The 242,938-nt window shown below is 38.3% G+C and overlaps 5 protein-coding genes and 1 long non-coding RNA gene across 6 annotated transcripts; 4 read left to right on the top strand and 2 right to left on the bottom strand.

Moving 5' to 3' along the window:
- The first annotated feature begins 1,636 nt into the window (after positions 1–1,636).
- LOC128021521 (uncharacterized) lies at positions 1,637–10,875 on the top strand. The gene is made up of 3 exons (XR_008185572.1): positions 1,637–2,095; positions 5,111–5,197; positions 8,146–10,875. It is a non-coding gene; the product is annotated as an uncharacterized LOC128021521 (long non-coding RNA).
- Positions 10,876–15,549: 4,674 nt separating this feature from the next.
- LOC128020666 (up-regulator of cell proliferation-like) lies at positions 15,550–20,394 on the bottom strand. Its single transcript, XM_052607275.1, is given in 3 exon segments — positions 15,550–16,167; positions 16,169–20,328; positions 20,382–20,394. Coding segments are annotated over 3 exon segments (4,638 nt in total). The 3' UTR covers positions 15,550–15,702.
- Positions 20,395–46,748: 26,354 nt separating this feature from the next.
- LOC128021511 (uncharacterized) lies at positions 46,749–49,810 on the top strand. Its single transcript, XM_052608772.1, has 5 exons — positions 46,749–47,284; positions 47,912–48,095; positions 48,308–48,524; positions 48,637–49,087; positions 49,263–49,810. Exons 1-4 carry the CDS (start codon positions 47,012–47,014, stop codon positions 49,067–49,069), a joined length of 1,107 nt encoding a protein of 368 aa, XP_052464732.1. The 5' UTR covers positions 46,749–47,011; the 3' UTR covers positions 49,070–49,087; positions 49,263–49,810.
- On the bottom strand, positions 49,089–50,778 carry LOC128021514 (P2X purinoceptor 7-like). The gene is made up of 3 exons (XM_052608777.1): positions 50,088–50,778; positions 49,802–49,956; positions 49,089–49,584 (listed from the first exon to the last, which is right to left on the bottom strand). The coding sequence occupies exons 1-3, from the start codon at positions 50,130–50,132 to the stop codon at positions 49,422–49,424; spliced, it is 363 nt and encodes a 120-aa protein (XP_052464737.1). The 5' UTR covers positions 50,133–50,778; the 3' UTR covers positions 49,089–49,421.
- A 16,695-nt stretch (positions 50,779–67,473) lies between these two features.
- Positions 67,474–76,414, top strand: LOC128021507 (E3 ubiquitin-protein ligase TRIM23). The gene is made up of 11 exons (XM_052608768.1): positions 67,474–67,744; positions 68,541–68,703; positions 68,811–68,932; positions 69,122–69,400; positions 70,294–70,476; positions 70,567–70,782; positions 70,866–71,000; positions 72,447–72,576; positions 72,662–72,772; positions 72,922–73,046; positions 73,724–76,414. The coding sequence occupies exons 1-11, from the start codon at positions 67,559–67,561 to the stop codon at positions 73,901–73,903; spliced, it is 1,830 nt and encodes a 609-aa protein (XP_052464728.1). The 5' UTR covers positions 67,474–67,558; the 3' UTR covers positions 73,904–76,414.
- Positions 76,415–82,323: 5,909 nt separating this feature from the next.
- LOC128021516 (A disintegrin and metalloproteinase with thrombospondin motifs 6-like) lies at positions 82,324–188,473 on the top strand. The gene is made up of 24 exons (XM_052608779.1): positions 82,324–82,676; positions 83,281–83,645; positions 89,261–89,429; positions 89,646–89,863; positions 89,995–90,078; positions 90,976–91,121; positions 103,983–104,026; positions 110,187–110,292; positions 114,489–114,635; positions 122,907–123,048; positions 130,291–130,398; positions 136,198–136,343; positions 139,728–139,791; positions 145,140–145,242; positions 146,495–146,628; positions 151,939–152,062; positions 154,867–154,947; positions 161,180–161,343; positions 162,588–162,726; positions 164,760–164,889; positions 173,130–173,334; positions 173,422–173,598; positions 184,982–185,138; positions 187,629–188,473. Exons 1-24 carry the CDS (start codon positions 82,589–82,591, stop codon positions 187,736–187,738), a joined length of 3,351 nt encoding a protein of 1,116 aa, XP_052464739.1. The 5' UTR covers positions 82,324–82,588; the 3' UTR covers positions 187,739–188,473.
- The last annotated feature ends 54,465 nt before the right edge of the window (positions 188,474–242,938 follow it).

Here is a 242,938-nt window from a genome sequence, read left to right on the forward strand (position 1 = left end):
TCTGTTTTTCCCAGAGCACTCCAGCATTATTTCCACAGATCGAGTTGATGACTCTCAAACATACTGTTTTGAGATGCACCATTCCATCTATGAGCTGTTCTATCAGAGTGCCACGAGAGCCCCTCCTTAGAACAGTATTTGCAAATCCATGCTATTGTAAGTGTGTATGTGAAGTCTTTGCGCACTTTCTGAAATCCACACTGTGGTAAGTTTGAATGCTAGAATTCTGCATTCTTTCTAAAATCCTATATGGTGAGGGCTTTGCGAGGTTGCTTTTGTGCCCTTTCTTGAGTTGGTAAAAGCCCTGTTCATCTTGCGCACAACTCCACCTATGTATCCTCAGATACCTATCTAAACAGGGTGTTGCTACTAGGAATCTGTTGAGACAGCTTCTTCAGCAAGCTTATGCGAAAGCAAGCGGTAGCCCCTGTGTGATAGGCAAGACTTGGTATAAAATGCTAGGTTCTTAGCCATATCCCTTTAAAGGAATCTTTCCTGATTCCAAGCCTTCAGCTCTACCCCGAGCCGAAGCCCTAACGATTAAGTTGGGTATGTAGCTTAGGCCTTTGGCCGTAAGGGGTACTGTCACAGACAGTCGTCTAAACATCCCAGGGGCAACTCCCATGGAAATGGTAGAGTTGGTACTTAGTGTTAGCCATGATTCTGGCCTGCACTGCCCTCAGCATGGTGGGGTCGGTATACTGTTCAACCATAGCGACCCCTAGAGGACGCAATTCGAAGTTCCCTTGAAAGGGAATGTCTCAGGTTATGAATGTAACCTTGGGTCCCTGAGTAGGGAACTAGACACTGCATCCTCTAGCTCCCTGCCATGCTCTGGATGCAAGCTTCAGACGAAGAAGTGAATGACGTGATATCCCGTTGCCTGTTTATAGTCGCGCCGGTAGTGGCGTCAAAGGCTGTCACCGGCCAACTCGTTGGTGTTTTTTCATTTTATGCTTCAGAAACGGGTCACGACGAGGTGTTCCCCATAGTGATCCTTTGTGGATGCAGTGTTTCGTTCCTTACTCAGGGAACCATGGTTACATTCGTAACCTGAGACGATTTTTAAGATGATAAAATGGGAAATTAAAAATTCCCAGTATCTAGCCATATTCATAAACAAGAATATTATAGACACCTGGGTATGGGGTCAGAGGCAGAGCGTGTGACGAATCCTCTGTCAGAGTATTCTCTGAACACAACAGGATATGATGTTACTCTGTGTCCAGAGCTCTTATTACTCTTTGTGCACAGGATTAAGATCAACACAATGACTACATAAAAGCACGGATAAGACGAGTTTGTGAAGGCAAAAGTGCTCAGGTTACACATTACACACATGATTAGGCTTCAGGCTTCAGGCTCCTGCTAGTTTTTCGTCACACTCTGTACTACAAGTGTACTACAAAAACAACAACTACATTTTAAGCTTTCTGAAGGTTTTCAGGTGTTTTGGTTCATTCCCAGAGTGTTTCTATGCAGTTCTGAGTGGTTTGTAAGGCAATAATTGATGGTTGCTTACTGGTCCAAGTCTCTACGATACGTTGGTCTCAAGTTGGCTTGGGTCTCTTTTACAATGTAAGTCTACTGGATTTCTAATCCTATTTCTAATCTAATGGAAATGGTAAAGGATGAGTTAAAATTTCTACCTTTAACCTTCGGAGTGAGAAACACAGAGTAGCAGAGAGCAGCAATGCTTGGCATCCAACAGACAAAAGGGTGGGACTGGCAGGAAAAACAGCGATGAATAAAGCTCAAGTTCTCCTTTATGAGCCCCTCATCTAACGACCGCACTCGATTACAGCAAGGCTCAGAGTTGAGGAACTTTTTACAGGATTACTGCCAGTTTCCTCCAGCACTCACACACACACACACACACACACACTGCTGGATGCTGGAGCGTCTCTGTGAGAGCGGAGTGGGCTGAGGCTATAATGAGCGGTATGAAGGGATGATGTTGAAGACTGGCTGAGCTCGTCAGGGGTAAACAGTGGGGAGTTTCCTTTAGATTCTACCATCCGCTTTTCTGGTTTGTCTCTGTTAGGCAGTCCGTTCTGCTTTGATCCCGTAGAAGCTAAAAGACGCTAAAAAAAAGGTAAGGATTTCTGTTTTTATGATGTATGCAGAGGTAAAGAATCTATTACTCAGTTATATCTCAGAGGAAAGTAAAACGACAAACTGTTAGTTAGTTGCTTGTTAGAAATGATATTGAGAGCAAAGTGAGAAGTTTTCTTAAGTTTCATGCGTCTCATATTTCTCTCCTGAGGGGAAAAAGCCAGTATAATGTCATCAAGGATTCCAGTGAAATCTTTACAATATCTCAAAATATGCCCAAGATAGTAAAGTCCCTCTGGAATCAAATTATTTGACTAATGAATCGCATGCTGTATGCTTACTGTATGTTCAAATTTATCTGATTTGTGTCTATTTTTATGTCAAAAGAAATTTTAAGAGAAACATTTAAGACACAATTGATGAGAAATGTTTTGGGAAATTCTCTTCGGGATTTTATGGTATGTTGTTCATTTATCTCCTTACAATGTTGTCTGGTATTTTAATGTATTTCTAAATCTTATTATAAGTATCTGTCATTTTAGTGTGATGTACAGTAGACTAAATAATTTTCCTCAAAAAAGTTTATATAGATGTCCATAGTGACAAATGGTGACCATGTTTCTTTAAGGAAACTTTGGTTTCATTTATTTACTTTTTACAGAAATAAAAATTGCATGTTAATTGTAATGAAATGAAAACTGTATTATAGTTTAAATTGATATTAAATGCAGTTAGCTGAAGTTTCCATCTATATGACTTAAGTACATCTTTATACAGTATATCATATTTACTTTTATTGTCTTTGAAATATAGTTACTGTCAAATATACTGACAAGTATTTATGGCAATCTAAAATAGACTTTAATGTCATTTCCATTTAAACTTGCATGTCATGTATTTAAATTTCTGTAATTACACATTTAATGATGAAGTTGCAGTTTTTTACTTTAAAATATATAACTTGATCATAATTTTAACTGTAGTCTTCTATTCAATATTACATTTCAAGTACTTTACATCTGCTTTAGTATATGTTAATCAACACATCTAAATAAGTGTACTTTTAAACATAAAAATATGATTTATAATATACTTAAAACGTTTAATTTGAAATTACTTACAAAGTGCACTTTTAAGTCAAAGTGTACTCTCTTTAAATACACTTAAACAGCCTTTTATTTCATTGATATATTATTTTAATAATAATAAAAAAATACTTTTAAGGTTTTAAGTACACATTCAATAAAATTAAGTGCACTTTTTTTCAAGAGACAGCAAAAATACAACACCAACAACTAAAAATCAAATGTTTAAAAAGCATCTCAGCTCTAAGAAAGGAGTCAGCCTCGCATGGGTGGCATCCCACCAACAGTTAGACTTACAGCAGTGACTGTAAAGACTCTTTACCAACCTCTCAGAGGACATCAAAACATTACTGAAGCCATTACTGATTTAAGCAGTCTAATGAGTAATCCAGTTCAAACTGAACAGAGTCTGTGTGTGTTAATAAGACTCAGGGGGGTGTGGACGTTCAGGAGGGGGCGAGGTGGAAGTAAGGTGAAGATTGACTGTGCCACACTAAATGTCAAGTGTGAAAGGCTGTGCTCTAATTTAAACTAGCACCCTTGACTCGTGGCCAGTGAGGCAATGTTGTTTTTCTGCTTTGAACGAGGGGCCAATTCCTCTAATCTCAGCTCACTCACATGATAAGGTTAGACCGGGGTCTGGGCTCTTATGTGTTCAGGATGAGCGGGCTTGATGGGGGAGGATCAGTGCTGTTTCCCTGTACAGAGGGTGCACGTTCACGCTGGTAATGGAGGCACTGAGAGACAGGAACTGTAATTTCTCAGATCATTTCCTACCACTTTGTTTTGGGCTTGGCCCCCCTTCTTCATGAGCAGTCATTAATTCCCAGGACAGACCATCAGAAAAACCTTCGGTTAGGCTAGTGAGAGACGCTCAAAGGCTGAAAACAGCAGTGAAACAAAGGATCACGTATGGAGGTCAAGGGTGAGATGTTTTGAGGCCCAGTGTCTGTCTCTTATATCCAAAAGCATGTGTGAACAACGACTCATCAAATACTGGATGGAGACTTGCTGTGACAAGTGATTTCTGTTCAAAATCAAAAGAGTTACAAAGGGTAGGTCAGAAATAGAAAGATAGTTCACCCAAAAATCGCATTCAGTTATTGTTTTGTTGTTGTTTAAATGTATAACACAAAAATTCGAATTTTTGAAAAATGTGCATGTGGCTCTTTGACCTATGAAGTTTCACAGTGTCCAAAAAATAGTATCAGAAAAACAGCTCACAATTCTTCTGAAGACATGAAATATGAAATATTCAGTGTTGTGAATATAACAACTTTTTTAATAATTTACAAGAAAATACTACTTCAGTCTTTCTAATACAACATTTCATGTATTAATTGAATGTGTTAAGTGCATTTTCTTTGTAATTATTTGTGAAATTTACAAGCAATTTCTCAGTGAAATTTCCAGCGTAGTTTTGTGAGGAACATGCTCAAATTTACATAGTTAAATTACTGGAATTTGTAATTTTGTTCAACACATCACAAAAATCAGAAATGGGATTTAAATTAGATTACATTTTGTCAAAAAGACCCTGGGATCACACATGATCTCAACAATGACTCAAACTGTGCACAAATTTGACAAAAAAGAAAAGTCTGCAAGATGTCATAAGTTTTTTATTGTTATGTCAAATATATAAATCTTTTTATATGTCTATAATTTTGTAATATGTCAGCAACTGTTTCATTTGTGGCTGTTTTAGATACAATTAATGCTGAACTGAGAACTCCTGTTTGTCTCTTGAGCAACATTTGAACAATAAGATTTTTCTTTAGGACCCTAAACCTCTCTGTTCAGATTTGTGGTTTGTGCAAAAAAAAAAAGAAAGTAAATTTGGAAGGCAGCTTTCACATGACTTTATAGTTTCATAAATTCATGGTGACTGACAATCGTAAAAATCGTCTGTTATGCAATTGCTCACAAATCATTTCACATTAAAGCAATTCTCTTGCATTATTCCACAGCTGAAAAAATGAGGTAAAGAGGATCCAGTGTTGATAAAAGGTTACGACACAGCTGGAGATGGGGACATTGAGCTCAGATTTGCAACTGTAAGTATAGTTATTAATGTTGCTTCATATTACTTTTCAAAGCAATTTATGAGTTTTTGCTTGGAGGATGAATGTACAGTTTTTCTTTAAATGTGACTTCAGTTAATGCATTTTTAAATGTAAATATATAGAAATATCCATATTTTTTTAATTTTATATATATATATATATATATATATATATATATATATATATATATATATATATATATATATATATATAAAGAAAATAAAATATACTAAAAAAAATGCCCAAACAAATATTTTGGTAGAAAATTAATTTAAGCAAATATATTTTGATACATACTACGGCAATTGTATTATTATTGTTTATTAAAACAATTTTTTTTGCCAATTTTTGTATATTTTGAAATATTTAAGTATTTATTGCTGTATGATCTCAAGGGAAAACATAACTAGAGATGGTGATTTTGAATGAATTTGTACATTGTGCACAAAAATATAATTCTTTTTAGGGAAAATAAAGGTCCTCCGCTAAACATCAGAATCTTGAATGCATTAGCTAATACAAACATGAAAACATTCAAAAATTCATATGAATTAGCCACCAATAGGCCAAAACGTTAAATAGTTATGAATTGCCATGAAGTGCTATCTAGTTTAAAATCTTATGTCTATAAATCTGCCTAAAGTCACCTCTAAATATAGTCTAAATGTGTATCAAGTAAAGTATAAAAACTATAATCAGTAATAATATAAGTAATGATCCTGAAGGAGCAGGATACAGCCTCATGCACAATGTATCACGTAATGTAATATTCCTCCAGTTCTGCTGAGGACAGAAGGCCATTTCTTCACTCACACCCACATTACTCTGCACACAGCGGAACGGAAGCAGCGTTTGATTAGCCTCTGTAATCAGGGTCTGCTCCAGACACAATAATGACATTATTACAGTATCTCAGATTCTTATCAAACAAAGCCCACAGGTCATACCCTCAAAAACACAATCTGGCCTGCACTCAAAGCCACACAGATCAAGCACACTGCTCCAATATCTGTCAAGAGCTCAGCTGGAACCAGAAGAAGGAACTGGATTAGTGAAAGAAGTGCTTAACTTTCAGAAAATGTTGGCAGTCTGCCTCAGGAGGTCAAAACCAAAATATTGTATAATCTTTAATTTAATAAATACTATAAAAATACATAAAAATGACCATGAGGTGTGTGATTGTATAAATATACATTTTTCCCAGGTAATATCAACCCGATCTCACAGGAACAGAGCTATTTTAAAATGTGGTTAGTTTGAAGATGTGTGTTTTTTTTAGAATAAATAAATAAGCATCAGCAGGGCATAAGCAGATTGTATTAAATATCTGAATGAGATCATACAAGTTCATATGAATGAGCCAGCAGTTTTCCAACACACAAAAATGTTTGCAGATAGTCTTGATATTGTGTTGGATAATATATAAAAAATATAAAATATGACAAAAGTTGTAACAGCACAGCTGGAAATTAGGTATTTTCTGTAATTGTAGTTCTTATTGGTTGCTATTACTTTTCTAAGTGATTTAATGATTTTTGATTGATGAGAAAAATATATATTTCTTATTTTATTTGTACATTGTACAATATAGTAAGATGTAAAAAATTGTGAAAAATGACACATGAAGGTCAACGCCTAACCATCAGCGTGGCACATGAATCGTACAAATTCAGATGAATATCCACCAATTGGCCAAAACATGAAGTAGTTATAAATTAGCATGAGATCGTGGAGCCTGTGCATTATGCACTGGAATATTGTAATTTGCTCTTTTGACTTAATTCAACACATTAGCAACTGCAGAGCAATATTTCATGTTTCTTGAGCACCAATTTGAAAGTAACAAGGTTGTAGATTTAGGCCATATTAAACTTTTACTAAGCATAGTTTTAATATAGCCTTACAATTTTCATTAAAAATTAGTTAATGGAATGAGATTACTTTTATTTTCCATTTTATTTTATATTATACAATGTTCAATTTTTATAAAAAGGGGGAATGCATGGACACTGCTAAGTATTTACTATTTCTGTTATTATTACCAGTATTAATGAAAGGTAATTTTAAAAGTAATGCATTACAATATTGTGTTACTCTTTAAAAAAGACACTAATTGCTACTGTAGTAACGTCTTATGGAAAATACAAACCCGATTCCAAAAAAGTTGGGACACTCTACAAATTGTGAGTAAAAACAGAATGCATTGATGTGATGTGAAGTTTCAAATTTCAATATTTTATTCAGAATCCAACATAGATGACATATCAAATGTTTAAACTGAGAAAATGTATCATTTATCAAAAACAAGTTGATTTAAAATTTCGTGGCATCAACACATCTCAAAAAAGTTGGGACAAGGCCATGTCTACCACTGTGTTGCATCCCCTCTTCTTTTTATAACAGTCTGCAAACGTCTGGAGACTGAGGAGACATGTTGCTCAAGTTTAGGAATAGGAATGTTGTCCCATTCTTGTCTAATACAGGCGTCTAGTTGCTTCTTTGTCGCATCTTCCTCTTTATGATGCGCAAATGTTATCTATGGGTGAAAGATCTGGACTGCAGGCAGGTCATTTCAGTACCCGGATCATTCTTCTTCAGTCATGATGTTGTAATTGATGCAGTATGTGGTCTGGTATTGTCATGTTGGAAAATGGAAAAATTACTTGATTCCTTTTTTACTCACAATTTGTACAGTGTCCCAACTTTTTTGGAATCAGGTTTGTAATGCATTATATTGCTTTACTTTTTGTCACCTGAGCTGGACTTGCTTATTTATTTTTAATAACAAAAAATATAAATGTTAAATTTTTGGCAACTGTAAAGACCCTTTCTTGTAATGCATTACTCCCAACACTGATTATTACATCTATTATGCTTTCAAATTTGAATTTGACATTGAGTTCGGATTTATATATATGTATTTTTATTTTATTTTGTAGCCTAAACACCTCGCCGGACTCCACGACTGTCCTACTGTCATGGATATTTCAGAAGAGTGAGGAACATTAAGCCTGGAGAATCACTGGAGAGTCTGTGAGGCTTCCACATCACGCCAGACTGCACTTTATTTTGCAATAATTTGATGCAGTCAGTTCGACCCGTCCTTGTTTAATGTGGCATCAACCCTTTACACTTCCCTCCCCACATATTGTAAAGCAAATTACTTAATTTAGAGATATGAGAAATATCTGATAGAGAGAAAAGCCAAATGGAGGACATCATACGAAATGTATTTCCATAAAACATCCTCCAAAGGCCTTTTCACATGATTTCACAAGACTAATGATTTTTTAAAATGATTTAATCACTACTTGGGTGGCAAGTACATGAATAAATGAAGAAGGGTTGCATGCTAAACTGTGAAACCTGATCAGCCCACACATGACTGTGATTCAAAATGCATGCACTGCTACACACTTATTACAACATAGCCATGTTTTTCCTGACATGGTAATACTTTAGTGTTCTCTAAAGTATCTCAGAGTACCATGCAAATATGTTTTTTTAGCAAGAGATATGTTACTTAACAATCTTTTCCTCAATGTACCGAGACTTAGACTCAGATTTGCATCTCTTTCTCACCTCTTCTCCACATCTGCCTCACAAAGACCGCAAATGAATCTTCTTGGATGCAATAAGCGATGTTAACTGTTCATTTCAAAACCCTTATCTTTCTTGCCGTTTTAGAGAGAAAATTGCATCAAGTTTCTTATCTGGGTGTAGTGGATAATTAGGGAAATACCTAGAGTTAAGCCAAGCATGGGAGAAGCAGGAGCTGGGGTGGGACGGCGGGGGTTACCGGCTTGTTGTGACTGTGTGGGTTCCTGGCATGCTGATTTGTGACTGTAGGGAAAAATCACATTGCCAGGGATTACCACACTGCCATGGCCTTCCCAGCCGTTCACCAGGAAATGGACAAAAAATGGAGGAAATCAAATGGAAGAAATTTGAGGAAAAAGGCACCTGGCAGAATGAGACAGGGGAACTTCATTGGGGTTTTTGTACTTCAACAGCAAAACAACTGCAACTGTGCCGTCGCTCTCGGCGGGTGCAGAGCTTAGCTGATTGGTGAACATGCACACTTTGTTTTTTTGTTCACAGTGGCTAAGTTCTTCACCTGAAAAGAAACTAAGAAATTGCAGTTATTTTCTGTTGGAATGACCATGCCGTGTATTTGTTGTCTATAAATGTATATACCCCTCGTGAAAAAGAAGCACACTTTAAAAGACTATACTGAAGTGTGAACTGAATGTAGTGATTTCGGACACTTAATCACAGGTTAACTGCAAATAAATCAACATTTATTATATTTAAAATGTATATTAAAAGCAATTAGCTGAACTTTAAAGTGCTTTAAGGACTTATGTAATTTCACAATTACTTTGAAATCGAGTTAAAGTGTACTTCTGAATTTGACAAGCAGATATGCTTTAATATAATTTCTACAGAAAGTTGTTTTTAAATATATTCATAATTACACATTTGTAATGATGAAGTTGCAATTTAGCACATTAAAATATATTAACCTTAAATGTAAAATCAAATAAGACAGTTAAATATATAATCAAGTATTTTACATGTGCTTTAGCATGTTAGGCAACACATCAAAATAAATATACTTTTTTTTAATTTACATTATTGCAGTTATTAAAATGTATTTCTAAAGTGTACGTAAACATGTTCATAAAAGTGTACTCTCTTAATAGTCCTGTTAGTTCATAGCTATTTTCTGCAAAATTTTTAAAATGTTTACTTCACAATTTGAAGTAATCTACAAGTGATCATGCTTACTTCTTCTTCTTTTTTTTTCACAAGGGAAGTGTTCCAGTTATAATTTTAACGAAATATGAAAATGCTGTCATCACTTACTCCCTGTTGGGTTATTTTAAATCTGTATGACTTTCTTTGTTTGTGTGGAAAGATGTTAATGCCGCTCTTTTCGATATTTTCCATCAGCCAAGCATAACGACTAACAAACATATTAAATTAAATATGATAAATGTTCACTGTCATAATTAAACACACATGGGTAATGATAAATCTTGCTTAAAAACAGAGAAATGTGCCAAAGCTGAAAAAGAACACGGCTCCCATGTGACTGTGGCTCAAGATATCTTTGTGTGAGAAAAAGTTTCATTCAAAGCAGATGATCATTCTTAAAGGTAAAGCGTGTCATTTCACTCACTCAGACAATAGGACAGGAGCTCTTTAACATCACACATCGGCTTTAAAGATGTAAATGAACAAGATTCAAAGTGTAATAATGTAATAAATGGCACAGTAAAATGATGATCTGTGTAGAGTTGTGTGTCTGATCAGGACCTGAGCTCCGGTGCCTTCTGAGCTGATATCAGTTGTATTGATTCACTGGCTCAGTTCAGCAGGAACAGGAGTGTGGTCCCAGCACAAAGAACCACACACCTAGAGCTTTCACAGCCCAAAGGAAGACCCTTCTGCAGAACATACAGACATTACCAATAGAAACAAGTCTGTGCTTGATGTGTGCTTGTCTCCAAATGAATGTCCTAAAATGCCTTGACCTTAAATGCACCAGGAGGGCTACTTTCCCAGACACAGATTAAGCAAAATCCCACAGTAACTTGTGACTTGACTTGGTCACATCTTAAAGACTTGAGAGCATTATTTGAAAATAAACTATTTACTTGTTATGTGACTTATCTGTCTCTTATTTGTATGCCTTGAATTTACTTCTTTAAAAAAAAAAAAACATTTAACTACTTTAAACAAAATCTGGCCTTAATAATATAATCTCCCAAAGTTTATACTGTACTGAATATTAAAATGTGCATCAGTAAACAGATTATTTTTGACATATTGAAAAAAAAACTGCCAAGCAAAACTTTTATTATGGCTCAGTGGCACCATAATAATAATAAAAAAGATCGCACAGACTGCTTTTTTTTTTTGGTTGAGTAATAACAAAGTCCTCGTCTCTCCTAATACACATGAACTGTAAATCAAATCTGTGTCAATTATACGCCCCCTGGTGTTGAATCAGCAGCCTAACTTTAAGGCCAACACTTCTTTACGTGCAGGGGAAAAATACGTAATTAAATTGCCCAATCAAAACTTTATTTATTTATTTATTTTTAGTGAGCACAATCACTAAATGGAGACTGAATGTATGGGCTTAATCACTGTGGCCTATTTTAACCCTTCCTCCAAACAGCTGTGACTATAACAACTTATACATCTGAATATTAGGCTATTACAATAATGTTTTTAAATAAAAAAATATTGGCACATTAAAACAATGATTTTAAATTTTGGTGATCTGAAATAAATACTTGTTCCATATATATTTATATTCAGTATGTTGAATTTAAATGACAGTCTAAATATGTGCAGGAGGTCTGAATTACAACAAATAATTCAGCATTAATAATGAATGATACTTGATCGGCCAAATGTATTCAAACTCAGTCATATAAATTTAGAACATAATACATGACTCACATTCTCACATGATCATTCTCAGTTTAGATTCACTTATGCTGGAATTTATTTATTTTTATTTGGAAGCTTAGATGGCAAAAATGGTGATCAGCATTTCAAGGTGAAAAGAAAGATGAATGAGCCGCATATTTGGTTAATGCACGTCTCCAATAAACACGAGTTCAATCCTGTCATAGCGATAATGCGCCACTAGTGGGAGTGTTGCATTAGTTCATCCACTGCCAAGTGCACTTCATGGAGTATTCAGAAAAAACTGCTTTGTTTGCTTTATTTGAGTGATTTCTAAGACAATTTCTTAGCTCCAACTTGCCACAGCACACCTGAAGTTTGTAGTATGCCTAGTAAGACCTTGATTAACTGATTCAGGTGTGTTTGATAAGAGTTGGAGCTAAACTCAGAAGGACACTGGGCCTCCAGGACTGAGTTTGGTGACACCTGATGAAGAAGATGCCACCGTTACAATGCTCTCATAATTACTGTTGGTCATGTAACAGGTATAAAGATTTAAGAGAGCTTATAGGCCTACTGTATATTCTGTCTTCACATGATTATAAATGACACGATTAACATTCTAGTCAGTAAGCTGCAGTCAAAACACTAGAAAATGTTGCCAATATACTGTGACTACTTCTGATTGCTTTTAAATTAGGATACTTTACTTTTGACCTATAGTTAATAGAATTTGAGGATACTAGTAAGTGAAGATTTATAATGGCTAAATTATTTATGTTTAATGGGATGCTAAATTGAGAGGAATTTCGTAGTTAATAGATTTTAAATAAATAAATACATATTGTTGCTCAAATTAAACACCGATAGCCTTAAAACATAACATATTTACTGATTTTGGTAATCTGATTATGTAACCCAGATTACATATAATCCAGAACAAATGTATTATATGTTACTATCCATTATTCAGTTATCATCTACTACAAATGATAATGAAATAATATGAACAGAAGATTCATATAAATCTACAAATCATCACATTTATTCAAATTAATCACATTACACAGTATTTCTTTATTTCTTACGTATTTTTGGTAAAGATTGCTGATCAGTCTTAGTTGTGTATCTGTAACATCATCCTCTCAGATTCATGGGCTTCATATCAAACACACATCTGAAATCCTGTGTTGTGTAAGAGCAGGAATCTTTCCCAATCATTCTGTGAGAAGTATTTACTGTGTAGTGTCAATGCAGAGTTATCTCCTCAAAGATCTTGTTCCTTCTTAAAGTTCATCCAGATGCTCGTCTTCTATTGCAATATGTCTTGAGTGCATGAGTGTATGTAATGAGTGTAAACCGGGTAAAAACTGACCAGTGTATTCACATGAATAGACTAGAGAAGACTGTTGAGTGGCTTTTAGGTTAATGTCACTCTGGAGGCATATTAAGTATTTTAAAGTCCCTTTGTAACATTTCTATCAGCAAATAAGTTTATAAACCTTTCCTCCACTGGTGGTAGAGCAGGCTCATGACGTCACATTCTCTCGCTCTAAGGAGAAAAGTTCAACACAAACATTTATCCACAGCCAATACTAAGAACTTAAAATGGAAATAATGAATATGTGATCCCATTACTTTATCACGTACCTCTTCAGATATATCAGGCTTGACACTGTTCTGGACCACCAGAATCATGAGAAACTGAAACCATTAAACGAATGGTAAGGACTCCATACAAACAACAGGGAAAGACAGGTATTTATAACTGTAATCTATGAGAATTTAAAAATATAATCACAAATCATGATTTTTGTAATTTGATTATGTTACTCAGATTAATCCATACTAGATGGGTTACTGCCCATTTTTCATTTTTATAACCCCCCCCCACACACACACACACACAAGAGTATTTATCTTTTTTTTTTTTTTTTTAAATTAACCACAGCACACAGTCCAGAAGAGTTTCCTGCTCAGTCCTCTGTGTTTCAGTAGGTGCGTTTACATGGACACTTTTTGCTTCCTTCGGAATGAATTCATTCTGATTGACGAATCCGACCGTAGTGTTTACACGAACGCTGAATAAAGTGATCAGGTTGATGTGCGCGTTTACATGTCACAAGCTTCTAATCAGATTTACTCTTTTGACGTGCACACTGGATGAATGTACAGAGTTTCCCGCTGCTGTTGCATAATGTTTAAAAAAGCACACATTATACTTATCTACTTCTCAGTCCCAATTAGGCGACGACCAGCACATGCTGCTTAACGTTACTTAAAAAAAAAAAGAAAGTAGTAAAAGTGCCTCTTCCCACACTCAAAACTAGACGTCTGTTGATGAGAGTCTTAAACGAGGATTATGTCTACGTCACTGCGCATGCACAGTACTTTCCAGTATCGGTTTTCAAGCCGATCAAGTGTTTACATGTCCTCTCGCTCTGATTTCAAAAGGGATTAACCACCCCTTACAATCCGATCGAAATATTTATCAGATCTGGCCAATTCAATCCGATCCACGTTTACATATGACTTTTTTATTCTGATTGTGCTTCTAGTCCTATTATGATCGGATTAGTAGTTTCCATGTAAATGCAGCTAGTGATGTGTTTAGAGATGTTTATCAGGCTCTCCCACATTCAGACACTCACATAGTTGACACGGTTCTCATTCGCACAACACACCTCCATTTTCAATGTGTTTTTGTAGTGTTGAGCAATGTGGCCAATCATATACGAAACTGTATCTGTGGATTTCTGGAACCCTTCTGATTGGCCATTTAGTTCAAATTAGAACAACTTCTAGCCTACCTATAATCTATTCAGAATTTTGTTTGTTTATTTGTTTTTCTTGCTGCTAAGATGACCAGCTGCCACATACCCTGTACACATAATATGACATAATAAACATCTATAACATGAAATACATAACACGACATCAAATTATTAATGTGTCATTTTATTCAAAGTATATTAGGATATAACAGGTTGTTGTACAGAATGCTACAAAATCACATAATTGTGTCACTATCACATCTCTGATCTCCCTGAGGGTGAATAGGAGAGGGATAGTAGAATTGAGAGAGCCAATTCTCTCAATGGCTCAGCGCGTGAGTTTTGGCTGAACTTTGAGGATCAACTCTAGCTTTCATTCACATAATGTCAAAGAAGCAGCGAACTGAATGCAGCATACAGCATAAATTAATATTATAGCTATTAGCATATTATTATTATTATGTTATTATCATAACAATCAGAATGCTGCAGTAGTTAGTATTATGTTTCTTTTTTTCTTTTCTTTTTTTTGCTGTATGCATATGCAATTTGCCACTACATGTCTTTTCAACTTTAAAATAAAGTGTTGAGTGGACAGTTTTGAAGAATCATTTTATGACATGCTGAAATAAAGGGAAAATGTTCTATACCACGGTTATATACGGTTATAATATTGTAGAACATTATTGATCTCTTTAAACATGCCTGTATATGTAACACACAGAATAACATCTCTCAATACAGTTACAATAGACACTATTAAATGTATTCAAATTAAACTCAAAATCGAAAACATTGCTTGAGAAAAAACACCACACAGTCATGACAAAACATCAGAGAGTAACATTAAGAGTATCACAAAACATACACCGACAAAAACATTTTTAAATACGATTTTCAGTATAAGGATTTCAATAAAACAAAATTATCCATGAATATAGAGAAGAAATAATAATGTTTCACCTAGAGTATATTACAACATTTGAATTATTCTTTTATTGTAGGAAAAAAAAAACCTTAGATTAGTTTTTTTTTCTTCATGGTAAGTGCAAGCTGCAGTCTGTCTACATCAGAAGTCATTGTGAAATTATTACCTTTTCAAATGTGATTTTGTGTAACGCACTCCACTGTTCTTTGATTTATGATATGTGATCGTATTGAACCAAACTAGGTTTTGCTCTACTAATGTTACAGTTGAAACATATTTCAAGGATACCATGATATTTAAAATTTCTCTTAACGTTATGTACCAAACTAATTTAAACAGAGGCCAGACAGACAGTAGTTAGTTGATGCTTACTTTAGGCTTTCCTCTGCTTGGGTCTTTGTTATTTCTTTCCAGTATGAGGGTATATCTGCAGGCTTTGAATCATACTCCTTAGCAAACTCCTCATTGAATTTTGCCATCACATATTTCCAGTATGATGAGGCCTCTCTGCTGGGGTCTGAATCGATTTGCCAGTGTGTATAGATTTTGCTGTATTCCTTATGTTTACACCACTGATATTTGGTGGCACTGCACTTGAAGCTTTTCCCACTGCACACCAATGATGTACAGATGTCTGTCATTAGTTTTTTAGAAACATTCAATCTACAGCGGCCGAGACCTTGTGGTCTGTGGATTGAGACAAAGTGTTTAGTGTGGGCTTCTCCTCCAGCTTCACATGGTGCTTTACAGAATGGACACTGTTTCCCACAGCCATGCACTCGATTGAACAGCACATCCTCTGGTTTGGTTTGAAGACTATCTATTTTTTTTTTTTAAATCGCTTGCTTGAAAACCATCTTTCAGTGATTTATCCATGTCCTTCAAAGAACAAAAAAGGAATTCAGTGAATTTTTTCTCATTTGCCTTGTTGAGAGTGCTGATTTTATCCACTGCGTCCTTGGGAAAAACAAGTCTACTTTCAAGTTTCTTGCAGATGTTTTCAATGAATCCCTTGATGTCATTTTTCTCTGAGTCTTGTTCTGAGTCTTTGATTGCCTGAGTAATTTCACTGATGACAACATTGAGAAGCTCTTCCTCTAATTTGATCATTCTGTTCTCTGCTGTAAAGTGCTCTTCAACTTTACCAAAAATGAACTTTTTAACAAAGTATTCATATGATGCAATGAAATCCAAATATGTTTCAAATTTAAATTCAGCAAGAAGTTTTTTTAAGACTGAAATCTGAAATGTTGTCCTCGATCCGAAAATTGCTGAGTTTTCACCAATCACCATCTTGTGTGCCATTTCCATGCCCAACTTCTCAGTCATGTATCTTTCCAGTGCAGGTTTTAGACAGTTATTCGTGAATTCATCAGCTTTCTTCTGACACTGGTCCCGTTCATGGTAAAGGTCAATGAAGTTAGAGTGGTATGTTTGTTTGGAGTTTTCCAAGGCTGTTAGCGGGTTGTTTTCCTCGATGAATTGATTGTGAATGTTTTGAAATTCTCTGCTTGCAAAGCCACATATATGTAATTTCAGGGACAATTTAAATTCTTCCTCTAACTTAAGATCTTCATGAGCTTTAAGTTTCTCATCAATCATATTGAGAATTTCCCTGATATATGTGTCATCATAATCATCCTTACAGTTCGACTTTGTTTTAACAAATTCCTGACAACTCTTGATAAGGTTATTTGACATTTCTTCAGTCCTCTTGATCTTCTGATGATTCCAGATTTTGGATATAAAGTCTTTAATAGAATTGTCCTTGTGGACATCAAAATTTCCATGGCCATGATTGTGCAGATTCTTCACTTCATCTAAGCTTTGAGCCATTGAACTTCCTCTAGGTTGAAGATTGTTCCTCAAATGATGAAAGACTCTTGTCATGATATCTTGTTTCTGGAGCCCTGTGTATGATAATGTCCTGACAGTCTCCTGCCACATCCTTTCAAATGCTTCATCCAGCATGGAGTCTGACATGTCTGACTTTTTCTCCCGACAGTCTTTCAACAAGTCCAGCACTTTTTCCTCCATTGTGTCCATGTATGTCTTTTTGATTCCTTCCACCTTCATCATTCCATTCCGACGTGAAACAGCTGCATCCAGTTTTCTAGTGACAGAATTTGAAAGCTCTGTCTTCAAAGACTTGGCAGAGTTTATAAAGTCTTGTCGATACCTTTCCACAAGTTCAACATGACTTTCTCCTTTTTCGTAGTATGACTGAATCTTGTCAATTATTTCATCTTGTCCTTTTGAAAGCTCAGATTCTGCTTTTTGTAGTAAATGACAGTGAACAACTTCAATAGTGCACTGCTCAAAGTTGTCAAATTTTCCATGGTTTAATATCTTCGTTTCAGCTTCTAATGTCCATTTTTGCATTTGTTTTCTCAGTGTCCAGTCCCAGCTGTTGTACTCTGTGGACAGTTTCATGTATGCATCAGCCACCAGGCTATTTCTGAAGCTAAAGATGAACTTCTCAAATTTAACAGCAGTCCACAAGTCTTTTGTCCATTTAAGAAAATCATTGATGTCACTGGGCTTGTTAGCTTTGAAGATCTCCATTATATGCTTTTTGAGAGCATACACAGACTCACTATAGCCAATACTCACTGGTGCCATTGGGGGGTTTCCATTCCACAACCCAGGGATGTAGTGGTCACCCGTCTCAGTGTCATAAGTCATCACATCTGTAAATTTCTTGAATTTCTCCAGTTTGTTCTCCATTTTGACTGCAGCTTGAGTCATTTCATCCAGTTGCTCCAACAAATATTTACGATCTCTCATGTTTGAAACATGAGCTGAGACATCAGCAACATTCTGGTGTACAAACAAACATGTATGTTTCTTACCTATTTCCTTCATCCTAAGGAAAGCATGAACAATGATCTGTAAAATGTCTTTCATCTCTGTGGAGTTTTCCATGGCAATGTTGACAATTGTTACATCACTCAGTCCAACAACAAGAGTTGCCAACTCATTGTCATGTTCATAGCTGTTGTCCAGTTGTGCAAGCTCAGGGGATTTCAGTCCTTCAGTGTCAATTATCACTATATAATCACAATGAAGTTCTGCGTTACACTCTTCTGTTACTTTAATGAGCTGAATAAAGGCTCCTCTTGTGCATCTTCCACTGCTTACTGCAAACTGAACTCCAAACATGGTGTTCAGCAGCGTTGACTTTCCTGAACTCTGGACGCCCAAAACAGTGATGACCATAATCTTGTTTTTGGGCTCCACCAGTGTGTTTATTTCAGAAAACACACTAGTAATCCATTTTTCCGAGATATTTGAAGAATCTCCATCCATAAGTTCAAGTGAAAATCCATCCAGCAGTAGCTGAGCACAGAGTTTAGGTAAATCTTCCAGCTGTTTTCGGTAAAGTGCATCTTCTGGGAGTGAGACTGCAGCTTCATAAAGCTGGCTCATCTCTCGAATGAAGTGCTCCACTCCTAAAGAACTGTCTGAAATCTTTTTATCAAGCTCAGCAATTTCAGTCTTGTTCCCACAAATATCTTGACATTTCTGTTTGTACAGTTCTCTGAGATGAGGCAGTACTTCATGTGAGTGATTCTCCAAATTGATTCTCAACCATTTTAAGAAGAAGACTTTTTCTGGTGTTGATATTGCTTTGATAAAGCAGCTCATAGTAACTGACATGCCTGTTTTGATTTGTTCTTCTCTGAGCTTCCTTTTCTCAATCTGAAGCTCATTTTTGTAGTCCTCAACACTCTTATCCCCAACTTTCTTCATTTGGCATTCTTCCTTCTCTAACTTTGCCAGTTTCATCAATATTTCTCCTTGCAAGGGCAGCTCCTCCTTCTTGAACAGCACTATATCACTTATTTTTGAGGTGATTTCATCTGCACTTGCTTTGGCACGCTGACATTCTTCAGTATCCTCATCCACCAGGATTCCCCGTTTTCGTGCAATCTCAGCTAAATTAACAACTGACATTTTGTGATTGTTGTTCTTAATTGCATCTTGCAACTTGCTTTGAATTTTGTCAACGAAGTCTGCATCATTCTGCTTTGCTTTAAAAATGAAATTTCTTTTCTTCAGATTGAGCTTGTTGACTGTAGCTTCTATTCTTTTGTTGTTGGAGTCTCCCACAAAAAATAACTGAGGCATAGTTTTCTGACTGGGGACTGAAATGAACTGTGAATCAAAAAGTTTGGATTCAAAGAACACAAACACAGCAGTTAAAGCCTCACAAAGAAAAGTGAACTGTGTTTCAAAGCTCTGAATATCACCTCTCAAGTTGGCAATTGCTACAGGTTCTGGAAAGACATCTATGCTCTTGTTTCCACAAGGAAGATACCAGGCAATCTCAACCAAGCCATCTGATATTTTCTTACTGATGTTTCCACAATCCATGTTGAAGTGCACAAATATATCAGTGTACTGCTGTGGATTACTGAGTAACTTATTTAATATTTCTGATTTGGAAATGTTGCATCTACCAAGTCTCACAAAAGACACTAAAGGTAATTCTGAGAGAGCAATCCTTTCTTCCACAAATGCACTTGGATCTGATAAAGAGTGTGGTCTGTATTTTTTCACAATATCTCTCATTGCCCACAGCATAAGAGTGATCTGATTGTTTTCACTGTTTGGAAGCAGGAGAGGAACAGCAAACTGACACATGTTCATTTTTATGATAATTTCCTGCTGAAGAAAACTGTCAGAACAAAGAAACACAGCAGTTAAAATGTCTAAAGGATTAACTGACTGAGGGCCGTCTGATTCATTCTCCTGATCATCATCCCACTCTGAATCTTCTGTCACTTCTGATGAGGAACACTTCACACTCCTCGCTGTCCTCTGTAGCATCATCAGTCTCTTCAGGAACAGCCATGGCAGATCTGAAAGGGACTGGACAGGCACATTTGTGATACTGGTCTTGTCAATCTGCAGCACTGTGTGTAGAGTGAGCTTCTTATCATAGTACTCCACCAAACCCAAGCTTTCCAGCAGATTCTTCGTGATGTTCTCTGTAAACAAGACCAAAATTGGTTAATTTTGCTGTCTCTTGCCCAGTCCGCACTGCACTTGTTCATTAATTAAGTACAATTAATAATGAATATTCATGTTTATCACAAGTCCTCAAATCAGGAGTCAACAGTCAACTCACCACATAAACCTATCTGAGTGAATGTAACTCATAATTAGAAAACCAGCAAGATTGTGTGCTGACCAGATGCATCACAGTCTTGTGGGGATATAACAATTCACTCAACTCACAATGTGTTACTTCAATCAGGACCACTTCCGTCAAGTATATTTAATGACAATTATAATTGCATACAGTTAGTGTTGGTGGTATGGTTATGTTCTGGGCAAGACAAACCCCCCTGGGGTACAGAACAGAACCATAAGCATACATAATTACATTTCTCAATTACAGGAGTTGTAAACAAAATGTCATGGAGGCTGCTTCCAATGAAGACACTGTAAAGAAAGAAGTTAGATCAGATTACAGGTTCAGTTGGTGGAGTTGGTGTTGGAGGAGGGAGTTAATTGCAAGCAGCAATGCAATGGAGAGACACTGAATAATGGGAATTTAAATAGACCGCAGGAGATAGGTGTCAAGACTGGATTGGTACACGTCAGGAACAGCTGACTGTCGGCTGATGCAAGCGTGACTCGCGTGACCTGACTGAACTAACGCGATGCTCGATAATAAATGATACAGATCTCACAATACGATTTTCTCACAATCTTTTTTCAACTAAATGAGATTTAAGATAAATTATAGATGAAAAGATGTCCTTTATTATTTCTTGGTCAAAATGTTGCACATTTTTCTTTCTAAAATTGAAATGTCAAATAACAAAACTAAATAGCAAATTTAAAACCAACCTCAAATCAAATAAATAACACAAAACAAATCTCTTCAGATACAAAAACCAAGGCTTTGCCTGTGCTCTTTCCATATAGATAGGCTACACAATGCATTTAAATCATGATCCAAGCAAAGATTTTATGGAATGCCATCTCTTCCATAATTACAAATAATAACATTTATTGCCACATTTATTTATTTCTACATTTATTTATTTTCAAATGTATTTATTTCTACATTTCTTTGTCCTTAAAGGTCAAAGTAAAAAAAAAAGAAATAAGAAATAAACGATGTGGAAATCCGGCGTCAAACTGGGCCTTGTTTGTAAAACAAGCATCTTCGAAATGCAGGGAACAAACACAAACACTTGCACAACTCCGTTGATGCTCTGTAAAAATAAACTCCATCCACTGGTCCCTTAATACTGTTTCACTCCTTTTGTGACATTTCGCGATGCTCTCGCTCTGATCAGTGAAGTCTGTTGTGCTCTCAGTGCTCTGCTCTACGGGAGCGCTCGCTCTTCCAGCAAGAGTGCCCTCAGGACCCATATAAGGAAATTCCGCTCCATCTAACGTCACACAGAGCCAGTGTTGGGTATAGTTACTTTGGAAAGTAGTTAGTTAGGTTACAACGTTACCATCAATTAAAAGTAATCAGTTATGATACAGCGTTACCTATTCATAAAAGTAACGCGTTAGAGTACTCATGCGTTACCAAAAATTAAAAGCTGTTCGCAGCGGCTCACACATGACAGACACAGCCCCCGGCCCCTTTAAATGCACCTAGAAGTCGTGACTCCCGACAATGAATAACGTCAGTCATCCGACTAAATTAACACTGCAGGATAACAATATCAGGAAAGACTGTCACAGTGTCTGGGTTGTTGTTCCCCGGGGTTCCACTAGATGTCCTCCTTCTCACGGTGTCTGTCCCAGATCACTTCCTGTTCCCTTATATGGTCACCTTCCTCCTTGTTACGTGATTGATTGTTCACCCCACCTGTCTCCTGTTTCCCAATTATCCTTCTGTGTATAAATACCCAGTCTGTCTTAGTCTATGTCACGGAGTCCTTGTCTGATGTCATTGTGTTTCAGGTCCATCAGTCTTGCTTTGTCTTACCCTATGTGTCTCATTCTCTCGTTCCACCAGACTTCCTCTACCTTTCCATTCTTCCGAGTTCCCCGTTTCATCCGGTTCCCTTTTTGTTTGATTTGTCTCTCATGACTGTTTATTTTGTATTTACCCCTCTGTTTAAATAAAACCCTTACCTGCATTTGGATCTACCCTCTCTTTGTGTTTTTCCCCAATACCTATCGTGACAGAAGGACTCCGTCATGCCTAGATCCAGCGGTGTGGGATTTCGAATCGGTTCCCCAGCCACCATGGAGGAACGGAGGGGGAGATACCAGAACTTAATCACCCTTCATCAAGAGGGAAGTGAGGTGGGTGGCCTGGCGCAATTGTTTTGGACTATGGCAGTCGGGCTAGGTTACAATGATGCAGCACTAAAGGATTTATTTAATAATTGCCTGGATGATCCTTTACCTTCATGGGAGATGAAGGGGTTAGAGATACTGGACTTTTGGGGGTTTACCAATTACCTGCACCATCGTGCCCAGTGGAATGCAACAACCACACCAGAGTGTCCAGACAAGGCTGCCAGCTCAGCCCCACAGCACAAGATGGGCGCCAGCCCAACCCCACAGCACAGGATGGCCGCCAACCCAGCCCCACAACCCAAGATGGCCACCAGCCCAGCCCCACAGCCCAAGATGGCCGCCAACCTAGCGTCACAGCCCAAGATGGCCGCCAGCCCTGCACCACAGCACAAGATGGTCGACTCAACGCCACCGACTCCCCATCGTAGAGGGCGGAGGAGGAGACAGGCAGCTGCTGTTTCCGAGGCGGGGCCCGATGCAGTTCCCGAGGCGGTGCCCGAGGCGGTGCCCGATGCTGTTTCCGAGGCGGTGCCCGATGCAGTTCCCGAGGCGGAGCCCGATGCAGTTCCCGAGGCGGTGCCCGATGCAGTTCCCGAGGCGGTGCCCGATGCTGTTTCCGAGGCGGTGCCCGATGCTGTTTCCGAGGCGGTGCCCTATGCAGTTCCCGAGGCGGAGCCCGATGCAGTTCCCGAGGCGGTGCCCGATGCAGTTCCCGAGGCGGTGCCCGATACTGTTTCCGAGGCGGTGCCCGATGCAGTTCCCGAGGCGGTGCCTGATGCAGTTCCCGAGGCGAAGCCTGATGCAGTTCCCGATGCAGTTCCCGAGGCGGTGCCCGATGCTGTTTCCGAGGCGGTGCCCGATGCAGTTCCCGAGGCGGAGCCCGATGCTGTTTCCGAGGCGGAGCCCGATGCAGTTCCCGAGGCGGAGCCCGATGCAGTTCCCGAGGCGGAGCCCGATGCAGTTCCCGAGGCGGTGCCCGATGCAGTTCCCGAGGCGGTGCCCGATGCTGTTTCCGAGGCGGTGCCCGATGCAGTTCCCGAGGCGGTGCCCGATGCAGTTCCCGAGGCGAAGCCCGATGCAGTTCCCGATGCTGTTCCCGAGGCGGTGCCCGATGCTGTTCCCGAGGCGGTGCCCGATGCTGTTCCCGAGGCGGTGCCCGATGCTGTTCCCGAGGCGGTGCCCGAGGTTGTTCCCGAGGCGGTGCCCGATGCAGTTCCCGAGGCGGTGCTCGATGCAGTTCCCGAGGCGGTGCTCGATGCAGTTCCCGAGGCGGTGCCCGATGCAGTTCCCGAGGTGGAGCCCGATGCTGTTCCCGAGGCGGAGCCCGATGCTGTTCCCGAGGCGGAGCCCGATGCAGTTCCCGAGGCGGTGCCCGATGCTGTTCCCGAGGCCGAGGTCGTTCCCGAGGCGGTGCCCGATGCAGTTCCCGAGGCGGAGCCCGATGCAGTTCCCGAGGCGGAGCCCGATGCTGTTCCCGAGGCGGTGCCCGATGCTGTTCCCGAGGCGGTGCCCGAGGTTGTTCCCGAGGCGGTGCCCGATGTTGTTCCCGAGGCGGTGTCCGTTACAGTTCCCGAGGCGGTGACCACAAGGCCGTGGTGGTCTTCGGCTCCGCCCTGGGAGACTCTGGCGGTGACCACGAGGACGTGGTGGTCATCCGCTCCGCCCTGGGGGACTCTGGCGGTGACCACAAGGACGTGGTGGTCGTCCGCTCCACCCTGGGGGACTCTGGTGGTGACCACGAGGACGTGGTGGTCATCCGCTCCGCCCTGGGGGACTCTGGCGGTGACCACGAGGACGTGGTGGTCGTCCGCTCCACCCTGGGGGACTCTGGTGATGACCATGAGGACGTGGTGGTTTTCTGCTCCGACCTGGTGGACTCCGGCCTCGACCACAGAGACGTGGTGGTCTTCCACTCCGCCCTGGAGGGCTCTGGCCTTGACCACACGGTTGTGGTGGTCATCTGCTCCGTCCTAGTGGACACCTCAACATGTCCTTCTTGGACTTATGTTTTGTGTTTTTTTTGAGTTCTGTTTCTGTCTGTTCTTTTTAGTTTAGTCTGGCCCTCCGTCCCTCCCCCTGTACCTCCTCCGGTCCTCCTCCCTCCTGGTCTCCCGGTTTTATGTATCATTTCTGGTGTTTGTTCCCCTTGTGTTCCTTTTCTGGCCCTCCGTCCCTCCCCCTGAGCCTCCACCTGTCCGTCTCCCTCCTGGTCTCTGTGTCATGTTTTGTCTTTAAGCGTCTGGTAGCCGCTCCGTAGAGGGGGGGTACTGTCACAGTGTCTGGGTTGTTGTTCCCCGGGGTTCCACTAGATGTCCTCCTTCTCACGGTGTCTGTCCCAGATCACTTCCTGTTCCCTTATATGGTCACCTTCCTCCTTGTTACGTGATTGATTGTTCACCCCACCTGTCTCCTGTTTCCCAATTATCCTTCTGTGTATAAATACCCAGTCTGTCTTAGTCTATGTCACGGAGTCCTTGTCTGATGTCATTGTGTTTCAGGTCCATCAGTCTTGCTTTGTCTTACCCTATGTGTCTCATTCTCTCGTTCCACCAGACTTCCTCTACCTTTCCATTCTTCCGAGTTCCCCGTTTCATCCGGTTCCCTTTTTGTTTGATTTGTCTCTCATGACTGTTTATTTTGTATTTACCCCTCTGTTTAAATAAAACCCTTACCTGCATTTGGATCTACCCTCTCTTTGTGTTTTTCCCCAATACCTATCGTGACAAAGACAGTCAGAAATCGGCTATTCCACATTATGTTTTATTTATTTATTATCACAGAACATATTATTAATCAAAATTCGCACCTACCCAGCCTGGGTAGCTACTGTATATTATGAGCACCACAAGATAACTCCTGATTTTTCTTTAACTTTAAATAATGCAGTTATCAAAGTACAAGTATGCTTACTTGTAAACACAACCTTAAACAGGCTTGCCTATTTAAATCCATTTAAAAATGATGAACAACCAGCCAGCCAATGATCTAACAGAAATTAACAGCTGCCTGTCAAACAAAAATGATAACAAACCGAATTAAATCCTTCACTGCCACACAGGCAAATGACAAATCGCTTAATAGCCGAACTAATTATTATTAAAGTGTCACTCACAGTCACAAGCCTAAATTCGCTTTAACACAGTCCTCTTACATTTACTCTTCAAAGTAGTGATTAAAACGTAGCGTTAAATTTGAGGTAGAATTTTTGGCGGTCGACAGAAGCTTTTCACCAAAGCAAAGTGTGCATTTTACCGTTATGTTCTTTTCTTTTTCGTTGACAAATTGAAAATAATGTGCGTACTTCCATAAACCAAACGCTGTCCTCTCTGCTATCTTGCCGGGAGTTCGAAAAAAAAAAAAACCCACACACACACAGGGTCAGGCGCAGGGCACAAACGCATCACAGCCATTGACTTTACGATCACAGAGCTTCGGCTCCGCTGATACATCCGCAGGTGGCACAGTAGACCTAGGACTACTGTCTGACAAAAAGCAGGCTGCAGTCGGGATTTTCCTTTCCTTAAAATAACGGATTACTTTTTTTTTTTAAATAACGAAGTTACTGATTACTTACGCACGAAACTAACGCGTTAAGTTACAAATTTCAGGAAAAAAGTAATTAGAGTACTCTAACGCGTTACTTTGTAACTCGTTACCCACAACACTGCACAGAGCCATACTCAAAAAAAACTTTTTTGGAACAGAAATACTCCTTCAAACGTACAACTTAATTTTTGAAATTTTTTCCATGTTTAGCATGGGAATCCAACTCTTTAACAGTGTAAAAAACTCAGTATGCATGAAATAGCATTTCACCCCCCCTTTAATTTTTTTCTTTATTTTGATGTGGCACCCCAAGATTACTGTGGCCTCATATGGCCACCCCTGTTAAAAATTTCTGGGGGCGCCATTGCCTTAGGAGGGCGTAGGCAAGGGGTAAGCTTTGGGGCCACAGTGACACCTTGTGGTGGTAAACAAATTACAAGAATTGTAGACTACTGTAAATGATGCGCCTGTTGTTTGCGACAGGGGTAGCTGCAGCCTGGAGCAATGGGCGCGCCGAAAGGTAGGGGCGTGTCAAAAGGTTTCTCATTGGTGAAAGGAGTTTTACTGTGCTGGCCAATCAGCAGTAAATATACATTTACTAATTTCCTAGACAAGGTTGCGGCGATAAGACGTGAGGTAATTATTCATCGTTTGTACGTTTATCTATACTTTATATAATACAAATATGTATATTAAGATAAGTTTGTTACAATACGATGTTATATCTTGCAGCTTTAGTAATTAGTTTATTGTTGTTGACAGACATAAGTACAGTGAGACAAAACGATGACCGCATCGACAGCGAATCCTTCAGAGATGATAGTTTATATCTGCGTCCTTTTTGTACAATAGAGTACAGAATACATCCTGTAAGTATAATAATTATTACCACATCTGCTATTACAACTGTACTATGATCAATTCACAATCTGAAGACGATTAGACAAAATAAAAAAACTCAAATTTAGAGTTTGTTTCTACCTTTCTGCCAGGTGTCCAACTAATGCAGAGTATATTCAAGCTGCCAACACACTGGTTGTGAAGAACCCTTTCCAGAGAAATATAGAAAGAAATGACTGTGTAAGTTAAATTGTTTTTTTAACCATTGATTTATCTCTATCAACATAATCACACACAATATTGTAGTAACAAGATCTTGTAATCTTTATTTGCTGGAAGATGACAACCAGTCAAGCTTGTGTTTTAAGCACATCTGACACATCCCTAAACCTGAAATGTAAAGCAGAATGTGCTCCACTTGCAGGTTATTGTAGAATATCTAAGCACACTGCCATATGCATAATTTATTTTTGCACTGTTTAAGCTGCGCTAGGGAACTTTTGATGCTCTATCGGTTAATAAACAGAACTGCTTGCGTCTTGCGGAAGAACATCGTAGCCGGAACTACTTCTCTCTGTTTATGTCTATGAAGAATCACAAAGGTACTGGGTTACTCCGCCGTGGTACACCCGAATCAATCTAAAATAGTCCGAATATAATCACTTATTATAGGTGCACCCTAGTTATTCAGGACAAGCCAAAAACACGGTTTGGAAAATGGATTCATGGTGTACTCGCTTATTATATACATTTTTCTACATTTTGAACACAAACAAAGTTATGGACCGCAGCTCTGATTGGTTATTTTTTACCGGGAGCGATGGAGTTTCTGCAAATGGCAATAGGAGCACTGGGAGGAGCCAGAGGAGCTTGATTTTTTTCACAGATTATCTGTCTCATATTCTACTTTCAGGACATAATGACAGGTTTAACAAATATGTAAAAAATATTTTTTTTTACAAAAGTTCCCTACAGCACCTTTAATTTTACATTTTCACTTAGTGCAGGTTAATGTAAGGAAGATACTGTACTACAGATATTTAAATCCTTTTTGTATGTACTCCACTACTTCACTGCCTGACCATCATCTTAATGTTTATGCAGTTCAATGTTTTTATTATTCTTTATATCTAAAACACCTTGTTCAGTAAATATTTAGATGTTTTTCATATCTGTCACGGTCTAAGCATGATCTGTTTCTGTTGTTCTGATGAAGGAAACTTGTGTTGGGGAGGATTCAATATCTTTTGAGGCACATGGAATGTGTTATAAAGTGAGTATCAGAAAACACATCCAGACACATGGACTGTCAAAGACCACATGACAGGAGCATTCTCCTGGAGACGCTGAGAAAGCACGGAAGGAATGTCTGAGGAGGATGTACTCAAAAAATACACATACTTTAGGACACCTGCTGGAGTGAGTATATTAAAGAAAAAACTCATCAACTGTAAAATATCTTGTTTCAAATCTTTTCATGCCTTTATGAAGCCTTCATAACAGCCTTGTGGATGTATTTTGCTTTCAACATTGCGTATCCACCACACCTGAGAAAGACACTGACTTTCCTTCAGAGGCACATTGTCAACATTAGAAGATGGAGACAAGCACTGTCAGTAACTTTACTTGTATTTCTTGTATTAGATCCTCATGCCTTGACTGTACCATTGCCCAAAGTGCACTCGAAGGACATTCACTCTTTTGAAGTTAACCCAACATGTTGGAGTGGTACATGCACATTAACCAAATAGCTTGCTCTATTCTTTTTCTGTTCTATCTGTTTTCTTTTTATTTATTATATTATTTAAAAAGCCCTTGCTACGTGTACTGTGTTAACCTAACTGAGACTTGTTATAGCTCTTATATGTCATTGCTCTTTTTGTTGTTTTTGATTGCTTCAACTCTGTCCTCATTTGTAAGCCGATTTGAATAAAAGCGTCTGCTAAATGAATAAATGTAAATGTAAATATTAGTATAACCTGTGGTATAGATGAGTGCCAGTCAACTTTTTCCTGATTCCATTCTTTTAGAAACATGCACAGGATCATATGTACTTTTGGTACTCAGTGAAGAGTCAGCAGTAAAGTTGTATTATAATGGAGAAGGGTCCGGCTGCTGACTTGCACTCTCAGACACTTGCGCTTCTTTTTTATTGGATATTTTATTCTACTTATTGGTTACTTGTTTGAATCTCTCAACATTTGTTTTTCTCTTGTGTAGGTATGGTTGACTGGAAGTCTGTCAGTCCAGATGTGAGGAAGACACACAGAGTGGAGCTGGAGCTCAGCAGATGTGATGGCTGTAGATACTGTGGTCTAGGAAAGAAGGGCATCTTCACAGTTTTCTATTCAAACAAAGAGTTTGCTGGATTCTGTTCTATGGACTGCTACTACAGAATGAATTAATGAATGAGTGGTTTATCTATCTATCTATCTATCTATCTATCTATCTATCTATCTATCTATCTATCTATCTATCTATCTATCTATCTATCTATCTATCTATCTATCTATCTATCTATCTATCTATCTATCTGTCTGTCCTTTTACTTGAATTGGTGACTGAAACTGAAAGCTAAATAAATGTTTTAGTGGATAAAGCTGTGTCTGCTTGCTTAATTGGTTAATGTTACTTAAAACAAGGTTACTAAACTCTTCTGACTAATTTTTTTAATTTGATAATTTAATGGTTTTGTCATATTTATTTTTCTCTATCAGGCAAAACCTAGTTTTCTAGTGTAACACTTTACAATAAAGTTTCATTTGTTGAATGATGTATTAACTAACATTAACTATGAGCAATACATTTGATACAGTATTTATTAAACTTTGTTAGTTAATGAAATACAGCTGTACGTTGTTTGTTCTTGTTAGTTCACTAATGTTAACAAATACAGCTGACTTTAAATTACTTTAACTTAAGAGCAGCAAGTGCGACTAACCGTGTTAAGAGACCTTTGTATTCTTAAAAATAATTGTAATCTGTTTTTGATTATTGATAAATTAAGACCTAAACATGAGGTGGGGTGTTAGTAAGCCGTTTTGAAGGTACTTTCAAAAGTAATTGAAAATAATATTCTTCATATCATTAACGCTGTTTTTACATTGGATAAATTTCAATAGTTTTTTTAGGATTCTGTGTTTAATTTATCGCTTTCTATTAATCTATAGACCAATAGCGATTAAGAGTATGGCTCGACTTTAGGCGGAACAGCCAGTTTTCGCTAAACCTTTTGCCACGCCCCCTACCTTTCTTTCGACCAATGAGAAACCTTTCGGCACGCCCACCTTTTGGCACGTCCATTGCTCCATGCTGCAGTTACCCCTACTTGGGTTGTTTCGTTTTTCTTTTTTTCTGCAGTCGAAGAAAGTATAGCCTACATTAAGACAGTGATTTCTCTCATTTTAAAGATTATCAATAATTGTTTTTCTTCAAATATGCAGTCTAATAAATTGTCACTAGCCTATACACAAATTTCTTTTATTTTGACTTTTAACTTCTTAAAAGTTGCTATGAAGAATTTCAAATTAACAATTAGGCCAGGCTAATGAATTTTCATCATAAGCAATATACAACCATATCGAAAACCTTAGATATTCTATAAAATTACATTTTCATAAAAATCATAAACCACAAATATGACAAAATAAAATTATTCTATAGCATGCATATATATATATATATATATATATATATATATATATATATATATATATATATATATATATATATATATATATATATATATATATATATGCAGGTGCATATCAATAAATTAGAATGATGTGGAAAAGGTCATTTATTTCAGTAATTCAACTAAAATTGTGAGACTCGTGTATTATATATATATATGTAATGTATGTATATGTAATGTATGTATAATGACTATAAATGTATAGTCATTATTTATCTATATTATTTGTTATCATGTTTAGGAAACCATGACATTTTAGTGAAGGAAACAGTGATCCATGACTAGGCCCACTGTTCAGCATGCATGAGTTCGGAGGATTAATTCCAAAATTGAATAGAGTAAAAGTTTCATAATTTTTACGTGTTTACAAACTCAAGTGATTTTAAAACTAGGGTCGGGTACCTACAGAACCGGTATGCACCGAACCGAATAAGAACGCAGATTTCGGTGCCTCTTAAATGCCTGAGAGATTGATTTAAATATTTGTCCTGGTTCTCCGAAATGTACACAAGAATCATGGGCGTCACTAGGCTTTTTAGCGGGGCTATAGCATTTATAGCATTGTTCAAATAAACTGAACACAAATTCATGATCGCCTAAGAGTCAGTCCCCTTAAATTTCATATGAGAACGGTGACAGATCTGTCTCCTCCCTGGCTTTCAGCGTGTTCTTCAATCCACAGACCACGACGGAGCAGCGCGAGCGGACTCAAACACAAACAGAGGACACATGATGTGTTTATTGATAAATTGTTTGAATATCTGTATCTGTGCAGTTCTTTATCATAAATGCAGTTTACAAAAGGTAACAGGGGAGCAATCAATTTCCCATCTACTGTAAAGTTTTCGCTCCATTCACTGCTCATCACACCACACCTGTTTCATTCTAGAACAATCTAGACCTTAACACATATGCATAGCTACTTGTTAGATTATATCATGATCTCTGTAAGATACTGTGAGTTTGCAATCCCTCCTCCCTTCTAAAGTGTAAGTGACATGACATTCAGCCACGTCTTGTGACCCATACTCAGAATTTGTGCTCTGCATTTAACCCATCCAAAGTGCAGACACACCCACAACAGTGAACACACACCCAGAACAGTGGGCAGCCATTTATGCTGCAGCAACCAGGGAGCAATTGGGGTTTTGGTGCCTTGCTCAAGGGCACCTCAGTCAATGTATTGTCGGCCCAAGATTCGAACCCACAACCCTAGGGTTAGGAGTCAAACTCTCTAACCACTAGGCCATGACTTCCCCTTACTCGCTCCTTTCAACAGATGTTTCCTATTATTGGTAGAGTCCTACACCCTTTGGATTTGAGATGGAATGAAATATGTTGAAAAAATTAAGTGTGTTAATGGATTACAATGTATTTCAATAGTATACATCCTGATTTACATTTGATAGTAAAGGATGGCTGTAAATATTGTTCTTTGAACAAGTAATAAGACACACTAATTTAAGTTTACATTTCAAACTCAATGCATTTTGAGTTAATTAAAAAATTATTATTTTTTTTACTTTACATTTTAAAAATTAATTTATTTAAACTTTCTCAATCAGTATGAACTTTCTCAATCGGTACATTTCAATAACTTTTGTTGTGCTACAGTAAACCAACAACTAAATGTTATTTTATGAACAGATAATGAGACACACTCCTTTGATTTGAGATTTATTATTTATGAATTTCCCAAATGAAGCATTAAGCATTTTTTTTCTCTTCGTTTTGCACTTTGCAGACGGCCCCTATCATGCACTTTTAAATTATAAGGTCTATCATTTATAATTCCATAAGGCAGATTAAAACCAATAAAACAAGGTGTGTTCTCTTCTACATTTGAAAACAATTACAACAGTATTTTCTTGTCATTGTGCTAAATCGTTAAAGAACTATTGGAGATTTCCGAGGATGAATCTCTGACAAAATGTCAAACGTCAAACCAACTTTATATCAATCAAACACCGGAGCAAACAGCTTTGACAAAGTATTAATCCATATTAATTTATACAGTAAACACACTCAAAAGAATTGGAGAAACTGAGGAGGAGTTTCAACATCTGGAAAAGCAGTTGGAAATTGAAAAGATCTGGGCAGCAATGGTGAAAAAAAAAAAAAAAAGAATAAATAAAAACTCTCTAAAACAACATTTCCTCAGTAAAGCTCTCATCTTTGACAAAGTCCTTCATATATTTAATTATTTTAATGAATTTATGACTGAACAATGGCTTACTAGCATGAGCTAACTGAATAGAATATCTTTGTCACTGTACAGGTACGATAAGTTTTATTTAGAAATTTTATAGTAAAGCTTAAGAATAAAAATTATTTAACATGATCAATTTTAGTTTTTAAGTTTGCAGCAGTATTAAAATAGTGCAAATAGCTCAGATGTGCAATGTAGCATTAAAACCTAAACGGTACAAACAGAAAACAGTAGGAGTGAATTTATTATTCCATGTATATTTGAGGTTAATGTGTATACAGGGCTACTTTTTAGTTACAGCAGCTTTCACTGTGTTGTTATGAAGTCAGTTGTGCCAAAAAAAGGTTGGAGGCAGAGAAAGATTCTGGGGGGCATTAAAGCATTCTATGCAGAAATTGAGGTAAAAATATCCATAACATGACCTACACGCATCAAAAGAATGAGAAGAAATAAAGGCGATGATGTCTTTAAAAAATGTCAAGTTATAGTGCTGCAGAGATATCAACCTTAATTAGCATTAGCATTACTAGCCCCGGCCTGACAGGTGTTGTAATACCAGTTTCGGCCGTGGGAGGCGGTATGCGGGCAACATAACCACCAGCCAACCTGCAACGAATACACGAATAACTCGCAGGGCGTACCTGGACCTGATGTCAATCGTGTGGAAAGTACAGCTCACTACTTTCAGTTCAGAGAAGAGAGCGGAAGGATAGCTGAAGCCCTTGGCAAAAGACCAACACCCGCTACAGGGAAACAACGCGCTCGGAATAACAAATCAAATCCGATAAGAATACCAGAGTAAACATCGGCACTGCTTTTAATCGCTGGAGACAACTGATGGACCTGAAAGAAATGAGGTTTGACTCCGAACTTGCAAGTTAGATGCTGTTAGTATTTCACTAGAAGTTTGTTTTATATGTTTGTGTATTTGTTTTCGGGAAGTTATAACATAGAAATGTATCGAAGGCTGTTCGATAAACGTGCTAATGTTAGCGATGGCTAACCGTAGCTGCGTTTGATAATTAGCTAGCTATAACTTAACGTTACCCATTTTATTATATAGGGCTGTGCATGTCTTTACTCATGTACATCTCATCAGTAAAGACGCTCCTGTAATTAGGAGTATATCTCCAGCACGTGTGTTCAGATCAGGATTGCCAGGTTTCCACAACAAATCATGCCCAGTTGCTTCTCAAAACTAGCCCAATCTCGCTTCCAGAAGGTTCCCCGATAAAACATTGCTTCCCGGGGTTAAAATATAGGTTTTTTAGCAGGGTTGCCTTGGTATAATTCGCATTTTAGATGGCAACACTGGTTGGCATTTACTACACGGAGCCGTAATTCACTGACAATCTACACAACATCGATGTTAAAATCGCAGGTGATTCTTTGTCTATTTTGAAAGCGATTTTGTGTTAGTTGTCGGTAGACTAAGGCTCTGTGCAGTTACTGCTGCTCCACCTGAACCAGTGTTGCCAAGTCTGCGGTTGTTTTTCATGTCCGCGGTTTGAAGCAATCCCAATACCAATAACGTGATATTTAGCCCCTAAAATGCTAATTTTACCAGGGAAACCCTTCCCAAAAATTTATATTTTAACCCCGGGAAGCAATGTTTATCGGGGAACCTCCCGGAAACGCGATTGGGCTAGTTTTGGACTAGTTTTAAGAAGCAACTGGGCAGGATTTGTTGTGAAAACCTGGCAACCCTGATCTGAATGCACATGCTGGAGATATACTTCTAATTACAGGAGCGTCTTTACTGATGAGAGGTGCATGAAAATCGCATTTGATTTTTTGCACAGCCCTATGTATCATAACTAACCTGCTCTGTCTAGTCTGTTGGTCTCCGTGTCCTCTTTGCTTCGTGGTTTTTCTGTGCGTGAAAAAATTGATGTGTGGCGTGAAAGCGTGTGAAAAGAGTCAATTGCGTGTGTCTCACGGTGAATGCTTGAGAGTTGGCACATGAGTTCTCAAGCAGAATAAAGGACAGGTTGATTATTGCTGTTTAGCGTTTGTATTAATCTATGATGTGTCCCTGTTTGCCTACAGGGACATAAAAAAATCAATTAAAAGTGATACGTGGACCAAGGTGTCTGAGATTGTTCATTTTAAGTAAAGGATCATAATATTTCGTCCACAACAATATTTAATGAGGTTATAACTCCTTGTGGTTAGTCTGCACGAGATCAACAAGCTTGTTTGCTTTGCGGGCGCTTTAAATACAAAATAAGCGTCTGAGCGCTCACAAATCTTTCTGCAGCGTCGTGAGCAGAGCGGCAAGAGCGATTTTTGACGCTCTAGACGCCGGCGGTGTGAACGCACAGTTAGGCTTCGGCTATGGCTGTAGTGTTGTTGTGAAAGTAGGGGCGGAGCATAGAGACTATGCCGTTTCTCGTTTGTTACTCTAGAGTAGAGCAATTCACTTTATTTGAGGCATACTGCCCCCATCTGTTATGGAATGTGGAGTATGACTTGATTTTTTTTGCCAAACATTACAGATGGCACCTTTAATAGGGAAAAACAAAAACTGCTGCAATAAAGAGTTTTAAAGGGTTAGTGATGGAAAACTTGCAGGTCAATGGGCATCAATGTTTAAAGTTGGCATGTGTTACTCGGGTGTCAAAATTGTTCCAGACTTATGCTGGACAGGTAAAGCCTACAAAACATGCAGCATTAATCAAACACTGTGGTGTCAATACTCAATACGTTTATTACGCAAAACATTTTGAAATGTCAAACTTTGTCCGCAATTCTTCACCACCTCAATCTGAATTATAGTTTAGAGTTAAAAAAAAACACTTCTCATGTCCAAATTCATCATGAAGGAGAGTGATCGGCTGCATAAAGAGGCATTTGAAAAGACTGCACTGTTCTCTGTCATTAGAGGTATATGTGTATAAAACACACAACATTTACCAAAGAACTTCTCTCTTTTTTAACACACTGAATGGTGACACACACACACACACCCACACACACACACGTCTAACATCTAACCATAGCCCAAGAATAGACTAGTCATCAAATTAGCTTAAGATATTTAAAATATATATTATTTCATTATTATTTTTGCTTTGATGCCTACTAAAAACAAAAACTATATATATATATAGATTTAGTCAGAGAGCTCTCAGTCCCTCCATTGAAGCTGTGTGTACGGTACACTGTCCATGTCCAGAAAGGTAATAAAAACATCATCAAAGTAGTCCATGTGACATCAGAAAATACATTTTGGTCCAAAAAATAAATATATAAAAATCATAAAAATAATAATAATAATAATAATAATATTTCTTTTAGTAGGCATCCAAGCAAAAATAATAATTAAAAAAATATATATTTGAAATATCTTAATTTGATGACTAGTCTTTTCCTGGGCTATGGTTAGACGTGTATTAAATTTTCACTGACAGTCCAAATTCAGATTTGTTTCAGTCCCTCCAGGATTCCGCGGGATTTTTCAGTTTTTTGCAGTCCAAATTGACTGATTTTGTGGTTGCTTTTCCTGAAAATTTGTGGTAATATTTGCAGTGTTTCTTGTTGTTGTGCAGTGAAAATATACCACTGACAACATTTTTATCATTGTTTGTTAGCGACTGTTTGTGGTTGTGGTGGGCCTATTTGGGAGAAAAAACAGGGACGTTTTTCACTGCGAGTCTGTCCCTGAACATTTGAATTCTGCGAGTGAAGGACAAGAGGGCCAGATTTTATGTTATTAGAAGAAATCTCTAGCATTAATTCAGATCATGGCTTGTCTTGAAAAATTAAGACAGTTTGATGTTCACCGTAGGAGATGTCACACTGCAGGACTGTGTGCCAAATCTTCTGACAAAGAAGAACCATTCTGATGCATAGTTGACATTTGAGGCTTAATTCTATAGAAAAGCACAGTGTTTTCAGCTTGTTTATTTTCATATAAAATATGGCATGCAGCTGCATCAAACAACAGAATAAACATAATTCAGTGTAAATTGAGCCCTGCCTAATTTGATGCTGCTGTCCCAGTTCCCTGCTTAATTTGATTTTGCTGCCGCAGTGCCCTGCTTAATTTGATGCTGCCACTGCAGTGCCCGGTTTATTTGATTCTGGCACCACAGTGCCCTGCTTAATTTGATACTGCCGCTGCAGTGCCCGCTTCATTTGATTCTGGCACCACAGTGCCCTGCTTAATTTGATACTGCCGCTGCAGTGCCCGCTTCATTTGATTCTGGCACCACAGTGCCCTGCTTAATTTGATACTGCCGCTGCAGTGCCCGCTTCATTTGATTCTGGCACCACAGTGCCCTGTTTAATTTCATTTGAAGCTGCCGCCGCAGTGCCCTGTTTGATTTGATGCTGATGCTGCAGTGCCCTGATAAATTTGATACTGCCACCGCAGTACCTGCTTAATTTGATGCTGCCATCGCAGTGGCCACTTTATTGGATGCTGTCGCCGCAGTACCGCTTCATTTGATGCTGCTGCCGCCATGCCACTTCATTTGCTGTTGCAGCCGCAGTTCCACGCTTAATTTGATGCTGCAGCCGCAGGGCCCACTTCATTGGATGCTGTCACCGCATTGCCCTGCTTAATTGGATGCTGTCGCCGCAGTGTCCCGCTTCATTTGATGCTGTTGCTGCAGTGCACTGCTTAATTTGAGGCTGCTGTCGCACTGCCCCGCTTCATTTGATGCTGTTGCCACAGTGCCCTGCTTCATTTGATGCCCTCCATCCGACACAAACCACACCTCGTATCCAGCTACAAGAGAGTAGCTGCACCCTTCTGGAGCAGCAGAGCTGCAGCTCCTTTCAGACGCAGCAAATGTCCCTCATTTGGTCCTCCATCGTGCTCCTCATTTGGCGGCAGGCAGGGATTGAGCAGCACGAGCCCTTCCAATCGCCCTACCTCCTTCTCACAAACTCTAACACTTCTTACTTCATTGCACGCATATTTTTGGGGGGGTGGGGGTGGGTACTAACAAAATGTTATTCTCTGTCTGCTGTCTCATTCCTATAAATTTATTTTGGGGAGTTCTCAGAGTTCTGGCTCTCTCCCTCTGGACAGCACGCTAAATATGCTTACTAAATATGTTAGTGTGAACTCTTAAATATGACTTAACGAACTAGTATGATTAAGACAATTCAGTATACATCAAATTGATGATAAACGATTACAGGAAAACAGATATTAATATTGTCACGGGAGGAGCACAAGACAGACACAGTGGGCGTGGCGTCAGGCCTCGGAGAGGCTTTTATTAACAGAAATCATAAAATAAGGGGGAATAAAAGTGGCCAAAGGGGGAAAGTTTCCAAAATAACAGGGAATCTGGTGTCCTCGTTGTGCTGCGGGGTTTGTGTGGGTCAGGCAGTGTTCATCGAGGAAGGGTCCAGGCAAGGGGCGGAGTCCGGCGGCCGCACGCGCTCCCCTCCTTGGTCCGGGGCGCAAGGGGCGGCGGCTTCTCCTAGCGGCCGCGTCTCTCTCGTTGGCCGCGGCGCTGGTAGGGGATGGACAGCCCGGCATCCTGGCCCGTCGGCCGTGTAAACGGGTGCGGTTCCCATCCGGATCGTGGGTCCGGCAGCTCACGTCTTGGTGGCGCGGGAGTCCTTCAACGCACCCTTCCTGGACCCACGAGGACACCAGTGTGCATGCACGGGGAAGAGACCGGTCTCCTGAGGAGAGGCGCGTTGGGCTTTTAAACAGCGGCGGTAATGAGGCTCCACTTCCTTCAGGTGTGCCCCATCACACGCCGCCAGCCCTGACTCGTCCAGCGCCCCTCCTCTCACACACCCACTCCAGTCGGGAGCCTGGTGAAGGGCGGCGATTTAGGACGGGGTGCCGGTGATAATCAGGGAGGAGGCAGCTGACTCGTCACAATATGCATTAAAGATCCCCTGTTATGGATTTTTGAAAATTACCTTTCATGCGGTGTTTAAGACAGCTCTAAGTGAATGAAAACATCCTGTTAAGTTTTAAATCTAAAAGTGCACCATGTATAAAGTTGCCTCTTAAAAGAAAGAGTCAACTCTGAATCATTGAAAGTTGTTTTTAAAATGAATCCCAAGCTGTTTCATGTTGACGTCAACATTGGAGGCCCACTTGTTGCACGCGCAGACCCGGGAAAGCGTGAAAAAATGGTCTGAATGAAAATGCAAATTCATTCTTAGCCACAAGGTGATGCTTTTGATGCAGTAAAAATAGCTGTTTCCTAACGGCTGCACACAAAGCAGCACTGTGCTCACAAACCCTGCTATGGGCTAGGTGCACAAGATGGCGCCGGTGAGCTTCAGCAACGCGAGTGTGTGCATACTTATTTCCGGTCCTGCGACGCTCGCCTTTACTATAAAGGAAACTTACATACGAAACTTGGCTAGATGTATATAATTAATGTTTTTCAAATTTAACAGCAAATAGTGGTATATCAAAGACACGAGGAAATATCCTCCCTAAATTTTTGCATACCTCTGTGTGGAAATTTATCAAGATACAACGCGGAGATTGCTTTATTCTTCTGTTGATTATGCAGATCAGCGTCAGCTTCAGGTTAATCAGTCCACAGGGATTTCTTCTTTCAAACACAAACCACTCAAATATGCAATACTTTACATTTTCGGAGAGCTGATTTTGTTCTGACTGTTATCTATAAGATCATAACTGACTGTCAAACGAGACAGATATTTCTGATAAAGTATGTATGTTTTATTAACTTTATTTGATAACAGTTTATAACTGTGTACAATTTAACTTAATGCTATGGTATGTTTGCATAAATTAAAAGATCGCTGTTTGCATTCATGTGTGTTTTTATCAATGTTTATCTGTTTTGTAAAATATCTGCAGCATAAATAATTTTGTCTAAGCAGCGCATGTATTTTGTTACGAATTCTTCAGATAAAACAAATATTAAAATTAGTCGTGTTAGTTGTAGGCTATTATTTTACAGCCCGTTTTTTTTTTTCATTTCAAAATGTTTGATGCAAAGTTGACTATGTCAAATAATAAAATATGTTGTGAAAATGATGATGAAACAAACTAATGTATGGAGAAATGTGAAGATAAATCACAGCCCATGTCTCACAAGGTGAACATTTCATTAAACAAAAAAATAATAATCAATGTAATACAAACATTTTCGAGAAATAAGTAATTTTTGCATTTACATAATTGGTAAGGTAAAAATAAATTATGTATCTGTGTGTACATACCATTAGTTCAATTTTCATTTCGTGAACAGTAGGGAACATTAGTTTATTTAATTCATTCACCGGACCCAAACATACACAGTTTCAAATGCACTGGCTCAGTTAACATGTATAGAATAGTAATAATAGCAGTGTAAATCTTATTGGCATTTGAAGTGATATTATAAATCCTGTAAACATATATAGAAGGTAATATTTAGATTTCTCCGGTTCTCTGCACTCGCTTTTAGCACAACCGGAAATATCTAGGCACACACTCGCAAGACCGGAAATCCAAGATGGCGGAGATATGCAACTAGCCCATATCATGCATCACAGGCATGGTGAAATGAAATCACCAATCACCGCAGTTTAGCATCACGCAAAGGAGGGGCTTGGAAAAATGAATCATTGAGCAAAAAGTTTGGGAGTCGTTGAGAAAGTAAGGTAAAAATAAATGCATATTATAAGACAATGAAAGTGTTTTTGACCTTGCATGCATGTCAACCTGTTGCTGGGGACTCCCAAAAACAAAATATGAACCTTTAATAACCCATAATGGGGCACTTAAAGAAATGCATTAAGTAAGTGATATTAAAAGGTCAAATTTGGTATACGGTTCATTAAAAAAAAAAATTATGTATTGTCAAGCAGATGAGCCCAGCATTCAATGCGCTAGATTTCATGTTTAACGTTTTCCCTCCCATAGAAAATCATTAAGTAACGCTTAATGAAGCTTATTGGATGAAAATCATGAAATTAAAAGGCTGTATACAGTTTATTCCATATGAAAATACTTAAAGAGATACTCCACCCCAAAATGAAAATTTTGTAATTAATCACTTACCCGTAAAAGGTCCATTCTTCTTCGGGACCCCATTTTTAGATTTTTTGGATGAAAACCGAGTGGCCCATGACTGTCCCATATTCTGCCAAGTAAATAACAGTGTCAAGGTTCATAAAAGGAAGGAAAGATGTCTTCAAAATACTCAATCTGCCATCAGACATGAAATCTGGGTTATATGAAGCGACTGGAACACTTTTTGTAATCGAAGAAAACAAAATTAACGACTTTATTCAATAATTCCTCTCCTCTGTGTCGCCATATCAACATATGCTGCTTATGCTCTTCTGTATCATCCGCTCCACAAGGATGTGCTGTTTTCTTTCAAATCAAAAGCTAAATACACATAGAAACAGCACCTCCTTGTGGTGGATGATACAGAAGAGCATTAAACATTTATTTTAAATCAAATGAAAATTAAACCCTTTTATTTTTTAACAAACTAAGGTTTACTGTTGAAATTAATGCATGGAAGAGAAATTATGTGAATATTCATTTAAAACATTTTTAATAGGCTAATAGTTGTATTTTTATTTTCTACAGTTGAGAAGAAAACATTAAGTGATTATTCTGGATGTATTTATTTTCATCATTTAATTGTTTTATTTAAATATAATAGAAAATTTAATATTTAAAAAATGTATATTATACTGTACAAAAGTAATACAAGAGTCACATATTTCTGTTACATGTTAATAAACCTTACTTTTATTTTGACAGGTTGCCATGAAGTTTCTGTGTGTATACAGTATGACGATGATGAAGCTTTGGTGCTCTCTGATCACTGCCTGATACCAACCAACAGGCAAAAACTTAAATCTACTAAACCTGTAGTAAAGACTGTAAAGAGATATACCAACGAAACAGAGAGGGTCTTACAAGCCTGTTTTAACTCCATTGATTAAACCTGCTAAAAGGAGCTATGCTAAAATGTTGGAAGATCAGTTCACTTCCAATGATTCAGTTTCAGTGTGGAAAGATCTGAAAGCCACCACAAACTACAAGACACCATCCCCCAGCACTGAGGCAAATCAACAACTTGCTGAAGACCTGAATGAGTTTTATTGTAGATTTGAAACCCCCCCACCAGGGGTGTTGCACAAGATCCCGGGCCCCATGCATAGGCAGTCCTGATGGGTCCCCATGCCCACCCCCATGAAAATATCCAGGTAAATAAAATATATTACAGACTTTACAAGGGCCCTCTCTTCCTTTGAGGCCCTGGTAATCAGTACTGGTTTTACCCCCAGTCCGATGCCCCTGCCCCCCACACCCGTTCTGACCATCTCTTTACATAACCGTTAATACCTCCTGCAATCTCCCTCCCCCCCCTACCTGCACTTCAGATCAGTGAGGATGATGTGCACCAGGTCTTCAGGAAGAACTAAAGAAGAAAGGCACTAGGCCCAGAGGGTGTGACACCAGCCTGTCTGAAATCCTGTACGTACCAGTACTGAAATCCTGTACTGTACTGACAGATCTTCAACAGATCTCTGGAGTTGGGAAAGTCCCTTTCTGCTTCAAACACTCCACCATCAACCCCGTTTCAAAGAAACCCAAAATAACAGTACTTAAAAACTACAGATCTGTGACTCTAATGTCTGTCATCATGAAGAAAAACTGGTTCTGGCTTATCTGAAGGACATGACTGGACCCTTAATAGACCCCTTGCAGTTTGCTTACCGAGCAAACCGGACCGTGAATGATGCAGTCAACATGGGAGTGCACTTCATCCTGCAACATCTGGACAAAACAGGTAAATATGTGAGGATCCTGTTTGTGGACCTTAGTTCAGCTTTCAACACCATCATCCCAACAGCCCTCTAGACCAAACTAACCCAGCTCACTTTCCCTAGCTCTTTTTTTATATGAATGCGAAGACTGCCAGCTCGAATAAGTTATTTGTCCAGTTGGGACAGTTCTGGAGTTCCTGCAGGCTCTTCTCTCTGCAGGGTTGACCCACTATACCCTGAGGGTCTACGTGGCAGCCATTACAGCCTACCAGGCCCCTCTTGGTGCCATTCAGTGGGCAGACACCCTCTGGTTACATGTTTCCTCTGTGGTACACTGAGGCTGAGGCCTCCGCCCAGAAGAGGCTTATACTAAGTGGTTGATCAGGATGCTATCCTAAAACCTTCAGTCCTCTAATCTTCCCTTACCATTGGGAGTCATGGCTCACTCAAACCGAAGTATGGCAGCCTCCAAGGCCTTCTTGTCAGGTGTGTCTATACAGGACATCTGCAATGCATCTGGATGGTCCACACCCCTCACATTTATCAGATTTTATGGTTTAGATCTGCGAGCCACTCACGACTCTTCTTTCTATTGCCTTAGCTTTGCTCCTTGTATACACACTAGGCAGGGACTTTTAAATCTGGCGGAATGGGCATTCTCATTCCCGTAGTGCTTTCAGATGCAGCTCGAGTTCCTGAAGGGGAACATGCCAGGTTACGTATGTAACCATGGATCCATGAAGGGAACGAGACGCTGTGTCTCAAGGCCATACTTCCAGCATCCCTGCCAGAGTTTGCTTCATTCCTAGAAGCTGACGCTCGTTCCACCTCAAGTGCTTTTATAGCTTCCTGGTCACTACGTCACCCGCTTATGACGTCATGCCAATTCATGAGACTGATTTCACATATTATTCAGAGCTGGTCATGCTGAAGGGCATTCCCATAGCGTTTTAGGATGCAACGTCTCGTTCCCTTTGGGGAACCATGGTTACATACGTAACCTGGGATGTTTTTATGTAACCCAGCTCCTGGGTCAGAAGTAAACCAATGGTTGAGTTATGACCTTTAACAAGTGTTGTGGTCTTTTTGTGTGATGGAAAAGCCTGATGCTTTGAATAAAATTAACAATTTTATTCATAAAGATACATAATATAATACTTTGGATTTTAAAACATGTCCTCAGAGCTGTTTATTGTTTGTTTGTTGGCAGGCTATGGAGTCACAGCATGGGCAGTGGTCCATTAGCTGTCGCTGCTGAACATGACTCCAGCTCAGGCACGAGGACCAGCCGTTACAGTGGAAACAAAGACTGTTCTATCGCTTTGCTAGATCAGACCCTTATTCCTCGGCTGGGATCATGTAGAGCTCTTTGAAGCTGCACTGAAACAGTAATTTGGAAGTTCAAACCTTTGGGAACCATAGAAGTCCACTATATGGAGAAAAATCCTGGAACGTATTCCTCAAAAAACGTAATTTCTTTCAAAATGAAGAAATAAAAGACATGAACATCTTGGATGACATGGGAGTGAGATAATTATCAGGAAATTATTTTTCTGGAAGTGAACTAATCATTCGGTCAAGCCATCATTGGGTTGCACTAATCATTTGCTGCTCTTAAAACAGGGCCCATCAAGTCCACAACCAAACTAAATATCTTGTCGCATATTAATGCAGATTAATTTATTGCTTCTGTGAAATTGTCACCGTGTCAATATTAAATATCAGGGTTGGAGCTAAACTCTGCAGTGCACTGGCACTCCAGGGCAAGATTTCAATAGCCCTGTTGTAGCATGATACTGGCTGATGAAGCAATAGATAAAAAGGTGTTGGATACTTACTCCGCACAGAGAATGTTTTTATGAAGACTGGGATCTGGCAGCACTATTTTCTTAAATGTTCTGGTGTACTATTAAACAGAGGAGATGATGATATCATAACTACATAAACAGAGATAAAAAAAAATACATAGTTACAAAGAATGGTAATGGATCCATTTTCTTTCTCCATAGAGAATTTTTTTTTTAAATCTGAGTTGAAAAAACTTACCATTATTTAAATATGTTTGCACACTATGCAATTTCAAGGTATAAGCAAAGGTCCCATTTTATTTATTACTAATGTCTAATTGTTATGTACTTGTACACAAATCGTCATGTAGTTAACGGACTCACTGGTGTACAGAAGAGGAATGTTGATGCAAGATGTTGGTGTCACAGTGTCTGGGTTGTGTTCCCTGGGTATCCACTAGATGTCCTCCTTACCCACGGTGTCTGTCACTTTATGAATCACACTCCTCACATCCTCTGCTTAATTATTGCACCCAGCTGTCACTAGTTACCTATCATTGCACTCAGTCATTTCCCTATTAGCGTTTGTCTCTCCTAGTGTGTATTTAACCTGGTCTGTCTTAGTATGTGTCACGGAGTCGTGGTTTATTCATGACTGTCAGTTTGTGCCTTGCCTTGTCTTTTTGTTTTGTTATGTTTTGTATGGATGTTTCCTGTTGACCCCTGCCTTGACTGTTTATGCCTTTTGGATTACCCCTTAATAAAAGACTTACTCGCAATTGGTTCTATCTCCGTGCCTCATTGGATCCCAGCCGTGACAGAACTACTCCATCACAGTAAGAACCAGCGGTATGTCTGCCTATGTCTCATCCCCAGCCACAAAGCGGGAGAGAGACGGTTTTGAGGGAACTCGTCTAGTGGTTTTCCGGGGGACCAGGGGAGGTCGCCGAGGAGGGAGTGGTCGAGAGGAGACTCGGCATCGCTCTCAACCATGGCCTCCCTTCGACCCGTGGCTCGTGTGGAATGGGTTAGAGCCACCGTCTCACCATGGCAGACGGCGAGGAGAGAAGAAGCGCACGCCCGCCATGGTGGCACCACTGCCCATGATGGCCGCTAGATCAGCACCAAGAGGCAGGATGGACGCCAGCACACCGCCACAGCACAAGGTGGTGACCAGTCCAGCGCCAATGCCCAAGATGGCCGCGGACTCATTCTTGGATTATTTTTCCATGCTGTCAAAGATCCTAGAGATTCCGAAGACCGTTCACGTCACAGCTGCTGAGCCAGCGCCACAACCCAAGATGGCCGCCAGCCCAGCGCCACAGCACCAGGTGATCGCCAGCCCAGCACCACAACACAAGATGGCCGCTAACCCAGTGCCAATGCCCAAGATGGCCACTGGTCCAGAGCCATGGTCCAAGATGGCTGCCCGTCCAAAGTCATGGGCCAAGATGGCCGCTAATCCAGCGCCACAGCACAAGATGGCTGCCAGCCCAGGGCCACAGCACAAGATGGTTGCTAACCCAGCGCCAATGCCCAAGTTGGCCACCGATCCAGAGCCACGGTCCAAGATGGCCACCCGTCCAGAGTCATGGCCCAAGATGGCCGTCAGTCCAGCGCCACAGCACAAGATGGTCGCCAGCCCAGCACCACAGCACAGGATGACCACATGTCCAGAGTCAGGACCCAAGATGGCTGCTTGCCCAGCGCCGCTGCCTGGGATTACAGTCACAGCTGACCCTCCGGAGTCGAGTCAGGTTCCTGTTAACCCTCCAGAATTGAGTCAGGTTCCAGTGGACCCCCCAGAGTCGAGTCAGGTTCCAGTGGACCCCCCTAGAGTTGAGCCAGGTTCCAGTGGACCCCCCAGAGTCGAGCCAGGTTCCAGTGGACCCTCCAGAGTCGAGTCAGGTTCCAGTGGACTCTCCAGAGTCGAGTCAGGTTCCAGTTGACCCTCCAGAGTCGAGTCAGGTTCCAGTGAACTCTCCAGAGTCGAGTCAGGTTCTAGTGAATTCTCCAGAGTCGAGTCAGGTTCCAGTAAACTCTCCCGAGTCGAGTTAGGTATCTGTTGACCCCCCCAGAGTCGAGTCAGGTTCTTGGTGACCCCCCAGAGTCGAGTCAGGTTCCTGTTGACCCCCCAGAGAAGAGTCAGTTTCCAGTGAACTCTCCAGAGTCGAGTCAGGTGTTCATGGACCCTCCAGAGTCAGGGCTAGGTACCATGGGCTTTCCAGAGACAAGGCTGGTCACCGTAGATCTTTAAAGGGGTGATAAAACACGATTTCACTTTTCTAACTTTAGCTAGTGTGTAATTTTCCTGTTTGAGCATAAACAACATCTGCAAAGTTACAACGTTCAAAGTTTTAAGCAAAAGGAGATATTTGCTTTTAAAGAAATCCATTTCTAAGGACTACAGCAAACGGCCGGTAGGGACTACATGACATTCCTCCAGGGTTGCTGACGTCACTAAGCCCAATATTTACATAAACCCCTCCTCCGAGAATAATAGATTAGGTGGGGGGCGAGGCCATTTTATATTGCTGTGGAGATTGAGAAGAGTTGTTGTATGCTGGAGTATTTTTGCCGCGATGCCAACGAAACGCTGTTATTTTCATCCGGATTGCAGGCCAACTTTGTTCAGCCTTCCTAGGGACGGGGAAGTTAGGGATCAATGGTTAAAATTTATTTTTAACTCGGTCCCTCAAAATTATTACCCAAATCTCTCTCTCTGTGCTGCACATTTTACGGAGGAAAGCTTCCACAATCTTCGCGAGTTCAATGCAGGATTCGCCCAACGGCTTGTCCTGAAAGATGGAGCAGTTCCAACTTTAAAAACAGAAGCTGTTTACGGGCCACAAGCTGTAAGTATGACTTATTTTTCGTCGATGTGTTTTACTGTATTGGTTTGTATTGCTATTGGCTGTATTGCTAATTGTGCGTTGTATCAAGGAAGTGAACAAATAACAACGCTGTTTGGCTCTGCAAACCAGTTAGTTAAATGCTTATTCATACTTAATGCGACAAACACCCTAACGTTACGAACTTTTTTTCTTAATCTCAACAACGAACTTGGAATTAGTGTATATTATTCTTTGATTAGAGCGTTTATGTATTGTTTATCTACATGTTTGTTTATCTGCAGGCATGCCAAACATGGTTCTGTGTTTGATTTGGCTACTATAGTAAAGCCAATGTTTTTGGTTAATAGTTATAGCGACAGATATTTGGTTATAAGCGTTCTAAAAATACAAAAGTAACGATTCCATTCAGTACCGATTACTATAGATCTTCACTCTTTAATCAAAAAAATCCCTTTGAGGACTAATACAATTTGTCAGAACAATTATATGAAAATCTTGCTTATGAAGCTTATTTTTTGTGGTCCAATGAATATTATCCAGTAATTTTTCTTACTATTTTTACATGTCAAATGTATGTTTTAAGCTGTAATTTGATCATTGATTACATATTGTCATTATTTCTTACAGACAACATCTCAGCAGGGTGCGAGTTCCCAAGAGCTCTCCACTACATCTACACTTCATGAAGTTGGATGTCAGTCAGACCCTATAGAGACCGAAACTGTAGCCACAGAGATAAAGCCGAAGATGCGATCAGTGGGCACACAACTTTCAATGGGTACATTGAGCAGTTTACACTTAAGGAGCAAAGGTATGAAATACAGACATTAAATGTGTTTGTGTTACTTTATCATATGCAGTTCTAGTACATATTGTCTTTTTTTTATTATAATTGTCATACCGGCTACTGAAACGTATGTGTATTAGAAAGTGGCTTATGTTTATCACTGTAAAAAAAATTGTAATAGCATGACCGATGGTTATGAGTAAATGTATTTTTACTTTTTTTATTTGTACTTTTAGGCATTCAGGCAACATATGGTCATGATGTGGGCACCCAAACAACTGACATGTTTCCTGATGTGCAGCTGTCTTCAACACCAGTAAGGGGCTCAGTCTTCAGGCCCAGTAAGAGACCTCGTCTGGTGTTAGATGAGGAAGAAGAATCAGAATTAAATGTTGAACCCACTGATTCCACATATAACCCAGATTCTGTTGTCACTGAAGAATCAGAATTGGCGTAAGATATAAATACATATTTACGCACTTTTTTACTAATACATTTGTGTTTAAAAATATATATAAAACATGAAAGCAACTTCCTAATATTTATTCTTTTTATATTGCCTTAGGATAGATCCACAGCCCGACCACAGCGATAACAAATACATTGTTTTTGAAAGCTGTCTTCGAGAGCTGTTTGTGTCCTGTCCAATTTGTAAGACAAAGTGTGTTGTCCAGAGCAGACGAAGGGGGACTTTTGTTGCATTCACCCAGCTTTGTGAAAAGTGTAACTACTACAGACAGTGGCAGAGCCAGCCCATTGTTGGGAGTACCCCACTTGGAAACCTGCTATTGTCTGCTGCAACGTATTTTACCGGTGGATCTTTTAAACAACTAGAGAAGGTATTACAATTTACAATAAAAATCACAAAAAAATACTGTGTTGTTTCAGTATGTAAACAACAGCAACAAGCAGGCAGGCAACAACAACTGAAGGACAGGCTGTGTATAAGTTCGTTTTTCCAAAGTCCAAAAAAGGGGAATGCACAGCAAAGCCAGTGAAAATAGAACCAACATACAGTAAGTTGTAAAATGTTTTATTAACAATAATATAACAAAAGCTATAATGAAGTAAATATAAGCTTACAAAAAATATTTATAAATATTACACAAATGTTAATTATAAAACAAAGGTAGATTATTTATCAGTAATTATATAAACCCATAGAGGGACTCAGTATTCTGTTCTTTACAGACTATGTCGATGACCTTATGAGCCTTCTGTTACATAAAGTCTTTGTGGACCCCAAGCCATATGCGGAAGAGCTGCATGCAATCCCCATTCCACCTCCTCTGTCATCACAGTATGAAAAACCTTCCAAAGAAGAGGTGATTGCCCAGCGTGTGTCACGATTCAGTCGAGGGGTGGCCGGAACCCAACATACTGTCCCGCTGGATCAGGAAACTGTAGGCGGATCCGGTTAACAACACATGAAGGGATGACAACCCTCACACTACGTCCTAGGTAGCCCCAGCACCAGCTGACAAAGCTGCGATAGGCCAGATAACGGAAGCGCCTATGGCAGGAACAGAAAACCTCAATATTGTGTATAAAACCAGTGGTATATTGGAAACATGTATATGTGATGTGAAAATATGTTTGATAAAAATTGATATTTTGATTTAATGTTTGTCTTTGAATAACATGTCTTGTGTAAATATATATATATATATTTGTTTTTTATTTATATTATTTTACACAACATAATTTCATTAAATTTAATAAATACTTACTCCTCTTCATTTCTGCGTCTCACTGGTCCATAGTCGGCTCTGTAAATATTATTGATATTTTGCAAAGTATACGGATTTAAGCAGTTTGGTTCAAAACCTGGATGCTCAACCATACATTTAGGAGGGTCTGGGACCTCCATCATTCGTTTTACAACCTAAACAGTAATGTAAGACAATGAGAACATACTGTACAATTAACCTATGTTCATCTTTTAAATATGAAAAAAGGATTATACAGAACTATTAACACGTTATGCATAATTTTGGTACTAGCTTATTACACTACCTTCTGTATTTCTTTGCAGCAGATGTTTTCCTCTTCAGTTGGCATTTTTGCACAGTTATTACATGTACACCTAATAAAATATATATATTTTTTAAATAAAAAAGGTTCTTGAATACTTTTGTTAATAGACAAACACTTATTATTGTTATAAATTCAACATCAACTATTATAATTAGTACAATTAAATAACAGCGTATCTAAAAAAGTATTAGATCACAACAATAAAAAACATAACATTCTGAAACGTCATTTAACAGCCGTTCTTGAACAGGAAATGCTCGATCATCTTCATCAAAATTTTCTGGGTCCGATTCGGGCTCAAATTGGTATGGTTTTATTGACGCCATTGTTTCTAATACCCCCAAAGCACTGACTACTGGTAAAGGTAAGGGGCGTGACGTTACCGAAAAACACACCCAGTGTGTTGTGATTCGCTAGTCGGTTAGCGAATCACAACACACTGGGGCAGCTAACCAATCTGAGCCCATTGCTATTTTTGTGGGACTGGCTTCATAGAACCCGGAAACCATCAGACCGTTTTACAAGGAGGGACAGAGCAGTGTAGAGTAAAGGTAAAATATATGAAAAATAATGCATTTTTTTAAAAAACGAAGCATGAACATATGTTACAGTGCACCCCACAAACACAATCAAGCCTTCGAAAAACCGTGTTTTACCACCCCTTTAAGGACTGAGTCAAGTCACTGGTGATCTTCAAGGACAGAGTCAAGTCACTGGTGATCTTCAAGGGCCGAGTCAAGTCACTGGTGATCTTCAAGGGCCGAGTCAAGTCACTGCTGATCTTCAAGGACAGAGTCAAGTCACTGGTGATCTTCAAGGACTGAGTCAAGTCACCGGTGATCTTCATGAACAAAGGCAAGTCACCACTGATCTTCATGAACAAAGGCAAGTCACCATTGATCTTCATGAGCAAATACAATTCACCAATGATCTTCATGTACAAATGCAAGTCACCAAGAAGCTTCATGAGCAGTGTCGGGTCAGCACCGATCATCTGGAGTCCAGTATGTACGCCATTGGAATTGCCAGATCTCCCGTTGGTCGGACCACACGGTTGTGGTGGTCTTCTGCTCCACCCTGGGGAGCGTTCGCCCTGACCACACGGTTGTGGTGGTCTTCTGCTCCGCCCTGGAGGGCTTCCACATTGACCACACGATTGTGGTGGTCTTCTGCTCCGCCCTGGAGGGTTTCCGCCTTGACCACAGGGGTGTGGTGGTCTTCTGCTCCGCCCTGGGGGGCTTCCGCCCTGACCACACGGTTGTGGTGGTCTTCCGCTCTGCTCTGGAGGACTCTGGCTTCGACCACAAGGATGTGGTGGTCTTCTGCTCTGCCCTGGGGGGCTCTCGCCCTGACTACACGGTTGTGGTGGTCTTCTGCCCCTCCCTGGAGGACTCTGGCCTCGACCACAAGGACGTGGTGGCCTTCTGCTCTGCCCTAGGGGGCTTCATGTTGTTTTTTGCTTTTTGTGTTCACTCCTGTCCCTGTTCCTCTCTGTTAGTCTGTCAAATGTACAATAGTTTAATTTAAATGCATGTTTCATAGTTGTTAGTTAACTTGATCTAGTATAAATTTTATCAGCAAACCATGTCTCATTTGTGTTTACATCCAGGACTGGATTTACAAACGGATTTACAAAATTTTATTGTGACAAACGGCAAAAGAACATTTTGGGCCCTTCTTCCTGTAACAGAAATGACTCGAACCAGACAAATTAAAGAGTCTATCAGGGCTGTGTTTGAAACACAAGCCGAATTCCTCAGGAAGTCATAAAATATTCTGTGCCACAAGTCCAAAGAAAGATAACCAACCAACCAACACTTTCACAGAACAGCTTTCAACATTAACACCACTAGAACAATTATTGACAATTTTAATTTGCAGAAGAGACTGTCAAAGTTGTTGTTCGTAATGGAAATGCAACGCTGGACATCACATGTAAACCCATGAGAGTAAACACTTCCATTGACTTCCCCCCTACCTAGCAGAACCAGACTGAAATTCCTGGGGGGGGGGGGGGGGGGGGGGCTTTGAACCTCCGGTCTCCTCAGAAGTCTTTGTCATGAGAATGGCAAAGAAACTGCTTTTTGTACATATATATGGACCAGAATGAACTCAAAAAGACTTGAATCAGTCCATCGCTTCACTCCATATTAATTTATGTGTAACCCACACATTTGACTATCATGTTATAATCACTTATTGTGTATGTTTTTTAATAACTATGGGATAGCTTAAGGATACATAGTCATGTCTAGTATCTACATAATCGAATTTGCTTGCTTGAATTAGTGCAGACAATCATTTATTTGTCACATCTATCATATTCGTGTTATAGGAATCATGTCCAAAATTAGACCCTGCAAGAGCAGGAAAATTCGGACCACATGCTTGGTAAGATAAACATATGATTTATGATACCCCCAAGCCAAGACAATATCTGATTGGTCAAGACAACATTTGAGGTGTGGCCAACAGGCCAGTATAAATACTTAGGACACCATAAAATCTTGCTTTTAGTTGTTAGCCTTGCTTCTTTTACTAGTCATGCCAGCTTTTAGTCTCTAGCTTTGCTTCTGCTATTAGTCATGCCTGCTTTTAGCTTTTAGCTTGTAGCTTTGCTACCTAGCTTTAGCTTTTAGCCATGCTCTTAGTCATCACTGTTAGCTGTTCTTTGAGCGCGGTTCCAGCGTGCCTGCCTGCTGCTACTTAGCCACGATGAGAAGAAACACCACCATTTCTCATCAAACTTTACTTCTTTTCTTTTCCGTTTGAGAGTTTCGTGTTCTGAGTTAAGTTTTGTAATCGAGTTCAACTTAAACCAGCCCACACAACTCTGCATCTTCAGCCAACGCCCAACCACGGACTTCCCAGGACGTCATTTCAACGACGACTGAACTTCCAGCCAATCAGCGACAAGGGAAACCAAGGCAATGTACCCTCAGACATTTGTACTGGTGTATCTAATATAATTTTAACCTCATTGAGGAACTCAATGCGTGTGTTAATTAAGTGATTGATGGTTGTTCATGTCTATGCAATTTCACGTATTGCTGTAAACTAGGGATTCCACATTTCCATTCTCTTAAACTCATCTTTCCCTAACTTTCGATCTTCCTGCAACTTGTGTGAATGTGTGAATGTGTGCCTGCGTGCGTTTATGTGTTAGATTAGTTAGTAGCGCCGGTTCCCGCCTCCTTCTTTCCGATGTATATGGAGTTTTAATATAGTTACAGTGGTGCCGAAGCCCGGGAGAAGGAGGGACGCGCTGCTGAAGATCCCTCGCCGCTGTGGTGAATCCGCAGTGCCCTCGAGCAGGCGAAGTATGTGCCGCCATGGACGCTCGAAGCTGTGGACTGTAGCGAGTTGCCGGGGACGGGCGAGCTCGCTGCCGGCCGCCCACGATATGGAGGGGCGGCTGCCGTCCATGAGGGAGCGGAGGAGTCGGCGCCGTTTGCCAGGGAATCCGGATGGAATCCGGAGGGGCAGTGGTGTAACCCAAATTTTTACTTCTGTCATGTGTGCATTTGCTACGGGCTTAAAAGTACAGGACAGCCTGTGCTGAAGGCCTCAGCTGAACTTTAGACTTAGAAGACTTCTATACCAATATGGAATTAAGAAAAGTTAAAGATATAGATTTCCACGAAATGTTTATACTTCTAAAAACCGCATGATTCAGAGACGTTCATATTTCACCACACGTCTGTTATTTGGAGTTATTTTAATTCCCCCTGTGGGTTCTTAATAAGAGAGAACAAGCCTACTAACCTTCTGAGGCAGGACAGTTGGACTTTAAACAAACAATCTGATGATCTTAAGAAATAGGGAACTGAAATTAGGCTGCAAGAGCGCATATGTATTTTCGGAGAAAGATGACGAATGTTTTGATATCTGTCTGAGACGTGGCTGCAGAGACGTGGCATTAGTCTGATACAGATTTGCAGGAGTTCAGCCTAGACCCTTCTAGCTGGACTTAGTCTTTTCTCACCTTCTTTATCTTTGATTCCGGGCTCACTTGAATACTTTGAACTTCTCTCAGGTTTTATTCATCTCAGATATGATTATTATTATATTATTTGTTATTATATGAATACTTTTGACTTTTGATATACAGGGTATTGTTGTATACTTTGTATTATTATTTTTAACATCTTGATTACTTTTGAATATTATAATGCATTTTGTATTACTTTTAATTGGGCAACATCCATCATACATGGATTGCTTTTAAAACTATTAATTTTGGGATTTGTATTTTCTATATTTGAAATTGATTTTAATACTTACTAATCTGTTTGCAAGTTATGAGTTGTATTCTCATTTCCTATATTCTTTGAATAAATTTGCATACTAAAATACCACCCCACCGTCTGACCAGAATTGAAGTCTCTTTTTTTGCATCAGGCAGGGAACGGGGGACTCCTGCCGCTGCCCAAAATCGGAGGAGCCGTCGCCATCCACCGGGTGGCGGAGGAGTGTCGTGCCGTCCGCCGAGGGCCGTCCAGTGCCACCCCCGGGCACCGCGGAGGAGATCAACCAGCCGGTGGAGGGCCGAGCAGCAGTGCGTCTAGGAACCGGAATTTTTTTTTTTTTTTTTTTTTTTCTCTCTCCCCTCTCTCGTCCCTGTCGCTCCTCCTTCCATCTCCTTTTCTCTCGCCTCATCTGTCCTACCCCCAGGTTCCCGCAGGGAACATAATTATTTATAATATTAAAATTATGTTTTGATTGTTCGCAGGTTCCCGCCTCCTTCTTCCCGATGAATATGGAGATTTGTATATCGTTACAGATTCCCTTTGAGCTAAATTGACCTGTTTCCCTTACATTCCCTAGTAATATACGTATTATACTACCAGCCCAAATAGGGTTGGCACCTTCAGCGAGGCAAAATAAGGACACCCATTCACAACCCACCCTCCTTTATAAGCACATATTTATCTGTCACTTTAAAGGTATGGTTCACCAAAAATGATTTACCCAGGTTGTTCTAAACCTCCATAAAGTTCTTTCTTCTGTTGGACACAGAAGATACTTTTTGGAAGTTACTGAGGACAAAAATCTGTTTAGTTTTCACGATTCAGTCTTTCGTTCGTTATCTGGCTCGGCTCGGTGTTCATCTTCAGTTCTCTCTTCACAGCAGTTCAGTAAGTGTACTGTTTGAGTAAATGAATTACTCCGGGATATTGGTTTGTTTGAACTCAGAGGGAGTGTCAGCCACAAATTTAACAGTTTAAGTCATTTGTGGATTAATGCATATTGGAGACGCAAACCATTTAAAATTATTCAGTTCGATTTGGTGAACTGGTTCAAAAAGATCCGGTTACATCGAATGATTCGATTGTGAACCGGATATCACAAACTGCTTTGTTTTGAACTCTCTCTCACAACAGACACGGAAGAGAAGACAATGATGAATAAAGTCGTAGTTTTTGCTATTTTTGGACCAAAATGTATTTTCGATGCTTCAAAAAATTCTAACTGACCCTCTGATGTCACATGGATTACTTTGATGATGTTTCTACATTTCTGGACATGGACAGTATACCGTACACACAGCTTCAATGGAGGGACTGAGAGCTCTCGGACTAAATCTAAAATATCTTAAACTGTGAAGATAAGACTTGAATGTGCAAATTTGCCTGTCGAATATTATACATCGTATTTTTAAACCGATTTAATATTTTGGAAGTGAATTCTGGAACATGAATATGAATTATTGATTTTTTTATTATGAAAAGGTGTGTGAAATATTTTGAATTGAAATATTCACAGCTTAAACGAACAACTATATACAATTTCAGGACCTAAAAATGCAAGCCCTGGAAATGCAAAGCATTAAAATGCAAGTACTGTTAATGCAATGCATTATTTTTCAATTAGTGCTATTCAGCATGCTTTTTTGTTTCAAAGACATAAGTCATTATTTTACTTCCATACAGAAGTGATATTTTGAAATGTAGTCTAATATTTCACACTGACACTCTAAAGCAACAGACATAACTGATTTTTTTTTATACTTAAGATGTTTGAACAGTACTATAGGTAACAAGCAGCCATGAATATAAATTAATGCTACATATGAGAAGAAATTGCAGGCACTTACCGTGGACCTGGGATGCTTCTCTGATGTTGTCAGAAGAAAATGCGCACCACCACTGGCTCGGCCGCTCTTTTATCTCATAGGACTCTACCAAACAACAGAGGGGGAGATGATGTGATCTAAATTACAAAAAATGTGGGATTATATTAGATCAACACCTAAAATCCCCTTATTGAAGTGAATGAATAATGGAGAAGTGTAGTATGATTAAGAGAAATAACTTTTATCTGCAAAATTACATATTAGACTTTTCAGTTTTTTTTTTTTTTTGTCAGTCATGTGATTTAATCAGAATAAATAAATTAATGCAGGTCTGGAAGGCATCCAAACTTTCCATTATCCTATCTTTGGTCAGTTATGTCAACTGTTAAGAAGCTGAGACAGGAGCAAAGGTTACATGTGGTGTCTAACAAATTAAGTCTGTTTTGGTTTAGTTTTCCTTGTATTGCCTGTCTAATTCCTGGTTAGTTTCCTCATTTGTTTAAGTCCTACAGACCTGTTTCTGTTCTCCCTGATTACTCTCCTCTTGTAGCTTCTAAGCCCTAAGTTTCCTTATACTCGGTTCAGAGTACATGATTTAAGCCTGATTTTGCCAAGATCTGCTTGATGTAGGGTGTCGTGGGGATTCATAAACGACAGTGGGTGTCGGGACACAAGATTCCATTGTTTCAGCTCGTGAAGTGTGTCATAGTGGGAATGAAAACCAAATCCGCATCTGCGATGCTTCATGACACAATGACAGAAAGACTAGCATGTTAAATTTTTTTTTGCTGACGAACTATTGCGAGAGCCCTATCAGTCTCCGTCTCAGAATATGCCCAGTTCCCTACTACTGTATATAGTAGGCAAAAAAAAAAAAAAACAACAGTTAAGAGAGTATGTCTGAATTCATAGTATTCATAAGTATTTGCAGTATTCTGCAATAGTCGAAAGGTGCCTGGATGACATGCTAGTATCTCCAGTATTATGTTACATCACATGAGGTCTTGGGAGAGGATTAATAATGGTGTGCAAGCAGCATAAGTTACAATGTATGTCACATGAAAATACTAACATGGAGGAGGAAGTAGATGGGCAACTGCAGAGTTTATCTTCATCCCCAATCAAACATACCTGAAAAACCTACCAAAAGTCTAAAGGATGGTTTGTATATTACTCTGCAGGACAGTGGCCCTCCAGGACTGAAGTTGCCCGTCCCATAAATAAGTTACAAACAAAGCAAACCAAGTTCTACTTCAAATGGTCCTTCTCAAAAAAATAGCATATTGTGATAAAGTTCATTATTTTCCATAATGTAATGATAAAAATTAACTCATTACTTCATAAAATTATGGTTGAACCGTTGATGTCACATGGATTATTTTACCGATCTCCATGCTACGTTTCTGGACCTTGATCGTGGTAATTACATTGCTGCTGTCTATGGAGGGTCAGAGAGCTCTAAGAATTAATCAAAAATGTCTCAATTTGTGTTTTAAGGATGAACGGAGATCTTAAGTGTTTATAACGACAAGAGGTAAGAGTAATTAATGACAAAATTTTCATTTTCGGGTGATCTAACCCTTTAATTTCACATGGACCCTGTTTATCATGGGAGCTATCTATGACATTTAACAATGTTACCGTGGACCTTGAATGCTTCTCTGATGCTGTCAGAAGGAAATGCGGACCACTACTGGCTCCCGCCGCTCTTTTATCTTAAAAGACTGTACAAAACATCAGAGGGGGAGATGATGTGATCTAAATTACAAAAGTGAGATTATATTAGATCAACACCAAAAAATCCCCTTATTGAAGTTAATGAATAATGGATAAGTGTAATATGATTAAGAGTAATATATCTTTCTCTGCAAAAATTACATATTTGACTTTTCAGTTTCAGTTTTGTTTTAAGTTTCAGTTTTTCCTGTCATTCATGCTTTTGCAGGAAGCAGAATAAATAATTAATGCATATTTGAGTTCTGTTGCTTTTAAATGAAAATAAATATGATGAACACTAGTACTTGCCAATTAATTACATTTAAAGGTTTATTTATCATCCATTTTGACTGTAATAAACATATTAAGATCACACTGTCATAGTGTTTGGGAATGTTCATTGTTCCAGTTGAAATTACTTATTAAAAGACTGCTTTTTATGAAAACTGTATTGTTGTACATGTCATTACGACCACCGAGTCGTTACAGTGACATATAGTGGTGTATTTTCATTTGATAAGAGTATGCAACCTCAAATCATTTCACAATCTTACTCTTTTCAGTTTCATTTTACCTTTCAGTCATGTGAAGGAATCAAATTCATGAAAATGCAATTTAGGTTTCACATATTCCTTTACTTTCACTGATCAGTTCCTGCAAGCAAAATATTTTGGCACAGAAAGCATCCACAGAATAAAAAATAACTTACCTTTTAGTTATGGCTCTGTATCAGCTCAATCATATCAGCTGTTAGTAGAACATTAAAGGTCCCGTTTTTCGTGCTTTTTTAAAGCTTTGAATGTGTTTACAGTGTGCAATATAACATGTGTTCATGTTTCGCATGTAAAAAAAACACATACACATATCACCTGCGTCATAACCTGCGACTCTCTGTCGCACAGTAGTTAAATTACTGTATGGACAGGAGGAGAAGCTTGCAGGTAATCTTTTATTGTCTATGAGGCTATCGGGGGGACGTGGAGGCATGAAGTCAAGTGTGAAGCCCATAGAGAGTCCATAAAAGCAACAGGACAAAATTATTCAACAACGTCTGCAAGATTCGGTGGGTGAATCAGATTTCTCTTGGCACAGCGATTAGAAGACTTAAGTGACATTTATGTCATCAAGTTCAGTTTGAGTCTGCGCAGTACGCTCGATCCCCAGGAAGTGCGTGCTTCCTATTGACTTCACTTGTCTCTGCTGAATCCAATGGGGTCGCTGTGTCCATTTCTTTTACTGACTATGTTTAGAATGGGAATTTTCTCATTATTTACAAGTAGTTTAAAAAAAATTGAGCTATTGTAAGTAATCAGCTGGACAAAATATATAACACTAGCCTAGTGGTTTTTGCATATTTTACTGCAAATATCTTACAAATTGTACCTTTAACAAACGGAAAATAAGATTTTGGCTGGATTTCTCATTTTTCATTTGAGGTTTACAAATCGGTTTATGGCTTCAATTTAATTTGCACTTGTGGGCGGAGCTGAAACGCTGCTTTCATCTGATTGGTCGAATCGCTCCGCCTTTCAGCACGGCCTTTTCATTCTTTCAGACAGAATAAGAGTCAGTACCATAATGTCTGAAACCACCGCTCACTGTTAATTAGCGCAATATTTGAATCAGATGTTGGTGGACACGTAATTCGTGCTGCTGTGACATACAAGTGACCCCATTAAATTATTTCTAGGTTATAGTATTGTATGAATATTGTCCCACTGTAAATACAGTGCAAATAGATCTGTCTCCTTGGATAACAGTGAAGTGGAAATAAAAATAAATAATAGACTGAACAGTTCCATGATAATATGTCTGTAACGTTTACCACTCTTGTCTTTTAAGTCTAAAGGCACTAGGACATTATTTGTGAAAATTAATAAAGTTAAATTTATTAAATAAATTAGAAATAACGTTTATATTTATGAATGTAAGCATGTGTAGCCAACTCAGATCACATTTAAATCAATGCACCTGTTTCCATTTAAAAATATTTTTAACCAGTTATTTTGTCAGGGCAAATGCAGCCCTGATTCCTGCAAATCACATGACTGACAGGAAAAACTGAAACTAAAAGCAAAACTGAAACTGTAAAGTCTAATATGTAATCTTTGCAGAGAAAGATATATTACTCTTAATCATATTACACTTATCCAATAATCGTTCACTTCAATAAGGGGATTTTAGGTGTTGATCTAATATAATCTCACTTTTGTAATTTAGATCACATCATCTCCCCCTCTGTTGTTTGGTACAGTCCTATAAGATAAAAGAGAGACGGAGCCAGTGGTTGTCCGCATTTCCTTCTGACAGCATCAGAGAAGCATTCAAGGTCCACGGTAACATTGTAAAATATCATAGATACCTCCCATGATTACCCAACACAGTCTGTGAAATCAAATTTGTTTAATTGATTGTCCTTGAATTTTTTTTTTATTTATTTATTTTTTTTTTGTCACTTGATATACTGTGTATTCAAACTAGATTTATTTGTTATTTTTTTATTGGCTGACAGGAACAGCTACCCTTTCAAAGGGGTTTTATACATGTGCATGGCCGTAGCCAGGCTTTGAAAATTAGTGAGATCCAGGGAGTTTCTATAAAAAAAAAAACGTATTATAGAATTGTGTTATAATAACCCCTATAAATAAAACTAATTATACACTAACACTTGAAAAGAGACAGAACTGTTTTTGGAGGGATGCTCATTTTTTAAATCATTCCCTATTTATTGCATCAAAGTGTGTTAATACTATATTTATGGAGTGGATAATTTCATCAGTTGTTTATTATTCATGCAACCATAGCATAGTTATTTTCGGATAGTCGAGATTACAAAAGACAACACCTGATTGTCAACTTCAGTGACACAGAAGGTCAAAGTATGTCATACATATTTTGACGTGATCGACCCAGGTTCTTTTTTCTCCCTCTTCAAATTTCTAATCACATCAGAAAAGCATTTATTTTCAATGAAAATTAACAAAATGATCAAAAACGTAAAGCAAACGGCAGTTATTCAATGTTACAAACCAAGAAAGTTAGCATTTGTCACAACAGGTGAAAAGTTAAACAAAAGAAAAAGAGCCATGTATTTACACTGATCTAAAAGAAAATGCATCAGACGCCGTCGTTAAAACACCAGCACAAGATACCTGTCAAAAACTATGTTGTACTTTACCTTTTTTTTTTTCTTTTATTGATTAACATCAACCACAATGCATTTATGAGGTTATGTATTTATTCTGCTTCATGTATGCACCAGTTACTGTACACATATTCAAGAGAAATGCATAAACTCAATTGTTTTAAACAATCTAAAGCATTTAGTCTGTCATTAAAAACATCTTAAAGAGAAAAAAAAAATTCACGAATCTTTTTTCTTTTGTCTCAGGACTCTTGAGTGCGGACATGAATCCTACATGAAAGCTAAAAATAATACTTTTTTAAACAATTTTAAACAGCATGGTTAACAACACCATTTGTAAAGTGAGAAAGAAAACCTAATCTGTTATAAAAGTTATGTGAGACATTTGTAGCAACTTGTATAAGCACTTTTGGTTTCAAAGAAACCTTATGACAATTAATTTTCAATCTAATATAGGTCTTTTTGTGTTTGTGACCTAGTTTGTTTGTTTGTATATTTATGTACTTGTTTGAGTTTCGGTGTATATGTCACGGTTCATAGATCTGTGTGTTCATTCTGCATGTCTGTTTTCTCGTTATCTGTCTGATTACTCATTCAGCATTGGTCCGGCAATCATTGGGCTGATGAGCTAATCAGCATGGCTGCACCTGATGCTGGTTCTGTCCTGTCTTTATCTGTCTTGTGGTTGTTACTGCATGTTGTCAGATCGTTGTTCATAGTTGTCGATGCTGGTCTTGCTCTCAGTCCTCAGATCACTCTTGCGCTCTGCCAAGGAGATCGCCCAGTGTGCTTCCACCCCTGTTCTTAGGAGAATTCTCTGGGTTGGTTCGGGTCAGTGCCTCATAGTCTCCGTGTTACAGAGACAGCTCTCCAGCTCACCAGCTCACCGATTCACCAGCTCACCTGTTCACCAGCTCACCTGCTCTATTTTCTTGTTCCCTGCTGTTTTGCATTGTGGCAAATAAACTGTTATACTGTACTTGCAATTGGATTTTGTGTTCTTTTATGTGACAGTATATTTGTGTTTTTGTGACATATCAGGACACAACTCTGTATAATGACATGGGTATGACACAGGTATTACAAGGAGAGGGTGACTTATGAGGACATAACCCATGTCCCCATTTTTCAAAACGCTTATAAATCATACAGAATGAGTTTTTTTGAGAAAGTAAAAATGCACAAAGTTTCCTGTGAGGCTTATTGTTAGGTGTAGGGTTGGTGTAGAATATACAGTTTGTACAGAATAAAAACCATTACACCTATGGGATGAACCCACTTTTCACAAAAACAAACGTGTGTATGTGTGTGTGTGTGTTGAAAGATCTAGAGGGTTAATAAAAGTTATAAATGTAACTTATAAATGTTACTAAAAAAAACTAAATTAACTCAAATTAAACAACATTTTCCTATATACCATGGTCTGACTTGTTAAAAGATCTCACGTCTTTTTGACCAGTAAATGAACTTTCAGCTAACCTCACGCTCACAGGTCTACATCATTAATAGTTTAAATTGTCACCCTTTGATCACTGAACACAAAATGTTGCGCTTTAGCTGACCCGCAGCACACCATTTACAACGCCAGAACCCCGGCAAAACTAATTAGTGTACAATTGAGTTGCAAACCACGAAAACTTTTAGATGTTTTAAAATCTTCATTGATATGGTTGTACCAGTAAACAAACTCCCCTGACATCAGACATGTTTCTATGCACTACTTGAGATGAAATTTGTTGCCTTTCGTGTAAAGTTGTATACGTTTAGACGTTCTGCGTCTATTACAATTGATCTTATGGCAAGAAAATCAAAGACTTTACAAAACATTACATTCCAGTTACATTTTTGTATTCCTAAATCTATGTTTTAATTGATATAGCAATGCCAGAAGTTAATATTGACAAAATAAAATACATATTCAAGGATTTAGGCTACTAAAGTAAGTGTGAGTGACTTATTAAAATAAAATAAAACAACACTTTTTTCCAACAAGGACTTTTGTTGAGACAAAAAAATAAAAATCGATTAGGTTAACCTAATTTTAAATTAAAAATATCAGTCTAATGTTAAAAACGGGTAGAATGTTTTCATCAATTAAGAATTGATTACGCTTTATTAAAAACATTACTTTGTTTAATTCTTTTAACATACATTTAAATCTATCTCTGTTATTAGGGAGGTGTTAGGGGTTAACTGTTAGTGGGTGTTTTTAATATTTAATTTTTTTATTTTTATTTAATGCATTGAACATTAACACAGAAATGCATGCATTACTGGTAGATTTACAAATACGGTCTGAGATTAGACTAAAAAATGTTTTCACACTCTGTACATCATAAAACAAAATAAATGTAAAATAAATAAATAAAACAACACTGAAGAAAAAATATATAAAGTTAAAGAAAAAGTAGGGGAGTAACAGATTTTCACATTAAGAAACCAAAGTCCTCTAATGAAGAATACAAAAATCTTGCTTCGGGACTTTTCATTCCTTTTAACGCCTCCAAATACATCACAAATTCTTCTTTAAACGCCACTAAACGTGGGGAGTTTTGAAAAACATACATTCATGAATGTACAATTTCATGCCAGAAGTTAATATTGACAAAATAAAAGACATATTAAAGGATTTAGGCTACTAAAGTAAGTGTGAGTGGCTTATTAAAATAAAATAAAACAACAAGGACTTTTGTTTAGATGAAAATAATTAAAATCGTATAGGCTAACCTAGTTCTAACTCATATACACAGATGTATCTAAAGATCCTGAAACAGGACACACGACAGGAGCAATAAATGGTTCAAGGTTCAGGTATAGAATAGCAAAAAGAACATCTAATCATCTGCCAGTTTATACTATCAGATTAATCAGATTAAAAACATTAAAACGTCCATAAAACGTTTAATGCTCCAATGAGTAAATTAGAAATAAAAAAAAAACACATTAAAAGATATGTGGCAAATTAAATGGGATGGTTAGTATAAAGGATGGCTTTTATATAATATTAAAAGAACAGTTGGAAATGAGAGGAGAATTTTGGGGGATAGAAAGGAAGACAGCATAATATCTCGCCATTGAAATGGACACATTGCACTTAATCAATCATTATTTTTAATAGGAAAACATGAGTCTGGACATTGTGTTAAATGTGATCTTCCTGAAACAGTTTAACCTATTTTAGTAAAATGGAAAGGATATGACAATGAAAGATTTCAACTTACATAAGCACATATTATAGAAATAAATCAGATCCCGCTTCAGAAATTGCTAAATAAAGATGTGACTATAGAAATGTTTCACAGATTAATTAAGTATCTCAAAGATACAGAGTTAATAAACATTATTTAAAGAATTACTACTAAGATTTATTATTATTATTTTATTTTTATTTTATCTTATTCTTGACTTCGTTTTCATTAACTTCAATGCTCCACACTCCATCCCAGTAGGTGGCAGTAAATGCACCTAAAACTGGTTTTGAAAGAAGAAGAAGTGGTTTGAGTGGGACCTGACTTAAAGGGTTAGTTCACCCAAAAATCAAAATTATGTAATTAATAACTCACCCTAATGTCGTTCCTAACCCGTAAGACCTCCGTTCGTCTTCTGAACACAGTTTAAGATATTTTAGATTTAGTCCGAGAGCTCTCAGTCCCTCCATTGAAGCTGTGTGTACGGTATACTGTCCATGTCCAGAAAGGTAAGAGAAACATCATCAAAGTAGTCCATGTGACATCAGAGGGTCAGTTAGAATATTTTGAAGCATCAAAAAAAAATGTTGGTCCAAAAATAGCTAAAGCTACGACTTTATTCAGCATTGTCTTCTCTTCTGTGTCTGTTGTGAGAGAGTTCAAAACAAAGCAGTTTGTCATATCCGGTTCATGAACGAATCATTCGATGTAACCAGATCTTTTTGAACCAGTTCAACAAATCAAACTGAATCGTTTTAAATGGTTCGCGTCTCCAATATGTATTAATCCACAAATGACTTAAGCTGTTAACTTTTTTAATGTGGCTGACGCTCCCTCTGAGTTCAAATAAACCAATATCCCTTGACTCGTGAACAAGTCATTATCTGGCTTGGCTCGGTGTTCATCTTCAGTTCTCTCTTCACAGCAGTTCAGTCAGTGTACTGTTTGAGTAAATGAATTACTCCGGGATATTGGTTTGTTTTAACTCAGAGGGAGTGTTATGGGCTTGATTTTATTTTTCAATGTGATTCTGAGGTGACCGAAATTCCTGTTAAATTATCAAACTTCCACAAACAAATTCTCCAATATTGGAAAATGATATTCACCCGTAACTTTTCTCCTCATGGATCCACCTTATGGAACAATATAATCAATAGGAAATCATTGATAAGATATATGCTGATTTTCTTAGAAAAAGATTCATATTGAATGTAGACCCTTGGGGTTTTTTTGTGAGATGGCTGATGAGCAGTGTTGTGCAAGTTACTTCCAAACTGTAATACATTATAGATTACTTATTACTGTTATTTTAATGTAATACTTTACCTTACAATATTACTGTCTCAGAATTGTAATAAATTACATTACTCCTGTATTACTTTTGAGTTACTTTCACAAAAATAACTACAAGGTAGAACTTAAAATTCTAAAATGACAAAATGTAATACAGAGCATTTTACATCCAGTAGAAGGCTATTTGATGTTCCATAATGACTGGGCTATCCAGGCTACTAACAATATAGCATATAATTGGCAAAGTGAAGGCTCAAGACAAAAAAGGATGACAGACAAAATCACAATTGATTAAAGTCTGTTAAAAGTATGGTAGAGGTAAAATTATTATCTGGCAATATCCGTGAATAGCTTGGGTCTATTAATATAAGACACAACATAAGTAAACTCTAATGCCATGACAAGATGCACATTTGTTTTACTTTATTCTCTTTGAATTCAAGAGGTTCACAACACAAAACTGTCATGCACAAAGTGCACATGATGAACATAGCTTAGGCTGTGCTTTCTCAAGTACAAAGTGCAATTGGATGACCAACCCCTTAGCCTCAGTCATTTTAGTCCACAGAACTGAACATATAGGCTAAACATAGCCTAACTGCTTACCACCTCGTGAATGTACAGTCGTCTTCTGCCATCTTCATTAGCCGCTTTTCCACTGGCAAGCGCGACTCGCGAGCACAGCAGGGGCAGAAATCATGCCTCGCGCCACTCCTGTAAAACCCGCCTTCACTGGACTATGTCACGCAATAACAAAGTTACACCAACAAGAGGGAGATTTATGAAATCTCGCGGTCTCGCAAAGTTTTTTTTTGTTTGTTTTTTTGTTTTTTGTAACGCACGCTTTGCTGAAAATGTACCGAGTAAAATATTACTGAAAATTAATTAGTAATGCCTTACACTACTGCGTTACAGGAAAAAGTAATACATTACTGTAATGCATTACTTTTGTAACGCACTCCCAACACTGCTGATGAGACACATGGAACACATGTTTTTATTTTATTTATTTTTTTGTGACATGACATTCAGCCAAGTATGGTGACCCATACTCAGAATTTGTGCTCTGCATTTGACCCATCCGAAGTGCACACACAGAGCAGTGAACACACACACACAGTGAACACACAACCAGAGCAGTGGGCAGCCATTTATGCTGCGGGGCCCGGGGAGCAGTTGGGGGTTCGATGCCTTGCTCAAGGGCACCTAAGTCATGGTATTGAAGGTGGAGAGAGAACTGTACATGCACTCCCACTCCCCCCATCCACAATTCCTGCCGGCCCGAGACTCAAACTCACAACCCTTCGATTGGGAGTCCGACTCTCTAACCATTAGGCCACGACTTCCCCAACAGATACTACACTTGATCTTAGCCCCATGGCCAATAGATTTCTGTCTGAGTAACATAATTATCTGTCACTTAAGATTGATAATATGCCTACTCTCACATTGCCACACATCCTCTTTTATATGGATAATGTAGATTCATCAGTATCAGATTTAGTCAATATGAATATTCTTATGGGTAAATATCATATTCATTGCAGTAAGTGGAGATGCCATCCTTTGTTGGGTTTACAAATTAGTTTAAATAGTTTTTTTTACCTATAATCATAGCAACATTCAACACTGTCACTGCGTTCATGTTAAACACTGTTACACACTCATTTTTTAAACGTATGACATTCTTTTCTTTAGCCTTTTACTTATGTATTTCGAAGTAGCTCGCCCTCTTTGTTGTGTTTTCTGCTTGGTTAGTAAATGTTGTATATTGACAACATTTATATATACGCATGTGTATTCTCTTTTCCCCTACGAGAGTTTTTGTTGTTGTTTTATTTAATTTTTTTGTCAATTAAAAAAAAAAAAAAAATCAAGGGACACCGGAAACAGCTGACGGATTGATCCACTGTCACATAGGAGTGAATATGTGAACGATTGGAAAAACTTAATTCAGACATAGAATAAATATCTGTGATTCAATTTTATAATAGGAAATTTTTTTTTGTACAAAGGAACTTGTACTTCTGATATGTTTCATTTACTATATGAAAGCTTGGACGAGTCTAACAGAAGCGTGTCAAGTTCACACCGACCTGTCATCAGATGGTTCAGTCCGAGGATGGCTGCTGCTGTCGGGGTAAATAAACAGTCGAGTGCAGCGGTGATGGACGCGTGTGTGAGACACGGCCGCGGTACAACTACTACTGCAGTGAAGGTATGAAGAATATTACATAAATAACCACTGCACTAGAGATTAAGCTCACAAAAATCATGTGTTGGATAGTATTTTTGTTCTGCTGGAGTTCAATGAGCTGCTGCAGGGGGTTGGCACGCTAATCATAGCAACATTCAACATTGTCACTGCGTTCTTTATATTAAACACTGTTACACACTCATTTATAAACATATGACTTTCATTAAACATTAAAGTGTTATGAAATATTGTGTTATATTGATGAACGCACAGCTTTGACAGCAATGGCACCGAGCTAGTTAGCAGGTTAGCTAAATTATCAGCTGGAGTACTAGAAGAGAGGCTGTGTCTCAAAACCCAAGGTGCCTATTTAGGCTCAGATTATACCCTTATTTGAGAAATTGAAAAGCCGCTGTAATTAAATTATGGTTAAATCTGTTGTGCTCAAGGGTGTTTTCATGTATAACCTACATCTATGTTGCTGCATAGTAACATCGGACTGGACATGATTGTAATTTACTGAAGTATATGTCCACTTTTCATGCCAGATGATAGTGGGGTGTTTAATTAGTGCTAAATTGTAAATTTTCATTTTAATAATAGTTATTTAAAATATCTATTCAATATCTATTAAGATATTTATATTTTGTTTAATTCCAAAAAAATGAGTATACGAGAAAGGCATATGTAAATATATGTGAATTATTTCATTAGACAACAAATATCAAACCAAGTGAGTTATATTAAAGAGAGACAGCGCAAGCACGCACTTTTCAAACAAAACATTGTATAAAAAAAAAGTATTTATTTCATCAAGGTGTTGGAGTGCGGTGTCTGCGAGGATGTGTTTTCACTGCAAGGCGACAAGGTGCCCCGTCTGCTGCTGTGTGGACACACGGTGTGTCACGACTGCTTGACCCGTCTGCCTCTTCACGGCAGGGCAGTGCGCTGCCCCTTTGACCGACAGGCCACAGAGCTGGGTGAGTTCAAAACTGCCTTTCTATTCTTCAATGTAACAGTATAATCCTAATTTAAGGTTTTCTGTAGTGGAAAGAAATGTCTCACTCGATCTCATTTTATTCTGCAGGAGACTCGGGTGTGTGGGGCCTGAAGAAGAACTTTGCTTTGCTAGAATTGCTTGAACGGCTGCAGAATGGGGCCAGCAATCAGTCCGGCATGTCTGAGGATGTGCTTCGAGAGATGGGCGAGGTTAGAGATGTGCATTATTTTTTTTTTTTTGTAATAGGAGTATTTATAAATAGATAAATACATAGATATTTTTATATAGCACACCCTTTTATGGCTTCTTTTATAAAAGCAGTATATTAGGTTGTGTATCGTGGTTGTGTTGTATTGCATCATGGTGAAGGACTTTATTTTTTGCCGTGTCTTCATTAGTGCATTATCCGCTGTGACGAAGATGAGACTCACACTGCTTCCATGTACTGCACTGTTTGTGCCACACATCTGTGTGCGGAGTGCTCCCAGCTCACCCACTCCACCCGAACACTGGCCAAACACCGGCGTGTGCCGCTGGCTGACAAGCCCCATGAGAAGATGCTCTGTCCACAGCACCAGGTGCACGCCATTGAGTTTGTCTGCCTGGAAGATGGCTGCCAGCCTGGGCCGCTCATGTGCTGCGTGTGCAAGGAGTACGGGAAGCACCAAGGACATAAGGTTCAGAACTTTAACGCAACAATTCAAAAACATTTGTTAGACTTTAGGCTTATAATATTGGCTCGGGTTTCTTGATTCAGTTTGCTTCTCATTCACAAATTTGATTCAGTTTCAATCCTGGATTGATTCTTAAAGTAAATTTACTGATTTCATTGAAATTTTAGTAATATAACAGTGCAGTTTTTAAGATGCATTGTTGCTTTAGGCTGCTAATGGCATTGACATATTTAAGAAATATCTAATATGGCTTAAATAATCATTTGCATTGGTGTCGTTTCTGGTGCATTAACACTGAAGTTGGTTTATTATTATTTTATTATTATTGCCATTTAAAAATAGTTACTTACTTACCTTACTTAAAATAACTTTTTTTTAAATTGAAGTAAAATAAATATTTAGTTTTTATTTACATTTTTAGTTTAACTTTCATTGTGTTTTTTTTTAAACTATAATAGCACATACAGTCTATTAAAAAACATACAATTCTGTATCAGTTATACAAAAAAAGTAGGTATTTAATTACCTGTTTATTTTACTTAATCAATTTGCTATTCATTTTATTGTATTTCAGTTTTTCTCAGTTTAGTTAGGTCAAATCAAATACAATGCCAGTGAATTTTTAATCAAATCAGTTCACTGTCAATCAAACAATTCTTACACCTGAGTTTGCTTGGTGAGGAACGTTCAGCAGAAAACACAGAATGGGAGAACCACTAAAATAATGTAGACCGAAACTATTACTGCATCCATTGAAAAATAACTTAAAACAGTGATCTAGTATTTAAGAATAGTTTTTGGATTATTCAGACATTTCTGATTTATTGCAAATTGGATATTTTGTACCTAGACCGATTTAATTTTTTAAATCTTTTTTCATGAAAACATTTTGCCAGCATGCTGTGCTGGAGGCTGAAGCCAACCAGATCCGAGCATCCATCCTGGACATGGCACATTGCATCCGTTCATTCACAGAGGAAGTGTCAGAATACTCCAGGAAACTGGTGGGCATCGTGCAGCAGATTGAAGGAGGAGAGCAGATCGTGGAGGACAGCATGGGCATGGCTCACACTGAACATGTATGAGCCTGTTTTTTGGTTGTTTATAATGGCCTAATGCATTTGTCTCTGAATACATTTCCTATGAACTCCTTTGTGGTTTCCTCTCAGGTTCCAGGAACAGCAGAAAGCGCCCGGTCTTGCGTGCGTGCCTATTTTGCGGATCTCCACGAGACGCTGTGTCGTCAGGAGGAGATGGCTCTGAGCGTGGTGGATGCACACGTCCGAGAGAGACTGATCTGGCTTCGACAGCAGCAGGAGGATATGACCATACTGCTGTCCCAGGTGTCCACTGCCTGTCTGCACTGCGAGAAAACCCTGCAGCAGGTACAGACTCAAACACCTGACACAATCACTGGGATCAGAAGCACTTCAGGCATTTGAGTTGCTTTATTTGTGTTTTCCACTAGGATGACTGCAGGGTCATTTTGGCGAAACAGGAGATCAACCGACTACTAGAGACACTTCAGAAACAGCAGCAGCAGTTTACAGAGCTGGCCGACCACATTCAGCTGGATGCAGGCATCCCCGTTACTTTCACCAAGGTAATTTTATCATTTTAGGACATGGCAAGTTTAGTTCAGACATTTAAAAATGTATATTCTACATATATATATATATATATATATATTTCTATATATATATATATTTCTATATATATATATATATATATAAGGGCTGTCAAAAATAGCGCGTTAACGGCGTTAATTAGTTGTTTGTCGTTAATTACGTCAAATTTTTTTACGCATTTCAAGCATGCGCAGTGTGACAAATTATTCAGGTTAGGAAAGTCTCGTCGATCTCTGAATTCTCAAGATAGTGACGAAAACACCGAAGAAGCTTAAGGTTTTACCCCGGTTACACTCAAATACATTCATGCCAAGCTCGATAAACAGAGACGACTTTGGTAGTTGATACGCTGGAGCTTCTTCTTCCTGTTATAGCAGTGATCCTCAAATCTGGCTCGCGAGTTTCCTGCAGAGTTTAGCACAGACTCCAATTAAACACACCTGCCTGTGATTTACTAATGATCCTAAAGACACTGATTAGCAAACTCATGCGTGTTTGATTAGGGTTAGAGCTAAACTTCGCAGGAAAGTGGATCTCGCGAGCCAGATTTGAGGATCACTGTGTTATAGCGTCCTGTGTTTCACACCGCGCATGCGCAGAACGCCTACATGCAATGCAGCGAAAATTACAGCTGTTTGGGAAAGCATATGCATTTTTACTTGGTTTTACTGGCACTTGAAGCCTTCAGAACGTGAAAATATCGATCCTAAAGTATTGTGGCAGAGCAAATGAACACCTCCCAAAAACAAGAGTGCCCAGAGTGCTGCTTATGTGATTGTGGCACATGTTTGTGTTTCTGAGTTCATTCTTTCGAGTTTCTCTATGCATAATTTCATAGATATGTGGCTATATTTAACCACTGGTTCACCTAAAACTCTTACACTATCTGTAGTTAAATGGCATGGTTTGATATAGTGCTCAGGTAAATTTGATCTAAGTAAATGTTAAACTTTTGAAATTCAGAAAAAAAGAACCACATGATGAAACAATACATGAAAATTATGTATCTGTGTCCTGTTATTTATCTTTTGGTATGCATTTCAGAAAAAAAAATGGTTAGGATTCAGGTGTAGTGGCAAATAGTGATTAATCATGATTAATCCACTGAAAATTCTGATTAATTTGATTAAAAATTTTAATCATTTGACAGCCCTAATAAATATATATATATATATATATATATATATATATATATATATATATATATATATATATATATATATATATATATATATATATATCGACCAATCATGCTGTGGGAGAAGGTGGGATCTACAGATCATCAAAGCAATGCAAATATGAATGCATATAATGTTTAAGGGCTGTAGAGCAAATCAATAGGAAAGGAAAACTAAACCCAGACAAAAACAGGACCTATCATCATCATCCTAATAAAACTTATGAGTCCTTCTTTTCCCCAGGACAACCGTGTGCACATTGGTCCAAAAATGGAGATCCGAGTTGTGACTTTGGGATTAGATGGAGCTGGCAAAACTACTATTCTCTTCAAACTGAAGCAAGATGAGTTTATGCAGCCCATACCGACTATAGGTATCTTCATGAAACTGCAATACATCTACACAAATCCAAACATGCCTTGTTGTTTAGATAATCAGAGGTTTTCTTTCTGTTTTAGGATTTAATGTAGAAACTGTTGAATACAAAAACCTGAAATTCACCATTTGGGATGTGGGTGGCAAGCATAAACTCCGTCCTCTGTGGAAACACTACTATCTGAACACACAAGGTACTGAAACATGCCAGTCACGTTCTTGCAAAGTTATCACTTGTGGAGATCGTAATTCACAGTGTCTTTGTTCATGACAAAATTCACACTGTCACATTACTTGCATGATGAGTGTGCATGACTGAAACTGGCCACCTGTCGTCTCCCAGCGGTGGTGTTTGTGATTGACAGCTGTCACAGAGACCGGCTGATGGAGGCTCACAGTGAACTGGCCAAACTGCTGACAGAGAAAGAGCTCAGAGATGCTCTGCTGCTCATCTTCGCCAACAAACAGGTGAGACATCTGACGAATGTTTATTTTAATTAGAAGTTCTGAATTGGGGGATATTCATACAAAACCATGTGCCTTATACATATCTGATGACATTTTTACTGTGTTTAATAAAGGTATTTTTTCTAAAGTATTCCACAAACATTTTAGATATTTTTTTTTTAATGAATATGTCTGTCCCATTTTAATTTTCTCTTTACTGTATTTGAAAATAGCTAGTAAAGTTAGATTTTACCTGACCAGATATTAAAACTACTGTGCTTTCTCAAAGCATCAGCCTTGTTATAAACATAAGTTATGCTATAAATAATGTCAAATGGCATTATGCTTCCAAGAACTGAATATGTCAAGTATCCTTTCTAACACTTTAGCTTATGTTTCTATTTGTCAGTAGGGAAAGATCCCATCATAGACCTGAAATAATGTTTTTAATTCATTTTTTTTTTTTTTTTTGGTTGTGAATATTGCATTTGCTCATATGGCATTAAAACCTTTTTTTTTTAAATCTGGATTTTCAACGAATATATGTGGAATCATTTTATTTACTTTACATGTTATATGTATTATGTATTTGTTTTATGTTACATGTATTTGGCAGATTATTGCATTTTGTCAGTGTGTGTTCTTTGTGAATCAAACCCTTGACCTTGAACTCATAAACAACATTTGTCTTTGTGCAGGACGTTCCCGGCGCGGTGTCTGTGGAGGAGATGACGGAGCTCCTGAGCTTACACAAACTGTGCTGCGGCCGCAGCTGGCACATCCAGGGCTGTGACGCCCGCAGCGGCATGGGTCTACACGAGGGGTTAGACTGGCTCTCACGCCAGCTGGTGGCCGCAGGAGTTCTGGATGTGGCCTGAAGGACGCTCAACCACATTTAATTGACTTAAAACTCAAGCTGGTCCATGCCATTTGCAGTCACCCTGCTCATGTTTACCCACACTACCACATCATACCATCATACATTAGTAGACTCGCTGCTGTGTGTGTTCGTGGCTCAATGGTGTACATAAGTGGAGCTTATATAGGAGTGATTTAAGCGAGGACTCCAGGTTAAATACAAGGCAACATGCAGTGGCAGATGTTGTTGCTTTGGATGTCCCATAGACCTTCACTATACATGTTTTACAGTAAAAAAGTATTTTTGTTGGTTTTTACAGTGTCCCAATACATTCACAGATGATGTTCATACATGTATATTTAACCCGGACTGTTGCTTTAAAAAAAAGTTGACGAACATTACTAAACTTACTGTCCCTTCTGTCAAAACAAGTCAAATTTGATGAAAATGTACTCACCCTCTGGCCATGCAAGATTATATCACTTTCTCACCAGTGGATCCTCTGTAGTGAATGGGTGCCGTAAAAATAAGTCTAAACAGCTGATTAAAACATCACAAAAATCCACAAGTAATCCACACAGTCTATCAATTAATGACTGGTGAAACTAAAAGCTGTGTGTTTCTAACATTAAGACATGTTTAACCATTGCTTCTAGCCCCCCCCCAAAATGCTTCCTCTTTCGCTGTTGTCTTCTCACATTAAAATCCACCCACATATTCATTTAGAACCGTGTCGGACTGTTTTAGCTTGTAAACCGTGCTTGATCTGGGGTATTTCTCTCTATTTTTCACTATAGAAAGCAATATTATGGATGCAGCTAAAATGTCTTGAACTCTTATCTTACAAACACACAACTTCACAAGATGTTAACTGATGGACTGGAGTGGTGTGGATTATTGTGATGTCTTATCAGCTGTTTAGACTCATTCTGACGGCACCCATTCACTGCAGAGCATCCACTGCTGAGCAAGTGATGCAATGCTGCATTTCTTCAAATCTGAGGAAGAAACAAACAAACTCATCTACATATCAGATGGTAAACTATTCCTTTAACATCTAGTTTATGATACTCTTTTAATGGTCAGTTCACTCATTTTGGTCATTTGTGTAATATAAACTAATGCCTGGAGATATTTAGCGCATATGTATAGTAGATGTGCAAAATAGACTGGTCATTTCTGTACAGACGCCCTCATGAAATCCCTATAGTGTTCTGTGAAAACAACACAAGGTTTAAATAGGTCTATTAAATGTTTTAATCGTAGGCAAAGCCCCTTAGGTCTGGATCAAACTAAACATAAATCACCAGATTCATGGGTTCTGCAATGAGAAGTGCCTGTTCATGTGACAGATTAGCTACTAAAATAGTAAGAAAGGATTTGTGATCAAATCCATTGCCATTGTTCCAAAGTTACATGCAAGCAATGGGGTGAATTTCACAAAACATGTAAATAACATGAATTACGGTACAGTTTACAGTTATTACAGTAATTATTACATCTGTTTTAGGAGCTTTGAGAGGTTTTTGGTTGTAACATTTTACCCTCATAATCTTATTAATGGAATGTAATAAATCTAATTCTCATACATGTGAAATGCTACACATGGTAGTATTGTCATCATGGATTGTTATTAAAATAAATCATAGTACAGTAATGAAAATCATAATTGGCAATGAGAATTTCAGCACATTTGTATGGAGAATAATGTGCTTAATCTTTATGAAAATGTCAATGCTAAAAAAATTTTGAATGTTAGAGAAACAAGCAGTATAGTTCTTTTTTTTTTTTTTTTTCTCTTCGGTTATGCAAAATTGAAATTATTCTGGGGGTGAAATGTGACCAAAAATTTATTTTTGTGAGATTCACCCAGAGGCATACCATTAATCTTTTGTTGTTGTTATGGGTATCGTTAATTTTTGGCTTTAAATGAGCCTGTAACTATTTATTGAAATGTACTTTGTGGTCTTAAGACTGGTGCATAGTTGTACAGTAGGTGTATTTTCACATGGAGAGATGGATGTATCTGTTACAACAACAACAAAAAAATGTTACTGATTATTTATATTTTAAAGAAGCATTGTACTTGTCAAAGAAAAACAAATGTATAAACTCGCTCATTGGTCCACTTCTTATCAATATGTCAATTCTTATAATCTTAACAAAAGCAAACACTGTTACATGATATTAATATTGTTTCATCAGTGTACTTCAGCTAGAACACAGACGTGGCTGTATGTAAACGCTCCATTATTTGACACATTATCTGCATTAGTTGGTTTTAGGAACCATCCTTTGGTCTGAAACATTGATCCTCATTGCTATGTAATGTTGTCTAACTGTACTTAGATAAACGCATTTGTGAAGCCTTTCCCTGTCCCCTTTGCAGGAGGATCTGAAGTTTTTGTCATTAATGTGAGTTTTAGAAGCCTCTCAAGAAGCACAGTGCACATGTTTGTTGTTGATTTGATGATGGCTTTTTGTATATCCATTCATAATATAATGCTATTAAAAACAAAGCTGAAAAACACTGAACTGAATGATGCATCACTAATAAAACCTGAGTATGTATGTAAATATATGTATATATTTTTTTTAAAGGTACTTTATTTTACAAAGTCAAGCAAGCAGCTCAGATGACACATCTATTGGTCACACTTTATTTTAGGGTCCAATTCTCACTATTAACTAACCATTAACTATGACTTGTGCCTCAATTAACCCCTTATTTGCTGCTTATTATTAGTTAATTAATATTAACTAATAATTAACCTCTCATTTGCTGCTTATTAATAGTTTATAAGGTAGTTGTTAAGTTTAGGGTATTGGGTAGGATTATGGATGTCATGCATTATATGTACTTTATAAGCACTAATAAACAGCCAATATGTTAATAATAGAAATGCTAATAAGCAAGTAGTTATTAGTGTGAATTGGACCCTATACTAAAGTGTTAAAAGTTAATTGAATTGACTCAACTGTTGCTGTCTGCCAAATTGCTGGAGAAAAGTGAATGACTTGTTCATTTAGCTGACGCTTTTATCCAAAGCGACTTACAATTGCTATATATATGTCAGAGGTCACACGCCTCTGGAGCAACTAGGGGTTAAGTGTCTTGCTCAGGGACACATTGGTGTCTCACAGTGGATTCGAACACTGGTCACTCACACCAAAGGCATGTGTCTTATCCACTGCGCCAACACCACCCCCACTTCCACCAGTGCCCGTTTTTGACCCCTTTCTGGTTTCATTGAGTCTTTCTCTGATGCTTTTTCAGACTGATTAGAGTAAACAACCCAAACTCTCCTCCCCAGATGCTCTCTCCACCCATCCCTGTACCCGTGTGGTCTCCGGTCTGGATCATGAAGCCCTACACGAAGTCACACTTTCAGGTCACATCCCTCAAACATCCACCAATCCCGAGGAACACGTCTGAACACTCGACAGGAGCTCATACCTTGATGACACGAAGACATATGTGGCTGTTGTAATAACCATTCCTGCTGTAGATGCAGAAGTTCTCTAATGTTCTAGGGCATCTGAGGAACAAAAACAAATAAATAAATAAACATACTCCCTTCTCAGGCCAAACAGCTATAAAATGAAGAAAAATAAAAACATACTCCACAGGAAAGAGATTGATATGGATGTCGCCCATTGTGGTGTGAATGATGGCACAGTCTGAAACTCTTTTCGCCCTTGTGCCTACGTCGTGGCCATCACTTCCTCTTTAGAAGGCTTTTCATTAAAGATGTCACGGTCAGCACTCTTGGTGTCCTCCGGCTCTCTCTTTGAAAGTGAAAGACATACAGTAACATTTTGCCAAGTATGGCAACCCATATTCGGAATTGGTGCTCTGCATTTAACCCATCCAAGTGCACAAACACAGCAGTGAGAAGTGAACACACACACAGAGCAGTGGGCAGCTATAGATCCAGCACCCAGGGAGCAACTGGGGCTTCAGTGCCTTGCTCAAGGGCGCTTCAGCCATGGGTATTGAGGGTGGAAGAGAGCACTGTTCATTCACTCCCCACCACCTACAACTCCTGCCAGCACCAAGACTCGAACCTGCAACCTTCTAGTAACCAGTCCAGCTCTCTAACTCTAGTAACCAGTCCAGCTCTCTAACTATTAGCCCACAGGCCACAGCTGCCCCTTTGTGAACTGTTCAAAATAAAATCACAGTATTAAGACAGATTCACAGCAAAAACAATAACTGTAAAGTTTACCTAGATGAGCTTGTCTCTTCATGGACACAGATTTGTAGAAATCTTACATTTTATGCATATACAGTACAGACCAAAAGTTTGGACACACCTTCTCATTCAAAGAGTTTTCTTTATTTTGATGACTATGAAAATTGTAGATTCACACTGAAGGCATCAAAACTATGAATTAACACATGTGGAATTATATACATAACAAAAAAGTGTGAAACAACTGAAAATATGTCATATTCTAGGTTCGTCAAAGTAGCCACCTTTTGCTTTGATTACTGCTTTGCACACTCTTGGCTTTCTCTTGATGAGCTTCAAGAGGTAGTCACCTGAAATGGTCTTCAACAGTCTTGAAGGAGTTCCCCGAGAGATGCTTAGCACTTGTTGGCCCTTTTGCCTTCTGTCTGTGGTCCGGCTCACCCCTAAACCATCTCGATTGGGTTCAGGTCCGGTGACTGTGGAGGCCAGGTCATCTGGAGCAGCACACCATCACTCTCCTTCTTGCTCAAATAGCCCTTGATGCCTTCAGTGTGACTCTACAATTTAAAATAAAGAAAACTCTATGAATGAGAAGGTGTGTCCAAACTTTTGGTCTGTACTGTATGATCCATTGATAAACATATCTCAGTCTGAATCAAACAGTAAAATGAAGTCATTTAGTTGCTATGAATGCAGAAGACATGCAAGCTGTTATAGAAACTTGTTGTGTCTCTACATTATGCGTTTAACATATTTCACTTGATTAGCCTACCCTCTGCTGTCTGTTTTTTTTTCTGTTTATATTATTGCGGTTCTGACCTATCTCCCAACCCATAATTTGTGTAAAGCATCATGAGACGTAGGAAAAAAGGCTAGGTGGAAGTTTCACGAACACTGGGACTTTATTTGGATTGTACTAACAGGTGAAGGTGGTATAATTTAATTAGAAATATATCACATTTCAAAATCGTCCATTGGTAGCTAGAATTTTCTTCCTTGCCAAAATAAATTACTTAACCTACGCAAATTTTGAGTGTGTGTTATCCAGGCTTCCATTTCTGTATGGACCACATTTGTCCATTCTCTGTCTATTTGTGCATTCTCCTTGACACAGATATATTTCAAGTAAATATTTTATTTTAAGAGGCAAAAACGTTTGTGAACCCATGCATTATATGAACAAACATAAATAAACATGAAAACAACAATGACACCAAACACCCAAAGTCTTTCAGGTTTTAAATATTTTTGTCCAGCCTTCCAGAATCAACAGTTACAGAGGGTCATGGAAGACATAGTGTTTCACAGCTATCACCAGTGTTTAGTAACTGCATAATTATTAAACCAGTATATATACTGTAATTATACATTCTTCATTTCTGGAAACTGACAACGTAATCCAGATAGCATGTAATTAATTAATATCCCTCACTGGTAGTATAACAGTTAAGGTGAGGTTATGGGTTTTAAAATAAGGACTCAGTAAATCAGTGCACTGTCACGCAGTCACCACAAGGGGTCGCTGCAAACTAAGCCACAAACCTCAATCAGCGTCCAAATGTCTAGAGTTAAATGCAAATGAAATAGTTTCATAACACGAGAACATATTTTTTTTAATGGCATTTTAATTTTATTTTATAGATAATGACACTTAAAAAAACTTGTTTCTTTCTGTTGTTGATTAATTGTCTCAGTGTGCCACTGCTGTATTATAGTAGGCCTATCTGGAAAAAGAAGACACATGCGCTTCAGTTAACCATGGTTTTGCCTTTATTCTCCTTCACTGCGAATAAAACATAATCTAGGCCATACATAAAAAAAATTCAGATTTACAAATCGGACACAAGTCTAAGTATAATCAGTCGAATCAGTCTAATCGACAGTTGCCTAATATAATTCTAATTGTATATAGAACTCTTTTTTTGTGTCGATGTGGTAAATTGTCATTTATATTGAAAATGATTTCAAAAATTAATTCTTTTAAATCGCCTATTATTCGAAATATGACTTAAATATGGGCATGTTCTTGATTTGAATATTAGACACGTTTGTTAAAAATGTTTGTTAATCGTGTTGAATTGATCGTCGTTTTCACCTGTCCTCCCCTCTCTCTCCTGCAGCCAGTGTTTGAGAGGAGAGCTGCTTCAGTCTCAGATCAGCTCTGATGTCCTGCACGCGCACCGGTTACTATTCATCTCCGGTCAGTCACAGAGCACGAGACCAGACTATAACCCGCCACACACGCTGGAAACTTAAACAGTTAAACGTAAACTGAGTTACACAAACTTCAACTATAACTTCGTTATATATCCTGGAGATGTAGGCTACATGGAGTTCATGAAGAGCATTTTTTTTGTTCCTGTACAAGGACTACAAGAACTACATTTGCTGGCATGAGAGGAATGGCTTGAAGCGAAACAAGAGATTTGCTGAAGAATGCACTGAAGTGGAATCAAATGAAGATTTCTGTCTGCACGTGTTCTTCAATAAAAGATGAAGACGGTAACTATCATTTCTTACGGTCTTTCAGACAGGAAAGATAGTCTGGGCTTTCCCAGTGGAGTTTGCACGGAAGATAACAATGCATGCTGATACACAGGAGTCTGTTTTTAATAGTCTTCCTTTCTGACGGCTTTATCTCAGACGACAACATTAATGAAAGCTACCAAAATAAAAACTATTTTAAAAAAGAGTCCCTTGGAGCGCATTAGTACAGTAGTCTTCTCATTGGTCTGGTGTGTTTTTATTTCAGCGGTCAGTGTAATAGTGTTGGGCAGCTGCCAGCTGTCTGGGTCAGACACGTTTCAGACTCGAGCTGCTGTCTGGAAGAAACTCATGAATGCTCGTCTGCACAGTTTCGGCTTCAGCTTCTACAGCGATAGTAAGAGAAGACACATGCAAAACGAGCTGACATACAGGATATATCTGCTGGAACTGGACGGCTCTCCTGGAGCTTAGAGAGAAAAGGCGGCGTTTGATTTGATGTTCATCCGGTGAGTTACTTCTGGAGTTGCTTTTACTGTCACACTGAGTCTAACAGCGCTGATAGATAGATAGATAGATAGATAGATAGATAGATAGATAGATAGATAGATAGATAGATAGATAGATAGATAGATAGATAGACGCTTGTTATATATGTAATAAATGATTAAAATGAAGACTTTCCATTGTTTTTTTGTTTTGTCTTGTCGTTGTTTTCTTTTGTCCGTACAATGTAAGTTAGTTGGCACCAGACTGTTTGGTCACCAGTTTTTCTTCAAAATATCTTCTTTAAAGAAATGCATAGGTGGGTTAGGAAATTATGACAGAAGTGTCATTTTTGGGTGAACTATTCCTTTAGTCCACACTTTAAAATGTCAAGTCAAGTCATCTTTATTTATATAGCGCTTTAAACAAAATACATTGCGTCAAAGCAACTGAACAACATTCATTAGAAAAACAGTGTCTCAATAATGCAAAATGACATTGAATTCAGTGATGTCATCTCTGTTCAGTTAATGAGTGTCTGTGCAAAATGTATGAATATATTGCAGCATGTAATAGCAAACCAAGGGTTACACTTTATTTTAAAGTGTCCTTGTTTAAGTACTGAGTAATATTATTAACTACATGTACTTATTATATGGTTAGAGTTAGGATTTGGTTTGGCTTAGGGTTACTTGCATGTGATTATGCATAATTAATTGTTATTATAATAGTAAGTACATATAACATGTAACAAGGACACCTTAAAATAAAGTTCCAGGTTCCAGTAGCATTTAAATGCAGATGTCACTTGACTTCATGCTTTGAACATTAAATAAATGCTTGTGAATTCCATTCGCACATCAAGAATCTGGAAAAGCTGCCGCCAGTCAAGTTATTTGCAACAGGTTGTTGCAGCACGGTTTCATGCCTTGAGTCGGAAACAGGCAGAGCAGGTAATAGTCAAGCGCAGGTGTGAAAATGATAACCTGAAGTTACGGCATTCCACTCAACACATATGAGCTCACCGTTATGTGTGTGTGTGTGTGTGTGTGGGGGGGGGGTCCAACCTGTTCAAGTCCAGATGTTAGAGCTATGGAAATTGCAATCTGCTCCCGATGTTTAATAAGACAAAGCATGCTTAGTATTTGCAGTTAAAAAGCTATGTTCAATCCAAATCCATTTTAAGAACATTTTGTAAGATCACAAACTGCCAATTTTCCACTGACAAGTCCCCCCCCTCTCTCATTCATTTCCAGGCAAACAAATGGATCGTTTGGGACAAGCTCCTTATATAGATCTGCTGCTTCAGAATAACATGAAGAGAATTCGTATGGATTCTTGCCCTGCACATGGCTGACAAATGTGCATGATCCAGTCACCTTTTAGAAATCATTTAAACCTGGGATTAAGTGTGGACTGAGATTCAAATGTGTCGAGGATGCTTGTCACGGATATGTTATGGTGCAAAGCTGGATTGATCATATCGCTTTAATCCACTTGTCGCTTCCCCCCACTCCATGTCAGTTCTTCCCTAAATTATGGACATTTTTTGGAAGACGCTGACTTGGATATTTAGCCTGGTCTTGGCCGCTGCTGAAGCTCAGATCCTTTCATACAACTCTCAAGGTAGGTTTAATAATGTGTGGACAAGAACATATAGTGACATCTGATGTCATAGCAGCTCTGAAAACTCACCACCAGCAAGCCATAATTAACTTCTGCTTACAATTATGTCCTTAAGACACTTTCAGCTGTACCCAGGGGACACTTTTTATTGCTCAATTATGTTTCATGTAAGTGTCAAGCTCATCTCAGATGCTTCTCATTAGGAAAAATAAACAAATGTGACAATTATTGACAAAGTACTGTAAGAGTACAGAGCTATAAAATATATGTGGGTAAGCTAACTCAGATGATTTCATATTGAAAAATATTGATGAAGAAATGATAGATTTCATTCCGAGATCTCTGGCTTTTGTTGCTTTTGTTTGTGTCGTTTTTGCTCCTGAAAAAACGTTAGAGAAACTATAAGGCTTCTGACTTTTATTATAAAATCTGTCCATATTTTGAGATATTAAGCAGTGAAACCTCTCAGCAATTTAACTTTCCTCCTGAGCACACCTGCAACTTACAGAGCTAAAGTTGTTTGGTGACTTTTGGTTTCCCATGATTACCCTCTCCTTTGTTTTCCTCACTCTCATCTGCTCACTTTATTCCCCAAAACACAAAGCGGAATTCCTGTCCACGCTGGAGCACTACCAGTTAACAGTACCAGTGCGGGTGAATGAGAGGGGCCAGTTCATGAGTTACACTGTGAAGCATTACAGGCCTGGTCGATGGCGACGTGGACTGGACCAGACTGAGCTGGACCACACTGAGACCAGGCTTTTTTACAAACTCTCAGCCTACGGCAAGCACTTTCACCTGAACCTGACACTCAACCCAAACCTGGTTTCTAAACATTTCACGGTAGAGTACTGGGGCAGAGACGGACTAGACTGGCAGCATTCAGTGGTCGATAACTGCCACTATGTTGGATACCTACTGGATCGATATAGTACTACAAAAGTGGCATTGAGCAACTGCAAAGGCTTGGTGAGTACAACCGAATTCGAATGTATTCATGCTTTTGGGTGTATGAGAAAATAAGGAACAATTAGTTTCTTCAGTTGCACCTTCTGATTTGTCCAAAATTTATAATATTTGTAGCAAGCAGTTTTTTTCCCCTCCAGAATACCTCAGGAAAAAGCACACTGAAAGAACAGATTTGAAATTTCACATTCACGCAGGGATATGAAAGCAAACTGGCCAATGACGTGGAATATTCATTGCATTTTATTGCCCACATATCTAAAGGTCTTCAGCTGAAGTTTTTACTTCCTCAAAGTGCCACATATTTTCTGACTTTGCCTTCTTGATGTGACTGATATGCTGTCCTTACTGTGGATTATTCTTTCTAACCCATATGTGGCTTGTTGAGGAGTTGTGCTATTACTTTAAGCAATCAAATTTATAATCTTCGCCTGGCAAAGAAATAGGTGAAAAAAGCATTGAAGGAGGGACCCAAGGACTAGAATATCATAGAGACTTTGATGAGCTCTTTTGAATTGCGCCTGTGAGTAACCAGCTAGCAACGACCCAGAACACCGTAATAGCAAATACTCTTTAGAATAAATATCTAAATACCTCAATAAATGCATAGCAAAAATCTAGTTAAGAGCTGAAGTGTGTCAGTTCTGCAGCAAAAGCTGAGCTGTTCTGAACACTCTGCTATTGGTTGGACAAGCAGATAGTCCCGACCACAATGCTGGGAAGCTCAAACAAGCAGAGCTAAATATTTGATACCTCCACAGTGTTTACACTTTTTGGGGAAATCAGCTATTGGTGTCCTTATAGTTGTCACTGCATGTTAAGCTCAGGTAGGAAAAAGGATTTTAACAATAACAGTATTGCTAAGGAGTTTAACTGCAGAGCTTCTGGCCAGTGTCCAGAATGAGTCAGCATCACATTAATAAAGCTTAGGAAGCTTCAAAAAACGTATTGCCTCATGTTTGACTAACATTAGAGAGAGAGCGTGCTTAAAGCACCTTGTCTGTTTTAGTGCCAGAGTTCTTATCTATGTCCCTGTCTCTGTGTACACGGCTGCTTCTGCTCACTTTTAAAGTGACTGCTGAGTGACAGCAAAATATTAGCTTAGCTGTCTCTCCACATTGGGCTTGAATCCCTCCTGCACCTTCAAGCCCATTGCCAGCTGATTCCTATCTCACGCTGAGTATTTCATCTGGTGGGGACTTTGATGTTGCTTACCTAAACCGCACTCCACACGGTTGCTGTGAAACGTGGCTTCCTGTGATGCAATGCAATTATCAAAACATTAAATCACGGTTCTGACTAGTATAAACTAATATGACCCTGCAAGTTACCTTGACAACAAACTTCTGTATCTTTAAATTATTTTTTAATGATACACAGCTTTGTATGCTGAGGCAATAATCAAACACTTTTGAATATCTGTTTTGTTTTAATGAATCTGATCATGAGGTCGGTCAATTCAATACACTTAAAAATAAAGGTGCTTCTTGATGTCATAGAAGAACCTTTTTGTCTAAATGGTTCCATAAAGAACCTTTAACATCTGAATAACATTTCTATTTCTTAAAAGGTTCTTTGTGGTGAAAGAAGGTTCTTCAGATTACAAAAAGGTAAGAAAGAGATAATTCTTTGTGGAACCAAAATTGGTTCTTCTATGGCATTGCTTCAAGAACCTTTTGAAGCACCTTTATTTATAAGAGTGTATATATAATAGACTTTTATAATGCATATGTATATACATATATACAAAGTCTATAAAATATGTACTTGAATGTATAAAATTATACATATTGTATAAAATTACTATTTAAAATGGGTTTATGTTCACTTATATGTTGTTCCACAAAATGAAATGAAAGTTCTCTAATCATTTTTTCACCCTCAATTTGTTATACTACTGTATGACTTTCTTCTGAAGAACACAAAATATTTTAAAGAAAGTTTCATTATTTTTGTCCTCACATTTTTGTCATTCATTTTGATTGTATGGACAAATAAATTGCACCGAGACGTTTTTCAAAACACCACAGAAAGAACTTACAGGTTTGGTAGGCTTCAGCGTAAAAGTAGCATCCTTATCACTAGAAGCTAGATTTCAGTCCTCCATGTTGTGTCTGACATCCGGCCCTTTGCAGTTGTTACACTACTCTGCCCAGAAGGAACATGGAGCTGAGCATAATCAAAATAAGAATTTATTAATCTAACACGGGGTAAATCCAACATGGAAACAGGAGGAAGACACACATATGTAACTTGTAGACCTGACAAACACAGACTGAAAGGAGTAGTACTTTTAAACAAAAGATAATTGGGGAAACACAGGTGGCTAAACTAACAGGGACATGGAACACATGGGGAAGAAACTAAACACACCTGGGAACTAATCAAATCAAATACAGGAGACAGAAATTGGGTCACAGGGGCAAAAACACTAAAATGAGTCCAGGGGTGTGACATTACTCCCCCCTCCTGGAAGGTGCATCTTCGCACGAAATCAACAGAGGGAGGCGTGAGTGGGAACTTGGGAGGAAGTTCCAGTGGAGGACAAACTCCTGGGAGGGGGCCAGCAGACAGAGACCATGGAGTGATGAGCCAGGCAGGAGACAGGAGGGATCTGGAGCAGGAGGAGTCCAACTGGACCCAGGCCAGAGCCATAATGGCCCAAGGTGGAGCTGACGGTGGGAGGAGCCATGGAGTAATGGCCGCCAACTCCAGGGGCTTGAGTAATGGCAGCAGTGCAGTTTGGAGGAGGAGCCCACGGCAGAGCCAAAGAGCCAGGGTGACAGGGAGGATTCGGAGGTCCTAGGCGTAATTGATGGCTCTGGCGACCGACGTGGAGATGTGGATCTGGAAGACCACGGTGGAGCCAGAGCGACAGAGGACTGGGGTGGAGCCAATGAAGGAGCCAGAGGGATAAAGCAAAGCCAGAGGAGTGGAGTCCCGAGGTGTTGGATGGTCAACCCCAGACCAAGGTGGAGGCGCGGGAGACTCCGGCAACCCTGGAGGATGGCAGTCCCGCGGAGCTTTTACTCCAACACAGGGTTAAATCCAACACAGGGTTATATCCAACATGGAAACAGGAGGAAGACACACATATGTAACTATAGAACTGATTAACAACACATACTGAAAGGACTAGGACTTTTAAACAAAAGATAATTGGGGAAACACAGGTGACCAAATTAACAGGGACATGGAACACAGGCGGAAGAAACTAGACACACCTGGTAACTAATCAATCAATCAAGAAATTGGGTCACAGGGGCAAAAACACTAGGGCTACATTTACACGTGGGCGGCTATTTTCACAAACGGACATTTCAACCTCTCCGGTTTCAAAAATAACATTGTGCACACATTTCACTTTTCAGAAGAGTGTTCATTTACACGTACCCATGTATATATGGCGTCAAGTGCATGCCAAACCTGTAGGTGGCGGTGTAACGAGAAGCTCAAGCTCACGTAAGCCAATCAGAATCCCGAAAATCACATGTAAACATAGGTCACACTTTTGACATAGGTGCGAGCTCTGGCGCATACTGTAACATTTGCAGCCTAAACACCAATTTGTCTCAGTTTACATACAAACGTGCAAATGAAGATTTGAATGGTAATGGACTTAATATGGAATTACTGTGGAATACTAAAAGAATCCTGTGGTGAGTGGGGCGGGGCCGAGAGCCATGGGAACGGAGCGAGCCCGGGAAGTGATTGGAAATTAGCGACACCTGCTCAACCCAGCAGTCTCAAGTCCCACAGAGGAGATGAAAGGATAAAAAACAGGAGCGACAACAGTGAAGGACGAGAGAGGACCAGGCCTGGATTTTATTTTGTGTTTTGATTTTGTTTGTGCACGGCAGTTGTCCATGAGGGGCTGTCGCGCTGTTTTGTGTTTATTATGATTAAAGTCATTGTGATTGTCTGCCAGTTCCTGCCTCCTTCTTCCCACGAAAGAACATTGTTACATTGGTGCCAAGGCCCTGGAGAAGGAGGGACGTGCTGCTGAAGATCCCTTGCTGCTGTGGTGAATCTGGCGCCTTCGAGCAGGCGAGGAAGTGTGCCGCCATGGATGCGAGGCGGTGGGCTGGAGTGAGTTGCCGGGGATGGGCGAGCTCGCTGCCGGCCGCCTGTGATGTGGAGGGGCGGCTGCCGTCCGTGAGGGAGCGGAGGAGTCAGCCCAGTTCGCCTGGAGGCCGGAGCCTGCTGCCATCCCTGATGGAATTGGGAGGAGCAGGGACTCCAGCTGGCTGCCCAAAACCAGAGGAGCCGTCGCTGTACACCATTTTTTTTTCCTTTTTTCTCCTCTCTCCCCTCTCTCGTCTCTGTCGCGCCTCATCCTTCCATCTCCTTTTCTCTTGCCTCGTCTCTCCTACCCCCAGGTCCCCGCAGGTCACCGTGAGCGGTGGAGGGGGGGTGGGGGTGGGGGTGTTAGAGCGCATTCTCGAGTCTCGAAAATCTGAAGGGATCCTGCTCATTTTATTGTGGTGGTCTTTTCCTTGTAAGGCCAAAAACCTCTGCACAAGTCTAATGATGCTGAGTTTTTACAAACTATGGGACGTGAAGCATAAATTATTTTCTGCCACAAATGATGTGAAAAAGCTCGCTTGAGATTGCTTTAAGACCTCAGATCAGGCAACGGTTTTAAAATTTCACGTTTTGGGCCACAAAGGAAAGTCCAATATGATCCTAACTAGCTTGTTTACTTAGCTTACTCTGATATCATGCATCACATCTGATATCATCTGAATTTAATATATTCCAATGGCTAGGCTCAAATAAAAGGAAAAGCAATGCTTTTACAAACTTAATGTTCCACCTCTGCCATTAAACCAACCGGATAACTGACACAAATGCTTTAGGTAGTAGTCTGCTTTATCACGTCTGTAATAATAAGCTTTTTCCCATACTCTCCCATTAGTCAGAATGAAGAACAAGACAGTTGAAATGATGCTAAAATGTGATATTATAATTGTTGCAGCCAAAAGTTCTGGCTCACCATCCTTCATAAATTGAGATCTCTGCGTTGCCTCAGTCATTTTATTGAAACCAAAAATGGAAAAACAGTCCTTTGAATGCCTCAGCAGTTTTTGCCGTGCATCACACAGCATACAGCTCATATCAACTGCCCCTTTGTTTTGCGTGTGTAGCGTTTGCTGTTTCTTTGTAAAGATTTAATTGGTCTCATTGTGGAGTTTTACAGACTTGGAGAACATGCCAGAGCTTTTTTCCCCTCTTCTTTTTCTATAAACACATTTCTGAGGCTCTTTTTGAATTTCTGTTAAACTGGGGGTGTTCAAGGGCACAGGTCTGTGTGCTTTGGTTCCTGTCCCAGTAATTACAGTGTTGTTCTTTATGTAATTGGTGGTTTTTGAGTGACTAATCTCATTGATTTGTATTGTGGCGTGTTTTAGCATTTGCATAGTTATCTGCATTCTGGTTTGTATTTTAACAGCATGAATATATTTGTAGAGATGATAAGCATGTGACACGGCCATTAAAATGCATGAATTTACAACCTTGTCCTCGACATTGAAGATGGAATAGTTTATACCTTGTCAATGAACATATTTTCCTTTGTGCTTTTTGTATAACCTATCATTTTTTCTTTTCTTATCAAGCATGGTGTCATAACCACAGAGGATGAGCAATTTTTAATCGAGCCATTAAAAAATATATCCAGAAATTTCAGTGATGTCGACCACGAAGGACAACCACATGTTATTTATAAAAAGACTTCCATTCCTTCTCTGCAAGAGCCAAGCGAGGAGCTCCGCTGTGGTGTTTCAGGTTGGTAAGCCTCCATTTGGCCACACTGTGACATAAACAGCTATAGATAGCAGTTTAGGAAATGATGGTCAGTGGTTCAGGTTTGGCTGGACAGCCTCGGTATGAACGTTGAGTGAAGATCTACTCTAAAGTTCAGCTAAATCTCATTTTATTATCAATTGAACTGCTAATGAGTCACTTTTTGAAGATAACGTGAACCAGATTTGTTATCTCTAGACCTCACAATAAACCGGACACCCAGCTACAATACCAATCCTGAAGCAAACACACCTTACCCAGCCACGGATGATGACATCTCGATGGGTGGCCACCGCCAGCGGCGCTCTGTCAGCTCTGAACGCTTTGTGGAGACTTTAGTGGTGGCGGATAAAATGATGGTTGGCTATCACGGTCGCAAAGACATCGAGCACTACATCCTTTCCGTAATGAATATTGTAAGTTTGGTCCTGCTTTTCTCATGCGTGTTCGTCTCCAATGTGCATTTCATTCCTTTTTAAAGGTACATAAGAAGAACTCAAGCAGCACTTGGCTGACTTTGTGTCTTTTCTTCTTTTCTGGAGGTCAGGTTGCCAAACTTTATCGTGATGCCAGTCTTGGAAACGTTGTGAACATTATTGTAACCCGACTGATTGTTCTGACAGAAGATCAGGTGAGTGTTTTTCAATAAGTGCACTAAGTGGTGCAGAAGACAATAGATCACCCAAAAATGGGTCATTCTTTCATTCAGTTCATTCCAAACCTGTATAACTTACTTTCTACTCTGAAACACAAAATGTTCTTTTGGACCCCATTGTCTTTCATTGTATATGGACAAAAAACAATGAGACTTTTTAATTTTGTGTTCCACAGAAGAAGGAAATGTCATACAGGTTTAGAATAACATGAGGATGAGTAAACAATGGAGAGTTTTCATTTTTGGGTGAACTATTCCTTTAATGGTGTAATTGTTCTGCATGAATAAACATTTTATAGTGTACAGCTGCATTTTGGCTTTGCTAAAGATCATTGTATCTCAGTAGTATTTTTTGAGGCTAGACTAGTTTGATATGCAGTGTTCCTGTCTTTCGTCTGCATAAGCCATAAATGAGCGTGAGCTCAGAGTATTTTTAGAAGCTTAGAAACACACCTCACAGTAGTCTGCTGTTTTATTGCCCTGAAAAAGACAGATGGAATCATGAATCGTCTGACAACTTTTAAAGATAAAAGTTATTCGAACAAATATGCCTAGACATTGTCCCTGAGGGAAACTTTGTAAAAGATTTTATGTTAATGTCTTTAATGAGAGAGCCAGGTTGTTGTGTTTTTTTTGTTCTCGGGAGAGTCAAATAACTCTTCCCAAACTGGGAAACCAATCAAAAGATCCAGCTTGCTCTAAGATGATGTCATAAGAGCTACAATTCACATTTTACCAAGTAAAGAATATATACTATATTAAATAAACTATATAAACTTAACAAGCTGAAGCGTCCTTTGTTTGGGATTTTCATCTTGCTGTGGATCAGATTTTGTTGCACTGATATGTTGCATTGGTGTTTTTTTGTTGCAGTCCGACTTGGAGATAAACCACCATGCAGACAAATCTCTAGACAGCTTCTGTAAGTGGCAGAAATCCATTCTTTCTCATCATGAAGATGGAAACAGTATCCCAGAGAACAGGATCGCCCATCACGACAATGCTGTTCTCATTACAAGGTTGGTTACTATTATTTCCATCTGATTTCAGGAGTTGTTCATTGTTGAGGTTGGGGATATGTTTAGGATTTTGTCTGTTTGAAAGGAATGTTGTTTCAGGGTCGAGATGTTGATTCAGGAACACATCCCACTTGGTCAACAACACTTCATTTGTTCAAAATCGTGATTTTAGTTTAAGGACCAATTCTGACTATTAACTAGCAAGCATATTATTAGCATATTGGGTCTTTATTAGTACTTATAAAGCACATATTGTTAAGCATGACCAAATTTAAAATCCCTTTAAAAGGGGTGTAACAGTACACAGAAGTCACGGTTCGATACGTACCTTGGTTTTGGGGTCATGGTTCAATACAAAGTTCAAATAAAAGAGTTCAGTACAGCAGGAAAAAGCAACAAATCCCCAATGCTATTTTTTATTTTGAACAGACAGTAGTGCTGCACACATGTAGCATCAGCAGTTGTTTTTTGTTGTGTGAATGCTATAATTATGCAATATCAATGGAATTTCAATGGACTGACTTTTGATTTGTGAAATTATACTACATTAGACACCTGCACAAAAAAAAATCAGCAGACGGGCTGAATGAAAATGACAGCTTATGGAATGGCAGCGGTATAGTGTTTCCTTGGTTACCGCTGTTGTCAGGGCGCGGGGTAGGCAGAGGACTCAGAAGCAGAGTAGGGAAAAGGAGAATCTTTATTCTCGCCACAAAACACAAAATAACATAAACAATAATAAAAATGCTCTGGCGCACACAGAGATCTCCAAGCTGGCCGGCACACTGCAGACCACACGCACTGCCGGATATCTGAAACTACAGATCCTTAGACAGGAAAATAGAAGGTGAGAATGAAACTTGGACACCACACAAAACAAGGGGAAAGACAAAACAATCTACTCAGGATGACAGACAGAAAGGCAGGGACATATAAGGGAGTGGGGGAATGAGCGACAGGTGGGGAAGAATCAGCTCGTGATCTGCGCACCCCCGCCACGATCAGTGCTGATTGCCCAGACCACAAGCTACCGAACAGACAGGACAAAACAGACTGCAGGGGAAGCTGAGAAGGCACCCTGCACCATGACAGAACCCCCCACCTCAGGGATGCCTCCTGGCGTCTCCGGAGAACTCACCATGACGCTGATGAAATTGATCAATGAGAGCGCGTTCCAGAATATTGCGAGCCAGAATCGAGCATCTCTCCTCCGGACCATAACCATCCCAGTCTACCAGATATTGATGACCTCTACCCCTACGCCTCACATCAATGAGCCGCCGTACAGTATAGGCTGGCGACCCTTTGATCAGCCTAGGAGGCGGAGATGCATAGGTCAGGGGCTGAAGGGGGGAGCGAAAGGCGAGTTTGATCTTCGAAACATGGAAAACCGGGTGGATCCTTCTAAACTAAGGGGGCAATTTGAGCCATACTGACAGCGGACTAAGCACTTTGGCAATAATAAATGGTCCAACAAATTTGGGCCCCAGTTTACGTGAGGGCAGTCTGAAGTTAATGTATTTAGTAGACAACCAGACTCTCTGACCACACACGTAAAGTGGGGGCTTAGTACGGTGACGGTCCGCCGATGCCTTGTTCCGCTCGCTAGTCCGAGTGAGGGCTTCTCTGGTGATCCTCCAAGTACGGAGGTATCTCTGAATAAACGCATGTGCGGAGGGAACAATGGCATCAGATTCTTGAGAGGGGAATAAAGGTGGCTGGTAGCCTAAACAGCACTGGAAGGGACACAAACCCGTAGATGAAACCGGGAGGGAGTTATGTGCATACTGTACCATGGTCAACCTGGAACTCCAAGATGACGGTTCAGCAGACACCAAACAGCGCAGAACTCTCTCCAAATCTTGGTTGGCACGCTCGGCCTGACCATTAGTCTGCGAGTGATAACCAGAGGATAGGCTTGCAGTCGCTCCCAGCTGTCGACAGAACTCTGTCCAAAACCTAGACACAAACTGGGGCCTCTATCAGAAACCATGTTCACCGGGAGGCCATGAATATGGAAAACGTGATCTAAGATGATAGTCACTGTCTCCCTCGCTGACGGAAATTTGGGGAGGGGAATAAAATGGAGAACCTGTCCACCATAGTGAGAACTACCGTCTTGCCACTAGACAGAGGCAAGCCAGTCTAAAAATCCATCGCTATGTGTGACCAGGGCCACGAAGGGACCGACAGCAGCTGGAGTAGCCCTGCTGGGGGTCGATTGAATCCCTTACCCGCAGCACAAATAGGACAGGCCGACACAAACCATCAAGCTTCCTGCACCACGGATTGCCACCAAAACCGCTGCTTGATTAAGCTACAAGTACGAGTCGATCCAGGGTGGCAAGCTAGACTAGAAAAGTGGCCCCACTGTAGTACGCTAGTTTGGACTGACTCAGGTACAAAGAGCAGACCCCCTGGGCATCCAGTGGGAACAGAAGCATTGCGTAGTGCCGTGCGGACCTTGGACCCCCCCCCCCCCCCCAGGTGACTGCAGCCACAACCCGATCGGGATGCAAAATGGCCACCGGGAGGGTGGGACTAGCCTCAGCCTCAAAAAACGCAACAGCACGTCAGGATTACCATTCTTAGAGCCCGGGCGATAAGAAATGGTAAACCTGAAACGTCAAAAAAAATAATGCTCAGCGAGCCTGCCTAGAATTTATTCTCTTGGCGGTGTGAATGTACATGTATTGTGGATTTTTATGATCATTGTCATAGTTCCGTTCTGCGGGGGTTAAACGATGAGAAAAGAAGGCGCAGGGATGTATTTTCTTGTCCGAAGATGATCTTTGAGACAAAACTGCCCCAACCCCCACCTCCTACGTATTCCACCTCCACAATGATCTGACGAGATGGGTCAGGGATCTTTAAAATGGGGGCCGAAATAAATCAACTCATAAGGTTCTCAAACGCAGCTTGGGCCTGCGACGACCAACAGAATCGTTTCTTTGAGGAGGTGAGATCAGTCAAGAGGAAGGGCGATGTCATTCAACCCCCAATAGCCAATACAGGGGCGCAACGATCCATCCTTCTTCTCCACGAAGAAGAACCCCGCCCCGGCTGGAGAGGAAGAGGGATGGATAATGCCTGCTACCAGAGAATCATGTATATACCTCTCCATCGCCTCCCTCTCCGGACCCAACAGAGAGTAAAGACGGTCCTTAGGTCAGGCAACAGGTCAATCGCACAGTCGTACGGGTGGTGTGGAGGCAGAGATGAAGCTCGGGACCTACTGAAAACCACTCTCAAATCATTGTAAGCCTCCGGTACATCCACCAGGTTAACTGGCTCCTCATGCAACACAGAATGAGACAAGACTGTGGGAAATGCTGCACTCAAGCACTGAGCTAAACAGAAAGGGCTCCGGGAGGATGCGGCTTTGAGACATCATGTCACATGCTGTTCCACACGCGACCCCGGTGACGTGTTCATAGGGAATCCCCTCTCTTCGGTGCCGAGAACGGAGAGTAACCCGGTTGTCGATCCAGGTGGCGAGGTCGATAAGCCCATGTATTCATGCCTGCTGTTGTACATAGGGATGGGTACCGAAACCCGGTATTAAACTGGCCCTGGGGCTAAATTATGAAAGACCGTAGTATCAGTAAGATCTGACGGTAACGGTTCTGCTTTCGGTACTAGAGGGGAAAAAAATCATGTTCTATGTATTTTTGCTTAATAATGTTGTCGTGCACATTTAATCTTGCCAAACATTTCGAATGTGCGATCATATTAAGACGTTTGTCCATGAGATCTGCGTGAACTCTCATTCGCGCCGCGGAGGCTGCTGGCAGTCACACACACACACACACACACACACCACAACGAGCGCACGCATTAACTGTACGTAAACTCCTGCTTAATGATAAAGAGTGACGATGGCGAAGAGATTTGCTTAATGTTATCGTGCACATTTTATCTTACCAAGCATTTCTAATTTGCGTTATTATTAAGACGTTTGTCCGTGAGATCTGCGTGAACTCTCAAAAAGTTCAAAAAGCTCAAAAGAAAAATGAGAATGAAATCAACATATTTTCTACTTGTTTTTAAAATTCCAAATAAGGAAAAATCAGTATGTAAATGTATATTATTTGTTTTTTTGTTTTTTAAGCTGCAGCTACTATGAACCAACCAACTCCTCCTAACACCTCTGTTCCAAGACAAGCCCATTATTAATTTTATATTTAAAAAAAAAATAAAGAAATGTTAATTCTGTTCTCAACTTGTTCTTAAAAAAACACACACACACACACACACAACACAAAGTACCGATAAGAATACCGTTAAAGTACCGGACTGTTAAGCAGTATCGGTAAGAGTAGTAATACCGTTAAAACCTTAACGATACCCATCCCTCACCCGAGTATGATGAGTATGACGTGGTGAGGAACAGGTGGGACTGAAGGGCTGGCCTGCAGCTGGTCAAGCTGTCCGTTAGCTGGTTGAGTTAGAGAGAGATCTCCGAGTAGGCGCGATGAGAAGCCGCGATTTCCTCCTGCTGTCGACTCAGAAGAGAGCCCTGCTGCTCGGCGCAGCTCTGTTTCCTCTGCTGAATCCATTTATGGTGAGTAGATTCGGGGTGCGGGCTAGGCAGAGGACTCAGAAAAGAATCTTTATTCTCGCCACAAAATACAAAAATAACATAATAATAAAATGCTCTGGTGCACAAAGAGATCTCTGAGCTGGCCAGCACACCACTCGCGCTGCCGGATATCCGAACTACGGATCCTAAGACAGGAAAATAGAAGGTGAGAATGAAACTTGGACACCACACAAAACACGGGCAAAGACAAAACAATCTACTCACGATGACAGACAGAAAGGCAGAGACATATAAGGGAGTGGGGGAACGAGCGACAGGTGGGGAAGAATCAGCCCGTGATCTGTGCACCCCCACCATGATCAGCGCTGATTGCCCAGACAATGAGCTACCGAACAGACAGGACAACACACCCCGCAAGGGAAGCTGAGAACCCTGCACCATGACAGCTGTAAACAAAGCAGCGCTGCACTAATAAACACTACTTTAATATGCATTAAACTGAGATAAGTTGTTCTGACTTCTGATTTAAAACAAGCAGGCGGTTATTCTAGCTCTTGCGTGCCATCCAGTACTTAGTAGTTTGTATAGTTACAGTACTTCACTTTCATTCCTCACTTGAAACAATTTTCACATTTCCTGTTAGTTTCCATTAGTTAGCTATTTAAGATAAAGAACCACTGTTTAAACAAGCATTTTCTTCTTTAATTTTTGCAGATGCTTCTTGACCATGTAACTCAGCACATTAAACATGTCTTGTTGAAAATAGATTTTAGTGGCCTTTTAATTTCCTAAGTTAATTTTTCTTTGAGTGATTCTTTGTTTGTTAAATACATACTCTTTTGAAATCCCTGCCTTAATTCATTAAATTTATCCAAAAGCCAAAAATACATCTTTTTTCAGCCATTAGTTTGTGGTCAAGCAATCAGCTAAATTGTTCTTAATTTCACTCGAATTGAAGAATAAAGGCTTGTTTTAGGGTTGGTTGACATTTTGGCATTTGAGTTTGACAGTTTGTCCTGGAAGCATATATTGGGTGGGTCGTTTACAGCTGAGACTAAACTGGTTATTAATGTCATTGTTAATTGGTGTCCACTAAGGCATGACTGTGTGGTTTGGACAGGTGCAAGCCTTGAAACCGTCAGAAGTTTTTTGGATATTTATGTTTATATACATATGATGTGTTTAACTTCTTGATGTTTTTGCTAAACATGTGGAGGCCAAATAACTTTTCAAATTGACTGAAACAGGCAGTGCGTCTGACACTAGAAAGTTTAATTTTAAGTTTATTTCTTCAGAACAGACACCAATCTGCCAAAGTAAGCTAGGTGGTAAACAACTAGCCGTTGTCCTACTAATTTCTGGCAGACTGGTTTTGAATCTGGCAAACAAATGCAGCTAGTTTGCCGTTATAAATGGATTTCATTTTGAATCAAGGGCAGCTTTAAACTCTAGTCAGAGATTTTTCCTTTCAGAAAGATAGGGAAGCCTTTGTGTTACATTTGTTGGAGGAATTGACATGTCATATTTCAGTTAAATATAAATGACTCCTAAGTACACATTGTATTCTTTGGATTCAGAGCTGTTGTTTTAAGAAATCTGTTCTGATTGTTTTAGGCTTTACTCAAGTACAATAGTTTAAGTCAAATGGTGGATAGCTATTATATCCGAAGCCAAAAATGTTCATTAGATCTTAAGTCAGTTTGTGAAACCTCTATATAGATACATGCAGATTTTTTGGCATCTCCAACTCAGATTTCGTTTTTTGTAATCTGAACAGAACAAAACACACTTACAAGCTCAATCAGACCTCATCAATATGTGGCTTTTAGTAAGTCAGAAAAGATGAGAATAGATTTCTTTAAATAAAGGAATAATTATGTATATTTATTCGTTTATTTTAAATAAAATATTTATCATAACTCTGGACTCCTTAATACAGTCGACTATGTGACATTTACTTGTACTTACGTAGTGAATGAGTCACTGAGTCAGCTATTTTGGACAAAGTCCAAAGAATAGTGTTTTTATAAATGTATGCTTGTGGCTGAAAAGTCACGATAGACAAAGGCAATATTTCAGTTTCCTGTCCTCTTTCTCCACATTGTAAGAAAGTCATTTGACATACACTGAGTACACTGTATGAATCAACAGATCAGAGTTCATCAGTTAGTCCGTGTAGTCAGTCAGTTCTAGATTTGATTGGAAAATCAAATCCGATTCACAAGCACCATGAACAAAGTCTTATTTATATGAAGGCTAATATGTTGATTAGTTTTGTGTGGTTAGTTTATTATTGAGTACTCCATGAGGGAGGTGCCCTGCATCGCTGCGATTTTATGTCCATTTATACTAGCCTTGCTTAGTTTGGAGACATTTATGTGAGGTGATTTCATATACTACTAATGATAGCCTGAAGGAGAGCTTAACAATCAGAGTGATGTTTCCTTAAAAGCCTGTTCAAGTAAACTCACCAGCATACCATTCAACATAATGTTTTTACTCATTATCTCTCAAACCGATTATGATTATTTTCTTATTTTTGGTAAAAGTCAGTGTTACAGCTTGTGTTCTTGGAACACTAATAGACTACTACAGTGTTAATTAGTCATGCATTTGACTTTGTTTGACACCTTTTATTTTACCATTTACTTGTTACACGATAAATACGTTGTTATGCACATTATGCATAAATACATGTAACTAACCCTGGTCCTAACCCTAACACTATAGTAATTACTTGTTGTTATTTATAATACTCAGCACTTGAATGTATAATTATACTGTAAAATGAACACCTTAAAATAAAGTGTAACTAAAATAAATAAAATAAATAAAATAAATAAACTGTTATAGTGACTAGTGGTCGACCGATATTGTTTATTTTGGCAGCTAATGCCGATATCTTGGAAAAAAGGGGGGATGTTAGCTGATATGCAGCCAATATAATAATAATTATTTTTTTTACTATTAATATTTAAGAAATGTAAAATCATTTGACATTGGATTAAAACATACATGTGGAAAATTACATGCTTATACATTAGATCACATAATTTTTCACAAATGAATAAATATTTGATACAAATATAATTAAAAAGTATGTAAACACTGTAACCAAAAGGACACTCAGTATTCTGGGAAGTTTTTGTGCATTGGGAATCATATTTTTCAAAGAAATCCAGGGTAACTCATTTTACATACAGCACACAGTGAAAATGACATGAATATGACAGTGGACAAATGCAAAAAGTGCAGCATGATTTGAAATCACAAGTTTAAAGTATAAACCATTCAATTCACACAGACCGGCCGTCACGTAGGAACACCAGAGATGTATAGTAACGAAGTAGAACTACTTCACTACTGTACTTAAGTACTAAAAGGCGGTATCTGTACTTTACTAGAGTATTATTTTTTTCTCCTACTTCCACTTTTACTTCGGTACATATTTTCGCTGAGTTTAATACTTTTACTCCGATATTTTTTTTATGTGCTGCATCGTTACTCGTTACAATTATAATAATGTTACGAATCATTCCATTACAAACCACTGCCAGAACTGTAGATGGCAGGTTTGATGAAGCTGGCACATCATTGAGCGAAACAAGCGATTAAGAAGACTGCGTGTGCTGACTGAACTGCTGTGAAGAGAGAAATGAACAACGAGCCGAGCCAGATAATGACTCGTTCACGAGTCAAGAACCGGTTGCATCGGTTTTCGGATGACCAGTAACCATAGACAGTAACGTTAGTTCTTTCTGACAGTTCGATTCAATAAACCAGTTGAAGAAAACAGTTCACAGATTCTTTTGCGCTCGATGCAATTGCGTCATTGGCGTTGACTGCACATGGGCTCATAACATTAAGAATCAGTTCAGAATCAATCACCAAAAGAATCAGTTCGGTTCCAGACGCTCTGTGTGTCGGTTTGCTTCACGCTAAATCACACATGCGCAGTCTCATCAGCTCCTCGGTTCACGAATCAGACACGTCTGACAGAAACGGTTCTTGACTCGTGAACGAGTCATTATCTGGCTCGGCTCGGTGTTCATCTTCAGTTCTCTCTTCACATCAGTTCAGTGTACTGTTTGAGTCAATGAATTACTCCGGGATATTGGTTTGTTTTAACTCAGAGGGAGTGTCAGACACATTAAAAAAGTTAACAGCTTAATTCATCTGTGGATTAATGCGTATTGGAGACGCGAACTGTTTAAAACGATTCAGTTCGATTTGGTGGACTGTTTCAAAAAGATCCGGTTAAATCGAATGATTCGTTCGCGAACCAGATATCACAAACTGCTTTGTTTTTAACTGTCTTACAACAGACACTGAAGAGAAGACAATGCTGAATAAAGTCGTAGTTATTTTTGGACCAAAATGTATTTTCGATGCTTCAAAAAATTCTAAATGACCCTCTGATGTCTTACGTGTTTGAAACAACATGAGGGTAAGTTATTAATGACATCATTTTGCAAATTGGGCTAACTAACCCTAGTAACCGTTTTTTTGTTTACAAGAAGTTACAGTCAAAGGAATTGTGATTGTCCTTTAGGTTAATCATTTGAAATAGTAAAAACAATATGTTCAAACTTTTGACTACTTTCTTTAATAGCTACATAACACAATACTTCTACTTTTACTTTCAGTACTTGAGTAGTAAATTTTAAAATAGACTACTTGCAATACTTAAGTACAAAAAATGTTGAATACTTTAGTACTTCTACTTAAGTGTGGTGCTTAAAGAGCACTTCTACTTCTACTCAAGTCACTTTTTTGATAGAGCACTTGTACTTTTACTCAAGTATGGTTCTCTAGTACTTTATACATCTCTGAGGAACACCCAATCATGATGGATAAAAATACGCACTTCACAAGATCTCACAGCTGAATTCAACAAAGTTTTCAAGGTTTGTGAAATTAAATGTTCTTCAGTCATTCAAAGATTTGTTTAAATTATATAAATGCATATTTGCTTAATGCTGGTGGCAAACGAGAAAGTATAATAATGTTTGCCTTTCTATTACTAATAATATAAAAGCAATCGTTAGAATACTTTTTGTAAAAACTTTTAACAACGACAGTGAACAAGAGGGAGAGTGTGAGCTGTGCGTTTAGACTCGACCTTTCTCAGCGCCGTCCAAATAAAAGTCCCGCTGCAAACTCATTAGCAAAGCAGCAAAACTTATCAGCCGATGCCAAATATCAATATATCGGTCGATCACTAATAGTGATGGTAGTTTGTGAATAGTTTTTAGTATACTTGTTATAGTTGTAATTGTCTGTACAGTGTTTACTACAATATCAAAATGTAGTGTAATATTTAACAAAAAATTCACTATGGAACCTGCAACAACGTAAGTAAACTTTTAAGCAGTTATCGCAATTTTAGTACCTGTACATTGTTAAACTGATCATAATTTTAGGAAACTGCCATAACTGTGACACTTGTAGTAAACCTTAAATGAATGCATAAATCTTAATTATAGATTTTCTTCATAAACTTCATAAACTATTGTAACTATGATAATTAAAAAAGAATCCAACTTTTAAAATTGTATCAAAATTTGAGACTTTTGCAATATCTTTTTTTTTTTTCAAATTTCACTATGTAGTTTTCAAAGTTTTCTAAAATTAAATTCATTAAACTAAAAGTAAAAATTTTTTTTTACCAAAAGTGTTAATTTTGATAAAATGTAAAGTTTATGAAGTGTATTAAAACTGCAGTAGTTGCCATAATTTAGGAAATTAAATCATTGTACTATAGTTGTAGTTTATTAAGTTTACTGTATATATGTGTGTTATTTTAAATTTAACAGTGTAACAGAAAAAGGACATCACTCTCACAGTAGAAATTATTATATATCCATATAAGTGCTGTCAAACTAATCCATATATATGTTGTTGAAATAATTCACTTCAGCAGAGGTCACATGGACAGTTTTGTGAGGTCAGCTGTCCCTCTCACTGGGTGGCTCAGAGATGTAAACATTTAGACAGAAGCTCTAGAGTGATTGCATTTGCCCCATTTGCTGCAGTACCTCTGCTGGTACAAGAGGAAGAAGCATAAGACTGTGTGATGCATCATCTAGACGGACGGTTCATCCTGACCTCTTCAGCAATGTTTTTCAAGTCCTAGACTTTTGTCCGGAGCTTGACGGGGGGATGCAATATTGCTTGTTTGGAATACAATCCATTGCGAGAGCTGAGGGAGATTAAAGTAGCTAAATCAAAATAAATCTACGTCCAGAAGAGGTCAGCTATTCAACATAAGTCCATGAGACCTACGGATAAAACCTAATGCTCGTGGTTCTGCTCTGCTTGGGGAGTCATGGGACGAGAAGGGAGCTAACGAAATTGAATTTGCATTGTCCTGGTTTGCTAATACATTAAAAGCCCATCTTCAAGGCAGAGACCTTGTTCATCATTCCTTGTGTATGCTATTATTATTATTATTATTATTATTATTATTATTTTGTATTACCAGTACAGTATGTACATCAATTAGACATCAAGTGAAACAGTGGGTCAGTCGCACACACACATATGTATGTTTGATCTTCCATCTAATTTACTCTGATGTTTAATAAGTAATTTTGTTTGAAATTAATATTTTTTATATTAATATTATTCCTGGTTCAGTACAAACTCAGTCAACAGAATTTGTAGCGTTATGTTACAATGAGAATAATTTCAGTGTATCCCCCATTTTCTTTATTTTCTTTTCAAAAATTGAGATGCACATGCAGTGGAAGTAAAAGGGGTTTACATTTATGGAGGGTTCAAATGCAGAAAAGTAAAGCTTATTATTGTATAGATTAAGTCTTTGTTAAAACTTGTGTATTGTATAAGCTGTGAAGTTTTTCTTGTCAATTGTATGGTCATTAATTCACCCAAGAATAATTTACTCACGTTCACGTCATTCCAAACCTGCAAACCTTCTTTATTTTGTGGAATATATATATGCTTATATAAATAATGATAATAATGTTTGTGGTAATCCGCATTATGCTGCGAGTGCTGTACTTTGAGCTTAAATGGTATTGACTGGTACTATGGGCAAGCATCACTCACATTTTCTTAATATTTTACATGAACGCGATCTCACAATGAGTTTACATTTTTTCACATTTGTATAAATTGTATAAGCAGCAACTTATGTGCTTATAAACTGTGCAAAGAAGAACAAAGAAACCCTTGTTTTGGTTATTTATTTTTGGCTCCAGTATTCCAGTATGGTTTTCCAGATTCAAAGATCATTTGGCTCTTTTGACCCTTTTCAGCTGCCACAGTAAACAGAGCGCATGGATATCTTCAGATCGACACCAAAATAGAAGGGCGATATGAACTTTCCAACTACCAGTCTGACTAAATATATGCAAAACGTCTGCGCTGTTCCTCTCAAGCTCCTGATGCAAAACACAATGCTTCTGAGAGAGTTTAATATGATTCAGATCGGGGACTGTGTCTTTCCTCTAGGTTGAAGACAATGTCAAACAAAGCCTGGCTGCCTGCCTTTGGCCAGACTCAGTAGCCCAAACTGCTTGTGATATATTTGAGGAGGTGTTAAATGCCCCATTTGGAGAATAAGGAAATATTTGGCTTTCTTTCATATAGGCCTGCCTATATTTGGGGGCGGGGTTGAATTACAAAATAAACAAAAATTCAACAGTAAGTCATGGTGAATGTTGTCAATAAAACGTGGGTCAATAGATTTTAATTATACTGAATTAGTTTGAAGTTTTAAACTTGCTTAAATAAACTATAATAAGTATTAAACTTCAATATGTAACTTTCCTGGTAAGAGCAAGAGCAGATAAAATGCATATATGGACCTTTTTAATGTTAATGTAAGTTTATGTGTTATGAGCATAATCGCATATTAATGAACTGTGCTAACACTTACTTTGCAGATGGTAGATAATAAAATGGGTGAAAAAAATGACTGGATCATAGTTGGACCGTTTTGGTTGCACTTTATTTTGATAGTCCACTTTAGACATTCTACTAACTACTAACTTTGCAAGTACATATCAACTAACTCTCATTAGAGTATTAGTAGTTTGTTTGGTTAGGGTTAGTAGAATAAGTTGACATGTATTTGCAAAGTTAGCAGAATGTCTAAAGTGGACGATCAAACTAAAGTTTCACCCTCTTTTGACTCTAGCAATCAAGTAACCACCCAAAAAACATTAGCAACCCCATTCAAACTCGCTGACTAGCAAGTTTTACACAGGCATACACCATTCACGTTTTCGTCATAAGTCCTGTTGAATTTCTGTCATATGAAGACCTTACTTTTGATTTCTTTTTTCTTTTAGGTATGACATCTGCACCTATAAGAACAAACCCTGTGGTACTCTCGGTAAGTACCTGAAATATTTCCTAAGACTAAATATACTTTGATTTAAAGAGATAGTTAACCTCAAAAGGAAAATTCTCTCATCATTTACTCACCCCCTTCCAAACCCATATGAAATTTGTTCATATTTGGAAGAAAAATTAAGGTATTTATCAAACTCTACAAAATTTTTGTCTCCCCATTGAAAATGTTGACTATTCAACACATTCATAAAGATATTATAAAAATAAATCTATATGAATCGAGCGAATCCAAGTCCTCTAAAAAGACATGATCACTTTATAGTGCGACAAGACAAAAACAAACCAAAAACAAAAAAAACATTCCAAATAAGGCATTTGTTGCATCCAGTGGGAACATAATTTCTGATTATAATGACTAATACTGTCTTTTTACGCGTTGTGTTGCATCACGCCTTGTAAACATAAAAGCATGTCTGCATTTATGATCAGAGAAACGACAAACAACAAGCGCTACTCTGCACTGCTCAAAACTCATGTTTGAATCATTAGTGGCAAATCCTTTTAATATGAAAATGCACTTACAGGCTGTGAGTCAGCATTATTTGTCAGAACACCAGCATTGTAAGCTACTCTCCCAGGAAAGAGTCCCCCTCCTAGTCGTGTCTTCTTTTAGAAGACTAAACATATTTCACAACGAAACACACAGCGTCTCCACAACATTGTGGCGGCAGCATCAATACTACAGTGAGAATACAAGTTACGCCTTCTTTCTTTATGTGAACATTTGGGCTGTGTTATGCAAATTTTCCCACATCGTGACGTAGACATGTGGGAAGTGTTTGAATGAGCTGTTTTAGGAGGGTGTGGACCAGTCTTAACTTTTATAAAGAATATCTTTTTGGATTTGAGACTTTAGTCTTTGCAACTTTAGGGATCTTATCTATTCACGAACAGCTTGTAACGCTCCAAAAAGAAAGGAGAACTTGAAATTGCATCAAATGACCCCTTTGAATTAGGCTTTTATTCACATGTAAGAAGAGCTTGACATGTGAGAACAAACGTCATGGTTCATTGGTGAAGCTCAAACCTGGTGATGTGAAATGTGAGAACCTCATAGGTTTTTGTGCATTAAACAAATATGCTTGAGCTTCCGTTTATGTTCGCTGACCAGTGTTTATATGTGAATAAAAGCCTAATTTAAATCTGTTCATCATATAACATGATCGTGACACTTCAGAAGACTCAAATGGATTTATTTCTTGATCTCTTTACAAACTTTGAGAGTTTTGGCTGAACAGACATCCAGTGGAGGGACCGAAATCTCTCAGATTGCATTAAAAATTTCTTAATTTGTGTTCTGAAAAATAAATAATTTCTTAGGGGTATAGAACGACATGAGGTTGAGTAAATGATGACAGAATTTTCAATCTGGGGTGAACTAACCCTTTAAATGAATGTCACTAAATGGCAAATGCTAAATAATTTGGTGAGATTATTAAAAAAGACTTTACTGTCCTGTCTTTATTGAGCCGTTTGGCTCACGTTGAGCTCAAACATGGCTCAAAGCCTCCTGCCTCTACAGCCGCCGCTGTCTCTTGTTTAATTTCCAAACATTCCCACTCCTGTCTGCTACGGGACAGAGATGTTTACCCCTCCCCTAGGCAAGCCAAAAGAAGAAAAGGAGCGAAGAAAATTAGACTATACAATGTATAACCGAGAACAACAGATAAAAGAAGAATTAATATGTTTAAAGAAGTCAGGATAACTGAGCAGAAAGCAAACACTGGTGTTTTGTCCCCCTTAAATGGTCTGCAAGCAATGTCAAATCCTTGTCTTATCTGAACAAGCCCCCTCCAGTGCTCAACCGTATATCTTAGAAGTAATATTGTGACTCCAGGGGTGGTTTGACAGATTGACCGCATTCGTCACATTCCCCGGGTCCCTTTAATTGCCCTGGCATCTGCTCTGCTTCCTTGCTGTCCCTCTCCTCTTTCTCTACCTCATCTTCACTTCAACACCCCCCCATTCACCTAGAGGCACCATCGTGATCTCAGGTCAATGTGTTGCACTCTGGGGGTCAATGGGTAATCAGGGAGCAGGGATAACACCAAAGTCACCCACGGCTTAGGAAAACAAGCCCCACCAATAAGCTTTCGACTCAGCCTCTTCTCACTAGCTTTCTTCCATCCCGTATCTCTTTCCTTTTTTTACCCTTCTTGCCTCCAGTTGGTGTCTTATTAGCCTTTGATTTGCATGTCCACACTTGTTTGGGCCTCTGGATAAGTAAGATAAAGAGTCCAGAAGTGCTTTGTTGGAGCTCCTCTCTGTATTCCATGTTCTTGTGCAATATCTGTAATAATATTTTGCTCACAGGGAGGTCAGGTTTATACCTTTCCAATACTCTTTTTTTCATATTATCAACTTTAAAGCAGTAGCTTAGTCTCATGGCATTCCATATCTGTATAATTTTTACAGTGATGTGGTCCTGTTTATTTATTTATTTGTTTGTTTGTGTGTTTATTTGTTTGTCCTGTATATTAATTTGTTCCAAAATTCAATTAATATATTTCTTTAATAATGAGCATGAGTTTGACTTTTTACATTTCTGGAGAGGCGTAGTCGAAAATGTCAAGGTGATAGTTCCAATATTAAAATGAAAGGGGGGGGGGGGGGCTCATTAAAATAATTAAATTCTTAAGTAGTCTGAAATTATCTTTTATTAATATTTCTTTAAAAAAAACATTTTCAAAAATGTTTTTGCAAAACTGCCATTATTTGAACCACACTGTGTGGTGTGACCAATAATGTCATGTAGTGCAACCAACATGCAGAAAACAATAACAACATAAAAAACATAAATTCTATAACGTTCGTGGATGACAAAAATTAATATATATAAATATATGGTATATATGTTGAGTTATATAAAAGGCAAAGACCAGATTTTAAATGTTTCAGTGATCATTTTCCACTATAGCTCTTAAATTTAATATGCGCAACCTTGTGTAAAGACACTTAACACTAGGTTTGACTAGACCAAATCTCTTAGATCAATTGGATCTCACATGTCTTGTAATGAAATATCACAACTGTGAATACAAACATTCTTCAAAATATTTAAATGTACTTGTTCTTGTGCAGCACCTATTTAAAAGCACAGAAAGGTGCTTCTAAACTTATACAAGACTCAGCTGTTGAAATTAAAGGCTGAGGTCTCTGCATTTGAATTTGCAAAGATAAACTTCCCACCACATGTCTGATCTAATCAGAGACCAGAGCAGGCTTCTTGGATCTTGGATGGTCCTCATGCATCTAACTTTAGGGTTTTGTGTTTTCCTCCCACCGACCACCCACAGGTGTAATCTGGTGAGAATTGCTCTGCTCTCCCAGGTTAGATAGAGGGGAAAAAAGAACTAAGAAACACCTGGATTTTGCAAAAGCCTATTCCACAACTTCATAGCTTCAAGGGAACTCCCTCCCCTTAACAGAAGCAGCGGGCTTTGAGACTGTGAAGACAAAATCTTTGCTCCATCTTATTCTTTGTGAGGAGGAAACATCTGATATTTTTATAAGACAAATTAAATTACTGCTTTTTTTCTAGGAATTTTTAAAATAATTTTATTAAATGTTGGTTCGTTAATATCTTATTGCTTCAGAAAACAGTATATACAGGTGCTGATCATATAATTAGAATATCATCAAAAAGTTTATTTATTTCACTAATTCCATTCAAAAAGTGAAACTTGTATATTATATTCATTCATTACACACAGACTGATATATTTCAAATGTTTATTTATTTTAATTTTGATGGTTAAAACTGACAACTAAGGAAAATCCCAAATTCAATATCTCAGAAAATTAGAATATAACTTAAGACCAATACAAAGAAAGGATTATTTAGAAATCTTGGCAAACTAAAAGTATAAAATTAAAAAGTATGAGCATGTACAGCACTCAATACTTAGTTGGGGCTCCTTTTGCCTGAATTACTGCAGCATGCGGCGTGGCATGGAGTCGATCAGTCTGTGGCACTGCTCAGGTGTTATGAGAGTCCAGGTTGCTCTGATAGTGGACTTCAGCTCTTCTGCATTGTTGGGTCTGACATATCACATCTTCCTCTTCACAATACCCCACAGATTTTCTATGGGGTTAAGGTCAGGCGAGTTTGCTGGCCAATTAAAAACAGGGATACCATGGTCCTTAAACCAGGTACTGTTGGCTTTGGCACTGTGTGCAGGTGCCAAGTCCTGTTGGAAAATGAAATCTGCATCTCAATAAAGTTGGTCAGCAGCAGGAAGCATGAAGTGCTCTAACACTTCCTGGTATATGGCTGCGTTGACCTTGGACCTCAGAAAACACAGTGGACAAACACCAGCAGATGACTGTGGACCACTCAGCAGCAGTCCAGTCCTTTTTGGAGCGAGACGCTTCTGATGCTGTATGTTATTCAAGAGTGGCTTGACACAAGGAGTGCAACAGCTGAAACCCATGTCTTGCATACATCTTGTGTGTAGTGGTTCTTAAAGCACTGACTCCAGCTGCAGTCCACTCTTTCTGAATCTCCCCCACATTTTTGAATGGGTTTTGTTTCACAATCCTCTACAGGATGTGGTTATCCCTATTGCTATACACTTTTTTTCTACCAAATCTTTTCCTTCCCTTCGCCTCTCTATTAATGTGCTTGGACACAGAGCTCTGTGAACAGCCAACCTCTTTTCCAATGAACTTGGGTCTTCCCCTCCTTGTGCAAGGTGTCAGTGATCGTCTTTTGGACAACTGTCAAGTCAGCAGTTTTCCCCTGATTGTGTAGCCCACAGTTCTAGACTGAGAGACAATTTAAAGGCCTTTGCAAGTGTTTTGAGTTAATTAGCTGATTAGAGTGTGGCACCAGGTGTGTTCAACATTGAACCTTTTCACAATATTCTAATTTTCTGAGATACTGAATTTGGGATTTTCCTTTGTTGTCAGTTATAAACATCAAAATTAAAAGAAATAAACATTTTAAATATATCAGTCTATGTGTAATGAATGAATATAATACACAAGTTTCACTTTTTGATTGGAATTAGTGAATAGACCTTTTGATGATATTCTAATTATATAACCAGCACCTGTAGTTCACATGATACACTGTGAAAAATCAAAAACAAACAAACAAACAACAACAACAAAAAATGTAATGTGTTAAAATGAAGGAATTTTGCATATATATTTTTTACAGGTGGTTTTCCTGTATTTTACATTTTGCACTTCATAATATTTTGTTTTATGGTTAACGGAAATGTCCTCATGTGCATTTTGTTTTGATACTTTTGTGCTCCTTTTGCATCCTTTTTTGATGCTTAGAAGCCCCATTTATTGTAAATGCAAGTAAAAGAGCAACCATTCCCTCCAAATTCCTTTTTTTCTGTTACATAGAAGAAAGTTGTATGAAATCTTATTAATGTACCCAAAAATGTGCAGACAATCCCAGAAAAGAACAAAAAAATTCAACATAAAGCAAGAGACTGTGACTTATAAAAAATTACTTAAATTCATTACAATTTATGCTTATAGGAGTAACATGTTTTATGTTATCAACATGATGATCCAAATCTCTATTAATCTCTAGCCAAACCTCAATTGTTAGTCGATTGTCGATTGTACTTTGCATAATATTGAGTGTTGTTCGTTTAACTTTGTTGCTGTCTATGAGGAGTGTTTTAAATCAGTCAATTCTTATGTCACATTTTAGTCATCAAGCTGCCTATGTAGAAAGATTTGTGAAAGTTAAAGAACAAACCTAACAGGTTTAAGAAAATGATTTATTTCACTCTTTTTGCAACTCTGAAACCTTGAATAACTAAAACATCTATATTTTAGGGGCACACAGTGATGAATTCCGAGCTCTGGTTTGAATTACTAAGTGGTACCTTGTTACCAGATGTAGAATTTATAATTCTAACCCCCTTGTCTAGACATTTTCCAGCTAAAACATCCGTTTTTTTTTTTATTTAATCGTCTAGCCGTCAAAGTTGACCCACCCCCATGGTGATTTGAAACAACGTTCGCATAAACTTCACCAGCTTCAAGTTCAGTGGTGTCGAGGTTAATGTGAAGAATCTCATTTTATTGTGGTGACTCAGTGTAGCACTTCTACACCTTGAACTGACCTCTTGTGTGTGTGTTTTTGTGTGTCTCTGTGTATGTGTGGCCAGGTTTGGCATCCGTAGCAGGAATGTGTGAGCCAGAGAGGAGCTGTAGTATTAATGAAGATATAGGCCTTGGTTCTGCCTTTACTATTGCACATGAGATCGGACACAAGTAAGTATATTTTCTCTCTCTATTTGTCTCTCTGACCAATTGCATGAATGTGAACATTCACGGTTATGGACATATGTGATAAAATATGATAATATGTTAATTGTTTTTATTTATTGGTGTTTACTAAGGCAGGCATCATTATTACCATTGTTTACTTAGTGGTTTACCCAAAAATGAAAACTAAAACTTGATGAGCTTTTTATTCTTCTGCTGAACACAAAAGAAGATATTTTGAAGAATGTGGTTAACCAAACAGTTGATGGTAGCCATTGTGATGTCATAGTATGAAAAAAAAAAAAACACTATGTACAGTACAGACCAAAAGTTTGGATGCACCTTCTCATTCAAAGAGTTTTCTTTATTTTCCTGACTATGAAAATTGTAGATTCACACTGAAGGCATCAAACTGTGAATTAACACATGTGGACTTATATATGGAATTATATACGTAACAAAAAAGTGTGAAACAATAGAAAATGTGTCATATTCTAGGTTCTTCAAAGTAGCCATCTTTTGCTCTGATTACTGCTTTGCACACTCTTGGCTTTCTCTTAATGAGCTTCAAGAGGTAGTCACCTGAAATGGTCTTCCAACCGTCTTGAAGGAGTTCCCCGAGAGATGCTTAGCACTTGTTGGCCCTTTTGCCTTCTGTCTGCGGTCCAGCTCACCCCTAAACCATCTGGATTGGGTTCAGGTCCGGTGACTGTGGAGGCCAGGTCATCTGGCGCAGCACCCCATCACTCTCCTTCTTGGTCAAATAGCCCTTGATTTCTTCAGTGTGACTCTACAATTTTCATAGTCATGAAAATAAAGAAAACTCTTTGAATGAGTCCAAACTTTTGTTCTGTACTGTAAGTCAGTGGTTGTGTAGTCAATGAGTAAGCGATGATGGAATTGTCATTTTTGGATGATCTATCCCTTTAAATCATGTCATTTACGGTGAATTTATAAACATTTTTGGCATTTGTATTCATAAAATCAAAGACCCAGGATAGGAAATAATGAGGGGAAAGTTATACAAGAATGTAGCAAGCCAGATTCAAACTCACTTTTCTCGAATGGGCATCAGGACTAAATTTTCTTTTGATATGAAGACAAAAAAAGCCTCTTTAAAGAATGGAATTCCTAAAAAACTGTTTGGTGTAATCTTTTGTTATTATTCTCAAGGAAATCTTATTTTAACAAAACCTTTGAAAATATATAAATACAATTTTTAAGAAATTTCCAAGAACATTTTCAAATTAAGTAATTATTATTATCTTTTTTTCTTAGATTTTTTTCCCCTTTATGTTATCTTATGTGACACCTGTGTCAGAGCATGTAGTATTTGGTTAAACTGGATTGTGGGTAGCAAGTGAAATACAGCATGCAAAAGCGGTGCAACTGTTCATTGAATTGCATCCCTGAAGTACTTGGACAAAGCCCTCTATGGTTGAGAAATGGCAAAATATTCTACATGTAATGCTTTCATGTCTCATAATCTATCTGTGACTGGATTGGAATTATTGTGGTCATTACTATATATATATACCTCTAGCCAAAATTCAAAGCTTGAACTGCCTGCACACACATCTTTAGGCAAATGAAAGTCTGGACAAATTAACCCAATCCTGAAAGCGTAGAAAAATAACCATGATCTAGTTCAAGATGACGTTCAGCGTGATGGCAGTTTCTTCTATCACGTCTTGCGTCTGCTTTTGTTATGGAGCAGTTGTAAAAATAGCGCCAGGCCCGTCGCAACAAGGCAGGCAAACCAAGCAATTGCTTGGGGCCCCGAGCTGACCTGGGGCCCCAAGACAATGACTGGTTAAGAATAAAATGCAACGACACTGTGTGAGCGCCCCTTTGATCGTCAATGCAGTAACATCTAATGACACTGTTATTGGGATCCCCCTCAAGGGGGCCCCTCTCAGTTGTCGCTGACAGCAGCAGGCCAACCAAGTCAAGTGATCTCTGCTTTTTTTTTTCGAACGGAAGGAATATGGTTACTGTAATATGTTTTTTTTTAACGGGATAAGGAAAACGCAGATCAGAAATCGCAGACTGCAAGGAGTCAGCAGTGTTTTGATTTGAGGGCTCAGGCAAACATAAAGAGAACGTCGTGGCGTGTTTCGATTGCAAGAATCGCGGAATCCAGTCATAAAAACGGAATTTACAGTTTAACGCAGAATGACACTTAATTTGCTAAATTTTGAATGAATGAATTAAAAATAGGTCATTGCACTTACATCAAACCACGATACGGACTAATATCTGTAAATATTAAGCAGGAACAGTCTGTTTAAATATGAATCCTGGATGTTCTGCGTGTCTCTGTTAATGAAAGGAGCAGAAGCGCGTCTTTCTTGAAGACGCACTGAAGCGCGCGTGACGCTCGCGGTGATTTCAGTCTCGCATCTGATGTCTCACTAAATAAGGATGTGAACACATGAACAACATCTACAGAACTGCTCTTAACAAAAACTTTAGTTTGCTTAATTTTAAATAATTAAAATATAAATTAATGTTTGGTGTTTAATGTGCATCTCAGAAAATGCTTTATTTAAAAACCCACCTGAATGGCACTTAAATGCACTTAATTCATCTGTCAACTTTATTGTCATTGTTCAAAGTACAAGTACAGACAGAGAAACAATTATTAATAATTATTATTTTTTTTTTTTATGTATGCATTGCATTCTATGCATTTAAAAAAAAAAAAAAATCTAAAAAAGGAAACTTAGTTTTTCATTTAACGCACCCCTGAGCTGGTATTAGTGACCTCTTTCAATATGCTAACAGTGAAATGGTAAAACGTACTTCACAGGTAATTTCAGATTTTTGTTTCAATTATTTCCCAGCTACACCATCAACTTCATCCTCAACATCAACAGATGCATCACTTCTCAGTGCTGATTTTTCCGCTATAAAGCACAAAGTACAAAAAGCTTTAAAATTATAGCTGATATCCTGCACAGCCCAGAGTTTAAACTAAGTTTGTGCTGTCATATTATTAGAAGAAAAAAAAAAACAGTGCAAATCACTATTGAATTCCCACCAAATTATTTTTTTAAGCAGTATTTGCACTGTAAACTTTTTTTAATTTATATAAAGTGCGGGTGAACTTAAACTGTATGGCTATGCTGTGGTTCCTGTAGGCTTTGCGTGTGAGTGTGTGTGTGGGGGGGGGGGGGGGGGTTGTCGGGGGGCCTCTATGTCCATTTTGCTTGGGCCCCCCAAATTCCTTCAAACGGCCCTGAATAGCGCCCACTTCTTGTGGGAAAGTTTTCTCCTGCGCTGAATTATATTGAGAGTAGAGTGAAATGTCATAAATGTGTGCACTAATCTTAATCTGGGAAATCATGGCCTAGTGGTTAGAGAGTATGACTCCTAACCTTAAGGTTGTGGGTTTGAGTCTCGGCCCGGCAGTACCACGACTTAGATTTCCTTGAGCAGGGCATTGAACCCCCAACTGCTCCCCGGGCGCCGCAGCATAAATGGCTGCCCACTGCTCCGGGTGTGTGTTCACTGTGTGTGTGTGCACTTTGGATGGGTTAAATGCAAAGCATGAATTCTGAGTATGGGTCACCATACTTGGCTGTATGTCACCTCACTCAGTTAAAAAAACACTGAGGAGTTGTGTGATGTGGTGGTGGGGGGTATGTTTTATGCATTAGAGGCTGACTTCTGCTTTTGGATAGACCCCGGCTGACAACGAAAGCTTAAATGTCTCAACGTAAAGTGATCTGACTTTTTCATACAATATCTAGACAGATATGTAAGAGAACATAATTTACACGGCTCAAATGATGTATTTGTGAAGTTGCCGGCAAGGAATGTGGCTAAATGCCTCAGCAGTCTTGTATGCCGATGGCGCGTGAGCAGATGAAAGCAGCTTGGAGAAAGGCAGGCCAGGTTCATTAAAAGATGACAACTCGATTGAGGTCTGCTCAAACGTGTAATTATTGATTGACAGGCCTGGATCAGGGTGGTGATTACAACTTTCACATTCCTTCAGTGCTTCAGACAGCCTCTAGCCTTTGACCCATCTGTCCTCTTCTCACAGCTGTTACCAAGCCAGAATGAGCCTCTCTTTACATCTTAGCTGAAGGAGATGTCCCCTGCTACTGATCTTTCAGAGCTGCCCAAGCTTGTTTTTTTGTGTGATGTAATTGACATGATCCTTCAAAGCTCATGATCTGCCACTTGTCTCACAGTTTCGGCATGAACCATGATGGGATTGGGAACTCCTGCGGGACCAAAGGTCATGAGACAGCTAAGCTGATGGCGGCCCATATCACAGCCAACACCAACCCCTTCTCCTGGTCAGCCTGCAGCAAGGACTATATCACAAGTTTTTTGGAGTAAGTGAAAATAGCATTTGAAGACTGCTTGCTTTATCTGTTATGTAATCATATATGATAGAATATAACACATTATTCAATTTGTTGGTCTAATTAGCAGTGAGGAAGTCCCACAAAAACCTAGCAGAAGTATGAGTCAAGAATCACTACTTTTCAAACAGATGCAAATTTTAACTATTAACACCTAGTCTGAAAACGTCATGAAATTGTAACCCTCATTCTGCGAAAAGCGTTGCATACACTGCATACACTTAACCCCACTCGTAATGTTGGTAGAACTAAATGCAAATCTTACAAAAGTTTTTCAGAGCAAGGTTTAACAACTAGATGCAACCTGTAAAACTTTGGGTACACTTTTTGGTCACACTTTATTTTAAGGTGTCCTTGTTACACAAACTTACTATTATAATAACCATTAAGGTCCCACTTTAGGTGGTCTAAACTACTGTGAACTTACATCAAAAAATAAGTACAATGTACTTATTGTGTTCATATTGTATTGCAAAACACTTGTGCTGCTATTTAGTTGGGATACGGGTAAGGTTATGGACAGTCTTGGAGGTATGGGTAAGTTTGAGCGTGGGTTAAGGTGTAAGGGATGAGTCAGTGAAAATATAAATATAATTACAGAAATTAATTACAGATGTAATTACATGCAGGTATTTTTATAAGTACAATATAAGTACAATGTAAAACATGTATGTACATAATATTTGCATTGTACTAAATTATTAATTTAAATGTAAGTAAACTTAATATAAAGTGGGTCCACAATTAATTATGCAAAATTGCATGTAAGTAACCATAAGTCAAACCCAAATCCTAACCCTAACCACATAGTATGTTGATTAATGAATGTAGTTAATTAATATTTCTTAGTACTTATATGTACAGTATAATAACATTGTAACAAGTACACCATAAAATAAAGAAAGCAAACAGAAAGAGTTCAGGGGTGTGACATATTGTGTGGGGGGGTGGGAACTTGGGAGGAGGCCTGGGAGGAGTACGGTGGATGGAGCCCAGGGTGGAGACGACGGAGGAAGGAGCCATGGAGGAAACGGGAATGGCTTGGAGCAGGAGGAGCCAGGTGGGACCCAGGCCACAGCCATGACAGCGACCCACAGTGGAGCTGACAGAGGGAGGAGCCATGGAGGAGGAAGGGCCAAAGACTCCAGGGGACAGACCAACAGCCGCGGAGCATGTGGCGGAGGAGCCCGAGACAGAGATGGAAAGTGGATGAGCCAGGGAGATGGGGGAGGATTCGAAGAGCCAAGGCAGAGCAGATTGCAGCGGTGACTTACAAAAAAGTTGTAGATCCAAAAGTGACCGGATCCAAAAGCCATGACAGAAGAGGAGCCGAAGGGATGAAGGAGCCTGATGGAGCCGGAGGGACGAAGGGACAAGGTGTAGCCGGAGGAGTGGAGTCCCAAGGCAAAGAATAGTAGATGACAGACCAAGGTGAAGCTGGAGGGATGAGGGACTGCCAGGCCACGGTGGAGAGGAGGGAGCTAGGAGCCATGGTGGAACTGACAGGTCCATGAGCCGGGTTGAGTCCAGGGCTTAGAGGCTGAAGGCGGAGTCAAGGGATACTCCAGTCATGGCGATGCTGGAGGATGGCAGTCCTGTGGAACTCGCTCCATGGTGATGGTGGGCCGAAAGCGAGTAGAGGGGATGCCAGATAACAGCGGTGGAAGAGGCAGGAGTGGGTGGGTGGATGTGCATTTGTGAGCTACCCGGCTTAACTTTGGACCAGGAGCCTTCTCAGGGCTGGAAGCAGGAACAGGAGCCTTCCCTGGGCTAGATATGGGAACAGGAACTGTCTCTGGGCTAGACATAGGAACAGTAATTTTTCCGGGGCTAGACATGGGAACAGGAACTTTTGGGGGGCTAAACTCAGGGACTGGGGCCCTCTTTGGGCTAAACTCAGGGACTGGACCATCTTCATATTCATAAGATGTTTAAACTAGCATTGTAGAACACACACAGTGTGTCGTCTGAGTAGCTAGTTAGAGCAGCAAGGACCAGGAACAGTCTGGTATGGCCCTAGTAAAGAACACAGAGTTGTGGAATATACAAAATAGTCTTTATTATATCCCAGACATAGGGGTAAATCCAACTCAGGAACTAGGAACAATGACACACAAATACCACATAGTAGACCCGACAAACAGACTGAACAGCCTCGAACTTAAGTGCACAACTTAATTAGGGAGCAATGAGACACACCTGGAATCAAATGAAACAGTTAACATGGGAAAACTAGGTCAGGGCAGGCACATGGAGAGGGAAAAACACTCAGAAAGATTCCTGGGGCTCGACAGACAAGAGCCAATTGATTTTGCCGAAAACAAATATTTTTTTGCAAATCTCAAAGTATCGCTTGAGTGGACTCCCTTCTCGTTCTGTTCGTACTTCAGTCTTCAGAGATTTGCTTAATAAAACAAAATGTATATTCATCTTGTTTTTTTTTATAAACCCACAACAAAGAGTGGAGGTCTCTAACTCTTACACTTATAATATTACAATATTTATTCTACTACCACTAATGCTGATACAGCAAAAGAGGCAGATTCTCATTAGGTATAATATAAGTTTTTATTCCCCTCTTTGCATAGCCTACCAGTGACTGTTTATTGTAAATGAAGAAGAAATTATAAAGGCTATAAATAATTGAAATGTCGAAAATATGTATGTATGTAAAAAATAAAATAGATAAATAAAGATCAGAGCTTGTGGTTTGCCAGTAGATGCCCCCCCCCCCCCCCCCCCCCAGGCAAAAATGTGAAACTCAACCTATGATTATAACTGTGCATTAGTATCGCCAATAATAAACTTATCTTTCAAAAAATAAATCTTTCAAAGATCCAATGATTATCGCAATAATGGCAGAAATAGTGACTAACTTTTCCTCAAAAGTGCTTGTTGTAGTGTCCAGCAGTGTTGGTCATCTTATTTGAAAAAAGTAATTAGTTACAGTAACAAATTACTTCTCCCAAAATGTAATTGAGTTAGTAACTCAGTCACCACATTGTAAAAGTAATTAGTTACTCAGCAAAGTAACTGTGGCGTCATTTTTATGTTTTATAACGCTATTATGTTCTACATAATAACATATTTAATATATAAGATGTTTATATTAACTGATTGAAGATTAAAAACAATACTGTATATTAGAAAATGTTGTATTTATTTGAACTCAATATATTGCAGCCTGCCATATGATATGCATAGAAATAAAAACATATAAAAAATAAATATTGAATATAAAATTCAAGTGCAAAATTAAGACCAACAAATTTAAACTTGGGTAAAAAGAAACAAAGGGAAACCTGGCCATTTGTGCAAATCTCTGTAACTGTATATTAGGCCTAAAGTTACTGCACAATAAACCGAACACTATCCAACTCTTATTTTGCGTTCACACCAGACGCAAATAGAGCATCTGGCGCGAGTGATTTTAATGTTAAGTCAATGCAAAGACAACCTCCAAAAACAACTACATTCTCGCATGAAATACTTTCAAAACTACACGTCATGACATTATAACAGTAATATTTAGAAAATTATCTGAATAAAAATGGTGGTTGAAAATGCTGCGTGAACTCAATTGGCAGAAGCCCCCCCATGACGCGAATTCACATCTGTTGTGAAGTTAATTTCATGTGCGAATGAAGCGTATGAACTCAAAATGTTCAAGCGTCCAACTACGCAGAATAGTGCGAGTTATTTGCGCAAGTCGCGTCTGGTTTGAACACAGCATTAAATATTCAGTACAGTAACATGTTAGCATGTGTTGATGTGAGGTGGTTCATAAGATTTGAGTTGCTTGAGGCAGACGTGGATAACGTCTTTTTTCCTGGGCATAGCGTGCATGTTACAGAAACATTTCCGGTACTTCCAGTTTGAGAACGCCATTATCGCTGAAGCTGTCTTGTGTTTAGTGGTTGTCAGAGCGTGTGTGAGACAGCGTTAGCAGGACACTGCCCACCCAGCTAATCATCATCGGATTTGCAATGGTCTCATGCATGTGTATAGCCACTAGCCAAAGCATGACACCTCGTGCTTTATTCAACCAAATTGTAGTAACGCGACACTTTACATTCTCAGTAAAGATAACGGCGTTGCAACGATGGGAAAAGTAATTAATTCGATTACTCCGTTACTAAAAATTAAACTCCGTTAGAAACACTGTTATACTTAAACACCGTTACTCCCAACACTGGTGTCCAGGTACTGTAAATTGTAAATACGACTTTTCTTCCGAATTGATTGATAAAAACCCACACACCATGACTCAAAGATGTGTAGCAGCAGTCCAGGCACATTGGCCTCATCCCAAATGAGGCCCTTAGTACTTTGAGAAAGGGGCGTTTGTGAGCACCCTTCTGAAATCTAAATTACCAAATGTAACATTTTAACTAATTTTTGGAGTGTGCAGTTAGTGGATTACTTTAATGGGTTACTCCTTATTTTACTACCTATGCATAATTCCACTTAACAGTTGATTTAATTTTTTTATGACTGCACATATGTGCTGGATTTGAAAAATAGTTCATGCATCACTAGATGAGAGTTTGGAAGTTGATCTGTAGTAGGCAGTCATATGCTAGTCTGTGAATTGTTAGCCTAACGCAAGACAAAAGAAAATATTAGCAGTTGCTATGGCTGTCAAAAAGTTTTCCTGGTGAATGACCTCATGTAAGAAGATTAACATCACAACCATTGCTGGCATCAGAAGCTTTATCATTGTGTGCCAACTTCCCACAGAAACACAAAGAAACTCTGCTCTGTTAGTTTGGGATGAACTCCCTGTTTGTATGTATAATCACACAGTGTCATCTGTGATTTCAGATTGAGCTTGAATACTAACCTTCCTTTTTTGGATTTGCTTAGCGCTGAGCAATTGATCAATAATGGACCTTCACTGAAATCTCAGGTTGATGTAATCTTTTGGCAGTGAAACAGCTCTGCTATGATAATGCTATTCTATTACCGCAACATTCCCATCTAGCAAATTCTGGATGTGTGGATGTATGTTTCCTCGCCAGAAACTGCTGTTTAGATTTTGAGTGTGCTTGTTTGTACATACAGTAGAAACTTTCTGCAAAGAAAGTGGCTTTTGGAAAAAGTACCTGCCGTTTACTGCTTTCTTTATTACTGGGAAACATTTCGGACAGGATAATTAATAGGCAGATATATATTATAACTTTGAGATCAACATTGGCTATTAAATGTGCTTTTTGCCAATTTACAATTAATTGTGTCAGTTTCAAAATCTATAATAACCGTAAACATAGTGGGTGATAAACATTTCTCAAACATTAGTGAAAAATATTTAGTAAAAACTGAGTCAATTAAGGATTTAATTAGATTTCTGCAGTTTTTTTGTATGTATTCCAAAACAACATAATTGTGTTATTATGTCAACCAATTGGCCACTTTGTTTTCGGACAAGTTAATATTGTTTAACTTAAATTTTAGACAGACACAAACACAGTCAAAGTGAGAGATACAAACTGTGAAGCTTCTCTGTGTGTTATACTAAATACAAGCCCTCTTGGAACACTGCTTGTCTAATTAGATTTGAAAACCAGACCATAATGTTATATTAAAATATCTATCGGACACCAGGTTAGACCTTGGACAAACTGTGATTTTTTGTAATTTCCTATTCAGCTATTTGTTTTTATAATGAAAAATTGTAAATAGTTACTCACTAAGTTTCCTCTCTCACCTTAATGAGTTTACCCAATAAAGTTTTGTTGACAAGTCAAATAAACATGTCCATTTTTAAAGTGACCATTTTTGTCATTCCTGAAATAATCAGTCTTTGTTTGTGTACTCCAATACAAGGGCACATATTCAAACTTGTCTTTCTCCTCGGCAAGGGGATTATTCTATCAAAATACATGGGGAAAAATAGAAAACTAAATGGACAAAACCAAATACATTGGTTACCCCCCCAGACTAGAGCTTATGTGTTTCTTTCCTTTCTGATGTATTTGGTTTAGTTTTTAATTAGATTGCATTTCCAATATTGTGGAGGAATGCCAGGGATCCCTGTTTCACCTAATGCTTCCTCTTGAATGCATTACAGAAACCAGATCCAAAGGATGTTTTTTTAGACATGTAAATATATTTTTGAATACCCTTTTGTCAATTTATCGACCACATTATGCTAATTTATTATATTATGGGTATGGGATGATTGTCAAACTGTTTTCTATAGTGACTGTTATTCAAGGTGGATTATTTTTCTCCTCAGGTCAGTGTTTTATATACATGGTACATAGTTTGCAATGATATATATATATATATATATATATATATATATATACACATAAATTAAATATATAATATTTTGTATACTATATATATATATATATATATATATATATATATATATATATATATATATAGTATACAAAATATTATATATTTAATTTATTATATATATAATATATATAATTTGATATAATAAATATATAATATTTTGTATACTATATATATATATATATATATATATATATATATATATATATATATATATATATATATATATATATAGTATACAAAATATTATATATTTAATTTATGTTTATTTATATTTATGATGCAAATTATGATGTTGGAATTTTAGTTTTAGTAATGGGTGTTGTCGGGCATAACGTGCAATAAACCAATCAGAGTTTCATCTCTCATCCACTTTAAAAGCCAGTTGCACTCGTACCATGGTGAGTTCACTATTTACATGGCGGAATGTAATTTTTCAATTTGAATAATGTTTCTGTGCTGTTGTGCATCCTTGTGTGTGTAATTAGCAAAATATACGTGCATTGTGCACCCACCTATAATATTATCATGCTCTTTAAATAACAGAAAAAATATTGTGCCACACTTTAGACCAGGTTTGAGTTGGTCTATTGCACAGTCTATTTTGAGTTCCTCCAAATAGCAACGCACCAACAATGCACCTGAACACACCTCTTTTTTTAGACCAGCAAATACAACTGCTTTTTAAAGAACCCATCGCAGGACAGGAAAATGAATCTGAGAACTTTGAATTAATCGTTTACGAATCATTGAGAACTGAGGTGAAATTAAATGTATATTATAAGAAAACAAAAGGGTTTTTTGACCATGCATGCATTTAAACCTGTTGTAAACCTATATTATAAGAACTTTAACATTGGAATAATAGGAAATGTATAAGAGTAAAAGTATGTATTTTAATAAGGCAAAACAGTGGTGTAAAAGTGAAAGTTGACAGAAATATTAAAACTCAAATAAAGTACAGATTCTCATAAAAATACTTAAGTGCTGTAAGTATTGTTACTTAAAGTAATTACAACACTGGTAATGACATACCTTCAGAGGGTTAGTGTGTCTTGACTTGTCAGTGTTAGAGATAATGTTGCTTTTAGCAGCACATGGTAGGGTGGTTGGTTAACATGATTTAGGTTGTGCGTTCAGTTGCAGCAATCCAAATGCCAGTACAGAACCTAGAATAGAGCTGCATGCTCTCCAGCAGTATGAATGTTAACGTTTATGTTGTAAGCGAGCCCACTATTCCCTCAGAGAGAAAGAGCATGTTCCGCGGCATGCTGCTGGAAAAGCCAGTGGGATAATAATTGGCTGTTGTATTCCAGCGGACAGCAGCGGTGTGGGATGGACACGTCTTTCAGCCGCTTGCGCATGCCAGGGAGGGGGGAAACATCCGTAATGGGGACGCAGAGAATAAAACAAGATCCACTTCTAAACCCAGAATAAACAGTCCAACAAAACACGCACCGCCTGGCCTCTGCTTTGGCTCTATTTTTTTCACTTTGTTCGCTGCAGACTGAGCAGTGGGCCTTTCTTGAGGCTTTCTTTGTTACGTTCATATTTCTAGCTGACTAAACAGACTAAACACAAGTTTGACTGGACACGTGATCTCCAGTTCCCTTCTGATTTTTTTTTTTGTTTGTTTTTTTTTTGCTCGTTCAGCCTCTTTCGTCATTTTTTTGGCTCTTCAAAGGATTCCTTAGGAGCACCTCAGTACCATATAACTCCAAATCTAAGCAATTTTATGGCCACTGTTTGTCAGTAATGCTTCCTTCATTTTGCATTTTGTATTTTCAAGATTCCTCACTTGCTAATTCCCATTAACAGTACGCCTTCCCTTTTCCTTTCCTGTGAGATTTTGTTGCAAGATTTTTTTCTCTTGTTGGACACAACTGAAACCTTTGTAGAGGAGCCAATCCTATTGAAGGTTTGTTTTTTTGACAGCTCAGGTCGGGGGACGTGTCTGGACAATGAGCCTCTGAAACGAGACTTCCTGTACCCCACTGTGGCTCCAGGGCAGGTGTACGATGCAGATGAGCAGTGTCGTTTCCAGTATGGCGCCTCCTCCCGTCAGTGCAAATATGGGGTAGGTAGGCTGCAACACACTATCGTGCTCTGTGAATGTCAGGCTCACATTGCTTGGTTCAGAAATTTTTTTGCCCATTTTTGTGTAAAACAAAAAACAGGACAGTTCTGCTTCAACCATGATCATTTTCTTTAAAAAGCAGTACTTTAATCATAAAATGTTCATTAACCCTCTCAAGGCAGGCGTTGCAGATTTGCAACAGTAAAGTAACTAAAAACCTTATTACTCCAGATACATATTTTATGAATCTGGAGTACTAAAAACTTTACTATACTACTTTACTATTTACAGCCTCACACACCTCAAGAGCCAAAATGAACTATCATCACAACAAACAAAGCCATATCTAGGTCCAGGTTTACTAAACAAGGCCTTCCACATCGTCCTATGTACTGTATTTGTGCAAATACCATTAAATTGGCTACCGCAAACCTTAGTAGCTTATGTTATGTGTTTCATTTAAATATTCTCCTCGCATAAATTTTGTGTCTGAAGGAGACACTCCTACAAATGCATATGTAATGAGGTCAGCCATAAAAACCCTTTTCATCAACTAATTTTTCACTGCACGTCTTTAGTAAATCTTGTCAGTAGCTGCTGGTATATCAGAATGTAGTGTCAAATATAGGGACAGTATATGTTGCTAGGCAGTTATTTGGGGAAAAATGTCACTTAATCTAGCAACAAAATTAAGTTGCCAGTGCTGGTTACAGCATTATTTGCATTAATTACAGTAAATGTTTGGCAGTTGTTGTTAATAGCCAAATCCATGCCAACAATGGGTGAAGTCTGTTTGTAAGCAGTCTTTGGACTGGATGTATTTTTATGTCTTTGAAACCCTTAATTCAACTGTACAGATTACATTAATTTAATAGCTGGTTTTTCTGTTTTTGTTTTCATTGTAAAAACACATTACTGACATTTTGAAGAAAACTTTCCAGGTATGCAAGTTGCAACCCTACAACATTTCAAAAATGCTTTTTTTTTTTTTTTGGTTATATTTTATTTAGGCATTGTTTCAAGAATGTTTTAAGAAGTTACTGGAGTATAACTGAACTGCAACAAAAGCAATGATGTGAAAAGCATTAAATCTTTAAAGTACATACAAATTTTTTATCCTAACCAAGCATGCTTTGCCAGAAACTTCATGATAGGACACAGAGTAATATAACGAACACATCAGGGGTGATCAGATATTAGCTACATTCTTGATGCTTTACCTGTGACGTCAGAACCTGCCGTATATGTATTAAAATCCAAAAGCTGATTTTGATTTAGAAGACGGTCTGGACATAGAGAGCAAGACAGCTACTCAGAGAACTTTGAGGAGACATGATGCCGGAGGTCAAGCAGTTATTTTTACCACTGACCCAGAGGAGACTTGCCAAAGGACATGATTAGTTCAGCAGGCAGCATTAACAAGAAGAGCTTGTACAGCTCCGATGTCCAGAGCAGTGAGGAAAGAAAAAAATGGTGCTGTGAGTGATTGCTGTGGTGTCTCGTTTGGACTTGTAAAGAATATATCAACTTTAAGTTTTTGTAACACTTGTCCTGATTGTGGAGAACTTTTGGACACTTTGAGAAACACAGGTTATAGCAATCAGCTGCGATTATTTTCACTTCCTTTGAGGGCTAGAAGTGAGGCTGCCAAGTCGCTACTCTCTTGTAGTAGGGCACATGATGCCATAAATGTTGTCGTAATTAAAGATCTTTGTTTTATCAGCACCTGAAACGAGCTCCGCCAAGCACCGCTTGAAGTCAGGCCACATGTCTTTCAGAGAAAGCCCATACTTGGTTTGTTCCTTTTCCTGGAGAATCCTCAGAATTTTGGAAATGATAAAGATTTTACCCAAAGAATAACAAACTTAAGCAAATAAACTGACACAGGGAGGAAAAAGGGTGGAATGAAGCCAGGAAAATTAATGATCAATAAGAGAGGGTGCTCTGCTTAGTACAAATATGTGGCTTTGCTTTCTACACCAAAAAAGAATTCAATTACCCGAGATTACAGAGTTCTTTTGTTTCATTGAGAGATATATCCGACAGTGGATAAACGCATGCCAAAAAGAGAACCCTGTAATTTCTCTCTTAAGCTCATAACTGTGGTATAGATCAGCATGGAAGTCATATAAAGAAAAAAGTCTTGCATTCCCTTGGCACTATTTTAATACAGCGTGTAGTGTTAGTGGATTCTGACAATCTTATTCTTTTCTGCCAACCATCTGTTTAATGCATACCTTTGGAGAATTGTAACCACACCATTGGACTAGAGGTTTGAATTTGGTTTGGAAAAAGTGTTACGGAGAGATAAACATACACCAAGGGGGTGAACAAAAATTTTGAAACCTAAATTTCTATTTCTAAATCTATTTTGCTTCAGATCAGTGGTGTTTAGATCTTGTGACTAGGGAGGATATGAGAGGCATTAGACTTTATCCTGCTGTTTATTGAACCATCAATTAATTAGCCGTGTATATGGGGAGATAATCACCATGGAACATGAGAACATCATAAAAAGAAAATGATTAGTGGCAGTGGAGAGCACCTAGTATGGTAAAGTGGTCTCAATGATTTCAGTGTCGGGGTCATTTCGAGGCTGGACTTTTCTGATATTTAGGTATAGTTCTTTATGTATTTATCTGTACGAGTGAACTTGAGACAACTTCTGTGCTGAGTTTATACATGTTTTGCATCTGATGTCTTAAGACTCACTTGAAGACTTGAACTAATAACTAAAATAAATGAAAATAAATAAATAAATATCCTTCAAGAAGTCTATTCAGTATAATGGATAAATACAATAATGTTAAGCAAAAATGAAAAAGTCAAAGCCTTCTTGCACTGGATGTGCTGGTTTGGGCCTCATTCATGTCCTCATCTCATATATCATTTGCCTGTGATTCACAACCACTTAATAAGGAACTCACATTCATGAAAAGTAGGCTTGTTGACAAGTTTGGGCGAGTAAGCCCAAAATGCACAAGATATTGCACTTTCAGTTTCAATTTCAATACTATATTTACAATTTTGGATAGACAGATGGTGAATGTTTATTCAAACAAAGTGACTCAGGTAATTCAATAGAAACAAAACACAAATGAAACAGAGAGTAAAGCACAACAATACTGGACAAAGGACTAAAGGAACTGAAGGGCCTAAATACATGGGAATTAATGAGATAATCGACGGGTGAACGGAATGAGTAATTAGACAGAGAAACTAGGTCAAATGACAAAACAAGGAAGACGGAACCAAAACACAATGAAAACATAATAAAAAATGAACACAAGTGTTACACAAATATAAAGAAATATTGTCTTTATTTAAAATATATTTCAATCAGAAGACCAAAACAATGACTGAAATGGAAAACTGAGTAAAATAAAATACACAGACAGCAACAAATCTAAAAAATGTGTTTATATGCTTATTCCATATAGAAATTGTTATTCCAGCCCCTACATTGCTCCATAAGTTTTAAAAATGTAAAAACTATTTGGTTGCACTTTATTTTACAGTACGTGTACTAACATGTACTTATAGTGTACTTACAGTGTATTTATCTAAGAAAGTTCTGGTAATACAAGATAACTACATGGGGTAGGGTTAGTTTTAGGGGTAGGTTCAGGGTTAGTACCTAGTTATTACATAGTTATTGTAATTACTATAATAAGTACATAGTATGAAAATGAGAAACAGGACTATTTGATAGCAGTAATTACTTAGGTCTTAATGAATTTGGCCCAATATGTTTTTCTTCTTCTTCCTTTTTTTTTTTTTTTTTGCTAGCCTGCACTTCTAGCTTAAAGCCATTAGGTCGCAGGTCAAGCCTTCCCCTCTAACCTTCTCAGCATGGCCATCATGAATGGGCCAGCAGGAAATTTGATTAAAACCAGCCGCAAAGTTGGAGCTTTTGCAACCTGAGAGTGGCAGTTTAATCGCTTTATTTAATCTGGATGGGCTGGGCATCTGAGTCTTATTCAGTAACCTGGGGTCAGCAGTGGTGCTCCCTATCGTAAGTCTTTTTCATGGGGGCACTTCTCTGTCCTGTAAATCCTGTGAAGTTCAGGCTCTAAAGGGACCTGGTGCACTTAAACGGGAAATCTAATTCAGGGTTCTACAAAACTACACTTGTAATATACAGAAAGCTTTTATCTTCCTATGTTCAAACATCAGACCCCAGCGTTGCTCTTTCAGAGTCACCTATTTATAAGGCTGTTCTAACATATTTAATCTGACCATTTCAACTTCTGAACTAATATATAGTATACAAAATGGTCCCATTTCCAGGTGGGACAAAGTCTTAATGAAGAGTCTTATGAAGTGATGTAAATTTGAGGGAATCAAACGGATTCTGAGACATGATGAGCAACAAAATCTGTGTATCTCACACAAAATTCCAGATCACATGAATTCCTATTGAGATGACTGCATTTTGCCTGGGTCATTTCATACAAAGCTCACCCTTACACATACAGGTGAATCTCGATAAATTAGAATGTTCTTGAAAAGTTTAATTATTTCAGTAATTTGACTCAAATTGTGAAACTCGTGTATTACATAAATTCAGTGCACACATACTAAAGTAGTTTAAGTCTTTGGTTCTCTTAATTGTGATGATTTTGGTTCACATTTAACAATAACCCAATCTCAACAAATTAGAATATGGTGACTTGCCAATCGGCTAATCAACTGAGAACACCTGCAAAGGTTTCCTGAGCCTCCAAAATGGTCTTAGTTTGGTTCACTAGGCTACACAATCATGAGGAAGACTGCTGATCTGACAGTTGTCCAGAAGACAATCACTGACACCCTTCACAAGGAGGGTAAGCCACAAACATTCATTGCCAAAGAAGCTGGCTGTTCACAGAGTGCTGTATCCAAGCATGTTAACAGAGAGTTGAGTGGAAGGAAAAAGTGTGGAAGAAAAAGATGCACAACCAACAGAGAGAACTGCAGCATTATGAGGATTGTCAAGCAAAATTCATTCAAGAATTTGGGTGAACTTCACAAGGAATGCACTGAGGCTGGGGTCAAGGCATCAAGAGCCACACACAGACATGTTGAGGAATTTGCTGAACCACAGACAACATCAGAGAAGTCTTACCTTGGCTAAGGAGAAGAAGAACTGGACTGTTGCCCAGTGGTCCAAAGTCCTCTTTTCAAATGAGAGCAAGTTTTGTATTTCATTTTGGGAACCAAGGACCTAGAGTGGAGAAGGGTGGAGAAGCTCATAGCCCAAGTTGCTTGAAGTCCAGTGTTAAGTTTCCACAGTCTGTGATGATTTGGGGTGAAATGTCATCTGCTGGTTTTGGTCCATTGTTTTTTTTGAAAACCAAAGTCACTGCACCCATTTACCAAGAAATTTTGGAGCACTTCATGCTTCCTTCTGCTGACCAGCTTTTTGAAGATGCTGATTTCATTTTCCAGCAGGATTTGGCACCTGCCCACTCTGCCAAAAGCACCAAAAGTTGGTTAAATGACCATGGTATTGATGTGCTTGACTGGCCAGCAAACTCACCAGACCTGCACCCTCTAATACACGAGTTTCACAATTAGAGTTGAATTACTGAAATAAATGAACTTTTCCCACAACATTCTAATTTATTGAGATCCACCTATATTTAACCAGGTAACCTGTTCCTGTGTGTATTCAAATCTTTTCAAATCAAGCAATAGTCAATTGTGGGTAAAAGCAAGTAAAAATCTGAATTTTGCTGATGATTAGCATGTTATGTGAAAAAGCCGAAAAGACTAGCTTAAATCTTTTCAAGCTAGTTAGTGCTGATTTGGAGCTGATGAACTAGTATACAGTAGCCACAGTGTTTACCAGATAATTTTAGCTGGTTAACTAGTATTTTGTGTTTAAACTTAAGTATAGGGATGTGCTCATTAGCTTACCTATTATTAACATATTTGTTGTTTATTAGTACTTGTAAAGCATTTATTCTACATGTCCATCTACATCCCTAATCCTACGCAATACCTACACTCAACAACTACCTTACAAACTATTAATGAGCAGCAAATTAGGAGTTTGAGGTAAAAGTCATAGTTAATGGTTTGTTAATAGCAATAATTGGACCTTAAAATAAAGTGACCAATTTAGTTTTTCAATAAATCTGGTTCACTAAAACAGCCTTGTTGGTTGAGTTAAAACACTGGTGAAATTTTGAGTTGAAGCTTTTACTAAAATTTACTCCATGTATTAATCTCCTTAAAGTTTTAGGTATGCACTAGCATTTTTAAGATAACGTTTAGCTAAACTTGAAAAAAAATTGCATTTCAAAAAATGAATAGGAAAAAGAGAAATCACCATACATATATCACCATACACACCAAAAATGTTATGAAATATTTAGTTTGTTCTAAAAGCCAGGTCTTTTTATCTCTCCAAAAATCTGAAAACACTGTCAACAACCACAAAATTTATAATTAATTAATAATAATAGTAAAAATATAATATACACGAACAAACCTCTTTGTAAAACCTACAGAATATATATATATATATATATATATATATATATATATATATATATATATATATATATATATATATATAGGAATAAAACAAAGTTTGGTGTACATGTATGTAAGCACTGCTTAAGTGTAGATTTTTAGACTCATTTTGAGAAAGCCACCTTTAAAGATATGTATTTTAATTGAAATCTACAGATGCAAATAGATAAACGGCATAATTTTTTTTCTTCTTCCTCACTAATCATGCTATGAAAACCAAACAGCCCAAAATAGTTTGACCAGTGTGTGAAAAAACAAGTGGCTTGCCTTAAAATGTACAATCTTTCTTTCAAATTCAAAAATAGATTTTTTACCAGTTACATTCTGTACAGAATGAGAATGTCTCCTCCACAAATACCACCTGCCACCAACCAGCAATTTGCATGTTCAAAGCAGTGACATAACTACAGCCTACTGGCTATTAAAAAGAAGAGGATCCTTTCAATTTGCCCCGCCCAAACACCATGTTTCAATGCAGAAACTTAGCACTGGTAGGCAGGCCTGGTGCCATGGTGGGGTTCTCTGGCCACTAACTTTCATGTGTTTAGGGAGAAATGGGTGAATTTACATTAAGTTAATCTGACAGACCCACAAGGCAGCATCCAGTGTGCATTATAGACCAACTAACATGGTCACACTATGCTGGTATTGTGTCCATTTTTTCTGGTCCCTCTTGAGAACTGATATTTCTGACCAACTTGCTTTTGCCTTCTTTCCTAGGAAGTGTGTAGAGAGCTCTGGTGCCTTAGCAAAAGTAACCGCTGTGTCACCAACAGTATCCCCGCCGCAGAAGGAACCCTGTGCCAGACCAGCACCATTGAAAAGGGGGTAAGTCCTTGTGCAATGACAGAAAGCTTTATGCAATTAAATGTAGAGGGCAACGGACTTCAGACCGATTAAAGAAGAGAATGGCTGCGGGTATGATGTTTGGCCCTGCTCTCATTGTACCAGATATGGGAATAAGAAAAACTATTCCCAGTGTTCACTCATGCACACAGTGCTTTGGCCATCAGTTCACATTTCGGCCTGTCCAGGTTAGAGAGACAGTACTAACAAAGATTAGAGTGGCCATTGTCCTCATTCGTAGGGTGGCTCTAGAGAAAGAATGGATGACGACCAAGAGCTGTCGGTCTTTGTTACCATTCACTCACTGGATCTATTTACTGCCAATCTCTTGTGCGTTGTCTTGGACAAGCAGCGAGTACCAGGTTGAGCCGCTGGGTTTTTTTTAGTGGGTGGCATACTTATGTCTGCCCTGGCTGGGTCTGCATCAGAGGAATATGAATGTCAGCCATTTCTCACCCAGCATGTAATGGAGTGGAGGCCCTGCCAGCTCCAGAAAGACGAGAAATGGAAAGAAACGGGTTGACCACACATGGTACTTAATGTGCTTTCTACCAACGGTGCTTATAGTGAATTTGTCACGTCGTTAAGAATAAGAATGCACAATGCCAGAAAGCCACCAATTTCAAGGCAGAGTTCATTCTTAATCTGTCACTGAACACTTTCTTCCACTCTTTGTTTAAATGTGAAGTGACAACATGAAATCAAATTTGACTCTATTTACCTTCTTAATAAATGCACATATTTATTACTGTTTTATATTAATAGTTATAGTAATAGTGATTAGAGCTGTAATTGGGCCTTAAAAGTTAGGCCGACAGGACCCGAGCCCGACAGGTTTCGGCCCGAGCCCGACATGTACATTTTGATTGACAGCTTTTTTAAAGCCCGAACCCGTTTACAGCCCGACATTATGCAAATGTGCGTACGCACACAGCTCTTTTGCCTTTTGTCAACAATGAGTAATTTATTCATGTTTTAACATAATTTACTCATAACTAACGTAGACTAGACCACTTGGAAGCTGGAATAAAGAAATAAAATAAGTCCTCTGTGACATCGTAACATCTCAGCATTCTAGACATAGGCTCATTTAGCCTATAAATAGACCAACGCACCAATAAAAACGAGTCATTTAAAAAAAAAAAAATTAAGATGGGTATTTGGCAATAAAGAAATTAAGATAAAGGCTCCTCTGGATTTGCTTTATTTAATAAAACAATAATGCCAACATTAGCGTAAATACTCTGTCAACATTATGCATTTAAGACTCAATGAATATTTAGTTATCGTTTGAAAAACCTTTACTCACAGAGATTAGGCTAGGTCTACATGTTTTTGTGGAGGAAAATGATTGAATCCACTGTAGATGTCTTCAGCGTGCTCCTGCGTTCACTGATGGTGCGTCATTATTCACTCATTATTCTCATTATAAGCATGATCAAAACTTTTCCACACCTCAGACTTTGCTTTAGTTGCCACGTAAGATGATAGAAATTAAGCCCGAACCCGTTGGGTCCCGACGGGTCCCATCGGGTTCGGGCAAAGATCTTCAGCTCTAATAGTGATATACTAGCCAGTAATCCAACCAATTTTGGTTGCATCCGTATTAGGCAACATTAATTTCCACTGAGCAAATTAGCGAAAATATTTGTTGCTTCTTATATCAGTTCCATAAAATACGGACATTATTATTTTAATTTAAACAATTTATGTATTCAACATTTTTAATGAATTTAAAATACTTCCATAAAATGTTTTTTTATTTGTTTTAATTAAATTAATATTAATGAAAATTTTTAATGCATAAAATTGTAAAATAACAATTTAATATTTTATTTTGTATATTTTTTAAGTTCATAACCTGTTGAAAGTCTTGTCCAATTTCTATATTACATTTTAAAATGAATTAAAATAAAATATATTAAAATTAACCAAATATTAAATATTAATTATTTTATTTATTGTACACTATTTATTATTAATCAACAATGGCATCATCCATTGAAACATCTACATTCGTCGACCATTGTAATATATCAAGGAATTATTCAGCAATAATTTTCAAAAAGAGTTAATTGTTTAAAAGTTTTTTTCTAAAGCAATCTTACATTTCTTAATTATTTTTAAAACTGTAAAATATATAATTAACATTTCATTGTCAAGTTTTCACTGAGTATGTTGCAATGCAGTATAGGTCTCTGCAATGCTGCCTTCGAAGTATGCTAGGTAGCAACATAATTATGATGCCTACTTTTTAAACAGCCTTTAAAGCATGCACATGAAAGACTACCTTTAAATGATGCTGATATAGCAGAGGGCACTTACTATCAATTAATCAATCAATATTTATTTATATAGCGCCTTCCACCAACCACAGATTGAACCAAGGTGCTTAACAACATTAGTAAAAAATAAACATAATTACAAATAGGTTTAAAACATATTTACACAATAAAAACAGAGCAGTGTCACAGAGCCATTAAGTGCAAAAAGCCATTTTAAATAAATAGGTTTTAAGTTTGGCTTTAAACAGAGGCCGGTCAGTGATGGAACGTAACTCAATGGGCAACAAGTTCCAGAGTTTAGGACCGGCCACTGCAAAAGAACGATCGCCCCACTGTTTGAACCGGGACCGGGGCACCTTCAGCAGATGTTGCCCAGCAGAACGTAGAGCTCTGCTGGGTTTGTGAGAGGTCAGAATCTCACACAAATAGGAAGGTGCAAGGCCCGTGAGTGCATTAAAAACAAACATTAAGATTTTAAAATGAATTCTAAACTGGACAGGGAGCCAGTGCAGGGAGTACAGGACAGGTGTTATGTGCTCGTGTTTACGACTGTTAGTTAGCAGTCGGGCAGCAGCGTTTTGCACAAGCTGCAAACGGTGAAGTCCAGTTTGGTGAACTCCCACATAGAGCGCATTGCAGTAGTCTATGCGGGAGCTAATAAAAGCATGGATGGCTTTCTCCAGGTCAGCACGACTTAAAAACGGTTTGACCTTTGAAAGGAGGCGAAGCTGAAAAAAGCTTGCCCTAACCACCGAATCTATTTGTTCATCAAATTTTAGACTGCTGTCTAGTTTTACTACATGGTTTTACAATGACAACATGGTTAAGATGGGGGGCCAAAGCAAAAGGACCAGGAGCTGAGACACTAGGCAGGTTGGATGTGCCGAACACAATACATTCACTTTTATCCTCATTCAAACAGAGGAAATTCTGGGACAGCCACAATCTGATGTCCTCTAAGCATCTGTTGATGGACTGAAGACTATTAGGACAAGCAGGGACAACCGGAAGGTAAACCTGTAGGTCGTCTGCGTACAGATGAAAAGACATTTTGTGCTTTGAAATAACTGCACCTAACGGCAACATATACAAGGAAAATAAAACAGGGCCCAAAATGGAACCTTGTGGCACACCAGAGGTCAAGGGAGCGGAGGAGGAGGAGAGGTCACCAATCCTAACAGAAAAAGTTATCTCTGTTAAATACGACCTAAACCACTGCAGCACAGGTCCCTGAAGCCCAACCTGTTGTTCCAGACGTGTCAGGAGGACTGAGTGGTCCACGGTGTCAAATGCTGCAGTAAGGTCCAGCATTATGAGCAGCACTGGCTTTTTCTCATCAAGGGACAAGAGAATGTCATTTTGTACTTTGAGAAGAGCGGACTCAGTGCTGTGTCGTGTCCTAAAGCCAGACTGAAACAGTTCACCGACTGCTGAGTGGCATGATTGAGCGGGCGGAGATTCCCTCGTACGCAGCCCCGCACCTGAATCCTCACCGGCCGGCAACACGGAAGCAAACACCCAGCGTCAGGGAGGGCTGGCCGGAGCCACCGATAGCTGAACTCTAAGGAACGGGGCAGGTCAAATTTTCCGCACACCGTGGATTTTCCATTCAGCGAACAGCCAGAAACATCCATACATAATGAAGCCAGGTAAGCTTTGAATCTTACGAGCACCCCTCCTCTTTTCCCGCGTCTCTGCTTCTTGTTACGAGGCAACGTGCAGAAAGGACGCCACAGATAGGCTGGCACAGCGGCTAGCAGAGGCGGCTGCGTTTTTAAATGTCCATATTTAACAAAACCAGTCAGGTTGTTCACCGTATCCCGTATTTTTAGCAGGGTCAGGCATTCATACACCAATAGCGATGACACATTATTAATGACACACAGGATAAATACAATAATTAGCAGGAAAGTCAAGAGACGTGGACGGCAGGCCATACACAGCGGCGCCATCTTCAAAGAGACTTACTAGGCTTTACAACAGAGGGTCTGTTAGATAAGACATTCTTTAAGAGGTTATTTTGGACCTGCCTGCTAGTGTCTTAGCACACTACCCAGATTTCAGACGCTGGTAGCTGAGGACACAGCCTTTCCCATGCCAAGTCTGTGGATGAGTCAGTGGATGAGAAAAAGAACAAACCATCAGGATCCTTCCAGACACAGAGGGAGAGAGAGAGAGTGAGAAAGAGTCAGAACTTAACCTACTGACACAGTTCCACAGTGACGACAGTTTCCAGCGTCTCCAATCCCTGTCCTCACATCCCCTGGGCTGGATGGATTATGTGTGTTGAGAAGATTCCATGTGGCCCTGAAGCATTACAAAGCCTCGAGTCTGATTTTATTCTGGAGTGGATTCAGATTAGGAACAGTAGCTGAAGACACTGTTTACACAAAACAAGATTTAGCCCGGAGACATCTCTCAAATGAAAGCTGCTCTTTACTTTGGAGGACATACAGATTACACTGATTAATTGTAATAATGAGCAAGGGAAGGTTCAGTACTACTTTTCTTGAATCCTGTGTATATAATGCATTAACTGTGTCTCGTAATGCACCTCATAATCCATTAAGAATCTAGTTTAAAAGATGTGACAAGTTGTTAGAAATCTACTCACATTACTGATGTTGGTTTCATATGAATGTGTTTTTTTTTTGTTTTTTTTAAGTTTAAAGCTAATGACCTTAAAAATGACCTTAATAACAATCAATTAAAAATAAATAATTGTTTTTCCTTAAAAGTACATTCAGTGCATATCAGTGTTTTTATATACAAAAAGTTAAATGTATTTTATTTTATTATTTTATAAATAAATGTAATTTCCGTTTTGTAGAAAAGCACCACAACATTTTATAACATTGATCTAATATTGTTTTATCTTAAAACGTTTAAATAATCTGATATTTTAAGAAACTTAATAACCTTATCATGTGAATACAATTGTACAGTATCACTTTTGAATGTATTTTTAAATAAATGAATTGGTTTATTCACAAACTTATTAATTTTCACAAACTGTGATTCATTTCCACAATTATTAATATTATAAATCTAACAATATTTTCTATTTTATATGTGCCCATTTATAAAACCCTACTTTGTGTTTTATTACTTTGGCATTAAATGACAGAAAACTAGTAAACGCTGCTGAATGATTATTTTTAATACAATGGAGGGAGTGACGGCACAATTGACATTCTTTTTACCAGTGTAATCAATCTCTATATATTTTTCCCCTCTTTTGGAAAAATGAAAAATAAATGGGACAAATGGAAACACAAAAATTATATTTGTTATATTTGTTTTCTATTTACTACTATAGAAGATTAACCAGCTGCTTTCTGAGAACTCTAGAAATGTGAAAATAGTCCACAACGTGTCGCATCATTAATGATGTACAAGTTTGAATATAGAAATGCAAATTAAATTCTACAGCAGAAAAGATGGTTTTATAAGAACTTTTCCTTTAAAATAGATTTTCTCTGTATCTGTGTATTAGTGGTGTTATCAGGGTGAATGTGTGGCGTTTGGGACGTGGCCGCAGAGTGTGGACGGAACCTGGGGACCTTGGACCTCCTGGGGCGAGTGCAGTCGTACCTGCGGCGGCGGCGTCTCCTCATCCATGAGACACTGTGACAGCCCAGCGTAAGTAGGCAAAGTAAGCCAGAACAAAACTGAACAGGTCCCTATTTAGTCCATCTCACTACAGCTCACACTAGTCTCATTTCTGTCTTTCATTTCTGCATAAATGGCTTTAAGCTAGTCATGTGAGTTTGCCCTTTGCCACACTGGCCAACAGAAACCTACTTGCTTTGAAAGTGAATTCTCTGCGAGTTGCTTCCTTCATCACTACAGTATTAACAATAGACAATGAACCTTTTTAACCCACAAACTTTGCATCATTAGGGTTCATATGCAGATTAGTATGCATTGACCCAACTGTCGCAGTTTCAGGTACACTATCTATCATAGTTTGAAAAAATATGATTTTTACTGTTTCTGTAAGAAGTTTCTTATGTTTAGCAAACCTTTATATTTGAGCAAATTTACAGAAAAAAACTAGCAACCCCAGGCACTGTATAAAATTTTTTTTTAAAGCAATATTTCACCCAAAAATGAAAATTCTGTCATCAACCACTCAAACCTGCATTGATTTCCTTTGTATTTTTTTTCCATACTGTGAAAGTCAGTGGTTACCAGCAACTGTTTGGTAAACAACATTCTTCAGAAGATATTTGTTTGTGTACAACAGAAGAAAGAAACTCATACAGAACAAGTGCAGGGTAACTGATGACAGAATTTTCATTCATTTTTTTGGAACCATCCTTTTTTTTAAAGATCCCAAACTCAAGTTTGTCATGCCAAAATATATATATATATATATATATTTTTTTTTTGCCAGTTTCTCCAAAGATTTCATAGGTAGTCGCAGGAGCTCAGAATAGTTTTGTATGTAGATGGAATTTAGGTTTCATTCCTGGTGGTTGTGGAAAGGTCTGTCCTTGCGCTCTCGCTGCAGACAGTGGCGGGAGTGTGGCCGGTGTAATATGTAACACCTGTGTAAGATGATTGGCCCTTAAAACCTGGCTACCCGAGAGAAAGGAAACCCAAGCACTTCAAGCTAAGCTGCGCTGGAAAGCATTCATTAAGTGCGGTCCCCAAAAAAACAGCACAACCAGCTGCTCTCGGGGCCAGACGGCACGGAGGGAGGTGAAGGAAGACTGCCAGAATCACCTAAGCCTTGGCAAACCTCAGTACACTGCCCTCCTGGGTCAAAATAACCTGCGGAGAAATTGCCAAACAGTTTATCCATTCACAAAAAGAGACCTGCATACATACATCAAGTATTTATAAGACAATGAGAAAAAGTGTATACTGCCCTGCTGGTCATAACAACCTGAACAGACACTGGAGATAGAACAAATGTCTTGAGCTCTCTGTCAAACAAACACAAGTGGAAACTGCTTTTCATATTTGCCTGTGGCTTGAGGAGTTTTCTGAATGTCCATTTATGGGACTGAAGTCAGCCTTGATAGAACACGTAAATACTCGAGGGGATTATTAGGGGCCCCATTATTAATTATGGGGATTATTGTTTATAGAATTGAAAATCACTGGCCTGAGGGGCTTCTTGCTCTCGAACAATGGAACTCCATGTAATGATTACGCATTAGTTTTAAAATGATACCGTATATCAGTGAGGTTTGGCTGAAAAGATCCTTTTAGTAGATTCTTGGTAGCAGAAATGCTTTTTTGTGCTTCTACTGGCATAGAGTGGAAATGCATGATAAAATATAGCTGCAAGTGTAGATGACAGGCACTAGAAAAACTGTGGCAACATGCATTTAAATATAATAGGACTGCTTCAAAGTCTGTTTTGAGTGGCACATTTCCTCCTACCAGCTGGTGGCGCTATGACCATGAACCACAATTGTCTCATTCATGTGATCAGCCGGCATGAACCAACGTACATCACCAATTTTATCTACATCAGACAGTGCACTTAGAAGATACAAGACTCTTCCAGATTCTCTTTTTTGCCATAAATTTATACTGTTATCGTGGCAACACTGTACAAGATATCAAAATCCACATTAAATCCAAAATGGCCAACTTGGCAGAGCTAATGTTTGTCATTTTGAAAGTTGATGAGAACAACATATGTTTTTGAGTTTTATGACTAGGTAAAACTGACACTAAAGGGGACACTTACATTGTACTACAGTACAATATCCAGGTGAATTCACAATAATGGGTCCCAGCATAAAGATGTATTTCTGTCAGGACTACTATCGTAAAAAATTATTGTCACTTAGCATACAGTTTGGATTGGCACTGGCTCTGTTCTGGGTAAAAACTTGAATGAGCAGGGAGAGTAGCAGTAACCATCCTTAGGGTAAACAGAACAGAACCAAATGCAGATATTTCAATTAATGATATTTAAATGATATTTCTGTGCAACAACATTATTCAAGTTAAAAGGAGTCTGATTCAGGAAATGGAGAATATCCGAAAGCCAAGTCCTGACTGTGATGAAAGGAGGAGCTGGGGATGGGGAAGGCTAATATGCTCTTGAGCAAGTGATAAATCTGCTGAATAATACAATAAAACAAACAGGTTTCCCAAAGAATGTCTTGTGACAACGTACTTTTTTTTCACACAAACGAATCAATGCCCTACTAAAGTGTGATTTCAGAATTGCAAGAGATTCTGAAGGGAAAAAAAATCTGTTAAAAAGTCAGAATTGCAAGTTATAATATATTAATATATTGTGATTTAGATTTTATATCTCGCCATTACAACTTTTAGAACTGTTTCTCAGAACTGTTAAAAAAAAACTAAGAAAAAAACTGAATTGTGAAATATTAATTTAGAGATAGACATATGGTGACTTGGGCTAATATCAATGTTGCAATGGTAAGAGGCCAAGTTGAGTCGCATTTTAAAGTTTAATTGGCTTTAGGGCAATAATGTTTAAATAACACAGAGAGTTCATTATACAGTCCAAATCCTTTTTACATAATTTTTTTAGAGAAGGGATTTTTTTATATATATCGAAATTTTCATTTTATATCTTGCCATTCTAACTTTTTTCTCAGAACTGCTAGAAAAAAAGACTGAATTGTGTGATTATAAATTTTGAATTGCAAGAAAAATGTCAGAATTGTGAGAAATAGCACATAAATGTTGAAATTTTAATGTTGAAAAAATGACACACATTAAACTGATCTGAGACCAGCACAGAAGAGCAAAGTCAACCCAGATCTGAAAGATGGCTATGATTGTGTGATCCGATGACCTGATCTGATCTTTTGGACACTAAACTTCTGCAGAAGACCTGGAAGTATGTGTTTGAGTGTGAGTGATGGACATGTTGAGATTGAGGTTACTGGACCATTTACTCTACTCTGCTAAAGCAAAGGCAGTACAGATGCTGACCAGTGTTGACTGGAATACTGTGTGGATGCGTTTTTTACTTAGACTCCCCTTATGATATCTCATGAGTCTTTTTTATTCGTTCTCTTTCAGACCGACAGGTGGAGGGAAGTACTGTCTCGGAAAAAGGAAACGCTACAGATCGTGTAACACTGATGTGAGTTACAACTCAGTTTTACAACTTGCAACTTCATCTTGTTTGTTTTTTACTTTTGTTACAATTAGAAACATCCAGTGTTGTTTCTATTATTACAATTGAAAAAAAAAATAAAAAATTATTTAAATATATTTTAAAATGATTGCTGTCAAAATAAATGCATTAATGCATGTGATTATTTATTTATTTTTTCAGTTTAATGTGTTAAAATTATATAAAGCAATTAATTTGGGGGCAGAGCTAGATTTGACCACCCCACTCATAACTGCTGCTTCTGTGTTCGCACGCGTGCTCTTCAGTTGCATGCACAAATACAGCAGTGCACACTATATATCTCTGTATCTGTTATATATCAGTCAGATTTAAGAAAATCTTAAGAAATTTTAAGAAAATGTCTCTGACATGCAGTTTTTTTCCAAACTGTCCTGGAGCGGCCCAGCACTGTCTCACTGCTCTTCAGTGTCACATGATGTTTCATATATCATTCTAATACAGTATATTGATTTTGTGCTTAAGAAACATTTATTCTTAGGGCTATTAATCAATTAAAATGTTTTATCTAAATTACACAATGTGGGGATTAATCAACCTAATTTATCGCATAATAATTACTCACAAAATAAAATACCCATAAAAGATCATTTACAGCCATTATTGTGTTACATGAGAAAAGCATGAAATCACCAAAAGTAGCTTTAGAAATTAATATATATATTTTTAATTTTTGGGTGAACTATATACACATTTAATTTTTTTTGTTTTGTTTTTCAGATTATTTTATGAATATATATGAAATTATTTTTTAATGAAATGAACAATGTCCGTGATTTCTCTAAATAAGAAACTAAAACTGCAGGTAGATGGTATTAAAAGTCTTAATGAGTAAGTCATTGAATCGTTCATTCATTCATTCGATTAGATCAAATGGCTGATTGATTGATTGAAGTAAACAGCTTTTTCATAAACACGCCATTGAATCATTGGTTCACACATTTCATTCAAAATGCAGATTTATTCAGAAATTGTGTGTTGCTCGGAGATGCACAATAGTTCTTCTGTGGCTTTAATATATGATATTTGTACTGGCAAAAATAAAAGAAAACACAATATTAAGTTCAGATTTATTGAACTATTATTGTATGAAATCATTATCACATTTGCACTCATGCTGTTTGGGACACAAACAGCACTCGTAAGACACTGCACTTGGTGCTCATGTGGTATTGCTTAACTCTATTACACATATGATATATGAGACAAAAACTCATACAGAGGCCTTTTTTCCCCAATATCTTGAATTTTAGGGGCAAATAACTACAATTCTATAGGCTCCATCACTCAGTGAGTTGCTGTTCTGCAACATGTTCATCACCAATCAACTGTATCCACCTTATCTTTTCCCGTAAGAGCAGGTGCGGCCAAATGTAAAAGTAATGTGTCTGGCTTCCGGTCTCATCTGCTTCCAGCTATTTTTAGATGTACAACACATCTCATTTTGCTGCTTGATATTGCAAACGGGTGTGTCTTACCATATTATTTTAATGCAATTTCCTAGTTTTACCGTTTATTGCACATTGCTATTCTTCTTGTTATCTCCCTACAATGGCTAATAAACCAAAAGTCTCACACATTCACAGAAAACAGCTTACTTCTGCATCAATAAGGTCGATGGGTGTGTTTGATTTGATGTCATACACCTATCGATCTGCACAGCGCTGCTTCAAGACAAACACACATTATGAAATGTAAGATGATATAAGTGGGGCAGGGCGAGTACAATAATTGCATTAAAAGTTTTAATGCATTTTTTTTCATAAATAATACATTTCTATTTTCTAATGAATTAGACTGTCAAGCTACTGTACCGGAAGCAACATGGAGACAGAATAATTGAAAGATTCTTTATCAATCCAACACAGGGGTAAATCCAACATGGAGAAAGGGAGGAAGACACACAAACATAACTTGTAGACCTGACAAAACTGAACTGAAAAGACATTGCTTATAAAGACAGACTAACAAAGGGAGCTAAGGGGACATACCTGGGAACTAATCAAAAATCAATGAGACAGAAGCTAGGTCACAGAAGAAAATAAAAAAATAAAAACACACACACAAACATAGCTCTGATATTTCGCCCCCTCCTGGAAGGTGTCTCCTCGCACTGTAGGCAACAACAGGAGGAGGAGGCATAGGTGGGAGCTTGGGAGGAGGCTCTGGTGGAGGACGGACCCCCAGGTGGGGTCAGCAGACAGAAACCACAGAGGGAGGAGCCAGGAAGGAGACGACAGAGGGAAGAGACAGGGAGGAGACAGGAGGAGCTTGGAGAAGAAAGAGCACAGCAGGACCCAGGCCACAGCCGTAACAGTGGCCCAAGGTGGAGCCGATGGTGGGAGGTGCCATGGAGGAGGCATGGTTGCTGACTCCAGGGAGCCAACCAATGGCGGTGGAGAAGGTGGAGGAGGAGCCCGAGGTGGAGACGCAGATCCAATGAGCCAGGGGGATGCCGGGGATTCGGGGGGCCAGGGTGGAGTTGAGGGCTCTGGCAACCAAGGTGGAGCTGGCTGGAGGAAGGAACACAATGGAGCTTGTGGGACCAGCCAGAGGGATGAGATAGCCCGGAGAGCTGATGAATCGATTGTTGATGGTGGAGGCAAGAAAGCTAGGAGCCAAGGTGGAGGCAATAGGACTACAGGCAGAGGCCGAGTCCAGGCCTCAGAGGCGAAGGTGAGGGAGACTCCGCCCACAGCAACGCTCGAGGCTCCCACCGCATAGATGGTGGGCTGAGCAGAGGGGCTGCCAGATGAACACGGTGGAGGAGGCAGGAGTGGTTGTTAGGACGGGCATTTTGGAGGAGTGGCCACTGGAGGGCACATTCTAGGAGCAGGCACTGGAGGACACTTTCTAGGAGCATGCACTGGAGGATCAGAAGCCCCCTCAGGGCTGGATGAGGAAACCAAGAATGAAGGAGGACTGGATGGGACCAGAGGAGGCAACAGAGAAAGGAGAGGGGGCAGTTCAAACTCCAGTTCTGATGCCCAGTCAATAAGATCCTCATCTTCATATTGGTGCTCCATACTAGGCTCACCCCCAGCCGCAATGCAGGGGGCGGAGCTCCACTCCATGCTCACACCGTCTGCAGCTCTCTCCCTTGCGGTGGGCACTGTTGCCGTCTCTCGCACCTGGTCTGACAGGTTGGCTCTGGCCTCAGGTCTCAGGCTTGTGCTCTGTACCGTGGGGAGATGGTGGGCTGGCAGATTCTGGGAGCTTTTGACAGCAGCCCACCACTGGTTCGGTGCTTATAAAATAATGACCCATCACAGATATAATATAATTGGTTCTTTGACAATATGAAATCTAAACAAAGCTTTTGAAGGGGACAGCCAAGGGTTGAGGACCACTCTCTGGTGTGTTTGTGTGGGGCATTCCAGTGTCTGGATTTATTATGGCTGTGGCTTTGAAATTATTATGTCATTGAGGATATTGTTCAGCCATTGTTCAGTACCAAGCAAAGGTCTGCTATCATTTGTTCTACTTCTCAAAACAATGAGCTAATCTGCACCCCTTCGCTCACTGCTGACTCCATGATCCGCCCGTTTACATGGTGACTAGGGTTAATAACAATGCTGAGATGGAAAGAGGCCAAGTCGCATATTAAGGTTTAATTATATTTAGGGAAATTATGTTTAAATAATAAAATTACACAATACACTTCAATTTTAACATAAATCTTTTAGAGAAGGTTTTTTTTCTTTATTATTATTATTACAAAAGGCAAAAAAAAAAACAGTGAAAGGTGATTGTTTGTACCCATTCCCTAGCAAGTTTTTTTTTTTAACTTATTTAAATAAAATCGAATGTTATATATAAAATCGAATGAATATATATATATAATATTTTACAGATTTAACCTTAAAATTAAATACATTTATATTTTTATATTATTGCATATTTTATTTAATAAAATAAATATTTTAAAACTGTATAATTTAAATGTTATTACATTTTCATTAATAACATTTAAAAAAATGTATACAGCTGATTTCTGTTATCACAAAGCACAAAATACAACACTCTAAAACTGGCAAGAAAATATTGCCCATTCAAACTCAGATGAACAAGACCTGTAGGAGACGTCACACAGAAGACGAGAAGATATTAAGAATGGAGTAAAGGTGCACCGGTCAACATCGACCTGTGTGGGATTGTGGTAAAAAAAAAAAGAAGCTATTTCTTACATTTAACCTTGTGCAACCATGTCTGGAGTTTGCCAGAGTTTTAAATCAGCCAATGGAGAAAAGATCATGTGTTGAAATCAGACCAGCAGAACTTTTTAGCCAAAACTAAATATAATATGTCTAGCTCTAGTGCCACCTCAACACTGGCCACCTTAAAATGAAAAAAAAAAAAAAAATTGTTACTCTATTTGATATTGTTCAGTGTAGGATAAAATGAAAGTCTTATAAATATTCTGTAACAGGGGACTAGGCAATGACAGTCCTGGAGTGCCGATGTTCTACAGAGTTTAATAAGGCTTTTACACTGGGCTTGTTTGCTGCGGTCCGAGCGCAATTGTTCCCGGCGCCGCCTACAACGTTGGTCTACTTTCACACTTTTTAGTTGTATCAAACCCAGGTGTGTTTAAAGTCACCTTACATCATCGCAAACGCACATGGAAAACGCATGGAGAACACAATGCGACTGAGCATAGTTGTATTTTTTTTGTTATTTTGGTGCTATTATGCACAGTATAATAATTAATTAAAATTATTTAAATTAGTTAATTGTAATTTATTGAATTTTTACTTTTAGGAGTGTGGGGAATCAACCTCGGCTCTCTTGTGTGTTGAGGAAACAATTATATCGACAGTGTTACGCATGCGCGGGATACTTTACTTCCTGAACAAGTCCGAAACCGACTCTGTATTGCTTGCACATTCACGCGAACCGCACCACAGTTCGGGAGCAACCGAACTCAGACCACCTTCTCCAGGTAGTCTCGGGTTTGGTACCCCAGTGCGCACCAAGGTCCGATGACAGTGTTCACATTAGCGATTTTTCATGCGACCCGTGCCACGTTCCGCACTAAACTGCCAGTGTGAAAAACCCTAAATCCAACCCTGAAAAAATCCTCACCTGCCTGTAGCCTTAGAAAATCCTTTAGAAATTGATTAGCTTGTCCAGGTGTGTTCGATTTGGGTTTGAGCTAAACTTTGCAGGGCAGCGGCTCTCTAGGACCGATGTTGCCTATCCCTGCTCTATAAGATAATTTTGTTCAAATGAGAGTACCATCTGAATGCTTTTTCAATGGTTAATTTACCACCAATTATTTAATTGTTTGATTGCAGGCTTGTCCAACAGGATCACGTGACTTTAGGGAGAAGCAGTGTGCTGATTTTGACAACATGTCTTTCCGTGGGAAGTACTACATCTGGAAGCCGTACACTGGAGGTAGGTTCCCAGCCCAGCACCCAGAGCGATGTGCTACAGAGGGAGCCGCTTTCTCCCACAGCCTTCCCAAAGTCTGGGCTTCAGTGACAGTGTACATACTGGCTTGCTTTGTGTACCCTGCTAACACCAACACTGTGGAAGTCTCTTTGATGGGCTGAAAATTCTTCAGATTCCAAAACGTCATCTATTGCTAGTCTGTGTATTGTATGTGTTTGACTGTATGTACACAGGTTTCTCAGAGAGCTCAAATCTACAAATTAAAGTGTGACAATTAGGCCTGTCAATGTAATGTAGTGGTCTACCCCAAAATGACAATTCTCTCATCATTTACTCACTGTTATGTCATTCCAAACCTGTATGATTTTTTTTTGTCAGTGGAACTGAAAAGTAAATATTTTGACCGGGGGAAATTATTATTATTATTTTATTTCTCAGTCTGTTGTTTTAGACTCTAACGACTTTCATTTTTATGGACAAAAACAGTCCAAAATATCTTCATTTGTGTTCCACAGAAGAAAGTACTTCATACAAGTTTGCTTAAACAATCTCTTAAATTTATCGCAACTAATTTCTTTGTAGAAAATGTTGTTTTAAATAACCCAGAGGGAAGGGTGCATTTCTTGTTTACAACAAAATGGCCCAAACTAAAAAAACTAAGAAAAACTGCAAGAATCCAAAACATTCTGACAGGAAGTTTACAGTCAATTCAGTCATCTCCTTATCCGCTGCCCTGTAACAAGCATTATCAATACCAATTGTTTGGCTCTTAAAACTCATTTTGGAGGTGAACTTCGCTTGTAAAGTCTGCAATAACCTTTGTGGATGTCTCCATGATTTTTGTTGGCAGCTCTGTTAATCTCTCCCCGTGTCTTTGCAGTAATGATGTCAGGCAAAACGTTCTGATTACACTATGAGTAATGCCTCTCTTATGCTCGAGTGCTTTGACTGGATTGTTAATATCAACAAAGGCATAAAAGAAAACTGTGGGCCTTGCCTGTGATCCCTGGCTAGAGTCAGTTGCAAGAAAGCAGTCTGCAAATCACTTATCAATGCACTAGTGAGGTGAGAGATTGACTGTTATTGCATATGGATTTTCGCTTTATCGTATGCCATAAATCGTGGCCACCTCTTTGACACAGCAGGGCCTCGGACCCTCGGACCTTGGGACCCATCAATAACCTGATAAAAGGTCCCACTGGTGTTCAAGAGAGTGACATCAGCTGTTTCATGATAAACTCGCTGTGTTTCTCAGGTGGAGTGAAGCCATGTGCGTTGAACTGTCTGGCTGAGGGCTACAACTTCTACACCGAACGCTCGCCCGCTGTCATCGATGGCACGCGCTGCCAGGCCGACTCGCTGGACATATGTATCAATGGAGAGTGCAAAGTGAGTCTACAGCTCAAAGAAGAAAGTCATTTTTTTACTGAGAATTTACTGTTGTAAATAGCATGCCATTTTATTGTACGTTTGGCTGCATCCCAATTACAAAATGCGTTGAGCTCACTAAAAACACAAGTGAGGTACAGCAGTTTTGATATCTTACACAAGTTTGTTATATATTGTTCGGCAAGTTAGCATTAGCATCTAGCTAAAGCACTTGCATATTATTACCTAAAAACTAGCGCTGTGTGATATTGAAGAAAAATGCGATATGCGATACAGTGTTAAATAATGTGATATTCGATATGCGAAACGATATTGCTTTAAGTGTGTGAAATCATTTTTAAATTATATTTTAAAATATGAAAAAAAAATTTATATAATCAATGATAGGTTTCACATTCTTTCTTAAAAAAGAAAGCATCACTACAACTTCTGAAAGTGACCAGCATTGTTTTAGCATTACATAAAAAAGCAATGTCACAAATCTAAAAACAAGAAAGATACAAAATAAATAAACAGTGCTTTAACATTCAGGCTGGCTTACATTAGATTTATTTAACAGTAGCATTCAAGTAAGAAACAATATATAAAGTCAGTAATCAAATGTATGTGTTTGTCTTTACATGAATTAATATAGCCTACATTGATTCATAATAAAGCTACAAAAGTTGGTCAGTCAAGAAGCAGTGAGTGATTTTCTTGTTTTCTTTTGTTGTATGACAGACAGCTGCAGGTTTACTATAGTAGGCTGATGGGATCCTATTGCTCCAAATCCTATTTCTTTCCAAACTGTTCAGGTTCTCTTAAGACTAGGGCTGCACAATCAGTTTAATCAAAATTAAACTGCAATTGCAATTTGGCAAAAGCTGCGTTTTTTTAACATGAGCAGCTTATCAGCGAAGCAGGGTTCTGTGATCAGTAGTAAAAACTGCTCCATCCATTTTGATGTGCGCATGCCCTAACCATCGAGCCTTAACCATTGAACTGTTTTTATTAATCCAATGTGAATAATAAACACACAACTACGACAATATATGGCTTATGAATTCTTCTTATTATAACTTTCATTATAATAAAGCTGTAACGTGCTGACCAGATGTGAGACGTGCGAATCCATGTGCAAGCTTTTATTGGACAGAGGCGTGGTCATAACAGGCATGGGTCTAACAATGGCAAATAAGTATATAGAGGGCAAGACACAAGAATAATTTTAACCATGCAGCAAACCTTTTTAAATATTTTGATAATTTACTGAAAATAAATAAATGATTTTTTAAACCATTTAACTGATTATTAATCGGTCAAAATTAGCTGATACATTTTGCTGCATTCATGCGCACAGAAACCGGTGACTGTGAATGAATCAGCAGAGCTTGTACAAGCTTTTGTCATCGCTGAATCTTTCTCAGACATTTCCAAATGTCGAAATTGGTTAGCGCATATATCGGTGCATGATGGTGTCCAATGACTCCGGTGAGCGGCGCTTCTCAAAGTTGGGAATAATCAAATGAGAGCTGCGGTCCTCAGTTGGGCAGGAAAGGCTAAGCATGCGCTCGAGTGTCGAATGCACATGCACCAACGCCGAGAAAAAAAGGCCCTTTTTACGCTGCGTCATCAGGCCTAATTTGGTCTTAATCCGGCCCTGAGTCTACTGGAATTTGTGATTGGTTGACAGCAAATTTCAAATATTAAATGGATGAAAAAGATGATGCAAAATCCAAAAACGTTGTTTTAATGGAAGGTGCTAAAATATTTGCAGTGCAAAAGAGAAAACAAAAAAATAAACAAAAACTGTACAAAAAGAAAAGGAAACAGCAACAATTTGCTAATTTTGTCTAAACCAAATGGCCCAAGTTTGCAACACTGCTCAGTATTAGAGTCCACAATCAGAACTGATCTTCTTTCAGCCATACAGCCTATTTATAGGCTGAAGCCCTGCCTATAGAGCATACCAACTAGGTACAAATGTTTTAGTTTTCGATGATCAAATTAAATAATATAAACACCCAACACAACTATTAAACCTTGTAAACAGGTAAAACAACAACCATTAACAGAGACAGAGCTTAACAACTAATTAAATGGCAAAAGAAGGTTTTCCTAAATCCCATCCTCCTAAATGCACCAAAAATACACCAATACACCAAAATGGTATTTTCCACAGGAAGTGATGTGGCTATTGCTTTAAAAAGACAGATTGACCTAGATTATGGGTTTGGTCGTACAGAGTGTATATTTATACATACAAATTTTCATCGCAATTAATTGCATCATTGTCCACGATTAATCGCAATTAATCGCATTGTTATGCACAAACCTAATAATGCATTCAAAAGTAATTTATGTTAAAGTAGTTATGTGTGCACTTTTTTTCATTTAAAAGTAGGCCTTCTGATATATGAACAAAAGTGAAATAACATTTGGTTTGCAAACACTTTAAATAAATAAGGTGCTTTTTCACAGCAGTGTTCCTTTTACAAAGTAGCAGTTAAAGTATTTATTGTAGCCCAACTCTCAACTTATAACATTAATGTAATTAAATTAAATATAAAACAAGCTATTTGTCACTGCCAGGACATTGTTTTTATAGAAAATATTTTATTGTTTGTTATAGAAAAACAAGTTATGCTCAGAGTCCAGAGCCTCAATCATAACAACATAACAGGCATCTTGCTATTAGAGACCTGCACGATCGTGGGACCCATCGCAGCAGAGTGCGGCACGGGACAACACTTGATGGGTGGGTAGAGACTCATGTGTGCGGGATGTGGGAGAATAATTAGGGTGTGCTCAAACTAGGCAATCTTAACCCCCAAAGCCTGATTCGTTTGACTAGTGTGATCACTCCATTTTCCAGTCCCTGTCTTGGTTGGAAAAGGTGGGGAAGAGCGCAGTTCAGTTAAATATAGATCAGTGAGTGTGAGCGCTAACCGCACCTGAGTGCAGATATTCTGATACGTGCTGCATGATTGCGTTAATATTTCTGAGCATCAAAAAGCAAAAGATCTGTAAAGCAATATATTGCGAGAGGTACATGTGTTACCACATCTCATATGACTCAAAGTTAACAAAACTATTCACTCCGCTGTGTTGAGCTAGAGCGCTTCTCTGCTGTCTTCATGTGCTATCAGAAACTTCCTGTTTCCAATTTATGAATTCATGATTACGAGCTCATTGCAGTCTTTTCAGTTAACAATAGTGTAATAAAATAATTGTAGGTGTTAATCATTTAATGCGATAACGCGTTAACTTGCCCAGCCCTAATATATATATACAGCGACACTGAACCGAGCTCTCTTCTGCAAAGTTCTCCTCAAAATCCCTCCTGCACCGGAACGAACACATACAAATCGCAGTTTGAAACAAACAACAACATTTGAAAGAGCCCGATTCAGTACTCGCGGTGTTCTAGGGTTCAGGGCTCACGCAGAGAAAGGCGTCTCGAGACGCTAAAAATAAGCGTTTTCAAGTGTTTTGATCAAAACACTTGAACATCGAATTTGCTTATTTTTGCTCTAGTGCTGACAAATACATATGAAATATGTCAAAATATCCACCTTGGAAATTATGCTCGAAAAAACTCAGTTATTTCTTAAGTGAAAGTAAACAGTTGAAGGAAAAAAAGGGATGTGTATTATATTGGATGTGTTCATCATCTCTTAAAGTGACCGCGCCTAATTTAGCGACTGGCTGCTGTAATGTTAATCCAAGAAAATGAAAGAAAGAAAGTCACTCATTGCTCTTGACTACTTTGTAGTTTTAACAGTCAAACCAAAAATTATTCAGACACCAGATATATATTTTTTTGATATATATATAGCAAAACTGTAATAATGTGAGAAATGTTGAAGGTGTCTAAATAAATGTAGGTTTCTTGTATATTTCATTTTTACATTGAAGACTATCCAGTGCTTTTTTACATTTAATTATTTAGTTTCTGTACCTTGACACCTACAAACTTGCACAAATTAACTTAATAATACAAAATAGCACAAATTAATAAAAATAAACGAACATACAAATTAGACCATTTCAAACAGGGCTCACTGGTACAGCCTTCACCGGGGCCACGCTTGTGCAATGTGGAATTAGTTTACAGCTTTTTCAAGCAGTTTGTGATGCATTTTGGAAACAGGAGATGTACATTTCTAATGCAATATCTAGCTTGATAAACCCTTCTCAAAGACTTACTGTTTGTCAATTTTATTAGGGTAACATACATATTCTGAATGCCGTCGGCAGAATTCGAATGAGACATTTTAATCTAGATTAATTTCAAGATCACAGTGAGATTAATCTAGATTAAAAAAATTAATCTATGCCCACCTCTAATGTATATACAGTATATATATTTGTGTGTGGGGGGGGGGGGGGGGTATATTTTTAGCAATAGCCAAAAAACACATTGTATGGGTCAAAATTATAAATTTTTCTTTTATGACAAAATTAGGATATCAAGTATAAATATAAGATATTTTTACATTTCCAACCGTATTTTAACTTTAAAGGTGATTATATATACAATATATATATACCGTATTTTCCTCACTATAAGGCGCACTTAAAAGCCTTTAATTTTTTTTAAAAACTACTCTGCGCCTTATAATCCGGAGTGCCTTATATATATATATATATATATATATATATATATACCTTATTTATTTATATATATATATATATATATATGTGTGTGTGTGTGTGTGTGTGTGTGTGTATATATATATATATATATATATATATATATATATATATATATATATACACACACACATACACAATATTGCTGTTAAACCAATATAGTACCGATTTGGCACATATTGACAGTTTTGTACATAAAAGGTTTGTGTCCAGTCAGTGGTATTTTGATGCAAATTCACCTGTAATTTTACCATCATGAATAAACATGGTTTGTGCTGACCACAATGTGTTTTGTGTGGTGAATTACTGGCTGCCGAGAGCATAAAACCAACAGAACACTAGAAATATAAATACTGTTACTCATGCTTCTGCTATTGTTTATGCACTTACCAAAATGTCAGTTTTCATAATCAGCCTGTCAAATTTCAGTGTTTGATTTAAAGTCATTTTATTTAATTTTGTACAATTCTGTAAATAATATTGTTAACTTTGTTGATGTCCATTGTAAAATCATGGTCCTGAAGCAAAACCAGAACCATTCATCTTTTCATGTCATATTCTGACACAGTACAGCTGGTGATTGACATGTTTTTCTTTGAATCAGATAGTCGAGGTCTGAGAATGCCTCGACCGTGTTCCCCTGCAATGAAACATCCTGCCTGTGTGTCTTTCCAGCATGTTGGCTGTGATAACATCCTGGGCTCGGATGCCAAGGAGGACAGATGCCGTGTTTGCGGTGGGGACGGCAGTACCTGTGAGGTCACCGAAGGGCTGTTCAATGATTCGCTTCCCAGAGGAGGTCAGGAGGCCACTGATTATACACACATCATATATAACACATATTCAATATCTTAGTATTTCACCATCTCATATTAACTTTTATGCATTGCCATGAGAATGTGTTGGACAACCTAGTCTATTGAGTTGGTAAGCAGGCGGTTGGGGTAACACAAATATTGGAAGATTTGATCACAAGTTGCATTGAACCATGAACTGGAGAGTTACTAATGGCCCTATTATACTTCAGGCAAAATTGAAAAATAAATTGGTGTGACATCAATCGAGCAAAATCAGGACTGTGAAACAGCTTCCCAAAGCAAACTTTCCGGAAAAGTTTGCTCCAGCTAGTAAACAAGTTTGAACTACCAATGGTCCATGGCGATTACGCAATAGGAAGGTTTGATCTGCCTTGAAATGGAAATCTTTTCAGGATTTCTATTATATGTATGTGCATTTGTAGATCCCACCTGCTTTTCAGTCATTACTTTAACAAGTATGGAAACAATTGAAAAACTAAACCAACATCTGGACATTATAGGTAATTTACAAATCATGTCATACAGAGCATGTCTGGGGTAAAAAGGACGTATGGTCACCCTACTTTAATACAATCTGTATAAAGTGCTATATAAATAAACGTGAAATGACTTAGTGCAAACATCCACATCACTATAATCAGATGCTTTCTTAACTGCTTTTTTCTCACAACTGTATTTTTTGTTGTATGTGCATCTTGTAATTGAGAACAAAGTGCACAGCACACAGTGTCAGTGGCAAAGGATTACAAGTAAAGTGAGTTATGTAATCAGATTACTTTTTTTAAGTAACTAGTAAAGTAATGCATTACCTTTAAATTTACAATGAATTTACAAGCAAACCCCTGATGCCTCTCCTGTTCCCGTGTTGAGAGAAATCTGGAGTGACATGCAGAGGCACTTACCTGGCCTTAGGCTTTTTAATTTCCCTTTTAGTGTGAAAGGGCCTTTACAGTTGCCAAAATTTTTACTTTTGGGTTCATTAAAAAGTTATTTAAAAACAGATAAGCAAGCCCAACCCATGTGACTAAAGTAATGCAATACTTTACATAAAAAAGAGTAACTAAGTAATGCAATTAGCTACTTTTTATGGAGAAACACAATATTGTAATGCATACTTTTAAAAGTAACTTTCTCCAACACTAGCGGCACATATTAGGGGTGTTCACCAACAATAAACCGCTGCTTACATATATAGTGAACAACTGTTATCCCAAGTGAATAATGAAAAATAACTTTGTTTTAAGTGTATCTGGTTCTTAAGATGTTCTGTCACCACTGGGCTTTTAGTTATATCTAGAGCAGTTGTCCATACAGTCATTGTCCATATTGCTTTGAATATTTGACATTTCTGAAGCTGTTCAAAAACATAAAACACAATATGGCAAAATCTTTAAATCACTGCTGACCTGTATGAAAGAAGAGGAGCACAACGACTCATCTATCCCTTTAGAATCCCATTCCAGAGAGTGTACCACACAGCTGCCAAATACGACAAGTTTTTAATCGCTTTCCACTAGAGAAATCCCACTTGAAGCAAGCACAGCAAAAGCGAGTGGAAGAACGCATTGTCTTTTTGGCAGAGGCTTCTGTCAGGGAGCCAAAAGGGTGCTTTGGCCAAGCTCGAAATTCTTCATGGAAATGCTGTGGGTTTTTTCATTAGAAAACCAATGATAAAGCTTTTTTTGGGTCAAGAATCAAGTTGTCAAAATAGAAGCAGTAACACAATATATGAGTATTAATTGCATCATCCAGTGAGAGAATCAAGAAAACTTGTAATATTGCACACATTGTCAGGCCACATCCAAAAGTATTCTCTGTAGTAAGGGACTGTTTTCTCCTTTGAAGGTATAGCTGGTAAATCATCTGAAACTTTAAGGGAGAGTGAAGGGTACGGTGTAGATTCTTCTCTTTTAATGAATTCTCTGTTGCTAAGTTAGTTAAGTTTTCTTTGAACATGCTTCTTAACTTATCTGGGGTGCTTTTCCCAAAAGCATAGTTGCTAATCTGTTAGCAACTTGGTTGGCAATAGAAAATTGTATTGCAACCAACAAAGTTGCTAACTTAGTTAGCAACTATGGTGTTAGGAAACGCTCCCCTGAATAGTTTACAGAGAAACACTTGATGCAACTAATAAGAATTCTCCATAATGGTTTAAAGAGGGGTTACAAATTAAGATAGCAAAATGAAAAAAGGGTTACAAATTGCACGTAAAAAGAAAAAAAAGAAAAATAAAACAACAATAAAACTTTTGATTTTCTTTTTGGAATCACAGAGTTACAATTAGGTATCTATAAAACTACACAGCTTTCATAATTTTATACATATATGCAGTTATACACTCAACAATGTAAGATGTGACACAGTGGCCAAAAAAGTCTCTGTGATTTTGGTGCTTTAAAGGGGATAAATTCATAGATAAAACTTAAGAGAGATATACAGAGCAAACTCGCATTGTATGTTAATGCTAATTGCAGCACAGCATTCTAATTTAAGTGACACTAAAAATATAAAATATAAATACATATGTTGGGTGGACTAGTTGATTAAGCTACCTCCTAAATATATTTATTTATTATATATATATATATATATATATATATATATCATTACCTAAATGTAATGGAATTGTGGGTTTGCGGCTAAAAAAAATGCTGCTAAAACAAAACATCTAGTACATCTTTAAATGCACGTTTATGGACAACTGCAAAATAGTGCTGTTCTATGAGTAAAATTCAGGTTTTGCTATATTTTGTACATTTTCTAAATCAAGTTTTACATTTCGTAGGTTATATGGAGGTTGTCCAGATACCAAAAGGATCGGTTCATATTGAAATCAGGGAAGTGGCCGTGTCAAAGAACTACATCGGTGAGTGCTTCTATTTATCTTCTTAAAGCTTTGTTCATAAAGCCATATTGGGTAAAAAATTAGTGAAATGGTTTGTTTTAGGAAAAGATTTTGGAAAAAAATCCAAGTCCAGGCACTCAATAGGATGCAAAAGTAAAAAAGCCTTTAATGGTTGGGCTAAAGCATTAAAACACCAACGCGTATCGGCCCATTGGCCTTCATCAGGGTGTTGGTAACAAACAGACAGAATCACGCAGTACTTATAGTTGCATTGGTTTCAGGTGTGCCACTCTGGCACTTGTAACACAATTTTTTGGCCACTAGAGGCAATAGTTCAGATAATGGCTAATACCAAAGATCAAACCATACAAATACAAGATAAGGGATCTCCAAGTGGAAGAAAAAAAAAAAAAGAAAAAAAAAAAAAACAGGAGAGAGTAACACCAATACAAACATCTTGTGTACTCCACACAATTATATCCATAAAGTCAAATAAATGTGTAGAGGCTAGTTACCCATCTTACTTCTGGATTCATTGTCAAGATAGTTCCAAAGCAACAGGAGAAAAATATTATTATGGGCATTACAGTACATTAAAAGAACAGTCAACATTCACGGACAACAATACACTGTCCCTATTGAGACACAACTTTTACAAAAAAGGTGAGAGGTCAAAGTCTTCATTAAGACCTGGATGACTAGTAGCCCTCAAGGAATAGATCCAATATGTCTCCCTTTGTTTAAGGCGTTTGATGATATCCCCACCCCTGGCATCCAGGCGAACAGCCTCAATGCCCACTACTCTTAGGGTCGAATCACTCCCATGTTTTGCGTCTATATAATGTTTGGCCATTGGATAGTTCATATTTCCAGTCCGAATGGCATATCTATGTTCAGCTACCCTGTCTCTTAGTCTCCTTTTAGTAAGGCCTATATAAAAACAGCCACAAGTACACTCTAAACGATAAACAACATGGGTAGAATTGCAATTTATAAAACTGTTAATAGTGTAAGTCTTATTGCTAAAAACATCCATAAATTTGTCAGTTTTAGCAATATTCTCACAATAATTACAATTACCACAAGGAAAGTTACCCTTGGGTTGACGAAGCCAAGTTTCACGTTTAGGAGCAGGGAGGTGACTTCTTACTAACCTGTCCTTAAGTGTGGGGGCCCTCCTAAAACTGATTCCAGGGGGTTCCGTGAATATTTCCCGTAAAGTCGGGTCACATTCAATAATGTTCCAGTTTTTCTTTATAATGTGTTTAATCTGGACAGCCTCCTTGCTGTAATGAGTGACAAAATAGGGTTTCTGTGTTGATACTCTATTGGGTCTAGACTGAAACAAGCTCTTCCTTTCAAGTGATTGGGCTCGATTATGAGCTTGAACAAGAGTTTTTGTTTGGTAACCTCTTTGTTGAAAACGCCGCTGCATATCCAAAGACTGATACTGGAAATCCTGATCTGAATCACATATACGTTTTAGGCTTTGTTGTTGGTGTAAATCTGAATGAGTCTGACAGCCTTCCTTGCTCTCATGTCTTATATTTGCTCATTGTCTTGATTTTGCCTGTTGTCTTTTTCCAACTGCAAGCTGAGTAAAACCATCATGGTTCTCTGCCATGTACTGTAACTAATTAAAACAATCAAACAAGCGGTTCTAATTAAGTTGTTTTGAGTGCAAACATAAATATAGCTAGTGTGAATGACAGCTTGTTGGGTTTTGTTATCATGTTGATGTAGAGGTTTTTCTCACCGTTTGAAAGTAAGATAAGTTGTTGATGTTCTAGCACAGCGGTGGCTGTGTTTGCACCAAAGTGTTTGTGAGCAACATATTTAAGAACATTTTAAAACACATTGTGTCTCCTACAGACATTCACATGCATACCACATTTGTCAAATATAAACATATGGCCCTGTTTAAAGTGAGAATCTTTTTAAATGGCCTTGAGATCTTTAACGTCTGACAAATATTTGGCTGATGATGTAGCATGCTTGCAGAATTTGTTTTTTTTATGTTTAACATCAGTCAGTTCTCTTAATTTCTAACTGAAACAACTGTCTTATCTTTCTGGTTGGGTTTGCCCTATTTTTCATTATAACTGATTTTTTGAGGGCATACACTCTAAAAACTGCTGGGTTGAAAACAACCCAATTTGGGTTATTTTGACAACCCAGCGCTGGGTCAAAAAGGGACCTACCCAGCGCTGGGTTATTTTAACCCAACCAGTTGGGTTATCATATTTAACCCAGCCTGCTGGGTTGCCTTTTTTATGGTTTAAAATGACTACATTGCAGGGTTTCAAAACCCAGAGCGGGTGTTTTTTATCACTATATTTCAGAAGGAAAACTACTGTTTATATAAAGTGTTCGATATCATTTCGCATGTAATGATGGATGAGGCAGCGTTTGTGAGCTCAGCGCCGCTCTGCAGCTGTTACCCGTAAACTTTAAAATTAACTACTTTTTAAAATTAACCCAAATTGAGCTAGGCATTAAACTTACAAATGTTGTTCATTTTAAATATCACTTTTACACACAAATAATAATTATCAAAAGGAAAATATTTATTAAAAACAAGAGAAAAGTCAAAAAGTAACATGTTAGAAGAAATGCAGAAAAGGATGGCCTTAACAGCTACAGAGTTCATAAATAAAGCATTGAACATTTGATGAATATAACTTAAGATCAAATTGGACTTTGTTCAATTGTATATATTGTATAAAAATATACGAAAACACTTATACAATAAATGTACAATTAGTTCTTTACCAACTATTCTGGCATGACAGTACACAAATAAATCAAAACATTAACTCTGATATTATAACATTTAACAGACGCATATGTGTGTGTGTGTGTGTGTGTGTGTGTGTGTGTGTGTGTGTGTGTGTAAGAATGTGAGCAGGTGTATGATTGACAGAGTGTAAACTCTTCTACTAAACAACACAGAAAAAGCATTTACATTTTTTTTTATTTATTTTTTTACAAATTATACACTTACAGTTTGTTTCATAGTCCATGAATACAGATCATGCATCACGGTCCATTTTCATGATCTCTTTAGCATAACTGATGTAGTCATGAAGAAACCCCATCAACACAGCATGTGACATCTTCTACATCATCCAGGGCAGCGTCCTTCTTTATAACCACCGCTGCATCAGTTTAGGGCAAAGAAGATTCTCCTCTCTGACCAGCATTCATCCCAGTTACCGCCTGCTCTTCATCAGTGGTCTAAGAGAAACACATTTGAAAAAATTAAACATTTAATTAAACTATCGATTTTCAGGTAGAGGTGTATTCACATCCGTAAGGATAGGTAAATAATCTGTGTTAAAGTTTCAACACTTTGTGTGGTTGTTTACTGTCTCAGTCCACCACAGTGCTCCAGGAGGCTATAATGGCAGCACTAGTGTGAGAGCATGTGATATTGTTTGAATAAATATTGCTTTCAGAAAGCTTCTTTTCTGAAACATTAAAACAGTCATGACATTCACATACCTCACAAATGTTCATGTACGTGGAGGGCTGCTCTTCAAACCGTTAGTTCACCAAATAATTAAAATGGTCATAATTTACTCTCCCCATGTTTTTCCAGACTCATACAAACTCTGCTCATTTTTTGGAAAACATATGAATATATTTAAAGGTGCAATATGTAATTTTTCTGATTTAAAAATAGCAGAAATCACTATATCTATGTTATACATATTTTTTAATTGTGTACTTACATCATTCCGACAGTTTCCACGAACTTTCAAATTATAACAAAATTATAGTTTAATTAGAAGACACGGCACGTTTCTTTATTTCCGTTTTGTCGCCCGTCTATGGCATCATATAAACTTTGACCCCTCTAGTTGATCTAACTTCCTGCGTAACCACCTAATACAAAGGTGAACAAAAGCAAAGACAAGACACACACACATATATATATATATATATATATATATATATATATATATATATATATATATATATATATATACAACTAAAATATATATATATGTATATATGTATATATATATATATATATATATATATATATATATATATATATATATATATACATATATTGATTTCTGCTATTTTTAAAGCAGAAAAATTACATATTGCGCCTTTAAGAGGGAAGACCAAGAATGATGACTCTCCAAATCAGACAAGACAACTCCAAAGTTGGTTTGAGTTCTGCAATAAAAAACACAGACATCAATGGTTTTAATGAAATGAGCACGTAATCACACTGTTGTTGCATCAAAATGTGAAGTAAACCAGCAGGAGACAACAGAAACATTTATTTTCTAAAAAATAACTTACATAAAATCTCAAAAGAATGATGCTCTCCCATGTCTCTGGCTTTTAACATCTACAAAAACAAAAAACAAACATTATTTTACTCTTAGTAAAAAAACAACAACAACTGATAACATGAAATTATGAAGTTTACTTGCCTTAAACGATCTTTCCCTCTCTTCCAAAGAAGCTGAGAAAACCACCTTCTCACACTAACTCCAGTTAGTTTGAGTTCTGAAAAGAGGGACATCAATGGTTTCAATAAAAATGTATGTCATTCTAAAGTTTACTCTCCTTAAACCGTCTGTCCCTCTCTTCAGGAGAACACCTCTTCCTCACACAGGTCTGTGACTCCTCACACAAACAGCTTCTGTGTCTTTAACTCTCGGCGCGAGGACAATGAAGACACGAGCTCGACAAGTCTGAAATATTACATGTAATAATAAGTATATTAACATACTTTTAACAGTTACCACTTCAACAGCCTCAAAATAATTATGCTAGTCTTTACTGCACAATGCCGTTTCCTTTAGGAGACAAACATACATTCAGTTTAACCGCGAAAAAAAAAAGACAAATTAACATGAGCATAACGTGACCATAACCGTCTATTTAACGCCTCAAAAAGTACAGATCTTATGTAAATATGACAAAATACATTCATCAACCGTTCAGTAACGTTACATAAACTTTTATACAACTCTTTAAACTCTATGAGACTTGAGACTTGAAAGAACCAATTGTCGTTTGGTATCATCGAACTCACATCTTGACACGATATGTGTAACATTTTTATCCTTTTTTTTTTTAGGTAATAATGACTTAAATGTCAGTCTTTTTAGTCACTCATGTATAAATCATACTATTTTATGTAGCTTTTTTGTCCTTTTTAGAGCTAGACACTACTTTCACGCACGAAAAAGAGCAGTTTAAACATTCTGCTGAATTTCGTCTTTATTGTTCCATGGGGGGAAAATATATTTTGATTTATATTTTATGTAATTCACAAAATAATAGAAATTTGTGGAAATGTCTCCACAATAACAGATAACAGTGTAAAACTCTTGGACATATTTGAAAGAGTCTATGACATGAAATTATACTGAATATTTCTCATACTTTTGAAAATCCAATGCTTAGTTGATCCTGATAAGCGCTCATTATCACAGTTGTAAACATGATGACTTCCTTCTTTCATGAAGGGGTTTGGCATCAAGGCATCTTTGTTTCCAGGCGGAACATTAAAGAATGCGACTTCTCCCGGAAATCCTGTATAATTCAACCAATTCGATGATGACTTCGAAACTCTTGAAGTGTTTAAAATTTTGTGTGCTGTATGCAATCAGATGTTCAACTATCTGTCCCTGGGAATGGCTGGCGTGAAGGCTGATAGTAATCGTGTGCTACAATTTGCCTATTTTAGCTAGTTTAGCCAAATATTAGTACCAAGATAATATTTGGCTATTTGGAGCTGCCCAGTTTGTAATAAAACATCTTAATTTTCAATGTAAGTGTTAACATTTGAAAGATTCATTAAAAGTACCATTAAATTCTTTGTTAGAAAAATACTTTGTGTACCTTTAAGAAAAATAAATGGTGTCTTTTTGAGCTGGAGTGAGTAAAAAAACATCTGGATTGTTCTTCTAGAATTTGGCCCCATCTGCATCAGGAAAAGAGTGAATATTTTGAGGTGTGTTATGCTTTAAGATGAGATCTTTGTTTTGACAACTGAGCAGTTGCGGTATATGTAAGACTTTCACCTGAACTTGGTAAGTTAGATCTACAAGCTGCACAGCGTATGAAAGCGAGAGTGAAAATTGCCCATGACATCAGGAAGCCTGAGCTCCACTGTAAGATGATGCTCATCATGTTGATGAATGACAGCGATGACTTCACTCTCTGCTTGGCAGCATCTCGCTCGTATCGGGTTATTAACTGGAGCTCTCACTTGTCACAGCTTTGAAATCAGAGGGGGATGACTATTACATCAACGGAGCCTGGACCATCGACTGGCCCCGCAAATTTGACATTGCAGGAACAGCCTTTCACTACAAGAGGCCGACTGATGAACCCGAGTCAATGGAAGCTCTAGGGGCCACCACTGAAAAGTTGGTGGTTATGGTGAGTCGATCTTTATTTACTATAAAGAATACAGTAGTGTTAGTAGTACTAGTATTTTAAAAGTATCTGTTGGATATGAAACCTGGTAGGTCATTTACATGCTCACACCGATGTGGGAAACCAATGTTTGCATCTAACTTGTGTATATTCCCCTTCCTCTATCTTCTACCTGTTTTTTCTTTTTCCTTTCAGTAAAAGTGACAAAAATAATTAGTAAACTTCAAAGTGGAATAAGCTTTTGCACAACAATTCAAGTCTTTCCTTTGACTTATTTTCAGACTATAAAATCTCACATAATCAAGTTGTCTTATAGTAAAGTCACAGTAGTTATACTGTAGAGCAGGCTCGTGTTCTGAATGCACAGTTTGAAATGGCTTGGCTCATTCTAAATAAAGTCCACATCTGTGAACAAACCTCACATGAACTCTGACTAGCGGTTTCAGAGTTAACAGTTATATATGTTTGCACTAAAAACCTCTGTCTGGCCAAATAAGAGTGCACATGTGCACATGTTTTAGCACGCGTGTGTGTTCATTCCGAAAAGCCCCGTCTCGACAACCTCAATGGCTTTCGCCTGGACAAAATTGCTGGAAATACCAGGCCTGGTCGCAGCACCGCTGGAAAACATACAAGTGGCCAGTGCACCGCAAGCCATTCCATTGCGGCCCACACTGGTTTACATGGCTTTCCAATTTATAACACACACACAATTACAGCTCTCTGACTAAGAAATTCAGGAGTAAAGCTGATGTGATATGCTAAATATGTGCTTGTTGAGGCTGAACTGAGGCTCATCCAAAAAACATCCTATTCTTAATAATTTGATTGCTCCATTCCATACATTTTTAAGACCTCAGTATTTGTCTGGAGTTCTATAATACCTGGAGAACTTCCAATTCAACTCAATGACAGTTGCCAGGTTGGTGCATCCAGCCTTTGATGTTTGCTACCTGCAATTATCTTTACTCATCGACACATAAATTTTTTTCTTCTTTGAACCAGTCAGGCAAGGAAATGACATCACAACAACACTTATTGGCTGATGCAACCAAAGAATGCGCATAGTCCCACTATGAACTACTCTAAATTCCTTCTACTATAATATACTGAACTATTTGTGATCGTCAGTGTGCTGTTTGCCACAATTTGGGAACAAAACTTAACCAGGTAGACACTGAACTCTTCTGTAGACCCATTATATTAGTAACAGTAAAGTAACCTGCCATCCAATTTTTATGTTTCAGGTGTTACTACAGGAACAAAACCTGGGCATCCACTACAAGTTCAATGTGCCAATTCAGCATACAGGAAGTGGGGACAATGAAGTCGGCTTCTCCTGGCACCATCTGCCCTGGTCTGAGTGCTCTGCAACATGTGCAGGAGGTAAACCAATCAATCATTCACATCCTTACTAAGAAAGTTTGTTGTACCTACTAATCATTAGCTATGTTTCCAACTTAAGTTGTGAATTTAACTTGTACTCAAAATTAAAATATCACACAAAACATTTGTAAATAAAGCGCTGTTTCCATCCCATGTGTTTCTTGTGAACAAAATTGTCACTTCCTGGAAAACTGATGCAAAGTATTAATAATAAAAATGAAAGTTGCTGCATCTGGGAATACTTGTGGCTCTGTATTACTAAGTAATAAATCACGATGCTTAATGCTTGGGAGAACAATCGTGTGAGACAGATATGGGAGGTGATTAATATACAAAATAATTTTGATAACGGACTTTGGCTCAGGCATTTATCATTTGATATGGTATTTGATTACTTATCCAGTTATCCAATCACATTACTTTTTTGATGTGCATTAAGGATTTTATAAGTTAAATATTTCCATTGTAGTTTATGTGGATGTCTTACTGTTAAAAAATTTAGCCTGCAAGTATTTTATGAACACTTTTAAAATGCATGCAAATCCTGGTGTTTCAAAAAACCAGTTTGAATGATTCATTATGACTAATTATTTAATTATTAAAAATTTTGGTTTAGACTATTTTGATACTTTCATGGTACTTTCATGTTCTTTTTTTTAATCTTAAAAAAAGCTCTGTTTTGCTTTGCTATGTCTTATTTTTTAAGCGTATTGGACTGGAAATTCATGCTGGTGTTTTCAGCAGAGTCATCTTTTTTTATTAGTAATAAAATCCAACAGAATGATAAAATGTGTATTTTATCTGACATATGACTATATGGTCCATCAATTTGTTCTGCTAATGTACAAGTTATGCAGAGAGCAGAAAGGCTTATTTCAACATCTGAATGTTGTAACCACATGTAAATGTGAGCCCACACCTCAAATATGACCAGACTGTTCAAGCTGCCCCCAAAATAAATGGCTTTCTTACAACAATAAATAGTTTTCCTCTCTGCTTTTTTAAAGTATGGCCATTAAAAACATTGAAAATACTTGTTATATTCACCAAAATATGCAAACATCGCAAGCTAGTCCATGGAGGATTTTCTCCAGTCTCAGTGAACTCAATCTTATCTGTTGCTCAGTTCATTTGTACACATTTTAGTTTATATGAAAATACCCCAGAGCAACACTTATGTCATTTTTTTAAATTTTGTGTTATAAATATAATTCATGGCTGTTCTGTTGGCAAGCCACACAGGGAGTGTTTAAACAACTGCCATAAAAATTCTGCAATATTCTATAAAAAAGATTCGTCACAGCGCTACAGAGTTTCTTGGATTTGATTCTTGCTTTTCTGCAAACTCCTATTAAATTTCAATGTTGCCATCTTTTTATTTCGATCATTATGTGCAACAACACTGATAACGGACTAACATCATGGAATGATTTCATGAGATATTACATTTACCCCCTAGTTTGGTTTCATCGAATCAAATCTCTTTTCTCGAAAGGGGTCATCATGCTCTCACCAGAGTATTTCATTATTTAGGTTACCCAATCAAGAATGCCGTATTGGCAGCTATTAGATCAACCTCACATGGTGGCTTTGTGCATTAGACAAGCTTGGCATAAACCAGCTTAACTGGAGGCTAATGTCTTTCCTTATGGGCCTCAAAGATCACCTGCACCAGTGGCTCCTAGTGCTGAGTATATAGCGTAGCGCTCTACTCTGCCATTGCTGTGGTAATGCTCATTTTTCATAACCAAAAACCAAAGAAAAGATTGGCTTCTCTGTAAAAGCCATTCACTAAGACACTCACTTCAACCGAGGCATTTACACATCTAGATACAGTACAATACTGAGGGGAAATAATATTCTCTATCGACACAGAGTGGTCTGTCAGCGAGTGGACCCCTAGAGAAGGTACCAAGAAGTAGTTTTACCTCAGGGATCGACGCCAACCACACAGCGCTTTGCTGTGCAGCACTTCAAACAGCTGAAAGCACGAGGCAGATGAATGAAGCAATGTTTTATTGTCTTTTTTGCAGGCTTACAGAAGCAGGAGGTGGTTTGTAAAAGACTGGACGATGGTTCGGTGGTCCAAAACAGCTACTGTGACCCGGACATCAAACCGCCAGGGAACCAGCGACCTTGCAACACTGAGACTTGTCCTCCGGAGTGAGTATAGCAAATTTAAAGTGTATTAGAAAAAAAAAACACTCATGAATCTCATAACTGAAATTTGTTGTTCATATCCGGAACAAGGCAACAATTACAGTATAGCCCGTTTAAAATTATTGCCACTACTGGAACAAGGCAAAAATACTGATTAGAATTAGAAAATACTACAATTACTATAATTGAATTAATAATACAAATTACTATAATAAAAAATACAAAAATTATAATAATCATTGTAATGAAGTTTGAAGAATAATCTTTTTTTATTATTATTATACTTATATCAATTAAACTCAGTATAATGAAAACTATCATCATACATACTTAAAATTGTACTTTAATATATCATTACTTTTGGCATTATGGGAATGACAATTAGATGTTTTCACTTGACATCATATCTGAAACCGAAGATGTTACAAGTTTCCGATGACAAGCAATCCTGTCCACATTGAAGTCCACAGGAAGACACAGATTCAACCAGTCAGAAGTTAGTTGATATATATATTTACATTACATTTACATTTATTCATTTAGCAGACGCTTTTATCCAAAGCGACTTACAGATGAAGACAGTGGAAGCAATCAAAAACAACAACAAAAAAGCAATGATACATAAGTGCTATAACAAGTCTCAGTTAGGTTAACACAGTACACGTAGCATGGGATTTTAAATAATATAATAAAGAAAAAGAAAACAGAATAAAAAAGAAAAAGAAAAAAATAGAAAAGTGCAAACTAGTTAGAGGTCTTTGCACATACACACACACACATACATATACAATTGCATAATAAATGAAAAGAAAATAGAATACAAAAAGATTAGAAAGGTAGTTAGATTTTTTAAAGAATAGAATTAGAATAGTGAGTGTTAAAGTTAGAGGGTCAAATAAAGATGGAAGAGATGGGTTTTAAGCCGATTCTTGAAGATGGCTAAGGACTCAGCTGCTCGGATTGAGTTGGGAAGGTCATTCCACCAGGAGGGAACATTTAACTTAAAAGTCCGTAAAAGTGACTTTGTGCTTCTTTGGGATGGCACAATCAAGCGACGTTCACTTGCAGAACGCAAGTTTCTAGAGGGCACATAAGTCTGAAGTAACAAATTTAGGTAAATGGGTGCAGAGCCAGTGGTAGTTTTGTAGGCAAACATCAATGCCTTGAATTTTATGCGAGCAGCTATTGGAAGCCAGTGCAAATTGATAAACAGAGGTGTTACGTGTATTCTTTTTGGCTCATTAAAAATTAATCTTGCTGCCACGTTCTGAATTAATTGTAAAGGTTTGATAGAATTGGCTGGAAGACCAGCCAAGAGGGCATTGCAATAGTCCAGCCTGGACAGAACAAGAGCTTGAACAAGGAGTTGTGCAGCATGTTCCGAAAGAAAGGGCTTGATCTTCTTCATGTTGAATAAAGCAAATCTGCAGGATCGGACAGTTTTAGCAATGTGTTATATACAGTTATGAGTGGCAGAGTTCGGAACAAATTATATTTCACAATAAGGAGAGAGAGCCACATCCATGCACTTTGTAAACATGCAAGGAGCCAAAGACAGCCTGAAGGGGAGGACCCTGTACTGGTAAGCCACACCCTCAAAGGCAAATTTGGATGTGAAAGCGTCTTTCAGATCCAGTGAAAAGAACCAATCCCCTGAGCATATTTGTGAGAGGATTTGTTTCAGTGTGATCATTCTGAAGTGCCGTCTCATGAGGGCGCAGTTCAGATGTCTTAGATCAAGGATGGGGCACTGCCAACCTTCCTTCCTGTGAACTAGGAAGTATCGGCTGTAAAACCCTGAGTCCGGACGAGCTGGGGAATGACTTCTATAGCTCCTCTCACCAGCAGATTTTTCACTTCGGCACGCAGAACGTGCATGGGTCGTTGTGCGAACTGTAGGGAGCAGCCGTGATTTATTATTCCCATAACCTAATTTGACACTCCAGGAATGGCTTGCCATTGTGTGGCCCGGATGGACAGGGGTTTAATTAGCTCCAGCGTTTGTCCACTGTATGGGGACATACCACTGGAGTAGTATGAGAGGAAAACTGCTCTTTTTGTGAAAGGGTGTGTTTTTTATTTTGTGCACGTTTTTGTTATCACGTCGCTTTGCTGTCTGGGCGCTAGATTGGGCCCATCATTTGCAGCAAACACAACTTCATTGACACCTGGAACTGAAAGAGGTGGATGGCAGAACACATGGGGCAGTTTGGGGGTGGTCCGGCTGTGGCGAGACTTAGCCCCCTCCTCTTTCTTGCCTGTAGATCAGGATGACGGCGACTGCACGGGGTCCAGCACTATATTCGGGCATGGTCCCTGGCGCTTAGGGAACTAAAACCATCTGGTGACTGAGCAAGAATGGTGTCGAGGCTCGACTTTCTCAGGCTGGGCAGCGGCAGCAGCAGCTTGCACTTACTTTGGAGGCTGTCGAGTTGGCGCCTGCTTGGGGCGACTGACAGCAGCAGATAAAGTTTACTTTGGCAGAAAGTGTTGCATTGCCTGTGACGACTTCTGTGCCTGAGTGAAATATTCGGCGAGCCCTTCCATCACTGGTCCGAAGAGGCCGCTGGGGAAGATCGGCATGCCAAGTAGGGCGCACGCCATGACTTAGTTAGCTCATCGTGGACTTGGAAGAACGGCGAGGCTCTCTGATGAGGGGCTTGCTGGTGCCCCGGCAGAAACCACTCGTCCAGACAGCTACAGGATGGCTCCTCCGAAGGAGACCATTCTAGACCCAGCTCATCCACTGCCCTGTAGAGAATGCAGATGAGTTTGGCATCCATCCATAGTTTCGTGCAGCTGAGCTCTGATGTTGTCGAGTGGGTGGGGTCCGGCGAGCCTGACAGCTCCTCAGCATCCAAAACGTCTAGAGACATCTAGCAGTTCCTCTTCAGTCCCTCCGAACAAGACCAAATCACTCATGGCAGCAGAGGGATATTGGTCATGACAAATGAAGAGGATGGGGGAATCTCCTCTGGGTGGAGAAAGTGAGGAACGCGGGGGCTGAGCGGGCGTGAGCTCACTCTCATCCTATCGCTTTAATCCTCTGCCCCTTTTTCCTTGCCGGCTCGCAAAAGGAAGTAAACGGGAGGGCGCGAGGAGCGAGATCACTCTCTGAGAAGAAAGCAATCTGGGAGCGAAAAAAGAGGCGAGATTCATATTCTCACAATGTGTGCTCGCTTGTCAGCGTGGGGTTTCCCCAAGCACGTGACACACTCGCTGTGCCCATCATCAGCGTGCAGAGGGGCTCTGCACAAGCTGCAATGACGAGCCGGCATTTGTAACAACGGCGTAGAAAAAGGCTCATTTTGAGAAACTTGTTTTTTTCTCTCACTCACCGGATAGCCACAGGGAAGCGAATGTTCTGCAGCTGGACCTGCAGTCGCATTCCAGTGTAAGGCAAGTCAGTGGCAAGCAGTTCAGCTGAGATCAGCAAAGAATCATCGTCGCTAAAGGAGAAGAAATCTGAATGCCTGTGCTGAAGCGGCCAATATATAGCCAGAGGCCCCACCCATTCTGGTGGGCTTTGGGGGTTTTTGCTGCCATAGGTCCGTGCAGCACTGCTGCCGAGCCATTGGTTCGTTTCTATACACTGCACGAACCGATGGACGTGCAGTTTAACTGTATGATTGAATAAGGCTTCAGTTCAGGAGGAAAAATTCATTTTTCCCCATAGCGTCTTCGACGCAGTACGAGTGAAGTTTTGAAAGGGTACAGGCTTTATTTATTTATTTCATACAAAATAAATTTTTTGTTGACAATTTTCCTTGAATTGTGAAGTAAAATGTATCTAATTTCCTAAACTTGGCTTATACTCAAGGTTTTGCTGTCTTTGCCAGGCTAGGGTGAAAAAATACAGACATTTTATTCTGTTTTGATGAGCCTTATCAAAATAGTACATGGCTGCCTGGCAATAAAAAGCACAAAGGGCCACAACCCGTAATGTTTAATTTGTTTTCATAGCACCCCAGCCATAAAGAGCCTCTTTGAAGACAACTTAAAAACTAAGAAACATGATTTATTTCTTCATACAGTATGTTGCCTATTTTCATTTGGACTTTGGTGCCAAAATCCTAAAGGCATCCAAAAAAAGTATGAGTGATCACCTGCGTTTAATTGTATTGGCTTGCAGATTTTATGAACCCTCAACGGACAATATCCATAAACGTGTGGAGTATGCGTGTGTGCGGCGGCCAGATGCACTTAGCACTCATTTTCAATGGGGCGAGCAGCTGAGCAAAGTTAACTTGTGTCTGCAAGTCTTAAATTGGAAGGAAGAATTAAATAGTTTTGGCCTCTGCACTTCTGCATCTTGCCAGTGGAGGGTTTAGTGAACCTGAACCCCAAGATGGGCATCGCTAATAACATCATGTAAAATCGATTTCCATCTCCAACTGATGTCAGAGGAATGCAGTCTCTGGCCCAGAAAGGGTCACAATGGTCATTCGAGAACACCCTGTTGTTTTGTGGGACTATTTAGGGATAATATCTCTCTAAAGATTTTGAAGATAATGACAGATTTTATTACGTGAAACGTAAAACCATGGGTGTACATTACAATAAATAATAAACAAAATCAAGAGCAATTTTTTAAAGGGACACAAAGATGTTTTGCTTTAAAGTCTTAAAATGGGGGCTTTTTATATTTGCTTAGAATTTTTGTGCACTAAAAAATTATCTTATGTCTGTTTTTATTTTCTCTGTCATTTTATTTGTCCAACAACACAAGTGGTAGTTATTTAAATATGAGTTAGGTTCATAGGTTCACCACACGGTCATATTATAATTATTAAATTATCTTGCGTCCTCCATATACTATTGTTTTTATTTATTTTTTTACTACTCAACACAATTATTTTATTATATATCATTTTATACTACAGTTCTTACTGGTTCTTGAATCTGATTGGATGAAAGCTTTTTCAGCGCCATGATATTCTAGTTATAACAGCTTTCCAACCATTTCACTGTTTGTATCACTCCGCTTGCAGTATTTCTCACAGCAAGTGTCATGGTGGATGCCCAAATCCACTATAATTTTATAAATAATACAGGTTTTTTTTGATAACGTCTACTTGAAAATTTGCTTCAACTTTTTCAGAGATGTGAGCTGCAGGGTGTCAGCGGCCGTTCAGCACTCATGAACCGGCCGAGAGCAGCTTCACCTCAGCAGGATCTTCTTGCTGGTGGCTCTGATGTCTATAGAGGTTAAACGTGAGATAAAATTTGTTTAGGGTAATTCTAACAGGCAATCTTTGGTCTCTTCAGTTTAATCTACTATTTGTTTTGAAGCAAATAGTTTTGGCTGAGGGCCAAATCTCTTCACGTTATATTTTCTGTAACTTCAATGCTGAGTGCTGCCTTTGTACTTTTGCATGAATTGCCTAGCAGCTTCTCTGATGGCAGCTGTTGTTTATTAAATATTATTCAATAAATGATTATTTATATAAATAATACTAGTATTTAATAATAGTTTTTAGTACTGAGAAATGGTGTGTGTGTTCGTGAAGGTGATTTTAGTTATATTATTCCTCCATTAGATGAGTCAGCAGTAAAGACTTGAAAGAGACTGAAGCAGGGTTGTAAAAAAGGAACACCTTGTAAGATGCAGTCAACAAATGCAGTGAGTAGCGCCATCATTGGAAATTACCCTTAACAGATGAAAGGATAGTGTGAGAAATATATAACTCTCCTCAGTGGACATTCAAACTAATGTTTAATTGAGAATGTGAAATTGAGCTGAAGAATGAGTGCTGTGTCAGATGCAGGTTATCACACTCAGTCCAATTCTCACATATAATACTCAACTCTACATAATACAATACAGTGAACTTTTAATAACAATATGCTTTCAATGAATTAAAGTAAAGCAATGAATTATTAATGTTCTAAAGTGATGTTTTCAAATTAGTAATGGAGGCTTGAGCTCAGCTGTTAAACTGTCAAACTGATATTTGAATCTGTGGTGGAAGGAAGTAGTTCCACACAAAAGAGGATATACACTCTTGTGCTGTCGAAAAAGCAACACCACACTTGTAGCAGTGCGATATGGCTATACAGGTGCTGGTCATATAATTAGAATATCATCAAAATGTTGATTTCTTACACTAATTCCATTCAAAAAGTGAAACTTTTTCATTACATTAATTGATTACTTGAAGACTGATATGTTTCAAATGTTTATTTATTTTGGTTTTGATGATTAACTGACAACTAAGGAAAATCCCAAATTCAGTATCTCAGAAAATTAGAATATTGTGAAAAGGTTCAATATTGAAGACACCTGGTGCCACACTCGAATTAGCTAATTAACTCAAAACACCTGCAAAGGCCTTTAAATGGTCTCAGTCTAGTTCTGTAGGCTACAAAATCATGGGGAAGACTGCTGACTTACACAAGGAGGGCAAGACACAAAAGGTCATTGCAAAAGAGGTTAGCTGTTCACAGAGCTCTGTGTCCAAGCACATTAATAGAGAGGCAAAGGGAAGGAAAAGATGTGGTAGAAAAAAGTGTACAAGCAATAGAGATAACTGCACCCTGGAGAGGATTGTGAAACAAAACTCATTCAAAAATGTGTGGGAGACTCACAAAGAGTGGACTGCTGCTGGAGTCAGTGCTTCAAGAATCACTTACCACAGACGTATGCAAGACATGGGTTTCAGCTGTCGCATTCCTTGTGTCAAGCCACTCGCCTGGGCTAAAGGACTGGACTGCTGCTGAGTGGTCCAAAGTTATGTTCTCTGATTAAAGTAAATTTTGCATTTCCTTTGGATATCAGGGTCCCAGAGTCTGGAGGAAAAGAGGAGAGGCACACAATCCACATTGACTGAGGTCCAGTGTAAAGTTTCCACAGTCAGTGATGGTTTGCGGTGCCTGTCATCTACTGGTGTTTGTCCACTGTGTTTTCTGAGGTCCAAGGTCAACGCAGCCGTATACCAGGAAGTTTTAGAGCACTTCATGCTTCCTGCTGCTGACCAACTTAATGGAGATGCAGATTTCATTTTCCAACAGGACTTAGCACCTGCAAACAGTGCCAAAGCTACCAGTACCTGGTTTAAGGACCATGGTATCCCTGTTCTTAATTGGCCAGCAAACTCGCCTGACCTTAACCCCATAGAAAATCTGTTGTGAAGAGGAAGATGTGATATGTCAGACCCAAGAATGCAGAAGAGATGAAGGCCACTATCAGAGCAACCTGGGCTCTCATAACAACTGAGCAACGCCACAGACTGATCAACTCCATGCCACGCCGCATGCTGCAGTAATTCAGGCAAAAGTAGCCACAACTAAGTATTGAGTGCTGGGCATGCTCATACTTTTCATGTTCATACTTTTCAGTTGGCCAAAAATCCAGATTTCAGATACTGAATTGGGGATTTTCCTTAGTTGTCAGTTATAATCATCAAAATAAAAAAAATAAACATTTGAAATATATCAGTCTGTGTGTAATCAATTAATATAATAAACAAGTTTCACTTTTTGAATGGAATTAGTGAAATCAACTTTTTGATGATATTCTAATTATATGACCAGTACCTGTATATCAGCATGCTGTGATTACCTACTGCCATTTCACAGCCGTTCTGATATGCAGCCTTATCGCACTGCTACGAGTGTGATAAAAACACAGCATGGTTTTTAATTGTATTAAAAAGGGGGGTCAACCCTCAAATGTGGTAGGTCCTGAAAATATATTTTGATGAAATAAAGCAAATACAGTTCTGTGGTTGGTAATAAATATTTATGGATGGAGAATTTCCTTTTTTGTGAAAACATTTTTGGGTCAGAAAGATCATCATGGATTCATTTATTTGATTTAAAAAAAAAAAAAAAAAAAATGTACTGTAATATTGTGAAATCTAATTACAATTTAAAATAACTGGTTTCTATTTAAATATATTAAAAAATGTAATTTATTCCTGTAAAGCAAATATTAATTTTCAGCATCAGTCTTAGTCACAAAATCCTTCTGAAATTATTCTAATATGCCGATTTGCTGCTCAATAATTTTTTTATAATCACTTGAAAACTGTTGTTCTGCTTCGATGAAAAGAAAGATCAAAAGAACAGCATTTATTTGACATTTCTTAAAAAAAGCCTAAAACCTCACTTATCCCAAACTTTTTATATGCTATACGTACATGTTAAAATATATTTTGATGAAATATACATAGAACATAGAACTTATGGTTGTTGTTGGAATATTTAGGGCAATTTCCATTTTCCGTTTACTTGTGTTTCAGGTGGTTAATCGGTGACTGGTCAGAATGTGGGAAAACCTGTGATGGAGGCATCCGAACACGCACTGTTTTATGTATCCGTAAAATCGGACCTGCTGAGGAGGAGTCTCTGGTGGACAGCCACTGTCTGACCCATCGGCCAATAGAACAAGAGTACTGCAACAATCAGTCCTGTCCGCCCCAGTGGGTGACGCTGGACTGGTCTGAGGTGACTTGATGTGTTCTTCATGTATCTCTATCCTCTAGAATGCCTGCCAGTCTTTTAGTTTTAATATTATTGTGTTTTTGTTTATAGTGTACCCCAAAGTGTGGCCCTGGCTTCAAGCACCGCATTGTTCTGTGTAAAAGTAGTGACCTGACCAAAACCTTCCCACCAGCCCTCTGTTCTGACCAAAACAAACCTCCAGTCCGTATTCGCTGCAGCCTAGGACGCTGTCTGCCACCACGCTGGATCCCTGGAGAATGGGAACAGGTAATACAAGTTCACATCTCATTCCACAGTTATTCATCCGGATGAGGACAGTTTAACTGAACCAGAACCACGATTTGCTTTCTGCTACTGTCTGATTGGTGGAATTTTCTGTACAAACTCTGTACAAAACTACTAGCTTCAGCAAAAGTATATACCACCAAAAACATGTACAATCAATTAAGATCACAGTAGGTTTGTCCTTAAAGGTTTATAAATTACTGAAAAAAAGTCTGTTTCCTTATGGAGAAAACGAATGGCATTTTTACTTTCAGAACTTGACTGTTGCACTCTTTAGACTCAGTTAACATCCTACTTTTTTCTCTCATTGAATACTGCTTCATTTAAAATTGGTTGTGAAAACAGTTCAAGCTGACTATAAACTTCAAGCAAATTCAGCCTTGAATATTTCAGGTGTTGTTATGATTTAGAACAAATAATGTTGTCTTCACAAATGTATTCCACAGCATTCCTGGTCTGAAAATGCAGGCAAGGCTGCAAGGCTGTGTAAAGACTATTTTAATACAACATGAAAAATACCATGTGTTTAGTTGACGTCAATAGAATTTACACTCTCGTGATTAAAGAGGGTCTCTGGAAAGCCAGTGACGTGTTTACGTAGGTGACAGTAAATATAACAGCCCAAGAGTGTGTAAATGATGCTAATATCATCCAGATTGTTTGAGGTTCATCTCTTCAGTAGACAAGGTTTTCGGTCAATGCCAAGAATATGTTTTAAAAAAGAAAAAAAATATCACTCTCAGACCAATCCAGCAGTTTCATGCTTTAAAAAATTTGATACAATCAGAATAACTGTAGTGGCTTATAGTAAATATTTTTTTTAAATAACACAAAAATATGGTTATATTCCGACTGGTAATATTCGATAAGGATAAGAATTAAGGGCAGATTATGATCTTATCCATCAGGGATTGGTTTCTTTAAATGGAAAGTTGAAAAATAGAGTCCTGCAGTGTATTTTTGTAGACCAACCCAGATGTTTGCCTTTCTGTTTGGCTCCCTCGACAAAAACCCAATAGGGTTATGAGATACTGAATTTGGGATATATAAACATAAAAATTAAAAGAAATAAACATTTGAAATATATCAGTATGTGTGTAATGAATGAATATAATGTACAAGTTTCACTTTTTGAATGGAATTAGTGAAATCAACTTTTTGATGATATTCTAATTATATGACCAGCACCTGTACAGCAGAGTGACTAATGAGTGAAATTTGTGTATTGTATTAGGTTGCTAGGCAACTAATTTTTCCAATGAATAACTGAGCTACATCATGGAAGGAGACTACTGGAATACATCTCAGTTTAATTTCAGACAGTCACAATTTACTCCCTCCAGCAACGTCGAGACCTCTAATGTAGAAAAGCTGACAGGAGTCAGAGATTACAATGACATTCCACAAGTAGCTCTCACTCCTTAGTTTTGAAGCATTGAGTTTGGCCGAGAATTCACAAGCGTGCCTCAAGACACCTTCAGTCATATTTCTAATAACTGTCAATCACGACTAATTATAATAAAAGCAACTATAGTAAATGTAACATTTTAGTTCATTATTTTAAAACATAAGATGTTAGTGAAGTTTTCTAAAAGCTCTCAGTACCTTTAGTTTGAAAGTGTATCATATCAGTATTGCTTTGTCTTGTCATGTAACATCCTCAATATGTTATTTTTTTTACTATATACTTCACTGCAAGTTGCGGTGACTAGTGAATGCCACTTAATGCAGAAGCAATTATGTATAGAGTGCATTTATAGAAATTAACATGTTTTTATGATTATAAAAAAATAACCAGTTATTAATTTCCCTGTGGTTCTGGTATTCAGGAGAGAGAGTTTTGTTTGCCAATACTTGGTAGAAAAGTAAAAGAGATATCCATGAGCACACGTTAATATTCCGCTTGGTTTCAGAATTCCATTTGATTTCAGATTTGCTTGCCCCTAAATACTTTGTAAAAATTAACAAACCAACCATTGTTGGTCAAATTAAATATGGTTCAGATGAACTTCTTCCTGTTAAGAAAATGGTTCTTGGCCAGTGTTGGGGAAAGTTACTTTTAAAAGTAGTGAATTACAATATTGTGTTACTCCCTAAAAAAAAAAAAAATTAACTAATTGTGTTACTTCGTAACTTATGGAAACCATTATGCTACATTACTTTTTCCTCATCTGTCCTGGATTTGCTTGCTTTTATTATAAAAAAATAAAACGTTCTATTTTTGGCAAATAATGGATAATGAATAATCCACAGGCTGAAGGAAATGTAGATTCACATCTGTACTATAGAGGGTGCAGCTCAAACAAACCTTGCAAAAAGGTTAAAGAAGAATGAAACAAACATTTTCTAAAGTCATTTCTTTAGTAAGGTTGGCTCAAAAGGTCAGCAGCAAAGACATTGGTTAAAAAACAGGGATTAAATTGTCAGGGTAGTAATGGAAGATGAATCAGTTGCAGGGATAACAAAGATTTGAGTTTCAAACACAAAACAGGAACTAAGTCACAGTCCGGGAGGATAACCAGAAGAGATTCCAGCCGAGTCCAAGAAGTTGAATGTCAGCTCAGCAGGAGGTGTCTAGGGGAGGGGGTCCTGAGCAAATAGTAGAGAGTAACAGTCCAAGAGCAACAAGACAGTCCAGCTCTCCAATGAACACCAGAGGACCGAGAACAAGCAAGGGATGGGAGGAAGGAAGCAGGGAGTCCAACAGCCAGAGCCGAAGGGGTAGCTGGGGAGCAAAAGGGGTGGTGGGAAAACAACTAAACTTAAAGGCAAGAGCTCATAAACAAGGAACTAGATTGAACTGAACTAAATCAAAAGAAAACCCCTAATATCAAAAAGGTATAAAATAAATGCAAAGGAAACCAAGCTAGGCAGTAGTAGGAACAAGACCAAACAACAGCATCAAGAGCCAGGTTAACTCAGTAGAGCAGAGATTCAATCTGGCACAGGACAGAAAACAAGAGGGGAATATAAAGGGTGAGTAACGATCTAAAACAGGTGTAACCCTAATGAGATAATAAGGTAACCAGAGGGGCGGGGTAACAATCGACAATAAAGCACATGGCAAACAAACCAACTGACAGCCATGTGCTCCAGACAGACCAGGGGCCCGTTCTTCGTACATTGCTAACTCAGTTAACTGGATTTGATTGTTGACGATTTGGTGTGATCTTGGATCGTTTGGTTCTTCGAAGCTCATCCCGGAGCTGCTGTCATAGCAACAGGTCTGTAAACTTAAACCTTCTCGGGAGCAGGCTTATTTCATGTAAAAAGGATAAGATCGCTTCTTTTCAACCAGAACTGATACTCAAAATGTGTCTGCTACCACCGCTACTTTATTACAAGAGTATCGTACTGATCCAGGGACAATAATTTAAAATAATAATCATTAAAAAATAATATAAAAATGCTGTGTAGTCCATAACAGCCTACTATAGACAGCCAGTTTTACTCACTGAAATATTTATGTCATAAAATTATAACTTCATAATCGTATCAGAGTCGTACACACATGCTATACAGATAATCGAGTGGTGCATTATTTTGAGTGATGATGATATTATGGGCGGGGCTTGATTGAGCGCAGGAGATGCAGATAACATGATATTGACCCTTAAGAAACTTTCATTAATGCTGTCACGTAACAAATCTGTCCCAATATAAAATGAAATGAATAGATAATTTCTACATTGAAATAAAAATGTAAAGACTGCACAACTATAAATTGCGAATCTAAATAATTGGGAATCATGAAAAAATTTATAATAAAATGAAAACATGTTGTATTATCTGTTTCATGTATCTATTATAACATTTATGTAGTTTTGTTTGCTTGGCTGTTTCCTTATAAAAGTCCAGAAATTTGTTTTTCGTCAGGTGTTTTTCGTCAGGTGTCGTTTTAAATTATATGACGTCATTACATTGCCGTCTTTCCACCTGCCAATCGCTGCACTGCTGATCATGGTTTCGAGTATCGATACATATCCCCTTCTAAAACAACACATGAACGCGAAATTATCTCAGATAACTCAATCCAGCGATACTAATCATACACAACAGGTGTGTTCGAAGAACCCAATTAGCCGGATCATGATTAGCACGATGATATCATCTTGGATGTGTCATTTGATCTCGGATGTAATAAGCGACATACGAAGAACAGGCCCCTGTTGTGTATGATTAGTATCGCTGGATTTAGTTATCTGAGATAATTGCGCGTTCATGTGTTGACTTAAAAGGGGATATGTATCGATACTCGAAACCATGATCAGCAGTGCAGCGATTGGCAGGTGGCAAGACGGCAATGTAATGACGTCATATAATTTAAAACGTTGGATGAGCTTCGAAGAACCAAACGATCCAAGATCATGCCAAATCGTCAACAATCAAATCCAGCTAACTGAGTTAGCGATGTACGAAGAACAGGCCCTAGGACACAACATAAACAAACCCAGATCAGGCTGGTTCCTTGACATAAATACATAAAGGACATTTGTGTTATTTACCATTTAATTATTAATTATACGTTTGTGTCATGTTCTGAGTTTGCATTTCACAGTTTTTATTAATTTTGAGAAATACTGCAGTAGTTTATTTGCAAGTGAGATGAGTAAATGCATGTTTACATTTAGTCTAGATATACAAGCATCATGTTCAGACAGCGCACACAATACCTCTGCATTTACTCCCAATTTCTCTTAACATGGGTTCTGGAGAGCTGTCAGTCAATAAAAGGGAAAACAAAGTAACTGGCATTTCTTATTTGAAAAAGTACATTAAAAAAGTAATAAATAAAAAATAACTTGTAATGTGTTACTCCCAACACTGTTCTTGACTAGAATAGTGGACAAGACTTTATGTCTGTAGACAAATGGGTTGAATATATTGTTCTTTATACAATTTTAGACCAGTTACTAAAGTCTAACTTTTTTTTTTTTCAATATGTTTATTGTCATTTTCTCATTTTATAACCACAGAACAAGTGCATATACTTACACCTTTTCACATATACATCTTCAATTAACACTTCTTAAAGGTAAAGAAAATAATAAAAAATAAATAAATAAATAATAATTAAAAAAAAAAACAAAATTATAATAATAATAATTATATATATATATATATATATATATGAATTTGCTACAGACAATGTATACAAAGTGTTTTTCTGTAAAGTCTACATTCCCAGTTTACATGATATTTATGTATGGCTCCCACAGCCGATCAAAGTCTTTCCTCTTGCATTTAGCAATATAAGTTAGCCTTTCCAATCCGATACAGTTTGATATCTCCTTAATCCACATTTTCATGGATGGAGCATCCATACTCTTCCAGCATAGTGCAATAGCTCTTCTGGCTTGAAGCAGACCAAAGTCTATAAGTTTAATCTGTTTTGATGTTTGTATGATGTCCATTGGATATATTCCAAGAATGCAAAGTTTTACATTCATAGGAATTTTAATACCAAACATATTTGACATACATTTTAAAACCTCCTTCCAGAAGTTTTGTATTTTTGGGCATTCCCAGAGGCAATGGTATAATGTACCTTTGTTATCCAAGCATTTAGAACACACATCTGGAATATTACAGGATATTCGATGAAGTTTGACAGGTGTTATATAGGTTCTCATTAACCATTTATATTGAAGTAATTTAAACCTTGTATTTATTGTCTGTGTTTGTGCTTTAAGACATGCATATTTCCAGTCTGCTTCATCTATATCTTCTTTTATATCCATTTTCCAGGCATTTAATTTGTCCAATGTTGATTCAGTGCTGTGTTTGACCATTAGATTATAGTACACAGATAAATGACCTTTGCCTTCTAAATTTCCAAGAGTTATTTCTTCTAATTTTGATAAAGATGGCATACAGAGTATCTGTTTTTCTTTTGATATCATGTAACTTTTCAACTGCAAATACTTAAAAAAATGTTTTTTAGGGATTGTATATTTCTGGCACAGCTGATCAAATGAAAGTAAAACCCCATCTTCATATAAATCCTTCATTTTCTGAATGCCTCTTATATTCCATAACTTAAATCCACCATCTTTATTACCAGGTATAAATTGTTCATTACCCCAAATAGGAGTAAACTGGGATAATCTCGGCATACCCCCAATATGCTTATGTGCGGCGTGCCAGATAGAAACAGTATTTTTAAGGAAAGGATTTTTAGTTTTCTTCTTCAATGACTTTATATCTGAGGAGTATAGATACATCTTTAATGGCATTTCTGGGATGGACCCTTGTTCGATGTCTACCCAAGCTGGAGGTGTTGTTGTGCAGAAATAATTTAATGCTGAAGTCAGCTGGGCAGCCATATAGTACCATCTAAAATTCGGAAGTTGAAGCCCTCCCCTTTCATAGGGCAGGTGTAATAGTTTAAGGCGAAGTCTAGCTTTTCTATCATTCCAAATAAAAAGAGCAATTAGTTTGTTAAGTTTATTAAAAAACAGGTTTGGTAATGGCAATGGGAGTGTTTGAAAAAAGTATAAAAATTTGGGTAAAATAGACATTTTAATTATGTTAATTCGTCCGATCATGGATATTGGTAAATTTGACCATTTTTTCAATGCTTCAGTGGTTCTTTCCACCAGGGGATCGTAATTTGAGAGGATTTCACTAAGGTCGGGAGTAATTTTGACACCTAAATACCTAAAGCCTTCTGTAGTTGTCATAAAAGGGGTATTTATTATGGGTCTATGTCTTTCTTCCTTATTGAGAAATAATAATACTGATTTAGAGTTGTTAATTTTATATCCAGAAAACGCTCCAAAGTTTTCGATTAAGCTCATCAAATTGGAAATACTACTTTTCACATTAGTGAGAAAAAATATAATATCATCAGCAAATAAAGAGATACGATGATCCTTTTCCCCAATTATAATACCTGATATTCCTGTATGTGCTCTCACTGCCATAGCTAGGGGTTCAATTGCCAACACGAACAACAGGGGGGACAGAGGACACCCCTGACGTGTGGATCGCTGTAGATTGAAAGATCTTGAGATGGTGTTATTGGTTAATATCTCAACAGCTGGGTCCGTATATAACAGTCGAATCCACTTCAGAAAAGTTTCACCTAATCCAAATCTTGGAAGAACATCAAAGAGATAGTCCCATTCTATTCTGTCGAATGCTTGGCATGCATCTATTGATAACATTGCGGTGTCTTTTTCATTGTGTCTCTCATGTAGAACATTCAAGACTCTTCTGATATTATGATAACCTTGTCTTTTTTGTACAAAGCCTTGTTGATCGTCACTAATTAATTGGGGAAGGTGTTTGTCTAATTTTCTAGCAAGTGCTTTACAAAGTATTTTTGTATCACATCCCATTAAACTTATCGGTCTGTATGATGAGCATTCAGTTGGGGGTTTATTTGGTTTTAATATTATAGTTATTATAGCCAGTCTTAATGAATCTGGGAGCCTTCCAGTAATAAATGATTCCTCAAACATGTCAAGTAATGGTCTTAGAAGCTGTCTTTTAAATATTTTATAGAATTCTATCGGAATCCCATCTGGCCCTGGTGCTTTACCACTGTTAATATCTCCTATAGCTTCACTAAGATCTTCTATTGTTAATGGGCTGTCTAATGCTGTTTTCTCATCTTCTGATATAGTCTCAAATTGCAGCTGATCTAAAAACAATTTCTGAGCTGTTTTATTGTTTGCTTTATATTCTGATTTGTATAACTGCTGATAAAAGTCTCTAAAATGATTATTTATCTCTATTGGGTCCATAGTTAGATTACCGGATTTCAGCTTTATAGAGTTAATTGCTCTTTCAGATTGCATTTTCTTTATCCTCCAGGCCAGCAGCTTACCTGCTTTTTCCCCCTGATCATAGTATGTTTGCCTAGTCCACATTAAGCTTTTAGCCACTTTGTCAGTTGTCAGTTTATCATAATTAGCTCTCATAACAGACAAGTCATGTAATTTTTCAGGATTATTATCAATACTTATTTCAATTTCAACTTTTTTTATTTGATCCTCTAGATTTTGTAATTCCTGATTATTTCGTTTAGCTTTAGCACTTGTATAACTGATCATTTCTCCTCTTATGTAAGCCTTAAACGCTTCCCATCTAATACTTGCCGTAGTTTCATTCGTATTTAGTTGAAAATATTTATCAATACTATTCTCCACAAATGTAATAAACGCTGGGTCTTGTAACAAATAAGTTTGTAACCTCCATCTAGAACAATGCTGAAATCTACCCAAATGTATATCCATAGATACCGCAGCATGATCACTAATAACTATACTATTATACCAGCATTTTTTCACATTAGACAATAATTCCCTTGAGATTATAAAATAGTATATGCGCGAGTGAGTTTTATAGGAACTTGAGTAAAAGGAATATTCTCTTCTATTTGGGTTTAGCATTCTCCAAACTTCAATTAATTTTAGATCCCTCATATAATCAATGATCATTTTTCTAGTTTGTATATGAGTTGTATCAGTTTGGGTGGATCTGTCCAAAACAGGGTCGAGGGTACAATTGAAATCTCCGCCGATTATATGAAATCCCTCCAAAGCAGATAAAGTTAAAAATAATTTCTCAAAAAATAATGGGCTGTCATCGTTTGGACCGTAAATATTAATAAGATTATGCTTTTGTGTCAAAATACTCCCCTGAACAATAACATATCTTCCTGAATGATCCTGTATAATTTTTGTAACTTGAAATGACAATGATCTATGAATGAGGATAACTACGCCCCTTGCATGACTATTAAAAGTTGCGTGAAATACTTGGCCAGGCCATCTTTTATTTAAGTTGTGTATATCTGTTGCAACCAAGTGTGATTCTTGTAGAAAGACTATTTCAGATTTGAGATATTTTACCCTGTTCAATACTTGCTTCAGTTTGGTCAATTTTCTCATTCCACGGACATTCCAACTTGTAATTTTAATGTCCAGACTGTTTTTTAGTTTTGTTTTCTCCATTAATTATCAAGGCATATTTTGAAATATAAATGGAAGTAGATGAAAGAGAGAGAGAGAAAGAAAAAAAAAAAAAGAAAGAAAAAAAAAAAAGAAAAAAAAGATGCAAGTGTACACGAACCTCCCCCACCCTACAGGCAGACACCCACACTCAGAACATCGAACTGTTCGAGTTTTAACCCCGGTACTTCCAACTGAAGTGCCTACCCCCCCTCCCCTTAAATAAGAATCTGAGGGACGCTGATCCACAATATTTGAGGAGCAACTAGTCAGCGTAGCTCAGCCCAAGATCCCAACAAAACAGTCAGTGACCGAATGTCAACCATGCACATTCAATTTAAAATATTCTCCCCCTTTTAACTATAAGAATAGCCCATGTAACTTGACCATTTCAAAACAATACTTCTTTATCTAATAGCCTACACATAACATACGAACTATATAGAACAAAGTTAGCATAGTTGTACCCAACGCGTCGCGCTGAAAGTGATTGCAATATGCATACTTAAAACTTCGCACACTCCAACTGAAGCATGCTTTGAGTTATTTAGACTCACTACCGCTGTAACGTTACATCTCGATTGTCCGTCTTATCAACAGCTGCTTAAACATTTTACCTCTTGGTTTAATGCCATAGACACCTAACTGTAGATTCTACGTTGACTGTGAGATGCTTTTATAGAATTTTTCAGCTTCTTGCGGCGTTGAGAAGAGATGGATCTTGCCATCGTGTAACACTCGAAGCTTGCAAGGGTTGTGCTGAAATCCACGGAAGGCGTTGATATCCACAAACAATTTCGTGACTGGATTAAATCCCCGTCGAATCCGTACCGTCTCCGCTGAGAGATCCTGTGCAAAGGATATTTTGACTCCGTCATACGTGATGTCTCGTCGCCTTGATTCACGGTAGACAAATTCTTTCTCCTGAAACTTTAAGAAGCGGATGAGTATTGCTCTGTTTTGGTTGGGCTTCCCAGATGCGAGTGTGCGATGAACTCGCTCTAGGGTGAATGATTTGTCTGGTCCCAGCCATTGTGTCAACCTCTCGCTTATAAATTCGAGGAGAGTTTTCTGACCCTCGGCGCCCTCTCGAATACCATAGAGCCGGAGGTTCTTCCTTCTGCCCCGGTTCTCCAAGTCGTCAGTCTTTGATTCGAGGTAAACAACTCGTTTGATGACTGAGTCGAGTGCCGCTTCTGTTTTCTCAAGTGCCTGTTCTGCATCGTGTATGCGGCCTTCGGCCTCCTCAATGCGGGCTGCATTAGAAGAAACATCTCGTTTTACATCGGACACTTTGCTTTCCAGCGAGGTCATTGAGTTCGCCATATCAGTCAGACGGGTATCTATGTTATCCAACTTCGTTCCAATCTCTGATCAAAGTAATTTCAGTTCGTTTAAAACTTCGGCTACGCTATCCATGTTAGCTTCCACTTTACCTGGTGAGCTCGACGAAGTTGTTTTAACGCTGCCCTTGCGTGCTCGAGTAAAAATTTCACACTGCTTAGTTACTTGAGGATTTGACATATCAACGCTGATACTTTACTCGAATGTTGGCCGTGTTTATAAGGGGTTTTATTTTAAATTGTGCACGGTTTCTCGGAGCCTCTCCACTAAGCTGCCATCCAGGTCCTGGCCACGTGACCCCCCCACTAAAGTCTAACTTAATTGACTCCTCGTGGCAAAGTGGCTTGTAATATTTTAACCTTGCTTTTTATTCATACATGTTCTTCACTCTAATACTGTAGTCTTTCAAATACTGTACCTTTGTAGTGTATAGTAACTTAGATTGTTTGTTGTGCTTAAAGTGACACTAGAACTGTGTGATTTGATCATTTTAGAAAAATATGAATTATTTTCAGAAATAATTATTAAAATGATTTAGTTCTGTCTTTGTTTGCATTGTCATGGTTTTAACTATGTAATAATTTATATTCTTCTAATTGATTTTCATGATTTATAATTGAAAGTCTCTGTCTGTGGCACTGGTTAAACAATCTTATGGTTAAAAGTAATTTGCAAAGTAGTAAAATAAATGTTGAAGGCTTGGTGAAATGTTTTGACCTTATACGAGAAAAAGATTTAAGTCTGTTTTAAAAATAAAATCAACAGCAGGTCCCAGAGGATGGAGAAACTGCTTGTAAAGTTATGAGTATCCATATTGGTTATCATCAGTTATTTTTTATTTATTTACTTACTACTAATTACTGCTTATTAGTTAGTATGGGGTGGATTAAGGGATCTAAAATATTGTCATGCAGAAGAAGGCATTAATATCTGCTTTATACGTTAATATGCTTTATATAAAACTGATTTATTAACAGCTTTTCAGTCATAATATCTCTGCATCCCTAGTTCTGACGTAGGTAATAGAGACTGTACTAAAGGCTCTCTGTGTGTTTTTACAGTGCTCTGCTCAGTGTGGACTAGGACAGCAGATGCGGACGGTTCAGTGTCTGTCGTATACAGGACAGCCCTCCACCGAATGTCCAGAGTCACTACGGCCCAACATCATGCAGCAGTGTGAAAGCAAGTGTGACGCTACACCCATCTCTGGTGGCGACGGTAAGTCAGTCACCCTTCCTCTAATCCTGTGAAAGAGTGGCGATGGCTTATGAGTGTTTCGTATGAGCTGCACCTGGCTTTGATCACAGTTTTGACATTTACAAAGTTTGTGGTCTCTGCGTTCAATTTTGAATTAACAAAGGATTATATCGTTCTGTTCTTGACCGTTATTAAATACTTCAGTTTGGAAACGAGACGGTACAATCCTGGATTCAATAAACGTTCCATGACCCTTGAGAGATGGATCCCTATTCAGATTCCTTCACTGGGGAAGCAGCGTTAGATTATCCCTCCTAATGGACCCTAATAGGATTAGTTGTGTCCTAATCAGCAGCAGTGACAGAATGTCTACTTTCATTGTCTTCAGCCATGGCAGTTTAAAGACTCTAATAAGAAAGCCATTGATTGAGGTTGGGCCAGTTAGCACCATCAGCACACTGTCACGCTAATGCAGATGGCCGTCTGCCCGCGCTGTGAATCAGGTCACTCTCTTTTTATGCTTAGATGCTATAATTACCATAAGAGGCTTGTGCCCAGGCCCTGAGTCATGGCCTCTTTTGAAGGAGAACTTAGAGTTTTGGCTTTGACACAAAGGTAGTCTATTAGATTTCCAGTGCTGCAGGGTCATGCAAGATTCTGTCCCCGTCCTACTGAATCCGCCTTGGACCCAAAAATAACTTTTAATTGGTACTCTACATCAGGGGACCCAGAAATCCCACAGAATTGCGGTTTTTATTCAGATTTAGCATCTACCTTCACGAAGCTACTGGCTAACTGACTGTCCTTCATATTCACATAAGTGATGTTCTCAAGCCTAATATGTATTTAATGTTACAGGCTCAACCACACGATCACAGAAGTACTACAATAAAAGTTTACTGTTCATGCACACACACTAATGTCAGCAAAATGATTCAGTGTGTGCAATTAATGATTAGCCTGCTTCCTTCTCCTTCTAAAATAAAATATTATGGTTAGTGTAGCATTAACCATTTGTTTTGTTGTTTTTTTGTAGTAAAACCGTGGCTAATTTTAGTAAGGGTTAGCATTTATCATTCTAATTATACGTTTGCTTAGGGTGTATGCAATTTACGACACTATCACTGCTTATTTGTAACTCTGCTACAAAGGGATAACTAGAAAGGCTAATTTGATTAATAAGATGCTGCCATACATTTAGGGGTCCTATAGAATTTCTTGTGATGCATCTGATTAGGACAACATGTAACAAGGTTGGAATTGACAGGAAGAAAACATTAGCACAGGCCGGGTTGTAAAACATCTAAGGATGACAGGACAGTGAGATTTATATGGGCTGCTAATTTTCATCCATGCAATCTAGTTGACAAATAATTTTCATTGGTGCTCGCTTTCACTAGCATATTAAAATTTGAGCCTTTCGCCACTGCACTGATTAAGAAAATTAGCAAAATATTCTAATAACACTAGAAAATGCGCAAAATATGCGTTCTGTGTGAATGGCTTGGTTTCAGTTTTGATGTAAACAAGATCTTCTCCGCATTAATGTTCTCTTTTCCCGCAATATTTGTAATCAACAACACAGCAGCGCTGCATCTAGTGGCTTCAACTGGATAGGCTAACAAAAACATTAAAATGCAATGACACTTACATCTTAAGTGCTAATTTTCCTCCATGCAATCTAGTTGACAAATAATTTTCATTGGTGCTCGCTTTCACTAGCATATGAAAATTTGAGCCTTTCGCCACTGCACTGCCACCTAGATTCACACAGACATCTGAAATATGACTCGCATTCTAAGAACCCAGAAGGTTGTCCACAGAGGACATGCAAATATGCTTTTCATTAAAAATACGGAGGGATATGAAGTGAAATGAAAAATGAAATTAGTAAAACGTTCTTCCATTCAGTTGATATGGAAACATGTTTGACTGTAGTTTCATTACTTTAAATGATAAAAAGTAGCTGGTCTTTATTGCTTTGAACAGCTCATCAGAGATTTTAGATAGAGAGAGTTGGGCCCAGTAGTAGGTCCAGCAGCCTCTGGGATCTGTATCAAAGTCTTGAGTCATTGATCCACACAGACTTGCCTGTCATATAAGGAGACCGTTCACCTAAAATTAAGTCTGTCATTTTTTACTTGCCTTCATGTCATACTGAACTCATTTGACGTTTTCTTTTTTCCATGGAACAGAAATGGAGGAATATCTTGGACATTTTGAAAATATGTGAAGTGAATCACACAAAGCTGTCTTATTATTGTACCTTTATTCTGATCTTGGAGCTTGACAGCCCCAACTCTAATCAATCTTGGGTGTTAAACTACAGCAAAAAGTCAAACAGGTTTGGAATGACATGAGGGTGGGTAAACGATGACAGACTTTTCATTTTAGGGTGAACTATCTCTTTAACAAGACTTCAAGTTTCCTCTTTGTGGTTCTCCAGCATCAACCACTTACTCACTCCTCCACGTATCCTTTCTCATTCCATCTTTTTTCCTCTTTCCCTAGAGTGCAAAGACGTAAATAAGGTGGCATATTGCCCGTTGGTGCTGAAGTTCAAGTTCTGCAGCCGTGCTTACTTCAGGCAGATGTGCTGCAAGACATGCCAAGGACACTGAGCCCGCAGAGACAACAAGGAAAGAGAGAGAAAACTGGCAGGGAGACAGCGAGAAATGTCAATGCTGGACACAGAGAAGGAAGCCTCTCTCTCTCACTAATCAACACACACACACACACACACACAACTGCTTTTAGCCCTGTGGATCCCAAACCACTGCTCAGCACTGCGCTGAAACCGGTCTTATTTTCACTTCTGTGAAGTGGGAATGTATAAAATGATCATTATTGTTGTTATTTTTATAATAATGATAATAATTGCTCTTGGTTATTATTATTATTATCAATGTCTTTTTGTTGTTATAATCCAAAGTGCTGGACACAACACTCACAGAAGTAGCACGGCAGAGGTTTACTGTATTTCAAGGTGCCCACCTAAGAGAGTTTGGAACATTGGTATATCCCTGGGTCTTGCATACACACTCCTAACATGGTTCTGTTAGTAACGCTGCATTCAGGGGCATTCAAACCATTAATGTTTGCTCACATTGGCAGCATCGGATCGATTGGAGGTAATTTGTTTTCAATAAGAGTTGGCTGTTTGAGGCAACATAAGCATCAGATACTGTTGGTGGCATGCCAAAATATCGCTACCAACAACAAGCGTGCAGACACCATCATTTACGTGATCCAGCATCTGATACATTTGTATACAGCAGGCCAAAAGGAACACTTCCAAGCGGATAGTACTGAGACTTGGTGACTGCAATGTGAATGCCCCTTTAGGGTTAAAAATAGTTTCGCTCCTAAAAACAAAGTATAATTCAGGGGTAGAGCTGTCAAAATGGATAAAAAACAAATTTAAAAATTTTGAGCTTAAATATTATGAAAATTTGAATTAGATTTGAATTTAAAATGCATAATTTCAGTTAAGTTAAAGAAAAGCGATTGCCTGTCTCCTGACGCCACAAGTCGCAGGGCGCATCGAGCAGAAGATAACATGACTATCCGTGAAAAAAAGTGCATAAATGTTTTAAACCAATTATAATTAATTAAGTTGCTTAAACAATTATAAACAAAACAGCATCATGTATGTATTCATACAAAGGACTGAAAACCAATTACATTTTTCATTTAAAACAAGCTGAAGTGGGATGAGGGAAAAAACACCTCCATTAAATCTTGAGATATGTTTTTTTTTTTTTTACTTGGATTATTTTACGTGGCTTTCTAAACATGCAGATCTCTTATGTGAGAAGCGAGTGCAAGGGTGATAGATGTCCATCTACCAACATTTGCGAAATATATGTTCTGTGAGAATGGCTTGGTTTCAGTTTTGATGTAAACAAGATCTTCTCTGCATTCATGTTCTCTTTTCCCCCAATATTTGTAAATCAACAACAAAGCAGCGCTGCATCTAGTGGCTTCAACTGGATAGGCTAACAAAAACATTAAAATGCAATGACACTTACATCGCCATCCCATCTTGTGCGCCACTGATAAGGCTGCCTTCCTAATGCACACCTAAAATTCTAATGCAGCGTTTTTGGATTTGAATGTGGATTTTTATCTTAAAATCAACGAATAGTCGAAATCCAATTTATTTTTTATTTTTTTCTTTGACAGCCCTAATCAGGGGTAACCTGTCCTGCTCCTAGAAAGCTATGTACCTTCCTGCAGTCTTCAACCTGCTCCTACAGAAACTTTGCAGGTGTTATAGACTTACTTGCCTTTTGATTGAAAGTATAGACTGGGAGTGTCCAATCCTGCTCCTTTAAGGGTCAGTATCCTACAGAGTTTAGCAGCAACTTAGCATAGCAGCTGAACTCTGGCTTTGCTTCACTTTGCTTTTAGTTTAACACTCGCAAACTTCTCTAAGCACTTCCCAGCTGCTACTGCCATATTGAAGTGCATTCGACTTTGTGAAGTTGACATGGGAAGTTTATATAGACCAGGGAGGTCCAATCCTGCTACTGGAAGGCTGAGTTTGGACATGCCTGATATTACCCCTTGACCCCTTCGATTTTTATTAAGGGTGTAAATATACTTCATAAGTACCCTTCGGCAGCTCCACATACCACAATGAAACATGACTGTGACCTCACCATACATAGTTTAATTTGCCCCCACCCCAAACAACTCTATGACATAATAATTATTTTTATTACAGCCTAAACATACATTTAAATAATAAATCAACTCCATAGTGGATTCCAAGTGAGGTTTCCACCAGTTGTGGGGACTCGTGCAACATAATCAATGACGTACATCCGATTCAATGAGATGAAGGGAAGTAAGTGAGGGAAGGGCATAGAAAACAAATTGTAGGGCCATTGTAGGACAGTGGCACTCAAGGAGCAGGATTAGACACCCTTGGTTTAGATATGTACATTTATACACTTGGCAGCCACTTTTATCCAGAGCGACTTGCACTGCATTCAGTCCTAGTTGTTTTGACAATAACTTTTAAAAGTAAGATGCCAGGGCCAAAGACAAACAGGGTAGTGTGATTAGGTGCTTTGGTGTTGGATTTGTGCAGAAGAAATCTAAATTATAGCTTCAGAGTCCAAATGTTCAGTTGAGTTAGCCACCTGTTTTACTGAGCTGAATCACATGACCACAAGCCAAAGAATTCCACCATTGTCTGACACTCGAACAAGGCCTGAAAATCAGATTAGTTTCAAAGGAAGGTTTCTACTATTGCATCTGTTGAATTATTGTGGACAGCAGAGAGACATTAATTGCGATTCTGAAGTGATTCTGCTTTAGGGATCCGTATTCTGCTTTAAATTCTGGGGTTCTGACATTTAGGCATCTGCCGGGGACCAGCATGTTCCAGACACAATCATTTTCACATAAAATGCGTGCTGCAGCCACACTCCGCCACATCATCAGTAGAATACACTGACAATTCATCAAGACAGGGATCACTTGCTTGGAGATCTCCAGATCTGTGATGCCGATGCATTAGTAAAGTTTAGTAAAGGGCCAGTGCCTGGGTAACCTGCCGAACCCCATAGATCCGGTCTGCCATTGACTACCTCCAAAACACCCTTCTTCCTCCTTCCCCGTGATCACAGTGCTTCCAGCCCACACTCTTAAACCCTCCACACTCAATGGTGCTTTTCTTTCCTCAAAGGAGGACTATTTGTTCCACCGCACTTCTTCCGTTCATCTTTTGAGTTGGCGGCTCTTCTGACCCCATGGTGCTATAAGACCTTGATGCAACCTGGCTATGCAGTCTGACAGAAAAACCAAGAATACTTTAGCTCTGTTCCAAATCCTTGTGAGCTCCCTACATATATAAGGCATCATAGACGCGTTATAGAGGTCATTCCAAAAAGTAGGCTGTGGGCTGTATCGTTTTATTTATTTTAACAGATTCAAAGGTGGAATCACACTTTCACAATCCCAGAATACAATGCTCAATTGCAGACAAAGTGAAAAATGTGTACTGTGCATTTTTATGCGTGTTGGACTATTGTGTCATTAGCTTAGCCACATGCTACAGGAATCAATTTTGAGTCATGTTTACTGTGCACTTTACGAATGCTATTTGATGGGGTTGCTGCCTACGTAGTGTTTCAAATTAGTAAATAGGTTCTATTCTAGTTATGGTGCTGCTTTAGGCCTGAAATATATTCTACACAACCACAAATGCAAACTTCTAGCTATACTGGATTTATGAAATGTGTTAGACCACGTTGCATTCTTAGCATTGCCACAAGTGGTGCTATATTGCGCATTAATGTAAAATATTGTCTTCTAGAGTCAGCCTCTTCAGATCAACTACTGTCATGGTGGAGTAACAGAGAAAAATCTCTTAATGGTCATATGCTTCTAGCTGAAAGGATGAGTTTGGTGAGGTTTTCAGAGCAACTCAAGACCACACGTTTGCATACTTACCTAAGCCATGTTTTTTAACATGGAATGAAACCGACTAAGATATAGAAAAGAAGCTCACTGGGTTTTGGAACATAGCTTTTTTCTCTTTCTTTATGTCATTTTACCTCACATTGGTTTAATTTTGTCCATCAACTACATGTTGCATTTTTCCATCATCCATGAGAGACTTTACCCTGCTCTCTCTTAGCTAAGGGAACATCAAATTATAGAGCATTGGGGGACCTCAATTTTAGATCTCACCTGTGTTATGGGACACAATCGATTATTGTTATCAAGGAATTATGGGACATTTTTATGATTTTAATAATACAACCATTCTACTTTTGCTGCTGCTACTCTTTTGTAGCCACAAACACAATTAATTGATTATGTATTGGGAAATGGTTATACTGGGATCATTCTACAGTGAACAGTGAACAGCAGAACTGTAGGCCCAACATGCTGAGCATTCTGATATTGTGCTTTGTAAAATCCTAAGGCTTGATGTACAAGTTTACTGGCTTTGGGACAAGGACTCTCAATAAGACTCAATGAAACTGGTACTGGTCGCTGTGAACTTATGTCTTTGAATGTCACATTGTTTAACCTGTACCTATAGAAGAGAGTTTTGAATTTTTGTAAATAGTTGCTTACATTTTATATTCAGTATTATTAATGTTGGTACACTGTTACTAATTTTTATTTTCCGTAAATTATATGCTAATTTATTGCCATGTGTCACTTGTTTTATGTATGTTTCACTGCATACAAACTGAAATCATGTCTAGTTAAAATAATGCAGTGGAATAACACCCTTTTAATCTTGTTTTACGCTTGGTAAAATGTGAGTTTGAATGTGTCTTATTTGCTACTAAAGCACTCTTAAAATTACGTCAGAATGCTTTTGTGTGAGTCTGTGCATTTGTGTGTGTGTGTATGCTAGTATGGCATTACTGCACTGTCTCTAGAGTACCAGTGCTCACAAAAATAATAATAATAAATAATGGTGTCAAAGGGTAAGGACAGAAATATTCCCATAGTAACATTCTCAGTCCTTTGGTTTGTACTCTTGCTGAATCCAACATGTAATGGATCTTGACTTTAAAAGGGTTGTGCTTGCTTAGATGTTCCTTCCTGTGGTCTCCCACAAATGGCTCAAGTATATCTAAATTAGTTCACAGGCTGAGAACAATGGACTCTTTCATTAAATGGATAATCCACCCAAAAAGTTGACAATTCTGTCATCATTTACTCACCTTTGTGTCGTTCCAAACCTAAAAGACTTTCTTTCTTTCGTCGAACCCACAAGAAGAAATTGCTAAATGTCCAAAGAGTTCTGAATCTTAAATATATATATATATATATATATATATATATATATATAAACAGGCCAAACCTTGAGCCCTTGATGGAGATGGGCTTAATTATGTTCTTCGCAATGTTTCATGGAAATGGGCTTTTGCTGCTGACCCATTTGCTGAAATTTCAGCTCCCAGCTACTGATCTTAATGGAATTATGGGTAGTGTAGTCCAAACACGACACTCTAGAAACATTTATCACCACTTATAACACAGCTTTCTGGAACACTTTCTGATTGGTCAGCTGCAGCATGCAGTGGGCAGATATTAAATAATATTTACTGTTGTCTGCAACGTTGTACATCAGACTGATCACTTTGTTCCTCTTACCAGCCAGCAGGCTTGCTATCACTTGATTTATACAGTACAAATGCAGTTGCCACCATTTTTGCATCTAAATGATCAATTCTAGTAAAAAATTACCACAGGTAACTTCAGTAATAATGTTACAGTAATATTCTTGCAGTGTTCATCTTGTTACTCAGAAGACTGTGTTGTACTTTGTAATGGACATTTGTTTCCTGGTGGAAGCTTCGATAATATGCTGCGATAATATGCATGTAAAATTTTAATTAGCTAAATTCATGTTAAAAACTCCAATTCGCATTTCACGTCAGTGTATTTATTTGTTTATTTTATAGGAAGCCGCATAACAAGTGACAGTTCTTTATTGCAATTTTGCAATAACGGCCATCTGACTATACTGTACACTATTTCTTAATGATCCCGATGTCATAAAGGTTTAGGTAACTTTATATGTAGCAAAAAAAATTCACTTTGTCTGGTTAGATGCCGTATTGAATTTAACAAGAAAATGAGGCTGTGAGAGACACTCACTCACATAGACCAAAGTCTATGGACAAAATGAATGAATTTTTACTGCTCAGAAACCCAACAGTTGTGCTATTTAAACATCTATGCTGTACTTGGCCTGATGCTAATTCTAATGAATTGCAGAGTACAGATAACTAGCTGCTCTGTTTTGTCTAAAGCAACTGCTTTTGAATACCTGAAAGACTGCTTGGGTCTCGTTTGCTTGGAAAAAGAGACAGAGTGATCGAAACAGACAGCGATAGAAGATTAAGAACGTCTCAGCAGCTGGCTGCAACTGTCAGCTACAATTCGGCTGTTTACATGTCGACTCTCGGCATAGCCACAACAAAGACGAGCCAAGACAGCAGAGACACTTGCCAAGAAACAATTCCATTCTTTATCTCTTTGTAAACTGAAGAGACAGACTGAGATATCAAACGAAATAATGATATAGCATAACAAAGCAGGCCTATGTGTGTATGGAAGCCATAAAAAGACAAATTTGAAGCCGTTAAGATACAACCGCATAAATGAACACCAACACATTTCTGTCAATGGCAACATGTTGTGAACAGCATTGGTTTTGTGCCCAAGATCCAAGCGTTCTCATTGTTAGTGTAACGGGGATGTGCATAAGGCAATGGTGATCAAAGACATGCTGATGGCAAGATTGCACTTGCATTTTGTTCTTACCCAAAACAGATGTTTATCTTTGAAGGTTCTCAGAGAGGAACATAAGCTTTGTTTACTTGGGAGTACGGGCTGAGTGTTTGCCTGAAAGTTCCTGACCTAGGGGGTCTGGTGTAATGCTGTCTCAATGTGGTCCTAGCCTAATGCAGACTAGCCAGTGATGTGGTCTTCTTCACTAAGGAGTGCAAAGTTTTGATCCCAAAGACAAACCCAGCCTTTGTATCACACTTAAAATATTTGCACATTGGGATTATAATAGATTAGGCAGAATAAACACGATTTCGAGACAAACGTTCAGTTGTGGCACATGTGTGGAACACTATAGGGGAGAGTGGGGTGATTTGTGCCAGGGGGGGATGTAGTTCCACCCCTTGTTTCTGGAAAACCATTGAAGAAATTGGTCATGTGACCACATCATTTTAAAAAGCCATCCATTTTACTCATCCTCCAAAGAAGAGAGACACATGGCATGAGAGATAATCACATTTTAGCTCAAAAAACTGTTTTTTTCCTTTAAAAGTAAAATTTCTATTATCAAGGTTTTTTGATTGTAGCGTCTGAACAATTCTAGAAAAGTTTGAAAACATTTCACACATATTTTAGTGCTTTACCAGGCTACACAATGAGTCTATACAGTTAGCATGATGTTAGCTCTTAACTGCTGGATCATGCTAGTTTTTCACATTTTTGAGTATGGGGTGATTTGGGCCAAAGGGCCTGGGTTAAGTTGTGCCAGTGGCTCACCTCCACTTATGATTATTTTCAACACATTATTAATTTGTAATTGTACATTGCACTATTGCATTTTAGCACTTAAACTATGTGGCATTCTTAATTTTAGACAAAAACCCATTATGCCACGCACTTATAAACGGAAGACTGACAAAAAAGTTATAACTTACTTCTGATTGGTTGATTGGAATGACCTTGAAAAGTTATATCTCACTTCTGATTGGTTGATTGGAATGTTGAACATGTTTTACTTGGTGAAATCATGCTCGCCAAGAAAAAGACATCTTCTCTCTCTCTCTCTCTCTCTCTCTCTCACACACACACACAAACACACACACACACACACACACACACACACACACATACACACATTTAAAGAAAATAGTGAAGGGGTTATCCCTGAAGGTGATGTGCTCATCCCAGTTTATATTCCCCTGAAGCATTGACAAGTGGCATTGACAACAAAATATGTCATATTTCAACAGTTTAATAGGATGACAATATATGAATAAACCTTTTTTGTCTTGCTTTTATATAGCATTACAGTTCATAACATTAAAATGTTCTGTTTTGCTTCAGAAATCACTGGCACTATTAACCCCAACGTATTTTCCCAAAAGGCACAACTTACCCCGCACCAGGGGCAAGTTGTGCCACAAGACCACTTTTTTTCCCAAAAGCTATATTTCTGAAACAATTTATTTCAGATCCAAAGTTATTGTTCTCAGGGATGCACCACATCATGAAATATATGTACATTCTAAAGTGAAAGAGATTACTGTCATGGCCTCACTTTAAAGTCACTTTGAGTAAAAACTGGCACCACTCACCCCACTTTCCCCTAACAATGACAAATAACAATAGGTCTGTTTCAAAACCTAGTGAGTTACCTACATAAACATAAATTAAGTTGTGTTCATGGCTGTTCCAAAAATAAATACTAAGATACCTTGTTTGACAAAAGAGAAGGAAATCCCAGAATGCATTGCAATGGGATTATATTGAAAAGAGTTCAATTTCTCTTAGGTTGCTACCTTAGAGGCTGTTTACACTGCATATTACTGCATATATTAACATGATGTTAAATTAAAAGTCAGTTTTAAGTCATGACACACCTAACCAACATCAAAGAAATGGAAGTTTTATCGCAAGTTCTACTGGAAAGACTTAATGCTACGTCATACATTATATTTAGAACTAGCCAATCATTGCTCGACACTCGGAGTGCAGTACAAAGTTATTTACTCACTCTTTCTTGCATTCGCAGATAATGACATTGACATTGACTGGTTGCTACTTCCGTTATATTGCAACTTTGATATCTATGAACTAATCCAGGATAATGGATAATGTCTTCTGTTCAGTTCCATCGTGCAACATCTACATAGCTTTTTTTTTATGCAAGCAAATGAGGATGATTGCCCCCATAGACATGAACTCTTGGAGTTAAAGTGCAGTGTAAAGCATGCCAAGTTGTGGGAGTATGCTGTAGGGTGTATAAGTTGTGACTGTTCATTAGACTGTTCAAAAAGCTATCCCTCAGTCGGCTTGTGCAGGATCGAATGCTGTGGAGACGTCTTCCTAAGGGAAGCAGAGAGAGCAGTCTGTGGGACGGTTGGTTGGAGTCTCTGATGATCCTCCAGGCTTTCCTTATACACCGCCTGGAGTAGATGTCCTGGTGGGAGGGCAGCTCACCTCCAACAATATGGCGGGCAGTTCACACGACCCTTTGCAGTTGCCAGCAGTGCTGTTTCCAAACCAGGCAGGTGTCTATGTAGGAATTCTACTTCTATGGGATTCTACTGATCCAGCTTTTTAACTCATTTAAGGCAGAGGGGAATATCAGCACATGTGCTTTCCAAGAACAGGGGGCTCGAGGTGGGAACTCATTAGCACAACAGAGGTGATATTGATCAAAAAAGGTGATATGACTTTTAGCCAAGAATGCTGACCCATACTCAGAATTTGTGTTCTGCATTTAACCCATCCAAAGTGCACACACACAGAGCAGCAAACGTGAACACACATCCGGAGCAGTGGGCCGCCATTCATGCTGCAGTACCCAGGGAGCAGTTGGGTGTTCAATGCCTTGCTCAAGGGCACCTAAGTCAGGTTATTGCCGGCCCAAGATTCAAACCCACAACCCTAGGGTTAGGAGTCAAACTCTCTAACCACTAGGCCACAACTTCCCAGTGTGTAATGGATGAGAACCAGAATGTGACCAACTCAATTAGAATTCTTCTATAAATAGAAAGTTAATTATTGAGACTGATAACAAATGTTATTAGTATTTATAACAGGGACATATCATTATAGTTATAGTTCACCTAAAAATGAAAACTGTGTTATCATTTACTCACACTCATATAATTTCAAACCTTTTTGAATTTCTTCTGCAGAACACAATAGAAGACATTTTAAAAACTGCCCTTTTGTCCATAACATCACATTTTTAGTTTTGGACCCATGCACACAAAAAGTAAAAAAAAAAAATGTATCTTGTCTAATTTTACTTCAGCTTGACTGACGCCATCTGCATCATGCTGGTACTATATCCAGGTGATGCCAATCAAGAAAAATAAATCTCTTCAAACAGATCCACATGGGGTCACGTGCACTTGTAAGTTCTAAATGGCACAAAGGAACATGTCTGGGACCCTTTTAGAGACTTCATGATGTGCTACAAAGAATTTTGGCTCTACTTGAGCAACTGTTTTCTATATGAATCACACGTGGCTGGTTTTTATCTGTGGCAACTGAAAAGCCCCGAGCTCCCATACCCTGCTTCTGGAAAGAAACAGAAGCAGATATGCAGCAAGAAAAATCCCAGACCACAGCTTCATGATCTACAAGGCTTCAGCCGTTAATGAATCGATGCAATAGAAGCTGATATGATGAGGTGTGAGAAATAACAGCCAAATGAAAAACAGCTCTTTGCCAGGAACCAGAATCGCCACCCAGTTTTCCCAGCCCTGCTTAGAGCATCTCCAGTGTTCAGACAGAATTTAGTTTGAACAAACAAGCAGAATGTATATTGTAACACTAATTTCATTTGACTGGTAACCGTCATATAAAGTCTTAAGATTCTATTTTTTATTATTGACTAATTTATAAATTGCTCTTATATGTTATGTTGAAACATTGAACATTCACAATACTCCAGTCTGCACCTTTGTTGCAAGAAAAACATCAGCTTGCACAACTATTCCTTTAACATGGTGTGATCCAAAAGTGAACAATGCTGTACAAGCAGTGTACAAATACAAGGTCACCTTGATGTCTCTCATTTTTGATGATATGTTTCACTGACTTTGAGAAGAGTCCAGGTTAAGTAGATTAGCTGTACTGCAAATCAATAACCAATCACTTAGCCTAAAAGACGGCACTAAAAAAGGTCCAGAGAGGGTGAAGGAGTTTAATATCTTTACTTTAAGCACATGCTGCTAATGGAACAGATGGGGATGGTAAGAGATGAAGAGTAAGCAATTGTAAGCAATTGGCTAAATGAAATGGGATTTACATACACAAAGGCCAAACTAAAACCAGCATTAACACAATCAAATTTCCCAACTCATTTATGGTGTGAGGTTGCATGTCAGGTAAAGGACCAGGGAAATTACAACAGGTGTACATTAAATTTTTGAACACTTTTCTCATTCCATTAATAGAAAAGAAGTTTGGTGATAATTTTTCAGGTTGATAATGCCACAGAGCAAAGAGTGTTAAAGCTTTTTTTCAGGAAAGGCATATCAACTCATGACATGACCAGCAATTTAAAGATTGAATCCAATAATAGCAGGGAACAATATCAGGGAATTTATAAGCAATTTTTCATAGCCTTCAACTGCAACAACATCCCTTATGAAAATTATCTATAGCTTTATTATAGTAAAAGTGTTGTAACCATGGTTTGGAGGATTTATTAACAGTTTTACAACAAATACCATGGTTTAACTATGGTTTAGGGTACCCAAACCATGGCCTTACTATATAATTTTTTTGGTTTGTTTTATTTGTAGTAAAAACATGCTCAAATTTCATAAGGGTCAGCAAAGTAGTTTTAGTCCAATGCTAACTACTGTAGCATTTAAAAAAAAAAAAAAAATCCTCTCCTATCCAGAACACAATATGAGGGGGATAAAACACATTTTTTGGTCCCACTTTATATAAGGTGGCCTTAACTACTATGTACTTGTATTTTGTATTTTGATGTCTGTATTTTGTTTCTATGTTTCGCCACGAGATTCACATCCCGTGGTAACTAGGATTTACACAAGCTCCAGGTGGGTTAAGTCCTACCTCTCTGACAGATCCTTCAGTGTGTCTTGGAGGGGTGATGTTTCAAAGTCACACCACCTTGCTACTGGGGTTCCTCAAGGCTCAGTACTTGGACCACTTCTCTTCTCCATCTACATGACATCTTTAGGATCTGTCATTCAGAAGCATGGCTTTTCTTATCACTGCTATGCTGATGACACCCAACTCTACTTCTCATTCCAGCCTGATGACCCGACGGTAGCTGCTCGCATTTCAGCCTGTCTGAGTGACATTTCTAGCTGCATGAATGACCATCACCTTCAGCTTAACCTTACAAAGACTGAACTCCTGGTGATTCCAGCTAACCCATTGATTCATCACAACTTCTCTATACAGCTGGGCTCGTCAACCATAACTCCTTTGAGGACAGCCAGAAACCTAGGAGTTGTGATGGATCATCAATTAAGCTTCACTGACCACATTGCTACAACGACCCGGTCCTGCAGGTTTGCCTTATACAACATTAGGAAGATTAGACCCTTCCTGTCAGAGCAAGCAACCCAACTTCTTGTCCAAGCTCTTGTTCTCTCCAGACTGGACTATTGTAATGCTCTCTTGGCGGGCCTTCCTGCATGTACTGTCAAGCCTCTGCAAATGATCCAGAATGCAGCAGCGAGGGTTGTCTTCAATGAGCCAAAAAAGCTGACGTTACTCCTCTCCTCATCAGGTTACACTGGCTACCAGTAGCTGCTCGCATCAAATTCAAGGTACTGATGCTTGCCTACAAGACGACCACTGGCACGGCACCAACTTACCTAAACTCACTGGTTAAATCCTATGTGCCCTCCAGAAGTTTGCGCTATGCAAGTGAACAACGCCTTGTGGTGCCATCCCAAAGAAATTCAAAATCACTCTCATGGACCTTTTCCTGGACTGTGCCCAGCTGGTGGAATGACCTCCCAATCTCAATTGGTACAGCTGAGTCTTTACTCATTTTCAAGAAACATCTAAAGACTCATCTTTTTCGCCTGCACTTAACCTACTAACACCAGTACTTTTCCTTTTCTTGTCTTTTTCATTTAATAAAAAAAAAAAAAAATGTATATATACCTGGCTATGCGTTCTATACTAGACTAACTGAGACTTGTCATGGCACTTGTATTCTGTTGTTGTTCTCTTGTTGACCTGACTGCTTCTATTGTTCTCATTTGTAAGTCGCTTTGGATAAAAGCGTCTGCTAAATGATTAAATGTAAATGTAATGTACTTACATAAAAAAATAAGTACAATGCACTTACTGTGTTCATATTGTATTGTAAAACACTTTTGCTGCTACTGAGGTGGGATAGGGGTAAGGTTAGGGAGAGAGTTGGAGGTATGGGTAAGTTTAAGGGGGGGTTATGGTGTAAAGTATGGGTCAACAGTGTAATTATAAATGTAATTACAGAAATTAAATACAGATGTAATTACATGTCGTTTTTTTTTTTAAATATAAGTACAATGTAAAAACATCTATGTACACAATAAGTACATTGTACTAAATTATTAAATAAAATGTAAGTACATAGTACTTAAGGCCACTTAATATAAAGTGGGTCCCATTTTTCTAATATCATCTTTTGTGTTCTGCACATGAAATAAAGTCATACAGATTTGGAATAACATGGGGATGAGAAAAGGATGTCAAAACGTTGATTATTAGGAGAACTATCACTTTAAACTGCTCTCACTGGAAACCAGAGATTTATATTAATTGTCTGCTGGGTTTGGGTGAGAATCCAAAAGTTATTGTCCCACTGATGACATCGTCCCTCAAAACAACACAATCTCTATCCTAGGAGAAGCTATGAAGAAAATGTCCAGTGTTGAAGTGGATTCCACACACAGCACACAGACATGCAACACACAGACATGCTTTTCAAAAAGGTATGAAAATAAGAAGCAGACCAGCCGTCCTCGGTGCGGCCTCTTGTATGGACTCAGACACGAAGAGCTTCATCATAATAAGTCATCATAAGTTTTCTAATAGAGACTAATGAATATGTGTGTCAGGTGAGATGATGACAAAGTTCAGCCCATGTTAAAGAGTTAAGATTGCTTCATTGGTTAATAATTTCTTCAGGGTTTTTCCTTGCCCACAAGTTTCGCTGGTCTCCCATAGTATACATTCAGGCAGGCCTTAAATGGAAATATTATTACACTTTCAGACTGAAAGGTTAAATAGCAACCGTCCAGGTTGTAATTCAATGCAAAATGTTGTTCAGTCTGATGTAAAATATTTTTGAGGTTTCCTTTTTAGAGTTTGACCTTGGTCTTGGTTGAAGACTTGGGCTTAATTTATTGTTTTGACTAGTTCATTTCTATGCTTTAAAATTTTCCGGAAATAATATTCATTCCAGATCAGCCTCAGCAAATTCCTCCAGTACCAAGGTCTTCATAAACAGTGCATCATGGATCCGGAAGTCTGGCGAGTACAGGAGGGAAAATGAATTTTTGGTGATGGTTCGATCATTACACACTATCAGGTTTCACTCACTGACGCTGCGGTCGGCACCACCACTGCTGCTACTGACAGATTTCATTCAGTGATAGATTCTTAATGAGATGCCCACTGGATGTTTTTACCAGCAGCCATCTGAGGGTATTTCTACAATTTTGTCCAACCAATGAAAGTCAATGGGGTCCAAAAATACATATATTGGACTTTTATTGTATGGTCATAAAAAAAAAAAAAAAAAAAAGTGAGAGCATTATCATTTGGAGGTGAACTATGCATTTAAAAGTCTTCTCTGTCTGATGTGTTTGTCGTCACAGGATGGGGAGTTTGCAACTGTGTGCGTTCTTGTGTATCCATAAGCCAATCAGCTTGGTCATGGTGTAATTAAAAAAAAACTCAGAAAAGTTTCCTTAACATCCAACATAGTCCAACTAAGGCGAGTGTGAACAGGAGCAAATTTTGGTATTCTGATTAATTATATCCCTTGACTTTATGCTTCCACGTCCCCCCGATTGCCTCATAGACATTAAAAGATTGCCTGAAAGCCTTTCCTCCTGTCCATACGGTAATTTCTCTACTGTGCGACAGAGAGTCGCAAGTTATGACGCAATGGTTAGCCTATTTTTACAAAAACTGCTTCTACGGGACCATAACGTAAGATACAAGGTAATGGAGCCTTTTATACATTTTTGTTTTTCTTTAGAAATAATTAATGAACAAATGGAGTCTTTAAATGCCTCAGATGTAAAGTTATTCGCTATCAAAGTGCAAAAATGAATGGGAGTCAATAGAATGCTAACAGCAGGTGGGGGTCCGCTAGCCAATGGCGGCGCCCAGGGATGATTCAATAAAATATGAAACCCTGCCCCCCTGGCTAAACCCCGCCTGAAAAGTCGCTAAATGACGCCATGCGCTAAAGAGCATATTTATGACGTGTGTCATATTGTATTGCCTCCCTATGCTCACATACTGCATTTTAATTGAGCCAAATTCTCAATAAAACTGTTTTTATTACTATATTTTAATGTTTCTGTTGTCAGACAACGGAATGAATATTATAGTGGCTGATACGCGGACCATTAAGACTACATAGCCAGCTCTCAAACATTAATCTGCACTATAATCCTATTCACGACATTGTCTAATGAAATCAAATACACATACGATAAAGTCAGTGGTTGTGCTGTGGCTGATGTCGGCTATACTTGCTTGTAAAATAGAGTAAGAAGCAATAGAAAATATTTTTTTGTTTTTTTTTACTGAAAGTGCTGCTCCTCTCTGCGCTCGCTCGCTGAACACAACACAGCAGATGCAGAGAGAGAGGCTAGCACTGGGAAAGAGAAACCTCGCGTTTGTACGGCAGCATCAGAGAGTCTCAGACTAAATAGTGATTGTCCAAAAAGTCGCTAGATTTGTCGCTAGTTGCATTTAAAAAAAAAAAAGTTTTAACAACAAAGTCACCAAATTGGCAACTCCACTGCCCAGCAGACCAGCTTCAACCATCTCATAAGTGTTGATAGGCTATTACTCATGAGGTGTAACCAATCAGATGGGTGGGACATTGATCAAGTCTGCAGAGTGCCGAATACAGAGAAGCTACGGGGCAGCTAATTCAGAGCTAGCCAAAGTTCTTCTTTTTTTTTACATTTGATTACTTTATTCAGTTTCTGTATAGTATTATTTTAGTAGGCTAAATTATTTTATTTATTAATTTTATTATATTAGCTTTTTTTCTATTTTATTTACCCTATTGTTTGTAAAATATTTTTTTATTGTATTACTGACTGTTTCAACACCAGGAACATAAATTAAGAAAGTAAACAGTGTCTGAGATCATGGTGACTTGAAGCAATGAATAACAGTTCTGTTGCACAATGTACATTGTTTTATGCTACAAATAATGAATCTAAAAGGAACAAAACTATTAAAAAGGTGGAACTAAACATGAATGTAGCTAGTACAGCATCAATTTAATTACAATAAATCTCAGTGTGGATTGTGGACAGCAAACATACCATATTTGCCAAGGTAATGCTAAAGAGAACATGGTTTACTTCACACTGTCTTGATATTCAGTCAGAAATAACTCCTGACATCCACCTCTTGGGCTTGACAGATGAAATCATCTCTCTGAAGTCTCAGTTCTGCTCTATAACACAATTCACAGCCCTTCAGTTGATTGTTATCAGACTGAGAGACACAGACTAGTCCTGTTTAGATTATTACCATCAGGAGCAAATGATTCATGGGTAATATCACACTTCCACAGGTGAATCCCTTCAGTGTTTGACTTCCACAGGAGAATCCCTTCAGTATTTGGCTCCCAAACTCTGGAATAGCCTTCCTTATAATGTTTGGGGTTCAGTCACACTCTCTCTGTTTAAATCTAGATTAAAAACGCATCTCTTTCACCAAGCATTCGAATAATGTATCTCTTAAATTGTGACTGCAGTTGCATCTGATCAAATTCGCATTCTTAGTGTTAAGCTTGGGTTAAAATAATTAATTTTACTTTGTGGAACAGCAGCTATGCTAATGATGTCTCTATTTGTTTCTATGTTTTGCCATGGCTAGGATATACACAAGCTCCAGTCTGGACCCAGAACACCTAAGAAGAGATGATGCTGACCCTCAGAGGACTTCAGATGATGCTAAACCTGAATCAACAAACAGAACGAAGAAATATTGCTACAAGTGTGACTGCATCATATAATAATTGCGGTTAATAAAGTTAATCGTCTGGTTGACGATGCCTTATATAAAGTTTTCTGGAAAATCCCGTCATATACTCACAAACTGACAGTCACCACTTATAAGCTTCTACTAAATATTGTAGAAACAAAATTTTCTTTAAAGATGCTTTGTAATGATTTGTATCGTAAAAAGCGCTATACAATTGAACTTGAATTGAATTGAAACCTAATTCTGTGCGTCATTGCGCTATTTCTATGTCACTGCGCATGCGCAGTACTTTCCAGTATTGGTTCTCAATCTGATCAAGTGTTTACATGTCCTCTCGCTCTGATTTCAAAAGGGATAAACCACCCCTTACAATCCGATCGAAATTTTAGTCAGGAGTGCCAATGGACTCGGCTCATTGGCAATTTTTTTTTGAGAATGATAGGAAAAATGACGGCACTGTTTATTATCTTGCCACAGTTTTAAACAAATGGGACATTTTTGGTTGGAGAATCAAAAATGGCTGCACAAAATATGATTCAGACTGTATTTTTTTAAGTGTATTTCACGACAGACATGTGTGTCTTGCATTAATGCTGTTATTTAATGGACAGGTTGAACTCTGGGGTTGCTCAATTCTGGGCAGATGTGGAGTGGATCCAGCTTTCGCATGTTTTCACGGCTTTTGCTTTTTTTAAATGGTAATCATGGCCAATAATATGAAGTAGAGTTTAACAGATTACACAGTTAACAAGATTACGATTATGGCTGCCATGGATGAAAATTATGGATGAAAATTATTGAACCAATTGTATTACGTTTTTTTTTAAATGTCAGCAAATAATAAAAACAAATGTTAATGTATATACGCAAATTATTTCCATATTATGTGACGGAAAAAATATTGAAACAATAGTTAAATATAAATGTCTGTCATTTAGAAGTGGTAGAAACTATTAGCTATTACATTATTAATGGCATATAACACATAATAAAACAGAATCAAGTCAAAGTGTGCATTTTTAAGTATATTAAAAAACAGAGTATATTCTCAAAAAATTTCAGAATATGCATAATAAATCACAATCTAGGATGCTAACAAATTGATAATGATGAACTTGGAAAATACCAACTTAACATTTAAAGAGTGCATATCTTCAATCTTGCACATTCTGTAGAAGTTATCAGAAAACTAAGATATAAGTCACACGAACATGATAAAAGCAGCAGTTTGTTTGCATGCTTTGTTATATATTGAAATTCAAAAGCATCGATGTTTTAACTATAGAATACATGATACATTGATCATAGTGATTTAATTTATCAGGACTCAAAATTAATCACACATAAATACACTTATTTCTATTTAATTTATTTATTTTTAACGCTCATGAAAATAGCCTGCTTATTCAGTCGAGTCTGTTTCTGTTTATTGGCCACAGTAGCCGTCATATTTAGAATGAATGATAATATCTCTATTTTTATAAAAGCTCCCGAACAAAAAACATTATTAGGCTATATTCTTTTATGATAGGCAAAGTGAGAAAAACTCTCGAGACGAAGCTTGTGACAGATAATATAAGTTACTTAATGAATACACGATTGTGATAGAGAATAAGGCGCTGAATTCTGATTTCTTCAAGCGGTCATATTTTACCATGTTTACTATATGTTTAGCGTGCACATATTTTTCATCGCTTATAAATATTTCAGCCTTGGTGATTCTATAATACGCATTGGATCAAGTTATTTCAAACACTCGCTGCTGACTGAAAGATAGTTTTGTGCTCGACTTATTTAAAAAAGTGTTTAATGCTGGTGTTAAAGCTGTTATCTTTCTGAAATGATCAGCAGCAAAGACTCTCTATTTTTATAAAAGCTCCCAAACAAAAATCATTATTATATTTTGAGGATATGCAACGTGGAGCTAAACTCACGAAACGAGACGACAGATAAAATGTTACTTAATGAATACACAATTGTAATAGAGAATAAGAAGCTGACGTCTGATTTATCCAAGCGGTCATATTTACCATGCTTACTATGGTAACGTTAATGTTTAGCATGCATAGTCTTTTACATCGCTTCTAAATATTTCTGCCTTGTTTAGTGATTATAATCCACATCGGATCAAGTTATTTCAAACACTTGCTGCTAACTAAGAGTGAGTTTTGAGCTCAACTTATTTTAAAACGTCTTTAATGCTGGTGTTAAAGCTGTTATCTTTTTGAAATGATCCGCGCTGAGCTCTCTAGACACGGAGAAACTCCGCCTTTGTTCATAACCCCTCCTCTAGCCCCAGCTGGCCCGCTTTGGCCCAAGGTTTTCATGGGGCCAAAAAACCCTGGCCGTTGGCCCCGAGGAAGCCCCGGCGAGGCACGATCAAGCCCCGGAAGTGACAGTGGAAACGCAACTGGCCCTGGCACGCACTAGCACGCCCGGTCTCAGCTCGATAGTGGAAACACGGCTACTGGATCATCCAGCCCGTCGTTAAAATAGTGAAGCTGTGGTGCTGGGCTGGCGACCATCTTGTACTGTGGCGCTGGACCGGTGGCCAATGTGGGCATTGGCGCTGGGCTGACAGCCATCTTGGGCTGTGGCGCTAGGCTGGCAGCCATCTTGGGTTGTGGCGCTGGACTGGCGGCCAATCTGGGCATTGGCGCTGGGTTAGCGGCCATCTTGTGCTGTGGTGCTGGGCTGACATCCATCTTGTGCTGTGGCGCTAGGCTGGCGGCCATCTTGGGCTGTGGCGCTAGGCTGGCGGCCATCTTGGGTTGTGGCGCTAGGCTGGCAGCCATCTTGGGTTGTGGGCGCTGGACTGGCGGCCAATTTGGGCATTGGCGCTGGGTTAGCGGTCATCTTGTGCTGTGGCGCTGGGCTGACAGTCATCTTGTGCTGTGGCGCTAGGCTGGCGGCCATCTTGGGCTGTGGCGCTGGGCTGGCAGCCATCTTGGGCTGTGGCGCTAGGTTGGCGGCCATCTTGGGCTGTGGCGCTGGACTGGTGGCCAATTTGGGCAATGGTGCTGGGTTAGCGGCCATCTTGTGCTGTGGTGCTTGGCTGGTAGCCATCCTGGGCAGTGGTGCTGGGCTGACGGAAGAGACAGGAGTGGCTGGGACATCCCACCGACACCGATGCTGCAGGTAGCGCACAAAATCCCAGAATTCCAGTGTCTCTAACTGCGCCATCTCCTCCTGAGACACTGGATCATCCAGCCCGTCATTAAAATAGTCCTTAAGGGCCGCATCGTTATAGCCCATGCCCTCGGCCAGGGACCAGAACACCTGAGCCAGGGCACCCACTTCATTGCCCTCTTGGCGGAGGGCGGTCAACCTAAGATACTTGATTTGCCTCTCCGCCATCTTGGCTGGGGAACGTAAAAACGACATACCGCTGGTTCCTATGGTGACGGAGTCCTTCTGTCACGATCGGTGTACTGGAAACACGGGAGAGGGAACCAATAGCAGGTAAGTCATTTATTAAGGGTAATCCAAACGGGTAAACAATCCAGGCAGTGTCAAAACCAGAAGATCCAAACAACATAAACAAGACACGAACACAAGGCAAGGCAAGGCAAGGCAAGAATTGACGGACATGAACTAATCTTCAAACATTAAACAAGGACTCCATAACACAGACTCAGACAGACAGGGTATAAATACACAGAAGGATAATGAGGGAACAGGAGACAGGTGGGGAACAATCAATTACTCAACAAGGAGGAAGGTGACCAAATAAGGGAACAGGAAGTGATAAGGTGACAGACACCGTGTGAAAGGAGGACATCTAGTGGAACCCCAGGGAACACAACCCAGACACTGTGACAACAAAGTGATCAACAATGCTTAAACATCAGAAATAATGAATTTTATTAACATGATGAAAACTTACACTGTCATTTTGAGAGGATGGTTAAACATGTTCATGAAGAGGTTTGTTTTGCGTAAAGATGAATAAAAAATTCACTGAGGAATAAAGAAGATGGTGTTGCCTTCCCTCTATGGGTTAAAAACAATAAATGCTTGCCATCTTCATTATTAGTAGACAGAAATGAATGTCTTTTCAACAAAGAGTTTGCAGATATCTCCCCACACACAGTGAATATGATTTTTCTCAGCTAGAAATGTTTTTCCCCTCTTTTTCATTGGCAGGAGTCACTCCAGATGGGCAGCTGCAGTCTCACCTCCTGGCCTTCTTCTCTTTCATCAGTTTTTTGCTCTCCTCTCATCTCCTCTTGTTGACGGGGTTGTGTGGATCATAGATCTCAACTGTGTCTTCGTCCAGCATATTGGCATCTTTTACCTTTCTGGTTTGTTCATCAAAGTGCAGAACATGGGCCATCCTAAATCGCAAGGGGAAAAGGAGCTCAGTTCAAAAGCACAGCAAAGCACAGCTCATGGGCCACTAAATCATCAAAATCAGTGTTACAAGTGCTGGGAATTTCCCAGTGGAACAGATCAGATCAGAGCAGACTTCCGACTCGGATGAGTCTGTGAACAATCTGTTTTTAAAGCATTTTTAAAGAAATAACTGAAAAATGTGTCATTTACTCCCACTGTGAGTGGTGCCTATACTAAACTAAACTAAGCTAAACTAAACTAAAATTAAATATTAAAAAAATGAATAAAAAAGTTAATAATATTTTAACAATAAGATAAATTAATAAATAGTATAATATATATAATAATTTATTAGCAATAGTTGTAGTAGTATTGTTGTTGATATACTTATTTTATTATAGTTTGTACAATAACAATTATTATTATTATAATGGGTTTGGAACAACATTATGTCACGGTTCATGAATTCACTCTCTCTCTCTCGTCTAGCGTGCTGTTGTGTGTGTGTCTGTGGGTATGGTCACTGATCAGCGATGATCAGCAGCGCCAGCTGGTTTCAATTGTTTGTTCCCTTTATAAGTTCAGTAACCTGTGTTTCATGTTGTCAGATCGTTGTTCTCCCCAGTGTGCTCCTGTACCTGTTCCCGTGTCTTTAGTTCCCTAGCTTCCCAGTATTTCTCATGCCACTGAACCCATTACCCTCATCACGTCTGGCAACCACACCGAGACTATAACATTCCTCCTCATGAACTCTCCCCTGGCACCTATCGTTCTTAGTCATCCTTGGTTCACTCAGCACAATCCTAGAGTCGATTGGGGGCACAATTCTGTATCTATGTGGAGTAATACTTGTCATGAGTCATGTTTAGTGTCTGCGTGTTCGTCTGTACCTGTGTCTGTTTTTCAGGAGGAGACAGTCAATTTATCTAACGTGCCCGAAGAGTACCAAAACCTGAGAGAAGTGTTCAGTAAGTCTCATGCTGCTTCTCTCCCTCCACATCGTCCCTATGACTGTGCCATAGACTTAGTACCAGGTGAGTCTCCGCCTAAGGGCAAATTATATTCACTTTCTGTTCCAGAGAGGGAGGCTATGGAGAAATATATTTCTGATTCTCTAGCATCCAAATTCATTAGACCTTCCTCATCTCCAGCGGGGGCGGGGTTCTTTTTTGTGGGGAAGAAGGATGGGTCTCTGCGACCGTGCATTGACTATCGAGGGTTGAACAACATCACGGTAAAGAATACTTATCCTTTGCCGTTGATGTCTTCAGCTTTCGAACGATTGCAGGGAGCATTCATCTTCACAAAATTGGATTTACTTAACGCTTATTATTTGGTTTGCATAAGGAAGGGAGATGAATGGAAGACCGCATTTAATACCCCCAGAGGGCACTTTGAATACTTGGTTATGCCCTTCGGGCTATCCAACTCGCCCGCGGTCTTCCAAGCACTCGTCAATGACGTGCTGGGAGATATGGTTGATCAATTCATATATGTTTACCTGGATGACATATTGATCTTTTCCTCGTCATGAAGGCCTTCGAAGGGGTAACGCCTCCGCCCGATTGCCCACCGAACCGGTTATTTGTGCCTGAGGAGTATCGGTCTGAAGTCATTTAGTGGGGTCATTGCTCCAGTATAGCTTGTCATCCAGGAGTTAATCGTACCATTTTTTTGGTTTATGCAACGATTCTGGTGGCCGTTAATGGCTCGTAATATCCGTAGTTTTGTTTTGGCTTGCTCTGTTTGTGCCACTGGTAAGACGTCCAACCGACCCCCTAATGGGTTACTACAACCGCTGTCAGTCCCTTCGAGACCCTGGTCCCACATGCAGTTTCCTTTCATTAAATTAACTGACTTAATATCTCATTACATGATTTGAGCACACTATTCAGCACAGCAGCAAACCAGTCAGATTGGTACTTTCAATTTCTGTATGTATGCGACTAGCGTAAAGTTAACTGAGGGACTGATCTACAGCTTCAGCCTGTACAGTGATGCCCCATGGAGGTGGTCTCAAAAATACAGCCCAGATGCTCATCTATATTGCATTTCTTCAGTAATGCTCCTTCTCTCTCTCCTTGGCAGGCAGGAGATTGGCAGGGAGGTGATTGGCAGGCAGAATAACATTCCACGGAGCATTCCTGAGTGCCAGCATCAGAAAGAAGAGCTCACAGCTGGCTAAAGTTGCTTACTGAGGACTCCTGAAGACTGCAGCCCAATCCAAGAAAAAGATTACACTACACCAACAGGACACAGAACTACATTTCTGAGTAGTTCTACTAACGGCTTCTATGATTTCAGAAGACCACACAAAGATATTTGAAGAGAAATTGCTCCAATGGTGTTCCAAACCCATCAATGTTTTTCATCTTCTTTGTATTCACAATCACAGTCCTGAATCATTTTTCAAAATATCTTCTTTTGTGTTCTACAGAAGAAAGTCAGTCATACAAGTTTAGAATGATGAGAGTAAATAATTAATGGATTTTCATTCTGTCTGAGGTAATATTTAGGGCATTGTTTTTGGAGTAAGCCTAGGATGAGGTGCATATCCACACATCTCACCTTAGCTCTACTGACCTACATTTCATTCTGAGATGATGGCTTCAAGACATGGAAAGAAACCTCAAAGAAACATCAGGAAGGGTGAAACAGGTCATTGTTATCATCACATAAACGGCTGGATGGCTCTCTGGGGTCTCATCTAAACCAAAGAAAGATGCTAAAGGAACTGACATTCAACACCTGTTGGAGCTATTCTGGTGATGGTCAGAATTTCTGGAACGACTCTATCCTTCACAAATCCAAATCTGTGGTCTCATACTAAACGCATTCACCTCCAAAGCCCAGGGGTGGTTTGAAAGAACAAGACGTGATGGGACTCCCACCTGTCATTCAATACGGTGCAAGTTTTGGTGGTTTCGCACAAGTGTGTCAGGAAGTACCTGAAGGAGATAAAGGCAGATTTTAAATTGAGCCAGTTGTCCGAGTCAAGATGAATGCATAAAGGAACCAAGAACAGAGAGGTCTGCTCTGTAATATTATGAGTCTTCTCGTTGGTAAGCAATCTGCCACGCAATTTTTGAGCCATCACAGAACCCCTGGATTCAGCCAAAGAGACGCATAAAGAGTCTGCGAGTGCATGCAAGCCCATTTTGAAGTGTTCGGCTGAGTGTGTGTGCATGCTTGCGTCTATTGTTTGAAGTCCGTAGGAGATGTGACAGCTCATCTAGAATGTCATGCTGGCAGGACTCCCGTCGTGTAAATCAGCCGGCTCTGATAATTTCTCTAGCATTCTTGGTGATGACAGCCTGCTTCGAGTCCTCGCCTAGAGTTTTGGCACAAGCAAAAATCCCACCATTTGATTGGGGCTGTAATCAGGGAGGGGCTCCCGCCTCGATTCCGAGGCCCTCGGAAGCCTCTTCCTGAATTTATTTTTCTTTCCCTTTTGTGAAAGAGGGGGAAGTGGGAGCAGAGGCCTGGGCGAAATGGGGTTTTGTAGACGCAGACACAGATGGAATAGTTTACAATCTGGCCCAGACTTGACTTCCAGTGTCTGACCTGTTGTAACCCATATTACATTTGTGGGCTGCAACAGGCGTTCAGAAAGTGGTACAGACTTTCCACTGCTGTTTTTCTAGCACTGGGGGCCTCCCATCCCTCCTTCTCTCCGGAGTCAGACCAAAAATGCCCCAGCATCATGGGGGTCCTTAGACAGTAATGACAGTCCATCCTAAAGAAGAAGTAACTGATAGGAAACATGTAGGAACCCGGGCTCAGACAGCACCGCCCACCCCTTTTGTGTTCACATATGGTATTTGTTGGAGTATTTGAGTGCATATATTTAGATTAAGACTCAAGGCCTTTGATGAAATGTGAATACGAGAGAAAAACACACAGTGTCCATTCATTTCCCTGTGGTGGTTTGCAGCGTGAAAAGGGAGGACGACTGTCTGACAGATCTTTGCTTTATCCTCAGAACATCACCGCTGTAGCAAAGACTCGCACACCATTAATACTGATAATTAATCAAGTGGAAAGACATTACTCTCCACAGAGGCATGCGCCCCACCGCATTCTTTTCATTTGATTGTGATTTACGGTTTTCCTGCGAAAGTGCAAAATGACTGCAGCGGATGTCTACCAAACATCTACTGAAGTGAAGTTTCTGCTCTATAAAAAGTCACTTCAAACGCTTCCAAAGGAAAACTACCCTAGGTTTCAATGAACTGTATAAATGGATAGGTTATACGTTAGTGTGTGACCCAAAAAAGCAAACCACTGAAGCTATACGTTTTAAACGAGACCCCCCAAAAAAACAGAATGATTTACCAGTCTGCTTCCCGTAATCCTCGGAAAAACTAGAAGTGCTGTGTGACGCATTGGTCATGGCAGGGCTTTAGAAATGAAGCGTACCTATGAATCACAGTAATGTCCAATCACGTTGAGCGTTCATTAAATAGAAAAACACATCTTTCAAACTGGAAGCCATAAATGTGGATGAGCAAAATCAGTTTTTAAGTACCTACCGCCATCTCAGATCGCATACTTACAAACACATGCATTGGTAACACTTTAGAATAAGGTTCCATTAGTTAATGTTAGTTAATGTATTAATTAACATGAACAAACAATGAATAATACATTTATTACTGTATTTATTCATCTTCGTTAATGTTAGTTAATGAAAATACAGTTATTCATTGTTAGTTCATGGTAATTCACAGTGCATTAACTAATGTTAACAAGCACAACTTTTGATTTAAATAATGCATTAGTAAAAGTTGAAATTAACATGAACTAAGACTTATAAATGCTGTAGAAGGATTGTTCTTGCTTAGTTCATGTTAATTAATACATTAACTAACATTAACTAATGGAACCTTATTCTAAAGTGTTACCAATGCATCTTCATCACATGTGCTAGGAAGATTATGGAGAAAACAGAATCTAACCGAAACATTTCTAACTGATATTCTATTTGTGTACTTAAGCGCACAATCAGAGCCATAATTTTGTGCCTCTCATAGTGCATTAAGATTGATGCTCCCTGGAGCCTGATTCATTTTGCAGCATCATAAATGTTATGTAATGTAATATGTTATGAATGTCTCCAGTGACATACAGACAGATGAGGCAGTTGTTACAGCTCATGACATACAACAACATCTGACACAATGCCTAGTAGTGAGTGATGTTGCGAAAACAATCAGTAGGGAAGAGTGGGGTAAGATGTGCCGCTTTTTACTAATGCTTGATTGTATTTAGAGATGTCGGCTATCAACTGAAATTACAAGTGTTGATAACTGAGCTATAAAAATATGACTTCTCAATAAAAAGTGGTACAGCTTGCCCCACGTTAGGGGTAAACATGTAAACGGATAAGCTGAAGCATTAGGGAAAAGTACGTAAATGATTTACAGTCCAAATAAAAATATGAACATAGATAAGAAAAACAGCAATAACAAACAAACCCATTCTCAAGTAGGCTATCATATTTCTGCACATTGTTTGCATTTTCATAAACTTTCCAGGGGAAAAAAATGTTTAATATTCTGAATATTTTAATGCAGTGTTAAAAAAGAAAATTTAGTCACTGGCCAGGTACCATTTAGGAATTTTTTTAATTAATGATTAAAAATATAACATGATTCAAGCACTAAACATTCACACATCATATATATTTTGGGCCAAGGAAATGCAATGCAATGACAAAATAAATTTTAGCTGTCATGTCACAAGCAGCTGGATACTTGGTTGTGTTTGACATAACAGACAGAAGGCATTTATTTTAAAATTTAGCTATCTGAGGAAACATGGTCGACCGGTATTGATGCAGGTGGTTAGTGCTGGTTTGGTATTGGTCTAGCTACAATATGTTGACCATCACAACTTGACAGACCAAAACCTGGTCTTCAAAGTAAAGCAAGTTGACCAGCTCGCTAGGTATGCTGATTAAAGAGGTATGTACACCAGCGTACCTATATCCAAAACATATGCTGGTGTATAGAAAATGGTTTATCACCCGGCACTGGTTCTGCTGACACTTGTAATGAGCGTCTGTTAAAATTACAGCACGTGTATGACTACAGGTTGAAGTGCCCTGTCTGGAGTAGAGGGGGTGTGACACGTTCCATCTGGACACTCTGTCTGCTGGAGCAGTTATTTACTCCATTAAGTCAGCTGAGAAAACTACTTCTCCACAAGTGGCTATTGCAGCGCAGCAAAAACAAAAACTGCATACTGTTCTAATGGTGTCAGCGCGCTGCAGAGCCAAGCGCATTACTTGGCCGGAGAGCGAGGTGGCTCAGGCACACTTAAGGCAAGCAGCTGTGCCTGATGTGGAGAGAGGTTATGAACGTTTCGCTATGTCAGTCCAAATAAATAGCTCTGCTTCCATAATGCGAAACAGTAGCTGTGCACTGGGACAAGCAATGAGGCGCGAGTTAGTGAGAATGCATTTGATCACAGACAACTGCAAGTCCATTAGTGCATTAAACCTCAGTAGGAATGAAGAAGCGAGTAAAAGCAAATCACCAGCCCTTCTCATCATCCTCGCCAAGATCCTAGACGTCTTCCATTGGAACGCTAGGAGAGTCCGAAATCGCAGATGATAGATTGGATTTAAAGCGTTCCGAAAGAGCGAGTGTCTTTAAATGCAAAATATTTTTTTTTGGCTTGGGGTATTTTGGGGGGAATTTAAAAAAAGGCTCTATGCTTATTCAAAGGGACAGTTCATGTAGAAATCCTGTCATCACCCTCATTTCATTTCAAAACATGTATTACTTCCATTTTTCTATTCAATAGGAAGGTTGAGTGATCGACACAAATCTTTTTGCGATGATGTAAGTTTGAGTAGTGTGCAGGATTTATATTTTTCTAGTTTATATTGGACTTTTGAACTATGCACCAACACTTGATTAATGTGTGAGGTACTATATTTTGTATTGGGTTCTGTGGAAGGAAATTCAGTTTTCCAAGCACTGAAAGTCAATGGGGTCCAGTGTTGTTTGGGACTCCACAAAAATTCACTGTATGGACAAAAACAGCTGTAACAGCCCCTCATTCACTAAAAATATTGGCCCTCCAGCACATTCAAATAGTGCCATTTGATTTATACTTGAGTCAAATCTTTACTTGGACTTTGCTACAGATAATCGACTAACAGCCTGTGATCAGATTCTGTAGTAGACTGCAGGAACAAATAACTTAATAATAACATAATTTTGAATGATAGCCCATAAGCAAAACTCTTAACATTTAGACAAAGGAAATAAATAGTAGAATACAGTATGGTGGATGCTTTTAGAAAAGGCAATGGTTTCAATAGCAATTGTTATTCATTATGACAAGTTTTTGTATTTAACAGTGAAAACAAGTCAAGGAATGTACATGCAGCCAAAGTTAATGTCACTTGACCAAAAACACATTATTTATGAGTGTTTACATATGCAGAAAGGATCTGTTACACATTTTTTCTTTGTGTTCATTGCAATATTTATGATTTGTCGAAGGTCTGAATTCTTGACACTTTACCCTTGTAATTTCAGTATTTACATTACCTAATATAACCTAATACAAAGTCATGTGCTTTATGCTTTGTTAAACTGCATTTGAAGTAATTTAGTATGAATATTGCATTATCAATATATAACTAATAAAATGTAATTGTCAAACAAAGTATGACTTTAGATTTTGAAGTTGCAATAAAGCACACTAGTGGCCACGGCAGTCTTCATAAATTCACCAGTGTTTCACAGAAGAAAGTAAGTCAGAAAGGTTTCAATTTGAGTAAATTATGGCAACATTCTCATTCTTGGGTAAACTTGTCATTTAGTTAAATTCAACTGAAATGTATTTGTATAGCACTTTTCACAACCTCCTCACTGATTGGCTTACTGTCACCTTTGAGAGAAAGAAGAGCAATTACAATCTATTTAAGACAAATTAACTTCCGTTTAGGGATCAGTCTGTCTATTATTTATATGCCCATACAGTTTTATGCGAACATTTGGGAACCCCTTGCAGAATCTGTGAAAATGTGAATAATAAAAAAAAAAAAAAGCTTCTTTTGCATATTTTAACCCATTATTTTTTCAAAGTAATGTATGTAAAGCTAGTTCATTTATAGTGGAGAAAGTGGGAAAAGATGTGCTAGGGTGAATATTCAATAAATATTAAATGACGAAATATTCAGAAAAGGCCAATCATACATTTTCCTGTAAGTGCATTTTAATGCAATGTTTTATTAGATGTTTAATCCATTTTTTATTAGGTCAAAGCTAAATTTTCCAGGTGTAAAACTACATGTTAGCAAACTGCCAGTGTATTAATCCACATAAAATGCTTAGCTAAAAAAAAAATTCTTTTTATTTTACTCTTTTAAATTTGTAGCTAAATATATATGAAAGGTTTTTCTGTCTGGTTAAAGAAAAAAAGAATACTCTGGAATGAGCCTGGAATGTTTAAACACTTACAATGTTTAAAGAAATAACAACAAACCTTGGACAAAAGCTCATCATATGTACAGACAATGCTAAACCGTAGCATTATCCAATGAAATTAGTTTCCTTCTACAAATGCTAGAATTAAAAATCCCTGAACCCTGTAAGAGGATACGATGGTCATATAAAACTCCCTCCTAACCATTCGCAACAATATGAAAGGTGTCTAAGAATGAAAGTGTTTTCTACAAATCCCATGCTAGAATTGCAGGAATAGGAAAAGTCAATAACATCAAGGCTGGATTGTTGGCACTGGTGCCACTGCAAATTCCCCGGTTTAGACGTCACAGTCTAAACTGCGGGTGCAAAGACTCTTTCGACTGCACCTGCCCTATTGGGAACTTTGACTGAATGCTTCTCCACAACAAGCTCAAGGGGAACAAACTGCCTCCAGCATTTGGGTGATCTAAAAATCTTTTTCCCCTCACAAATCGAATACTTGTTTACTCTTCGTATTTATGGTGCATTGAAAGCCGCATTTGGAAAGAGGCCGGAAATTCGTTTTTCATCAGCTGAGAGCATGCTGTTCGTCTGATAGACACTGACTGTGTTTGAAAATGTTTACTCTGTGGCATGAGCTAATAGAAAACTAGAAAGACAGAAAGAAAGTAATGAGCCAAAGACTATTAAAACACATTGACTGTGCAGAAAACTGAACACTCTAAATCTTTTCAAATTTATAAAGCAAGGGCTTCCAATATCAGTTGAAAGCATATTTATTATGTCCACTCTCCAGACAGTGAAAGATAAAGCTTTGATAGGACTAAAATAAACATGTATTAAAGCAAAGTACAAAAACTTCTACATTCTTTAAACAGTTTAGAAAGTAGAAAGAAAAAGTGAAAAAGAAAGAAAGTTTGCAGATGCTATGCATAAATGGCAATAAATAAAAAATTAATATTGCTGCAACAGGTTGAACGTTTCTTTAAAGGACTATTATATTATATTATATTATATTATATTATATTATATTATATTATATTATATTATATTATATTATATTTGTGGCGAGTGGGGCGGGGCAGAGAGGCGTGGGAACGAGGAGTGAGGCCAGGTGTAGTGATTGGAGATGAGCTGCACCTGCGCCTCACCACCTGTCTTGAGTCCCACGTAGGAGACGGAAGGATATAAAACTGGAGCGACTATAGTGAAGGACGAGAGAGGACCAGGCCTGGGACATTATTTTATGTTTGCTTTTTATTTTGTGCGCACCAGTCGTCCGTGAGGGGCTGGTGCGCTGTTTTGTGTTTATTTTTCAATTATTAAAATGTTTTGATTGTCCGCCGGTTCCCGCCTCCTTCTTCCCGATGTATATGGAGTTTTAATATCGTTACAATATTATAACACCACCACTCAAAAGTTTGGGGTCAGTAAGATCGTTTTCATTACTTTATCATAAGAACCTTATTAAACCATTAGACACATGTTGAACTGGATGTCATTAATATGTCTGGGAATCAAACATCTCGTCCTTTAGCGGAAAGCATTTCTGGGCCAGACTCACCTGAGGAGTAATGTTCAGTTCGAGTAGCACATAATTGAGTAACTAAAGTTTGAGTGAAACAGGTTATTTGAAGAGAATGGCTATCATTAGCTACTCAAACCATGCAATTACTTATTTACAGAGGTATTCAACGCATGAATACCACAAACTAGGAGATGTGAATGAAATCACCTTTCTGAAATGTCAGTACTAGTAACAACCATTTTCTTTGTGATTCATGTGTGCAAAAAGTGATGCCTTCCACTCTGCTTGCTCAGCGCTCGCGCTCAGGCCCAGCTGCAGACCGTGACTCGCAGGCCTGCTGAATGATGGCACCCTTAGGGCCTACAACACCAGCAGCACACTCCATCGACTCCAGCTGGTGTTGCTAAGTACTGTCTTTGAGTTTGGCAGCTATTCTAACAACATTCCATCCCTCTCCTGTCACTCCGGACAAAAAGAGCTACAAATCAAGCAACCGGCAAAAGGAGGGGTGATGGGGACGACAAACACCTGGTCATTTGGGAGGTGGATTATTTCCCATTTGCTGGTCAAGATCGAGGGGATGAATTCAAGGCTTCTTGAAGCAACAGTAACTGTGATCTATCAGTCAGTGCTGACGTCTTCAGCACACAAAGACCCAAGCTTCTGCTGTGCGCTAAACTGTATAATTAAATGTCAAAGATCTAAGCTTAAAAGTTAATAATAATCCGTTGTTCAAGAAACTAGAATATCTTCTGTGTAGGGCTGCTATCACCCTAAAAATGAAGGCTACCAAAAGAAATTACACATGAAGGCAGTGGTTCTCAAAATGTGTATATCCAAAGTCAGATTCTGGCGAAGTCAATATTTAAAGACCCTTCTACAAAGGCCTATTTACTTTTGATGAAATAACAGAGTTTCTTTTTTGTTGCAATTAGAAATTGTGGCTCTCAATACTGTCAGGGTTCTGCAGTTGTGTCTATTTTGTCTTTGTTTAGTGCTTGTCTGTTTGTTCTGTGTATGACCACATGGCTTTGTCTTTGTTTATGTTGGCCATGTGCTCCTTTCGTCCCGCCTCCTTGTTTCACATTACCACGCCCCCTCGTTTAGTCCTTGTTTGGTGCTCATTCATTGATTGTTCTCACCTTGTGTTTGTGTGCTTTCCTTCCTATTTATTGTGCTCATTTTTTCCTCTCATGTTTTTGCTGGTTTGTTTTGTGTGTTTAGTTTTGCTCCCTAGCTGAGTTTTAAGAAATTATGTTTTTCTTGTCTGTTAAGGTCAGGTATTCATTAGTTAAAGTTTATTTTGTTACTGTTTTACTCTATAGTCTAGTTTCAGTTTGTTTGGAACAAATCTTTGAGTTCGACTTGAGTTCGTTTCTTTCAAGTATTTATTTTTCCCTTTGAGTTATTTCCTTGATTGGTGTTTCCCATTACTTCTAGAACTTTATTTTCTTCTTGTTTCTTTAACTTTTAGTTTACTTTGGTAAGCCAGCTTTGGTTACTTCTGTAGCTCCCTTTTTATCTTGTTTCAAGGTCATAACATTCTTGTCTGCCTTTTTGCTCTTGTTTTTTACTATTCTTATTTCTTTGTTCTCTTGTCGTCATTTGTCTTGAGACTTGTCTAGTGTTTTGTGAGTTCTGTCTTGCCTCCTGCTTTCTCCCTGGCCACTGGGTCTCCCCTGGAGGTCTGATGTGTGCGGTTTCACCTCCATAGCCAAGTGCCCTTGGTTCCTGGTGCTGTGGTCTGGTGCTCCACTGTTCGCCCTATCCTACTGTCTGGACCATTCATGCCACTCTCTCCTCTCGTACTTTGTCTAATTTGTCAAACTTCCCTTGTTCATTCTGCATTTGGGTCCTCTCCCTCAGTAACCTTTACAAAACACCTCTTCTATTCTTAAAAAAAAAAAATGCTCAGATGACATTTAAAACACCAGTGAATGGCCAATTTTGGAGCGTTTAAAATGAGAAATGTGAAGTTGTTTTTTTTTTATTATTATTAAACCACTTACATTAATTCTTCTGTTGAAACTTGTGTATTACTGGAGCTGTAAAGTGTCTGAAGTACATTTTACATTGATTTTAGGATTTGAGCTGTTGTATCATGGTAATATCTAAAATTGGATATAACTTTGCATCTAAAAGTGGGGCTCTCTGGCCAATTTTTTTCACACTAAAATATGTACCTACTGTTTGCATCATGTGGCTATATTACAACTTATTGTAGGCCCCTATATTTGCATTGTAAGTGCCTCACTGTAACCAATTTTTTTTTTTTTTTTTTGGGTAATACTTTAGAATAGGGAAGAAATATTCACTATTAACTAAGAGTTTTTCCTGAACAAACTCCTAATTTGTGTCTTATAAATAGTAAGGTAGTTGTTGTGTACTAAATGTACTAATAAACAGCCAATATGCTAGTAATGTGCATGCCAATAAGCAGCTAGTTAATAGTGAGAATTTGTCCTTAAAATAAAATGTTACCTTTTTTTTATATTTAATTATTTATTTATTTTTACAGAAAAATAGAGATAACTGGAAATTAATGTTGTCACAAAACCGCATTATGCCCTAAATTTTGTTGACTGAGCTTAACTAGTACTGAACCCAAAATATCATACATATTATAAGATAAATTTTTTACAGTGTATTAAAGAATATATATTTTTTCTTTGAAATAAGTCTCTTATTCTCACGAAGGCTGCATTTATTTTATCAAAAAAGTAATATTGTGAAATAGCCTAGTGTAATATTTGAAAATAACTTATGTCTATTTTAATATCACAGCTATAAAATTCACAGCTACCAACTAAGAGTTTCACTTTAGAAAATGAAAAATATGATGTTGATATTTATTGGTGGCAAATTTACTGCAAGTACACAAATGAACTGAAATATTTTGATAAGAAATACATTGCTATTTTGTCTCTTTTCATAAGATTACACTCTCACAATTTCTCTTGCACTTCAACATGTTTGACTGACAAGGCACCATCGAAATAAAACACCCTGTGCACACAGGCATAACCTGTATAAATAACTCAGACTAGTAGAAAGAATGTTGCCACATCATTTAGGGTGGGTATAAAACGGACTGTGTTTTTTAGCATGTCTCTCTTATTTTTGGCTCTCAAAAATGACAGCAATGCCAAGAAAGAGAAAACCAGACTAGACGAACATGCTATAATGAAGAGATGTCTGTCAAAAATAATCATTTAAAAAGGTACAAATGTCTTCTACTTTGCTTGCTGAATCGCGGAGGAGACAATTAGCTTCTTCCTAGAATAAGATACCAGATGCCAAGAAAGTGGCTTGTTGTTATTAGAGAGAGGGGAGGAATGTGTTTGCTTTCAGGACTGAATACAAAGCTGGAAGTAGCCACTGTGGACACATGAACACCAGAGAAGCGGAATCAAACCCAAACATTGAGATTAGAAGGTGGGACCAGATGACTAGATGGAAAGAGAGCCAACTTTCACATTAACCGAGATGGAAGCAGAACATCAGTGAAGCTACTGAGGCCTTAAGTTCAGTTTTAAACGTGGAAAATTCTAAATTACTATTTGCTTTTGTTAGTCATGAATTCATGTTAAAAATATCAAAACATTTTTTTTTTACATTTATTAAAAATATTTATAGCAGAAATATACATTTAATATAAAAAGTCAGATTATATTTAGATAATATCAATTTCATTACATAAAATATTATTACTTTGTATTAAGTATTATTATTACTATCATATTACTATCACTTATATATTACTACTGTATGTATTTATTTATTTTTTATTCCTCTTTTGCTTTTAATAAAAACAAACAAGAAAAAAAAGTAACCAAACAAAGAAACAAATAAATAAAATCTAAAAAGAAACAAAAAATGGTAAAGGTCTTGTAGTTTAGCCAGGACATTATCTGTTAAATTTACGGAGATTTCTTTTAAACCTTTAAACACAACACAATGCAATTCATAATTCAAAATACAGATTAAAACACCTTTGAAAATTCAATAAGGAAAATTCCTCAATATTAACAAACTACATTGTGTCCTATTTGTATCAACTTTTTTAAAGTTATATTTATTTACTTTGTTTATAATAATAATACTAATAATAATACCAAAATAATAAATAGTAATTAATGAATTATATTGTATGTTAAACATTGTAAACTTTTTTTCTTTTTTGACATGGTTTCTAAAAAGCTGTTTACAAAGACAATTGAATTTCTTCAATTTCTGCCACTGTAATTTTTTTCTTGTGAATAATAACAAAATACATACATATCTGCATATCTAACAACAGCAATTTGAGGATGTCACGTCTTTAACAGTTTGGAAAAAAAAAATATTTCACAGACAACTAAGTAATCTGATATTTTAAGTAACACAAACAGACCTAAGTGAAAACCAGGCTTTAGTATGACTATTTATATATAAACTAACGATGAAGTAATCATAATTGGTTCAAATAAAATATCAAAAACCACATAATATGAACATAACCAAGTTACGTATATTATGTATTAAAACAACGGCCTGGTTTTATTTTGAAATAGTGATGTACAATATATGGCATATTTACACACAGGTTGATGTATTCTTCGCTGTTGGCAAAAGTTTCTAAATGATTTACATTACAAATCTAGTGAGATAATGCACACTGTTTTTCCAGATAAACATTAATTCAATTCACAGCATAAACAGAGAAAGAGTTTAGCCCCTTTCACGCATAGTGTTTACTGGTATTTGGAAGACGCTTTTATCCAAAGAACCGTGCATTCAGGCTATAAATGTTTTTGATTTTTGTCAGTATGTTTGCCTGGGAATTGAACCCACAACCTTTTGCGCTGCTGACACAATGCTCTACGACTGAGCCACAGGAACACCATTAACAAAAATCCTGGTGTGACGAGTGGTGGCTGGGCCGAGAGCCGTGGGAATGGAGCGAGGCCAGTGGAGTGATTGGGAAATGAGCAACACCTGCTCCACTCACCGGTCTCGCGTCCCACGGAGGAGATTAAAAGGATACAAAAGAGAAGCGACGACAGTGAAGGACGAGAGAGGACCAGGCCTGGATTTTATTTTGTGTTTGGCTTTTGTTTGTGCCGTGAGAGGCTGTCGTCCTAGTTGTGGTTATTTTGTAATCAAAGTTTCATTTTGAATATCCACCGGTTCCCGCCTCCTTCTTCCCTTAAGTTCGTATGAATTTACACTGGTGCAGAAACCCGGGAGGAAGGTGGGACGCGCTGCCGAAGATCCCTCACCGCCGCCATGGACACTCGATGAGCGAACACGCTGCTGGCTGCCCGCGATGTGGAGGGGCGGCTGCCATCCGTGAGGGAACAGAGGAGTCGGTGCCGTTCGCCAGTGGGCCGGAGCATGCTGCCATCTGATACAATGAGGAGGAACAGAGAATGGGGGGACTCCTGCCCAAAACCAAAGGAACCGTCGCTGTCCACCGGGCAGTGGAGTAGAACACAGTCTCGTGGGTGCCCCCGGCCTGCGAGGGGCGATGGGGTTATGTGACGAGTGGAGCAGGGCCGCAAGGGGCTGTCGCGTTGTTTTGTGTTTATTTGGTTATTAAAGTTTTGATTTGAATGTCTGTCGGTTCCCACCTCCTTCTTCCCGTGATTATGGAGTTTGTAAGGTGTTACACCCGGTAAATTTTTTCTGGCACACATATAATTCTTATGGAGATGGCATGATTACTCTGAGCTGTTTACAAAGCTCTACTTCTTTATAATTAGCTTTTCTTTGTAAATATGCACAAGATGGACCTCTCGGACAACATTGCCTCGTAGCTTGGGGTCTATGACTCTGCAAATGGATCCTATTCACGTCTCGTGTTTATAAGAGCAAAACATTCTGATTGGCTAGTAATGTTAGCAGTGGTGTATAAAGTACCTGAACGTCATACTCAAGTAAAAGTACAGATATCTTACCTGAAAATTTCTGTGTGAGTGAGGTTTACCTGCACAGCACTACTTGCTGGCTTCCGTTACACTCACCCCCCTAAACCTCACTCCCGTACGGGTCACGGCACCAATGTAACCCCTCTCACCCGGGTCCTCTCTGACGCTCCTCTCACTCGCACCGAGCGGGGCTCGAACCCGGGTCTTCCGGCATGGGAGGCGGACGCACTAACAAGGAGGCTAAATGGCTACAGCCACTCGCGTCTGTCGCTAGTGCGTCTCTTGAGATCGGGGAGTGAGGTTTACCTGCACAGCACTACTCGCTGGCCTCCGTTACACATGGAAGAACTTCATACGTGTCTGAAATGTCATGAGGCTGAGTAAACAATTGCCTTTAAAAGACGTCAGTAGATAAATAAAAATGTGCATGTTTAAACCACATGGGGGAGCGACCAATGAACTACCATTTTGCCATTGAGCAAGGCATTTTACCTCAAACTGCTCCTTGGGGATTGTTGATTTGAATCATAAGATCATCCTTCTGGCTCCTGCTCCATGCTGGCTTTTAGAAAAGGTACCATCACTGCTGTCGAGCTACGCAAGTGACAATCAAATCTGTTTAACTGGTCTTACATCAGACCTAATCTAAACCCCACAAAACTGGATCTTACAGTCAGTGCTCTTGTTCAGACAATAAAAGCAGATGTCACAGGACAGCTGATAAGGACAGGCCCAGGCAGACACACACTTCCAAGGTGTGAGGTCCTCGTAGATAAACTGTCAAGAGAGTCTATGGGAGGAAGCTGCTTCCATGTGCCACCACCCACATATAATAATATTTTCATAGGACTTGACAGCTATGTTTTGATGCCAGGTTCTTACATAGCTACAAAACACAGGTAAGCTGCAGAGTCTGGGCCTCCAGCCCAGAAACACGTGAGCCATTCAAACCCGTAAAACATAGACTGCCTTTGTTTCATCCATCTGCTCCTCTCAGCTGACACACATTCTCTCAGGCAGCTCTCTTCTGTTACTCCTGTTGAACCTTGGATCCCCAACCTCTAGTTTCCTAGTTCTCAGGTTCTCAGGGGGGGCGAAAGAAGGGCATCGTGGATGATTTAAAGGCTGACCTAGCAGAGGACCTCTTCTTGGAATCCACACTGTTTGAGCACTAAAGGGGCACTAGATTGAAACTGGTATTTTTTGTTCTCCTTTATGGGTGTCCAGTCCTGAAAAGTGTACATTACCTTCAGCGAAACAACTCAACAGAATTCCACTGCAGGTATCTTGGTAGACACACAATTACAGATCCTTCTGTCTTGGTTAAATCTGACAATCTCATTTCCTGCACATGGCTTGTTGGTTTATAGAAAGACCATTAAGGTGAGACAGAGTTAGGGTCAAGTCATCTTGGCTGGGTTGAGGTGCTTATTGGTCTCAAACCTGGCTAGGGTGGAGGGCAACTTTGATTTTGGTTTATTTCTCAGACAAACTCTTCTCAAGATTTGGAATACAGGGCACATCTCCATTATGGATCACTGTTAAGGTGTTTTTATGGTGGGGTTCTGTCCTTTTGAGCCTGACAGTCCCTGTTAACTAGCACGACTAGTCGATTAGATTTACCACAAAGTGTGAAGTCTGTATTGACTAAGCTTCAGCTAGACAGCTAGTTTGCAATTTGTATATTTGCAAGCCATGCTGTTCAAATGCATTTTAATTGTACGGAGAGAGAGAGAGAAAAAATATGTGACAATTCCACAAGCATGTAAAGTTTTATATTAGAGGCCTAAATTGCCCCTTGGTCGGAAATGGGCAGGTCATATGGGGAGGCACCTACGACTAAGTGATAATTTTGCTTGCCTGGGCATGCTACCATTTAACAAAGAAGAGAAGCATATCCTAGGCAACAGAAACACAATTGGGCCCTCAGCCAGAGTGCCAGTAAGAGTGGAGAAAGTTGAGAAAACTGCAAAGAAAGAGGAACATCTCAACTGCTAATTTTCTGCGCAAGGCTTAACAAATTCCTCAGAGTATCCTTTTGTTATTCAGGAAGTCCATTCTCCACCACATTCACTTAATGTGTCATAAACCATGTTTGTGACGATATGTTTCATTATCATCCCACTATACTTTCAGGATTTGGTTCAGTTTTGGTTTCAAAGTTTAATTATGATGGGTTCTGCCTACTTCTAAGGTTTTATGTTTGTATTATTTATACTTTAACTAATTTTACCAATCTAAAATAGTCCATATGACATCAATGGTTCAACCTGAATTTTATAAGGATACAGGAATGCTTTGTGTGCAAATAAAACAAAAATAAAGACTTTATTCAACAATTTTTGTTTGGAACAACATGAGAGTGAATAATTAATGACAGAATTTTAATATTTGGGTGAACTATAGCCTTTAAAACTGTTGCTCTGCCATGGTAAAACAATGAGCTTACGCTTACGTTCACATACTTGTGTAAGTATCTTTCAGTAACCTGAATTAATGATCAAGAAAACTACCAGGGATACCGAAAATATTTCATTTGTGCATTAACAAAATGTCTTCAACCTACTAGTAAAAAAAAAAAAAATCATGTACTCCCAAAGTACAGAATTGAGTAAGGGTGCTTTCACACTAGGACTTTTGGTGTTCACCAGGGTTCGGTGGACATCAAAGTTTGGTTTGTTTGGATGACGTGAATGCTGTCTTCCGCTTAAAATGGGTGATCTGGAGTATGGTTCAGGTGAACTCTGGTACAGTTCACTGCTGATGTTAACACAGTCGTAACAAATCACGGAAGTGAACCGTGATTAATGACCTATTATTTGATAAAAATGTGTGTTTGTGTGTGTGTTTCATTCACTGCAAACAGAGAGCAGTACAACTTATTTCTGTTCACCTTCAGCTTTCTTTAGATCATTTGCAGTACATATGTGAGACAGACGTAAGTGCTGTTATGTACTGAAGATTTGTAAACAAACGGTTCAAAAACGTAAATATATAAAAGTGCAGAAAGCAATGTTATGCATTTGCCACCTTCTCCTGTGCCACTATTACTAAGCAACGTGGTAAACATCTGCTGGCTTGATGACACAAAAAAAACGTGGTTTGGACCCAAATAAAATAATATGCAATAACGCAGTTCAGCAGGGCAGGGGGAGGGAGGAGCATTCTAACTCTGGTTCAGATCAGGCAAGTGAACCAAGTGTGAAAGCACCCAAAAAAAAAAAAAAAAACGGCAGCCAAACCATCTGTAGAAACAAAAATTCTAGAAACAGATTAAAGTAATTGTGATCCTGACATGGCAATTTGTTTGAAATAGCAAAGTTATTAATAAACAGCAGCACCGTGCTGAAGTGTGATGGGCTGTTTAAAATGGCAAAGCTGTGACATATGCCCCTGATAGACAGCAGCGGCAGATAAAAAGGCATTTGTTAACTCAAGAAAAGAAAAGAACAGTGTGATAAAGTGTCCTTGTGATAAAAGGAGGAGGGGATGAGAGTTTATTAACGAGTGAGCGCTTTGAAGATGAGCCAAAGAGTGCCCACTGTCTTGCGGCCTCATCAGCCAGGGGGCTCAGACACCCCCCCCTCAGCCAACACAATGACAGCATTCACCAAACCCTCTCGGACCGCCAGCGGGAAAGAGACCATCATTTCTCAAACCAGACGAGAGTGAGTTTGCTGATAAAGTGCCGGACAAGATCTGACACACACATTTAGTTCACACACAAGTCTGAGGAGCACAGGAAAGACTTTGTCGTCACTCAAGGGTCTCTAGTCCAGCCAGCGATTGTCGCTCATTCAGACAATTCAAATAAGTGAAACCAAGGGGTCTCTGACAGATTTACTTTTCATAAAGAAAGCACACAAAGTGACTGGCCACCAACAAATCTTTCTCATGAATCGAGACTTCAACATTTAACCCTCGTCCCTCCACCAGCCTGCCGTCGTGTCCAAAAAACATCTCTTGAGTGCGAGATTTGATCTGTTTTTCTAAAGCGGATGCAGAGTAGCTCCTTGCATTTCACAGGAGTTGAAATACAGTTCCTCGAGTTCCACTCATACTGATTTAGACTTTTATAATCAAGCAGTATAATCTCAATGTTGCGTGGAGGGCAAATGTCTTCAAGGTCTTGAAGCAGATTTTTAAGTCGGTGTATAATAATCATAAGCTATCATGTTTACAGGAGGATGGTTAGGAAATATAATTTTTCCAGGTCTCCTTCTGACTCAAATGCAAAGACTAACTATATAAAGGAGACTGAATATTTAAATAACTGAGAGATCAGTAATAAATATTAATGATGGAGGCCAAACACGACATAAGCGGCAGAGCGCAGAAATTGTAACCATTACACAGAGCATAACTGCAATCCTTCAACCACTCGCTTGCTCACAAATGAACAAATTTTATCACAACTAAAGCTCCAAACCCCAAGAATGTGTGCATCACCACAAGTTAAGTTAGCAAACAGGTCAAGTACTTGCTGGAAGAGAAATTACCGTTCATTAGTAGACACCTGAGAAGCCAAAGCACACTTAATTAGAATAAAACTAACAATGCTTCATAAACTGATCGTTTTGTTAATAATATGAGGAAAAAGACAGTTTAATATTTTTGTTAGTGAACTCTATAATCTCCTACAAGGCAATTACATACCTTTTGAGGAGTGAACTATAATTCATTAATGATTACTTAGGCCCCAGACTAAAAAATGTCTCTAAATTCCATTAGGTGTATTTTTGAAAGTGCTAAATTCTTTCAGCAGATGATCAGAAAATTACTTAAGTACAGCAATTTCTTGTTTGAATAAAACGTGCCATTTTAACTGCATCTCACAACTGTGATTTAATCATAAAAAAAGAAAACTTACAAAAAAAAATCTTCTTTGCAAAACCTACATTATAACGTGACAAATTCATAAAATAATTCTGAAATGTGGCATCCAAAGAGGTGAGATCAGACTGAAATGATCAGAAAACTGGCAGATTCATTTGGACTCTTTAAAAAGAAATGCATAGCGGTCGGTGCTACAGTATTCACCGAAACGGCATGATATCTGGCAAACTTTACAGCACATTATTTCTTAGTTCTTCGGGTGCTCAGAAACAATGGCAAGTTTCTGAACTCACTGATCTGCAAATGTGTACGGTCATGTGTTGATATATTCATATGTTGTCCAGAATTCACTGTTTTCCAGCATAGTTTCAATAAATGTTATTTCAGATAATTTCATTAGGATATCAAGATTAGAGCCCTGCATTTCAGCCTGGACCCAAAGGGTTTTGGGCCAATTTTCACGTCATAGTTCAGACGCGGGCCGGGGCTCAGATCTGTTTTAGCTTTTTCATTATTTTTATATTTTAGACAGCCATTAATTAGTGATGAAAAATGCTGTGCTGGTGGAAACAAGACAGACCGTGCTACCACAACTGTCAAGAGTGGCTCGAAGGTGTTCATTGTCCCGCAGCATAGAGTGTGCAATCAGTGCAGCTGAAGAGTCCTGCATTCAAATGATAGGCTTGCAACAAAGCATCGGCAAAAGTAATTACCGTAAATGTGTCAGGGGAAAGTAGGAAGTTGATATTTGAATTATTTACTAATAAATGGTGTTTTCTGAGACGGTGTCGCAAGGATGAAGATGCAATCCCACTCGACACTTTTTGGTTAGACACGCCTTTAGAGAAGTGCATCTTTACTTTATTATGTTAAGTAGTAATTTAAAGCTTTCATATTTATCATATCTGTGAGGCATCTATTTGCTGAGTTTCGGTTCATTTTTGTAAAGCGCGCCTGTTTAAGATGAGACAGTTGTTTTCTTTATTTTATAAAAGCACAACCTTTTAATGATATTGTGAGTGCACACAAATAAAAGTAGACCCTTTACAGTTACGAATCATGTATTACTCTTACCTTTATGAGCAAAAATTACGCCATATTCCCTGAAAAAAAATGCAAGTGATTGCGCTGGGCCTCCATATCCTGCAAAGTGCACACATTTTAATAATAATAAATGCTCCAAACGTTTTTCTAAATTAACTTAAAAAAGTTAAACAAAATATAATCACTTTGCCATTACATGAAAAATTAAACTATTTTAATAGCTGGAAAAGTAGTATCAGCTTCAAAGCACTGAATGCATCAAGAAGTGCTGCATGGGGTATGAAATCTCAGTGCTCTTTGGTTGTATGGGATAGTATATATTTAAGAACTAGAACTCCAAGGCACTCGAATTGTATAGTGAAAGGTTAAAAAGCCTTTATTGCATCACTGGCTTTATACGTTAAAACTCTTTTGGTGAGAGGTACATCTACTCGTTGCGGTTACATGCCTTCATCAGGGTGTGTGTAATCAACATCATCTCAGTTCATTTAACTGCAGTTAATTATTCAAATTAGAAACACCTGGTCACTCTATGTAGAGCAGCTAGAAGAAAGAAACACATTTCAAAGAGCAAGTCACAATCAAACAGAAATGAGGCCCGTAATTTGAATCCTGTGCAGGTCTCTAATAAAGATATTTTAATCTCAAAAGGTCAAGGAAAAATATATATTTTATGACCCTGTAACAATATGCAAATCTCCATATTCATCGGGAAGAAGGAGGCGGGAACGGGCGGACAATCAAAACACTTTAATATTCAAAATAAACACAAAACGGCGCGTCAGCCCCTCACGGTGACTGGCGCGCACAAATAAAAGCCAAAACATAAAATAATGTCCCAGGCCTGGTCCTCTCTCGTCCTTCACTATAGTCGCTCTAGTTTTATATCCTTCCATCTCCTACATGGGACTCGATACCGACGGTGGGGCTCAGGTGTAGCTCATCTCCAATCACTACACCTGGCCTCACTCCTCGTTCCCACGCCTCTCGGCCCCGCCCCACTCGCCACATACCCCCATCGCCCCTCGCAGGCCGGGGGGTACTCCCGAGACTGCGCTCTACATCAGCCTACATTCAGCCAACTCTTGCCCTCTTGCCCTTCACTGGTACAGATCAGAGGACACAACCTTAGTTCTGCTCAACATCAACAAAGCATCACATACTAAAATCATCTTAAATGTATCTGTGGGAAGTGTTTATATCGTGAGCATGTAAAAAAATGTGTGTGTGTTTAATAAAGTGTAAATTATATGTTATTATAAATTTTATAAATATTATGAATTTTTACTACACATTATATTTTTCATTTGGTAACACTTTATTTGGATCTATTCTCACTTTTAGCTAGATGCTTATTATCATGCATATTACTTGCATGTTGGCTGTTTATTAGTACTTATAATGCGCATATTAATGCCTTATTCTGTATGATCATATTTTAGATCCTTTAATCCACCCCATACCTAATCTTAACAACTATCTTACTAACTATTAATAAGCAGCAATATTTTATTTAGTGAATATGTGTTCCCTAATCTAAAGTGTATTTTTTTTAAATATATATTTTAAATTTCATATATTTATTTTGATATTTGATTTCAATTCATATAATCATTGTTGGTATATATTTTATTTTTTACATACTGTTGTTACACAGTACAAATATATTTAACTGCATATTAAAGACACAGAAAGATACATTTATTCAAATACATGTCATTTATATTTTATTAAACATTTAATTATTATTATAAATAAATAATTGGAGTTACGTTTATTGAAAAATATGCAATTAATTTTTTTTATTAAACATTTAAGTAACAATAATAATAATACTGTTTTTATGGAAATATATGCAAGTATTACTTTATTACATGTCATCTAGATAACTTTAAAAGTGTCAGGTACCCATTAGCCTATTCTTTTGCCCAAGGATTTATAGTTTTGTGGTTGTGGTAAATCACTCAGGTTATATCCAAAAGCCATATGGAAGCACTTTGTATTCTTAGTTATGCCCTGTCAGGTTTGTGTGGTGATGCCGAGACTCCCTTTAGCATGCTGTTTTATTCATTAATGCCACCTTTAAGCTAATGATACGGACATCAACAAAGATGACAACAACAAAGATTACAGATACATTTTCATATAAAGAATAAAGTTTGATTGTAGCACCTCCAAAAACACTTTCAAAAACAAGAATACTGGAGACGTTCCTTTAAACTCCACTGAACTTAACCAGGATATGAAATACAATCTTAAGCAATAGCCATGGATCCAGAAGAGCTAGATTTCAGCTCGAGCCTCGTAGACTTATACCAAGCAACATCAGATCCATCCTACAGGCTGTGCTTCCTCGCAGGTGACTGGCAACCAAAGCTTCTGCCTTCACCTTCAAACTCCTGTAAGCCTGAGTGCACAACAGCTCTGGGCTGCAACAATGCTCTCTTTGTCTTGCACCAACACTTTACCTACCAGCCAACTCTTTGATTGTGAGCCAAGACAAACAACTGTGTTGGGTTACACTTCTTGTAGCCAAACACCATGCTTGTGTTTAATATACTACAGTCGTTCTGCATTTGGCTTCCTGTCAATCAAAGTGGTAAGACTCGGTGGGTTTGGCCATTACTTCATTATATAGAAAAAGAAAAGGGCATGTTTATTATGATCGGAAAATTATCCAGACACATAACGGCCGATGGTGAGATAAGGCAGGTGTTCTTCCAGAGAAGGGGGTTTGCGGGGAGGAGTTCTCCTCCTTTAGCGCCTCAGTCAGTGGTGAGGTTATGAATCCTTTATTAATCCCCCCGTTTTCAAAGGTCGTATGCTGATTTCAGGGATCACATGAAAGAGAAAGAGAGAGAGGGTTTGAAAAATGGGTTTTACAGATGAGACGATACAATCTTTGCTCAAGCAGTTTTGTTTAGTTTTTGCTTGATGCACAAAAGCATGTAAATCTATAATCTCCCATAAAAATAAGCCATTTAAGAGAGTTTGAGTGGCATTGATACTTTACGATTTGGTCAGGGTGAAGGATTTAAACAAACCCTTTATCTAAAGCAGTACATTTTGGCATGTGACTTTGATACTGACACATGATTTACCAGGGACAAACATTGTTTTAGCATTAGCTGTATTACTAAGTGAAAAGCACCAAATTATGGTCAGTTTTGAATGTGCCTTCATTGTCAACAACAAAAGATTTGGGAAGTGTTTACTCCTTTTCAAAAGTCTTTTATTTTACTAATCTTAAGAAGCTTTTTTTATATAGCTATTTTCATATCAAGTTATTCAACATATCAGTACCACATTGGTTAGTGGCTAATATCACATTTATTTATTTTTGTATTATTATTTATTAGTGTTAGATATTATTATGAAATATGAAATTGTACAGTAACGATCAAAAGTTTGGGGGTGATTTTTTTTTTTTTTTTTTTTTGCATTCATTTGATAAAAAATACAGCAAAAGCAATTACTGTGAACAAACATTGTGAAATATTATGACAGTTTAAAATAACTAATTTCTATTTGAACATGATCTAATTTATTCCAGTGATGTGAAGCTGATTTTCAGCATCATTACTCCAGTCTTCAGTGTCACACGGTCCTTCAGAAATCATTATGATATACTATATTCTGATATACTGATTAACTGCTCAAGAAACATTTCTTATTATTATCAATGTTGAAAACAGTTGTGCTGCTTCTTATTTTCATACTCAAAAGAACAGCATTTTTTAAATAAAAATCTTTTTTGTAAAACTTTAGTATAGAGACCAATTTTCACTCTTAAGTAGTTGCTTATTAGCATATTATTAACTTATTGGCTGTTTATTATACGGTCATGAAGAATATGTGCTTTATTCTACATCCCTAATCCTACCCAAAACCTAAATTTAACAGTTACCTTACTATTAATAAGCAGCAAATTAGAAATTTATTGAAGCAAAAATCATATTTAATGGTTTATTAATAGTGAAAAATGGACCTTAAAATAAGGTGTGACCCATTTTGTAACATTATAAATGCCTACACTGTAAAAAAATTTTATCAGTTTAATGCATCCTTACTTATGCTTATCATCATCTAATGTTCACTTAAGTTGACTAAAAACACTAACAATAGCAAACGACCATTCACAACACCATGATTGTGGAAGTTAAGAAAAGGCAAACATTAAAAATATACCTCAGTCAGTTTTACTTTTACCATAAAAATGTATTTGTCCTATTAAATCTAAACAGAACTGACTCTTGACTGAATTAAAGAGCTTATACCCTTAAGTCATTATTCTGGCACATAACACTATGCTGTTCTTTTTCAGGGATTCATCAAACCCGTTGGTTTCAAAATTTTCCAAGCAACCCGGAGCAGCATCTCTGTTTTTGTAATTAACTAAATAAATGCAAGGACATTAAGCATATTTGGGCACAGAGTAAAGTCAACAACGGCTCTCTAAGAAACGCTGCAGTGTCAGAAACAGTCAGCTTTCAGATTAGAAAATATTCCAGAAGCATGTTGACTATTAATTTCTCTGATGTAAGACAGAAAATGCTACGGTTTCGTGTCTCAGGAGGAGTAGTGCTGGGGTTGCCAGGTTGGCAGGAGGGAGCTGTTTCCCCTGCCGTGGCAGAGTAATTTGATTTGTGAGCCAGATATGTGCTTCACCTCGAGGGAGCTGGCTGTGTCCACTGAAGCGGCTCCAGTGAGGATCAGCAACCAGAGGTCAGGTCCACCAGACAACCCACAGAGATCAGAAACTGTCCGTTTAACTGTTATTGTGGCCTTTTTCCTCGGCATGTTCCCCTGGGTTTTTAAGCCATGATTTACCATGGAAATGTAATTTTTGTGGTTACCAGTACTAGTCCAAGCCATTTATACAGATAAAACCTGCTACAAGAAGTTTCATCTTTTAATTCATTTTCTTTAAAACACTAAAGCAACTTCTGTTCTATTTACTAAAACAAATGATGAGAGAATGATTAGTTATGATAGTTTTCATATTTTCAGAGTTCATAAATTTACTGAATTAAAATTGGTTGATCATCACCCTCTTTGTTATTTGTGTGTTGAGGTATATGTGCATCTGCTTGTTACTCGTTACAAGAACAAAAGCATTTAAGCTGTCAGTTGTTGAATCAACTAAACAAGCTGATTGTAATAGTTTGCATTGTTTTTTTGAAGTTCAAGGTCAACTTTTACAACACTGTATTTTTATTCACAAAGTTCAAAATCTATAATAAGGCTCAGAGGTGGGTAGAGTACCGAAAAACTTTACTCAAGTAAAAGTAAAAGTAATTCTAGAAATATTTACTCAAGTAAAAGTAAAAGTACTAGTCTTGAATAGTTACTTGAGTAAGAGTAAAAGAGTATCGGATAAAAAATCTACTCAAGTAGTTAGTTACTAGTTACTTTGGGTCATATATACGGAGCCTTTTTTATATAGATATATAGACAAAAAATGTATGTAATGTATGTGTGTGTGTATAAATGTATATATTTCATCAGCCTTTAATCCAATTTATGTAATTTATTATAAAACCCTGTCTGTTTATTTAAGTAACAAATATAGGTGTCATGCCATAACATATTTTTAATACGACTGACTTTATTTTAAATGTGAATTTAACATTGAAAGTTAATGTGATATAAATATTGCTACTAATCTTTCATTGTTCAGAAAGAGAGCAAATAACATTTACATTATTAAACATAATTTTCACTGACAGTCTAGATTTCATTCACTCTCAGAAACTACCATTAAAATCACTGAAACTGTTAACACTGTGAAATCAATATCTTAATTATAGATTCGTACACTGATGTAACCCAAATTCTGACTTCTGTCATGTGTGCATTTGCTACGTGCTTAAAAGTACAGGACAGCCTGTGCTGAAGGCCTCAGCTGAACTTTAGACTTAGAAGACTTCTATATCAATATGGAAATAAGAAAAGTTAAAGATAAAAGATTTCCACGAAATGTTTATACTTCTAAAAACAGCATGATTCAGAGACGTTTATATTCCATCACACGTCTGTTATTTGGAGTCATTCGAACCCCCCCCCCCTGTGGGTTCTTAACAAAAGAGAACCAGACGATTAATCTTCTGAGGTAGGACAGTTGGACTTTGAACATACAATCTGCTGACCTTACGAAATAGGGAACTGAAATTAGGCTGCAAGGGCTAGGATGTATTTTCGGAGAAGGATGACGACTGTTTTGATATCTGTTTGAGACGTGGCTGCAGAGACGTGGCATGGGTTTGATACAGATTTGCAGGGCTATAAGAGGAGGCAAATTCACCCCTCCTTTGGGCTCTCTCGCTCAGACTGAGTTCAGCCTAGACCCTTCTAGCTGGACTTAGTCTTTTCTCACCTTCTTTATCTTTGATTCCGGGCTCACTTGAATACTTTGAACTTCTCTCAGGTTTTATTCATCTCAGATATGATTATTATTATATTATTTGTTATTATATGAATACTATTACAACCTTTGACTTTTGATATGCAGGGTATTGTTGTATACTTTGTATTATTATTTTTAACATCTTGATTACTTTTGAATATTATAATGCATTTTGTATTACTTTTAATTGGGCAACATCCATCATACATGGATTGCTTTTAAAACTATATTAATTTTGGGATTTGTATTTTCTATGTTTGAAGCTGATTTTAATACTTACTAATCTGTTTGCAAGTTATGAGTTGTATTCTCATTTCCTATATTCTTTGAATAAATTTGCATACTAAAATACCACCCCACCGTCTGACCAGGATTGAAGTCTAATTTTTTTGCATCAGTTTTGGAGGCACCGCTGGGATCGTTGAAGTTTTCATTTCATTAAGTTTTGATGCAACGCAAGACAAAATAAAGAGAGGTGAGTAGCTCATCTTTTTCTCTTTATGGGCTTCTGTGGTGTTGCCTGCCGGGTCTAGGAGATATATCTGTGGACCCACCTCGTTCATTAATCTTGACTGCAGCAAGAGAACGAGCCTGGGTCATAGCCGGTGGTATAACCGTAGACGGTGGTTTAACCGTATTTGAAAAATCAGCGCGCGCTGGGGGACGAGACGGCGATCCGCGGCATTAAATGTGTTGTTCACTATTGAGGGTTACTGGTAGTGTGGATAAATATCTGCGCTTTACATCCTGCGGGGTTACCGGGGGTGTATTGCGAGCACTTTTGGGTTAAACCGAAAATGCAACAGTATTTTGAGACACGCGCTGTGAGGGTTTACTTACAGCGTGCTGGTCGGGTCTGAATGCCGTCTCTTGTTTTTGGATATAGTCTCTGGGATTAGACTTGGCAGTTTTCAACACAAACAGAACCCCACCTTGCGACTAAATTTAGATCAATAAATTGTCAGACGGTGCATTAAGTAAAAATAAGTAAAATTAAGTAAAAATGGGTGGAAATTAAGTAGAATGAGTAAAGGAATTAAGTAAAATAAGTAAAGATAAGTAAAAATAAGTTAAGATAAATAATTAATTTTAATTAAGTGTATCTGAATTGAATAAACCTTTTCCTTGTTGGATTTGTCAGCACATGAGATAATGGCACTTGTTCAAATAAAAGAAACTCCAAATGAATATGTGATGTAGAAGAAATAAGACAGAAAATGGTTAAAGTTGGATTTAGAGAGATTTCGGGTCCACGAGTGAATGGGTTTTGACCCCTCCACTGTCACTCAGGTTTCTGAAGATAGACTTGAATTTGCATGATACAAACCTAAAATTTTACAATTCATGACCGAAAATATTTTGTAAACATGATTTTGATGTGCCATTTACATGGTAATGCAATGTCTGATTTTAAAATGGGATTTAAAGGATGAATTTTGATTATTTTATGTTTTCGAGTGATATATGACTTCTGATGATTTATGAAATGTGATAGAGAAAAAGGCAACGAGGAAGTCTTCTTTTGTAATGTAGATTTCTGAGGGTGTACTCTTGTCATAAATTAATTTTATTACTTTTCCTACATAGTCTTTTAACAAGAATATTGGTACAATATATATTTGAGAGTCTTGGACTTTTCTAATGGTATATAGTTTGTCAGGATTGGATTTGATTTGATTGTGGTGTAGTCGGCGCAGGCGTCCCGTATTCGGGACGGGGTGACAGTTAACAGGTTGAAGGAAATTACTGATCACAAAGAACAGAAGAAATAGGCACGTGTTTTATGTTGTTTATGGATAAGGAAAGTCAAAGGGCTTTTGACAGACAGAAATGGTAGAATTGTACAGGTTTATAATTTAGCGCAAGCAGCTAGAGAGGCTATAAGATATGTGGGATTTATTAAAAATCTTGTAACAAAGGAGCCGAGAGCCGATATAGGCAAAGCTCCTAAGATTGATGACATTTATAACTGGCAGAAATGTAACAGATTTCTGAGAATTGTGAATACAGTTTGTTATTTCTCCTGGCAATTTGGAAGAGCTGAGGCTGAGTGGGGCAAATATGTGAAATTATATTCCAGGTTACCATGTTATAAGCAGGTGGCCAAGTGGGGGTCTATCGAACTATTGGTGTGCGTGATTTACCTAGCATTGTAAACACGCTGCCAATTATGAAATCTAACTGTACTAATTACAACCGCAAATGATTTTGCTACTTAATTTAACGAACTGCGTATTGAAGTACAGCATGTGATTGGATCAGGAATCCAAAGTTTTACTAATGTAACATTGATCAGACAGGGCACTAACGAGCCCTTTGTTAAATATACTGAGCATTTCACATGAGCTTTGAAGGAGTTTGTTGCTACAAAAGAAGCTGTTGATTTGAAATCTCATATACTGTTACACACGGCACACGTGGGGAACCAGAGCTCAAGATATTGTTGACCAAACGAAAAGAGCAGATGATGCGATTGGATCGCCCTCTGTCTCTGTAATTACCTGTTATAATTGTCAGGAAACAGGCCACTACGTAAATAGGTGCCCTGAGCGAGATGGAGAGCGAGGGTTTTAAAAATGTTTAAAAAGGTTCCTCTTTTCAGCAACAGCGAAGGCTACCAAAGTAGCCCCCCCCCCTTCGGCCTCACTCTCAAAATAGAGGTGATGCAGAGAAAAGGAAGTCGACATGCAGGCACAGCTTAAGCTGCTGATGCCACAGGCTGACCAAAGCACTTGAGATCAGGATAGCTACATATTTATTTAGCTACTCCAATTTACATTTTACAAATAAACACATGACTCTTCGAGGATTATCTGATGGCAGTCTTTTCACAGTCTCAATTAATCCCCTTAATAATTTATACACTTAAGCAAACCCTTTCGGGTGCAATTCTGGGTTGGAGAAAGTCAAGTTGGCACTGTAGTGGGAATGGATATATTGGAGAAATTGGAAGCAGATATTTTATTAACTAAATCAAATAGTTAGTCAATTTTTGCCAGTTCCCATTCCAGTCGTCAGAAAAATTGAACTCCTAAATTTAACATTGGAGCTGTTACAGCAAATGAGAAAGAGTCTACTGGCTCTCCAATGATACAATATTTTTCTGAGAAATTTTCAGATTTGTGGTCAACTTCTAAACTTGATGGTGGTCTTTGCAGAATTAAACCTCTGAATGTTTCAGGTCCTGCACCTCCTCCAGTATTCCAGTATCCTCTTCGGAGAGAAAGAGAGAGCGGCACAGGCAATTGTGACCCAGCTCGAGAAAGGGATTGTGGTAAGATGTGCCTCTCAATGTGATTCACATGTGGCCTGTAAGAAAGCCAGACGATAACTATAGGCTTACTATAGACTATACCGCATTGAATGCTGTGACCACCAAAGCAACCCCATTGTTGCCAATCATTCAACCATTTTAAAAGAATAGTGCGCGCCGTCCGTTATAATTCAATATTGTGATGACATTCTTTTTGCATCTCCAAATAAGGTGCAGCATCTGAGTGTACTCACTCTCTTGTTGAGAGCACTTCAAGAGGCTGGCTTCCTCCTGAACAAACGGGAAGTACAGCTGTTTCAACCATTATTACATTTTTAGGTCAGAGTGTTGGTCGTGAGGGAGAAATACCTCTTCCAGATCGGGTCATAACAATTACAAAATTAAAGAAGCCAACCACAGTTACTGGTTTAAGATCATTAATGGGGCTATTTAATTTTAATCGGGTTTATATTCCTGATTTTTCTGATTTGGCTGAACCTCTAACCGAGGCTCTTAAGGAAGGCCTTCCGGGTGCTTCCCCTCTAGAGTGGACAGCAGACATGGCTGAGTCTTTCACTCTTCTCAAATCCGCACTAGCCTCTTCTCCTGCGTTACATGACCAAAACCGCTCCACATTTGGACACATGTAGGCCCGAATGCTTACAACTGCGTGCTGGGACAGCATAAAGGTGACAAAAGTTTTGGAACTGTTGGATATTATTCGATTGTGATTCCTTCTTCTATGAAAGGACAGATGCCATGCTTGATGGCGTTGGACTGTGCAGAGTGAGCACTGAAGTTCACCGAGCACATCGTCGGCTACAACCAGACTATTTTACATACCCCACATCGCTTTTTACATTTGCTACCTGAAACAAAGGTGAAATCGATCTCAAATCAGCGACGGGCTAAGTGGGAAACTGCTCTAATGAGTATTCAGCTTACTGTTGTTACAGATAACCGGACGAACCCTGCCTCCCTGATGGAGAACGAAGGGAGGGCACATGACTGTGCTGTGGTGGTTACTTGTGACAGAGGACATTTCGTCAGAAATTAGACATTTGCAAATGTCATGGACATGTTCATGGACGGCAGCAGCTTTTATGAGGGGGAAACACGCTACACAGGGTGGGCGGTAGTAGAGGGGAGGATGGGCGAAGTCTTGGCTGAAGGGTCGCTACGGGGAGGAAGTGCTCAGATCGCTGAACTGCATGCTTTGAAAGCTGCTTTAAATTTTACACTTAATTTAACTGCAAGCGAAAATAGCTCCATTTATGTGAATATTTTTACTGACAGTGCCTACAGTTATCATGTAGTGCGGAGTTATGGCCCTGTCTGGAAACGTTGCGGCTATCTGACCACCGCCGGTACGCCAATAAGTCATCAAACCAGTATTAAAGAAATTCTTGAAACATGCAAGAACATTTCACCTAACAGTGTTGCGGTTTGCAAGGTTACAGGTCACAGTACTTTCAATGATTGGTGGGCAAAAGGAAACTCGCTAGCTGATAAGGCTGCGAGAGAGGCGGCCAGGGGTGCATCACTTGGAGAGGTAACTGCAATTTTCCCTGTTCATCCAAATTGTGCAGGATCAGAAACCCTATCTAAATTGTACACAAATGAAGATAATGAAATATGTCAAAAAGGTTAGGAGCTATTTTAACTGAAGAAGGAATTAATGCTCTAAATGAAAAGGGTGTTCCGCCTAGCAGATATTAATTGATCTATACCACAGGATTGCACACCAAGGGGTTCATAAAACTAATACTATGTTACAACAAACATGGTTTTGACCAGAGATGTTACGAACTGTGAGGGACAGATTGTCCAGATATATCCATCATTTACAAACAAAGCCACGATTATGAAGAGGTATGATATCAATTAGCCACAGTCCTCGCCCGCGAGGACCTTTTACACATTGACAGGTAGATTTTATTTTTGTACCCTCTGATCATGGGTACACATTATGCACATTTAAGGATGCCCATTCAGTGCCCTCAGCGTCCAAATTGCGGGAGACTTAAAGACTGCTGCATTTAATTTAACGGCTAAAATCCTGTACAAGTGGGGGACAAAGTAATGGTTCAGAAATAGGGAATTTAGGTCCAATGTCTTCCAGGTACGAAGGTCCTTACTCAGTGTTGCTGACTACTCCAACTTCTCTCTACTCATTGAAATCGAGCCAGGCTTGACTCGATGGAAGCATCTTGCACAAGTGAAGCCCCTGTTACAGCTTGCTTATACTAACAATATCTCTCAGTGCACAATAGATTTTCTTTTATAGACTAAGGGTACCCTTTCTAAAATTAAGGTTGTAATCAATGTTTGTTTTCAACCTCTGTGAGGTGATTGAGGGTCTGACTTATGTCAGGAGTGTAATAATTGATTGATTCAATTATCGATTATTTATTTAGTGATTGTTCACTTGCTTCCGGAGAATCAAAATTAACCAAAATTCACAATATCTGTTCCTTAGGTTGTTGATGATACCGTTTTCACTTTGAATTTGTCCAACAGGTGTAAGCTCTATCAGACGAATTGCTACTAAGGACGAACAATGATTAATGATTAATTGTTTACTTCTCTC

The sequence above is a fragment of the Carassius gibelio genome, chromosome A10 (assembly GCF_023724105.1).
Source record: "Carassius gibelio isolate Cgi1373 ecotype wild population from Czech Republic chromosome A10, carGib1.2-hapl.c, whole genome shotgun sequence".
In the NCBI taxonomy this organism is placed as follows: Eukaryota; Metazoa; Chordata; class Actinopteri; order Cypriniformes; family Cyprinidae; genus Carassius; species Carassius gibelio.

Coding starts and splice junctions, on each gene's coding strand:
- LOC128021511 (XM_052608772.1), top strand. CDS start 47,012: ATGCCAACGAAACGCTGTTATTTTCATCCGGATTGCAGGCCAACTTTG. Junction 48,096..48,307: donor TTTACACTTAAGGAGCAAAG/GTATGAAATACA, acceptor TTGTACTTTTAG/GCATTCAGGCAACATATGGT. Junction 48,525..48,636: donor ACTGAAGAATCAGAATTGGC/GTAAGATATAAA, acceptor ATATTGCCTTAG/GATAGATCCACAGCCCGACC.
- LOC128021507 (XM_052608768.1), top strand. CDS start 67,559: ATGTTTCATTTACTATATGAAAGCTTGGACGAGTCTAACAGAAGCGTG. Junction 68,933..69,121: donor TGCTTCGAGAGATGGGCGAG/GTTAGAGATGTG, acceptor TGTCTTCATTAG/TGCATTATCCGCTGTGACGA. Junction 72,773..72,921: donor CTACTATCTGAACACACAAG/GTACTGAAACAT, acceptor GTCGTCTCCCAG/CGGTGGTGTTTGTGATTGAC.
- LOC128021514 (XM_052608777.1), bottom strand. CDS start 50,132: ATGCCAACTGAAGAGGAAAACATCTGCTGCAAAGAAATACAGAAG. Junction 49,957..50,087: donor GCTGCAAAGAAATACAGAAG/GTAGTGTAATAA, acceptor ATTACTGTTTAG/GTTGTAAAACGAATGATGGA. Junction 49,585..49,801: donor AGACGCAGAAATGAAGAGGA/GTAAGTATTTAT, acceptor TTCCTGCCATAG/GCGCTTCCGTTATCTGGCCT.
- LOC128021516 (XM_052608779.1), top strand. CDS start 82,589: ATGGACATTTTTTGGAAGACGCTGACTTGGATATTTAGCCTGGTCTTG. Junction 90,079..90,975: donor TTGTTCTGACAGAAGATCAG/GTGAGTGTTTTT, acceptor TTTTTGTTGCAG/TCCGACTTGGAGATAAACCA. Junction 136,344..139,727: donor AGACACTGTGACAGCCCAGC/GTAAGTAGGCAA, acceptor GTTCTCTTTCAG/ACCGACAGGTGGAGGGAAGT.